The sequence below is a fragment of the Nomascus leucogenys genome, chromosome 22a, assembly GCF_006542625.1.
Source record: "Nomascus leucogenys isolate Asia chromosome 22a, Asia_NLE_v1, whole genome shotgun sequence".
Taxonomy (NCBI): Eukaryota; Metazoa; Chordata; class Mammalia; order Primates; family Hylobatidae; genus Nomascus; species Nomascus leucogenys.
In genome coordinates, this window is record NC_044402.1 from 108,715,782 (window position 1) to 108,927,972 (window position 212,191).

The 212,191-nt window shown below is 40.6% G+C and overlaps 5 protein-coding genes and 4 pseudogenes across 13 annotated transcripts; 3 read left to right on the forward strand and 6 right to left on the reverse strand.

The window, feature by feature from the left end:
- Positions 1-551: 551 nt before the first annotated feature.
- Positions 552-4,618, reverse strand: LOC100591004 (gamma-crystallin B). Of its 2 annotated transcripts, none has more exons than XM_003254009.1 (3): positions 4,568-4,618; positions 4,230-4,472; positions 552-892 (listed from the first exon to the last, which is right to left on the reverse strand). In XM_003254009.1, exons 1-3 carry the CDS (start codon positions 4,574-4,576, stop codon positions 617-619), a joined length of 528 nt encoding a protein of 175 aa, XP_003254057.1. In that variant the 5' UTR covers positions 4,577-4,618; the 3' UTR covers positions 552-616. The 2 variants fall into 2 exon arrangements, with proteins under 2 accessions (XP_003254057.1, XP_012364691.1); XM_012509237.2 differs by having other exon boundaries at positions 559-892; positions 4,224-4,472; positions 4,568-4,576.
- A 3,251-nt stretch (positions 4,619-7,869) lies between these two features.
- On the forward strand, positions 7,870-11,982 carry LOC100590787 (annotated as a pseudogene). Its single transcript, XR_004027705.1, has 2 exons — positions 7,870-7,934; positions 11,628-11,982. The product of XR_004027705.1 is annotated as a 40S ribosomal protein S27-like (transcript).
- A 7,236-nt stretch (positions 11,983-19,218) lies between these two features.
- On the reverse strand, positions 19,219-22,064 carry CRYGA (crystallin gamma A). Its single transcript, XM_003254010.3, has 3 exons — positions 22,029-22,064; positions 21,685-21,927; positions 19,219-19,555 (listed from the first exon to the last, which is right to left on the reverse strand). Exons 1-3 carry the CDS (start codon positions 22,035-22,037, stop codon positions 19,283-19,285), a joined length of 525 nt encoding a protein of 174 aa, XP_003254058.1. The 5' UTR covers positions 22,038-22,064; the 3' UTR covers positions 19,219-19,282.
- A 2,081-nt stretch (positions 22,065-24,145) lies between these two features.
- C22AH2orf80 (chromosome 22a C2orf80 homolog) lies at positions 24,146-51,314 on the reverse strand. Of its 3 annotated transcripts, none has more exons than XM_030803098.1 (10): positions 51,287-51,314; positions 51,028-51,142; positions 47,709-47,824; positions 45,402-45,483; positions 43,101-43,183; positions 41,372-41,459; positions 40,934-41,005; positions 30,915-31,002; positions 29,872-29,990; positions 24,146-24,604 (listed from the first exon to the last, which is right to left on the reverse strand). In XM_030803098.1, the coding sequence occupies exons 3-10, from the start codon at positions 47,747-47,749 to the stop codon at positions 24,596-24,598; spliced, it is 582 nt and encodes a 193-aa protein (XP_030658958.1). In that variant the 5' UTR covers positions 47,750-47,824; positions 51,028-51,142; positions 51,287-51,314; the 3' UTR covers positions 24,146-24,595. The 3 variants fall into 3 exon arrangements, with proteins under 3 accessions (XP_030658958.1, XP_030658957.1, XP_030658959.1); XM_030803097.1 differs by having other exon boundaries at positions 51,024-51,142; XM_030803099.1 differs by lacking the exon at positions 40,934-41,005 and having other exon boundaries at positions 51,024-51,142.
- Positions 51,315-60,935: 9,621 nt separating this feature from the next.
- On the forward strand, positions 60,936-64,429 carry LOC115832296 (annotated as a pseudogene).
- A 6,006-nt stretch (positions 64,430-70,435) lies between these two features.
- LOC100592017 lies at positions 70,436-72,385 on the reverse strand (annotated as a pseudogene).
- A 13,914-nt stretch (positions 72,386-86,299) lies between these two features.
- On the reverse strand, positions 86,300-107,618 carry IDH1 (isocitrate dehydrogenase (NADP(+)) 1). Its single transcript, XM_030802734.1, has 10 exons — positions 107,414-107,618; positions 106,368-106,441; positions 103,925-104,062; positions 98,514-98,805; positions 95,463-95,568; positions 93,256-93,433; positions 92,146-92,297; positions 89,724-89,864; positions 88,932-89,094; positions 86,300-87,250 (listed from the first exon to the last, which is right to left on the reverse strand). Exons 3-10 carry the CDS (start codon positions 104,044-104,046, stop codon positions 87,160-87,162), a joined length of 1,245 nt encoding a protein of 414 aa, XP_030658594.1. The 5' UTR covers positions 104,047-104,062; positions 106,368-106,441; positions 107,414-107,618; the 3' UTR covers positions 86,300-87,159.
- Positions 107,619-119,328: 11,710 nt separating this feature from the next.
- On the forward strand, positions 119,329-208,254 carry PIKFYVE (phosphoinositide kinase, FYVE-type zinc finger containing). 5 transcript variants are annotated; one of them, XM_030803303.1, is made up of 43 exons: positions 119,461-119,479; positions 124,566-124,746; positions 126,970-127,119; positions 127,404-127,439; positions 130,090-130,208; positions 130,915-131,086; positions 139,009-139,216; positions 141,976-142,065; positions 152,144-152,282; positions 154,450-154,607; positions 155,584-155,695; positions 157,533-157,680; positions 158,208-158,375; positions 165,625-165,684; positions 167,688-167,817; positions 168,599-168,779; positions 169,684-169,758; positions 172,055-172,162; positions 175,544-175,684; positions 176,314-176,440; positions 176,673-177,832; positions 179,597-179,697; positions 181,546-181,617; positions 182,222-182,393; positions 184,976-185,154; positions 186,951-187,064; positions 187,738-187,846; positions 187,963-188,117; positions 188,754-188,844; positions 190,456-190,516; positions 191,363-191,500; positions 191,953-192,073; positions 194,496-194,591; positions 197,039-197,122; positions 197,975-198,072; positions 199,780-199,944; positions 201,920-201,979; positions 202,679-202,855; positions 203,259-203,362; positions 204,684-204,812; positions 206,425-206,686; positions 207,099-207,173; positions 207,723-208,254. In XM_030803303.1, exons 2-43 carry the CDS (start codon positions 124,575-124,577, stop codon positions 207,836-207,838), a joined length of 6,333 nt encoding a protein of 2,110 aa, XP_030659163.1. In that variant the 5' UTR covers positions 119,461-119,479; positions 124,566-124,574; the 3' UTR covers positions 207,839-208,254. The 5 variants fall into 5 exon arrangements, with proteins under 5 accessions (XP_030659164.1, XP_030659165.1, XP_003254059.3 ...); XM_030803304.1 differs by lacking the exons at positions 119,461-119,479; positions 158,208-158,375 and adding an exon at positions 119,329-119,345; XM_030803305.1 differs by lacking the exons at positions 119,461-119,479; positions 158,208-158,375 and adding an exon at positions 119,329-119,345 and having other exon boundaries at positions 127,407-127,439.
- On the reverse strand, positions 122,390-123,043 carry LOC105738724 (annotated as a pseudogene).
- Positions 208,255-212,191: the final 3,937 nt, after the last annotated feature.

A 212,191-nucleotide genomic window follows, 5' to 3' on the forward strand; every position in this document is an offset into this window, starting at 1 on the left:
GTCCTGAAATTATTCCACAAAGCACATATAGCAAAAACACAGTGAATTCTATTTGGACTGGAAATCTCATAGTGGAATGAGATATTGGCAGTGGAAGTGAGAGGAAAGGGATGGTGACTGTTAGGAGGATAGGAGTGCAATAATAGGTAAGAGTGGATCAGTTCATTTATTTGTTTGTTTATGGAGCTGAGGTAGGAGTCTAGAGGCTGAGAACAACTTTCCCCTTCAGCGAAGGACTGGACTATTAGGGAAGACAATAGGGATAACCTGGAGGGATAACTTGGAGGTGTTTCAAAAAGTACGAATTCACTACTGTAGCTGCAAATCTAGCCTTGTGAGACTAACTACAAATGGCCTGAGCGCAAGTGAACTGAGCTTTTATTTGAGCCTACATGTTTTAATCATTAGAAGAGTGCTGGAAATAATATCTCTGCATTATTCCCCTTATAAAAGATTGCTTCCCATCTTGAAAACATGTTATTATGTTTGGCTTAGTGCCATTATCACTTATAAATGCTTAATAGAATGAAAGAAAGACAGGGCTCTGCTAGTGCCAGAAACACAAGCTAAATATTTTATTAGATTTTAAAGGAGAAAAGTGGAGAATGTAAATACTTCAGTACAGATCTATGACTCGTCTAAGAGAGCCAACTTTGGCATTTGGAGCCCCCCAGTCAAGAAACCTCCTGTACTCCCCAGGCCTCAGCAGATACTGCCTCCCCCTGTAGTTGGGCATCTCATAGAGGATCCAGCTGCCCTCCAGCACATTGAGGGAGTGAATTTCAGTGAGGCGGAAGCGGTCCTGAACAGAGAGACAGTCGTCTGTGAGCTCTGACATTTGTCCCCTCAATTCATCTCTCTCGTAGATCTTCATTCTGTAAGTGCCAGAGTGCTGGAGTGGCAGACAGAAAAAGCAAGAGTAAACGAACAAAAATAGATGGAAATTAAAGCTGCAGTCCCTACACCTCCCTGGCCACACCTGCCCAGAAGTTCTCCCAGGCCAAGTTTGCTTCTAGAACAACCCTGTTGCAAAGTTAAGGAGCTGTCCCGCCGCTGAGTCTAATGATCCATGGGCAGAGCTAGGTCTTTGGGAATTAAGATTTGCTTACAATAAAATTTATCACATCATTTTAGTGCCTGTTATTTGAGAAAGCCTTTCTCAAAGGAGAAAACTGAGAGTCATTGGAAAGCTAAATGTCATATTATGTATATACAGGGAAAGGAAAATAAATCTTGGGACCTCAAAATCACTAAGCTAAAGGGAAAAGTCAAGCCAGGAACTGCTTAGGGCAAACCTGCCTCTCATTCTATTCAAAGTCATCCCTCTGAGGCTCACCTGAGACAAATGCATGTCTAATTGCTTCCTCTCCCCTATTGTTTATGTAAAGATGCAGATTCATCCAGCCAGACTAAATGGTGTATTCAGTGGAAAGCTGAACAAGGACTCAAAGAACCTTTTGTCTCTTATCTACTGTTTTTTTTTTTTTTTGAGACAGAGTTTCCCTGTTGTTGTCCAGGCTGGAGTACAATGGCACAATCTCAGCTCACTGCAACCTCTGCCTTCTGGGTTCAAGTGATTCTCCTGCCTGAGCCTCCCAGGTAGCGGGGTTACAGGCGCCCACCACCACGATCAGCTAATATTTTGCATTTTTAGTAGAGACAGGCTTTTACTATGTTGGCCAGGCTGGTCTTAAACTCCGTCAGGAGTTCAGGCAGTCCACCCACCTCAGCTTCCCAAAGTGCTGGGATCATAGGGGTGAGCCACGTGCCCAGCTCTGTCTCTTATCTACTTCTAACCAGGAACCCCTACTTCCTGTCTTACCAGACTGAACCAATTTACATCTTACACATGTTGATTGATGTCTCATGTCTCCCTAAAATGTATAAAAGCAAACTGTACCCCCAACCACTTTGGGCACATGTCTCAGGACTTTCGGAGGCTGTGTCATGTCCTCAACCTTGGCAAAATAAACCTTCTTTCTGTTTTGTTTTGTTTTCAGATGGAGTTTCATTCTTGTTGCCAAGGCTGGAGTGCAATGGCGTGATCTCGGCTTACTGCAACCTCTGCCACCCGAGTTCAAGCTATTCTCCTGCCTCAGCCTCCCGAGTAGCTGGGATTACAGGCATGCGCCACCACGCCCAGCTAATTTTTGTATTTTTAGTAGAGGCTTCTCCATGTTGGTCAGGCTGGTCTCAAACTCCAGACCTCAGGTGATCCGCCTGCTTTGGCTTCCCAAAAGTGCTGGGATTACAAGCATGAGCCACCGCGCCCAGCCTTGGCAAAATAAACTTTCTAAATTGACTGCGACCTCTCTCAGATATTTGGGGTTCACTATTATATGCACACACACACACACACACACACACATATTTGTTTCTTGAGACAGGGTCTCCCTGTCACCTAGGCTGGAGTGCAGTGGCATGATCATGGGTCACAGCCCCCTCAACCTCCTGGGCTCAAGTGACCCTCCCACCTCAGCCTCCCGAGTAGCTGGGACTACAGGCATGCACCACCACATCTGGCTAATTTTCAGTTCAAATTTCTTTTCTTTTCTTTTTTTCTTTTTTTTTTTTGAGATGGAATCTTGCTCTGTTGCCCAGGCTGGAGTGCAGTGGCACGATCTCAGCTCATTGCAATCTACCCTTCCCGGGTTCAAGCGATTCTCCTGCCTCAGCCTCCCAAGTAGCTGAGACTACAGGCGTGTGCCACCACGCCCAGCTAATTTTTGTATTTTTAGTAGAGGGGGGTTTCACCATATTGGCCAGGGTGGTCTTGAACTCCTGACCTCCTGACCTCGGCCTCCCAAAGTGCTGGGATTTTAGGCATGAGCCACCGCACCCAGCCTTCAGTTCAAATTTCAACCTATCTGACTTTTAAGCTTCCTGTCTAGCCTCCTGCTCTCAACTTATTTATTTCCCTCAACAGCAAGTATCACCTTCTTTAATTTCTGTTTTTATGACACTGTATCCCATGCCTCCCACATGCCACAATTCTAAGATTTCTGCAGTCACTCCCCAGAAAATAGGGAATCTCAAACTTTAGTTTCAGATTTGGCCTTTTCTCTAATTTATACCTCTAAGTGAGCTAATAGGTACTGACCATTAAATTAGAATAGAAATCAGAAGACAGGATCCTATCTTCTCAGGAGGAATAATCAAATAGAAAAGTAAGACAAAGCAAGCAAAAGTTTGTTTCTGTTTTTGTTGTTGTTTTTTTGAGACAGAGTCTCGCTCTGTCGCCAGGCTGGAGTGCAGTGGCACGATCTCGGCTCACTGCAAGCTCCACCTCCCGGCTTCAAGCAAGCAATTCTCCTGCCTCAGCCACCCGAGTAGCTGGGATTACAGGGTGCACACCACCACACCCAGTTAATTTTTGTATTTTTAGTAGAGACGAGGTTTCACTGTGTTGACCAGGATAGTTTTGATCTCTTGACCTCGTGATCCGCTTGCCTCGGCCTCTCAAAGTGCTGGGATTACAGGCATGAGCCACCGCGCCCAGCTGCAAAAGTATTTTTTAATCGATTAAACAGTCCCAGGTTATATTAATACATTTTGATATATTTGATTTCTTACTTGATATGGCTTGAAAGGAACATTTAATACATTTTATCTTGAATAGATGGTAAATTTAGTTTCTTCCATGTCCTGCTTTTTCTTAATTAGTTTTTGCTCTTTCAGCTTTTTGATTATGTTTAAAATATAAAATCTGAGAGCATATGATTTTAAAAAAACCAACACAGAGTTCATGAAGAATGGCTTCCCATCTGAGACACCCTTCTAGACTGGCCTGCATGTACTGTGTCACTTCCACTTTCTGTCCTCTAGTTAGAACTATTAGGTTTAAGAATAATGTGACTAAATAGGCCAGATGTGGTGGTTCACACCTGCAATCCCAGCACTTTGGGAGGCCGAGGCGGGCAGATCACCTGAGGCCAGGAGTTCGAGATCAGCCTGCGCAACATGGTGAAACCCCGTCTCTGCTACAAATAAAAAAATCAGCCTGGCATGGTGGTGCATGCCTGTAATCCCAACTACTCAGGAGGCTGAGGCAGGAGAATTGCTTGAACCGGGGATGCAGAAGTTGCAGTGAGCCGAGATCATGCTACTGCACTCCAGCCTGGGGGACAGAGTGAGACTCCGCCTCAAAAAAAAAAAAAAAAAAATGAAGAATATCATGAAATAGCTTTTATTTCCAAAAAGATGGAAGGCAAAGACAGAGCCACACTCACCGGGGGGATGAGGCAGCAGGAGCGGATGGAGTCGCTAAGGCCCATCCACTGCTGGTAGTCAGGGTACTCCCCGCGCCGCAGAAAGTACTGGTGGCCCTGGTAGTTGGGGCGCTCATAGATCATCCAGCAGCCGCTCTCTACCCGGATGGAGTTGCAGCGGCTGAGATAGGGTTGTAGGTTGGGGCAGTCAGTGGTGCATTCATAGCTGCGGCCCTGGAAGGCCCTGTCCTCGTAGAAGGTGATCTGAAAAATGGAAGATATGGGAGCATGGAGTGATTGGCCCCCACTGAGGCCACTGCATTAGGGCCAAGGCTGAGCATCCGGTACCCAGGACTTACCTTTCCCATTTTGAAGGAAGTAAGCAGATGTTTTCTGGTTGCTGTGTGGGACTGCGGGAAAGTCACTGTATATATAGCAGCGCTGACTGCTGCCTCCACAGGAAATCACACAAAAGGGCCCATTTTGGTGAGTAAGGGGATTTGCAAGCTCGCTGCTCTCCCTGCCCCGGTCACTGGGGTTGGCTGAATGGTTTACTCTCATTCTTTCTGGTAGGTTCGGGTTGTTCTAATTCACTAAAGCTGTTGTTGCCACCGAAATGAATAGAGTACACTTTTAGTTGAGCAAAAGGACGGGCGAAATTCTGTCTCTGTGCTTTTATTTTATAGTTTACTCTGCTTAATTGACTTCTCAAAAGTCATTAAACTAAGTAATGAATTCTGCTTAGGGACTGGTGGGGTGTGTGTGTGTGTGTGTGTGTGTGTTTTAGTTTTAAAAGCCAGAATTTAAATAATAAGGAATCTTAAAGAAGAGGGAATTAAGTGAAGTAATCTGTGAAAGTGCATTAAAAACCATAAAGCTTAGTTCAAATTCAAAATTCTGTGATCAGTCAGGCGAGGTGGCGCATGCCTATAATCCCAGCACTTTGGGAGGCTGAGGCAGGTGGATTGCTTGAGCTCAGGAGTTAGAGACCAGCCTAGGTAACATGGTGAGACCCCATCTCTACAACAAATACAAAAATTAGCCTGGCACAGTGGCGCATACCTGTAGTCCCAGCTACTTGGGAGGCTGAGGTGAGAGGATTGCTTAAGCTCAGGAGGTTGAGGTTGCAGTGAGCCATGATTGCACTACCACACTCCAGCCTGGGCAACAGAGCAAGACCCTGTCTCAAAAAAAAAAAAATTCTGTGATCATCATTGTTGGTATTTGGGGGCTTGTCTTGAATAAAACTGATACTTGCCTGGAATTTTGTAGGCTTCTGGGGGCTGGGTATTATTTCTTGTTCATTTCTATCCCTGAGCCCTACAGCAGAGGGTTGGCACATTGCAGGTCCTCAATAATTGGCTCTGGCGTGAGCAAAAACAGATAGTTGTGGCTTTCTTCCCCCTTTCAGATCTTCCTAAGGGCCTAAATCCCTCCTTCTGCTGGTGGCTGTCCAGAGTCCCGCCTGCTGTTTGGTATTCCTGCTCTGCCTCAAATGTTACCACTACGTGGCTGATTGGTCTTCTCAAGGCATGGGACCAAAAGGGCTCAGAGTTCGTCCCTATTGCTGGCAGATTGGACATTCTAAGGTGGAAATAGCTGGATTAGCCTTAGTAAGTAGGAGTTAATGCATAGCCTTCATCCATCCCACTATGAACGCTCTGTTAGTGAGCTCACTGCCAGTAGTAGGGTGGCTGATGGCAGAGGCTGACTAGTATCAACTGACCAAATCATTTTGTCTACTTGGTTGCTTAGTGCCTCTTCAATGGTGGATACCTTACACTGGGCCTTCACAAGGGATACAAGGATCTTCGCCCTTTGTGCCCACTCCCATATCTCCCTGCACATTCCTCTACCCCCGACCTTCTTGTCCCTAATCTTCCAATCTTTCTCCTTCCAGGCCCTGGACCAGCCAGCCAAGCCACACATTACTGCTCAATAATTCCATATATGCTTGACCTTGGGCTACTTTTCTTCCTGCACCTAGTGAGCAGCCAGGTGCGCTGCCTCAAGTTTGCCTTTTGGGAGGATTTCCGTCACTGCTGTCTTTAGGGTGACTCCTGAGTGAGCTATTCTGCAGCAGCATTCTATTTTGGGCTTGTACCCAAATGCCATGCCAATTTATTAGTGTATCAAGCTCAGCCTTCCCCCACTCTATCAGCTGGTCAGAAGGGACCCCTGCAGGCAGTTGTGTGAGCTGAGACAGAGCTATTGCAATAATGGTGACCTCATCCGATCCCACAGGGAAGGCTAGGGCTAGAGTCGTCAGGAACTTAGGCAAGTGGACTGGGAATCTGTGCCTCTGCATTGCCCAGTAATTTGATGTGGGCTGCTGCCGTGGAGAAGTGTTACTTTGGGCAAGGCAGCTTCCTCCAGCAGAGGAAAATTCTTGGAGACAAACTCAGCTTTAAGCTGTCAGCATCTGGGAGAAGGAGTGCTTCAGTCCGGAGTGGAAGTCCAGGCAGCACCAGAGTGTCCACTACAAGAAGAAAATAAAGCTGAGATAACTGCAGTTAACATTTTGGTGTTTTATCATCCCAGCTTTTTTATATGTCAAACCCATATGTGGTTGTACAGTATTATTTATACTGTGTAGCATTCTGTTTTCTTCTAAGTCATCTTTCAAATAAAGTGATTAGTAATACTGATTAAAGTGATCAGATTTAGTCTTTTAATAATTTTTTTTTTTTTTTTTTGGTGAAGAGAAACTGAATGAAAAATCGTTCTAGACTCTCTATTGCTTAGCTATACCCATGCTTGAGGTATAGTCAGTATTCAGGAAATTATCACTCACCCAGTGGACTCACTAAAACAGTGTAAATAGTCTTTATGTGCTGAAAGTTCTAACTGTTAAAGAGACCAAATTAACAACCCTGTTTTATGTAAGACCTAACATATTCAGTGTGATTCATAGGTGGGTGTTTGAAGATGATGATGAACTATCATGTAGTGAGCATTGATCTGATTTAAAATTACCCAGATTTTTATCTGCAGTATGATGTTTAAGTGATTTAGGACCCTAGAGAAACATCCTTTTTTTTTTTTTGAGACGGAGTCTCGCTCTGTCACCCAGGCTGGAGTGCAGTGGTGCGATCTCGGCTCACTGCAAGCTCCGCCTTCCGGGTTCACGCCATTCTCCTGCCTCAGCCTCTCCGAGTAGCTAGGACTATAGGCGCCCGCCACCACGCCCGGCTAATTTTTTTGTATTTTTAGTAGAGACGGGGTTTCACCGTGGTCTCGATCTCCTGACCTTGTGATCCGCCTGCCTCGGCCTCCCAAAGTGCTGGGATTACAAGCCTGAGCCACTGCGCCCGGCCGAGAAACATCCTTTAAGTCATACAAATTCAACCAATCTCTGGTTCTGATACATAGAAGAATCAGTGATCCTATGAAAGAAAGATAAATTAAGTATTAGGAACACAAAATCAAAATCTCTTTGATTCTAATAGGAGAAATTTAAGGATTAAACATATTTCAGCATCAGTTGTGACTCTTCTTGAAGGGCTCACTTTGACATTTGTCTTCCCCTAGTGGTGAAATTCCTGTTTTCTTTGGAGCCTCAGTAGGAATTTTATCCCCTACAGTTGGGCATCTCGCAGAAGATTCAGGGTCTTTTACAAGCCTAGGGATTGGGAGCAGATATCCTTGAGAGGAACTAATCATGGATGTGGTAATAGTCTTCAGGGAGCTCCAACATGAGGCCTCCTTACCTGGTACTGGGAGCTGGTCATCTTTGAAAAATAAAAGAGAAGAAAGAAGATGAAAAATAAAAGAGAAGAAAGAAGAAATCAGTGCATGATCTTGTTATTATGGCTTTATAAGAACTTATATAATATATAAAAGCCTAACTGAAGATAAAATTTGTTCAGTGCTTAGATCACACAAATCGGAGAGCCTGCCTTTGACTTGGCACGTTAATGAGCATTATAATTCAGGCACATTAATGAGCATTATAATTCAAAGAGCAGAATTACCTGTAATTAACCTGGGTTTTCACCATAGTTTGTACAAGGAGATAGCTACTTTCTCCCCACTTCTCACGAGACTGGTGGCTTCCTCTTCTGGCATGGGGCAGGGGCCCTAATATCCTATGGGCCCCAAAGATCCCATCTGCCCCAAAGTTTCTAGGTGCAGGGAAGCTGGTGTTCCCAGAGATCTGTAAATAGCTGATACTGTCCAGCCAGGCAGCTTGTGTATTTCTCCTACTTACTTATGCTACCCTCCAAAAAGGGAAATCTATAGTGGGTAGGGGTCCCTCTATTGGAACAGAACCTACACAGTATCCAGTAGATACCCAGGCCCTAGCCTGACTCTCCATACCCAGATAAACAGTATGGAGTGTTTATAGGCTGGCTCTCTGGCCCGTTCCTTAACCTATCCCATGTGACATTGAAGAATTTGTTCCAACCTGTTGCACAACTAGTGACAGCCCTAAACAAGCCTTGAGGCAAATTGTTAATAATATTGAGACGATTGGGGAATCAAATTAAATACTTAGAAATAAAATGTTGGTTCAAGAGGTTGGTGAAAGAGCCTCATCTGCTGTTTCCAAAGTCATGGGAATGTCTGGGCCTTGAACTCAAGTCCTCTCAGTTGCATAGTCAGCTTCTGCTATTGGAGTATCAGGCACCTAGGCCGGTTAGAGTTGTAGGAGGGGAGAGTGATAGTTTCAGGGCCTGCACCATTGCTTGGTGGAGAAGCCGACACTTGAAAACAATACCACCTATGACAACCTATCCTGCTTGTCCCATGGTCTGGATTTCACACTGCTTTCTCTAAAAAGTTTTTTTTTCATCACAATACTAACAACCACTGGGAAATTGTTGACTAGGCATTATTTGTGGAGAATACACTCATGGGAGCAATAGCTACACACATCCACTAACTTCTACGATTTCTGTAACTGCTTGTGAAAAGTCATTTAACTTCCCTAAGCCTCAGTTTCCCCATTTATTAAATAGAAATAACAATGAAAATCAGATGAGACAATGGATTTGAAAGCATATGACAAATTGTAAAATATTGCCAATGATTTAGAAAATCATGTCATACATATTGTTAAAGAAAAAATTATCACACTTGTTAAAGTGGTAAGGCAAACTGTTCAGAGAGGGCCATGGAGATAGGAACAGGGATCATTACAATGGGGTTTTGCAGTGGGGAAGAGAGATTGTACTCAACTCTGACTCCAAAAAGGACAAATGGGGATTTACAACCTAGGAGTCGGGTCAGGGGCAGTGGATGGAAAATTACTAAAAGGAAACACCAAGGATAAGAGGTTTCTGGCTAAACTGACTTGGTAGAGTAAATGCTGAAGGACGACCAAGGTGTTCAGATATCAAGGGTAGGAGATATTCACTAAAGTGACTCAGGAGGATTCTTGATCAAACTGGATTCTATAAGGACAAAAAAGGAAGCCCGGGCTGGATGTAGTAAAACAAAAGACTCAGAGAAGACTGACTATAATTTCGGTAAAAGGGGAGATTGTGTTAGTTTGTTCTTACACTGCTATACAGAATTACCTGAGAGTGGGTAATTTATGAAGAAAAGAGTTTTAATTGACTCACACTTCCACAGACTGTACAGGAAACATGGCTGGTAGGCCTCAGGAAACTTACAATCATGGCGGAAGGCAAAGGGGAAGCAAGCATATCTTACCATGGTGGAGCAAGAGAGAGAGTGAAGGGGGAAGTGCCATACACTTTCAAATAACCAGATGTCACTCACTATCACAAGAACAGTAAGGGGGAAGTTCACTCCCATGATTCCATCACTTCCCACCAGGCCCCTCCTCTGACACATGGGGATTACAATTTGAGATGAGATTTGGATGGGGACACAGAGCCAAACCATATCAGTCTTTGTCAATATTTTAATAAATGCTAAAGATGATAATATTAATAGCCTTGATACATCAATTAATAATATGTTTTTAGAATTGAAAGCAAAAATTATGATCATCTCAATAAAGGCAGAAAAAGCTTTTGATAAAATCCAACATCCCTTAATGATAAAAACTCTCAACAGACTAGGCATCAAAGGAACATATGTCAAAATTATAAGAGCTATCTATGACAAACCCATAGCCTATATCATACTGAATGGGCAAAAGCTGGAACTATTCCCCTTTAGAACTGGAACAAGACAAGGATGCTCTGTCTCACCACTCCTATTCAACATAGTACTGGAAGTCCTAACCAAAGCAATCAGGCAAGAGAAAGAAATAAAAGGCATCTGTATTAGTCTGTTCTCATGCTGCTAATAAAGACATACCTGAGCCTGAGTAATTTATAAAGGAAAGAGGGTTAATTGACTCACAGTTCCATATGGCTGGGGAGGCCTCACAATGATGGCTGAAGGCAAATAAGGAGCAAAGTCACATCTTACAGGGTAGCAAGCAAGAGAGAGCTGTGCAGGGGAACTCCCATTTATAAAACCATCAGATCTCATGAGACTTATTCACTACTATGAGAGCAGTATGGCACAAACTGGCCCCATGATTCAATTATCTCTACCTGGCCCCACCCTTGACACATGGGGATTATTACAACTTAAGGTGAGATTTGAGTGGTGATGCAGCCAAACCATATTAGCATCCAAATAGGAAAAGAAGTCAAACTATTTCTCTTCACTGATGATATGATTCTGTACTTACAAAACCCTGAAGACTCTTCCAAAGGCTACTAGAATTGATGCACGATTTCAGCAGGGTTTCAGGATAGAAAATCAATGTATGAAAAACAGTAGCATTTCTGTATACCAATAATGTCCAGGCTGAGAGTAAAATCGAGAACACAATCCCATTTACAACAGCCACAAAGAAAATGAAATACCTATGAATACAGCTAACCAAGGAGGTAAAATATCTTTATAAGGGAAACTACAAAACACTACTGAAAGAAATCAGAGATGACACAAATAAATGAAAAAATATTCTATGATCATAGATTAGAAGAATCAATATTGTTAAAATGGCCATACTGCCCAAAACAATTTACAGATTCAATGCTATTCCTATCAAGCTACCAATGTCATTCTTTACAGAATTAGAAAAAAAGTATTCTAAAATTCATATGGAACTAAAAAAAAAAAAAAAAAAGTCCAAATAGCCAAAGCAATCCTAAGCAAAAAGAACAAAGCCAGTGGCATCACGCTACTCAATTTCAAACCATATATACTATTAGGCTACAGTAACCAAAATATTATGGTACAGGTAGAAAAACAGACACATAGACCAGTGGAACAGTACAAAAACTCAGAAATAAAGCTGCACACCTACAATCATCTGATCTCCAACAACACTGACAAAAACAAGCAATGGGAAAAGCACTCCCTATTCAATAAATGGTTCTGGGATAACTGGCTAGCCGTATGCAGAAGATTGAAACTGGACCCTTAACTTTTACCATATAAAAAAAGTAATTCGCCCTTTCCTGCGGTGACAACCTACCCACACGAGAATATACCTCTCGCAAAGGATCTCCTTCATCCCTCTCCAGAATAGGAGAAGAGGAAACACAAGAAGAAATGCCTGGTGCAGAGCCCCAATTCCTACTTCATGGATGTGAAATGCCCAGGATGCTATAAAATCACCATGGTCTTTAGCCATGCACAAACAGTAGTTTTGTGTGTTGGCTGCTCCACTGTCCTCTGCCAGCCTACAGGAGGAAAAGCAAGGCTTACAGAAGGATGTTCCTTCAGGAGGAAGCAGCACTGAAAGCACTCTGAATCAAGATGAGTGGGAAACCATCTCAATAAATGCATTTTGGATAAATCCTAAAAAAAGAAAAAAAGTAACTCAAGAAGGATTAAAGATTTAAATGTAAGACCCCAAAATATAAAATTCTAGAAGAAAATCTAGGAAATACCTTTTTCAACATTGGCTTTGGCAAAGAATTTTGGCTAAGTCCCCAAAAGCAATTGCAACAAAAACAAAAATTGACAAGTGGGACCTAATTAAACTAAAGAGCTTCTGCACAGCAAAAGCAACTATTAACAAAGTAAACAGAAAACCTACAGAATGGGAGAAATTATTTGCAAATTATGCATCTGGCAGAGGTCTAATATCCACAATCTGTAAGGAACTTAAACAGTTCAACAAGCAGAAAAAAACAAATAACCCCATTAAAAAATGGGCAAAGGATGTGAACAGACATTCCTTAAAAGAAGACATACAAGTGGCCAACAAATATATGAACAAATGCTCATTACTACTCTTCAGAAAAATGCAAATCAAAACCACAGTGAGATGCCATCTCACACTAGTCAGAATGGCTATTATCAAAAAGCCAAGAAACAACAGATCCTGGTAAGGCTGTGGAGAAAAGGGAACACTTATACACTGTTGATGGGATGTACATTAGCTCAGCCACTGTGGAAAGCAGTTTGGACACTTCCCAAGGAACCTAAAACAGAGCTACCATTCAACCCAGCAATCCCATTACCGGATATGTTCCCAAAGGAAAATAGACCATCATACCAAAAAGACACACACACACACTCATATGTTCATCACCATGCTATTCACGATAGCAAAGACATGGAATCAACCTACGTGCCCATAAATGGTGTATTGGATAAAATACGTGGTACATGTACACTATGCAATACTACACAGCCATAAAAAGAATAAAATTCTTTCCATTGCAGCAACATGGATGGGACTGGAGGCCATAATCTCAAGGGAACAGAAAACCATATCCCACATGTTCTCACTTATAAGTGGGAGCTAAACCTTGAGCACACATGGACATAAACATGAGAACAATAGGCACTGTGGACTACTAGAGGGGGTAGGGAAGAAGGGATGCGTGGACTGAAAACTACCTTTTGGGTACTATGCTCACTACCTGGGTGCCATATACCTATGTAACAAAGCTGTACATATACCCCCTGCATCTAAAATAAAAGTTGAAATTAAAAAAAAATTTTAAAAATATATGTTTCTATGCATTTTTTTTCTTTTAGGTAGAGACAGGGTCTCTCTATGTTGGGCTGGGATCAAACTCCTAGTCTCAAGTGACTTTCCTGCCTCGGCCTCCCAAAGTGCTAGGATTATAGGCGTGAGCCATTATGCCTGGCCTGTTTCTGGGCTCTGTCATACTGCCTACACTTTTGTTATGGTATAGAGACTAAACATGATCAATGGATAATTTCGTTTTTTTTTTCTTTTGAGACAGGGTCTCACTCTGTTGTCCATGCTGGAGTGCAGTGGCATGATCAAAGCTCAGCCTTTACCTCCTGAGCTCAAACGGTCCTTCCATCTAGCCTCCTGAGTAGCTGGGAATACAGGCATGCACCACCACCACACCCAGCTAATTATTATTTTTATTTTTATTTTTATTTTTTGTTGAGATGGGGTTTCACCATTTGCCTAGGCTGATCTCGAACTCCTGGATCTTGCCCTCCTTGGCCTCCCAAAGTGTCGAGATTACAGGTGTGAGCCACAACTCCTAGCCGGATAATTTCGTATATGGGAACACTTTTGTTTAATTTAGCAAAGATCTTCTGTTTGGTAATTTTGATATCACAGTCAATGATGACTATGAGGAAGAGTAACCTATGTGGGGACTGTGCAGTCTGAGCAGATGGAGTTGTTGATGTGCTGGTGGTTGATGTATCTGCTCTAGCAGAACATCCAGCCCTTGCTGTCCACCTGTATACACCAGGTTGCCGCAGCTGAAGCAGGACTGCAGATCAGAGTGGTCACCATTGCACTCACAAGTGGTCATTTGCAATGGAATATGCCAATAGTAGGGAAATCCTCCCCAGAACACATTACCATAAGTTCATGACAAGCCCCCGTTCTAAACTCATCTCACTGTGGCCAGAGGACTGAGGATGCAAAAGCCAGGGTTTTTCATCAGCTGTAACAGAGACTTGGGAGAGAGAGAGAGAGAGTGTGTGCTTCTGCATATTTTAACTTTTATCCTTCATTGTGTTATAGCTGTGCATCCTTTCTGCAGACTTCTTTTCCTGGCTCTCTGGTAACCAGCTATATGTCTTCCATACGAAGCCTCCTGAGTTCATTAGTACATCATTGCATCATTGACACGACCCTGCTGAACTATGCCACGTCTGCCTTTGCTTAAGTGGGTAGGACTGAACCTGCAGCAAACTTTGGAGCACTCATTTGGCTCACAATGATAAAAATAGTAATACTTAATAATAGCCTACTGTATCATGAGTGTCTAGTATGTTCCAGACGTCGTACCAGGAATCTTATACAAGCTACATCATGTAGCCAACTCAGCCCAATTAACACCAGGACTACCTCTAATATTTGAGAGATATTATGCCTAGAGCATAAATAGAGCCCCTCCCGACTCCATGAAGTACCCTCCTTTCTTCCCAGTCTCTCACATGCCCAAGTTCTATCTATATGCCCCCTCCTCAAACAGCAGCCTGTGGCTATCAGCGTGCCTGGGAGGACAGGCCTGGGGAAGACTCCCTCTTAAGTCTCGGACGTGATCTTGGGTCTGAGTGGAGGGAATTTTGAAGATCCAGGTATAAAGAGTGTGGTCTAGAAGGAGAGGCGTGGGGATGTCTCCTGATCCCACAGATTCCTGCCCCACTGGGAAGAGTTCAGCTACAAGAAACAAGAGGGAAGTTCTCTGAAGCACCCAGTCCAGTCTGGGGGTCCTGGTCCACCAAGTCTAATCACAGTACTGATCACTAGGGAGAAACGAATCCGAAAGGTACACATAGCTAGTGAGTGAAAGAACTGGGAATAGAACTCAAGTCCGTCTGCCTCAAGGCCTAAGCTAATTGTCTCTTCATACACTGATGGTTTGTTTTAGATGTTATCTCTTCAGGTGTGCATATCTTGTATCTTCTCTAAATTATACACTTGTCATAGTAGGTCCATTGTCATGCTTTTATTTTTTTGAATTTCCACAAGGTCTGCACCCAAATAACCTATTCAATCCCTATAAATTCTGTGCATCTTGGGCTTTAACAGGGATTCCAATATATTCTAGTGGATTGGCCAATTTATTAATTGGTGGAAGGCTGATTTCTCTTCCTTTTGTTTTTTGTTTTGTTTTATTTTGTTTTTTGAGACAGGGTGTCACTCTGTCATTCAGGCTATAGTATAGTGGCATGACCACAGCTCACTGCAACCTCTACTTCCTGGGCTCAAGCAGTCCTCCCACCTCAGCCTCCTGGGTAGCTGGGACTACAGGTGTGTTCCACCACACTCGACTAATTTTTTGTATTTTTTGTTAGAGACAGGGTTTTGCCATGTTCCCCAGGCTGGTCTCAAATTCCTGGGCTCAAGCAATATACCAGCCTCAGCCTCCCAAAGTGTTAGTATTACAGGCATCAGCCACTGCATCTGGGCCTGAGTTAATTTTTATGTATGGTGTGAGATTTGGGTCCAGCTTCATTTTGCATGTGGATATCCAGTAGTCCCAGCACTATTTATTAAAAAGATTATTTATTCCCCATTGAATGGTCTTAGCATCTTTGTCAAAGATCAGTTGATAAATCTCCACCCAGGGGTATGTAAAATAAAAAAAAAATCAGTTGAACATAGACATATAGGTTTACTTCTAAACTCGCAATTCTATTCCATCTGTCTATATGTCTATCCTTATGCTAGTACCCCACTATCTTGATTACCATTGTTTTGTGGTAAATTTTGAAATTGGGAAGTGTGAATGTTCCTGCTTTTTTTTTTTTCTCAAGGCTGTTTTGGCTCTTCTGGGTCCCTTGCAACTCCATATGGATTTTAAAATCAGCTTATCAATTTTTACAAAGAAGTCAACTGGGACAGAGCATTATTTTTGCTTATATAAATTTGGGAAAAAAACTAACATTCTGGAATTGCAGCTCAGTATTTTTTATTTGAGATATAATTTACATACCATACGAATCACCAATTAAAAGTGTACAATTTAGTGGCTATTTGTGTGTTTATAGAGTTGTTCAACCAATGCCACAATCAATTTCAGAACATTATCATCACCCCCCACAAAAAAATCCTTTACCCCTTAGCAGTCATTCCCTATTTCTCCCGTTACCACTCCCTTTTTCCACCCCAGTGCTAGGCAACCACTAATCTTCATTGTCTATTTGCTTATTTTGGAAATTTCATAAAAATGGAATTATAAAATATGCAATCTCCAATGGGTTTTTTTCAGATAGCATGTTTTAAAAGTTCACCATATTGTAACATGAGTTGATACTTAATCCCTTTTTTTTTTTGAGGCAGAGTCTCACACTGTCTCCCAGGCTGGAGTGCAGTGGCACGATCTTGGCTCACTGCCACCTCCACCTCCCAGGTTCAAGCAATTCTCCTGCCTCAGCTTCCTGAGTAGCTGGGATTACAGGCGCCTGCCACCAAGCCCAGCTAATTTTTTCTATTTTTAGTAGAGACGGGGTTTTACCATGTTGGCCGTGGCTGGTCTTGAACTCCTGACCTCGTGATTCCCCCTCCTCAGCCTCTCAAAGTGTTGGGATTACAGGCATGAGCGCGCACCGACAGATACTTAATTCCTTTTTTTTTTTTTTTTGAGATAGAGTCTCGCTCTGTCGCCCAGGCTGGAGTGCAGTGGCGCAATCTTGGCAGAATCTCGGCTCACTGCAAGCTCTGCCTCCCAGGTTCACACCATTCTCCTGCCTCAGCCTCCTGAGTAGCTGGGACTATAGGTGCCCACCACCACGCTCAGCTTTTTTTTTTATTTTATTTTTAGTAGAGACAGGGTTTCACCGTGTTACCCAGGATGGTCTCTATCTCCTGACTTTGTGATTTGCCTGTCTCGGCCTCCCAAAGTGTTGGGATTACAGGTGTGAGCCACCACTCCCAGCTATGTTTAACCTTCTGAGGAACTGCCAGACTATTTTCCAAAGCAGCACATCATTTTACTTTGTTTTTTGTTACATTTCTTCCCACCAACAGTGTATGGGACTTTCAATTTTCTCACATCCTCACCAACACATTATTAGCTTTCTTTTTGATTATGGCCATCCTAGTAAATGTGAAGTAGTATCTCATCTTGCTTTTTGTTTCATAAAGAACTCCACTAACGTAAAATTCATATACAAAGAACGTGCAGCTCTATTATAGTGGAAAAAAATCCCAGAGATATGTGGGATAGCAAACATTAATCACTCACTCTACATACAGTTGAGTCCTTTTTTTTTTTTTTTTTTTTAAAGAGACAGGGTCTCACGTTGTCGCCCAGGCTGGTAGTGTTGATCTCCTTGGCTAAGGCAATCCATCCATCATGGCCTCCCAAAATGCTGGGATTATAGGCGTGAGCCACTGCACCCAGCCAGAGTCTTCAGTAATTTAGTCTTGATAAAAATTCATAGTGGAGTCCAACACGATGACTGCATTGTGATACTGAATTTGAGAAGACACTGTGGATATATTAAATTCTTACATTTGTATAATAATTTAAAGGTAACAAAATTTGCTCACAATCTTTTCCCATAATTTCATTGTGATTATCCTGGGATTTAGTGAAGCAGGAATTTATTATCACTTTCAGTTTTCAGTAAGGTAATTTAGGCACAGAGATGGTAAGAAGTGACGTGCTCAAAGAGATAAGCTAGAAAGTGGGGTAACCAACCATTTGGGGTCACCTGACACTGAGGGGCTTTCTGGGATGGAAGACTTTTAGTGCTAAAATTGGGAGAGTCCCTGGAAAATTGGGCTGGGTTGGTTACTCTACTAGTAAGTAGCAGAGGTAGGCCGTTTAACTCTTGGTTTAACACTTTTGCTACCAGATTGCCTAGTGAAGCAGGCTTGCCCTTCTCTGCGTGGAAGTTCTCTTCAGAACTCCTCTCTTCAGCTGGGCGCTGTGGCTCACGCCTGTAATCCCAACGCTTTGGGAGGCCGAGGCAGGTGGATCACCTGAGGTCAGGAGTTTGAGACTAGCCTGGCCAATATGGTGAAACCCCGTCTCTACTAAAAATACAAAAATCAGCAGGGCATGGTGGTTCACACCCTTAATCCCAGCTACTCGGGAAGCTGAGGCAGGAGAATCGCTTGAGCCCTGGAGGTGGAGGTTACAGTGAGCCGAGATCACGCCACCGAACTCCAGCCTGGGCGACAGAGTGAGACCCTGTCTCAAAAAACAAAACAAAAAATTCTTCTCTTCATGCATTTTTTCTCTCCCTGTTTTTTTTTTTTTTTGAGACGAAGTCTCACTCTATCGCCCGGGCTGGAGTGCAATGGCACGATCCCAGCTCATAGCAGGCTCCGCCTCCCAGGTTCAAGCAATTTTCCTGCCTCAGCCTCCTGAGTGGCGGGGACTACAGGCACGCACCATCACGCCAGGCTAATTTTTTTGCATTTTTTTACAGAGACGGAGTTTCACCATATTAACCAGGCTGGTCTTGAAATCCTGAGCACAAATGAGCCGCCCGCCTCGGCCTCCCAAAGTGCTGGGATTACAAGCGTGAGCCACCGCGCCCGGCCTTGGGTCCTGTATTTTTTCCTTTCTATGAGTTCTAAAGTATTTTTTGTTATGCTCATCTTTCTTCTTTCCTTCAGATTGTAGGTCATGAAAGGTAGAAATTGTTGCTTCTCTCTCCTTTCCATGACAGGAATGGATATTCTGTAAATACCATTGCCTGACTAGGAAATGAGTGGACATTCAAAACATCTTTCAGGGTCAAGTAAGTTGCCAGGGGTCGCCATCTATTAGAATTCAGTTATTATTTAAAGATAAGGGCCGGGCACGATGGCTCATGCCTGTAATCCCAGCACTTTGGGAGGCCGAGGTGGGCGGATCACCTGAGGTCGGGAGTTTGAGACCAGCCTGACCAACATGGTGAAACTTCATCTCTACTAAAACTACAAACTTAGCCGGGTGTGGTGGTGCATGCCTGTAATCCCAGTTACTTGGGAGGCTGAGGCAGGAGGATCAATTGAACCTGGGAGGCGGAGGTGGCAGTGAGCCGAGATAGCGCCATTGCACTCCGGCCTGGTGACAGAGCAAGACTCCATAACAAAACAAATTATAAAATAAATAAATAAAGATAAACAAGAGCCACTTAGTGCACGGAACACAATTTGTATATTTATTGTGTTTCTATGGGGATCATAACAAGGCAGGCACAGCTCAGTACAAATCGGTGACCCGTTTCAAAGAGCCGACTTTGGCATCTGCACCCCCCCAGTCGTGGTACCTCCTGTAGTCCCCAGGCCTCAGCAGATACTGCCGCCCCCGGTAGTTGGGCATTTCATAGAGGACCCAGCAGCCCTCCAGTACGTGGAGGGAATAGATCTCAGGGAGACGGAAGAGTTCTGGAACACAGGCGCAGTCATCAGTGAGCTCAGACATAAGGCCTCGGTAGTCATCTCTCTCGTACAGCCTTAACTTGTGCGAGCTGGTCTGTCACGGCAATAAACAAAAGAAGAAAAATAAACAGCATGCATCCTTGGGTGTCAACGAAAGTGACACAATCAGTCTGCATCTTCATGAAGCATGGCTTTTATTTTATTTTTGAGATAAAGGTCTTGCTGTGTTGCCCAGGCTGGAGTACAGTGGCAGGATCACTGCTCACTGCAACTTTCACCTCCTGGGCTTAAGCAATCCTCCCACCTCAGCCCCCCAAGTAGCTGGGATCACAGGTGTGCACCACGACACCCAGCTAATTTATTTTTAAAAATTTTTTTGTAGAGAGGGAGTCTCACTATGTTGCCCAGGCTGGTCTTGAATCCCTGGGCTCAAGTGATTCCCTCACCTTGGCCTCCCAAAATGTTGGGATTACAGGTGTGAGCCACTGCACCTGGTTGAAACATGGTTTTTTAAACCAGTTGATAAAGTGTTTCTCCCCTGAACCCACTTTAATGTTGTTATTCTAACAAATTAGGAAAAATATTAAAATAAATCTGACCTGATCAATGAACTGGAGATGTTGTGGAAGAAACAAACATTAAAATACAGGGAATAAAAGTGTGTTATTTGTAAGCAGCATCAATACAATTGTAGTCAGTGAGTCTGTAGTGAGGATTTCAACTCTCATTTCCATTTTGACTCCATATAATTGAGTCTTATCAAGCTTGTTTTTGAGTCACTTTTTGCACTGATAATTTACAGTGATTTATATTTACACGGAGTCCACATGTCTTTTCAAGTGACATTTTGCCAAGTCATTTGTGCCATTTGAGTTTCTTGCCCCAAAGAAATGCCTATTTTATTTATACCTCTTTGTGCATCTGCAAATTTTTCTGGCCTAAATTTGATTTTTTTTTTTTTTTGAGATGAAGTCTCGCTCTGTCACCCAGCTGGAGTGCAATGGCATGATCTCGGCTCACTGCAACCTCCGATTCCTGGGTTCAAGCAATTCTCCTGTCTTAGCCTCCTGCTTAGCCAGGACTATAGGCATGCACCACCATGCCTGGCTAATGTTTTGTATTTTGGTAGAGACAGGGTTTCACCATGTTGGGCAGGCTGGTCTTGAACTCCTGACCTCAAGTGATCCACCCAGCTCGGCCTCCCAAAGTGCTAGGATTACGGGTGTGAGCCACTGAGCCTGGCCGTGATTTCAATTCTTGAATCTCCTTGTCACACCACATAATTTGGTGCCATCAGAAAGTGGAAACACATGCTGCACGTGATTAAAAAAGATTAAGCAGCATTTTGGTGAGGACCATCTTCTATGAAATCCTAATCAATTGTGTGTCTCTGATATTTCTAAGAAACTAGTTGATAATGACTCCTGGAAATTATAAATCCAAGTTGAAACATATTTTCCTAGGTTCTAGTGAGTCCTAGAATGTAGTGAAAAAAATTTCCAATGCAGTCAGAATACATTATACCTATATTGTTATCCCATAGTCTGTTAACTTTTCATCATTAAAAAATAATTATCATGGCCGGGCACAGTGGCTCATGCCTGTAATCCTAGCACTTTGGGAGGCCGAGGTGGGTGGATCACCTGAGGTCGGGAGTTCGAGACCAGCCTGACCAACATGGAGAAACCCTGTCTCTACTAAAAATACAAAATTAGCTGGGCATGGTGGCACATGACCGTAATCCCAGCTACGAGGGAGGCTGAAGCAGGAGAATCGCTTGAACCTGGGAGGCAGGGGTTGTGGTGAGCTGAGATTGTGCCATCGCACTCCAGCCTGGGCAACAAGAGCGAAAGCAAAACTCTGTCTCAAAAAAAAAAAATATCTAGATAAACTAGATAGACTTTTCTTTTTTTTCTTTTTTTTTTTACTACTGAATAAGGTGACTTTTATGTAGAAATTAGGGATCACCTAGATGCTACCAAGTTTAATTTAAAGGCTATGTTGTGATTTCCCATGCCCTAAAACAATTATTGATGTCCTTAAGTAAGAAAAATAGAGATTATTGTTACTTTTTTTTTTTTTTTTTAATGTTTGAGGGTCAGGCCTTGCTATTCTTAGTGTGAACACTCATCCTGCATTGGAACAAACTGACTTTTATAAACAGGAATTGATGGCCATGGATCATTGATGCTATCACATCAGTCGAGTTGAAGCAAGACTCACATGAGGAATTATACGGCAGGATTGGACCGAGTCGCTGAGGCCCATCCAGTGCTGATAGTCGGGGTACTTGCCTCGGCGCAGGAAGTACTGGTGGCCCTGGTAATTGGGGCGCTCATAGAGCATCCAGCAGCCGCTGTCTACTCGGATGGAGTTGCAGCGGCTGAAGTAGACCCGCAGGTTGGGGCAGTCACTGATGCAATTGTAGCAGCGACCCTGAAAGTCTCGGTCCTCATAGAAGGTGATCTGAGGTAGAAATAAGGTGACAGTAGACAGTCAGCTGGAAGGAACATCCCCACACAGCACAGACCCCCAATAGACATGACACAGCACCTCCACAGGCTCACCTTCCCCATGGTTGTTGACAGAGGGTGAGTAGCATCTAGCATGATGGGGACAAAGGGGCAACTGGTATATATAGCAGGGAAGCTGCTGTGTTGGCAAAAACAACACAAAAGGGACCTGGGGTGGTGCATAGGGGGATTTCTGTATTCTCTTTTTTTTTCATTTGAGATCATGGGGCAGTGGGCTCTCTCTCTTTCTGGCATTTTCGAGTTGTCCTCACTAGCTCCAGTGAAAGGTATTAAAGTCAGCAGAGCCATTATGACCTTGGAGACAAAGGGCACACTTCTCATCCTATGCAGCTCACTAGAAATACATTACATGCCCAGCATTCTGCAATGTTTGCCTATGGAAACTGCTGAGATGGAGGTTGGTGGTTCCATCTGAAGTCACTTATGAGAAGCATATGCGTTCCAGAAGGACTTGAAGTGTGAAGAGGCAACAAAAAAATCCCAGACAGAAAATCCTCGAATTGAAAGGCAATTATATTTCTTAAATGACTTCATCAGTGCGATATGGTTTTGATAAAAATATTTTGCATATATTTATGTAGGGAAAACATAAGATTAGAAGTGTGTACTATACCAACATATCAATCATGGCAATCAATGAATGGCAAGATTATAGATCTTAGCTTTATGTTTTTGTATTTTGTTTTTTGCTGCTGTTTTCTTAATTTTCTATTATATCTGCCATCTTCAGCCAGACAGAAAAAAAAATCCGATTATAAATATAACAATTTCATGAGATGAAAAAATAATAAAATCAATCTTTAAATGTATGACTTTGAGGTGCTGGTGAAAAGCAGTAAATACTGAAAGCAGGTATATTTTGCCTGGAGATTAAACACTTATTGAGCTAAAAATAAAAAGACACCCTGAGAGTCTATGAGAGGCTCAAAGAGCAGAAAAATACACAGGATCCTTTCACTCCCCTCCCGTGCCACCCTCCTTCTAGCATTGCTTTTGTTTTTTAAAATTAGCGTGATGATTTGCCTGTGTTTTTCCTTTCAATAGTATCACTGTTTAATTGAACCCAAGTGACTGCCTAAGAGCCTTCTCCATTGCTGCCAGCCTATTGATTTAGAAGCACTCCTCAGATGTGCAAGGATGGAGGAAGACTCCAAACCCCAGACTGTCTTTTGTCATTCCACATGTATGTAGGAAGATGAAATCAAACACCTTTGTGCTTTATTTATTTATTTATTTATTTTTTTGAGACGGAGTCTCGCTCTGTCGCCCAGGCTGGAGTGCAGTGGCGCAATCTCGGCTCACTGCAAGCTCCGCCTCCCGGGTTCACGCCATTCTCCTGCCTCAGCCTCTCCGAGTAGCTGGGACTACAGGCGCCCGCCACCACGCCTGGCTGATTTTTTGTATTTTTAGTAGAGATGGGGTTTCACCGTGGTCTCCATCTCTTGACCTCGTGATCCACCCGCCTCGGCCTTCCAAAGTGCTGGGATTACAAGTGTGAGCTACCGCGCCCGGCACCTTTGTGCTTTAGACCCACGGAGCGATTCTAAAAGAGTATTTGACCACAGCTACCAACACATTGACAATGTCATTTGTGAAAATCCTCAGGCAGCATGTAAGGCAAATGCGCAGGTGGTAAAAGGAGAGACAGCAGTAGCTACCGAGAAAAAAATGTCTCCTCATAACCAGCAGAGCTAGGCAAAAGAAAACTGGGCAAAGTCTTATGAAGCTAGACACCTAGCAGTGCATGCAAGGACCACAAGTCGCTGATTCCCTCCTTTGCCCCCCCCAAATTAGCTGCAGGCCTACTGGTAAATCTTACTTACAATCATAATCAAACCCAGTGTGGAAAACGTTGCACTGGTCTCCCAGCCCCTCATGAGAATACACCACCATTTTCAGAAAAAGTCTACGATCCCCATCTGTGTTTTTGCACATGCTGATGAAAACTGTTCTGTAGACAGATGGCACACCAAAACCTTAAGAAATGTATTATGTGTACTGACATTCATGTGATCAAGTTGTTATTACATACATTGATAAGCTAAGCCATGTGCCTAATCAGCATTTTGTAAGGTACTAAAAGACCAGAATATCTTCCCTCCTAGTAGTCATTATAGTCTACTGAGAGAAAGCCTGTATTCATTTTTTTTATGCTTTATTGAAATGATTTAAAATTTTTTTTCATATGAGAACACAGTAAAGGCAATCAATGACAGATTAATTTTATTTTGGATTAACTCTGGAAATCTGCCTCCCACTCCATCACTGTGCAATATTCAATGGCACACATTTGTAAAATGTGCTACAAAGCCAGCTTGCTCTAACACAGAAATACTATATACTTTCTGAATTCTCCAGCAGTCTTCCAGTCACAGTGAAGTAGCGTTAAGATCACACTTGTTTTTTTTTTAACAAAATGTAGCCGTGCAATATGCTTCTAAAAGAAGAAAGCTCAACATCAAAAATAACACTTCAGTGCAGTTGTATCAAAAACTAGTTGTAAAGAAAAATGTACTGGCAAGAGCTGTGGTTTTAAGATGATGCTTCTCGTCTGCTCCCAGAGAATCTATTATGAAGTTCCATGGTACAGTTCCAATTTTCTAAGTGACCTGCAGAATAAAAGATGATTTTGGTATCAAGCACATCAATTTAACATGGACACAGACAATAAGTCTATAGGAAGTTAAGGTCAAATATCAGATACTGACTTACTGACAAAGATAGATTAGATTAATGTAATTACAAAGGAATTTTCATGGAATTATTCTGATATATTTGGAAATTGAGTTATATTTCCCAACTAAATGCAGTATGTGATCCCATACTGGATATCTTTTACAGAAGGAAAACAATGCTTAAAAAGAACATTATTGGCTGGGCGCGGTGGCTCACGCTTGTAATCCCAGCACTTTGGGAGGCCGAGGCGGGTGGATCACGAGGTCAAGAGATGGAGACCACGGTGAAACCCCATCTCTACTAAAAATACAAAAAATTAGCCGGGCGTGGTGGCGGGCGCCTGTAGTCCCAGCTACTCGGAGAGGCTGAGGCAGGAGAATGGCGTGAACCCGGGAGGCGGAGCTTGCAGTGAGCCGAGATTGCGCCACTGCACTCCAGCCTGGGCGACAGAGCGAGACTCCGTCTCAAGAAAAAAAAAAAAACAAAAAAAACAAAAGAACATTGTTGAGTCAATTGACAAAATTGATGTATAGAGAGTGCATTAAATAAAAGTACCAATAATAGATATTCTTAAGTTGATAACTATTCTATGGTTATTTAAGAGAATGACTTTGCTCTTAAGAAATACAGAGGTACATATGGTAAAGTGGTAGAGTATATATAACTTCTAATGGCTCAGAAAAAAAATTATGTATCTTTATCTATATACAGAGAGACAAAGACAGAATATAATAAAGCTAACAGAACAAAACATTAACCATTAGTGACTGTATAAAAGGAATATGTGTGTTCTTTGTATATTATTCTTGCAAATCTTTTCTAAGTTTGAAATTATTTTCACATTAAAAAGTTATACTTCTTTTAACCAGTCCTACCCAAAGCAAATCAGTTTTTGGCCTTTTAGCAGTTGTGTATTATGCTTGTAGGATATTATTTTGAATTTCTTTTTTTTTTTTTTTTTTTGAGACAGAGTCTCGCTCTGTCACCCAGGCTGGAGTGCAGTGGTGGGATCTCAGCTCACTGCAAGCTCTGCCTCCTGGGTTCACGCCATTCTCCTGTCTCAGCCTCCCAAGTAGCTGGGACTACAGGTGCCACCACGCCCGGCTATTTTTTTCTATTTTTTAGTAGAGACGGGGTTTCACTGTGTTAGCCAGGATGGTCTCGATCTCCTGACCTCGTGATCTGCCCACCTCGGCTTCCCAAAGTGCTGGGATTACAGGCGTGAGCCACCACGCCCGGCCTGTCCTGACACTTTTCTAAGCCTTTACACATATAACTTATTTAGTGCTTGTAACAACCCTATGAGGTAAGTACTATTATGACTTTTTAAAGGGATGAAAAACTAAAGCACAGAGAGATTAGGTAATTTACTCAAGTTATTAAGTGGGTAGCCTGGATTCAAGAAGTATGCTGTATTCTAGCTCTTTAGTATGGTCCTGTTCATTCCAAATTTACTTCCTAGTAATGTGCCCACTACTGACGCTTTCCGAGGACAATGCAATTTAAAAAAAAAATCTTCAAAACTGTTTCCTAGCTGGGCGCGGTGGCTCACACCTATAAGTCCAGCACTTTGGGAGGCTGAGGTGGGTGGATCACGAGGTCAGGAGTTCGAGACCAGCCTGACCACCATGGTGAAACCCCGTCTTTACTAAAAATACAAAAATTAGCCAGGTGTGGTTGTGCACACCTGTAATCCCAGCTACTGAGGAGACTGAGACAGGAGAATCGCTTAAACCCGGGAAGCAGAGTTTGCAGTGAGCCGAGATCACACCACTGCACTCCAGCCCGGGCAACAGAGCAAGACTCTGTCTCACAAAAAACAAAAAAACAAAAAAACTGTTCCCAGAACACTGAGGGTTTTGTTTGTTTGTTTGTTTTGAGAGAGTCTCGCTCTGTTGCCCAGGCTGGAGTGCACTGGTGCAATCTCGGCTAATTACAACCTCTGCCTCCTGGGTTCAAGCAATTCTCATGCCTCAGTCTCCCTAGTAGCTAGGATTATAGGTGTGTACCACCACACTCGGCTAATTTTTGTATTTTTAGTAGAGATGGGGTTTGCCATGTTGTTCAGGCAGTCTTGAACGCCCGACCTCAAGTAATCTGCCTGCCTTGGCCTCCCAAAGTGCTGGAATTACAGGCATGAGCCATCGTGCCTGGCCGTGATTTTTTTTTTTTTAAAATAATTTCCTCTTTTCTCTTACTCTATGAAGAAATTCGGTGGCTGGAAATAAATAAAACATTCTGAATAAGGCATTGTTTTATCTTGAGGTTAAAAAAATTGTTCTTCAGCTAAAAGACATATAATATCTACAAGCCAAAAAGGAAAAACATCAAGCTCAAATATTTAAAATGAAAATCTTCAAATACCAAGCTGTGAAAGCATGTTTTTCATCCATTTAATAAAATACTTATTCCTTTAATATAGAAAGACTTCTAACAAACCAGTGAGACATACATATATGTATATTTATATGTATATGTGTAGCAAATATTTAAATATCACAAGAAATATTAACAGTGGTTATTTCTGAAAAGTGGGAAAGGGGTGTGAAGAAGAGGGAGTTCTTTTGCTTTTCATTTTATATTTTTTGTCTGGCTTGAAAATTTTACTTATAAGCATGTATACTATTAAAATTTTTAAAGCTAGTTTAAAAGATACATTACCCAAGAGTTGGAAAAAATGCCTGAAGTGCACAAATAATAAAGTGTGAAAGAAAAAACACAAATGGGTTTTCTGTCATTTGATTGTTAAGAAAGGGCCTTTCTGGAAGGGATTCATCTCAGGACCTGGGGCCCTACTAAAACATGGGCATTTGTTCTTTTGACACTCCTGGGCTCGCAAGCATCAATCAGCCTATAGAAAGGTCTGGTCCCCAGAACTGAGCCTTTGATCACTATAGACAGGGCATAGAGATTTGAGAACCGTCACCTAAGGACTATTCACTTACTACCTACTAATTCACTAAATAAAAATAGTTACTGAATCTCTGCTGCCTGCAAAGTACTTTATATACGTGTGAGAAATACTAAGGAAATAAAAGATATGCTTCCATCAAGAATCCGACAATCTTCAGTGGTTGTGGAAGAAAACATATATGGAACAAAATTATATTTAAATATAAGATACCAATGAGTAATCTTTAGAGGTAGGATTTCCTTATATAGGGTCCATAGATGAGGCTTGAGGGGGGTGTCTATAAACCCCTGTTTCAGAGATCTCTTTGTGGTGTGTGATTAAGTTTAAAGTCTAGATTGTGTGTGTGTGTGTGTGTGTGATTTCTGGAGTTGTTACTGTTTTTTCATTGTTGTTTTGTGTTGCTCTCTAAAACTTGCTGCTTCCAAACACGTATAAAAAATGACCTCATTTTTCAAATTCTTCAAAAAATTCTTCAGAAACATAGATATGGTTCTAGAAAGTCTAATACCTTCGGCTGGGCACAGTGGCTCATGCCTATAATCCCAGCACTTTGGGGGACTGAGGCAGGAGTTTGAAACCAGCCTGGATAACATGGTGAAACCCCACCTCTACTGAAAATACAAAAATTAACCGGGTGTGGTGGCACATGCCTGTAATCCCAGCTACTCAGGAGGCTGAGGCAGGAGAATCGCTTGAACCCGGGAAGCGGAAGTTGCAGTGAGCTGAGATTGTGCCATTGCACTCGAGTGTGGGTGACAAAGTGAGACTCTGTCTCAAAAAAAAAAAAGAAAAAGAAAAAAAAGAAAATCTAATACCTTCAAATCTTATTATAGCAAATACGTTTGAAGGAAAATTGAATATGGTGATAATTTCCCCAAATACTGCAGTTGTTCTGTTATCAGAATAACATTTATTAAAACCCTGATATGACCAAAGAATTCAGTCAGTTCCGGCCGAGCGCGGTGGCTCACGCTTGTAATCCCAGCACTTTGGGAGGCCGAGGTGGGTGGATCACGAGGTCAGGAGATCGAGACCACGGTGAAACCCCGTCTCTACTAAAAATACAAAAAATTAGCCGGGCGTGGTGGTGGGCGCCTGTAGTCCCAGCTACTCGGAGAGGCTGAGGCAGGAGAACGGCATGAACCCGGGAGGCGGAACTTGCAGTGAGCCGAGATTGCGCCACTGCACTCCAGCCTGGGTGACAGAGTGAGACTCCGTCTCAAAAAAAAAAAAAAAAAAGAAAATTCAGTCAGTTCCTAAAGCAGTTGCTATGATAAAGTTACACTTCTAATTAATCAGATATAAGGGACAGAGAAGACAGTTTGTCTCTGAAATCCGAATAAATCCTAAGCCTCATGTAGTCTGGTGTATTCAGAGATTCAACTTAAAAATGCATGGTACAACAGCCAAACTAAATAAAAATGAATTTAAATTGTCACTTATTTCCTGATGCAAACCCAATCATAAGTCAGTATATCAGTTCTCAAAGTTCCCTTCCCCGTTTTCTACCTTAGAGCCTTCCAGCATATCTAACATCTCTCATTCAACAAAACTCTAAAATATCCCAGAATCCCAGACACCCACCCTGTACCACTTTTCTGATTCTCTCCCCTCTCAGCTTATATTCTGTTGATCAGAGAAGTCTCTCTGACTTCTTAAATTTTCTCTTCACTTTGCACGTCACATTTGAGAGCCCAGAGCTGGAAGAACAAAGAGCCCTCCTCCCTTTCTCCTTTCTTTCCAGCCCTGTCCATCTCTGACCATTCTTTGAATTCTGCCACAAATAAATCAGGAATCAGATGGACAGGGCAGGAGCAGGGGAGACATTAAGCAGGAAAAAAGAAAATTATTATTACTGAGAGAGGGATCAAGGATAGAAACATTTGGGATACAGATATTAATACATACTTTCTCCTCAACATACTTATTTGCAACAACAGAGTAACAGCCAATTAACTTGTAGATAGTATTTTTCAAATGCTGAAAAGATAATAATGGCTATTATTTATTTGGCGTTTACTCCATGCTAAGCACTTTTAACATGAATAATCTCAGTTAATCACCGCAACAAGCTTAAGAGGTAGGTATCATTATTCTTCCCATTTTGCAGAGGAGGAAACTGAGGCACAGAGAGTTTAAGTAGCTTGCCTGATGTCCCACAGCTGGTAAGCAGTCCGCTCTAGATTCAAACCCAGAGCATCTGACCCCAAAGGCTAGACTTTTATCAGGAAAGTACTCCCAAAATAGCTGGTATCAGTTTGGTCCAATTTCCAATTTCACACCTACTTTGTGCTTTGGCTGTGTATCTGAAAACCTTTGTGATGATTTCCATTCCGTGGCATTTGCTTCCTTTGCAGAGATGCTGGTGGCATTTTTATTTGTTGTTCCCTTTCTTGACTTGACACCTACAGACAGATGCAGTAACCATATCTGTATGTGAAACTTTTCAAAAAATGTGTCCATCCACAGTTTAATTTCATTTCACTAACTAATTATTTTTGAGACAGGGTCTCACTCTGCCACTCAGGCTGGAGTGCAGTGGTTCCATCACGGCTCATTGCAGCCTCTACTTCCTGGGCTCTAACAATCCGCCCACCTCAGCCTCTTGAGTAGGTAGGACTAGAGGAGGATGCCACCATGGCCAGCTATTTTATGTATTTATTTATTTTTGAGATGAAGTTTCACTCTTGTTGCCCAGGCTGGAGTGCAGTGGCACAATCCCAGCTCACTGCAACCTCTGCCTCCCGGGTTCAAGCGATTATCTCGCCTCAGCCTCCCGAGTAGCTGGGATTACAGGCTCCTGCCACCAGGCCCAGCTAATTTTTATATTTTTAGTAGAGATGGGGTTTCACCGTGTTGGCCAGGCTGGTCTCAAACTCCTGACCTCAGGTGATCCACCCGCCTCGGCCTCCCAAAGTGCTGGGATTACAGGCATGAGCCACTGTGCCTGGCTTATGTTTGTAGGGATGAAGTTTCACTAAGTTTCCCAGGCTGGTCTCAAACTTCTGAGCACACAAGAGATCCCTCCAGCCCAGCCTCCCAAAGTGCTGGGATTACCAGTGTGAGCCACCCTGTCCAGCCCACTCACAGTTTTAGATCCTTTGCTTCTGGAGTGCTTTGCTCCCATCACCAAAGCATCTGAAAAATAAGACTTCCTTGATTTCAGTAATGGAGGGAAATCAAGCCCTAAGAGCCCCTGGTTCTTTTAAATTCAACCAGACACAGAAATCTAATTCCCATTACAATTTTGACCTTATCTGGTGAGCCTACTTCCTAATTTCCTAGTTTAACTTACATTCCTCTAAGCAGATGAAAGTAACCAGGCTTACTCTGTTTGCGGGCGTATGCTGCTGCTTTGGGTGCTGTTAACATGGCAAAGGGGTGCAAGGAGAGGCGGAGAGACGAAACACTGGGAACCTGAAAGGAAAACAGTCCTACTTTTAAAATCTGTCCATCCTTTGCGGCATGAACACCTGCTAGTTACAGCATTTGGCCTGTTTAATCATCTCAGAATCTTTGAGTCCAATTGTTGAGTACTGTCCAATGGGCAGTACTCACAGTCCATTGATGGGGCGCGTGAAGCATATGAATGTGAACTTGCACACATGGCCTTTTGCTCCTATGCTTGGTTCCCATTGCCTAGAATATCCTGTCACACACAGGCGCTCTTCACATAGTTCCCTTTATAGCCATTTCCTCTTTTTCTGCCTAGAGGCACCTACCTCTCTTTTATCATGTAGCTCAAATATCACCCCTTCTGAGAAATGTATCCTGATGTCCTCCCACGCCCACTCTCCCTCGCTGGCACAGTTCCCCCTGCCTACCCAATGCAAAATTGTTGGTTCACTCATCTGGCCCAAAGTCTTTAACAGGCACTTTACAGAAGAAGAAACATATGAATAGTTGTCCATTGGTAATCAGGGGAATGCAAATCTAAACCACAGTGAAATACCATAATACACTTAACAGACTGACAAAACTGAAAAAGCCAGTATAGATAACCTGCATTGCTGGTAGAAATAGAACTGGTACAACCATTTTGGAAAGCAATTTAGCTTTATGTAGAGAGTTGAAGATGCTTATACCCATGGCTTAGCAATTTCATTCCTAGGCATATACCATACAGAAACTCTTAGCCGGGCGCGGTAGCTCAAGCCTGTAATCCCAGCACTTTGGGAGGCCGAGGCGGGCGGATCACGAGGTCAGGAGATCGAGACCATCCTGGCTAACACGGTGAAACCCCGTCTCTACTAAAAACACAAAAAATTAGCCGGGCGTGTTGGTGGGCACCTGTATTCCCAGCTAGTCGGGAGGCTGAGGCAGGAGAATGGCGTGAACCCAGGAGGTGGAGGTTGCAGTGAGCCGAGATTGCGCCACTGCACTCCAGCCTGGGGGACAGAGAAAGACTCTGTCTCAAAAAAAAAAACAAAAAACAAAAAACAAAACAACAAAAAAAACACAACTCTTTTGCTGTGCAATGCTTCTTGCTTTTGCAAGAAATAACTTGGCCAGGCACAGTGGGTCATGCCTGCAATCCCAGCTCTTTGGGAGGCTGAGGTGAGTGAATCATCTGAGGTCAGGAGTTCAAGACCAGCCTGGCCAACATGGCAAAACACCACCTCTACTAAAAATACAAAAAAAATTAAGCAAGTGTGGTGGTGGATGCCTGTAATCCCAGCTACTCGGGAGGCTGAGGCAGGGGAATTGCTTGAACCCAGGAGGCAGAGGTTGCAGTGAGCTGAGATTGCGTCACTGCACTCCAGCCTGGGCAACAAGAGTAAAACTTCATCTCAAAAAAAAAAAAAAGAAACTCAAGTGCCTGAAATGGAAAAATAGATGACAACATTGTGGTACATTCCTAGAGTGGAATACTGCATGTAGTGAAAAGAAATTATAGCTATGTGCAGCAGTATTAATAAGTTTCTGAAACATAATGTTGAATGAAAAAAGAAAGACATTAAATGACACATTTGCTAATATCCTATTTATAAAAACTCAAGGCTGGGCATGGTGGCTCAAGCCTGTAACCCCAGCACTTTGGGAGGCCAAGGCGGGCAGATCAGAAGGTCAGGAGATCGAGACCATCCTGTCTAACATGGTGAAACCCTGTCTCTACTAAAAATACAAAAAAATTAGCCGGGCGTGGTGGCGGGCGTCTGTAGTCCCAGCTACTTGGGAGGCTGAGGCAGGAGAATGGCATGAAGCCGGGAGGTGGAGCTTGCAGTGAGCTGAGATCGCACCACTGCACTCCAGCCTGGGCGACAGAGCGAGACTCCATCTCAAAACAAAAACAAAAACAAAAACAAAAACCCAAAACTCAAAAAATGTGCAAAATTAAACGATATATAGATTAGAGATGCATATGTGGTAAAACTATAAAGGAGTAAAAGATAGTAATCAACACATAATTCAAACTAGTGGTAACTTAGGGCGAAAGGAAGGGTATGAGACAGGAGAGGGTATGCAGAGCTTTAAAGCTGTTGATACCGTTCCATTTTACACACTTGGATGTGTTTGTTTGCTTGGTCTTTGTCCTTTAAATATATATTGGTAAGTGTTCATTTGGACACAATTAATATTGAAAGTGTGTTTTTAATCCCTCGTTTACTATTATTATTATTAATTTTTGAGACAGGGTCTCACCCTGTCACCCAGGCTGGAGTGCAGTGGCGAGATCTTGGCTCCCGGCAGCCTCCACCTCCCAGGCTCAAATGATCCTCCCATCTCGACCGCCCAAGAAGCAGGGACTGTAGACACACAACACCATGCCTGGCGAATTTTTGTATTTTTTGGTATAGACAGGTTTTTGCCACATTGCCTAGGTTGGTCTCAAACCCCTGGGCTCAAGTGATTCTCCTGCCTCAGCCTCTTAAAGGGCTGGGATTACAGGTACTGTGCCTGGCCAATTCTTCATGATTAAGATCTGTCAATATTGAACTTTTGTTTAAAAGATAGGTCCCTCCCCTTATCATGAAAACATTTTAAAATTTCTGCACAATTCGGTCTGAGTCAGCATCCTCCAAAAAGAGAAGACGCTTGGCAAATTACTGGAGTAAGTGTGAGAGGGTGGAAGCCAGGCCTATCACGAAGGGACCAGGTTGTTATCAGGAGGAAGGAGGCTGGTCATCCCGAGTGGGGGTGAGCTTGGAAATAACAGCACTAATATGGAAAGTCCCCTGGTGCCACCATCGTGTGCTCGATACGTGCGGTCTCACTGAGTCCTCAGAGTGATCAGGTGTGTCTGGGTAAGTGTAATCATGCCTGTTTAGACATGCCTATTTACATATGGGGAAATTGGGAATCAGAGAGAAATAACTTATCTGAAGACACACCGCTAGCAAGTGACAAAGCTGGGACTGAACATCAGTCAGTTTCCCTGTGACATGCCCTGGACTTGGATGTCAGTTAGGATGGACTCCAATGATAGCCAGTCAGGCGTCGGGGTCTGGCTTCATGAAGAAAGAAGGAAAGCAGAGGTTCTAGTGCTGTCTGACCACCTGCCTTTGTCTCTTTCTTCTCTCTGTTGTGCTCATTTCCACTCTCTCTGTTTCCCTCTTTCTCCATCAAATGGAGCTGAAGAATATTTTTATTTTTGTTCGATATGTTGAAGGAAGATTTATGTTCTCTTTTCTTCAGGTTAAAATCGAATAAGACACGGTCGGGCGTGGTAGCTCAGCCTGTAATCCCAGCTCTTTTGGAGGCCGGCAGCGGGGGTGGGTAGATCACTTGAGGTCAGGAGTTCAAGACCAGCCCTGCCAACGTGGCAAAACCTCGTTTCTATTAAAAATTCAAAAAAGGCCGGGCGCAGTGGCTCACGCCTGTAATCCCAGCACTTCGGGAGGCCGAGGCGGGCGGATCACTATGTCAGGAGATCGAGACCATCCTGGCTAACACGATGAAACCCCGTCTCTACTAAAAATACAAAAAATTAGCCGGGCGTGGTGGCGGTTGCCTGTAGTCCCAGCTACTGGGGAGGCTGAGGCAGGAGAATGGCGTGAACCCAGGAGGTGGAGCTTGCAGTGAGCCGAGATCGCGCCACTGCACTCCAGCCTGGGCGACAGAGCGAGACTCCGTCTTAAAAAAAAAAAAAAAATTCAAAAAAATTAGCCTTGCGCAGTGGCACGCACCTGTAATTCCAGCTACTCGGGAGGCTGAGGTGAGAGAATCACTTGGACCCGGGAGGCGGAGGTTGCAGCGAGCCAAGATCACACCACTGCACTCCAGCCTGGGTGACAGAGTGAGACTCTGTCTCAAAAAAAAAAAAAAAAAAAGAGTAAGACATTTTATATTTATCCGGGGCTAGTTGTCAATAACTCTCACTTGCGTAAGGTCTTTAGTTGAATTTTTTCTGAGTCCAGAATGCTCAGAAGAAAAAAGCTCTCTATCAGCAAAAAGCAGTTCCCTCTCAGGAGGTAAAACCTAAGGCTAACAGAGTTGGTGAGCAATGCCGCGCCTATGACGCCTTTCTACCATCAGGTGGCAGCACATAGTCCCGGAGAAAGCCATCAAGCCTGGCACAGTACCCATATTGTCATGCGGCCAATTCCAGTTGCAGGTAATTCTGCATAATCTGATTAGTATTCAACAGAGTTTTAAGCTTTTGCTTGGGAAGGATTTTAGCTGTTGCTTACGAGACATTTTATCGGAAGGAATCATTCAGATATATGTAGCAATTAAAGAAGAATCTCTGGCAATATCTTTTTTTTAAAACTCCTCTTTCTAGTTAAAACCATTTTTTGAAATTATGTTAAATTCCAAAAGACTCTTTTAAAATAGCCTTACAGTTCAGTCTTTGAAATGCTACATTTCTATCGAGAGGTCCTGCTAATTTCTAATTCAAGATGTGGCAAAAGTACCTGTGCGCAGCTGATGTGCAGCTCCAAGAGTAAGGCCTGAACTGGCGTTCTGGAGGCGGGGAGCTTGTGAGGCTCACGGGGGCAGATCCTCAGGCTCTTAGGCTCTTGTATTGGTAACTAAAATTACACCCTCTGTGATCACTGGTTGTCCAAGAGGCAAAGTTTACATTGTGTTAATAATACACATGGATGCTTGATTAGCTATTTAATTTTTGAATATTTAGAGCAGTGGTTCTCAATCTCATGTGATTTTGCCTCCCTGGGGACATTTGGCAAAGTCTAGAGACTTTTTTTTTTTTTTTTTTTGAGACGGAGTCTCCCTCTGTTTCCCAAGCTGGAGTGCAGTGGCCCTGTCTCCACTCACTGCAACCTCTGCCTCCTGGGTTCAAGCAATTCTCCTGCCTCAGCCTCCTGAGTAGCTGGGATTACAGGCGCCCACCACCACACCCAGCTAATTTTTGTATTTTTAGTAGAGACAGGGTTTCACCATGTTGGCCAGGCTGGTCCCGAACTCCTGACCTCAAGTGATCCGCCTGCCTCAGCCTCCCAAAGTGCTGGGATTACAGGCATGAGCCATGGCACCCGGCCGACATTTTAAATTGTCACAACTGGCGAGAAGCTACTTGCATCTAATGGGCAGAGGCCAGGGATGCTGTGAAACATCCCATAATGCACAGGACAGCCCCAGACCTCCATTCCCTGAGTACCAGAACTTTAATTAAAGCTATTATTTGGAGGTTACTGTGTGCCAGACATTAAGGGCTTCATTGATTCTAACCTACTTCATTCCCACGACAACCCCATCTTTGCGTCCCTGTTTTTACAAACGAAATTGAGAATTATAGAGGTTAGAACATTTGTCCAGGATTATTCTGCTTGTAACTGTGGAGCTGGGATTCAAACCCAGGAGGCCAGGCTTTGGAATCCTAGTGCTTAACATTACACAACCTGCCTCTCGGATAACATATCTATATATATACTATATATACATATGTGTATATCTGTATACATGTGTATACATATCTGTATATATGTATCTGTATATATGTATACAGATACATTTCTGTACATATGTGTCTGTATATATGTATACATATGTATACAGATATGTATACATATATAGTAGTATAGTAATCAATGGCTCATTATATATATACACACATACATATGTATATATTGTGTGTGTGTGTATATATGTGTGTATATATATATAATCGAGCCATCATTCACATCACATAGCAATAAACAAATACAAGTGGCCAGGCGCGGTGGCTCATGCCTGTAATCCCAGCACTTTGGGAGGCTGAGGTGGGTGGATCACCTGAGGTCAGGAGTTCGAGAACAGCCTGACCAACATGGCAAAACCCCATCTCTACTAAAAATACAAAATTAGCCAGGCGTGGTAATGCATGCCTGTAATCCCAGCTACTCAGAAGGCTGAGGCAGGCGAATCACTTGAACCTGGGAGGCGTAGGTTGCAGTGAGCCAAGATTGCACCATTGCACTCCAGCCTGGGCAACAACAGGGAAACTCCATCTCAAGAAACAAACAAACAAACAAACAAAAATTAAAACAAAAAACAAATACAAGCCTTTAAAGAAAAGTCAGCCTCTGTGATAATATTATCTCTTTCTGTTCAGAGCTGGTTATTGTCACTGATTGTGAGAATGGGGACTATGTGTCACTGAACAGAGAAGGTGCTGAACAAAGTCTCTTTAATGAATAAATGAGTGATCAGATGGATAGGTAGAGATTGGTTGGTCCACTTCTACATGGCCTGTCGTCCCTTCTAGCACTTTTATTTATTTATTTATTTATTTATTTATTTATTTGAGATGGAGTTTTGCTCTGTTGCTCAGGCTGGAGTGCAGTGGCACAATCTGGGCTCACTGCAACCTCTGCCTGCCAAGATCTCCTGCCTCAGCCTCCCAAATAGCTGAGATTACAGGCATGCACCACCATGCCCCGCTAATTTTTTGTGTTTTTAGTAGAGATAGGGTTTCACCATGTTGGTCAGGCTGGTCTCGAACTCCTGACCTCAGGTGACCCACCAACCTCTGCTTCCTAAAGTGCTGGGATTACAGGTGTGAGCTACTGCGCCTGGCCTTCTAGCAACTTTAAATGAACCTGATTTATCTGAGCTACTCAGACACCCATGTTTGCAAACCTTCTTGATTGATAACCCAGCCAAGCTTGGGTGCCATCCTCTCCAGGATGTGATTTTCCATATTAGTCTTTTAGCCATTTGAGTTGGGACCAACTAGTTAGATGTGCTGATGCCTTTCTAGACCTCTCCCAGGAACCAGAAGATGACAGGGAGAAAACAGTGACTGAAACAGAAGGGTTTGGGGCTCAGGCTTGTATGTATATGTGCTGAGGGGTAGGGGAAAAGGAGGAAGGGCAGCCTGGAAGGGAGAAAGCTGCAGAAAAAGACAAGCAGGAATGAAGCAGTATGATTTGCTTGGCTATCCAAGGAACACAGAGAGCTGAGCTTTCTTTGAAAATGAAGAACAGCTTGATCTCTGAGGAGCATCAGGATTGGGGTAGCTTATATCTCAAACAAGGTAAGCTTCAATATAGGATGTAAGATCTATAAGAAAAGTAATCTTGGCTGGGTGTGGTGGTGCATGCTTTTAATCCCAGCACTAGGGGAGGCCAAGGTGGGAGGATCGCTTGAGCCCAGGAGTTCAAGACCAGGCTGTGGAACATAGGGAGACCCCCATCCCTAAAAATTTTTTTTTCATTATTGTTTTTTGAGACGGAGTTTCTGCTCTTGTTGCCCAGGCTGGAGTGCAGTGGCATGATCTCAGCTCACTGCAACCTCCGTCTTCCTGGTTCAAGAGATTCTCCTGCCTCAGTCTCCCCGGTAGTTGGGATTACAGGCATTCATGCTCGTCCGTGTGAAGAGACCACCAAACAGGCTTTGTGTGAGCAACATGGCTGTTTATTTCACCTGGCTGCAGGCAGGCTGAGTCAGTCCAAAAAGAGAGTCAGCAAAGGGTGGTGGATTATCATTAGTTCTTATAGGTTTTGGGATAGGCGGTGAAGTTAAGAGCAATGTTCTGTGGGCAGGAGTGGATCTCACAAAGTACATTCTCAAGGGTAGGGAGAATTACAAAGAACCTTCCTAAGGGTGGGAGAGATTACAAAGTACCTTCTTAAAGGTGGGGGAGATTGCAAAGTACACTGATCAGTTAGGGTGGGGCAGAAACAAATCACAATGGTGGAATGTCATCAGTTAAGGCTATTTTTACTTCTTTTGTGGATCTTCAGTTACTTCAGGCCATCTGGATGTATATGTGCAAGTCACAGGGGATGCGATGGCTTGGCTTGGGCTCAGAGGCCTGACACAGGCGACCGCCACCACACCCGGCAAACTTTTTGTATTTTTAGTAGGGTTGGGGTTTCACCATGTTGGCCAGGCTGGTCTCAAACTCCTGACCTCAGGTGATCCACCCACCTTGGCCTCCCAAAGTGCTGGGATTACAGGCATGAACCACTGCACCCGGCCTACAAAAAAGTTTTTAAAAAGTTATCTTGTCTGACTTGCTCACCACTGTATCCCCTGCACCTACAATTATACTGAATGAACAGATGAATGAATGAATGAGTGAATGAAGTGAGTTGAAACTAGAGGGATCAGAAAGAAAGTTCTGATTTTCACAATGATCAAGGGCATCTGAGTCTCAGGACTACAGTCAGGTTACTTATGGATTAAGGTGATAGGAAGGTTGGTTTCGATGTAAACACTTGACTGCTAAGGTGGACCTGGTGGGCTCTTGAACTCTACATGACCCCACTGCTTGCACAATGATCTGCAGTAAAAGAGCAAGGGAGGCAGGCATTCCTGTGGCCACAGCCCTGCCCCTGCCCTGTCCTCCCTTCTGAATCCAGGTGGGGGCAGGGAAAGCCACAGTGTGAGCAGAAGACCTGGGCGTGAGGGCGTTGGTTCTCCCCTTCCCCCCTCCCACTGCATGGCCCTCTCCACCTTACCTTCCCTTTCCTCTTCCCTCTTCTAGAGGTATCCAAAGGTGAAGGGATTAGTAGTTCACCTCTAAATAGCAGTTCATATTTAAATGTCTACTTAATGTTCATATATTTACAAGTGGCAAAAATGGAAGTGGTCTTAAAAATTATTCAGAACACCCATTTATTATTTTTTTTAAAGATCAGTCACATGGAGGCCCAAAGGGGGAAAGGGACGCATCTAGGGTTTCATAGTAGTGGAGTCAGAACTCAAACCCAGGTCTCTGAACTCCCAGGTCATTGCTGCTTCTACTGTTAATGATTTCAAAGTAGTTTCATGGGAGGAGCTGAGAGTGGAGCTACTTAGGAAGCTGAGGCCAGGATTTCAAGGATTACTGGGTCCCAGGAATTTGAGACCAGTAGTGAGACCCGTCTTTAAAAAAAGTAGTGTTGTGGGAAAGGAAGATGTATCAGCAGTAAACTAGGGAATTTGTCATGAGAATTAGCCTTGTGGATCTTGTCCTAGTTCTAAAAGATATAGTACATCATAGAAGGTAACAGTGTGGACCTACCAGATCTACATTACAAAAAGTATAAGTGAAAAATTACATTTATTAGAAACAGAGCAGAGGTCGGCATGGTGGCTCATACCTGTACTCCAGTACTTTCGGAGGCCAAGGCAAGCAGATCACTTGAGGCCAAGAGTTTGAGACCAGCCTGGTCAACATGGCAAAACCCCATCTCTACCAAAAAATACAAAAATTAGCCGGGTGTGGTGGTGCATGCCTGTAGTCCCAGCTACTCTGGAGGCTGACGCACGAGAATTCCTTGAACCCAGGAGGCAGAGGTGCAGTGAGCTGAGATCGCACCACTACACTCCAGCCAGAGTGACAGAGTGAGACTCTGTCTCAAAAAAAACCAAAACCACAACAGAGTAAAGTTTGGCCCGCAAGCCTTGTACCCATTGCTGCCCCTTCTCAGCCGTACACAAGATACATTTGTTATTACTACATGGTCTTTTACATATGAAAGGCATTTCACAAACATGTTATTCAGCTAAGAAATGGTTATGTCTGGTTTTGTACATTTTGATGTAAAACTGTTATTTCAAGGCCGGGCGCGGTGGCTCACGCTTGTAATCCCAGCACTTTGGGAGGCCGAGGCAGGCGGATCACGAGGTCAGGAGATCGAGACCACGGTGAAACCCCGTCTCTACTAAAAAAATACAAAAAATTAGCCGGGAGTGGTGGCGGGCGCCTGTAGTCCCAGCTACTCAGAGAGGCTGAGGCAGGAGAATGGCATGAACCCGGGAGGCGGAGCTTGCAGTGAGCCGAGATCGCACCACTGCACTCCAGCCTGGGCGACAGAGCGAGACTCCGTCTCAAAAAAAAAAAAAAAAAAAAAAACAAACAAAAAAAAAAAAACTGTTATTTCATAATTGATGTCTGAAAATACATTATACATTTATACACTAAATAAATTCTCTCTAAAAATCCCTTATATTGACAATCCCAGGTCACCTTTACCTTGATGGTGCCAGAATCGGCAGAAGAATCAGCCCCATAAATTTTAAAGACTTCCTCAATCGGGATACTGTTCTGTTAAACAACAACAGCAATAACAAAGTATGATCATACCATGGCTTTTCTTTTATTACAAAACAAAGCTAATATAGCTCTAGTATGTCTAAAACTGTGCTTGGGTATCATAAGTACTAAATACAGTAAATAACTTCTGATCAATGGATAAATCATTTTCTTTTTTCTTTGCCTCTTAAATAAATGTTTTCACATACAGTGTAGAAGTTAGTCTTTTTATTACTTTAAAAAATGAAACATTTACTATTAGTAACTCCTAAACATTTAGAAACATTGGTTGAAAAATAATGTAAATATTCATTACTGTAAAAATGCTCAAAGTAGACATGAAACATTCATATAGGCAGATAGTATTCTTTTCCTTACCATTAAGATTCCAGCATAAGATGATAAAATCATAGCTTCTCGTTCTCTGCGATTTGGATATATGGGTCTGCCATGGAATGGCATTTTCCTAATGGGGAATAGGAAATACAAGTGGAGGATTTATTCTTGTTCTTTTTGATGCCTGCTAAGGTTGTGATGATAATCGGTAAGTAATCTGCAATGGCTGTGTGCTATCTGCTTATTTATATTAATAAAATTGATGCGATTGTTCCTCCATCGGTGAAATCCACACTTTGAATTTTTAATCTTCCAATAATGGTGATGAATTTGGCCTCATCTATCCATGTTTTCACAGCAATCAAAGATTGGCAGACTGGCCACTGTGGTGGATGTTTATGGTTTGCAAACCATGATCCTTTCCCCTTCTTGTGACAATTTGCTTTGGGGGAACTACCTAACCCCACCGTAAGCCTCTATGCTTCTAGGGAAGCTGACTACACCCCTAGATTCCAAAGATGAAAAACACACTGTGGACTGAGCTGTCAGTGTATTCCACCTCCCCTGCGCTGCCACTGTCCAACTCTAGACAAGTCAGGTAACAGCCACTGAGACACAATTAGGTGATTAAAAAAATATATATCCACCCTTCCCCCGATAATGAAATAGGCTGAAACTAGGGATGGTGTTCACCCTGAGGAAATGGAATCAAGAGGTAGATCCAGATGACATTGTTTGAGTTTTGAATTAAACCATGCCTAACACAGTCCTACCCATGGACTTTTCAGATACAAGGGCAATAAAATCTACTCCCCACCTTTTTTTGCTTAAGGCTGTTCAAATTGGATTTTCTGCTCATTACAGCTAAACCCTAACTGTTACAACTCTCTAGGTTCAGGTGTGTAGTCCGAGCCATTGAGTAGAAAAAAAATAACAGGCCTCCAGAATAAGCTATTTGATCCTGTCTTCATTAGTTCTGTGTTGTTACCAGTTGAGTGAGTCTGCCTGAACCCTCCCTATACATGACAGAAAATGCCGGTAATCCCGGAAAGAAAATTATTCTGCACTTCAAACAGCTCAGCTCAGATACATGTCTGCCTAAATGCTTAAGAATTTCTTTGGTAGTCCTTAGGAAAAGGTTACAGCCTTTACCCATAGAACCGACTGTTTTAAATCATGGCATGTACACAGTAAAGCAGTCATGTTTCTAAGACAGAGCATTCTTTATTTTTGAGATGGAGTCTCACTCTGTTGCCCCTGCTGGAGTGCAGTGGCACAATCTTGGCTCACTGCAACCTCCGCCTCCTGGGTTCAAGTGATTCTCCTCTCCTGCCTCACCCTCCTGAGTACAGGTGTGCGCCACCACGCTGGGCGAATTTTTGTATTTTTAATAGAGGCGAGGTTTTACCATATTGTCCAGGCTGGTCTTGAACTCCTGGCCTCAAGTAACGAGTCTGCCTCGGCCTCCCAGAGTGCTGGGATTACAAGCGTGAGCCACCGCGCCTGGCCCCTTAAGACACAACATTCTGTGCGAGAAGGTCTTTTATCTCACAGAAGTCAATTAGTAGAGATGCAAAACATGGAAACATGTAACTTCTTCAAGTTGGCAACTGTTCAGGTTCCTCAGGTGTCTCATTGAAGAGGGATATTCACCCTATAGTGTTTTCAAATCAGAGTGCCTCATGATGGAAGATGTTAGGGCTGGAACTTCCTCTATCGTTAATCACAGGCACAATTTAAAGAGGAAAGCAACAAACCTATTTCAACTTACAGTTCCTCCCACTCCAGCCAAGTTAAGTCTTCTGAGGGATCCAGCCATTGCAAAGCAACACTGATGGCCAAGTCATAGTGTGCCTGGGATCAGGAAGCACAGAGAGCAAAGAAACAGGCTTAGACATTGGCCGAAGTACTCCCCGGACCCAATGACAATGGCACTGCTAAGCCTATTCTAGTCTGTCATGTCCAAAATGGGAAGGATCATTAGCTTTAATAACCTGATGCTCGGCTAGATTTTTTTTTTTTTTCTCAGACCTCACCTCACAGGGATGAATCAGCCAGAAATATTTTGGGATCTTCAGACATTAAATTTATTTCCCACTAGAGCAGTTATCTGATTTCTGTGATTTGGAAAAGAAAGGAGAGATCAGTGAAGAATAATAAACTTGGAATCAGAGAATCTGGGCTCAAATCTAGGTATTGCCAACAACTCAAGGAATATCCTCAGGTGAGTAACTGATGCTTTCTGGGCTTCAGTTTCCCTACTTTTTTTTTTTTTTTTTTTTTTGAGACAAGAGTCTCGCTGTCGCCCAGGCTGGAGTGCAGTGGCGCGATCTCGGCTCACTGCAGGCTCCGCCCCCCGGGGGTTCACGCCATTCTCCTGCCTCAGCCTCCCGAGTAGCTGGGACTACAGGCGCCCGCCACCTCGCCCGGCTAATTTTTTGTATTTTTAGTAGAGACGGGGTTTTGCTGTGTTAGCCGGGATGGTCTCGATCTCCTGAACTCGTGATCCGCCCGCCTCGGCCTCCCAAAGTGCTGGGATTACAGGCGTGAGCCACCACGCCCGGCCAGTTTCCCTAAATTTTAAAATAGTAAAAGGTAAGGGTGGGGGAACAGGGCTGCAGGGAACAATTTCTGATTCTGTGAGTAGAATGTCAGAAATGTGCTTCCAGGGTTACAGGGGCAGTGTGGTGGGAATTTGGAGGGATGGGCTGTTTTATGTCTACCTGGGGAGATAGCTAGAACCCTAAGAAGCTTCGGAGAAGGAAGCTTCATTGGAGCTGGGGCTTGTGGGATGAGAATGTCTACAGATGGGGAAGGAAATCACAGGTAGAGGAAGTAGCATTAGGCAAGGACGGGGCGGGCGGGGAGGGGGGTAGACCTGAGTAAGTGACTTGCCGAGAGTTTCACATGCACATATAGTAAAAAGCTGAGAACCAATGCAGAGGCTTATTTTTATCATAGTGACCACCTTTTCCTAGTAATTCCTAAGAGTTCTTGTTCATTAAGCATATTTACCATTTGTCTATCAAAATATTCCTTCTCTCCTTTCAGTCCCCACAAACAGAAAAGGGAAGATTGGTTCTGTTTTTAATTATTGTAGAGGCGTTCTGAAGTTTTAACATTTTTTAACAATGGAGTTATTTCTTCCAGGGACTGAACTAAACTGAACAGTGAACCTAAATGAATAAATAAATAAGGAAGAATGGGAGCATGACCAAATGTTGCAACCGGATCCAAAGTTTGATGCCTTGGCATCACTTGTTTGCTCATTTGAAATGCAAATTCCTAGGCCATGGGGGGCCCCGCCCCCGCCCCCCCTTCACCTCCTGAATCAAAATAGCCTTGTAATACGACCTCATTAAAGTTTGAGAAGCACTGCTCTAATCTACTTAATTTCTCTGTTTAATATGTGTACAGAGAGAATAAGGCTTAACTATTTCCTTAACTCCAGGGTAGTTTTGAAAGCCAGTGAGCCTGGCTCTACTTTAGTCAGAGAAGAGGAGAGGGGAGTGGAGGGAGAGAGAGAGTCTTTTTTATTAGTGTAAGGATAGTAAATGGGCAGTGAAAAAACTGAGGGTTTGCTCATTTCTTTTGAGCTAGATCTTTATATGGTTTCTTCCTTAATTTCTGTGATGTGAACTTTCAGATCCTGAATCTGGGTTTCAAAATAAATAACACCAAGGATTTTTAGGGTTACTTAATTTATTTGGTTTTCTCCCACTAATGCAAATGGTAAAGAAATTATTTTGAGAACTACGTGATAGCTAGTTTTGTCAAACTCTTAACTCCATGGATGTAACATTTTGCCTTGCATTAATTTTGCTTTTTAATCTTCTTTCCTAAGAGCAAATAACTCTCATGATTTTTATTTTCTCATTCTCTTTTTGCTTTCTGGTTAGTGGGTTGAAATGACCATATGAACAATCTCAGGGTGAGGGGAAGATGAGGTAGAGGACATTTGGGGGATGGGTGTCAATATTAGCCTTGTTTATTGTATAAATTAGATCCTTTTTCTGTCTCTTTAATACACATATAACACAAATATGACTCGCATCAGCGTGCCTTTCTTTACCATATCATCTAGAAAGGTGAGTTGCCTTCTTCCTTTTGGGTCAAATTCATTTTCCCGAAGTCTGATGCCAATATAATCTCCCCTTAAAAGCAAGAGAGCAGCATTGAACCATTGGAGTGACATGGGCTCAGTCTGCAGAAAAAGGCTTTTTTTTCCCCATCCCTCCCTCCCCCACCAAAATACAAGAGAATTTGCTGATGCTCTGGTAGCTGAGTTAATATTCAGTTTTGGTTTACATGATAATTCTACAATGCTGCAGTTTAAAATGTCTAACCATAATTAACTGAAATAATATTTATCTAAAAATTAAACTCAGTTGGAACAGAATTTACAGGAAAGCAAGCAATATGCCAAATACCCACACACAGAAATGATTTTACAAGACCAAAAGGATTGAGACACACTGTTTAAAATAAGCATTTGTTTCCCGTGTTAAATTCAAGCAGCATGTCCAAAGTTGATAAATTCCAGATATATAAAATTCTGTAGGTAAGTATTATTTTGCTGTAAGGCTTTTTCTCTTTAGAATGCAGATACCCTTAGGAGGAGGAATGCATAAAAACTTATTAGTGATTCCACTTTAGTTTATCCTTACTGGATCCTTTCCTAACAGTGACTTTTAATAAAAGAAGGTAAAATAAGCACCATGAGGAGAGAAGAGAGAAAGGTGCTACCCTGGGAATGTCAGTGAGAAAAAATGGGTGCAGGAAAAGAAGGACTATGGCATCTCCCAGGTTGATTTCAGCACATCTCACAATTTTACATAAGGTGGAGAATAAGTTTATTTCTGGCTTCTAAAAGCTTTTCTTCTGAGTCATTAAGCTTAACTAGATTAATAAAAATTCTTAAATTTCTGCCGAAATTTCAGGATACTTTAAAGTAGCCTAAATGTATTCTTTGGATATAAACTTGTATTTATATCACTTTGGAAATTCCAGTTCTTTGGATGAGATATGTGGAAGAGTTGGCATTCCTGATCATGGTTTGTTCTTTACTATTCTATTGGCCTCTAACATATAACACAAATATGACTCGCATCAGCGTACCTTTCTTTACCATATCATCTAGAAAGGTAAGTTCCCTTCCTCCTTTTGGGTCAAATTCATTTTCCTGAAGTCTGATGCCAATATAATCTCTGCTTAAAAGCAAGAGATGAATATGAATTCACATATATGTGCATACACATATATGTGTACACGTGTACTATATATGAATTCACATATATGTGTATACATGTATATATGTACATATATGTATATTCATAGTTTCTTCTAGTTTTTTTTTTTTTTTTTTTTTTGAGACAGAGTCTCACTCTGTCGCCCAGGCTGGAGTGCAGTGGCACAATCTCGGCTCACTGCAAGCTCCGCCTCCCAGGTTCACGCCATTCTCCTGCCTCAGCCTCTCCGAGTAGCTGGGACTACAGGCGCCCGCCACCACGCCCGGCTAATTTTTTTTTGTATTTTTTTTTTTTTAGTAGAGACGGGGTTTCACCGTGGTCTTGATTCCTGACCTCGTGATCCGCCCGCCTCGGCCTCCCAAAGTGCTGGGATTACAAGCGTGAGCCACCGCGCCCGGCCTTCTTCTAGTATTTTTTAAGGGCTTGTTAAAATAAAATTGTCTTAGAAGGCCGAGAAAAGATATTTGATGGGGATGGTGATAAGCTCTTTGATGAAAAGGCTATTACTGTTGTGTCTATAACACATATGAGATAGAACATAATCTTTCTTTTTTCTTTTTATATGGTTTGTGATCTTTCACCAACATTTGTTAAGTACAAGTCAAACACTACCATGGGAGGAAAACATTTCTTTCAAAGGAAACTTGATGTTTTCTGTGTTCGTTTTAAAAATGTTCAGATGTCAAGAAAAAGGAGATGAATTTCTTAGTTGATAAAGCTGACAATAAAAGAGGCAGAGCAGAGGCTGCAATTTAGATTCTGGGCCCTTTCAGGAATCTCTCCTATACCTTTTACCAGCAGGGCCAGCCTCTTTCAACGGTGTATCCTGCCTACATAGGCTGACTGGGACATAGGCTCAGCTCTCAGGCTCTAGAATGCGGATGCCTCGGATGTGCAGGCTGCCAGCAGAAACATCCTCCCAAGTGCTTCAGCATCCTGCCTCGCACCACATGTGAGGCCTCCCTGGCAGGAAACCGAGAGAGGCCAGATCATCCTCTGGTTTTCCCCTACCATGCAGAAATAGATTCTTCCTTAGATTTTTACCCGCTGCCAAAACCCAAGCCATCCATGACATGAAATCCACCGAATGCCAAGTGTCATAAATGAAAGTTATTCTCAATGATACTTACAAGAGCTTTTTCACTTCCTTCTTTATGAGCCTTCTTTCCATGTTAAAGGCTTAGCCAGCTGAGCAGGTATCCGCAGCTAACACTACACTTAGACCCAGCTTCTCTCAGCCTAGAGGCTACAGCAGCAAATCAGAGAGAATTTGAGTTAGGGATGCTATCACTCCAAATACCAGTCATGGAGTCCTAGGCTCTGGAAGGGATCCGAGGGAGCACCTCATTCAGGCCTCTTACTCAGCAGGTTCAGGGTCAAAAAGCTGCCTGGAGGCTCATGCACTGCACTTTTGTGTTTATTTGACACCTTTTATTCCTTCCAAATTTTCCAACACTTACTAATTTACTCTTCCTTGCAATAATCTAGCAAGTAAAACCAAAATGGTTTGTGTAATAGCTGATGAGACTATGCGGGCAGAACCATCCAAACTAGATGGATGTGATACATCTAGATCTGAATGTGCTTGGGTTTTTCTGTGAGCATTCAACTCCCAGTGAGTTCACCCTGGTTCAGTGGCTCATAATGGCGTTTTCCGTAGAATCCATCTACACTCTCCTACTGCCAGGAGATCCTTGAAAGAAAATATGATTATGGGAAATATGTCTTCAATTCCCACCCCCACATTGAACCAGAAGTTGAAGATCAGGTAATGGGGTCAAAAGGGGTCTGAAGTCACCAAAAAGGAGTCTATAGAAAATCATCACTATTGAATGGGGTACTCAGGGAGAGGTATAAATAGAATATCAACTTTATCCGTGATGTTTTATTTATTTTTAAATTTATTTATTTATTTATTTTTTATTTTATTTACTTTTTTTTGAGACGGAGTCTTGCTTTGTCTCCCAGGCTGGAGTGCAGTGGCGTGATCTCTGCTCACTGCAAGCTCCGCCTCCCAGGTTCACGCCATTCTCCTGCCTCAGCCTCCCGAGTAGCTGGGACTACAGGCGCCCGCCACTACGCCTGGCTAATTTTTTGTATTTTTAGTAGAGACGGGGTTTCACCGCGTTAGCCAGGATGGTCTCGATCTCCTGACCTTGTGATCCGCCCGCCTCGGCCTCCCAAAGTGCTGGGATTACAGGCGTGAGCCACCGCGCCCGGCCTATTTTTAAATTTATTTTATGGTTGGGCCACTATGACCAAATAGTTATTCAAACATTCTCCCGGATGTTTCTGGTGTTTTTTTATGAGATTATCATTTAAATCAGTGGACTTTGAAAGCAGATTGTCCTCTGAGTGAGCCTTGTCCAATCAGTCGAAAGCCTTGATAGAACAAAAGACTGACCTCCCCCATGCAAGAAGGAATCTGCCAGTAGGCAGCCTTTGGATTCAAACTGCAACTCTTCCCTGAGTCTGTGAGCAGCTGGCCTCCTCTATCAGATTTTGGACTGGCCAAGACTCCACAGTCATGTGAGCCAATTCCGTAAAATCAAAATATTTGAGTGAAAGAGATGGTTAAGCCTATACTGCACCGTGTGTGTGTGTGTGTGTGTATCCACACTCATCCTGTCAGTTCAATTTCTCTGAGGAACCCTAATACTCAAATATAACAAAATGTTAATAATTGTTGATTCTGGAATTCTAAGTCCATGGATGTTCATTATACCACCCTTTGTACTTTTAAAATTGTATGTATATTTAAATCACTACTCTAAAGATGATTGGAAAACAAACTTTAGAAACGGTTTTTTGAAAATGGTACCATATAAACACTAAGCTTCACTTGATTCAGCTCTACTAATAGTAAGCAAAGAGCCAACAGGATGGCGCTGATCTAAATGAATTCTTCCCTAGGCCACCTTCATTATTTTAGATAATTTTTTTTTTTTTTTTTTTTTTGAGATGGAGTCTCGCTCTGTCGCCAGGCTGGAGTGCAGTGGCACGATTTCGGTTCACTGCAACCTCCGGCTTCTGGGTTCAAGCAATTCTCCTGCCTCAGCCTCCCAAGTAGCTGGGACTGCAGGTGTGCACCACCATGCCCAGCTAATTTTTTTGTATTTTTAGTAGAGAGGGGGTGGTGTCACCATATTGGCCAGGATGGTCTCCATCTCTTGATCTTGTGATCCACCCGCCTCAGCCTCCCAAAGTGCTGGGATTACAGGCGTGAGCCACCACGCCCGGCCATTTTGGATCATTCTTGCTGCTACTACATCTGCTTTAGTTTTTGGGGAGTGGACGGGATGTGGATAAGATGAAAGTGGGGAAGAAAGTAAGAGCATTTCACAGGAAATTGATTAAGTATCAAGACAATAATATTGCTCCCTACAAAGTCAATGGGGAGAGGATGCAGCAAACCATAGAGGTGGCCCTATTGCCTAGAGAAGAAAGAGCACTGGACCCAGGAAAGCCACACTCATTGATGTGGCTGTGCATCTTCTGCTTCCCAGCCTCAGGTGTTATCCAAAAAGATGGGCCTGGTTAACATTGCCAAGAGCACTTGTTGCCCCAACATTCTGTAACTCTATAAAGTCTGGCATGCATTAAAATTCTTCTGATTCAATAATTTGGAAAAACATTTGTTGCTAGACTATTTGGCCTATCTCAATTCCTTGGCAGGGAGTAAGGCACAGTTAGCATGTGCTTTAATCCATTCTTGTCTTGTAATTCTGAGAAAGCCCTTTGAGTTTCAGATTTACAAGTTATAATATTTGCATTGCTTGGTTGTTACGACAGCTTCATCTTAGATCATCCCTCATCCTCCCCATCCCCTGCCCCCACCACCGCCATTCAATGTAGTATAATATGCAAAGGTTTCAGTCTTTAAAGTATGAGTATGTCCCACTCCCAAACCACTAAGCTGTAGGTCAGAAGACCCTGTGAGGCCACCAACTAGCTGTGCACCTTGAACAGATTAATTTGCCTATGTTTTTTCATTTCTTCCTCTGCAAAACAAGCATTGAATGATTGGAGAGCTTCCTTACAGCTGTAGAAGTCAGTGATTTATATGCATTTAGTAGCTACGCCTGGTCTAAAGAAGGCCATTTGCACGGACTCTAATTCAGCTAGATTTGAATTCTGCCAATTATCCCTCTTCCCTGTCTATAGAGCTCTAAAGAAAACAAGACCGCTGTGTGTTTTGTGTGTGGCTGAAAGCACACATAAAAGAAGTACTGGAAAGATGTCAGCTGTCTCAGGCTTTAGCTGTTTCATAGAAACAGTTCCCTAGAAGTCAGAGCCCCCAAATTCTATAGGAATATCATTTCCTGGAAAATATCTGCACATTCCATGCAGGTTCCCTGCTGCACACCTGCAATCGTGGTACAGGTCTCTTGGACTGTTCTATTAAGTGCCTGCTCTTAACAAATTCCCCTTTGAGAATCGCTCACCAACCGGAGACCGATTCCAGTGCTTTTGTTCCTTCTCTGCTTCTGGAGGCATGCTGGAGCATCCGCGTATCTCAGACTGGTGCTCACAGACATCAGGAACACATGCTTTTTCCTGGTTGCTAGGAAACAGTGAATGAATTAAAATCATTGTTTTAAAAATACACTCCCCCACGCCCACCCCCATTAAGGGTTGAGGGAGGGCTGAAAGTCATATATTTGGGACAGGATTGTGATCCTGGCCTGAAGTTCACGTGTCGTTTTACCTGAGTAGGCTTATGTTTCCCATCTAAATGATTAATTGAAAAACCAAGAGGATGGGAGGAGTTTACCTCCCTCAGAGTTTTTTCTAGTATTTGGCTGCAGACATAGGAATCAATTGACTAAGCAAGGATTGCTGGGGAAGCTAGTGAAACTCTGGCTCCTACATACTTAGGGTGCCCCAAAGTACCCAATGACCCAAAGATCATTCTACTTGATGAATGTCAACACAAAACAGTGGCAATCCTGAAGAAACATCACCTGGGTTCAAGCTATCACCATCTTTCTAATTATAGATGAGAACCCTGCCCACACACCTGCCTCCTAGTCTTAAACACTTGCTCCCTTACTTAAAGCTTGCTAATGGTTTCTGTCTGTGTCTCCTCTATACCACTAGACTGGGGGCAGAGTTTGTTCTTCTGGCCCATCTACGGCTGGGTGTCTGTTGTTGACACCTCTTAATCTTTATTTCCACTCCTTTCCACTGGCCAAGTAAGTCACTTGATTACCTCAGGTCACATTATGAAAGACACTAACAAAATCCTAGATTTAGAATTTTCTAAACTAGTTGTTCACTCCATATTGAGTTTATATTGTACCTAGACGCTTCCGGGTTTGGTGAGCCTGAAGTTTATACATTATGGGGACCCTCTTTAATAAAAAGAATGCAGAATTGTAAATATGAAACTAATACAAAATTGTATTTTTATTTAGAACTATTCATTACAAGTTACAAATTTTAAAGAGCTGAAAAATACCACAAACAAAAAATCAGTATTAATATTTTCATGATTACTAACTGCCTAACATACACTCAAATTCCTTTTTTTCTTACATACTCTTTGATAATCTCTTAATAGGACCAAGATTTCATAGTATTTTCTATAGATAGAATTAAAAAATAATTCAGTCTCTCCTCTACTGTGACTGTGTACTTTTATTTATTTATTTATTTATTCATTTTTTTGAGATGGTGTTTTGCTCTTGTTGCCCAGGCTGGAGTGCAATGGTGCGATCTTGGCTCACCACAACCTCCGCCTCCTGGATTCAAGCGATTCTCCTGCCTCAGCCTCTGGAGTAGCTGGGACTACAGGCATGCGCCACCACTCCTGGCTAATTTTGTATTTTTAGTAGAGATAGGGTTTCTCCATGTTGATGAGGCTGGTCTTGAACTCCCGACCTCAAGTGATCTGCCCGCCTCAGCCTCCTAGAGTGCTGGGATTACAGGCGTGAGCCACCGCACCCAGACAATTTTTTATTTTTTAATTAATTTATTTTTTTGTAGCAATGAGGTCTCACTATGTTGTCCTGGCTGGTCTCAAACTCCTGGGCTCAAATGATCCTTCTGCCTTGGCCTCCCAAAGTGCTGGGATGACAGGCATAAGCCACCACACCCAGCCATTTTCAATTTATTCTAATATTTTGTTTATAATTTTTTTTTTTTTTTTTTTTTGAGACGGAGTCTTTCTCTGTCCCCCAGGCTGGAGTGCAGTGGCGCAATCTCGGCTCACCGCAACCTCCACCTCCTGGGTTCGCGCCATTCTCCTGCCTCAGCCTCCCGAGTAGCTGGGAATACAGGCGCCCGCCAACACGCCCGGCTAATTTTTTGTGTTTTTAGTAGAGACGGGGTTTCACCGTGTTAGCCAGGATGATCTTGATCTCCTGACCTCGTGATCCGCCCGCCTCGGCCTCCCAAAGTGCTGGGATTACAGGCTTGAGCCACCGCGCCCGGCTTATAATTAAAACTAAATTGTAGGCTGGGTGTGGTAGCTCATGCCTGTCATCCCAGCACTTTAGGAAGCTGAGGTGGGTAGATTGCTTGAGCCTAAGAGTTCAAGATCAGACTGAGCAACATGGCAAAACCCTGTCTCTATAAAAATTGATAAAAACTAGCTGGGCATTGTGGTGTGTCCCTACAGTCCAAGCTACTCAGCAGGCTGAGGTGGGGGGATTGCTTGAACCCAGGAGGCTGAGGCTGTAGTAAGCTATGATTACACCCCTCCACTCCAGCCTGGGCGAAAGAGTGAGACCCTGTCTCAAAAACAAACAAGCAAACAAACAAACAAAAAACCCAGAATAAATAGAAAATAAACTGAGTTATTTTTCAGCTTTTTGACTCCCTATTGTTGATGCCTCATTATAAGATGTTCCACAATTTCTTGATCAAGAGAGCTTTTTACCCAAAGGCAACCTTGGAGAACTTCAACCTTGACACTGCTAGGCTTGGTCATCCCTGTTAACTCCCTTACCCCTGCTCCCAGCTGAGGCTGCTGCAGCTGGTCCAACTCAGCCAAGTGTTCATCAATCCCAATAGTCACCTTCCCAGCTTCAGTCCTTGAAGGCAAATAGAAGGTCCACGTGTGCAGTGGTATATCAGGGGCTGGTCATTGCTAAGACTCACATTGATGGAGGTGGTGATGCCTACCCTGCTGCCATGCCAGTGAGTCAGGAGTTGGGCAGGACTGGCTTTTTGTTTTTTTTGTTGTTGTTGTTTTTTGTTTTTTTTGAGACGGAGTCTTGCTCTGTCGCCCAGGCTGGAGTGCAGTGGCACAATCTTGGCTCACTGCAGGCTCCGCCCCCCGGGGTTCACGCCATTCTCCTGCCTCAGCCTCTCACGTAGCTGGGACTACAGGCGCCCGCCACCTCGCCCGGCTAATTTTTTTGTATTTTTAGTAGAGACGTGTTAGCCAGGATGGTCTCGATTTCCTGACCTCGTGATCCGCCCGCCTCGGCCTCCCAAAGTGCTGGGATTACAGGCTTGAGCCACCGCGCCCGGCCAAATTTATTTAAGTTTTATGTGACACGGGAGTTTTAACAAATGAAGACCCAAAGAAATGGAAAAAATTGGGGTATTTTTATGGATAGTTGTGCAGAAGTATGACTTGAGGACAAAAGGGTATGATCTAATGGTAAAAAACTGGGGGGACTTTAGGAAAGCCTGTTTGTTCTGATTATTCTTGGCTTCTTTGTGCCTTTATCCCTTTCCTCCAGGGAGAAGGTCATTGAGTGACCTTCCTAGGGTTCATGACCTGCTTCAGGGGAGAAGGGTAGGAGAAGGCCAGAGAGAACTTTCTGCTTCTGCTGTTTTCTCAGATTCCGTAGTTCCATATTTTGGGTGAGCATGTCGTGTCCTGAGCGTCAACAGACATTTCTACCTTCTCATTTGTAGAAACTTTCTAGCCCTTATCGGTTGAATAATTGGAGTCTGCAGGAGTTTATCACAATGGTGTTTAGAATTCTCTACCCCAAAATATGGTACCTTGACATATTGAATATTTTAAGACAAAGGAATTTGAGAAAATAGCGAAAGCAGGAAGGTCACTCTCATCTTCCCGCCACCTCTCCTTCCCTGAAGCAGGTCATAAAACCTAGGAAAGATTTTTCTGACTTACTTCTGAAGCAGGTCAAAAGGCCCTCAAGTGAGAGGTGCCCTCTCTATACGTGGAGGAAAGGAACATCCTTTTCTCTGAAGACAATGGGTCACAGAAAAGAATCTGAACAAACAGGCCTTGCTAAATTCCCCCGTTTTTTGCCATTAGGTTATACCCCCTTTGCCCAATTATATTTCTCTATGACTGTCTATTCATCAAACATACCATAAATATATATAAATTTAACTCTTTTTTGGGTGTTCATTTCCTTATTAAGACTCCCATGTCACGTAAAACTTATATTAAATACATTTGAATGCTTTTCTCCTGTTAATCTGCTTTTTGTTAGAGGGGCCTCAGCCATGAACCTATGCTGGGCAAAAGAAAAAAAAAAGATAGCTCTCCTCTTCTGTAACTTGATGGTAGTATCTTTAGCATTTGCATTTGTTGTGGGGGGATGAAACTTTATGCACATATAGTGTACAGTAAACTGGCATATATAAATATAGCATTTTTGCATGAAAAATAGATGTGATTTAGTAAATTCCTCTGTGAACACCAGAGACCAGACATTCTAGGGTAATGAGGTTATGGCTGTGCTCAAGCTAGGATTTAAGTATGTCTGGGCACCTGTAGGCAAGTCTGCAGGACCAGCGGTTGTGAGATGATCAGAATTCTATTTGCATCAGTGATTCTCAACATTGGCTGTACTTTAGAATCACTGGAGAAACGTTAAAAACTCCTTGGAAAAATTAACTCAGAATATCTGGAAGCAGGACCCAGGCAGCCGTAGCCTTTAAATTTCTCCAGGTGCTGTAATACACAGATAAGGTTGATAACCATGGACACATGTGAAAAGCTGAAGGCATCCCAGGTGGTGCTCCGTTATTGCAGTTGCACTGACCTCTAGCTTGGGGAAAAGTTTTCTTCACTTTTTGTTTTTCTTTGAGTCAGGTTCTTGCTCTGTAGCTCAGGCTGGAGTGCAGTGGTGCGATCATGGCTCACTGTAGCCTTGACCTCTGGCTCAAGGGATCCTCCCACCTCAGCCTCCTAAGTAGCTGGAACTACAGGTGTGCACCACCATGCCCAGCTAATATTTATTTTATTTTTTTGTAAAGACAGGGTCTTGCTATGCTGCCCAGGCTGGTCTTGAACTTCTGGCCTCAAGCAATCCTCCCACCTGGGCCTCCCAAAGTGTTGGGATTACAGCTGTGAGCCACAGCATCAGCCTTTCTTCTCTTTCTCTTTCTTTCTTTTTTTTTTTTTTGAAATGGAGTCTCGCCCTGTTGCCCAGCCTGGAGTACAATGGCACAATCTCGGCTCACTGCAACCTCTGCCTCCTGGGTTCTCCTGCCTCAGCCTCCTGAGTAGTTAGGATTACAGGTACGTGCCACCATGCCTGGCTAATTTTTTGTATTTTTAGTACAGACGGCATTTTGCCGTGTTGGCCAGGCTGGTCTTGAATTCCTGACCTCAGGTGATTCACCCACCTTGGCCTCCCAAAGTGCTGGGATTACAGGCTTGAGCCACTGCGCCCGGCCCTTTCCTCACTTTCTAAAAAAGACATGAGGAAGAGGTGGACCACTTTTTTCCTCTGGCCATTGTCACACTAGATATGATGCCCAGCACTGTGGTAGCCAAGTTATTATCAGTCTGAAGATGAAGCTACTATATAGGTGAGAGTAGAGTCCAAGGAATTCCAGGTATGTGTTTTTATAAATTTGATTACTTTAAAAAATAAATGTATTTTTTTATTTTTAAAGCCAGTTGTAGTTGCAGGTGGATGGTAACTTTAGCCAAAGACACCCTAAGTGATACACTCTTCTAAATCCAACCTCAAAACTCATCCCAGGATTCTTGGTAGAAGGGACTGCAATAGAAGAGTGAATAAAAACAAAAAGTAATCACCAAGGGACTCTGGGTGGACTATTTGTTTATTTTATTTTATTTTTTTTTTGAGATGGAGTCTCGCTCTGTCGCCCAGGCTGGAGTGCAGTGGGGAGATCTCGGCTCACTGCAAGCTCCGCCTCCCGGGTTCACACTATTCTCCTGCCTCATCCTCCCGAGTAGCTGGGACTACAGGCGCCCGCCACCACGCCCGGCTAATTTTTTGTATTTTTATTAGAGACAGGGTTTCACCGTGTTAGCAGGGATGGTCTTGATCTCCTGACCTCGTGATCCGCCCGCCTCGGCCTCCCAAAGTGCTGGGATTACAGGCATGAGCCACTGTGCCCAGCCTCTGGGTGGACAATTTGGCAGCAGTGGTGATACCAGTTTCTGCCATGATGGTAGACAATGCCACCAGCTGTGGAGGCAGAAGAGAAAGGCAGACATCAGCAGCTTGGCACCTGGCATCACCAATAGGTGTGATAACAAGCAGACCCTGAGAGGCGCCAGTAGGAGCTCTCTTTGTGATATTCTCTTGGTGGATGCCAGTGCCATCTTCCCTGACTCACCATTTTTGGCTCAGACTGCAACAAAAGACATTATTATAAGATGCTTGGCAACATGTAACTAGCCATTTGCTAGCCATGGGGTATTAAAGCAATGTGCTAAATATTTCTAAGCTAATCTACACATCGTGTGTAATATTAATAACAGGTTTGTGAAGGATGCAGATCAACTTAGACAATGGGTAGGAAAGGTAGCCCAGTGCTTGCTAAAATCTTTATTCAGTAACTTTAATTCAGGCAGTTCAGCTAATATTAATATGTGAAAAGATGTTTCCTCTGGGAAACAGCTTCCAGAACAAAGAATGTGTACTGAAGATAAAGATAAAATCTTTAATTTCCTAGAGTGCTCTGATGGAAAGCTTCCAGTATTTGCACTAAGAAGACTCTGCCTCCCTCACTCACAGAGGGTCCTGGTGAGCCATTGGGAAACAGGCTGCCATTGAAATATCTTAATTAGGGGTGAATTTCCCCCTCAATGCTTATCCTAAGTTCTTGAAAGCAGGATTGTCCTTTTTAAAAAATTAATTATTATTTATTTATTTTTAGACTGAGTCTCCCTCCGTCTCCCAGGCTGGAGTGCGGTGGTGCAATCTCAGCTCATATCAACCTCCGTCTCCTGGATTCAAGTGATTCTCATGCCTCAGCCTCTCGAGTAGCTGGGATTACAGGTGTATGCCACCACATCCAGCTAATTTTTGTATTTTTAGTAGAGACAGGGTTTTGCCATGTTAGTCAGGCTGGTCTTAAACTCCCGACCTCAAGCGATACACTTGCCTTGGCCTCCCAAAGTGCTGGGATTATAAGCATGAGGCACCGTGCCTGTCCTGTCCTTTTATTTTTAAAGTAAAACTTGTTCTTAGACAACAAAGCAATGGTAACTTTTGAAGCACGACCTTTTATTCTCTCCAATTGGGTTAGTACATAATTTTCTTAGTTGTTTTGTTGCTATTATCGTTGTTTTAAGGAAGTTATTTCCAAGGGTAGCACTTCAGGATGATTTGTCTCCTTGAGTTTGTTGAGAAATAAAAGGTCTGGGTAAGGTCAATCATGTCATGTTTCCAAAACATCTCTTGGAAAAAAATTAAGGTGGCCATATTAACTGTCTTCTCTTCACTGTGTTCTTCTTGAAGGCCGAGTCTTTGTCCCATTGGTTTTTGTCCTTTATGAGGGCAGTGAATAGAAGAGATTCTCCCAGTTTCCTGCCAGCAACGCCTCTCACATTGAGGCTGAGCAGCATTTCTATCTTTACAGAATTGCAGTATAATAAGAAAAATGAAAATAAAAAGTCAAAATTGGTTTGTAAAAACTGTCATATATTTTAAATGGTGAATTAAATATAAAAATATTTGAATTATAATGTAATATAAATGTGCTGTTTACAAAATAATAGGAAGAAAAGGATATGAATCCATGGTGATCTAGAAATAAGATATAAGTTTAAAGTTGACCCATGAAGATTTTTGTGTTTGTTTTCTTCAACTCCAAGTGTGGATACAATTAGAGTGACATCAAGAATGGGGTGAATATGAGGTGGAGACATAATAGACCCCCTGGCCTGTCACTTCATCCTCATCCACACTCTAAGATAAGTCTACTTATTAGGTCCAGATGTGGTGACTCATGCCCGTAATCCCAGCACTTTGGGAGGCCAAGGTGGGTGAATTGCTTGAGCCCAGGAATTCCAGACCAGCCTGGGCAACTTGGCCACACCCCGTCTCTATAGAATTAAAAAAAAAAAAAATAGCTGGCTATAGTGTCAGTATACAGCAGACTACGTGCCTGTAGTCCAAGCTACTTGGGAGGCTGAGGCAGGAGGATCACCTAAGTCCAGGGAGGTCGAGGCTGCAGTGAACCATGGTCACACCACTGCATTCCAGTCTGGGCAACAGAGTGAGACTGTTTCAAAAAAAAAAAAAAGTCTACTTATTAGATACACAAGCTATTAAAGATATTTTAAGATATAAACTGTATGTTACAGAACTTTTATGTTTAAAATATTACCTATTAGGCCAGGCATGGTGGCTCATGCCTGTAATCCCAGCACTTTGGAAGACCAAGGCACGCAGATCACTTGAGGTCAGGAGTTTGAGACAAGCCTGGCCAACATGGAGAAACCCCATCTCTACTAAGAACACAAAAATTACCCAAGCTTGGTGGTACATGCCTGTAATCCCAGCTACTCGGGTGGCTGAGGCACGAGAATCACCTGAACCTGGGGAGGCTGCAGTGAGCCCAGATCGTGCCAATGCATTCCAGCCTGGGTGAAAGAGACTCTGTCTAAAAAAAAAAAAAAAGAAAGAACAGAGAAGAAAAAAAGGAAAGTTAACTTGTAAAATTAGACTGATTTTATTACTTCTAAGTTAAAACTGTGGCTTTTCTCTGTACCAGCTGATTTGGATGCAGGCGGGATCACTGTGTGGATAGATGGTCAAGGGATTTGAGTTGGAAACATGGAATCATAGGCTATAAGAACTAGAAGGGTAATATTGAGTAAAATTTTCTGTCTCAGAGGACAAGAAATGTCCCTAAGGCCACAGATAAGCTGAGGCCAGAAGCAGGCCTCATAATTGAGAGCCCAAGTGACCTTGTTGTTACAAACATACTTTAGAAGGCTTCAAATGTGAAACAGAAGCTTCAGGTTGTTCAAAACAGTGCTCCTTTCTCCATCTCCCTCCTTGTTGAAATAAATTATAGTTAGCTTTGCCATTTGTCCTAGGATATCTGATACTGTGATAAGCCATGCCTTGTTGATCCTAAAGTGAAGAAGTGAATTGCCTGTATCAATCATGTGAAACCTTGTTTCATTCCATTCCTTAAATTCTCAAAAGCAAACTTGCCTCAAAAAACTGTGTAAACTATACTCAAGTAAAGACTCATCCCACTAACACAGTAGAATGAAAGAAGCCAGTCGCAGAACACACATGATCTGATTCATGTATATAAGGTACAGAAAATGGTAAAACGGCTCTAGGCTTTTGGAAGTCAGGGGAACGGTTACAAAATCTTTGTTGCCAGGATGTGGAAGGGGCACATCTGGGGACTTCCTGGGTTCTCTAACATTCTGGGTCTTGATCTGGGGCTAACAAGGGAATGTTCAGCATGTAAAAATTCACCGAGCTATATACTCATGACATGTGCTCTTTTCTATATATTTATATGTATTTCAATTAAAAGTTCTACAAATGGACAGAGGAATTAGTAATTGTCATGGGTCCATCTTTATGTGCCTGGGATGAGCAAAATTTAGAAACAGAGTTATTTATAATCTGTTCTTTCAGATTAGATCCCATCTCTAGAGCCACATCTAGAAGCATGAAGTTGAATTTTACTAGCTTTTCTGCAAGAATAAAATGGTTCTTTCTTAATTTGTTTGGTGCCAGCTCAGCAAAAGTTATCTTTGTATTGCTGTTGGTAGTTGTTTGTTTGTTTGTTTAAGATGGAGTATCACCCTGTCGCCCAGCCTGGAGTGCAATGGTGTGATCTCAGCACACTGCAACCTCCGCCTCCCGGGTTCAAACGATTCTCCTGCCTCAGCCTCCCGAGTAGCTGGGATTACAGGTGCACACCACTACATCTGGCTAATTTTTATATTTTTAGTAGAGACAGGGTTTCACCACGTTGGCCAGGCTGGTCTCGAACTCCTGATCTCATGATCTACCCACCTCGGCCTCCCAAAGTGCTGGGATTACAGGCGTGAGCCACTGTGCCCAGCCAAGAGGTAGTTTTAATTGCCCTTGCTGCCTCCAAAATCCTGTGGTTTGTGAGATACGAATGTTCATTTCATCAGTTATTGCATGATAATCTGGAAAAAAGGGTTCATACCAGAAGAGATGAAGACAGTGAGGCCGGATTCTCAGAAACAGTGAGTAAAAATAACTTTCAGATTCTCTATGGTGAAATTCCTTTGTGTCCACTCTACTCTGGGCATAATATACCTAACTGGTATATTCTTTTTTTCTTTTTTGAGATGGAGTTTTGCTCTTGTCACCCAGGCTGGAGCGCAGTGGCATGATCTCAGCTCACTGCAACCTCTGCCTCCCAGGTTCAAGCAATTCTTCTGCCTCAGCCTCCTGAGTAGCTGGGATGACAGGCGCGTGCCACCACGCCCAGCTAATTTTTGTATTTTTAGTAGAGATGGGGTTTCACCATATTGGTCAGGCTGGTCCCAAACTCCTGATCTCAAGTGATCCACCTGCCTCGGCTTCCCAAAGTGTCGGGATTACAGGCATGAGCCACCGTGCCAGGCCCCTAATTGCTATATTCTTGATGACAAGTATCAGAAAATTATTTGATTTAAGCTCTTTAATTAAAGCTCATTTGATTTAAGCTCATTTTCTTCTTTCAAAAATTGATTTTCATTCAAAGTCATCTTCTTGGGAAACATTACTGTTTGTGGGTTGTAATACAAAATAATTACAATTCCTCTTGGTTGGTTGTCACTCCTATTTCATGTGTTCATCCATACAGCCATTTATTCATTTTTACAGACATCTTCCTATATATATTAATGAAGCTTGGAAGGACACATCCCCCGCTGACTTATCTGGATCATAAATTTGGAAGTACCTTCAGTTTACTCCTCTGTGACAGGATCAGGCCCTATGGGGGAGGTAGGCCTGTGGTATGTAGCAATGCAGTGACTTGAGGGGTGAGACAGCCCCAATAAGGGCATTAGCAGGTATTAGCAAGGGCACTTGGCTAGATCCAAGCCATTCCTTCAATATCAGCTTCATCAGTAATTAAACTGACATTTTCTTTGCCTGGTTTCTGTGTCTAGCTCTCAATGGCTCCAAATTTGAGCAAAAACAAAAAGTAGATTTTATCTATTAGCCCCCTACCATCCCAAATTTAGATGGATGGTGGAGAGTGGGGCTTATGGAATCCTGTCTTGGCTACTAATGGCTTTGCGACCCTAGTTGTTTCACCTTTTTGTGCCTCAATTTCCCATTTGCGAAAAGAGAATCTTAATAGTATCAACCTCATGAAACTGTTACAAAAACTACATGGGTTTATTCATGTGTACAACTTAAAACAGTACCTAGGTTTGCAGTGGCAGGCTCTGGGAAAGGGGCGGCAGGTGCCACATCCAGCCATGAAGGTGGCAAATAGAAGTCCCTGAAACAGCCCAAGAAGCAGGCCAAGGAGATGGAGGAGGAAGATGGGGCTCTCCAGCAGACACAAAAAGAGGGCAGCAGAAACTGGAGGAACTGAAAGTGAGGCCGTGGCGAAGGGCCTCTGGACACAGTGGAGTTAGGAATCCTGATACAAAGCAAGCTGCTCCTTGTGCCTGAGGCAAGGGTGGCCCTTGATCCATTCCTAGTTAAACATTTGGATTCCCTGTCATAGCACATTTTGCCACCTATAGCTGGAATGAGGTGTTGTCTTGAAGCTTGTTGTACATTTAGAAATAATCTTTTATAAAAAAAAAAAAACTGTGCCTCTTTGCATCTATAATTGTTTTTCCTCAGCCTTAGCTGTGAATTTAAAATCAACCCAGCCCAGCATCCTGCCAGAGCTTGCTCTTTGGTCTTAGTCTGACTGAATTCTGTATCATCTGGAATTAAACTAACTCATTTGAAAGACCAAAAATAAAAAAAATGTGGCACATCAAAATACTCATTAAATGACTTTTTTTTTTTTTTTTTTTTGAGACACAGCAAGACTCTGTCACCCAGGTTGAAGTGCAGTGGTACAACCTCAGCTCACTGCACCTTCGATTTCCTTGGCTCAAGCGATCATCTCACCTCAGCCCTCCTGAGTAGCTGGGATTATAGGCAAGTCCCACCACGCCCGGCTAATTTTGTTTATTTTTTGTAGAGGCAAGGTCTCACTATGTTGCCCACGCTGGTCTTGAACTCCTGGACTCAAGCAATCCTCCTGCCTCAGCCTCCCAAAGTGCTGGGATTACAGGCATTAACCACCACACCTGGCTAGTGGATGTTATTCATAATATTTTAACCAAAATAATATTATGCTGTTCTGTAGCCCCTTCTCCATCTTTTCTTCAGTCAACCACACATCATGAGTATCTTTCCATGTCTGCAAATACACTCCTATCCCATTACAATTAAAGCCTGGCAAGCATTTCACTGTGTAAAGGTTCCGCAACGAATCTGCCAATCCCTTATTGCCCCCTCTTTAAACAGGTATCTTGGAATTCAGGGAAAGAAGATGGAATATGTACAAGCTTATTAACTTCTTCCAAGTATTGATAAAAACAAAACTAAAAAGTAAAAATAGGGTAGGTTTTATGAGCCTTGAAACCAGGAAATACTGCCAGCCCCATTTCATAAACTCAGAACAATATTTCCCAGTACAGCTTGACTCAAATGAGAGAAAGTGTCTATAATTCCCTTTAACACACTGTTCTCAGTACTTGATAAAAAATAACATCAAAGTTTTTCCATGACACCCAAGAGGGATCTATATGGTGCTGTTCCGGATTCTCGTCATAACTTAAAGAGAAACTTTCACAATATCCAGAGCCCTTTATGTCCTGCAAATGAAAGAGAAGGATGTCCTCAAATTTCTTGCAGCAGGAACCCACTAAGGTGGCACCAACCTTGACTTCCAAATGGAACAGTACATTACAAAAGGAAAAGTGACCATCATCAATCTGAAGAGGACCCGCGAGAAGCTTCTGCTGGCAGCTCGTGCCATTGAAAACCCCTCTGAGGTCAGTGTCATGTCCTCTAGGAACACTGGCCAGGGGGCTGTGCTGAAGGTTGCTGCTGTCATGGGAGCCACTCTTATTGCTGGTGGCTTCACTCCTAGAACCTTCACTCACCAGATCCGGTCAGCCTTTTGGGAGTGTCTGCTGGTGGTTACTGATCCCAGGGCTGACCACCAGCCTCTTGCAAAGGTATCTTGTGTTAACCTGCCCACCATTGCCTTGTGTCCTCTGCACTGTGTGGACATGGCCATCCCATACAACAACAAGAGAGCTTGCTAGTGGGTCCAAAATGGTGGACGCTGGCCTGGGAATTTCTTTGCACACGTAGCACTTTCTCCCGTGAACACCCATAGGAGGTCATGCCTGATCTCTGTTTCTAGAGATCCTGAAGAGATTGAAAAAGAAGAGCAGGCCACAGCTGGAAAAGCTGAGACCCAGGAGGAATTTCACAGGGAATTGAATGGACTGCTCCAGCTCCTGAGTTCGCTTCTTCTGAGCCTGAGGTTGCAGACTGGCCTGAAGTTGCATAGGTGCCCTCTGGGCCTATTCGGCAGGTCCCCACTGAAGACTGGAGCACTGAGCCTGCCACTGAAACTGGTCTGCAGCTCCCATGCTCAGGCCAGTGAATGGGTAGGAACAACCACTGAGTGATCTTAAACTGTTCTTCCACAGGCTCTTAAACAACATGGAAATAAGGCTGATGGAAAATAAACATCAATTTCTTAAAAAAAAAAAAGTTGAAGAAAGGCTATAAAAGGATCTGGGCAGTGAAATAAATTAGGTTGACCTCAGTGCTCTCATAACTTTTTATAACATCCTCCATCTTGGTAAACTCAACCATCTTATTTTTTAAAAGTATTTACATTATGGAAACAAGATTTTTACAGTGCTCCCCCAAATAAAATTACAATATAACATAGAATATGTTGTTATCAAACAATACATCTCACCCCTCTCCCACTGCTGCCATGCTCTCTTTACTCTGTACTTTTAGTTGAGAATCACAATCTTTTTTTTTTGAGATGGAGTCTTGCTCTGTCGCCAGGTTGGAGTGCAGTGGCACGATCTTGGCTCACTGCAGCCTCCGCCTCCCTGGTTCACGCCATTCTCCTGCCTCAGCCTCCTGAGTAGTTGGGACTACAGGCGCCTGCTACCACACCCGGCTAATTTTTGTATTTTTGGTAGAGACGGGGTTTTGCCATGTTGGCCAGGATGGTCTCAATCTCTTGACCTCATGATCCACCCATCTCCGCTTCCCAAAGTGCTGGGATTACAGGTGTGAGCCACCGCGCCCGGCACAATCTTATTAATAGTTGTGTGCGGAGCCCTGCAAGATGAGCGCACACCTCCTTCACCAACTCCATGGAACATTTCATGAAATTCATCTCAGAATCATGGTGTCAGAAAGAAGAGTCTTATTTTCTTTGTCACTTCAGTTAGATCATTAGTCACTAGCAACTTCCCTCTCCCCTTCCTGCTCAGGATCTAGTTTAACTGTTAGCTGTAAGTAGACTAGATAGAAGGTTTCAGAAACATACTAAGACTTCTGAGTTGGGCTTCATATTTAAGTGTTTCCTCTGCCACAGCAGGCTGGGGACAGAGTTTATAATAGAGTTTCAATAATAATGATGAGCAATATTAATTTTCTGGTTCTTTTTATTAATATGAAATTCTTTATTTGGATCAATAGATAAATAATTATCAACAAAACAGTATTCATTATGAGTGTAATTTTACTTCAACGAGCACACTATAGACCTTTGGAACTATTCTAATGTAGAAAATGTATAGGTGTGATATAGAAAATACATTATGTTGGTGTTAAAAAAGGTGGTCTGTTACTTATTCTCATTATGTTTTCCATATGTTCTTTTGCAAGCATTAACATAAAATGTATGTAATTTCAAAATCATTTAAATATACAATTTTTATTTCTCCATGTGACCTCCAATTTCAGGTGTTGTTTTTCAATTTATTTATTTATTTATTTATTTATTTATTTATTTATTTAGAGACAGAGTCTCACTCTTACGCCCAGGCCGGAGAGCAATGGTGCGACCTCAGCTCACTGCAACTTCCGCCTCCTGGGTTCAAGCAATTCTCCTGCCTCAGCCTCCCAAGTAGATGGGATTACAGGCACCTGCCACCACGCCCAGCTAATTTTTTGTATTTTTAGTAGAGACAATAGAATCTCATCTTTACCACTTTCCATCTGTGGCAGATTATATTTTCTGAGATGACACAACGGTTCTCCTCAGGCTCTTCTTACAAAATGACATTGGCACAACTCTCATCAAGGTTGGGCAGGGGGTTGGTACCCTCTCCTTGAATCTGGACAAGCCAGTAATTATAGTAGAAGTGAAACTGTGTGACTTTCCAGGCTAGGTCTTAAAAGGCAATATATAAAATATTACTCAGCAATAAAAGGAACAAACTATTGATACATGTATAGTTGGATGGATCTCAGTGTGCTTAGTGAAAAAAGCCAATCTCAAAAGATCACATACTGTATGATTTCATTATGTAACATTCTGGAAATGACAAAATGACAGAGATGGTTGCCAGGGGACAGGAATGAGGGTGGAAAGGAGTGAATGTGACTACAAAGAGACAGCATTGTGGGCTCCACACATGCACATACAAATGAGTGCGTGTAAAAACTGGCAAAACAGAGTAAGTTCTGTAGTCTAGTTAACAGTTTTGTGCAAATGTCCATTTCCTGGTCCTGATATTGTTCTACAGTTATAGAAGATCTCACTATTGGAGGAAGCTGAATAAAACATTCACTAGACTCTCTTACTCTATTTGCAGCTTCCTGTTAGTTTGTAATTAATTCAAAATAAAAAAGTTTTTTTCTTTCTTTTTTTTTTTTTAAACAAAAGGCAATACCACTTTTACCTGAAATGCTTACTTTTGAAGCCCAGCTTTGATGCTATGGGGAAGTCCAGGTCACATGGAGAGGCCATGTGTGGGACTCTGGATGACAGCGCTATCTGGAGTCCCAGCCAACAGACACATGTGGGAGGAAACATTCAAGATGACGCCAGCCACAGCCACCATCTACCGCAACTACGTGGAAGCCCCCAAGTGAGTCTCACTAAGCGAGAATCACCTAGCTGAGCCCAGTCAGCTTCCAGAACCACAAGAAGTAACTTAAGCCACTAAGTTTTGAGATAATTTATTATTCTACCAAAGATGACCAGAATACTATCATCAATGTGACCTGGGCCAGTCTGTGCCTCAGTTTCTTTTTTTATGAAACAGAGTACCTACACCACAAGGTTATTGCAAGCATAGAACAAGTAATCAAGTAAAAAATCTAGGACAGTTCTTATAAGAGGTAAACAAATGTTAGCTACAATTATCATTACTGTGCGTCCAAACTATAATAAAAGGGCAAAAAAGAGGCCAGGTGTGGTGGCTCACTCCTGTAATCCCAGCACTTTGGGAGGCTGAGGCGGTCGGATCACGAGATCAGGAGATCGAGACCATCCTGGCTAACACGGTGAAACCCGTCTCTACTAAAAATACAAAATTTAGCTGGGCGTGGTGGCGGGCGCCTGTAGTCTCAGCTACTTGGGAGGCTGAGGCAGGAGAATGGTGTGAACCCGGGAGGTGGAGCTTGCAGTGAGCCGAGATCTCACCACTGCACTCTAGCCTGGGTGACAGAGTGAGACTCCCAGTCAAAAAAAAAAAAAAAAAGCCAAAAAGATACGAACTAGCCCACATAGATGGGATCGATTCCAAAATGACACTGAATGACTTTTTGCCTCTTATCCCCAGAGACCGAGACTAAGCCACTGGAACTCGGCAATAGAATGGCTTCTATTTTGGGCACATCCTGAGATTACCTCTATTCTCTTGATTTGCCTGTCGGGTAAACATACATTCTAAATAGAAGTAAGTGATGGTTCTGTTAAGTTGTCCCCCACCAAACCTTCAACTCCAGAGAAAGTAACATTTTTCTTCTATATGGATAAAAGCCTTCAGAGCCAAAGATATTTGTGGGTGCTAATCTGTCCCCATGGGTCAAAGAACATTCCTTCATGGAAAATATCTAATGTGTGAACAACACTTGAGCTATTTTGGAAGTCCAGTATTATAATACACAGCCTTATAAAGGCCTTGCTGCTTTGTTTTTTTCCAATTTGAGCACAAAGTATGCTAAATCAAAGTATCTTTGAGGACCCCCTTTCACTACATTATTTATTGAAAAAAATTACCTGAAGCAGGTTATAAAAAGCAATAATTACCCTATACTCTATAATAATAATACCCTATAATTCCCAATGGCCAGGTGTGGTGGCTCACACCTGTAATCCTAGCACTTTGGGAGGCTGAGGCGGGTGGATCATCTGAGGTCGGGAGTTGGAGACCAGCCTGACCAACATAGAGAAACCCCATCTCTACTAAAAATACAAAATTAGCCGGGCATGGTGGTGCATGCCTGTAAATCCCAGCTAGTCCAGAGGCTGAGGCAGGAGAATCACTTGAACCCAGGAGCCGGAGGTTGTGGTTAGCTGAGATTGCGCCATTGCACTCCAGCCTGGGAAACAAGAGCAAGACTCCATCTCAAAAAAAAAAAAAAAAAAGAAAGAAGAGAGAAAGAAAGAAAGAAATTCCCACCATACTCTTGCCTCCTGAAAGTATGGTTATTGTCAGTGTCCTAATGGATAAGGGCAGCAGACAATTTGGAAGAAAGATTAGGCAGAAGGGAGGCAGAATTGATTACAAGGAGTGTGGGGTTGTGAGACCACCTTCAGGGAGTCTGAATTTTCCTCAAGGGTTAGTGCCTGGCCTGAAACCAAGGGGGGTCAGAAACCAAGTCTGCCCAAAGATGCTGACTGCAGCTGTCTGGCAGGGCAGCAATGCACAGTTGTGATAGAAATCCTTAGGTAGCATCTAGGTACCTAGAACTTCAGACTTTGAAAAATATCAAATCATCAAACCTTAGGTTCCAGTCCTTGCCCTGATCTGCTTGTTTTTTGAGGTTACCTTAGAATCTGGATTCACTATAGCTGACTCAGCCTAGTTCATCTTGTCAGTAATACTTAATCCCTGGACAGAAATAAATGAGAAAGACTGGGCACAGTGGCTCACACCTGTAATCTCAGCACTTTGGGAGGCCGAGGCAGGCAGATCACTTGAGGTCAGGAGTTCAAGACCAGCCTGACCAACATGGTAAAACTCCGTCTCTACTAACAATACAAATTAATAAATAAATAAACGAAATGAATGAGAGAGAAAACTGATGTGTTGAATGGGAGGGGTATTAGAGGGGCATGCTGGGGAAAGAAGAGGTCTAGACACACACAGACACACACACACACACAGATGATGAAAGTTTCTTCGTTAGCAATTCGAACTCTTGTTTATTTATCACAAAACAACATTAAACAATAACTAGGAAGGCTCACCACGACTTCCTGCTGCAGCTGTGACAATGTTGTTGTAGTATATTTCCTGATGTATCTGTGATTAATGGCCTTTTTCATTAAGTTTTTCCCATTCAAAGTGACTTGGAATGCAAATGTGCATTTCACCCAGGAGATTGTGGGGAAAATATTGTAGAGATGCCTGAAAAGTAGGGCAAATGTTCCGGCAGCTATGGAACCAAGAACTCCTGACTTAACAAATAACTCTGCTTTACAAAGAGCCACAGGTGACCTTGCCACTGTCTTGACCCCCCTACTGAAAGTTCTTTTTCTTTCTGTCCAGCTAAGTTTGTCTCTTTTTACTCTCTTGGTAGTCTCTTTCAGAGTTAACTACTTCCATTATAAGTGATGAAATGTATAAGGCTCCACTTCAGATGCTGGCATTGCTATGAGCCTGGTCTTTCCCTTTACTGCAATTCAGAGTTAACACTTTTGATTCTTGGGGGTTTTTAAATTATATATATATCTGTTTTTAGAGATGAGGTCTCACTATGTTGCCCAGGTTGGTCTCAAACTCCTAAGCTGAAGCAATCCTCCTGCCTCAGCCTGCCAAAGTGCCAGGATTACAGGCATGAGCCACCAGGTCCAGCCTGATTCTGGCTTTTTATATTCCAGTCTCAGAAGTAGTTTCCACTGTAGAAGTTATCTGATGACAGTCTTTTTTTTTTTTTTTTTTTTTTTGAGACGGAGTCTCGCTCTGTCGCCCAGGCTGGAGTGCAGTGGCGCAATCTTGGCTCACTGCAAACTCCACCTCCCGGGTTCACGCCATTCTCCTGCCTCAGCCTCTCCGAGTAGCTGGGACTACAGGCGCCCGCCACCACGCCCGGCTAATTTTTTGCATTTTTAGTAGAGACGGGGTTTCACCGTGGTCTCGATCACCTGACCTCGTGATCCGCCCGCCTCGGCCTCCCAAAGTGCTGGGATTACAAGCGTAAACCACCGCGCCCGGCTCTGATGACAGTCTTATTCTTTCTAGTAGTGGCTTACAATCAGGCTTAGCTTCTCCAGGAACACTACAAGATGGACTTAGTTTAAATATGTTTTAAACTAAAAGGCATTCTCTCAAATGAGTATAAATGCATTTAATTTTTAGACAACCTACCTGACATATTTTTCTTAAAGACAATGTCTCCACTCCAAATAAATTATGGTCAAAATAAATGAAGAGCTCAAGATGATATCAATCCCATTTGTGTGAAGTCCTGGTGTTATGTGGATGACGAGCAGAAGCCAGTTATGACAACAGGTGAGAGATTCAAAGTAATTGCCAAATTTGTTAACACTTTTCCATTTCTAAACCATCCTTAAAAACAATCACTGGGCACGGTGGCTCACACCTATAATCCCAGCAGACAGGCCAAGGCAGACAGATCGCTTGAGCTCAGGAATTCGAGACCAGTCTGGGCAACACAGCAAAACCTCATCTCCACAAAAAATACAAAAATTAGTCGGGCTTGGTGGCATGTGCCTGTAGTCCCAGCTACTTGGGAGGCTGAGGCAAGAGGATCACTTGAGCCCGGAAGATGGATGTTGCAGTGAGCTGAGATTGTGCCACTACACTCCAACCTGGGTGGCAGAGGGAGACCCTGCCTGTCTCAAAAAGAATACATAAGTAGAATAAACAAAATAACAATTGAGTCAAAAGGTTTTGAAAAGTACTAAAAAAAAAAAGAAAGAAAATTATATATGGGGTCACACTGTTACCAGTGGCAAATCCAAATGTGTTTGCAGCAACCTCAATTCTGGCCTTCTCAGAAGAAAGAATTCGATCAAGGAGGCCGACGCAAGAGTTACAGCAGGAGTGAAGGTTTATGAAAAAGCTTTAGAGCAGGAATGAAAGGAAGTAAAGTACGCTTGGAAGAGGGCTAAGTGGGCAACTTGAGAGATCAACTGCACCGTTTGACCTCTGACTTGGGGTTTTATATGTTGGCATGCTTCTGGGGTCTTGCATCCCTTCTCCCTGGATTCTTCCCTTGGGTGGGCTGTCCGCATGCGCAGTGGCCTGCTGGCTCTTGGGAGGGGAGCATGTGTAGTGTGTTTACTGGACTTGTACGCATGCTCACTTGAGGCATTCTTCCCTTACCAGCTGAATCTTCCTAGGTGGTTATATACCAGTTAAATTCCGCCATTTTGCCTCTTAGTGTGCAAGCTTGAGCCCGCTCACTCAATTCCTGAGATCTTATTGGGAAGCTCCTTATCACCAGTTTCAGGTTTTTTTCTATCTATTGGGAGACTGCCTTTCCCTGGAGCTGGCTGCGACCAATTATTATTATTATTATTATTATTATTATTATTATTTTGAGATGGGGTCCCGCTCTGTCTCCCAGGCTGGAGTGCACTGGCGCAATCTAGGCTCACTGCAACTTCCGCCTCCTGGTTTCAAGGATTCTGTTACCTCAGCCTTCGGAGTAGCTGGGATTACAGGCGTACGCCACCACACCTGGCTAATTTTTTTGTATTTTTAGTAGAGACGGGGTTTCACCTTGTAGGCTGGTCTCAAACTCCTGACCTCAGGTGATCTTCCCGCCTCCGCCTCCCAAAGTGCTGGAATTATAGCTGTTAGCCACCACGCCTGGCCGTGACCAATTATTATTTTAGAGAGACAGTTAACAACCGCCTGACCATCACCAGATGGTCGCCTGACATTCCTGGTGGGGGTGGGTGGAGCCCTCTTCTTCCCTGCTCATGCCTAACTGGCTACCTACTGTAATAACACCAGTCTCACGGTAGTCCAATAGAGCAACCATGCCATCTAGGTTCATGTTTTCACTAATAGAAACTGGTATTGTTTTTGAAATTAGCAAGGGTGTGCTTGATTTGTTCTGCGGCCTCTGTCGTAACAGGTTTTGCTCTTTCTGGTCTCTGTTCTTCAAGTTTGCCTTTGATTGATTGCATATAATCTTGGATGTACTTCTTGTATGCTTCCTTTGTAAAGCTGCTTTCTTTCAAGGGATGGTTCTTGACAATCTTAACACCAGTGATTACGGTGCTTTCCGTACATTTGCCCTTTGGGCCTTCAGTGGAGGCACTTCCACCAATGAGAGAGTCATCAATGCTACCCTCTGTCCTAGTGACCATCTTCTCCTCCACTTCCAGGCACAGCCATCTCCTGGATCTTGTAAATGTTGCAGAACATCTCATTGTGGCTGATGAAGTCCTGGTGAATATTCATAACTGCGGCTGAAGGGAGAGGCAGCGGGGCTAGCTTAGCAGGAGCCCTGAGCTTGAGCAGTGCAGCGCTGGGGGAGAAGGGAGCCGGTGGAAAAGCCCTAATAGTAGTTCTGAAAGGAGTAACAGTGACTGAAAACCCAGTTTACCCATTTGAGAGAGTTTGTGGGTTCAGGAGTAGAAGAAGGAAATTCGGAATAACAGCTTGGAATAGTGGACCTTTGAGAAAGTTTCCTGCAAAAATTGCTGAAGCCAGCAAGGGGTAAGAAGTAAATAATACACCTTATATACTATCTTATATTGTACCCATTAGAGATTACTCACAATTAATTATCATCATCCTGTTTTTAATATGGCTAACGTAAAACAATCAAAACTTTATGTAAATTTATTACATATGGCAGCTTTTACCTAACCTCCTTTCATGGTTCTCAAACTTTGGCATTCATGAAAATCACCTGGAGAGCTTGTAAAATTGGAAATTCCTGGAGCCCTGCCTTCAGAGTCTCATTCAGTAGATGGAGCCCAAGAATCTGTATTTGAATATTCAATTGGGTGTTTCCAAATTAATTATCCATTGTGTGTTTTACCTATCACTGGTGAGTCTCATATAGGTGTCCCTTGGTTCATATTTCAAGAAACATTTTGTCAAGATGCACTGAGAAAATGATAGTTTGACCTCTGTTCTGCTACTTACTGGCTCACCCTGAGCAAGTCACTTTTATTCTCTGGGCCTCAGTTTTCTCCTGTGTAAAATGCAGTGGTAGATGATGGTAAGAATGAAATGAAAATACCTATAAAGGACCACATACATAAATGTAAATTCCCTCAACTGTTATTCTAGTTAAATACTGAAGACTTACTACATTGCTTCCCCAATAAATTGTGTTCTAATGCCAAACTGAATTATCCAAACGTTTGAAATGCAGTCTATTTGCATCCTTGCATCTTGAACCTGGTATAAGGTTGAACTTATTTATCAAATACCATGTGTCCAGAAAGCAATTTACTTTCTTTTTTTTTTTTTTTTTCGAGATGGGGTCTTGCTCTTTCGCCCAGCCAGGAGTGCAGTGGTGCAATCTCGGCTCACTGCAAGCTCCGCCTCCTGGGTTCACGCCATTCTCCTGCTTCGGCCCCCCGGGTAGCTGGGACTACAGGCGCCCACCACTGCGCCCAGCTAATTTTTTGTATTTTTAGTAGAGATGGGGTTTCACCATGTTAGCCAGGTGGTCTCGATCTCCTGACATCGTGATCTGCCCGCCTCGGCCTCCCAAAGTGCTGGGATTACAGGCGTGAGCCACCGCGCCCGACCTACTTTCTTTTTTTTCGAGATGGAGTCTTGCTCTGTTGCCTAGGCTGGAGTGCAGTGGTGCCATCTCTGCTCACTGCAAGCTCCGCCTCCTGGGTTCATGCCATTCTCCTGCCTCAGCCTCCTGAGTAGCTGGGACTCCAGGCAATTGCCATCACGCCTGGCTAATTTTTTGTATTTTTAGTAGAGGCAAGGTTTCACCGTGTTAGCCAGGATGGTCTCCATCTCCTGACCTCGTGATCTGCCTGCCTCGGCCTCCCAAAGTGCTGGGACTACAGGCATGAGCCACCGCGCCGGCCGCAATTTACTTTCTAATGCTACAGACTGTCAGCATAAATGTTAAGGTCATTAATTTTGCATAGAACTTAGTCTGTACACTGCTTTTCCATAACTCTAGTTTACATGGGATAATTCCACTTATAAATCCTACACACTGTGACGTAGGCCTAAGGTTTGTCATGCTCTTACAATCTCAGGGCTCTGCAGGAATTTATTCTTCTTTTTTCTTTTTCTTTTCTCTTTTTTTTTTTTTTTGAGGCAGGGTCTCACTCTGTCACCCAGGCTGGAGTGTAGTGGTGTGATCTCAGCTCACTGCAACCTCCTCCCAGGCTTAAGTGATTCTCCTGTCTCAGCCTCCCAAGTAGCTGGCATTACAGGTGTGAATCACCACTGCCTGGCTAATTTTTGTATTTTTAATAGAGATGGTTTCATCATGTTGGCCAAGCTGTCTTTGTTTTTTTCCTTTGTACTGCTTTCCTAGTCTACTCAATGCCCACTAATTTAATAATTTTAATTTAATAATTTTCCATAAGGTTTATGCACAACAGATTAAGAAAAGATGTTTTCATAAGGTTTATATAGATTAGATTAAGAAAAAAATGTTTAAGACATTGTCCATTGCGACTAAAACTTCAAAAGTGCCTACTTTTGAAGTGTTTTGTTTGCTTTTGTTTTTTTTGGAGAGGACATCTCAGTATGTTGCCCAGGTTGGACTCAAATTCCTGGGCTCAAGTGATACTTCCACCTTAGCCTCCAGAGTAGCTGGAACTCTAGGAATGCGCCACTGCACATACCTTTGCCTACCCACTTTGTGTCTGAATAAACAACAAAACTGAATCTTCCATGAACAATTCACATAATTATTGAAATAATAAGTGGATTTACATTTGTTTTCAAAAAGTTGCCTGTGTAATTTGTACACATGGTCCCCAAATGCCAATGTAGAACGATGCATAAGTTCCCCTCTCTTTTTGGTAGTATATAAATGGTGTAGTATTAAGTTTCAAGTCTAACTTATCACACTGTGCCCATTGTGTGTGCCCATTGGCCAAGCCGGTCCCTGGCACACAGTGCACCCTCAAAGAAATATTTGTTGAATGAATGCATAGGTTTGGAATTTCAGTAGGAGTTGAATTTCTCTTAGAAGCTTATTCAGTTGTTTATGTGATACCCTATATTTTGTTACCTGTTGATTATTTTACTACCTTTGTTCAAAGTGATTCCTGATCAGATGGCAAAGAAAATCAGTTCAGAAGACCGGGTACGGTGGCTCATGCCTGTAATCCCAGCCCTTTCGGTGGATGATGTGTGGGCAGATCATTTGAGGTCAGGAGCTTGAGACCAGCTTGTTCACCAATATGGCGAAACCCAATCTCTACTAAAAGTACAAAAATTAGCCGGCTGTATGGCCGGGTGCAGTGGCTCACACCTGTAATCCCAGCACTTTGGGAGGCCAAGGTGGGTGGATCACCTGAAGTCAGGAGTTCAAGACCAGACTGGCCAACATGGTGAAACCCTGTCTCAACTAAAAATACAAAAAAAAAAAAATTAGCTGGATGTGGTGGTGGGCACCTTTAATTCCAGCTACTTCGGGAGGTTGAGGCAGGAGAATCACTTGAACCTGGGAGGTGGAGGTTGCAGTGAGCCAAGATGGTGCCATTGCACTCCAGCCTGGATGACAAGAGTGAAATTCTGTCTAAACAAGAAAAAAAAAAATTAGCCGGGTGTGGTGGCACATGCTTGAAATCCCAGCTACTCGGGAGGCTGAGGCAGGAGGGTTGTTTTAACCTAGGAGGCAGAGGTTGCAGTGAACCGAGATTGTGCCACTACACTCCAACCTGGGCGAGAGAGCGAGACCCTGTCTTAAAAAAAAAGAAAAAACTGGCTAGGTGAGGTGGCTCGCGCCTGTAATCCCAGCATCTTCGAAGGCCAAAGCGGGTGGATCACAAGGTCAGGAGTTCGAGATCATCCTGACCAACATGGTGAAACCCCGTCTCTATTAAAAATACAAAAATTAGCTGGGCGTGGTGGTGAGGGTCTGTAATCCCAGCTACTCAGGAGGTGGAGGCAGGAGAATCACTTAAACCCGGGAGGTGGAGGTTGCAGTGAGCCGAGATCACACCTCTGCACTACAGCCTGGGTGACAAGAGCAAAACTCTATCTCAAAAAAAAAAAAAAAAAAAAAAAGAGCAGCAGCAACAAAGAAAATCAGTTCAGAAGATGGGAATGTGATAAACCTCATTTCTTTAAAAATCTTCAGATGCTTTTTGGACTATGATTCTCCAGAGTTGCCGGTGATAATTTTTCAGTTTGCCTTCATCTTCAGCCTTCTTCAAATATTTGAGCTGGATGTTTACTCCTTCCTACATGAATTGGCTTTCCCTCTGACTTCATTTGACATTGATCTCCTCTGGTTGTCTTTCAGGTTGTTCTTTCTGTATCCTTCACTGATTCTATTACTGAAGCATAGCCAGTCACTGACCATCTGTTGTTCTCGTTTTGTTATTCTTGTCAGAGAGTGTCTATTTTCAAGATTTCAACAGCTGTCTATATCTCTGGTCCTGGCTTCAATCCTTCATCTTCAAATACTGCTTGAAATCCTCCAATTTGGGAGTTCTGCCTATTTCACACTCATTGGGTTCATAACTGAGCTCATTGCTTTGGAACCAGCAATCTTCTTGGAACTTCTGTACTTTTGACAGTGGTCCCTTGAGTCATTCATCCAGACTCAAAAACAGTGATCTTTAAAATGCATTTCCTTCATTTTATTTTGGAGATTATCAGTGAAATCTCTGATCACTGAATGGATAATGCGAACAATATACTGTCATTCCAGAGAAGCCATGTGCCTAAAATTCTCCTCTGTGTCAGAGGGAGTTTGTGAGGCAGTCACATCAGGCCTGATACTTTTCCAGTAACTGCCAGAGGAAATGGCATATGCGAGCGATGTGGCAGTCATACTGTGTCCAGAATTGGTGGGTTCTTGTTCTTGCTGACGTCAACAATGAAGTCGCACACCCTTGCGGTGAGTGCTACAGTTAAAGATGGTGTATCTGGAGTTTGTTCCTTCAGATGTTCAGATGTGTCTGGAGTTTCTTCCTTCTGGTGGGTTCGTGGTCTCGCTGACTTCAGGAGTGAACCTGCAGACCTTCGCAGTGAGTGTTACGGCTCTTAAAGGCAGCGCGTCCGGAGTTGTTCGTTTCTTCCGGTGGGTTCATGGTCTCGCTGGCTTCAGGAGTGAAGTTGCAGACCTTATTGGTGAGTGTTATAGCTCATAAAGGTGGCGCAGACCCAAAGAGTGAGCAGCAGCAAGATTTATTGTGAAAAATTAAAGAACAAAGCTTACACGGCATTGGAGGGGACCCGAGTGGATGGCTGCTGCTGCCTGGGGCAGTCTGCTTTTATTCCGTTATCTGGCCCCACCCACATCCTGCTGATTGGTCCATTTTACAGAGATCTGATTGGTCCATTTTGACAGGGTGCTGATTGGTGCGTTTACAATCCCTGAGCTAGACACAGAGTGCTGATTGGTGCATTCACAATCCTCTAGCTAGACATAAAAGTTCTCCGAGTCCCCACTAGATTAGCTAGACACAGAGCACGGATTGGTGCATTTACAAACCTTTAGCTAGACACAGAGTGCTGATTGGTGCATTTACAATCCTCCAGCTAGACATAAAAGTTCTCCAAGATCCCACCAACTCAGGAGCCCAGCTGGGTTTGCCTAGTGGATTCAGCCAGTGGGGCAGGAGTGGAGCTGCTACAAGTCCTGCGCCACGTGCCTGCACTCCTCAGCCCTTGGGCGGTTGATGGGACGGCATGGGACGGCAGGGGGCGGCACCCATCGTCGGGGAGGCTCCGGCCTGCATGGGAGCCCACGTGGCATGGTGGGGAGCTCAGGCACGGTGGGCTGCAGGTCCCGAGCCCTGCCCCACCGGGAGGCAGCTGAGGCCCGGCGAGAATTTGAGCGTGGTGCGAGTGGGCCGGCAGTGCTGGGGCACCCAGCAGCTGCTGGCCCAGGTGCTAAGCCCCTCACTGCCCTCGGCTGGTGGTGCCGGCTGGCCGCTCCAAGTGTAGGGCCCGCCAAGCCTGTGCTCGCCCGGAAGTCACGCTGGCCTGCCAGCGCCACACGCAGCCCCAGTTCCCGCCTGTGCCTCTCCCTCCACACCTCCCTGAAAGCAGAGGGAGCCTGCTCTGGCCTTGGCCAGCCCAGAGAGGGGCTCCCACAGTGCAGTGGCGGGCTGAAGGGCTCCTCAAGTGCAGCCAGAGTGGACGCTGAGGCCGAGGAGCTGCTGAGAGTGAGTGAGGGCTGCCAGCACGCTGCCACCTTTCAATACCACTGAACTACCCGAGGTAATCACAACTGTGGAAAAGGGCAAGAATTAAAGTACTAATTGTACAGATCAAGATGTTGCTTATCTTGCCATAGCTTTAGGATATTTGAAGAATGTGTTCATAGAAAATGAGACCCAAGTTAACTCCAAATAAGTTCTGAAAAGCATTCCCATTATAATAGTAAAGAATCATACTGAAACACTGTCACAAAACCAATGACTCAAAACCCAAGCTGCCTGACGCTCAGCAATGGTACAATCGCAGTAGCCTGACCTATAAAAGTACCCTTACCAGAGGTTGTGGGTCCTGTGGGACACTGATTTACCAAGATAGTGTCAGGATTAGCGGTCATACTCCAATCTACTTGTTGGATGAATTAGGTTCAAAAACCAAAGAAAGGAAAAAAACCCTTCTGTAAGGAAGTAGATGGAAAGTAGATGCAGATGGAAAGGCCAAATTAAAAACATTGGCTGAACTCCAAGTTGTAAGTTTTCATGGAATAGTACAAGAGCGTGGTAATTAATTTGCAGTAAAAAATAAGTCTCCAACAAGCAGGGTATTTCAAACAATAAAAATACAAACATGATCAAAAGAAAAGTAAACTTGCTGAGTAATTCTAACAAAGGGAGTAACTGCAGCCTGGAAATATGGAACATTTTAAATAGGTAAGAATAGCTCTAGAATATTAGAATAAGATTTCAGGGTCAAAGTTAAGATGTTAGCTTTTTGTTTTTTGGTTTTTTTTTTTGAGATGGAGTCTCGCTTTGTCACTCAGGCTGGAGTGAAGTGGCATGATCTGGGCTCACTGCAACCTCTGCCTCCCACGTTCAAGCGTTTCTTCTGTCTAAGCTTCCCAAGTAGCTGGCACTACAGGTGCCCGCCACCATGCTCAGCTAATTTTTGCATATTTAGTAGAGACGAGGTTTCACCATATTGGCCAGGCTGGTTTTGAACTCCTGACCTTGTGATTCGCCTGCCTTAGCCTCCCAAAGTGCTGGGATTATAGGCATGAGCCACTGTGCCCAGCAAGTTGTTAGTTTTTAATCATGTATTTTAAACATTTTGGAGTTTACTCAAAAAATTCAGAGTTAAACCCTGTAGGAAATGACTGAAAAGGAAAGTGGAAAAAAAGGAGAAAATTTTGAAATTGGTAAAAATTTAGTGACTTGAACATAGGAAAATGTGATTCAGTTGGAATGTCTTGAACGTTAGTCTCTGAACATATAATGTGCAAAGCATTATTTTCCAAATAAAAGCAAGACCAACTAGGAAAAGGATAATTCTCATGTAGAAATCAAATGAAAGCTTTAAAACCAAATACTCCTAACAAGAAAGTGTTATGAAGTCATCCAGGTTAAGGAATGTAGGTCCAAAAAGCCCACTAAAGACCCTCTAATGTCTTTACTCATCATACTTAGTATATAGTCCAATTAAAATTCCAGGGCAGAGCGCCTTCCTGGAGAGAGGCTTCCTAAGCTAATATTTGGAAAGGTTAAAGATGATTTGAAATTGTGTCATCTATCAAAGGCAAACCAAGAGGGTTTGTCAAGAGGGTGAGCCCCACACTGCAGAGAAAGTTTTTGAATTTGTTCCAGAAGAATGTTGTCCTATGTAATTAGTCCAAGGGATTAAGAACAAGTTTCCTAATATACTTTTAAAAACTTTTTATTATTAAAAAAGGAAGCAGTAGACCACACAAAACAAGTGTATAATGTAGTAAACCATTACAAGGTACTCTTGTAATCATTACCTGTGTAAAGAAATGGAACACAGCCAGCTGCCCTAGAAATCCTCATGTGCCTATCCCAGTCATACTCTGTCCCTGTTCCCATTATTACCTGAATGTCCATCATGTGGACTCCATAATTTAGTCTCAATAATAGAATTTGAAAGTCGATATCCCCATCTTTCCAAAAGGTCAGTAACTGGTGACAACCCTAGCACCCTAGTACCTTCCTTTGCTTCTACCCCAGACTTGTTTTTTAAGTTAAGTAAGGCTCCAGTCTCTGGAGATCCATCTTGAAAAAGGCAGTCTTTCAACAATACTTTCTGCTGAGACATTGTCTGGTTAGATCTGGAAAGGAACGTATGGACCACTACATTCTATTGGTAGAAAAGGAGGATCGCAGGTGAAAGCTCTTCTCAGAGGAAGCCTCACTTAAGAAAAGTGAATCATACTACTAGGTGGCTTAATATACAAGACAGTATACCCAAATTAACTGTTTGCAAAATATGTTACAATCCTGACACAACCCAGCCTGATAGGATTCCCATTGGCCAAATCTGAGACAATCTAAGCATCAAAATACATGAAGATGGCGGTAAATTATAGCCCATTGAATAAAATAAGAATCTGTGAGTCCAGGCTGGGCGTGGTGGCTCACGCCTGTAATCCCAGCCCTTTGGGAGGCTAAGGCAGATGTATCCCTTGAGTCCAGGAGTTCGAGACCAGCATGGGCAACGTGGCGAAACCCCATCTCAACAAAAAACACAAAAATTAGCTGGGCATGGTGGTGCATGCCTGTTGTCCCCCTTGCTAGGGAGGCTGAGGTGGGAAGATCACTTGAGCCTGGGAGGTTGAGGCTTTGGTGAGCTGTGAGCATACCATTGCACTCAAGCCTGAGTGACAGGGCAAGACCCTGTCTCAAAAAAAAAAAAAAAAAAAAGGAATCTGTGAGTCTATACCAATAATACCAATATAGATGAATGCAGGGAAGAGAAAGCTGTTCTTTATGGTAATATAAATATATACTCTTTTTATGCTAATGTGTGTAATAATTATAGAAGGTGTGGTGGAGTTATAAAATCATCAGTGGACGTTGAAACAATGGGTGAAGCTTGATGACGAGCAGTGTGCATATACAGCATCTCCCTACATGTTACTTACATTTACAAAGGAGAGAACAGTAAACTCACAAGGTAGCTACCACCTTCACCAAATAAGCAAAGCTAATTTCACCAACGTGAGGACAAACCAACATTATGCATCCTTCCCCCTCTTCCTGTATTATCATATACTGAGAAGGATGCTGTATCACTTGACAAAGATACAGTTTTGCTTGGCCAAACTTTAGTCAGGCTTCTGAATCTTCTGCTAGGTCCATCTGTGTATTTTCTTGTAAAATCCAGTTTTAGCAAAGAACGCTGCCAAGTCACTTTAGCAAGGACCCCCCATTATTGATATCTGATCATCCTCAATGTGTGATCATATTCCTCATCTTCCACCATCTCCTAGGTGATGTCTGATCATTCTGGTCGCTCTTCAGCAAGAATCCTGTTGGTTGCTTTAGCCAGAATTCCCCTCACCCCTGATGTTTCCTCTTGGTAATTTTCCATCCATTGACCCCACCCTGCTCCTTGGCTATAAATTCCCACTTGCCCATGCTGTATTCAGAGTTGAACCCAATCTGTCTCACCCACTGATTTGAGATCAGTCTCAAATCCATCTACCTGACTGACTAAAATTAAGGGCTTATAAAATAGGGAAGAAATGTAACAACATTCAGGGAAACAGGAATTAGGGAGGAGTAAGGAAGAGGAGTTGGTCAACAGGAAGCAGGTAATTGCTTCACAATCATGATGGGTGAGGGGTCTGATGTTTCCTTGTCTGGATGCAGTGATCTGGTAAATTCCAGTTCCTTGATGCTATCTGAGAGGGCTGATGGTTTATTTCTTGAGAAAGGAACTCAGATAAGACAAATGTAACTTTTTCAAGTTTTAAGACTAGGAGGGCGAATTTCTATGTTTATTCAGAAGAAACCATAAACATTAGTTCTATGGGACAACTGGGCCAGTTTCATAAACAATGCTACAATATCTGCAAAATTCACCTCCTGCAGAGTCTGAGATATCATCCAAATTCAGAGTTCTTTGGGTTTCTTGTTTCAGAGGAATTTAGTTTGGAAGCTACATTCTCCCTAATATTAAAAATAGGGGTTGTGAAAATCTCTAATATTAGAGAGGTGAGTGCAAAACTTTTATCAGTATTGATATAAATATTCAAAGTCTTCATTATCATTCTTTATATTAGTTTCTAATTTGCTTCTTAATAAGAAAAGCCAAGACTGTTAATTTGGGGAAAATATTTATTATGTAATATTGAAGTAGATGATAGGTCACTCATTAGTGTTGTAGAAGGATTTTATGTATCAAGCAAGAACACAGGGGAGCTGTGATTCTGACTGCTAAGATTAAATTTTAACTATTTTCAGTTAGAAATTCTTCCTAAGAAACAGTACCTACAATTTAGAGTTTTGAAGTCTGGAACTCATATCTTCCCTGTCCCTGGATCCTGCTGCCTTCAATGTTGTGCTAAAGAGCAGTCATTTTCCAGGTCAACAATTCTGATCCTCTAGTTGTTACATAATAAACCATCAGCCTCTGAATGTATTGGTCAGCATCTGTTCATTTGCTAATTATTTTGGAACATTAACTGGTTCTTGGCCAAATGCTGATCCTGATAGACATTAGGCCAAATGTTGATCTGCACTCACCAGATCAACTCTGAGGATGCTTGTGAGTGCTGAAGGAACTATTTAAAATAGCCCAGTCCAATGCTATCATTTTGTTACTTGTGATGCTTTCATCTCCTACCCAAACCTGAAATGTGAGTCCCAAGTTCTGGTCCAAAATGGCCACTGATGTATTTTGCAACTTTGATCAAAGTAGTAGAAACAAAATACCTTCTTTTTTGGAGACGGAATCTCACTCTGTTGCCCAGGATGGAGTGCAGTGATACAATCTCAGCTCACTGCAACCTCTGCCTTCGCAGTTCAAGCGATTCTCCTGCCTCAGCCTCCTGAGTAGCTGGGACTACAGGTGACCACCACCATGCCTGGCTAATTTTTGTATTTTTAGTAGAGACAGGGTTTCACCATGTTGGCTAGTCTAGTCTTGACCTCAAGAGATCCGCCCACCTTGGCCTCCCAAAGTGCTGGGATTACAGGTGTGAGCCACCATGCCCGGCCCAAAACACTTTTAAAATTTATTAAAATCTTGTTAATGAAAGAGGAAATGGATGCTCTAACAGTTATGAAGAGTTTACCAGGCAAAAATCTGTAAAAAGAGTATTAATTAGTTTATTTTTTTAAGTTTTTATTATTTCTTTGAGATGGAGTCTCATTCCGTTGCCCAGGCTGGAGTGTGGTGGTGCAATCTTGGCTCACTGCAACCTCTGCCTCCCAGGTTCAAGTGGTTCTCTTGCTTCTGCTTCCTGAGTAACTACAACCACCATGCCTGGCTAATTTTTGTATTTTTAGTAGGGACGGGGTTTCACCATGTTGGCCAGGCTGGTCTCGAACTCCTAACCTCAAGCCTCCCAAAATGCTGGGATTACAAGCATGAACCACGGTGCTCAGCTGAGTAATAAGTTTAGATGAGAGGAGGAGAGTGCAAAACACATTTTATTTGACAATTTTTTTTTGGATGTAAAGTTTAAAATGTTAAAACAATTTGAATTTTATAAGAAGCCAAATATCTAATAATCTGAAGAACATTACATTTAACCAGTATGTTGGACATCAAAGGGCTTTAAATATGTTTGCGGCTGGGTGCGGTGGCTCACGCCTGTAATCCCAGCACTTTGGGAGGCCGAGGTGGAAGGTCAGGAGTTCAAGACCAGCCTGGCCAACATGGCAAAACCCCATCTCTATTAAAAATACAAAAATTAGCCGGGCTTGGTGGCCGGTGCCTGTAATCCTAGCTACTCGGGAGGCTGAGGCAGGTGAATTGCTTGGATCTGGGAGGCGGAGGCTGCAGTGAGCCAAGATCACGCTGTTGCACTCTAGCCTGGGCAACGGAGCAAGACTCCATCTCAAAAAAAAAAAAAAAAAAAATCTATTTTCCAGAGAGAAAGACCTGTGGCCTTTTGGAAGAAAGTATCAGCTCCACCTTTAAGTTAAGTATTAATAACATCTCTAATTTTTTGCTTTCTCATTAAAAAAATCAGTGCTATACAGTCAACTTCTTAAGACTTTGGTGAGAATTAAATGAGATAGTATGAAGGCATGTAAAAAGAATTTACATTCCTTTTCCTTATAATCCCAATCTATCCTGTTAAAAAAACTTACAGGTATTAATGTTAAAATGAGTCATTGGCATGCCATTATATTGAGGCAAAGACTAGTTGAATTTATCAGCAAAAAGCCACCAGAGAAACAATGATTATGTGTCTTCTATTCTAATTTACATAGATTTCTATTCCTTTTACAAACTACAGATTGTATAGGTTATAGAATCTTTTACTGAAAAATCTTAAAAATCTTACATGAGATGAAAAATCTTACATGAGATGAAAAAAATCTTACATGAGATCTTTTTTGATGTTAACTAGAAGCAATGCTTTTTTTCTACCACCTGAGTGACCTGACACTGGTTGATCTCATGTGAAAATTGATTTTTATTTCCCTTGCCAGGAGAGCTCATGTGGTTTGGATTCTAACTTCAATTTGGTCAGGAATAAATTGCCCAAGCCACATGGGCCTCCCCTACTTCATGAGAATCTCCTCTCAACAGGGCTGTTCTAGGACTGTGGGCTTGGATTTGGATGTATTTTGGGGGTAGCACTTAGGGAAATTGGTCAAAAGCTCATTCTGAATAAGCTCCATGCCATCGGATTCTGAAAGGCTCCATGTTTCATTGGGCTTTCAAGGGGATTTGTGTAGAGCAGTGCCTGGGGCCCAACTCCAAGCTTGCCAGGAAGGTAGACTAGAAATTACCAAGGATCCCCACCCCAACTCACTGACTTCTGATGTGTGAGAGTGCAAAAGCTCACCCGGGCCTCCTCCCAGAGATGCTAGGATGTGGAGCAGCCTTTCCCCAGGTGTGAGGCCAGAAAGTGGGAAGCATCTTTGACTTGCTGCTGTCCCTCCATCCCCACATATCCTTGGTCTTGCCAAGACCCATCCATTCAACTTCCTTATCCCAGGGATTATCCCGTTCTCTTCCTGGTGCCACTGTTCCAGTCAGATCTTCACCATTTCCCACCTAAAGTATTGCAACAGCCTCCTAACTGGTCCTCCTTCCTCAACTGCACCCAACACTCTCCTCCCCACCCCAAACCATCCATTCTTTTTTCGTTTTTTTGAGACGGAGTCTCACTTTGCCACCCAGGCTAGAGTGCAGTGGTACAATCTTGGCTCACTACAACCTCCGCCTCTCAGGTTCAAGCGATTCTTCTGCCTCAGCCTCCTGAGTAGCTGGGACTACAGGCATGTGCCACCACACCTGGCTAATTTTTGTATTTTTAGTAGACGGGGTTTCACCATATTGGCCAGACTGGTCTTGAACTGACCTTGTGATCCACCCGCCTTGGCCTCCCAAAGCCACTATCCATTTTTTATTATTTTATATATATATTTTTTGAGACGGAGTCTCACTCTTTCACCCAGGCTGGAGTGCAGTGGCGCGCTCTCAGCTCACTGCAGGCTCTGCCCCCCGGGGTTCACGCCATTCTCCTGCTTCAGCCTCCTGCGTAGTTGGGACTACAGGCGCCCGCCACCTCGCCCGGCTAATTTTTTGTATTTTTAGTAGAGACGGGGTTTCACCGTGTTAGCCAGGATGGTCTCGATCTCCTGACCTCGTGATCCGCCCGCCTCGGCCTCCCAAAGTGCTGGGATTACAGGCGTGAGCCACTGCGCCCGGCCAGCCACTATCCATTTTTTATAAAAGTTTCCCAGAGTGCTATTTTTAAAAATAAAAATATGATCAAGTCCCTTATTTCTTAAAAGTCTTCACTGGCTCCCTAATCATTTACAAGATAACGACTAAACTCCTTAGCATGAGCATAAACATAATCTATTCTCTAATATTCCTTAATTCTTCCTTTATTTCCCTCTTTGGTCCTCTTTCCTTTCACTGCAGGATCTACATCTTACTATTTACTTATCTATTTCCACCATGGTAAACTTTTTAAGAGCAGAGAATTTTTTTCAGATTACACTCCTATGGCTAGGATGTAGCGTGGTGCTTGGCATCCAATAAACAGAAACGCAGAAGAATAGTAATTAGCACTTAATTTTAATTAAAATCAACAGTTCAGGAGAAGATAAGGACCAGAATAGTGTTTAATATCAACTTCCGAGAAATCACATTTATATAAAAGAAACAAAACAGGCCAGCAGAAGTCCAAAAAAGATTCAACTTACATTATTGCACTTGGATGAAATATGCTATTTAGAGTAGCATAATATTCAGGCCAGGCCAGGAGGAGAAAAGAGACAAATGGAGAGGACAAACCTCCAGGTAGTATTTATTCCGGATTCCAAACTCTCCTGCGGCCTAAACAATATTTAGTCTATTGGAAACATTCAGCAAGCTCTTTACAAAAATGACTACAGTATCTTCAACACATTTGAGTTGCACTCATACTTTGTTCCAGTCATGTGCAAGTTTAATGCACAGCTCTACCTCACAAAATGGGACATCTATGACACCAGAACTTCCCTGTGCCCAAGGTCATGGACAGGAGGGGAAGGCAGTGAATTTCTACTTTATGCATATTTTAGGGAGCAATACTGTGGCTATCATTTACCCTTTTGAGCAATCTTGATTTCGGTCATTTATAATTAGAACATGAGAAAAAGTGACAGTGAATACAGATGAGTACTAACCGAATTCCTAGGCTGGTACTAGAAAATAAAATAAAATTTTTAAAGAAGTCCCTTGCCATGTTCACAAAGGTGGCAATAACTGTATATATAAGAAAAAGGCTGTAAACTTATAGAAAAGATAAACTCTGGCTTCTAAACAAATTACAAAATTGATTTTTCCTTTATCTTTGAGTGTAATACAGAAAAATGTAAACCTGTAGACCTAGTTACCAAAAGACGCTTATCCTTCTCAGCTCAGGTATGAACTTAAAGTTTGGCCTGAGCTAGTTTGATCTTCAAGTTTTCTCCAAGTTTGTCCATGAACTCAAACGTATTCAAGTAGTCAGAACGTTGCACACTAACGGGGAGGAAAAAAAAGAAAATTTAGTTTGTCTCTGATATGGTAGCAGGTAGTGGTAAAGTCCTAGAAATGCTACTTAAAATAGTATTCTATTTGTTTCTGGAAGAAAACACATTCATGTTAGTAAGCTACAAAACCTACAGACAATGACTATGTTCAGGGTTCCTGGGGCTGACCCAGGCTCAGTACTCAGGCTCTCTAGGCAACCTACAGTAGAGACTCATCCACACATACTCAGTTAGGTTTCTTGCTATGTAGCTTTGGGGGTGAAATTATCAGGGAGTTTCAGTTCAGACTAATGCTGCTGAGACCAAAATCATCACACTTCTTCCTCATTCTTAAACATAACAAAACTTATTCAGGGCATAGCCAAACCTTTACCCACTTTCCCACAAACCGTTTACATGTCTTTAAAAAAAGTTATAATGTTATTATTTCTATCAGTGTCTTAAGAAAAACAAAAGACAGGCCGGGCCTGGTGGCCCACACCTATAATCCCAGCACTTTGGGAGGCCAAGGCGGGTGGATCACGAGGTCAGCAGATGGAGACCATCCTGGCTAACACAGTGAAACCCCATCTCCACTAAAAATACAAAAAAAAAAAAAAAAAAAAAAAATTAGCCGGGTGTTGTGGCACAAGTCCCAGCTACTTGGGAGGCTGAGGCAGGAGAATCGCTTGAACCCGGGAGGCGGAGGTTGCAGTGAGCCAAGATCACGCCACTGCACTCCAGCCTGGGCAAAGCGAGACTCTGTCTTAATTAAAAAAAAAAAAAAAAAAAAGAAAAGAAAAAAAGAAAAACAAAAGACAATGGACAGGATAACATAATCCTGCTGACAGGTGTCTATTAAATAGGCTACAAAGGTATTCCACTGATAAGACCATTTCGAACACTGCAATCTTGCTGGAAATTTAAATTAAGGAACATGCAGTGATCAAGTATATCCCCATTATGGGGTATACTGACCCTACCTGGGACCTCTGCAGATGCACTGGTTGAGATATGGAGCCAATCCATATCTCTGGGACCTCTGCAGATGCACTGGTTGAGATATGGAGCCAATCCAATCAACCCAGGATACTGGCTACCATGTTCTCAAAAATTCTCAGTAAACATATAAGCTGTCAAATATTTGCCCAAATATTGGTTACAGATACTTAAGGGACTGTAATCAATTGCACACCTTAAACTTGTGCTGCTCACTTTTCTCATCGGTAAGTTAAAGAAAATAAAGGAGTAGAATAAAATAGCCTCTGAAGTATCTTTGTTTCTGTTTGTCTATAATCTGCTTCTTAAAATTAAATAGAACCTTTTCATTCAATGATTATCAACTAGATCAGATGTCAGCAAATTACAGCCCAGCACATGAACCAAATCGAGGCTGGTTTTGAACATAAAAGTTTGATTGGGGTGTTGCCACACCATTTGATTCTGTATTGTCTATGACTGCTTTCCTGCTACAATGGCAGAGACAAAGTTGAATAGTTGTGTAGTTGCAAAAAGACTGTATGTCCCACAAAGCCTAAAACATTCACTATCTGACAATTTACAGATAATGTCTGCTGACTCCTGAACTAGATGATGAATAACAATTTATAATTCCAGAAAGCACCGATGCTCTGAGCCCAGTGAGGATAAGTGTTAATTTGACCACAGAAACTAGGGCATCTTATACTTACTTGGGTAAACCTTTAATGCAAGCAGCCAAGTCCTTGGTCATGAAGCCAGCCTCAATTGTCTCAATAGAGACTTCTTCCAAAGCATTTGCAAAGAAGGCAAGCTCTTTATTGTTATCAAGCTTTGCTCTGTGGGCTAACCCTCTGGTCCAGGCAAAAATGGAAGCTAAAAGAGGGGGAAAAAAACCCAACACTCCAATCATCCTAGTTATAGAGGTTTCCAAATGTCTCATAGTTCCCAAAAACAGAATAGTTTTTTGTTTAGGTGACAGACTTCTTTAGATACTAACCACATGGGCTAGAAGTTTTAGGAGAGTTAGAAATATTTTACCAAACAGAAACTTTAAAAAAACACATTTTCATGGCATGGCACTAGTGCTTGAAACTTAAGGCATTTTCTAATTTGAAAAAGGTCACAATCTCTTCTATCTCTTGTCTATATTGGTCTCCTTTTTCCAGGCTGTAATCTCTTTTTAAAGTGCTATCTTTGAAACTTGTTGAAAGGATTTATCCATGTGACTTTTAGATTTGTAGCCTTATATGACATTTCACTGCACCAGAGGTAAAGGAAAATGCTTGTTGATAACATTCTTCTCTGTAACCTATGTTCTCCCACAAAACAGAAAAGCAAATATTGTATATTTTAGGAAGCATATTCAAATAGATCTTATTAGTAGAACAAATCAGCTACTTGGTGATGACTTTGCACACAAAACACTGAGCAGCCAAGGGAACACATCTGAGCTGCTTTGGAGAGCACTCTCTGGTGAGAAATCAATGTAAACACCATCTTACCAATGGGATTGGTGGACGTCTCCTGTCCTTTCTGGTACATGCGGTAGTGACGGGTTACAGTCCCGTGGGCAGCCTCTGCTTCTACTGTCTTGCCATCTGGACAAACCAGCACGCTGGTCATCATGCCGAGAGAGCCATACCCTGTAAGTAGCGGAGCATGAAGTATTGGGTCCAACTGCATGAAGAGCACTGACTCTCTCAGAGATGAGAGCATAAATGACTCAATCTTGATAGGTCTTGGTAAGCAAAGTAAACAAGAGCACATGGAATCACCAATAATTCTGCCTTTCAGAAGGCAGGATCCCTGCTCCAGATGTCAGAGCCAATGGGTCTGGAAAGGCTGCATTTTCCCCTCACTTATCTCAGGGATACCTACTCCTTGATGGAGGGCTCAGGGTCCAACTGCCTACATTCCACTCTAGTTCTATGACTTCATAGCTACTGCGGCTGTTTTCTTATCTGTAAAATGGGAGTAATAACAGCACCTACTTCACTAGGTTGCTGTGGGATTAGATAAATATACATATATTCATAAATATACATGAAAAAATATATATTTATATTCTTTAGTACTGGACACAGTGAGAGCTCAATCTATTATTGTTATTCTTATGTGCAATGCTCTGCTGTTCTGGGGAAATAAAGATGGATGAGAGCTGTCTCTTAAGAACCTTCAAGCTGCTCATACACTTGCTGGGAGTGGGAAGAGAAGGCAGGTAAACACAGGATCGGTTGGATCCAAGAACATCCCAGTTGCTCTTCCTCACTCTCTTTCATACCCTCAATACAACAATTCTCTTCTGTGGTTTCTTATTGAAAGAACCACATTACAACTCATATCTATATAATTGATTTTCTTCTTTTCTCCATTTTTGCTACCTCCCAACATCACCTGTGAAGTTAATAATCAACCACGGAGTCATCACAAAGCAACAACACTCCTTCCTCTGTTGCATTCAGTACAAATGATTGTGAGGATATAGAGAAATGGAGGGTAAGGAGAGTTGTGTAACTCATTTATCTGACAAAAAGTTATCCTTTTTTTTTTGAGATGGAGTCTCGCTGTCGCCCAGGCTGGAGTGCAGTGGCGCAATCTCGGCTCACTGCAAGCTCCGCCTCCCGGGTTCACGCCATTCTCCTGCCTCAGCCTCTCCGAGTAGCTGGGACTACAGGTGCCCGCCACCACGCCCCGCTAATTTTTTTTTTGTATTTTTAGTAGAGACGGGGTTTCACCGTGATCTCGATCTCCTGACCTCGTGATCCGCCCGCCTCGGCCTCCCAGAGTGCTGGGATTACAAGCGTGAGCCACCGCGCCCGGCTCAAAAAGTTATCTTTAACCAGATTGATGTACTGATTTTCAGACTGAGAGGAGATGCTTAACACTGATAAGAGAGAGAAAAAGTAGTACTTCTTGGGAAAAACAAACCTAATTAAAGTTAACAAACATTCATCTGGGGAGATTCAAGTTCACACAGCTACCAAGGGCAACTGAAACTGAAGGGCAACTTGGCGCTGAGGAAACCAGGTGCTGTGTTTCTGTTGATTTGGCCCTTACCCCATGCATGAAACTTCTCCTGGAATTTCTGTAAACAGCCCTAGGGTTCTTTGCTCAATTTATTTGTGTGTAAGCTAAGCAGTAAACAAAAACACTTTTGTTGTTGTTGTTGTTGTTGAGACAAGAGTCTTGCTCTGTTGCCCAGGCTGGAGTATAGGGGCGTGATCTTGGCTCACTGCAACCTCCCCTTCCCAGGCTCAAGAAATTCTCATGCCTCAGCCTCCTGAGTGCCAGGGACTACAGGCATGTGACTGCACCTGGCTAATTTTTGTATTTTTTTTTTTAAAGTACAGATGGGGTTTTTCTGTGTTGGCCAGGCTGGTCTTAAACTCCTGGCCTCAAGTGATCCACTGCCTTGGCCTCTCAAAGTGCTAGGATTACAGGCGTGAACCAGTGTGCCCGGCCAAACATATTTGTTTTATATTCTATCAGAACAGCAGCTGGCAGAGGGACATGAGTAGGTCCTGCTGCCCAATAAATGAGCTTTGCAGGCACCAAAGCTTGGTTATGACATGATCAGCTCCTCACTTTATCCCTCCTTGCCTGAGTGCCCTGGTTTTTTTACATTTTCACCAAAGGACAAGGAGGGCAGGGAAAGGGAGTGATTTTCAGATCAGGTAGGCTTTAAAACTTCAAGGACTGGCACTGGAGCCAGGAGTGTCAATCCACTAATTTACTTCCCATGTGGTCTTGGGTAAATCACTTCTCTAGTCTGAGCTTAATTTCCTTAGCTGTCAGATAAGACGGTGGACCTGGAGGTTTAACATTCCATGATTTTACAGCAAAGGACTACAAAACTCCCCTTCCCAAATTAGAGAACTACCCTGAAATGACCCAGTTCCTACAGACCAGGCTCCACCTCTGTACCTTGGGCCACAGAGTCCGACTGCACGTCACCATCATAGTTTTTACAGGCCCAGATGAAGCCTCCCTCTGATTTCATAGCTTGGGCCACCATGTCATCGATGAGCCTATGCTCATACCAGATCTTTTGGGCTTCAAATTGGGACTTGTACTGCCTGGGAAACAAAAGAGAAAAGAGAATAATAATGAAGAAAATTGATTTTGTTAGGGGTATCATCTGCTTGTCCCAAACAGAAGATGGGACACACAAGAAGCAGCATATTTTAGCAGAAGTAGCAGAAACTCAGGAATCTGACAGACATTGGCTCAAATCCCAGCCCAATCATTTTCTAACTGTAAAACTCAATTTGGCCATCTGTAGGAACAATTTTACCCACCTTGCAGGGAAGCTGTGAGAATTAAGTGAGACAGTAGAGTATCCCAATGACTACTTCACTTTTCAGTTTTCATTATACTATAGATCAGATTCTTGAGATTCAGCTTATTTTAAAAATACATTTTTGAAAAGACTGTTCTACTTCTTGGTGTCATTCAGGTAAGTAAAATATATTCCAGACAGTTTCTGGGCTTGGTATAGATGGGCAGCAGGAGGAGGAATCAAAATGCCTCAGGAACATTTTGGCCTGAACACTTGCACCTAAAGAGAGTTATGCCAATCTTAAATATCAACACATGCCCACCTCCTGTGCTGTGGAAGCCAGTGTTGTCATAAACTTAGACTTAAGTTCAAATGACTCCACTAAAACAGAATTTTAAATTCTAACAATGGGCTTCAGAAAGAATGGAAATGGGTCTGACTTAGAAACTCACACATGAATAATTAGAACTTCCTATCACTAACAGGGTACAAGTTTATTTAAACATTAAAGAACCTGGCTCTGAAAAAAATTCATGTGGGGAGCTTATTTAAGAACACGTTTATCTTATAAAAGCAACTCAGAGTGGTTTTGTTTCACTCCTGCTAAACCTCAGTTTTGCCCTTATCTTTAAGATAGACAGTGATGATTTTCACTTAGTTTCCCCAGAATCAAAGGGATAGGGAGATACATACTCTATATGCAAATGTCAGCTTACTCGAGAATAAAGAAAAAGTTAAAAAAGAACTATAGTTACTTGTCATATATCTCCTGAAAGATGTCTTTAAAACGCCCATCATATTTCTTCAGAATAGTGTTTTTGGTGCTCAGATACAAAGGCCAACCCTTAGACAGAGCCATTTGGAAGGAACTGTGTGCAAAATCTTCAATTGACTTATCTTGATTATACATCCCCATGGCAACACCACCACCCTCTGTAGAGGAGAAACCAATGAGAGGAAAAAAAGGGAGAAGAATAAATGTAATGTAGTTGTAATAAGGCTAAAGTCACCCACCACAACCAAATGACCTACTTCTCAGCTCTCACATCTGAGACTAGATTTCAGAAGTCCCAGACAGGTTTCCAACCTGAATATTCCACAAATTTCTGAGGCACATAATGAGAGAAAAGCCAGTTTTAGATAAGGACATTCTACCTTGTTTTGGAAGGACAACAGAAATGAAAAAACATACAGTCTTTAAAATCCTGAAGATGCAGAAATACCAAAAACTGATATGAACCATAAATACATGTAGGAAAAGGCAAATAATTTTGAAACTTCTTTTACATACTGATATGGTTTGGATATTTGTCCCTTCCAAATCTCATGTGGAAATGTGATTCCCAATGTTGGAGGTGGGGCCTGGTGGGAGGTGATTGGAACATGGGGTTGGATCCCTTATGAATGGCTTAGGACCATTCCCTTTGGTGATTACGTGAGTTCTCGCTCAGTTAATTCACTTGAAATCTGGTTGTTTAAGAGTCTGGGACCTCCCCCTTCTCTTTCTCTTGCTCCCGCTCTTGCCATGTGATACACCTATTGTCTGTTCGCCTTCTGCCAAGATTGGAAGCTTCCTGAGGCCCTCACCAGGAACAGGTGTTGGAGCCAGGCTTGTACAGCCTGCAGAACTGAGCCAATTAAACCTCTTTTCTTTATAACTTATGCAGCCTCAGGTATTTCTTTTTTTTTTTTTTTTTGAGACGGACTCTCGCTCTGTCGCCCAGGCTGGAGTGCAGTGGCGCAATCTCGGCTCACTGCAAGCTCCGCCTCCCGGGTTCACGCCTTTCTCCTGCCTCAGCCTCTCCGAGTAGCTGGGACTACAGGCGCCCGCCATCACGCCCGGCTGATTTTTTTGTATTTTTAGTAGAGACGGGGTTTCACCGTGGTTTCGATCTCCTGACCTCGTGATCCGCCCGCCTCGGCCTCCCAAAGTGCTGGGATTACAAGCGTGAGCCACCGCGCCCCGCCTAGCCTCAGGTATTTCTTTATAGCAATGCAAGAATGGACAAACACCCTACCTTTACAATTCCCAACATCTATTTTAAACTTTAGGGGTGCACTCAATCCTCAGTTATTGAGAAAAACTTACATTTCAAATACTGAATGAAAATTCTTATAATCTCCTGGAGGATACTGAGCACTCCTACTGTAGTTGGTAGAAATAAGTAGAAGTAATTATGCTACATGTAATCACTGTGTTTTACAACTCTTATTGAACTTTGTTATTACTTAAACATAGAAATTGAATCCATGCCAATGCTCAGGGTTAACTTGGGTTCAGGGTGAAATGTGCTGAAGCCTGCAGAACCAGATTCCAATAGATATTATTTGGAAGAGGCAAGAAAAACAAAAGGTAGGTGAGTGTTGGGTTTTTTGTTTGTGTGAGTGCGTTCAACAACTTCAATAGTGAAGGAAAAGGGCCCACTAATTCTTTCAACAACTTTTGGGTGGGATTTGCCATCAAAGGTAGCAGGTAGCTGGGAAAGAAAAGGCAAAAAGCAAATGTTCTACTTTTTCACAGGATAAATACCCAGAAGGGCAAGAAGAAAACTTCAGCAAATATATAAGGAAATCTCTTCCAGATACAAACTCTATCAGAGCAAAGGGCAGGATTATATGCTGGGTGATTTGAGAATATTAATATTTAATGTATATAATTCATGCACAGCAGATTTCTGCCAACTTCTCTCTGTGCTTTAAGATAAATGCATAATCATCTCCTTGTCTTTGCCTAAAGGCATTTCCAATTAAGTGGGTAACCCTTTTGTGCCTTTATTCATGCCACAGGAAGGTATGGAAGCAAATTACTTCTTTATGTCAGGTTTTGGGTTTTGCAAAAACACTATAGATTCAGATTATATTTTTAGGCAGTTACATAACTAACGTTAAAAAAAGCAATGAAAATATTATCTAAATCATTTGTTTAAAAAAAAAAAGAAGCTTATGCTACAGTCATACATACCTTCAAAGTTATGTACCAGGTATGTCACCTTTTGGGTTCCGTCACTTGGTGTGTAGGTTATCTCTACTTTTCCAGGCCCAGGAACAACAAAATCAGTTGCTCTGTACTGTGTAGGGGGGAAAAAGGTATAAAGAAAAAAAAAATACCCTAGCAGGAATTGTAAAGAAAATATTAATATAATATAGACCTAGAAGACACCTAGACAAATAGGGCAGTATGTCAAACTCTTTTTTTTTTTTAGGAGATGGGGATGAAGAGGTCCAGACGTCCCCCCAAATCAATAAATATTTGTTAGGTGCCTATATGAGGTACAGGAAAGTTTTCTGAGCACTGATCTGAAGAGGACAGAGAATAACATAAGCCACTTTCCTTTAGGAAGTTTACAACCCAATAAAGACATATGTAAGTGAAAAGTAATATAAGAGCTTTCAAATGCCAAAAGAGGGTATAGACACCGCCCCCCCTCCAAAAAAAAAAAAAAAAACTATAGGATGACAGAGGAAAAGAGGTGACCATGGCAAGGAAGTCAGGGAAGTCTCCCTAGAGGGTGATGATAACAATACTAATTGTAGTACTGAGGTAGCTAATGCTTTGTCCTTACTCCATGCCAGATGCTTTAAGTGCTTAACGTGCATCATCTCATTTGATTCTTACATCCATCTTACAAGGAGGGAACTATGATATCGTAGAAATAATGCATCCAGGGTCAAAGGACTTGAGGACTGGTCCTTAGGCCATCAGGGCTCGGTCTCATGGTATCATTGTTACTAGTGTTATAGGACTTGTTCATATGGAGCAATCCAATCATTCTGGGAGCAGCTACAATGGGATGATGATGATTTTTAGGAAAGGGCTGTTCAAGGACAGGCACCTCCCTCATGGGCCTCAGCTACTCAGTGGAATAATATGCCTGGCATATACTAGACATCCATAAGTCTTTACTGCATTGTATCTTCTTCAATGACTTGCATCAGATACTTGCAGAGTTAGGTACCAGCAGGCACTGGCCACATCTTTATGTGTAGAGAAATACTAATAACAACTGGTAAAAGAGCAGTAAGTAACAATAAAGATTAAATACCTACTTTACACAGAACATTTTTGACATATAAAATCCATAAAGTAAATATGGGTGGTAATTTATTACTATTTCTGAAAAGGGAGAAAATGAGGCACCAAAGCACCATAAATGCTTTGTATGGGTTTATGTATATTTAAACAGTCCGTGAATCAACCTGAGGTTTGAAATTCTCTTTCTGGACTTTAATAAATAGAATGGCCATTTTTACAAATGACTGATGCCAAAATAATTAAAAAAAAAAAAAGAAAAAAAAAAGGAAGGCCGGGCATGGTGGCTCATGCCTGTAATCCCAGCACTTTGGGAGGCGGAGGCAGAGGCGGGCGGATCACAAGGTCAGAAGTTTGAGACCAGCCTGACCAACATGGTGAAACTTCGTCTCTACTAAAAACACAAAAATTAGCCGGGCGTGGTGGCATGTGCCTGTAATCCCAGCTACTCAGGAGGCCGAGGCAGGAGAATTGCTTGAACCCGGGAGGCAGAGGTTGCAGTGAGCCAAGATTACACCACTGCACTCCAGCCTGGGCGACAGAGTGAGACTCTGTCTCAAAAACAAAAAACAAAAAGGATATACACAGAAAAAAGGCACGACTGAGCTGGAAAGAATCTAGGGTGATGTTTGCAAGATTAGCGAGTTTGCACCACTGCCATTCTACCTTCCCTTGCTTGGGCCCCTGGGAGCTATTTCTGAAGGCTTTGGCCAGGATGAAAGGATAGTTTTAGCCACAGGGTGGAACAAAGTTAACTGACCCCTCAAGGACTAAACTGTTTACCCTCAACACACTGTTTTCAGTGATGGCTACATTAAAACCTCTGGATTTCAGCATGAGAGATTCCTGTTTTTAAGGTCCTTTTAAGACATAAACTACTTTCTGTGAAAGTCTGAAACCTCAGTTTCAGCACTGAACTTTGATTTTGTTTACTTGGCAGTTTTTTTGCTTAATTTGGCAACAAGCCTACTGGTACAGAAGTAAAGAAGCAATACTTTCTTTCCAGGCAGGAAGCAATGCTTTAGTGAGGCTGCTTTCAACTACCAAGTCAGTTTTTTTTTTTCTTTTTCTTTTTCGAGACAGGGTCTTGCTCTGTTGTGTAGGCAGTGGTGTGATCATAGCTCATAGCTGTAACCTTGAACTCCTAGGCTTAAGGGATCCTCACGCCTCAGCCTCCCAAGTAGCTGGGATTATAGGCACATGCCACTCCACTCAGCTTTGCCTAAACTCACTTTGTATATGAATAAACAACAAAACTCGCTCTTCCATGAGCAATTGACATAATTATTGAAATACTTTTCATTTTTGTAGAGACAGGGTTCTGCTATGTTGTCCAGGCTAGTCTCAAACTCTGGCCTCAAGCAGTGCTTCCAACTTGGCCTCCAAAGTGCTAGGATTACAGGTGTGAACCATGGTACCCAGCCAGTTTTTTCTTTTATGCATGATGGGATGTTTAGTACAATCTTTGGTGGTTCTCAAGTTGGCACATTAGATTCACCTGGGGAGCTTTAAAATGCCTGAACCCCATGGAATTCAGATTTTAATTTGTGTAGGGTGGTACTCAAGCATTGGAACTAAAACAAACAAATCAAGCAAAGCAAAACAAAACCACCAAAAAAACTTGTAAGGGGATCCTATTGTGCAGCCAGTGTTGAAAACCACAGATCTGGTTGAACCATATGAAATTACCAACATAAAAATGGCAATATCATATGGTATAACTGAATAAAAGGATAAAGGAAAAAAAACAGCATGTTTGAAAAAAATGTGTTGAGATGGACGCCTATTTGTAAGTTTATTTGTATCTGCCTTTAGCTAAATGTGTGTAAATATACAGTTATACATATATGCATTTCTCAATTTTGTACCTTGCTTAATGGGTGTAGATACCAAAAGATAAGAATAAAACACATATAAGTTGGAAATTTCTGGCCATGAAAAAAAAAAACCATGGAAAATCACATTATTGCCAACATGACTTACTTGATCCCCATAAGCATGACGACCTATGATGATAGGTTTTACCCATCCACTCACAAGCCGGGGGATATTTTTGCAGATAATGGCTTCTCTGAAGACTGTGCCACCCAGAATATTTCGTATGGTGCCATTTGGTGATTTCCACATTTGTTTCAACTTGAACTCCTCAACCCTCTTCTCATCAGGAGTGATAGTGGCACATTTGACGCCAACATTATACTTCTTTATAGCTTCTGCAGCATCCTTGGTGACTTGGTCGTTGGTGGCATCACGATTCTCTATGCCTAAATCATAGCTTGAAAGAGAAAAATTAGAAGCAAATTTTTTCAGACAAATGGATAGTTATAACCTGTAACTGCAGTGATGGCATATAGAGCTCACTATGCAGAAAGTGAAGGCTCCGAGTACACCAAAATCTGCCAAGTTTTAGCATTAGCACACAGAAGATGGGTGCCAACTAAAAAGAGAACTGAGAGGCTAGACTGCTGGGCCGCCCCTCCTCTTGTAATGGGAAGCTGTCTATCAGGAAACTGAATGGAAACCATCAAACTCTGCCCTTTGCCTCCTGTTTTTCACCAGATAGAGGCAATAATGGCCTGGTTTCTCTCCATATAATTAGTAAAATTAAGTGTAAGTCTAAGGACCACCTTTTTCGCTTAGTAAATATTGCTCTTTAAAAATAAAAGGGGGTGGGAGGGCTTAAAGGATTTTTTGTATTTTGACATTAAAGTGGTGGGAGGTAAAGATGTGACAGTTGATGCCAAAAATGCGAATGACTCCTTCATTAATGCCAGTTAGTCATAAAATGAGCCTTTCCCTTTTTTTTTTTTTTTTTTTTTTTGAGACGAGTCTCGTTTTGTTGCCGAGGCTGGAGTGCAGTGGCACGATCTTGGCTCACTCAACCTCTGCCTTCCTGGGTTCAAGTGATTCTCCTGCCTCAGCCTCCTGAGTAGCTGGGACTACAGGCATGCACCACCATGTCCAGCTAATTCTTTCTCTAATTCTTGAGCAAGTGTTTGTGCTGGAAACAAGCCTACAGTTTATTGGGTAAGTAAAGGAATCCATCAATGGTTTTGTACATACCAGAGAGTAAAAGCTTAATATACACCAACATTAAGATCGCAGGTCATTCAGAGCTGAAAGAATGTTGGTTGTCCAGGGAGCATAGAAAATGACTGCGAAGCTTTATTTGAAGCATGTAATAGTTTGTTAAAAAGCAAGAAAACAAAATAATGTAACAATTTATTCTGTTCTCCAAGAATTTAAAGAAAAGTTTTCCAGCTCTTAAAACCTGCCTCTAGATTTTTTTGGTTCCCTTATCTTCCTTTCTTAGATCTCCTACCCAACTCATGATGCAAACAGAGACAGTAATCTTGACATATTTCCAAATAAAAATAACTCCCAATTGCTTCGACCTTAGGTAATTCATATAAATCTAGCGAAGTCATGTCCTTCGTTATCTTCTTGCATAGGAAATGCTGATCCAATCCCAACTCCAACAGGAAGTATGATCAGTAGTTTTCAAGTTCCTAGGAACCATTTCTCATGAGGAGAATCTATCAGCAAATTAGTAGATTTTTTGCTTGTCTTCTTAACATTCCTAAGAAGGTAAGAAAGGAAGGAACAAATTGCCCGGACCACCGTCCAGCCTACATAAAACAAACTATCTGTTCCATTCTCCTGAAAAAGAACCAGTCAGTGATAATAATAGGAATTTTTGAAAAATTTAAAACTTGTTTGAGCCTCCAAAAATTATCTAGTCTGTAGCCACCAACTTTTATCCTCCTAGTCATAGTGACTCCCCTTTAAAACTCCTCATGATTCTACACTAAAGAGGCTCAAAGCATCTTTGCAGCCATTATAAGGAAGAGAACCCTGCCAGTTCACCTACTGTCATGTAAAGTCCTGAAACAGGAGTTCCTAAAACGCTTTTTTATTTTATTTTATTTATTTATTTTTTTGCACACAAAACAATAAACATTTTCTAAAAGTACATACGAACAAAAAGATGCATATCAAACATATTAGGAAGGTTGCACATGGGAAGATGGGGAATAGAAATGGGGGGTGGGAATTAAAGAAAATAAATGAGAGAGGGACTTTGTATGGATCAATGATAATAACTCAATCCTCTATTTGACAAAGAAGAAGGAGAAGGAAGAGGAAGAAAAAGAAAGTGGGATAAAGGATCAGAAAGGGAGGAAAATAGAAAAAATTAGAGTATGACTCCAGGGTAGACCTGTTTTGTTGTCGCTTGTTTCATTGGTTGGTTTGACAGTTGTATTTTTCATATGTTTCGCCATGTTGGCCAGGCTGGTCTCCAGCTCCTAGCCTCAAGTGATCAACCCGCCCCAGCCTCCCAGAGTACTGGGACTACAGGCGTGAGCCACCACATCCAGCCCCCACATTGCTTCTGGCCTCTGTGGTAGACCTCCCAGATGGGGCGGCCGGGCAGAGGCACTCCCCACATCACAGACGGGGCAGCCAGGCAGAGGCGCTCCCCACATCACAGACGGGGCAGCCAGGCAGAGGTGCTCCTCACGTCCCAGACGGGGTGGCTGGGCAGAGACGCTCCTCACTTCCTAGACGGGGTGGCGGCCGGGCAGAGGAGCTCCTCACTTCCCGGACGGGGTGGCTGGGCAGAGGTGGTCCTCACTTCCCAGACTGGGCGGCCGGGCAGAGGCGCTCCTCACATCCCAGACGGGGCGGCCGGGCAGAGGCGCTCCTCACATCCCGGACGGGGCGGCCGGGCAGAGACGCTCTCACTTCCCGGACGGGGCGGCCGGGCAGAGGGCCCTCACATCCCAGAAGGGGCGGCCGGGCAGAGGGCCCCTCACTCCCAGACAGGGCGGCCGGGCAGAGGCCCTCCTCACATCCCAAAGGGGCGGCCGGCAGAGGCGCTCCTCACTTCCCAGACGGGGCGGCCGGCAGAGCGCTCCTCCTCCCAGACGGGGGCGCAGAGGTGCTCCTCACTTCTTCCCAGACGGGGCAGCCGGGCAGAGGCGCTCCTCACTTCCCAGACGATGGGTGGCCGGGCAGAGGCACTCCTCACTTCTTCACAGACGGGGCGGCCGGGCAGAGGCGCTCCTCACTTCTTCCCAGATGGGGCGGCCGCGCAGAGGCGCTCCTCACTTCTTCCCAGACGGGACGGCCGGGCAGAGCCGCTCCTCACTTCCTAGATGGGGTGGCGGCCGGGCAGAGGGGCTCCTCGCTTCCAGATGGGGCGGCCGGGCAGAGGCGCTCCTCACATCCCAGACGATGAGTGGCCGGGCAGAGGCGCTCCTCACTTCCCAGACCATGGGTGGCTGGGCAGAGGCGCTCCTCACATCCCAGACCATGGGTGGCTGGGCAGAGGCGCTCCTCACATCCCAGACCATGGGTGGCCGGGCAGAGGCGCTCCTCACTTCCCAGACGGGGCGGCCGGGCAGAGGCGCTCCTCACATCCCAGACCATGGGTGGCTGGGCAGAGGCGCTCCTCACATCCCAGACCATGGGTGGCCGGGCAGAGGCGCTCCTCACTTCCCAGACGGGGCGGCCGGGCAGAGGTGCTCCTCACTTCCCAGACGGGGCGGCCGCGCAGAGGGGCTCCTCACTTCCCAGACGGGGTGGCCAGGCAGAGTCGCTCCTCACATCCCAGACGATGGGCGGCCGGGCAGAGGCGCTCCTCACATCCCAGACGATGGGCGGCCAGGCAGAGACGTTCCTCACTTCCTAGACGGGGTGGCGGCTGGGCAGAGGCACTCCTCACCTCCCAGACGGGGCGGCCGGGCAGAGGAGCTCCTCATAACCCAGATGATGGGCGGCCAGGCAGAGACACTCCCCACCTCCCAGACGGGGCGGCGGCAGGGCAGAGGCTGCAATCCCAGCACCCTGGGAGGCCAAGGCAGGCGGCTGGGAGGCGGAGGCTGCAGCAAGCCAAGACCACGCCACCGCACTCCAGCCCGGGCAACACCGAGCACCGAATGACTGAGCCTCCATCTGCAGTCCCAGCACCTCGGGAGGCTGAGGCGGGCAGAGCACTGGAGACCAGCCTGGCCGACATGGCGAAACCGTGCCTACAGCCAAAGGAGAAAAACCAGGGAGGGGTGGTGGCGCGCGGCGGCAATCCCAGGCAGCCCGCAGGCCAGGGCAGGAGAATCACGGGAGCCAGACGCAGGGAGTCTGCAGCGAGCCGAGTTTACTCTAGCCTGGGCCACAGAAGGAAGAAAGAAAGAAAAGGAAGGAAGGAAGGACGGATGGACGGAAGGAAGGAAGGCAGGAAGGCAGGCTAAAACGCTGTTTTTTTAACCTAGTTGGAAGATGTTTTTATGCCTAATTTCCTATGTTTGGTTGACTTCTGCAAGTATTTATATCTTATCATGATTTCTATTTATCATGATTTCAATATAGACATCAGCAGCTTAGGTTTAGAACAATTAAAAAGTATGCTTAATGACATTATGTGAATTAAATGTCTCCACTTAAACAGGTCCTTAGGACAAATTTTGATGACTAATTCTGGGCTGAGGCAAACACACTTAGAGTTGCCAATAGTTTGGCTGAAACATGTTGTTCAATATTTTTCTATGCCAGTCTTCAACCACTTTACCCTTTTAAAAATTCTATCTCTACCTAAAGGTACAAAGAACAGAAGCAAGTTTATAAAAAACACAGCGAAAAAAAATGAGAGAATTACATAGACTTTTGCATCTGTCCCCAAGCACTTTACACACAGGGCAAAGGGACATAGGATTTAAGGGAATTCTGCCGGAAAGGAAGGGTTCAATTAAGTAACGTCATGAATTCTTTCTGCACTACAATTGTATGAAAAGGGCAAAAGGTGAGGAATGAAAAGGAAACAAGTCCATTGACTAAGTAGAGTGATAGAAAATTGAGTTTGAAATGACAAAATTGTGTTAACTGCATTTAGTTTCTTACATCCTCTCTTATTTCCCTTTTCTCAATACATTGTATTCTTAGCCACTGCTTTATTACAAATAAAACCTTCACAGGAAACAGAAGGTTAGAAGAATCTGAAAATCATTCTTTCCCTTATAATTCTTGACTTTTAGATGATAAATCCAGTTTTTCTAGCAGTATGTTAAAATTAGAAGATTCATCTGAATATATTTAGGCTTAAAACAAACTTTATTCACAAAACACAGCTATATCTATATAAAAAAAGCTAACTTCACCTCAAAATAATTCAGATTACATTCTTTTTTTTTTTTCCCTGTTTTTCCTTCCCTTTTTTTTTCTTTTTCTTTTTTAAAGTGATGGGGTCTCACTCTGTTGCCCAGGCTGGACTTGAATTCCTGGTCTTGAGGGATCCTCCTGCCTCTGCCTCCTAAGTAGCTGGGACTTCAGGTGTGCACCACCATGCCCAGCCAGATTATACTTTCTGAGTTTGCTACATGGAGGGGTAACTCATTTACCTATGTAGATCCAATTCCACGTAGGGAAAAATGAGTTTCTCTTTAATCAATTCCCAAATGATTCGTGTCATTTCATCTCCTTGCATCTCTACCACAGAACCGCCACTGATTTTTTTGGACATTCTGACTTCAATAAACCTAAAAAGAAAAAAAAAATAACATGCCTTGTCATTTATTTCATTATAAAGTGGAAACAAAATATATAAACAACATAGTGACTACTAAAAGAACAATTCATGCAATTCAATTTATGTGCAGTTGAATAAAAAGCTAGTAACAGCAATTCTATTTACCATTAGAATTGAGTATCTTCTCTGAACAAAGTATTGTGTTATGTTTCACATGTGGTTTCTGAGCTAGCCCTTGTAACAATCCTAAAAAATGGACATCATTTCCCCATTTTACTTTGTTAAAAGAAAAAGAGCTTTCCCAAGGCCACCTAGCTGGAGCATGGGAGAGCCTGACCCTATAACATGCCCTTCATAATGCAATCATTATTCTCAATTACTGGTTTGTCTTAAGAAATGAGATTATTTCCACAATCTCATGTTTATTGAACACTTCAGTCCAACTCATCATTTTACTGGGCTCTCAAGATGTGCAGAATGGTGAGTGCTAGTATTTCTCCTCCTTTTAAGAGGCTGTTTTTGTTATTTAATAAAAATAACTAGCCATGAGGAGATTCAACTGGTTCTTGTGACCCATATTCAGGGAAACTTTAAGTCTAAAAGCGAGATGAAGAATTCCTGGTGGAACTGTTTTCCTACAGATAACACAGACATTGGAGATGTGGGGCTAAATACAACAAAGTGGTTTCTCAATTAGAAGAATCTCTATACAGTAGGGCCACTGCCCAGGACCCAAGCATGTCCCTGTCATTTTCTTCTGGCTGTTCACAGGCAAGGGTAAGCTGCTAGTGAGTGGGATAGGACAAACTGCATTGTCCTAGGAAGATAGCACTTTAAGGATAGGGTGTTGGGGTAGCATATACAAATCAATCTGATTCTCAGAAAGTGCAAGGTTGGACCCTTTGGAAGAAATGAAACTGTCCCAGCTTGTCCCTAGAGGTAGAAGAAGCTCTGAGCCTGCTAAAAGTTATCTATTCCTTCGAATGATGCTCTAATCAAAACTCTTTTTTAATCCAACAACACAGCTGCAAATTGCTTTCATTCTCTTAAGTACTAAAAAAGTCAAGAGAATTGACTTTAAAGAATTATTAGATAAGAGGCCTAAAATAGTCTTTCTTGAAAAATTGAGCTAAAGTAATTTGGTCTTTAAATAAAAATGCAATGATTAGTAGACAGTAAGCCTCTGTTTCTTGACAAGCCTAGATGTATTTCCAGTCCCCAGACCCATTTTCACTTCCCAAATTTGTAATTCTAGAATTCTTCTTACTAGTGTTTAGGAGATTCCTTTGGGGAACCTTCTGGAACTGAACTAGACTAAAAGAAATGAACAGAATGGTGTGGATGAGTCAATTACTTCCCATTTGTAATGTCAAGTATAATTTGTAGTACAGCTGAAAGCATATGATTCAGTTCATGTTTGATTCCATGTCACACCTATCCTTATTTTAAAACAAAGCAAAAAAGGAGGCAGTGAACTTATCTGGTTCCTGATATTACACTTCCATGGCCATGCCCCTATATAGTATGACGCAACAGTCATGATATGGCAATTTATTCTTGATGGCAAATATAGTTAACAGAGGTCAAATACTGTACCTAAAATGTGAAGACTGATATCTTTTTAGTTCACTATTTCCTTCTCAGTTAAAGCAACTGTACTCTCTGCAGTAATCTTTCTTTATCTTATAATGCATACTTCAGACGCTTCAGGTTTTCCTCACATTACTTAGCCATGAAATTTTTACCATCTTTTAACTAGAACAGTGAAGCTTTATTGTTACTACCACGTGGAACATAATTGTATTTCTTCTGGATCTGATTTCCATGGGATGGGCTCGAGGCCCCACTGGACTGACTTCTCCACCTTTGTTGCCCCTCAGATTTTGTCTCCACCCCAACCCCAACTTCAGAAGGAAGGGCTGTTCCAAGACCAACAGGCACCAGCTCATTTAATTTTAAAGTAGCTGAATCCTATCTTCCAACATACTTGTGCAATTCCAGAAAATAAACCTGGAATAACAATACAGAGTAGTTTAATGAAAAAAAGAGCCATTTAATATTATTTTCATCAACCTCAAGTTTTTGGCCAGGTTGTTTTTTGCCGAGTTCATGAACTACAATAATTTCTGGGCGAAAATGATCTCTTGCAGATAAGACACTGTATTTAAAGAAACAAGGAAGCTGTTGGAATTCGTTGTTGGAAATATTCCTCACTCATTCCCTTGCAGTGCCTTGGCCTGCCCCAAGACCAGTTAAACACTGTACTGCCACATCAAAGAAAGTACAGAAGAAGGGGGAAAATTGCTAATTCTCACCTTGACAGTGAATGAATTTCTTATCACCCCAATTCCTCCCAGTCTTGCAGACTCAACTGAATGTAGTTTATCTCCTAAAACAAAACAAGGAATAAAAGTGTTAACATATAGAACACTCACAGGAGAATTTAGCTGTTTTTAATACCTGCCAGACAGCCCAGTTTATCCGGTTTAAAGTACAGTGCTGAGTGTACTCGGAGGGACAAAGGCCAGTTTCAGGCCCGCAGGCACTTTCCAAATAAAGGTCACGGGGGCACAATTTATCTCTGCGTGTGCGAGGGCGTGCCCCCGCTTCGCCGCCCGTTAGGTCTTCGGGTTTGCACGTCCTTGCTCTTGGCCTGCATCCGTCCTTATGGCCGTTGTGCAAGAGGGCTGCAACCAAGGCTGGATCGGTACCTCCTTCCAGGTCTCCACGCCCGCCCCTCCCCTCCCCTCGCTGGTGCTGGGACCTTTTAAACTCCAGGCACCCGGAACTGGCGGGGGTGTTTCCCCCAGTCCCCTCTCGCCCCGCGTGGCCTAGCGACCCCTCTGAAGGCCGCTGGAGCTCCGCCTCTCCAAGCCCCCTGGCGGACGCGAGGGATCCGCCTCAAGGCTATTCCTCGCCGCCTGAGTTCCCTGCAGACGCCCGTCTTCGGCTTACAGCCTTCTTTGCATCCAGTCCCCAGCTGCTGCAACGTTTTATTCCTCCTACACTCCAGGATTAGTCTTCTACATGCATTCTCGCAACTTCCACCCCTCGATCTTCCAACCCAAGTGCAGACCTGATTTTCCCCTTGTCACTGCATCCAACTTCCTCACCGCCCAATTTCTCCCTCCCATGCCCAAAAGCAGGCCTTCTGCATATCCAAGCATCCAGCATCCCCTCCTTCCATTTTCTTTTCCCATTCTCAATACCTGGATTTGTTCCCTTCTTTGCACGCAGGCCTCGACTCCTTCCACACCCAAGATCTGCGCTTTTTTCCTTTACCCCATTCCTGCCTTCTGCGGAATTAGAGCCACCCCCCGACAGCCAGGGGCCGGGGCCGCCCCTCGGAGCCTGAGGTTACCTGCCGGGATGATATGCTGGCGAAGAGTTGGGGCGCCACAGCCGCTCACAAGCTCAGACTCACGAGCACAGCCTGGCAATCCCAAACCGGACTCACACTGGCTCAGCTTCTGAAGTAGACTCTGCAGAAACCCGGGACCATACGGCGAGTCCGAGCTTTTCCTCTTCCCGGCTTTGTCCCCTCCCAGGCCCCGCCTCCTCAGCCCACCTCCCCCAGCTCCGCCCCCGACACACCTCCAATCGCCACGTGCCAATTCCCGTGGGATGGGCGGAGTCAGCGAGAGGGGCGTGGCCACAGTCAAGGATGGAGAATCCATGGTGCCACTTTCCCGGTGATCCTGGTGGGGGAAGGGGTTGCCGCCCAGCATAGATTCAGTCCCGAATTCCGACAGCGAAGAGACTCGTATGCCACCTGCAGGCCGGGGAGCGGGGGGCGCTGGGGCTGCACTACCCCGAACTTTGTAACAATCTAGAGCACCACGGAGTGAGTTTCCAGGTCGGCATAAAAGCGAACGGGACAGGGCGCCCCGGGCGGCGGCAGCTTGGCCGGCCCGCTGCCTGGCGCGCCCCCGAGAGGCGGTAATGGAACGTGCCTTTGGCTGAAGAGTGCTCCCGGCCAGCGCGGGGTCGCCTAGGGGGTTCCGCGCTGCCGAATGCAAAGGATGGAACAGTTACACAAGCAGGTCCTGACACCACATATGTCTAGGTCTTTAGAAACTCCATTGATTGTTTGCATTAGAAGATAATGAATGGGATTCTTATTATTTTCTTTTTAAAGACAGGGTCTTGCTCTGTCGCCCTGGCTGGAGTGCAGTGGAGCGATCACTGCTCACTGCAGCCTTGACTTCCTGGGCTCAAGAGATCCTCCCACCTCAGCCTTCCGAGTAGCTGGGATTACAGGTGCACACAACCACACTCAGCTAATTTTTCTTTCTTTCTTTTCTTTTTCCTTTGGTAGAGATGGGGTTTCACCATGTTGCCCAGGCTGGTCTTGAACTCCTGGACTCAAGTGATCGGCCCTCCTCGGCCTCCCAAAGTCCTGGGATTACAAGCGTGAGCCACCATGCTCAGTCGGCAGGGGATTATCTGTGATCCAATGAAGCTGGACTAGAGATGTGAAGCCTTAGAAAACGGTGGATTGAAAAAAGAATTTTAGTCCCTTCCAGAGATTATATTTTGTGTGTTCACTGCTCTCAAAAACATGAAAATAAAGAGTATTTTATATTGTGATTTGTAGGATAATAGCATGCTTGTATATTGCTGCCCAGAATTTAATGCTCCAATATTTATTTATTTATGAGACAGAGTCTTGCCCTGTCACCCAGGCTGGTGCAGTCTCGGCTCACTGCGACTTCCGCCTTCTGGGTTCAAGTGATTCTGCTCTTTCAGCTTCCCAAGTAACTGGGACTACAGGTGTGCCACCACGCTAAGCTAATTTTTGTATTTAGTAGAGACGGTGTTGCACCATGTTGGCCAGGTTGGTCTTGAACTCTTGACCTCAAGTGATCCGCCTGCCTCGGCCTCCCAAAGTGCTGGGATTACAGGCGTGAGCCACCGTGTCCAGCCTCCAAAATTTATTTTAAAAAATTATCTCTAACATTGAATTAGTACATTATTCTTTGAAAATAAGCTGATCTACATGGTACTACTCAAGGTGCACTTTGGACACCAGAGGGCACTGGTATTTTTCCCGAGAGAAAAGAAAAAAGCATACACCCTGTCAACTTGGTTTTTGAGGTGGCTTAAAGGATATTGGCAGCCACCTCCATTTATTCCTGTAGAACTGTTTAGAGAGGTATATGAGCTTTTTGAAGGGGGTCTGCCCCTCCACACCTGTGGGTATTTCTCATCAGGTGGAGCCGAGAGACTGAGAAAAGAAATAAGACACAGAGACAAAGTATATAGAAAGAACAGTGGGCCCACGAGACTGGCGCTCAATGTGCGAGGACCTGCACCAGCGCTGGTCTCTGAGTTCCCTCAGTATTTATTGATCGCTATTTTTACTATCTTGGCGAGGGGAGTGTGGCAGGGCAACAGGGTGATGGTGGGGAGAAAGTCAGCAGGAAACATGTGAGCAAAGGAATCTGTATCATGAATAAGTTCAAGGAAAGGTACTATGCCTGGATGTGCACATAGGCTAGATTTATGTTTCACTTTACACAAACATCTCAGTGTAGCAAAGAGTAACAGAGCAGTATTGCTGCCAGCATATCTCGCCTCCAGCCACAGGGCGGTTTTCTCCTATCTCAGAATAGAACGAATGGTCAGCTTTACACTGAGACATTCCATTCCCAGGGACGAGCAGGAGACAGAAACCTTCCTCTTAACTGCAAAGAGGCCCCCCTCTTTCACTACACCTCCTCAGCACAGACCCTTCACGGGTGTCAGGCTGGGGGATGTAAGGCCTTTCCTTTCCCACGAGGTCGTATCTCAGGCTGTCTCAGTTGGGGGAAACCTTGGACAATACCCAGGCTTTCTTGGGCAGAGGTCCCTGCGGCTTTCCACAGTGCATTGTGTCCCTGGTTAATAGAGAATGGAGAATGGTGATGACTTTTACTAGGCATACTGCTTGCAAACATATTGTTAACAAGGCACATCCTGAACAGCCCTAAATCCATTAAACCTTGATTTAATACAGCACATGTTTCTGTGAGCACAGGGTTGGGCTAAAGTTACAGATTAACAGCATCTCAAAGCAGAATAATTTTTCTTAGTACAGATCACAATGGACTTTCTTATGTCTTCCATTTCTACATAGACACAGTAACAATCTGATCTCTTTTTCTTTTCTCCACACTCTTAATTTTCATCTTGAATCTGATGCCCTAAGACACCTGAGACTGTAATTATATCAGGTTCACATTGCTTATTACCCCTTTCTCACTACCGAAAGTAAGCATTCATATCCATTCTTGTTCCCAAAACACATCAAATATAGCACAATAAAAACATTGACTATAATTGAGAAAAATAAGGTTAAAAAATGAATAGCTATAGGATGTTATATAGAACCAAGGCAAATTCAATCATCAAACATGTTATATCAAATCCCAAACACTTGCTAGAGATGGCTGCAAATTTGGCTTTAAGCCAGTGTAGTAGTAAAGGTGGCAGTTATTGGAGTCTCAGCATCTAAAACAGTGTTTCCTAAGCCAGTAATGGAGAAGTTCATTTTCCACTGAAAAATTTGGCCAGGTGCAGTGGCTCAAGTCTGTAATCTCAGCACTTTGGGAGGCCAAGGCAGGAGGGTTGCTTGAGGCTAGGAGCTTGCAACCAGCCTGGGCAACGTAGGGAGACCCTCTTTATACAAAACAAACAAACAAAAATTAGACAGGCAAGACTGCGCCTATAGCTATAGCTACCTGGGAGGCTGAAGTGGGAGGATCACTTGAGCCCAAGAATTCAAGGCTGCAGGTTCCAGTGAGCTATAATTGCACCACTGAACTCTAACTGGGGCAACCAAGCGAGACCCTATCTCTTAAAAAAATTATTTTTCAGATCCCTAGGATTGACATTAAAATATTGCTATAAATATACATAAAACTAGATATATGCTCCTTAGGCTGACAGCTGTTACACAACTGTAAAATAAAAAAAATTATAGATAAAATGACTAGAAATAAAAGTAGAAAACAACACATTACCATTAATATCACTTAAATATAACAAATAACATTTAGCTGAAATTAAATTACTTCTTGAAATGGGAAGATGAAGCTCACTGGTTATGTGCACGTTCTTTTTTTTTTTTTTTTTTTTTGAGACAGAGTCTCACTCTGTCACCCAGGCTGGAGTGCAGTGGTGCAATCTCAGCTCACTGCAAGCTCCACCTCTTGGGTTCACGCCATTCTCCCGCCTCAGCCTCCCGAGTAGCTGGGATCAGCCTCCCGAGTAGCTGGGACTACAGGTGCCCACCACCATGCCCGGCTAATTTTGTTTTTGTATTTTTAGTAGAGACGGGGTTTCACCATGTAAGCCAGGATGATCTCGATCTCCTGACCTCGTGATCCACCAGCGTTGGCCTCCCAAAGTGCTGGGATTACAGGTGTGAGCCACCACACCTGGCCTTGTGCACGTTCTTTTTTACATAGCCAGTCTATTTTACTGGATGACATATGATGGTTCATTTAGCCCAGCACCCCTCTCTATTTGGTTAATATTGCATGTGTTGACATCATTTGTCTTTCATTTAGCCAGTAAAAGAATCTGAGTATTTTAATAGTCAGGACCCAAATACGGTTATAAACACAAATGGAAACATGGGCCATGAAATTTCTGTAAGCATTTGGTTTTGAGACACTCATCCAGATAACGGGATTCTCATAAATATTCTAAGGTGGTTGTATTTTCATTTTGATTATCTAAAAAAAACTGAGGTAGAATGAATAGAGCTTGGTCATTGATTGTCCATGAAGATTATGAGAGAGAGAACGGCAAAAGGGAATTCTGAATTTGGAGTTTGGGAGACAAGGTGCAGTTCAACAAGGAAGGAATATACATAGAGTCACAGATTTGATGGCCAAGATCATGGGTTAAGTTTAAGGTTTCTTAACTTTGCCATGCCATGGGACAGCAAGATGATATCCAGGAGGCAGTTGGGCTCATCTGCAGTTCAGAAAGGGTGGGCTGGAGAAAGAAATGTGGGAATCTTTAGCACGTGTTGATAACAGTTGAAGACAGAGTATATATTATCTAGGACTTCAAAGTAAGGAGAAAAGTCAACCTCAGTGGGAACTCTGAGGGACACATATCTTTTTTTTTTTTTTTTTTTTTTTGAGACGGAGTCTCACTGTCGCCCAGGCTGGAGTGCAGTGGCGTGATCTCGGCTCACTGCAGGCTCCGCCTCCTGGGGTTCACGCCATTCTCCTACCTCAGCCTCCCGAGTAGCTGGGATTACAAGCGCCCACCACCTCGCCCGGCTAATTTTTCGTATTTTTAGTAGAGACGGGGTTTTACCGTGTTAGCCAGGATGGTCTCGATCTCCTGACCTCGTGATCCACCCGCCTCGGCCTCCCAAAGTGCTGGGATTACAGGCGTGAGCCACCACGCCCAGCTAGGGACACATATCTTAAAGGTCAGGTAGAGGAAAAGGAGCCCCCACAAAGAGAATGAGAAGGAGAGTCTGGGGGTTAACAAAGAATCAGCAGAGCCTGATGTCATAGAAGCCAACAGACAAGAAAGTTTTCAAAAAAAGAGGGAGTACTACAGAGAGATTAAAAAAAAAGACAGGGTCTGAAAATAATTTTGGCAAAAGGAAGACCTCTTGAATGCACTTTTAGTAAAAAGGCTCTATGAGGATGAAGAAGATAGAAGTGGAATGGTTCTGTGAGGATCAGAAGATAGAAGCCATACTACTGGGGACTGAAGCATGAATGGGGGGTATGGAAAGGGAGACAAGAAAACCTTTTCAAGAAGATTGATTACAATTGTAAAGTGAAGAAAAATACTTTTTTATTTTTGATACGGAGTCTGGCTCTGTCACCCAGGCTGGAGTGCAGTGGCCCGATCTTGGCTCACTGCAACCTCCACCTCTAGGGTTCAAGTGATTCTCCTGCCTCAGTCTCCTGAGCAGCTGGGATTACAGGCGTGGGCCACCACGCCCGGCTATTTTTTGTATTTTTAGAGATGGCGTTTCACCATATTGGCCAGGCTGGTCTCGAACTCCTGACCTCAAGTGATCTGCCCACCTTGGCATCCCCAAGTGTTGGGATTACAGGCGTGAGCCACCACGCCCGGCGGAAAAATGCTTTTAAAAGTCTTAGTCAACATACTACTGATGCCTACATATTTTAAAAAATCATTTGTATTACTTCCATGTTGGTTGTTTTGGTTAGAATGGATTTGATTATATTGCTTTCATGTCATTTGTGTTGGTTTGTATTGGATATTTCCTTTTTGTTTCTTTAATGTTTAAATGGCTGTGACAAATGTCTTTATCTTACTTTTTTAAAACACAGATCGGCCGGGGGCGGCGACTCACGCTTGTAATCCCAGCACTTTGGGAGGCCGAGGCGGGTGGATCACGAGGTCAGGAGATCGAGACCACGGTGAAACCCTGTCTCTACTAAAAATGCAAAAAAAAATTAGCCAGGCGTGGTGGCGGGCGCCTGTAGTCCCAGCTACTCGGAGAGGCTGAGGCAGGAGAATGGCGTGAACCCGGGAGGTGGAGCTTGCAGTGAGCCGAGATTGCGCCACTGCACTCCAGCCTGGGCGACAGAGCGAGACTCCGTCTCAAAAAAAAAAAAAAAAAAAAAAACACACAGATCAATTCTTTGGGCTAGATTGCTAGAATGGGAATTATTGGATCATGAAGTATAAATATATTTAAGGTGCTTGTTAAATCCACCAAATCATTTTCTAGGGGGGAATACACCAATTTATATTTTCACATGCAGTGTAAGAGAGTGCTAATTTTATTGCATCCTAGCTGGAACTGAGTTTCATAATTTTTACAAACATGTCTGCATCCCTAATAAAAGGAATTGGTGCTCCTTTGAGAGCTGATTGATTCTAGGCCCGGTGCAGGGAAAGTTCAAGATGAGCCTGCTGGGTCAAAAAGTAAGGAAGTGCTCTCAACAAATTAGGTATAGCAAAAATATGCCTCAACACAGTAAAGGTTATATATGACAAACCAACAGTTAACATCATTTCAACAGTAAAAAAGAGCTTTTCCTCTAAGGTCAGGAACACGACCAGGACATGCACTCTTGCCGCTTCTATTTAACATAGTATTAGAAGTCCTAGTCAGGGCAATTAGGCAAGATAATGAAATAAAAGGCATCCAAATTGAAAAGGAAGAAATTAAATTGTACCTGTTTGCAGATGACATGATTTTTTTTTGAGACAGAGTCTTACTCTGTCACCCAGGCTGGAGTGCAGCAGTGAGATCTCGGCTCACTGCAACCTCTGCCTCCTGGGTTCAAGAAATTCTCCTGCCTCAGCCTCCCGAGTAGCTGGGACTACAGGCATGCACCACCATGCCTGGCTAATTTTTGTATTTTTAGTAGAGACGGGGTTTCAGCATGTTGGCCAGGCTGGTCTCGAACTCCTGACCTCATGATCTGCCCACCTCTGCCTCCCAAAGTGCTGGGATTACAGGCGTGAGCCACCATGCCTGGCAGATTACATGATCTTATACATAAAAAACCCTAAAGACTGCACCAAAAAACTCTTAGAATAAACAAATTTAGTAATGTTGTAGGACATAAAATCAGTATACAAAAATGAGTACTGTCTCTAAATATTAACAGTGAACTATCTGAAAGAGAAATCAATAAAACAGTCCTATTTGCAATAGCTACAAAAATATATTAAAATACTTAGAAATAAATACAGGCCAGGTGTGGTGGCTCACACCTGTAATCTCAGCACTTTGGGAGGCCGAGGCGGGTGAAGCACGAGGTCAGGGATTTGAGACCAGCCTGGTCAACATGGTGAAACCCCGTCTCTACTAAAAATACAAAAAAAATTAGCTGGGTGTAGTGGCAGGCACCTGCAATCCCAGCTACTCAGGAGGCTGAGGCAGGAGAATCACTTGAACCTGGGAGGCGGAGGTTGCAGTGAGCTGAGATGGCACCACTGCACTCCAGCCCGGGTGACAGAGTGAGACTCCATCTCAAAAAAAAAAAAAAAAAAAAAAAAATTTAATAGAAGTAAAAGACCTGCACACTGAAACCTATAAAACATTGATGAAAGAAACTGAAGAAGATAGAAATAAATAGACATCTCATGTTTACGGGTTGAAAGAATTAATATTGTTAAAATGTCCAAAGTGATCCACAGATTCAATGCAATCCCTATAAAAATTCCAATGACTTTTTTGCACAGCTAGAAAAAAACTCCATAATTCCTATGGAATGACAAAAGAGGCTGAATAGCTAAAGAAATCTTGAGCAAAAAGAACAAAGCTAGAAGCATCATACTGCTTCATCTCAAAATATACTACAAAGCCACAGTAGTCAGAACAGCATGGTACTGGCAGAGAAACAGACAAACCAACTGAACAGAATAAAGAGTCTATCAGTTAATAGGATTGCTCATTAAAAAAAAAAAAAAAAAAAAACGAAAAAAAGAATAAAGAGTCCAGAAGTAAATCTACCCATTTACAGTCAATTGTTCAGTAAGGGGCGAAGAATACACAATAGGGAAAGGATATTCTCTTCAACAAGTAGTAATGGGTAAATGGGATATCCATATGCAGGAGAATTAAATTAGAGTCTTATCTCATACCATATATAATAATCAACTCAATAAATTGAAGATGTATGTGTACCACCTGAAACTGTAAAACTACTAGAAAAAAATGAGAGGGAAAAGCTCCATGACATTGGTCTGAGTAGTGATTTTTTAGATATCACCCCAAAAGCACAGGCTACAAAAGCCAAATAGACAAATGGGATTACATAAAACTGAAAAGTTTCTACAGAGCAAGGGTTACAATCGACAGACTGAAGAGACAACACAGAGCAGGCGCAAATATTTGCCAGCCACACATCTGATAAAGGGATAATATCCAAAATATATAAGGAACTCAAACAAGTCAATAGTAAGAAAACAAATAATCTGATTATAAAATGGGCAAAGGATGTGAATAGACATTTCTCAAAAGAGGACATACAAATGGCCAACAGGTATATGGAAAAAAAAAGTTCAACATAATTAATCATCAGACAAACGCAAATTAAAACCACAATCAGAGATATCACTTTACACCTATTACAATGGCTATTTCAAAAAGACAAAAGACAACAAGATTGGAGAGAAAATAGAGAAAAGGAAACCCTTGCACACTGTTGGTAGGAATGCAAATTAGTACAGCCATTATGGAAAACAGTATGGAAGTTGCCAAAAAATTTAAAAATAAAACTATCATGTGATCCAGCCATCCCACTACAGGGTATATATCCAAAAGAAATAAAATCACTATTTTTTCTTTTATTGAAATTAAAAAAAATCTTTTTATAGAGATGGGGTCTTGCTATGTTGACCAGGCTGGTGTTGAACTCCTAGTCTCAAGCAATCCTTCCATCTTGGCCTCCCAAAGTGCTAAGATTACAGGCGCAAGCCACCGTGCCCAGCCAAAATCACTATTTTGAAGAGGTATCTGCACTTCCATCTTTATTGCAGTATTATTCACAATAGCCAAGATATGAAATCAACCTAAGTGTCCATCAGTGAACAACTGAATAAAGAAAATGTGGGGCTGGGCACAGTGGCTCACGCCTGTAATCCCAGCACTTTGGGAGGCTGAGGCAGGTAGATCATGAGGTCAGGGGTTCAAGACCAGCCTGGCCAAGACAGTGAAACCCCGTCTCTACTAAAAATACAAAAATTAGCCAGGTGCAGTGACAGGCACCTGTAATCCCAGCTACACGGGAGGCTGAGGCAGGAGAATAGGGGTGGGGTGGAGGTGGCGGGGTGGGGTGGAGGGCAGAGATTGCAGTGAGCCCAGATCGCACCACTGTACTCCAGCCTTGGTGACAGACTCCATGTCAAAAAAATAAAATATAATAAAATGTGGTATATATATACTGTGGAACATTATTCAGCCCTAAAAAATAAGGAAATTCTGTCTTTTGTGACAACATGGATGAACCTGGGGACATTATGTTAAGTGAAATAAGCCGGGTACAGAAATATACCACAAGATCTCATATATATGGAATCTAAAAATGTTGAATTCATACAAGTAGTGGGTAGAATGGTGGTTGCCAGGGGTAAGGGGTGGCGGAGAGAGAAAAAGAACAAAAAGTAAGATGTGCTCAAAAAGTAACGGAGGCATGTCATATGGACTCAGGAGTCTGCTGGAAGGGGCTCACACCAGCCAAGGCGGGGACACCTGGAGCACAGAAATGAATAGTGGCAGTAATGAACTATAACAGGTTGGAAAAAAATGAGTCCAAAGTCATACTAACCAATATAAAGAAAGAAAGAAAAAGATGGAACGCTATTAGTTGCAGTAAAATTCAACTAATACATATAGAGGAATAGAAGTATAATATCATCAAACAATAATTGATTCGGCAAGAATCCTAAATCTGTGCTTGAATGAAAATTTTTGGGGAGGATATATATACAGACAAATAATCTCTCTACAGATAAAATTCATCTGGAATTAATTTTGGATGTCTAGTGTGAAGTGAGAATCTAAAATGTTTTTTTTGCAAAAACAGTAGCCCAGTTTTCAATCTCTTTTCCACAGAAATTAAACTGTAAGCTAATATAGATATTAGACGGTAAGCTTCTTGAGGACATGGACTGTGTAATGTTCACATATATTTTTATTTTTTAGGCTAGTCAAGTGAAGCACTGGGATATGTTCATAATTTTATCCTTAGTGCAGTGCTTCTATAACTAACACATTGCAGGTTAAATGAGGGACTCAAAAATATTTGTGGAGTGCACTTTTTTTTTTTTAACCATAGATGGAGTTTCTACATATACTGCAGTCGTCGTGGCTGGGCAATTTATTCTTTTCATATGATCTCTGTACCTATTTTATACTTTATTGTAGGTTTATGAAATATTAACATATGGTGATAATTACGAGGGCCTTTTTTGCTTATCTTAAATTTTTTTTTTTTAATTTTTTAAAGGAAGGCAGAGACTTGAGCACCTTTATGGGCTGAGGAGGCAGAGTCATTGGAAAAGGGGAGGTTGCAGATATGGTGCAAGCTCCCAGACAGGAGAGGGTGAATTGGGGGCCAAAAGGATTGAGCTGGGGAAGAAGAGGCCCCTTCCTCAGAGAGATGAGGGAGCAAGGCAGACCAGGGCAGATGTGGATGTAGGTAAATGTTGTGGTGGCGGGGGAATTAGGTTGTTAAGGGTCACGCCCAGATACCTTGGGATTTTTCACTTGGGTATAAAATAAGATTCTCTGATGAGAAAGATTGTCAAGGTAATGTGGGGGTCGTGGTGGTGATCTGACGCAGCAGTAATAAGGAATGGGAGAAGCTGACTACAGACTCCCAGAAAGATTGCTGAAGGGCCCAGCTGAGGATGGTGACGGGGATTTGCACTGGAATCAACCTGCAGGTTTCGATGGTACTTTCCAACTCAAGGAAAACTGGGTTGGGATTTGACAAAACTCTTGAGGAAAAGGACTCACAGAATTTAAAACTGCATTTCCCTTTAGGTTTCGTCTGCTTTCCATCCTCCCCTACCAAGCCCCACAACTGCGGCGGGCATGTTTTCTGCAGTTACCTGCACTGCGCTCTCAGCAGGACAGAAATGACGAATAACTCTAGCCAAGCTGAGCAAGATAGGGCTTGGGCTTGGTAACTTTATTTGCATCAGCATTTGCAACACAACACCTAAATGAAAAAATTAACTATAAAGCCAACATCACTTACTCTGGGTCAGGGAACTGTGCCATTCGCTTTAAGTGCATTTACTTAATCTCAAAAAAGTATTAAGAAGTGAGTCCTTTTATTAATCCGACTTTACACACCAGAGGTCTAAGGCCTAAATAAATGAGCAATTTGTTTAAGATCATATGGCTGGTTATTGGCGGAGTCATCCAAGTCTGGAAACAGAGTCATCTCTAACTCCGGTTCAGTGCTACACGAGTGAACTGTCTACAACAAAGCAATAACAACTTGAGTGTCCACAGTATCGAACACATACGGTAACCGCAGTCCAGGCAGCACCCGTGCAGTGCCCAGAGCACCAAGCACCCATCCGTTGACCCCGCACGCGTGACGCTCACGCGCGCAGTCCCCCTGGCTTCTTCCAGGAAGGCTGAAGCGGCCTAATCTCGGCCAAAAGATCAGGACGACTCGATCTGGGCTGGACTCCTTCTGCCTGAGCATCTGATCCGAGAGTCGGCCGGGCTGGGAGGAGCCGGCCCCCGGGAAAGATTTCGGATTGGGGGACAGGAAAAAAGAGGGCGGAGTCTTGGGGGGGCGGGGGAAGCGAGAAGCCGCATCAACCATGTAAGCAGCTTCGCTTCCTGCCGCAACCGTCCGCGGCCTGAGGAACCCACGGCCGCGCTCGGGGGCCGACTTCCGGGGGCTGAGCCGTTGAAGCGCGAGGCTGGGGTGGGGGGCAGCCGGGGCGGGAGGCGCAGGTAAGGGAGGGGGCCTGGAGCTTGGCCGGCTGGGGCTCAGCATGGGAAGGAGGCCGGTATGGGGAGCTCCTGGGCCAGAGCTGAGGTGAAAGTGAGAACCAGGGCTCCACAGCCGGGGGCTAGGGCCTGGCTGCGGCTGAGCAAGGAAGGGCAGAGAATCTGTCTTTAGAATTAGCTGGTCCTCCCGATTCCCCGGCTGCCTTGTCTGGCGAGTGGGGACGGAAGCCGGGTGGGGCCCTTGAGATTTCCTTGGAAACATTTGAAGTTCCTTTGCGTCTTTCTCGACCCTTACGCCTGAACTTATTTAAGGAGGGGAAGAGTCCAGTTGCTTTTCCCTCTGAGTGCATGAGTTCTGAGTTTGTCAGAGGCGCATCCGTAGGCTGGAAAAGAAAGTTCATGAGCTGCAGAAATGATACCAACCGTGGTGGTTCAAATATGTGTTTGTCTTTTTAAATGCTTGCCTCTGCTATTTGAGACGATTCGATTTCAACTTAGGTTTCGGAGTTTCTTGAGGAGGAGCCTTATTTCCCAATTAGTGTTTACCCTTTGTTTAGAATGTTCCCAACAAAAGGATGAGAATGGAATGTGTTGGAAACTTTTAGGACTTAGGGGTTTTCTGCTCAATCAGAGGTTATTCCTAAGACAGTCAAGAAATATAAGAAGTGCTAGAATTCTGTATACAGCAAGTTATTCGTGTGTATCGATGTGTATACATTATTCATTATCTAGTATTGACGCAGTGCATCCTGTGTTGTAAAATATGTCCAGTGTTGACAATAGAGGTAGTTGCTTGGTATAGTGTACGTATTTCTGATTTATTTGAGTCCGTTTTTTTGGCACTCCAAAACTCCCACTCTGTCAGTTTTCTTACAAAAAATGTTCTTTCCTTCTTTTGTGTTTGTGACAAAGATTGTGTAGGTTAAATCTCTTCCTTGGAGCAAGGCTAATTTCCTGTGTTCTCCCTTTTTCTGCTTTCTGGATCGTGCTCTGGTTTTCCTTTAGCCGTGTTGGTCAAAAATTGAACAAAAACTCTTTGTTGATAGAAGCTAACATTTCCAATATTCAGCTTTCCTAAATTATTACATTTCCAGTTTTTTTTTTTTCTTTTTGAGAGACAGTCTCGCTCTGTCCCCCAGGTTGGAGTGCAGTGGCACGATCTCCGCCGACTGCAACCTCCGCCTCCCAGGATTCAGGCGATTCTCCTGCCTCAGCCTCCTGAGTAGCTAGATTACAGGCGCTCGACGCCACACTCGGCTAATTTTTGTATTTTTAGGGGAGACGGGGTTTCACCATGTTAGCTAAGCTGGTTTTGAATTCCTGACCTCAGGCGATTCACCCGCCTCGGCCTCCCAAGGTGCTGGGATTACAGGCGTGAGCCACCCGGGCGGGGGTCTCCCTCCCTCGTGCAGGCTGGAGTGAAGTGGTGTGATCTCGGCTCACTGCAGTCTCCACCTCCCAGGCTCAAGGGATTCTCCTGCCTTGGCCTCCCAAAGTGCTGGGATCACAGGTGTGAGCAACCACGTCCGGCCTTTACTGACTGGCTTCTGATAGTTTGTAGTAGGTTTGCATATATTAGTAGCCTTAATTAGAAATGGTGAAGTATTGATGATATATCAGAAGGCTTTGGGTAGGTAGGTTAATAGGACTGATTACCACTCAGGAAAGAGTCCTAATTTATATTTTAAAGCATCGTTAAGCTGCTAAAGAGTGAGAGTTGTAAGATAATTTTTTCAGGGCCCTAGTGTCATTATGTAATTATTAGGGTTAACTATATGATCGGGTTTATATTTCAGAGACTACACTTGCTAAGTGTTTTCATGGGAATTTTTATCTTATTTCCAAAGCCAAGTATAATTTTTGTATAGATAACCTTTAGAAGTAATTCTAAGACTCTTTAGGCAGAATGCCATCTCTGCTTCTGACATTACTTGTGTCAAAGTAGAATGTAGGCTGTTTTCCAGGGGTGGTTGTTACGGTCATCACATTATCGTTTCTCTCCAGAGCTCTTTTTTTTTTTTTTTCCCTAAATAAAATAGAGATGAAGTCTCGCTATGTTGACTAGGCTGGTCTGGAACTCCTGGCCTCAAGCCATCCTCCCGTCTCAGCCTCCTAAAGTGCTGGGATTACAGGCATGAGGCCACAGTGCTTGGCCTCTTTTTTTTTTTTTTTTAAATAAAAAACTTTTTTTTGAGTGTATACTTGATCAGTTATCACTTACTTCCCAGCACTTTTTGCTGAATTGTCATGACACTTCAGAAGGATTGCTGATTATTCTTCTCAATGGAAGATATTAGAAATCTTCCTTCCCCTTCTTCTTCCTTTTCTCCTTACTCTTTCCTTCCCCTTCCTCTTTTTCTCCCCCCCCCAATAAACATGTATTGCCAAAATTCTGTTTAAGTCAGTGGTTTCATTTCTGCCTTAATTTATTAATTAAATTATTGATCAGACAAAGCCTTTAGTTAGAGAACGCGGATAGGCTAAAAGGAAAGTGTGAAGAGCTACAAAAGTAATTTTGATTTAAGTAATGCTTTTGGGGTGAGACTTGGGGTATAGTGACAGTTCTACTACTGTCTGTATGACCCCCAAGAAAGTTGTTTTAGGTTCAGTGTACCTTGGTTGCCTCAAAGGTAAAATGTAATAAAGCCAGCTGTGTGGTGCCTTCCAGGATTGTAAGAATAAAATGAGATGGTAGCTGTGATTTTGAATGTGAAAAGCATTTTACCAAGACTGTAATGTCCTCTTTGTAAAGTGGAGACTAGATTATAAACTATAGTATATATATTGTGTTCTCCAAGGGAGAGGAACCTTGTCTTTATTTTGAAACAGTAGGTAGCCTCCTGGTGGCTGGACCATGCTTCTGCCTGTGGGGCCCAGTGTCTGGGCCCTAGGGATCTACAGAGCTCAGTACGCTTAGGAGTGTTTCAGGAAGGCCTCCTAGTTGATGCTGTCCTCATGTCCTGCCAGAACAGTCTCCATCTCCTCCTCAGCCATCTTCTCTCCCAGGGTGGTGAGGACTTGTCTGAGCTCTGCTCCCGTGACTTTGCTGTTCCCCTCCTTGACTAACACATGGAACCCCCTCCAAGTAATCCTCATATGTGCCTTGGTTTCGCTTCTTGGCTGCTGCCTGGAGCATGGGCAGGAAAGTCTTGAAGTCCACATGCCGAGACTTCAGCTCATCACTCTTGGGGTTCCCCAGGACCTTCATCACCTTGGCACTGGTGAGGTTCTGGTCCAGGACCCCCATCATGTCCCCATACTGGCTGTACAGGATCTTGCCATCCCCCACTCAGTTAAACAGCTTGAAGGCCACCTTGAACTCCTCCAGCTGGTCTTTGTTAAACTTGATCACCACTTTGGAGAGATCAACTGGGGGCTCCTTGGTTTTCTCAGGTGCCTGGGGGATGGGATAACTGGCTCAGCTTTGGTCATGGCTAGAGGGGCCCATGTTGCTGCTGGTTTGGCAGCAGCTTTGGAGATGGAGGGCTCTGTTGGTTCCTCCCAGAATATCCTTGGGAGGCATGATGTCTGGTGGCCAAAGGACAGTGTGCAGATGGGGGCACCCATCTCCTGCGGGGTCCGTGTCTGGGCCAGACTACAGTAGCTTTTTTTTTTTTTTGTGAATGGAGTTTTGCTCTTGTTGCCCAGGCTGGAGTGCAGTGGCATGATCTTGGCTCCCTGTAACCTCCGCCTCCCAGGTTCAAGCGATTCTCCTGCCTCAGCCTCCTGAGTAGCTGGGATTACAGGTACCCGCCACCATGCCCAGCTAATTTTTGTATTTTTGGTAGAGATGGGGTTTCACCATGTTGGCCAGGCTGGTCTCGAACTCCTGACTTCAGGTGATCCGCCCACTTCGGCCTCCCAAAGTGCTGGGATTATAGGTGTGAGCCACCATGCCTGGCCCAGTCTACATTATTTTAATGATTAGAGTTATCCATGGTTCTTCTCTTTGAAATATAAATCAATATGGCAGAAAATAGTACTTTTCTGTAACTTCCATCTGGTGATGTGGTTAGCTTTATTGCTTTGGTTGAAATATGATTTTTTGGTTATTTAGAAACAAAGCCCTTTAAGCCCTTTAACATCATAAGACATAAGATCATCTTAATGTCTATGAATTGAGGCTTAAAGGGAGGAAAAACCAGGTTCATGTGTTTAGGAGCAAAGATAGTGGGGAACAACTTGTTGATTTGAATAGTTGTCATAGGTCACGAAGTGTAGCTTGAGGTAATTGTTCAAGTTTTGTAGACATGTCATTAGAGGATGACTTTCATGTCCTTGTCTTAGAAATACAGTGATTTTTATATTACTTTTTAAAATATAAAAGTTGAGGCCAGGCATGGTGGCTCATGCCTGTAATCCCAGCACTTTGGGAGGCCGAGGCGGGTGGATTACCTGAAGTAAGGAGTTCGAGACCAGCCTGGCCAACATGGTGAAACCCCATCTCTACTGAAAATACAAAAAATTAACTCGGCGTGGTGACTGCGTGCCTATAGTCCCAGCTACTCAGGAGGCTGAGGCAGGAGGATCACTTGAACCTGGGAGGCGGAGGTTGCGGCGAGCCGAGATCATGCCACTGCACTCCAGTCTGGGTGACAGAGCAAGACTCCATCTCAAAAAACAAAAAAAAAGTTGAAATAAGGAAAATAAGACTGAAGAATTTATATGTGTGTTGTATAACTAGCTTCCCCCCATAACTTTAAAAAGCTGTTGTGTATCCCTTCTTCCGAAACATCTTAAAATGAAAGAGATAGAAATGATGTGAAAATGCTTATTTTTCTTTCTGCCTGCTCACATTAATGCTTTACCTCCAAATTTTTATTAATTTAAATGTTTTCTATAATTTGAATAGTAATGTTTAAAATTGAGTTGGTTATCAGATCATAGTTTTAGATGACTGGGGCTCTTATGATTTAGACAGCAGTGTTTTCAGTCCTTTGGAATATGTGAAGCTAGATTTATTTACTGTTTGTTTTCATAGTCTGAATTTTCACAGAATAGGATTTTCTGGATATTTCGATGCTGTTTGGAATCAACTTTTCAGCTTCCTGGGGAATTTAGATTTTTGTTTGTTTCTTTTGTTTTTCAGACTCATGAAATGGCCACAGATGATAAGACGTCCCCAACACTGGACTCTGCTAATGATTTGCCTCGATCTCCTACTAGTCCTTCTCATCTCACACACTTTAAACCTTTGACTCCTGATCAAGATGAGCCCCCTTTTAAATCAGCTTATAGTTCTTTTGTAAATCTCTTTCGTTTTAACAAAGGTAAGACTTATTAAAGAGGTTTCATTCAGGTCTGATTCTTTGAAATGCTCCTTTGTCTCCAGTAGCTCACCATGATCATATAGGGGTTAGTACTCTGTTCAGCTTTAATGTTGGCTCTGTAAGAAAGTGAAATATTAACAAGCTGATAGCTTTAATCGTAGGTCTCCAGGGTTTACTGCTGAAGAGAAAGCTAGAATTTTCACTGTAATATCATTAATTATTGGTAACTAAAGGTCTGGATTAAAAACTAAATGTTAGGCCAGGCGTGGTGCCTCACACCTGTAATCCCAGCACTTTGGGGAGGCTGAGGCGGGCGGATCATGAGGTCAGGAGATCAAGACCATCCTGGCTAACACGGTGAAATCCTGTCTCTACTAAAAATACAAAGAATACAAAGAAATTAGCCTGGTGTGGTGGCGGGCACCTGTAGTCCCAGCTACTCAGGAGGCTGAGGCAGGAGAATGGCGTGAACCTAGGAGGCGGGGCTTGCACAAGTGAGCCGAGATCGCGCGACTGTACTCCAGCCTGGGCGACAGAGCGAGACTCCATCTCAAAAAAAAAAAATAAAAAAAAAAACTAAATGTTAAAAGGAGATTTCTTTTAATAGAGAAAGTAGTCGTCTTTTTTTGTTATTCTTTTTTTCTTAATATACTTCAAGTTAGTTCATAGAATGGACTTTGTTCTTTTGGGGGTTAATAGCTAAAATATTTAAAGCAATGAAAGTGAAAGGAACAGTACATGGGAGGAAAGGTTTATATTTTTCAAAAATTGGAAGCTGTCAGTAGGCTTCTTGTTGACTTAAAACTGTTAGACTAAGGTGTACATGTAATGACAGCAAATGGAAAGATACTTTTAAAATGAGCTCTTTTTAAGTAATATGTCTTGTACTTGGGACAAGAAGTAAAAAAACATGGCCTATATCTGTTGTCTTTCGTTTGTCTGTATTACTTGAAGTATGTTAGAAAGTAATTCTTGTATAGAATTTGGAGAAGTTAATAGTGTTAATTAACTCAGTAGAACCTTTAATAATATTAACTGAATTTTATTTATGATCACGTTAAAGTGCTATGAAAACCCTTTAGTACATTTTTAAGACAATGATACTTAAAAAAAAAAAACTATTTTTTAGAAGAGTTTTAGATTTACAGAAAAATTGGGAAGATAGAATTTCCGTATACTCCTATACCCAGTTTTCCTTATATTAACATTTTACGTTAGTCTGGTACATTTGTTACAATTAATGAACTATTATTGATAGATTATTAACTAAATTACGTATTTTATTTAGATTTCTTGAGTTTTTACCGGTTGTTCTTTTTATGTTCCAGGATCCCATTTGTCATACCACATTACACTTAGTTGTCATAAGACAATAAAATTTCTGTTTAGCAAATGTTTATTGGGTACCTCCTTTGTGCTGGGAACTGTTATAATAGTGTAAGGGATCTGTCCCATAAACAGACCCCAAAAATCCCTGCCTTCATATGAAGCTTGCATTTTGTTTCCTTTAATGTGCTCAAGAGGGGCCGGGCGCGGTGGCTCAAGCCTGTAATCCCAGCACTTTGGGAGGCTGAGGCGGGCGAATCACGAGGTCAGGAGATCGAGACCATCCTGGCTAACATAGTGAAACCCCGTCGCTACTAAAAATACAAAAAATTAGCCGGGCGTGTTTGCGGGCGCCTGTAGTCCCAGCTACTCGGGAGGCTGAGGCAGGAGAATGGCGTGAACCCGGGAGGCGGAGCTTGCAGTGAGCCGAGGTCGCGCCACTGCACTCCAGCCTGAGGGACAGAGAAAGACTCCGTGTCAAAAAAAAAAAAAAAAAAAAAATTATATGCTCAAGAAATTTCTAATGAAAAGTGAAACAAATAGAAGATCATATATACCAAGGGTGTGATTATTGGCCTATAATTTTGCCCCCTTCTTTGAATTTTCTTTTTTTAAAATCTAGGCTGGGTACAGTGGCCTATGCCTGTAATTTCAGCACTTTGGGAGGCCGAGGTGAGAGGATTACTTGAGGCCAGGAGTTCAATACCAGCCTGGGCAACATAGGGAGAACCTGCTTGTATTTAAAATTAAATAAATGAAAAAGGAAAAAAAAATAATTTTTAGTTATGCATATAATACATGTATACATTGTTGCCTGAAAATTTCGTCTACTTCCTGCTCATTGCTGAACTCTCAGTCTTGGTTTTTCAAGTAATGCCAAGCGTTCCCTTGCTACAGAGAGAGCAGAAGGAGGCCAGGGAGAACAGCAGCCTTTGAGTGGAAGTTGGACCAGCCCTCAGCTCCCTTCAAGGACACAGTCTGTTAGGTCACCCACACCTTATAAAAAACAGCTTAATGAGGAACTCCAGCGGCGCTCTTCAGCATTAGGTAAAACAGTGTTCTTATTTCATTCCCTTCTATATGCTAGATTTTTCCACAGTCGTTGTGTTTCCTAGGTTGTTTATAGCAGGACTTAACTTTCCTGCTATTTGGAATAGTGAGATACTATTTGGAATAGTCAGGTACTGTTTAAAGTAAATAAAACTCTTACCTCGGTAGTGAAAGAATTTATTGACACCTGAAAAAGTTCTTAAACGTCTCATTAAACTTTAATTTAGGCAAGGCATAGATCTCTTCACTATTTTTTGATTAATTACTTGCTTGGGTTTCAGCAGAGAACAGTTTGCAACATCCCCAGGAGAACACAGGTTAGTTTCCACTTTGTGAATGAATTCTGCATCTGTTCTTGGGGTGCTAGTGAAATGTGATATGCATGCCTCTGGCTGCAGAACTCTGTCAACTCCATTACTGGGCTGCCACTCGCTCTTGGCCTTCTGTCCTTGTTGGGGTGCAAACTGTCAGTGTGGCTGAATACGCTGAGCTCCTCTCATCTGTCTGTTTTCCATTCTGGTCTACTACCCAGTCATCTTCATTTTCATGCTCTTCTGATGAGTATGGGCTGGGGATTGGTGTCAGAATTGAGAGATTAGAAAAAGAGAGGTGGTTTATGTTTTATTTCTGTCAGATTTTTCAACTTGGTGGAGTGGTTTGCCTAAATCAAGGTGACAAAGGAAGTGGGAGGTGGCATGATAGAGGGGAAGGGATGCAGCATTGGGAATTAGATGCCCCAGAACACCAGATCCCGTCTGGTCTGGCTGATCACCCTGGTAGTGGTGGTTGGCAGAAGGATATTTTATTGTGAGTTCAGACTTGGTCAGCCAGAACAAAGAGAAACCAAGCAAAAGAAGAGTTTCTACCCAAGGACTGGCACAGAGCTGGCTGCATCACCTGCACAGGTTTTCTAGGGCAGTGAGCCTCAGCCAGGGTTCAGCCATTTGGAGGGAAGAATCAGAAGATGGGGAGTGGGAGAGGGAGAAAGAAAGGAGCTTTCCTTTTATTCCAGATAATCTCTATTTTAACTTTTAATCTCAGTAAACTCTCCTTAGCTCTTGAATCTGACCCACAACAACACTCTTTTTGTTGAGGGAGCTCTTTTGACCAAATCCCATGCTGAATTGAGTGTAGGATTTTTTTATTTCTAAAATCAAGTTAGACTAGAATGTAATATTTTAGGAGTTACAAATTGGCAGCCTGCCAAACCTTGCCATTGGTGTTATGATCAACCTGAACTTTAATATCTCCAGGTGGAGCCTTTACTGTCTAGTTTCCTTACTGTCTTTCTCAAGTCTACTTGATTATTTGATTCTATCTTGAAGGCATTTGAGCTTCAGAAGCCTGGTGTTGTTTGGCCAGTCAAGTTCTTTTCCCTATTAAAAGGGCTGTAATTCTATAATTTACTAGCTTTCCGACCTTAGGAAAGTTATTTAATTTTCTAATGTTCATTTTGCAAGAGAAGCAGCTAAGGCTATTTGCCTAAGGGCATAGAGCTAGACCAGATTTTCTCTCTGGGTCTCTTTCATCTTCAGCCAACATCTGTGATTCTCTTGGTTCCAAGAAGGATCTCACTCATCCTTTTTCAGCAGATGATGCTATTAATACTTTCTTGTATTCCTAATTGGCTAAATGCAAGGGACTTCACAAGTTGTTGCCTGCTGCACAGAAGCACAGCCATTATGTTTCCAGTAGCTTCATCTGTCTCCTTTTTCAATTTGTAGATCATAGAGAATTGTTTTTTGTTTTGAGACTCAAGTTTAGTTATTCTAATACAGTAGCAAAACATCTGAGGTATGTGCTAAAATTAAGATATAACTTTATAGAAAGATAAAAGTTGCCAAAGTTCTCTAAAATAGGTACAATTTTGATCGTTACTTCAGTGATTACATTATCTTGGGAAATTCTTTGTGAACTTTAGATCCCAACCTCTCATTTCTTTGTAATTCTTTTTTTTCCCACCCAGCCAAAACAGCACCTATCTAGCAAATGGTGAGTTTGAGGAAGATTCAGAGTGGGGTATTTTCCAGTTTACTTTGCCATAGGTTATCAGGTTGATGGGTTTAAGCTAATAGGATGTTCATCCTTTTTGTCAAAACGTCTTTGCTTCATCCTTAGGTTTTGTAACTGCCAGAAATAGAAACTTCAGTTGTAATTTTGGTCTAAATTAAGGAAATAATAAGTGACAACTTTGGTGGGCATACCCTGTTTTGGTCACGAGGCTGGAATTTGGGCTTATTAGTGACAGATTTGGCTTCAGTATTGCTATGTCAGGTATAAATGATCCTTTCCTATTTGGAGCTGCGGGGTTGGGGAAGTGACAGAGAAGGATAGGATTGGAGTTTTAGCAATTTTCTGGCAGTTTTAATTTGCTTGGACATAGGTCAGGTTTTACCATAGCAAAATTTGCCATCCTGGATGTTGTGAAGTCTGTCAGAATCTTTGAAAGCTGGGCTATTAAACTTCTTTCTGATCATCTTCTGCATGAGACTTTGGATATATGGTCTACAGATACAGACAGGACTGAACTGTTTGATCCTATTGCTTACCTGTTTGACTTTAGAGACCAAGCTAAGTTAACCCTCCTTGATTGCTTTTTGTTCTGCTAAATTTCTAGCACGCATTTATTATAGGTTGGACCAAAGGGCTTAAGAAGTCATTAATGAATTTTGGACCATTTAAGTGATGTTCCCATTCCAGGCCTGAAAACCATCAATGGTCTCAGACAATGCTTGTCTTAGGCAGCCTTGACTCGCTTGTAAAACAGCATTTTACATGAGAAGAAATACTTTCAGTAGCCTCTTACTCTTATAAAGACTTGTTTTAACTCTCAATTCATATAACTGGGTGGGAGAACATAATTATATGCCAACAATAAGAGGCAGTTTCCATCACATATACACCTTGTTGTATATAAATACTAGGGACTGTTAACAAGGTTGCTTTTTTTTTTTTAATCCAACTCAGACACAAGAAGGAAAGCAGAACCTACCTTTGGAGGTCATGACCCTCGTACAGCTGTTCAGCTTCGAAGCCTCAGCACAGTATTAAAACGCCTCAAGGAAATCATGGAGGGGAAAAGCCAGGTACTGTCTAGAGGCTTTGGAAGATTACTTATTAAGCGCTTATGGGGATCATGCCATACCTAATGAAAATGGCTTAATGCCACTGAAAGAAAGTTTAATTAGCGCCTCCTCCGGCTGTGAACACCCTATTTTTATACATAAGTTCTTAATTTTGTTGTAGTCTAATTTATCAGTTTTTTTTCCCGTTATGCTTAGTGCTTTTTGTGTTCTGTTTAAGAAGTGTTTATCTAGTTCAGGGCAGTAGATATTCTCCTATGGTTTCTTCAAGAAGCTTTATTATTTCTGTCAAGTATAGGGGTCAGGCTTCCATTTTTCCTCATGGATGTCCAGTTGGATATAGTACCATTGTTTTTGAAAAGACCATCTTTCACTGATTGCATTATAAATTCCACCATAAGTCCATATATGTGTGAGGGTGTGTCAGGGCTCTCTTTTTCTGTTCCATACCTTTATTTTTTTCTATCCTTGTACCAGTACCCTGTCTAAAATTATTGTAGCATTAGAATAAGTCTTGATGGCTGATAATATTAAGTCCTTCAATTTGTTCTTCTTCAAGATTGTCTTGGTTATTTTGACCTTTTGTATTCCCATATGAATTTTTGAATTAGTTTGTTTTCTGCAAAAGAAACCTTTGAGGATTTCATTTGCCACTGCATATTAATAATCAGTATTTTCAAGAAGCCTTCACACATTTTTATTGTTATAGGATAGTGACCTGAAACAATACTGGATGCCAGATAGCCAATGTAAAGAGTGCTATGACTGTAGTGAGAAATTTACAACCTTTAGGCGCAGACACCATTGCCGACTATGTGGGCAGATTTTCTGCAGTCGTTGCTGTAATCAAGAAATCCCTGGAAAATTTATGGGCTATACAGGTAAATGCATTTTATTGCCACTTTACAATTTTTAAAGGTCATAACTATAAAACACTTATAATACAGGATAGTTTTAAGCCAATTTTCATTTTGGGTTTTATGTGTAAGACATGGGGTCACAAAGGTGAGGGAGACACAGCTTTGCTTTTAAGAACTTTCCTATTGAATAATACAGTAGATGGGACTTACCATAAATAACTGGAGTAAAAATGTATTTATTGTAGATGCTAGCAAAAAACTATAGGAACATTAAAATTTATTAGACAAGATCGTTAGATTACTAATTTAAATCACTATGAGAGTTTTCATTTTACAAAGTACAGATCTTCCTTGACATAATTACATGACACTGTGCTTTGGCAGTGAATTGTGTCTTACTCAGATTCTTCCATAAGGAACATAGTCAAATTTCAGCAATACAGAACATTTATTTGTTGAAACAGAAAAAACTGAACAATGGTGTGTTGATTTATACAGTGATTTGGGAGTAGAAGGTAGGCAGAAATTATCTGAAAAAGAACACTTAACATCTCTCATGTTATTTTTGTTACTGTGAAGATCTTTCTGTCTGCTCATTTTTTTCCACCTAAACTACTAAAGAGTTCAGAATCCCATTATCTGTCACCCAGAATCCCATTAGCTTTTACAACAGCTTTTTTGTTTGAAAATTATTTGTATTTCTTTTTTTTTTTTTGTAATAATTTCAACTTTTATTTTAGATTCGTGTTTGTTACATGGGTATATTTAGTGATGCTGAGATTTTGCATATGACTGATCCTGTCACCCAGGTAGTGAGTATGGTATCTAGTAGTTAGTTTTTCAAACCTTGCTCATCTTCCTCCCTCCCTGCTCTAGTAGTCCCCTTGTCTATTGTTGCCATCTTTATGTCCTTATATACTCAGTATTTAGCTCCCACTTGTAAGTGAGAGCTTGCAGCATTTGATTTTCTGTTCTGTGTTAATTTACTTAGGATAGTGGCCTCCAGCTGCATCCATATTGCTGCAAGGGACATAATTTTGTTCTTTTTTATGGCTGTGTAGTATTCCATGGTGTATATGTACCACATTTTCTTTATCCATTTCACCATTGGTGGCACCCAGGTTGATTCTGTATTTGCTATTATAAAAAGTGTTACAATGAACATACGAGTACATGTGTCTTTTTGATAGAATGATTTATTTTCCTTTGGATATATACCCAGTAATGGGATTCCTGAGTCAAATGGTAGCAGTTCTGTTTTAAGCTCTTTGAGAAATCTTCAAACTGTCTTCCACAGTGGCTGAACTAACTTACATTCCCGTCAGCAGTGTATAAGCATTCTCTTTTCTCTGCAGCTTTACCAGCATTCGTTTTTTGGCTTTTTAATAACAGCCATTCTGACTGGTGTGAGACGGTATCTTATTGTGGTTTTGATTTGCATTTCACTAATGATTAGTGATGTGGAACATTTTTTCATGTTTGTTGGCCACTTGTAGGTCTTTTTTTGAGAAGTGTCTGTTCATGTCTTTTGCCCAGTTTTTAATGGGGTCATTTGTTTTTTACTTGTTGAATTACGTTTCTTATATATTCTGGATATTAGATCTTTGTCAGATGCATAGTTTGCAAGTATTTTCTCCTATTCTGTGGCTTGTCTATTTACTCTGTTGATAGTTTCTTTTGCGGTGCAGAAGCACTTTAGTTTAATTAGGTCCCACATGTCAATTTTTGTTTTTGTTGCAATTGCTTTTGAGGACTTAGTCATAAATTGTTTCCCCAGGCTGATGTCCAGAATCGTGCTTCATAGGTTTTCTTCTAGGACTTTCATAGTTTGAGGTCTTACATTTAAATCTTTAATCCATCTTGAATTAATTTTTGTATATGGTGAAACATAGGGGCCAGTTTTATTCTTCTGCATATGGCTAGCCAGCTATCCCAGTGCCATTTATTGAATAGAGTCCTTTCCCTGTTGTTCATTTTTGTTGACTTTGTTGAAGATCAAATGTCTGTAAGTGTGTGATTTTATTTCTGGTTTCTTTGTTCTGTTCCATTGGCTTATGTGCCTGTTTTTGTACCAGTACCATGCTGTTTTTGTTACTGTAGCCTATTCCTATGAAACTGCCAATGTCCTTTTTCATAGAATTAGAAAAAACTATTCTAAAATTCATATAGAACCAAAAAAGAGCCTGAATAGCCAAAACAATCCTAAGCAAAAAGAACAAGGCGGGAGGCATCACATTTCCTGACTTCAAATTGTAATCTAAGGCTACAGTGACCAAGATTACAGCTTTTAAAAGACTTTTTTTTTACCTTTGGTTTCTCCCTGCCTCTAATTCATATTTCATATCCTAGTCAGCATTCTTTGTAAAATGCTAATTTGATCATGTCAGGGTATTTCCCTGCATAATACTCTTTCAGAGCTCCCATTACCCTCAGGATAAAACCTTTCTTGTTAATATGGTTGGTATGTTAGCTTCCTAGGGCTGCTATAACAAAGTACCACAGGCTGGGTGGCTTAGAACAGCAGAAATGTATGTCTCATGGTTCTGGAGGCCAGAAGTACCAAAATACAGATCAGGGAACAAATATAGGGATTCTGCTGGTTGTCTATTCTAACTGTATGTTCTAGAACTGGGGAAATAACCATAGAGTGAGTTTGGGGACTCACTAAACTCACAGTGAGATGGACCTGAGCTAAAGCTTCACTGATCACCTGACCTCTATAAGTCCCTACTCTGACAGGCAGACCAGAGTGATGTTTTGGGTCTCCTGGAATTAGTGTCAGTTGAGAGTAAGTGTCTAATAACCCCAGAAAAATTTGATCATTTCCTTCTCCTCGGTGTCCAGTCGCCTTGGTAAAAGCATAGTTCTCTTTGGGGATGGCTGGTAGAAAGATTAACAGTGTACATTTCTGGCAGTGTAGTGGGGTTCTTCTTCAGAATGACCAATCCCCTCTTCATTCAAGGAGTTCTGGATCATCTGTAAATGGCTCAAGTCCGGGAATTGAGTGAAGGATGATATGACTCTGTTTTCATGATTCAAGTTGGACTTACAGCTACTTGATATAGAGTTGTTTCTGTTATACAAATCAAGTAAGAATTTTGTTGACTGCCCATCTACTTCACTTGTGGAGACATTATGATCAACTAGCCAATGCCATAAATCTCTTAGGCTGTTCTGATTATTGCTTTGATTCTAATGTCTATTATAGTAACCATGCCCACCTTGTCTTTGGCGACTAAAGTGCTGCCTATTGGCCCCTGCCACCCTGGGATCCAGTGATCCTCATTGCATTTAGGTTTCCTGACCCAGGAGCAGTAGTTCCTGCTGTAATTTCTGATCTACAAAGAAGAGCAACCACAAAGCTCTTTAAGGATGTGGGGCCTCCCCTCACAAGTTTATTTCTCATAGTCGTGGTTGAAAGGTATGTCCTTCTTGGGTGAGTCAGCAAGTCTTACATGGTAAAACTACTTTTAACGTTTCAATCTCCCCTGACTTTTGGATGCCTTCCTCTATAATATAATAGGGCATTTCTGACATTTCAACCCCATTTAGTGTAAGCCACCTTTTGGTCTGTGTTTCAGCCAGTCATCTAAACAGACTGTTGGAGACCCTTTTAACCCCTTGAGCTGCAACAATAAATATAGAATCTGCTTAGTGGGCCCATGTCAGTAAATTCAGCTTGTTCCAACTTCATGTTCTTTCCACTATTATCCCATACCTTCATTATCCATTCCCACGTATATTTCCTTGGTTTTTATCTGTATAAATTGGAAAAATCATGTCGTTCTTCTGGAGCGTAGTGCACCTTCTAATGGGTCACAGTTTGTATCTCACCTTTCAGGGCCTACCTGAGCTTGAGTTTCTTTATAGGTCTGGTAGCAAAGAGGAGTAGTAGGAGTAGATCCTGAGTAAAATTAGGAGTGTCCTGCAAGGCAGCTAACTCAGGCGAGGTCATTACAGACTGTCTGATCAAAGCCAGGTTAATCTCCTCAAATGAGGTGGAAAGACTGCTGCTGCTGGCAAAGAAGACTCAGAATTTTGGTGTTTAACATCCCCAGCTTCATCAGGATCTTCCTATATATTTCCATTCCTTCCCAATCAACACCCTCACTTTAATAGCAGACAAACTTCAAGGTTGGTGATTCAGTTTGTGTTTCAATTCAGCCACTTGCAGGATGAGAGTGTTGTTTTGATTTTTAACAATCTTAGCACTGAACCTGCAGGAGATAAGAATTTCTTTTAAGGAAGACCTAGAAGCTTTCAGATAATTTATACAGTTCTTGAGCTGGGAATTTGAATCCCTAAGGTAATCCATTTCTTTTTTTACTTTTGTCTAATGCAATTAGGAGGAACCAGCCCATGTCATTATAGTTGTTAGCTTGACAAAACCATTCTAAGATATTAAATACTTGGTCACTCAGAACTTTGCCTTTTATAAGTATTAATATTTGATTAGGAGTATCTATAGGTGATATTTTGCATGTCTTTGTTGCCACATTACACAGTGGACTATCAGTGTTCTCTTTACTACTGGAAATAGAGTCATTAGTGCCTTTAAATCTAATCAGCTTAGAGAACCAATTCCAGAAATACAAGAACCAATTCAGAAAACTTACCCTTAAGATTCTGTTGCTCTAAAGCCATTCTTGGTACCAAAATATGTATTAAGGTTCTCCAGAGAAACAGAACCAGTAGGATACACAAACACACATTTATATATAGAGAAATTTATGTTTAACAATTGGTCAAGTTATTTTGAGGGCGGGCAAGTCTGAAATTCTCAGGGCAGGCCAGTAGGCTGGAAACTCCTACAGGATTTCTGTCTTGCAGTGTTGAGAGATAATTTCTTTTTCTTCAGAAAACTTTAGTCTTTGTCCTTAAGGGCTTCAACTGATTAGATGAGACCCACTCACATTCCAGAGGACAATCTGCTTTACTTAAAGTCAGCTGATTGTAAATATTAATCACATCCAAAAAAAAATAACCTTCACAGCATCTCAGCTTGACTAAATAACTAATCTAGCCAAGTTGACACATAAGGTTAATCACAAATGGGATAATATAGTGGTCCCCAACTTTTTGGCACCAGGGACCGGTTTTGTGGAAGACAGTTTTTCCATGGACTGGTGTGGGGGACGGGGGATGGTTTTGGGATGAAACTATTCCACCTTAGATAATCAGGCATTAGATTCTCGTAAGGAATGTGCAATCTAGATCCCTCACATGCGCAGTTCACCGTAGGGTTCACGCTTCTGTAAGAATCTAATGCAACTGCTGATCTGACAGGAGGTGGAGCTCAGGAGGTAATGCCCGTTTGTGCATGGCTTGTGTGCTGCTTGCTCGCCACTCACCGCCTGCTGTGCGGCTCGGTTCCTAACAGGCTATGGATGGGGAGTAGTACATGGCCCTGGGATTGGGGACCCCTGGGATAATGTATGCTAGGCACAGTTATACATTGTGACCCTGAATAAATATAAATACCTAGAAAAATGTCTAGTACATGGAAAGGGATCAATGAACAGTAAACTATTGTTATTGATGGTAATAGCAATAGTATCTGCATCTGTCATGCAGCTTTTTGGTTATATGTGTGTTGCCTCCAGTGGACTATGTGTTTTTTGATGGCAGGGCTGTATCTCATCAATCTTTGTACTCGCATCACACCATATAGACATGCGCTTAATAGGCTCTTGCTGATGAAATTTCTTCATGAAATGAAAACTTTTCTGATTAGGCTTGGCTCTGTTTATTGATTTGACAATTTTAGTTCTAATAGCTGACTGGTTAGGGGAGATTTCCTTTATAGTGTAAGAAACAAATGAAGTCTTTGTTGTAGTAAATTGAAAGTCTTTCTGCAGGGAGTAATTTCACTTCTTCTGTTTTTTTTTGGAGACCAAGTCTTGCTCTGTCACCCAGGCTGGAGTGCAGTGGCACGGTCACAGCTCAGCTCACTGCAGCCTCAGCTCAAGCAATGCTCCTACCTCTCAGCCTCCCATGCCACCATGCCCTGGCTAGTTTTTGTATTTTTTATTGATGTGGGGTCTCACCATGTAGCCTAGGCTGGTCTCAAACTCCTGTGCTCAAGCAGTCCTCCTGCCTTGGCCTCCCAAAGTGTTGGGATTACAGGTGTGCGCCACCGTGCCTGGCCTACATGCATAATTTAATAAAACTGAGTACTATGTAATAGTAGTCTTAAAATGAAAAAGCAAAAGGCCATTTTGGTAGTGATTATGGTAAAAACATAATACAGTTAACTTTTAGAAGTCTTTTATTTTGTATCACTTCAGTTTTCTAATATTAGTGGGAAAATTTTAGGTAGAATTATTAAACAACATGTTATTAGTAAGGTTTAATTATTTTACCTCCTTTTTAAATACCTAAAATGTTATAGAATCACTCAAAACAATGTTATAGAAAAATAGGGTAGAAATGAAAACTTCTATTTGGACAGGACTGCACCCTCAAAAAATACATATTTAGAAATATTAACCTTGTTTGTCCTCTCAAGAATATTTCATTTCTATCCTTTTTTTTCAGACAGTTTCGCTTTTATTGCCCAGGCTGGAGTGCAGTGGCACAGTCTCGGCTCACTGCAACCTCTGCCTCCCAGATTCAAGCGATTCTCCCACCGCAGCCTCCCGAGTAGCTGGGATTACAGGCACCCGCCACCATGCCTGGCTAATTTTTGTATTTTTACTAGAGACAGGGTTTCACCATGTTGGCCAGGCTGGTCTTGGACTACTGACCTCAGGTGATTTATCCGTCTCAGTCTCCCAAAGTGCTGGGATTACAGGCGTGAGCCACCGTGCCGGCCTTAACTTTTTTTTATAAGAATTCTTTTATAGTTTTTACTCTCATATGTTATACTACATGTAAGCCCATTTTCTGTTAGTTTGCTTTTGAAATTCTTTGGAGGGTACTCTTCAGGGCTTCACAATAAAGACCTTAATAATATTTTCCTCCTTAATTAATTTGCCTGTGGAAAATATGTTGTTTCCATTTGTGTTGGTTTATGTATTCTATTAAAAAATGTTATTCCTTGAAACTCATGTCTCTGTTAGATTTCTTTTTTAAAATTTTATTTTATATATGTTTATATTTGTATAGAGACAGGGTCTCCATATATTGGTCAGGTTGTTCTTGAGCTCCTGCCCTCAAGCAGTCCTCCTGCCTTGGCCCCCCAAAGTGCTGGGATTACAGGTGTGAGCCACTGTGCCTGTCCTAGATCCCTTATTTCACTTTTACAACCTGGAAAAAAATACTCTTTCTAGTATCATTGGGATATACATTTTATTTTGTTTTATTTTATTTTATTTTATTTATTTATTTATTTTGAGACGGGGTTTCGTTCTTGTTGCCCAGGCTGGAGTGCAATGGCACAGTCTTGGCTCACTGCAACCTCCGCCTCCCGGGTTCAAGCAGTTCTTCTGCCTCACCCTCCTGAGTAGCTGGGATTACAGGTATGCGTTACCATGCCCGGCTAATTTTTGTATTTTTAGTAGAGATGGGGTTTCACCATGTTGGCCAGGCTAGTCTTGAACTCCTGACCTCAGGTGATCCGCCACCTTGGCCTCCCAAAGTGTTGGGATTACAGGCGTGAGCCACCACGTCCGGCCTGGTATGTTACATTTTAAACTCATTATAAATGTTTGTGGTCGTTTGGACACCTGGATGAATTTATCATAATGATGGCTCTTTTTTTTTCTTTTAACTTTTCACTTTTTATTTTTAGTGCCAGAATTCAAAATGGCCCTTAAATATATATAATAGAGCTAACAAAATTATTTCACTTTTTAAAATGTCTTTTTTTGAGAGTCTGTACTTGAAGACATTTCCCTGTTATTAGATGAACTGTTGACCCAAGGAGTTAAAAAAGTTATGTTAAGCAATATATTACTGCTATCTTTTCCTTCATTTTCCTTGTTTTTGTTTGTTTCTCCTAGGAGACCTCCGAGCTTGCACGTATTGTAGAAAAATAGCCTTAAGTTATGCTCATTCCACAGACAGTAATTCTATTGGGGAAGACTTGAATGCTCTTTCAGATTCTGCTTGCTCTGTGTCTGTGCTTGATCCAAGTGAACCCCGAACACCTGTTGGGAGTAGGAAAGCCAGCCGTAACATATTTTTAGAGGATGATTTGGCCTGGCAAAGGTATTGTCCCTTAAATATAATTTTATTTAAAGTTGAGAAATATCGATAGTTGTCTGACCTTTGAGTGCTTTCAGTTAACACTTACCCTCTTTGAATTATTTCCTGTCAGTTCACCGTGTTCTCCTTTTTCTTTGGCTTGCCTCCAGAATGTTTGCAGATGTTTATGGATAGTGATGATATTGGCTAATTAGAATGTAAGCTCCATGAGAGGAGACTTTACACCTTTCTTCTCACTGTTCTACCCCAGGCACCAAGAACAGTGCATGGCATGTATATAATCTTGATAATATTTGTTGAATAGGCAACATAAGTCATTGAGATTATTAATTTCTAATGTAGCCTTCTGTGAGAAGAAGAATGCCCATATAATATGTATTCATATTTCCAAATGAAATTAGATTTTTTTTTCCTTCTGAAGGAATATGTCATGTTTTTCTGTAAGTATACTGCACTGCTATGTCATGTTTTTTTGTAAGTATACTGCACTGCTTGGTAGTAGAGGGTGCTAACTCTTGGAAGTTACCTGGAATTGTTTGAATAAGAATCTTAGTTTCATCAGTTTCTGATTTTTAAAAATTATTAGTTATTATTTTTGAGACGGCCTTGCTCTGTCACCCAGGCTGGAGTGTAGTGGTGTGATCATAGCTCAGGGCAGCCTCAAATCCCTTCCGCCTCAGCCTCCTGAGTAGCTGGGACAACAGGCGCACACCACTGTGCTTGGCTAATTTTTTTTTTTTTTTTTTTTTTTCAAGAGATGGGGTCTTGCCATGTTGACCAGGCTGTCTTGAACTCCTGGCTTCAAGCGATCCTCCCACTTCAGCTTCCCAAAGTGCAGAGATTACAGGCATGAGCCACTGCACCTGGCCTCTGATTATTTTCTTTAGCTGAATTGTTTTGTTAAGCATAGTACCAAATCTGGCCATTTCAAAGAGCTTATAGTTTTAAGTAACATCTCTCTGATAAGTTAATTTCTCAGTTAACCCTTAAGGAATTGAGAAATTAGTATGTAATGAATTTAAATAGAAGTAAAAAATGAGTTAATTACAGCTACATTCAATATGTATGAATCTCAGGGACATAAAGTGGAGTAGAAAAGAAAATCATCTAATCATGTAACCAGTAAAATTTAATTTATATAAAATTTAAAAATACGCAAAACTAGTACACTGTCTAGGGACTGAAATGTGGTAAAACTTAAAGACAATGATAGATATGAAAGTTACAACAGTGGTTTCACTGAGGGAAGGGAGGGGATTAGGACTAGGTAGGGGAATTTCACAGTCAGTGGTAGGGTACTTTCTCTTTCTCTTTTTTTTTTTGAGATGGAGTTTTTTTTTGCTCTTGTTGCCCAGGCTGGAGTGCAATGGCACAACCTTGGCTCACTGCAACCTTCTTTTCCTGGGTTCAAGTGATTCTTCTGCCTCAACCTCCTGAGTAGCTGGGATTACAGGTGCCTGCCACCATGCCTGGCTAATTTTTCTATTTTTAGTAGAGACGGGTTTCATCATGTTGGCCAGGCTGGTCTTGAACTCCTGACCTCAGGTGATCTACCCACCTTGGCCTCTCAAAGGGCTAGGATTACAGGTGTGAGCCACCGTGCCTGGCCGAAGTTTCTTTTTCTTACATTAGTTTTTATTTATTTATTTATTTTGAGATGGAGTCTCGCTCTGTCACCCAGGCTGGAGTGCAGTGGCGCGATCTTGACTCACTGCAACCTCTGCCTCCCAGGTTCAAGCGATTCCTGTGTCTCAGCTTCCCAAATAGCTGGGATTACAGGCGTGTGCCACCATGCCCAGCTAAGTTTTGTATTTTCAGTAGAGATGGGTTTTGCCATGTTGGCCAGGCTGGTCTCGAATTCCTAAGCTCCAGTGATTTGCCCGCCTCCCAAAGTGCTGGCATTATAGGCATGAGCCACCATGCCCAGCCTTTTCTTACATTGCTTCGTGAATACTTTGGTGTTTATGGCATTGTGATTTTTTATACCTTACATATATTTTATAAATTTTAAAAATTGATTCTATGTTTAATTAAACAATACGAAGTATGGAAATTTTTTAGTTTTTGCTTACTTTAGTTAGTAATGCTTTTTAGTTGTGATTGGCCCTGTCGTAATGGGCAGATGTGATTTAACAAAACAAATCAGGTAAGAAAGCTTCCTGAGAGATGTACAATAGATGTCAAAGGTAGAATGATAGTTAAATTTTAGGTTCTGTGCTAATTGCTTAATGTTCATTCTCTTTTAGTCAGCATATCTCTGTGGTAGGCACTATTTTTTCCTTTCGACAGATGTGGATGCTGAGGTTTAGCGAGATTAAGTAATGAACCCAAGGTCACGCAGCTAGTAAGAGGTCGAGCCTGCACTTGGACCTAGGTTTGTCTGACTCTATGGTGCTATTCTAGTGGGTTATGGGGACTGAGAATAAAATATTTGAACTCAGATTTCCCTCCAAAATCACTTTCATCTTGTATTAATAATGTTAGAAGTTTCAAAGGCACCCATCCAAATAACTTTATTTACATTCCATATACTTAAAAACTTTTTAAAACTGTCATTTCGGTATTTTGTATTCTTAAAAGCCATGCACTGCAAAAACTATTATTCATACCATTTACACCCTAATTAAAGGAAGAACAAAAATGACCTATAATCTCATTATTGCAGGGAAAAAGATTAAATCTCCTTTTAATGTTAAAGCGCCTCATTGAAATTCCCTTTTACTGTCCTGAATTATTTCAGTATTTTCCTATTTTCTTTATAGTTTGATTCATCCAGATTCCTCAAATACTCCTCTTTCAACAAGACTTGTATCTGTGCAAGAGGATGCTGGGAAATCTCCTGCTCGAAATAGGTAAACTGACAAATGAAAACACTGCTCTCTGATGTTTATTTCTTTTCATGCTAATAAGAAGAACAAATGGATAAAAAGAGTGGGATTGATTGTCATATACTTTCGTAGCTCTAAAAGCTGAATTAAACTATCATTTTCTTTTTTTTTTTTTTTTGAGACGGAGTCTCCCTCTGTCGCCCAGGCTGGTGTGCAGTGGCGCAGTCTCGGCTCACTGCAAGCTCCGCCTCCCGGGTTCACGCCATTCTCCTGCCTCAGCCTCTCCGAATAGCTGGGACTACAGGCGCCCACCACCACGCCTGGCTAATTTTTTGTATTTTTTAGTAGAGTCGGGGTTTCACTGTGGTCTCGATCTCCTGACCTCGTGATCCGCCCGCCTCGGCCTCCCAAAGTGCTGGGATTACAAGCATGAGCCACCGCGCCCGGCCTATCATTTTCTTTTTGCTATTCAGCCCTTGTTTCCATTCTCTCAGTGACTCTTTCCGATATTCTCCACTGGCTTCCGGGTTTGGAACCTACACCATCCTTTCTCTTCTGGTTAAATAAGACGTGAAGGATGTGAGGGAAGGTGCCATGTGGACATTTTGTGGATGAGAGTCCCAAGAAAACAGGAATAACAAATTCCTGAGAGGAAATACACTTGGCAAGAAATAACAAGGAATCCTATGGTAATGGAGTAGAGCAGTCTTAGACTCTGTCATTTACTCTGAGTGAGATGGGAAGCTGTTGGAGAGTTTTACATTTTTTGTTGTTAATTTTTAATTGCTTTGAAAAAATGTCAAACGTGTAGAAAAGTTTCGAGAACAGAAAAATGTATCTTCATATATTTTTCATTAAGATTTGCTAATTTATATTTTGTCCCTTTGCTTTCTCATTTTTTCTTTTTTTATTTTTATTTATCTTATTATTATTTTTGAGATGGAGTCTCACTCTCTTGCCAGGTGCAGTGGTGCGATCTCAGCCCACTGCAAGCTCCGCCTCCTGGGTTCATGCCATTCTCCTGCCTCAGCCTCCTGAGTAGCTGGGACTACAGATGCCCATCACCATGCCCGGCTAATTTTTTTGTATTTTTATTAGAGACGGGGCTTCACCGTGTTAGCCAGGATGGTCTTGATCTCCTGACCTTGTGATCTGCCCGCCTTGGCCTGTCAAAGTGTTGGGATTACAGGCATGAGCCACCGCACCCAGCCTATTATTTTTTAGTAAAATATAGAGATGGGGTTTCACTTTGTTGTCCAGGATGGTCTTGAACTTCTGACCTTATGTGATCTTCCTACCTCGGACTCCCAAAGTGCTGGGATTACAGGTGTGAGCCACCACACCTGGCCATCGTTTTTTATATTGTATATATATATATGCATATTTTCTGAACCATTTGAGAGTAAGTTGCAGACATCATTTATATATTTTTATTAAGTTTATTTTTTATAGCAGTTTTAAGGTTCATAGAAAAAATGAGCAGAAAGTACAGAGAGTTCCCCTATAGCCTCTGTCCCCACACATGCACAATCTTCATGACTATCAGTGTCCTGCACTAAAGTGGCATATTGTAATCAGTGGACCTACTTTGACACATGATCATCATCTAAAAGTTCATAGTTAACATTAGAATTCACTCTTGGTGTTGAATATTCTGTGGATTTGGACAAATGTATAATGACATGCATCTGTTGTTGTATCCTACGGAATAGTTCCTCTGCCCAAAAAGTTTACTGGGCTCCTCCTATTTATCCCTTCCTCTCCCCAACCCGTGAAAATCATTAATATTTTTTACTGTCTCCGTAGTTTTACTTTTCCCACAATGCCATATAGTTGGAATTATACAGTGTGTAGACTTTTCAGATAGGTGTCTTTCACCTACTAATACGCATTTAAGTTTTCTCTGTGTCTTTCCATAGCTTGATAGCTCATTTCTTTTTAGTGATGAATAATATCCCATTGTCTGGATACACTATAGTTTATCTACTCACCTACTGAAGGACATCTTGATTGCTTCTAAGTTTTATCAGTTATGAGCAAGGCTGTTATAACATCTGAGTACAGGTTTTTTTGTGGGTGTAATTTTCAGTTCATATGGATAAATACCAAGGAGCATGATTGCTGAGTCCTATGGTAAGATGATGTTTAATTTTGTAAGATGCTGCTAGACTTTTTTCCAAAGTGGTTTTACCATTTTGCATTCCTACCAGCAATGAATGAGAGTTCCTGTTGTTTCACATCCTCATCACATTTGGTGTTGTCAGTTTTGGATTTTGGCAATTTTAATGGGTGTGTAGTATTATTTCATGTGATTGACTTTTGTGTATTAATCTTGTATCCTGCCACCTTGCTATAATCACTTAGAGTTTGTTAGTTCTTTTGGATTTTCTATATAAACAGTCTTGTCATCTGTGAACAAAGTTTTGTTTCTTCCTTCCCAATCAGTGTACCTTTTATTTCCTTTTCCTGTTTTATTTCATTAGCTAAGACTTGTAGTCCAATATTGAAAAGGAGTAGTGAGAGGGGACGTCCTTGCCTTGTTCCTGATCTTAGTGGGAAAGCTTTGAGTTTCTCACCATTAAGTATGATGTTAGCTGTATGTTGTTTTTCGTAGATACTCTTTATCATGTTGGGGAAGTTTGCTCTATTCCTAGTTTACTGAGAGTTTTTTATAATGAAGGAGTGTTGGATTTTGTCAAATGCTTTTTCTGTATCAATGACATGATTATGTAATTATTATTCTGTAACTTGATGTGATGGGTTATATTAATTGATTTTTTAATATTGAACCAGCCTTGCATACCTGGGATAAATTCCATTTGGTTGTGGTGTATATAGTTTTTATACATTGTTGGATTGGATTTGTTACTGTTTTGTTGAGGATAATAGTTTGTGGTTTCCTTTTCTTGTCATGTCTTTGTCTGGTTTTGGTATTAGGGAACTCCTGGCCTCATAGACTGAGTTAGAAAGTATTTCCTCTATCTTCAGGAAAATTTTGTGGAGAATTGACATAATTTATTTCTTAAATGTTTGGTAGAATTCACCAGTGAATGCATCTGGGCCTGGTGCTTTCTGTTTTGGAAAGTTACCAGTTATTGATTCAATTTCTTTAAGAGAAATAGGTCTGTTTCGATTTTCATTTCTGATATTTGTACTTTGTGTTTTCTCCCTTTTTTTTCTTAGCCTGGCTGGATACTTACTGATTTTATTGATCTTTTCAAAGAACCAGCTTTGGCTTTGTTGATTTTCTCTATTAACTTCTTCTCTAATCTTTATTATTATTTTTCCTGTGTTCACTTTGGATTTAATATGCTTTTTAACCCCTTTGTTCCCCAAGGTGGAAGCTTAGATGATTGATTTTAGGTCTTCTTTTTAAATGTATGCACTTTGTGCTGTGAATTTCCCGCTAAGCACTGCTTTCTGTTGCATTCCACAAATTTAGGTAGGTTGTATTTTCGTTTTCATTTAGTAACAAATATTTAAAAATTTTTCTTTATATTCTTCTTTGACTCATGTTATTTGTTTTACAAGTGTGTTGTTTCATCTCCAAGGATTTTGGGATTTTGTAGCTGTCTTTCTGTTAATGATTTCTAGTTTGATTCCATTTTGGTTGTTGAAGGCAGACATTGTATGATTTCTACTCTTTTAAATTTGTTATGATGTGTTTTATGGCCCAGAATGTGGTGTGTTTTGGTGAATGTTCCATGTTACTTGAGAGGAATGTGTATTCTGCTGTTGAATTAAGCAGTCTATAAGATGTCCATTTTATCCACCTGATTAATGGTGTTGTTGAGTTCAGCTATGTTGTTATTGATTTTCTCTCTGCTGGATGTGTCCATCTCTGATAGAGGGGTTAAAGTCTCCAGCTATAATAATGAATTCATCCATTTCTCCTGTAGTTCTATCAGTTTTTGCCTCATATATTTTGGTACTCTGTTGTTAGGAGCGAGCATACATATTAAGGATTGTTCTGTCTTTTGGAATATTGATTTCTTTATCATTATGTAATTTCCCTTTTTACCTTTGATTGCTCTGAAGTCTGTTCTGTCTGAAAATTAATATAGTTACTTCTTTTTTTTTAGCTTTTTTAATTAGCGTTAACGTGGTACATCTTTTTTTTATTAGTGTTAACGTGGTATATCTTTCTCCATCTACTTTTTTTCATGTATCCTGTTTTGATTTCATTTGAAAATTTAAAAATTAATTTTTAAAATTGACACATAATAATTGTACATATTTATGGGGTAAGTAGTGACATTTTGACCTTTCACTTAGTTTTTAATCTGTATGTGTCTTTGTATTTAAATTAGGTTTCTTGTAGACAATGTATTTTTGGGTCTTAGTTTTTGATCCATTCTAACCATCTCTGTCTTTTAGTTGGTGTATTTAGACTATTGACATTTAAGGTGATTACTGATGTAGTTAGAGTAATATCTGCCATATTTGTTACTGTTTTCTACTTGTTGCCCTTGTTCTTTCTTCCTGTTTTTGTCTTCTCTACCTTTTCCACCTTTATGTATTTGATTGAGCATTTTGTTATTCCATTTTCTCTCCTTTTTAAAGGATATCAGTTATATTCTTTTTACTTTTTTTAGTGATTGCCCTAGAGTTTGCAATGTAACTTACAACTAATCCACATTTACTTTCAAATAATACTATACTACTTCACAGGTAATGCAAATACCTTATAACAAAATACTCCCAATTTTTCCCTCCCATCTGTTGTATCATTGGCATTCATTTCACTTACCTATAAGCATGCATACATACATAATTGAATACATTGTTGCTATTATTTTGAAGAAATAGTTATCTGTTACATCAACTAAGAGTAAGAAAAAGAAACGTTTTTACTTTAACTTATTCCTTCTGTGATGCTTTTCTTTGTGTATTAATAGATCTAAGTTTCTGACCTATATCGTATTCCTTCTCTCTGCCTTTTCAGCATTTTTGCAAGGCAGGTCTACTGGCAAAAAATTCCCTCAGTTTTCATTTGTCTAAGAAAGGCTTTACTTCTTCTTCACTTTTGAAGGGTATCATCAGGGTACAGAATTCTAGGTTGGCTTTTTTCTCTCAACATCTTAAATATTTCATTTCATTCTTTTTGCTTGCATGGCTTCTGAGGAGAAGTCAGATGTATTTATTATCTTTGATACTCTACAGGTAAGGTTTTTTTTTTTCTTTAAATAGAGATGGGGTCTTGCTGTGTTGCCCAGGCTGGTCTCAAACTCCTGGCCTCAAGCGATCCTCTTGCTTTGGCTTCCCAAAGTGCAGGGATTACAGGTGTGAGCCACCATGCTTGGTCTTTAAGGTGGTTTTTTTCAAGATCTTTGTCTTTATTTTTGACTTTCTGCCATTTGAATACACTTAGTTTTGCCTAAGTGTAGTTTTTTGACATTTATCCATGCTGTGTTCTCTGAGCTTCCTGGACCTGTGGCTTGGCATCTGACATTAATTCGTGGGAAATTCTCAGTGATTATGGCTTCAAATATTGCTTGTGTTCCATTCTCTCTTTCTTCTTTTTTTTGGTATTCCCATTACATTTATATTATACCTTTTGTAGTTGTCTCACATTTCTTGGATATTGTTTGTTCAGTCTTTTTTCTATTTGCTTTTCAGTTTTGGCAGTTTCCGTTGAGATAGCCGCAAGTTCAAAGATTCTTTCCTTACCTCTGTTTAGTCTACTAAGAGCCCATCAAAGGCGCTCTTCTTTAATGTTATGGTGTTTTGATCTCTTGCATTTCCTTTTTGCTTCTTTCTTAGAATATCCATCTCTCTGCTTATATTATCTGTTCTTGCCTGTTGTTTACTTTTCCCATTAACACCTTAGCATATTGATTATAGTTTAAAAACAATTGCTAGACTGATAATTCCCACATTCATGTTGAGCCTGTTTCAGATGCTTGTTCAGTGTCTTTGAACTGTGTTTTTTGGTTTTCATCATGCCTTGTGATTTTTTGTTGAAAGGTGGACATGCTGTACTGGGTAAAAGGAACTATGGTAAATAGGCCTTTAGTGATGTAGTGATAGGATGTAGGGGGAGGTTAAGTGGTCTCTAGTCCTGTGAGTCACTCTCACAGGTGAGCCTGTGCCCCTGAACTGTAAACTTTATCAGGGCTTCTTGTTTTTTTCCCCTTAGGTGAGACAGAATGGCTGGAGGGGGCTGGAGTTGGGGACTTTTCTTCCCCCATGTGGAAGGCTAGAAGGGGCTGCGGTTGGGGATTTCCTTCTCCCTGGGTAGGTTAAGCTCTGATATAACTCCAGCAGGTTAGGCTCTGGTAAAATAGTTTCTCCTCAGGGCAGGACATGTTATGAAGAACAGAATGCTCTGACGTATTTTTAAGTTGTTTATTCTCTCCCTCTGCTGGAAGCCAGAAGCCGGAGGGAATTTTTCTGACATTCACTGTGAGGACGTGGTAGATCTGGAAGTGAAACTCCCAAAAGCATCCCCACTACCCCCATGACTGGGTTCGCCTAGAATTTGTATCTCTGGTTTGTCTACATTGAGCTTCGAGGAATCTGTCAATTTGATTTTAGGTTTTCCTACCCTAGTACTGGTTCCCATGGAGGTTTCTGCTCCAGTGAGTTGTGATCCTCTGTATCTGCTTGTCTGTCTGCAGTATTTGGAGCAGGATTTGGCTTGTGACCTCACTTCTCTGATGGACCTAAGAACAGTTGATGATTTTTCTCTGTTCAGGTTTTAGTTGTTGAGATGGAGTGAAGATGCTCACATGCTAGACCAGAAGTAGAAAGTTCTATTTTTTACTTTTGAATACTTAAGTGTTTTTCCTCAGAACAATCATGTTCTCTTACATAACGAATTTAGGAAATTGTAACAGTGGTAAATTTCTATTATGTAATATACTGTAGGTATTCTGATTTTGCCAGTTGTCCTAATAATGTTTTTTTGTACTGATTTTCCCCCCAATCTGTGATCCAGTTCAGAATCATACATTGAACTTATTTGTCATATGTCTTGGTTTTCTTTACTCTGCAACAGTATCTTAGTCTTTCTTTGTGAAGAGGATAGACCAGTTGTTTGGTAAAATGCCCATCAATTTAAGTTTATCAAAAGCTTCCTATGATTAGATTTGGGCTGTGCAGTTTTGGGGCAGAAATACTCCATGAGTGCTACATCCTTCTCAATCTGTTATGTTACAAAGGACACAATACAAGTTTATCCCATTGGTGGTGTTGACTTGATCTCTCGCATATTGGGTTTCTCCACTGTAAAGGTACTATTTTATCCTCTGTAATTAGTAAGTAATATGTGGGGGAGATACTTTGAAACTGCATGAATACCCTATATCTTACTAATCTTTCATCAATAGTTTTAGCATTCATTTATGATACTTGTTGAAATGCAATGTTATTATGTTTGCAAAATGGTGATTTTTCTGTCTATCTTTGCTTTTACATTTATTAGTTGACATTCTACTCTTAAAAGCTTTTCCTTGTTGGAGAGTTTTGGGTGGAGTGTGGAAGGATGACATGACATTTTTTTTTTTTTTGAGACAGTCTCGCTTTGTTGCCCAGGCTGGAGTGCAGTGGCGCGATTTCACCTCACTGCAACCTCTGCCTCCCAGGTTCAAGCGATTCTTGTGCATCTCCCACTAGCCTAGGATTACAGGCACCTGCTAGCATGCCTGGCTAATTTTTGTATTTTTAATAGAGACAGAGTCTCACCATGTTGGCCAGGCTGGTCTCGAACTCCTAACCTCAGGTGATCCACCTGCCTCGGCCTCCCAAAGTGCTGGGATTATAGGTGTGAGCCACCATGCCTGGATGAAACAGACAAATTCTAAATATATTTTGACTGTAGAGCTAATAGGATTTGCTAATCAACTGGATGTAGGCTTCAACAGAAAGACATCAAAGATGACTCAGGTCTTTGACCTGAGCAGTTGGAGGGGTGGAATTGACAGCTGGGAGGAACAGTTTGGTTTTAGATGTGTTGAATTTGAGATATCTTCTAGACAACCAAGTGAGATGTCAAATAGTTGGATATGTGAGTCCAGAATTTAGGGGAGGGCTACACGCTAAAGATATAAACTTGGATGTTGTCATCATGTGTATGGTATTTAAAGCTATGAACTTGGATGGAGATCATCAAGAGAATGAGTGTGAAAAGGGAGGAAATAAGGACTAAGGACTGAGATTGGAGAAATCAAGAGAAACCAGAAAAGGAGACGGGGAGAGGCCAGCGAGGTGACAGAGAAACCAGGAGGGTATTTACCTTATTAGTCAAGTGGAGAAAGTTTTTCAAGGAAGGGGAGTTATGCTGCTGATATGTTAAGTAAGATGAGGAGTGAAGACTGACTACTGGATTTAACGACAACATTGGTAATCTTGATAGGCAGTCTCAGTGGGTTGTTTGGGGTTCAAGAGATAATGGAAGAATTACTGGAGATTGGAGTTTTGCTGTAAAGTAGAGGGAAATGCAGCAGAGGGATGTGGAGTCAAGAGATGGCTTTTTAAAAAGATGGGGAAAATTATAGTATTCCTGTTGGCATATGTAGAAGTGTAGGGATACCTGTGCTAATTTACAATGTATCTCCATGTGTTTTGAATTGATGCTAAGATTGATGTGTTTAGGAAAGATGTAATTTAGTCAATGAGCGCTGTCTCTAAATATAATTTTAATCAGTATTCTTGCTACTAGCCTATTTATTAGAGCTTTTGACAGTAAAATTGACTAATTTTCTTTTATTCTTGTTGCCACCATATTAGAATATGTGCAGGGATGGTTAAAATGATAGAGAAGTAGAATGTATGGATAATGCACCCATTGGAAAAGAGATTAAGAAATAATAGCAAGCTTTCACTAAAACACTATGCCAAGAAATAACCAATTATTTTTAAAAATTGTTTATCAGGTATTTGATAGCAGTGGTTTCCTATTAACTGACACTTTGCTAAACCTGTGAATACTTTAATTATTTTAAAAATATTTTCATCTTTATACTGGGGAAATATTGGTTTTTCAATTGACACCTGAAGGTGTCAGCCCTGATACATATTAGTCGAGCTACTTTAGGCAGATTACTTAATCCCTTATTCTTGATTTCTTTATCCGTAAAATAGAGCTAGTAATACATATTCCATAGGATGCTGTGAAGATTAAATGTGGGAAGATACAGATACTGCCCTAATGAATGAGTTATGTATATATATAGTCTAACACATCATAGGTGCTTTTGCCTTTTATCCTTTATGTGGAAGCTAAAATTGGGTTTAGTTTTTTTCTAGATAGAAGCCAACTAAATTTCTAGTTACCTTTTCTTTTAAATAAATTAAAGGTTCCTTGATGCTATTGGTATTCTACTTCTAAGTCATTTGTTTGGTAACTTTACCAAGAGTCAAAATTAAAGATATGTATGAATACTGATACTATGAGAAGAAACAAATTTCTTGTAATGTTTTTACTGACAAAATAGCATAATGTAATAATATTTGAGGACAATATTTTAAATATAGGTCTACTAGTGAGAAGAAAGGAATTCTTTTTTGGTCATAACGTTTTGCTTATTTGGGTGTCAAAATTGGTGTTCCCTTCATCAGATTGATTGCATTGCAGATATTTAACTATAAAACCTTCTTAGTTCATGGGCTATACAAAAACAGGAAGAAGGCTAGATTTGGCCTGTGGGCCATAGTTTCCTGACCCTGATCTGCAAGATTATTTCCGCATTTAATTTCATTCTTTATATTTGTTATTTAAAAAAAAAAAATCCAGTAACTTACAGCATTTTAACAAGACTTTGTATCTATTCCCTTTGAAATATTACTAATATATTAGCTATATAATTGTTTTCCTGTAATCTTTCCATAACTATTTTCTTTTAGACTTATTTCCAAGTAATTTTAGACACACATAGAATTGCAAAATATAGACTTACGTAGAGTTGCAAATATCGTACAGAGAGTTTCTGGGTATCCTTTACCAAATTTCTTCCAATGATAATATCATGCATAACCATCATAACTGCTTTTAAAAGTACCCTTAACATTGGTAAATACGCATTTATTTAAAAATGCATTTTCTCTGTAATTCTAATGAAGAATTTACACCTGTGATTTCATTTCTTGTTTTTATTTCCAGATCAGCCAGCATTACTAACCTGTCACTGGATAGATCTGGTTCTCCTATGGTACCTTCATATGAGACATCTGTCAGTCCCCAGGCTAACCGAACATATGTTAGGACAGAGACCACTGAGGATGAACGCAAAATTCTTCTGGTACTGGTCCAGTATCTTTGACCCATTGCTAGTTTTGAGCATAGAGAATGTTTATGTGACTGAGTCTTTTTTTTTCTTTTTGAGACAGAGTCTTGGTGTGCTGCCCAGGCTGGGGTGCAGTGGTGTGATCTTGGCTCCCTGCAACCTCCGCCTCCTGGATTCAAGCGATTCTGGTGCCTCAGCCTCCTGAGTAGCTGGGATTACAGGCGCATGCCACCACACCTGGCTAATTTTTTTGTATTTTTAGTAGAGACGTGGTTTCACCTTGTTGGCCAGGCTGGTCTCAAATTCCTGACCTCAAGTGGTCTGCCCACCTCGGCTCCCAGGGTGCTGGGATTACAGGTGTGAGCCACTGCACCCAGCCTGTCACTGAGTCTTTTAAAAAATAATTATAAAAAAAAAATAATTATATAAATGAAATAGCATATCAGTTAAACAGAAGTGCTTAGCTTCAGTTTTACTAGGATCACCTGAGAGATGGGTCAAGTATTCTATACTCATTGCATTAATATTTTCTTTTCTTTCTTTTTTTTTTTCTGGAGATGGAGTCTCGCTCTGTCGCCAGGCTGAAGTGCAGTGGCACGATCTCGGCTCACTGCAACCTCCGCCTCCCAGGTTCCAGCGATTCTCCTGCCTCAGCCTCCCGAGTAGCTGGGACTACAGGCATGTGCCACCACACCCAGCTAATTTTTGTATTTTTAGTAGAGACGGGGTTTCACAGTGTTGGTGAGGATGGTCTCAATCTCCTGACCTCGTGATCTGCCTGCCTCGGCCTCACAAAGTGCTGGGATTATAGGCGTGAGCCACCGCGCCTGGCCAGTATTTTCTTTACCCTTTTATCTGGTAAAATCAGAATTCAGTTACCTATGCAATAAGAGAGCTTAACTCTTAGGTCCCATATTGCTATTTAAGCTTTGAAGCATGTTTGTTATATACATGTAACACTTTTCAGACATTTAATACTGTATGTTTATATGAAATAATCAGTTGCTTATTGAATTTATCTGTGCATAAAACACTGTGTTCAATTCTAAGAGTGACTCAGAGAAATGGAAGGTATGGCTATGTCCTCAAGCTTATAATTCAAAAGTAGAAATAAGAGCCAGGTGTGGTGGCATGCACTTGTAGTCCCAGCTACTTGGGAGGCTAGGGTGAGAGGACTCTGGAGGCCAAGGGTTTGAGGCTACAGGGTGCTGTGATCATGCCTGTGAATAGCCACTGCACTCCAGCCTGGGCAACATAGCAAGACCTTGTCTCTAAGACAACAAACAAACCAACAAACCCATAAAAGGTAGAAATAAGATCAGTGGGAAGATCCTTAATAGTGGAAGTAGTAATACTTTAATAATAAAAAAGTGTCAAATAAATAATATGACCATATGTCATGTAAGAATTCAAAAAAACAGAAAGCTCATTACTAATGAGGGAATCAGAAAAAGGCTTAAACTGAAGGGCTTGAACTGGACCTTGAGAGATGGAATAGTTTTGGATAGGCAGTGAGGAAAGTGAATCTTATTTAAAGGTGTGAAGAAAGATATAGAGGTAAGAATAAGCATGACATTTTCGATGGCCAGAAGTAGGATTTTTTAATTGGGAGAGAGTTTAAGTAGGAGTTGGGGGGCAATGAGAAAGGAAAGTTATTTGGGACTACCTGGTGGAAGGCAATGAATTCTGTACTTACAGGTGTAGATTTGAACCTTTAGTTGCTGAGGAACATTCAGAATTTTTTTGAGCAGGGAGTAATTTACTGAAGCTCTTCCTTTTAAAAAACTCATCTGTCAGTTGGGTACATGGTGAGAATCTGGTGGAGTGAAAGCCTCTAGGAACAGTTACCTTAGGTTAGTGTGATTAACTGTTGTCTCCCTCTGCCTTGCCCCATCTCCAAAGAAGAATACATAAATAGGAGATTGATAATATGTGCCATTGACTGAAAAAAGAAGTATTTGGAATAGTTGGTTTTCAAGAGAAAAAGTTGTGTTTGGAATTAGATGAGCTGAGTTCAGCTGTTCCCACGTATATGTCATTTGTATTAAATCGTGTGAGTTAGCTAGCATAAAGAAATCCAACTTAGGTTTCCTTTTATGAGTCTAAAAATCACAGGAAAACATCTGAAAAGGTATATAGCATTTTTCTCAAGAGTAACTACTTGCTGTTAATGTGATTGCAGGACAGTGTGCAGTTAAAAGACCTGTGGAAAAAAATCTGCCATCACAGCAGTGGAATGGAGTTTCAGGATCACCGCTACTGGTTGAGAACGCATCCTAACTGCATTGTAGGAAAGGAATTAGTCAACTGGCTAATCCGAAATGGGCACATTGCCACAAGGTATTCTGATCTTAGAAAGAAGGTTTCAATATTATTTATTTATTTTGAATGAGAAAACATATTTGAAGATAGTAAGAATTACAGATTTCTTTGTAGAGTTAGGGTGTTCTTTGTTTTATGTAATTGGTGGTTTAGGGTGCTAATTACTTAACTCTCCTCCAATCTGAGTTTTAACCAGCAGAGAACAGATGCAAGGAGTACAAGGAGCCAAATAGGATCTTAATTTACCTTATTAAAAACAGAAGAACTCTCTAGCAAAGCAGGATTAGAGAATGTAGCTGGAACCTAAGGCCAAAGAATTCCCCATCTACTGTTCACTAATCTAGACAGGTCGTAACCTGTGTTCAGTATTTGATCCATAAGCTATGCCTGTCGGGTCCTAGCTTGCCTCACAAATCATTTATAAAAAAGAGTAACAGACAGGTCCTGCTTTTCAGATACACGTATCCCCTAGCGTTTACTATTTTCTCAGATTAGCTACTCCTCTTCTCATGGGAGGAAAAAGATACGTAAAGAAGTAAAGAGAGAAATAGCTTTAGGCAGTAAAGCCCTGGTTGCAATTTTGGCTGTATGTATATATACACAAACACACATTTTATGCCTGTGTCTGTAATATTTGGTATTGTCTTATTAAAACTAAGCTCCTTGAAGGTAGGAGCTTTTCTCAACATTTTTAAATCTGTGAAGTACAGGGTTGTGCATGCATTGAATACTCAGTCAATGCTTGCTGTTATTAAAATTAGGTTTTGTTAGGACTGCCTTACCAGTAGTTTCTTCTCCTTTACTATAGTACCTGGAAGAATCTTTTAGTTTGCTTTAACTCTCTCTTGTTTTATCCTTTACTTATCCAAGGGCCATTTGAAATTCTAACTCTGATTAGAACTGAAAAAAAAATATTTTAAGGTTGTGTCTTATCTGGTACTTAACTATTCTGACTGACTTTTAAAACTTTTCATTTTTGTGGGTCTTGATTCAGGGCACAAGCTATAGCAATTGGACAAGCAATGGTTGATGGACGTTGGCTGGATTGTGTTAGTCATCACGACCAGCTTTTCAGAGATGAGTATGCGCTGTATAGACCACTGCAGGTACTTTTCAGTGTTTACTGCCAATTAGAATGTAGCAAGCTTATTTTATAGTCTTTCTTCATCAGTGGGAATAAAAAGTAGTTTATTAGAAGATAATTTTTTCTAACATTTTTTCCTGCTGTTTGAGGAAAGTTAAAACTTTTTTTACTTGATAGGCAGCAGTGAAGAAAAAGCTGCCATTAGAATCAAACATTTTATTGTTTACTTTAAATTTGATCAGACAATAAAAAAGGAAAAAGATAAGAATCAAACACTTTTTTCAGTTGGTGTGGTAGTTCTTAAATTTGGGTTTATGGTCTTTATAGTTGCTTATTTAACTTTAATGGTTTTCGGTTTTATTATGCCTATGTTTTTAGAACTGAGAGTATAAATAATAAAATGAAAAATTTTATGGCATCTATTGAAATCATTTTGACTGTAGAACTATTGTGTAACTAGTGATGATGGCTGGGTACGGTAGCTCACGCCTGTAATCCCAGCACTTTGGGAGGCTGAGGCAGGTGCATCACCTGAGGTCAGGAGATCGAGACCATCCTGGCTAACATGGTGAAATCCCGTCTCTACTAAAAATACAAAAAAATTAGCCAGGCATGGTGGTGGACACCTGTGGTTCCAGCTACTTGGGAGGCTGAGACAGGAGAATGACGTGAACCTGGGAGGTGGAGCTTGCAGTGAGCCGAGATTGCGTCACTGCACTCCAGCCTGGGCGACAAAGCAAGGCTCCATCTCAAAACAAACAAACAAACAAAAAACAATGGTATACTGATGAATATATATTTTTTTACTTTAGGGAAGTGGAAATTATTTAAAGATATAACTTCAAAAAAACATATACTTTCACTCTTGGTTTATGTAATTTGATACAATATATAGGTTATATATACACACACATATATAAACATATATATACATATACACACACAGGCACACACACACACATATATATATATATATATATATATATATATATATAGCTGACCATTAAGAGTTAGGGATACTGACCCCCTGTATAGTTGAAAATTCACGGATGTTTGACTTCCCTAAAACTTAACTACTAATAGCTTACTGTTGACTGCAATCTTTATTGATAACAGGCAATTAATACATATTTTGTATGTTGTGTGGATTATATACCATATTCTTACAATAAAGTAAGCTAGAGAAACATGAAGAAAATTATAAGGAAGAGAAACTATACTTACTATTGATTAAGTGGAAATGGATCATCACAAAAGTCTTCATCCTCGTTTCATGTTGAGTAGGCTGAGGAGGAGGGAGGAAAAGAAGAGATTGCTTTTGCTGTCTCAGGGGTAGCAGAGGCAGAAGAAAATCCACATATAAGTAGACCAATGCAGTTTAAACCCTTGTTCAGAGGTCAGCTGTGTAATGTTTAGTAACATCTTTGTGAACTAAAATTGGAAAGTCAATGGTTAGAAGAGACAAATGACTCCAAATATTGGTGTGGTATGATTGATTAAAAGTTATTTTCCAAGATGTGTTCTGGAGAGAGTTGCCCCAGAGCTAAAATAAATTCTAAGCTATCTTCACTCTCAGGACTAAGGCATGAAATGAAACACTATAAAATCTGTATCAAAAAAATGTTTTGTTCTTAATATACTACTTAAGTCTTCTAGTTAACGAAAATTACAATTTTAAAGAGTGGAATTGGTCAGTATGATTCTGGTTTATAAGTTGGTTTTTGTTAATTTGTTTATTTTTATAAAATTCAATTGTTAGGTTCATAGAAATATTGGACTACAATTTATTTATAGTGTGACAGCCTCAACATTGTTGCCATTGAGGGCCAATTGCTTGGATCCTGTCTTCATCCTTTCAGAGTACAGAATTTTCTGAGACACCTTCTCCCGACAGTGACTCAGTGAACTCCGTGGAAGGACACTCTGAGCCATCCTGGTTTAAAGACATAAAGTTTGATGACAGTGACACAGAACAGATAGCTGAAGAAGGTGACGATAATTTGGCTAGTGAGTTTAACTTTCTAACATTTTAGTTTTGATGGGTCATTACTGTGTATGTATGATAAAATGATTATCTTGTTTGTTGAAATAATTCTGCTTTATAATTTATGGCTCCAACTAAATGGAAACATCTGATAGCAGTCTTTGTCTTAGATACAGTATTTTCTTAAACCAACTTGTTAGGCTGACATTTCTAGATTTTACCATAGTCTGTAGTTTGCAGCAGCTTAAAAATAACTGAACTAATAATATGGCAGCAGACAACTTTCTCATCTCTTCACTATGATATCAGACTTTCTCTCTGCAGAACCTCCAATATATTTCTTCATTTTAAAAATTGATTTTATATTTAACTTGTTCAAATTTTATTAAGTCTACACAGAAGTACATGAAAATACTGTATCCATTTTGGTATTGCACATTGGGCTTGTATATTAAAAAAACATTTTTCTCCTTTCCTCCAATACCCTGATAAAACCCATTTTTACTCCCCTCCTCTCCCTATATTTCTTTCCCCTTCCCAACACTAAAAGATTCTGCCAGTCCTAGCAAGCGCACATCAGTCAGCAGTTTCCAGTCCACAGTGGACAGTGACTCAGCCGCTTCTATCAGCCTGAACGTGGAGCTGGACAACGTGAACTTCCATATCAAGAAGCCCTCCAAGTACCCACATGTGCCCCCTCACCCTGCTGACCAAAAAGGTAGGAGGTAGTCACCATCTGGAATCCAAACACAGGCTGGACAGCTGGGCCATAGGATCTCATGCCAGCCTGTCCTTCTGGCTTCCTCTGTCCCACGTGGCTGAGGGGATTTGGTGTGGGTTTTGTTCTACCCTTTCTCATTTCTCCCACACCTCCTCCCCATACCTTTTTTGGTTGATTCCTTTTATTTCTTGTTTTCTCCCTCAGCACCACCATGCCCAGTGTAAAGCTTGTAGTCTTTAAAAGGAACTACATCTGACTGCTCTTCCCATAATGTGCAACTTCCAAGGTGGCATTTCTTTGCATTTATAACATGGATGTTCTGCTCTATTCTTTTCTCTTTCTTCATTTAACATTTTAAGGCCTATTTGCCTTTGCCCTTACCCAGTAATATAATATTTCACTAAACTCATTAAGATGCTTGAACTAGATTGGGGGAAAATCATTCACACATTCCAAAATATCTCCATAATAATTCATACTGCTTATTATGTATATTCTATATTTATTAAAACAATTTCTTCTCTAATGTAAAATGAATTCATTATTTTTAGCTATCTTATTTGATGCTTTAGTCTACCGGCTCAAAAATAATAGTGACCATATTCAAAAGACATTTGGTGTAAAAGGAGAAAGAGGTAAACATTACTAAAATCTAACATAGCAGCACATAAGAAATGCCTGTTTTTAAAATGGATGATGAGGTTTACTTTATTGGATATAATTAAAAGCCAATTTAAATTATAGTCCTATCATGGGATTGTGTAAAAGTGAATAAAAAAAAATACATGAGTAAATAAATAAATGTGGGATTTCGTTATGTTGTAATAACTGAAAAATCATTATTATAAAGACGAAGCACTTTATTCCATGATTTTACCTGGAGTTTGTATTTTAAACATATAACTGTCTAAAGTGGAATTGTCTCCTTACTTAGATCTGAAATGCTTGCCTAAGTTTTGCACACTCTATTTTGAGCCTAAGAATATGATCAGAAAACAGAAGCTTTTGAGCCAAACATTTATACTAAAATGATTTGATACAAGTTTATATTTCTCCAACAAATTTCTCATAGTTGTCAGTATTAACTATTATCAAGATGTGGCAAAATGGTAAAGAGTTATAGTAATAAAAAGGAATATGTTATTTAAAAATAAGTAGAGAAGGTGTGTTAATGAGACTTGACTACCATTGAACACGAGTAAGATAGACATCTTTATGGAAATCCTCAAAATAGAAATTGGAAAAATGATGGAGAATATTTGGGTGAGTATGAAAGGATGGAAAAGCAGATATGACACTTGTGTGAGAATTAATTATAGATGGTGGTCACATGGAGGATATTATGAAGGTTTTGAATATAAACTTACAGATGTGGGTCAGGGGCACACAGATGATGAACATCTGTTCTCTGGACACATCTGTTGGCAATCACATTTTGCTGTAAGCAGAATGTGAAGTATACTTTTGACTTGGTGATGATTTCATCTCTTGGATTGTTAAAGAAGTTTTCAAAATCTTGAAGAAAGTGACCTGTCATCATGGAATTTGTAATAGGGAAGGATAGACTGCTGAGCACAGTCAGATACTTACTTTTGAAAACCTAACTTGAGAACATTCGGAGTGGAATGGAACAGGAGGCTCCAAAAATGACATTGTTATGGTACAACCCCAGATTGTATCTCCAAGGAAATTGACAGGAGAAGCACCTGCAGTTGACAAAAATATGACTCCTTTGGAACCTCCCTGATCTCAATCCTTTTTTTTTTTTTTTAAGAGACAGGGTCTGGCTCTGTTGCCCAGGCTGGAGTGCAGTGGCGTGATCTTGGCTCACTGCAACCTCCGCCTCCTGGGTTCAAGTGATTCTCCCACCTCAGCCTCCCGAGTAGCTGGGATTACCAGTGCGCACCACCATGCCCGGCTAATTTTTTGTATTTTTAGTAAAGGTGGGGTTTTGCCATGTTGGCCAGGCTGGTCTTGAACTCCTGGCCTCAAGTGATTCGCCTGCCTTAGCCTCCGTAAGTGCTGGGATTACAGGCATAAGCCACTGTGCCTGGCCCTCAATCCTTTAAAAAGATTGTCTATCAAAGTTGAAAGTGGCAACTTTCATAGGAGAATGAATCTGAAAGAGGGGGCAGCACTTTTAAGAAAAATGACAGTATAATAGAAGTCCAGCTTGCCCTGAAGGTTGGAGAAAATGCCAAGGATATCTGAGAAAGATTTAAAGTTTGGTAGAAAGAAAAACTAGGCCAGTTATTTGGGAAAGTTTATATAATATTGATTGATGACTAAAAGAAGGCTTCTTTTTCCTCCCCGCTCTTTAGACTAATTTTATCAGGAAAGAGTACACATGGTTAAGAGGAAAGTGAAGTCCAGGATAATGAAGAGATAGAGAATTAATGGTTTTTTAAATAAGTCTGTTGCCAGGTTTAGGCAAACTATATGCCAGGTTATTGAAAGACTTTGGATCTGGGATCATGGAGCCGGAGTTTGTTATCGTTGAAGAGTTTCGAAGAGTAGGAGAGAGTCTAGATGACTATAGTGATAGGTGCATTTTTTTTTTTTAAAGATAGGTTCTTGATTTGACTTTGGAAGCCGGCAAAATGTAGAGAAGTGTAGTAAGCAGAATGTACTGTGGTATTTAGAAAAGGGATTGGTGGTGACTGGGCGCCAGCACTGGTTAAGCAAAGTAAGTCATTCCAAAACCCCGTTTTCATTTTTTATGGTGATACAAGATTGATAAATCAGAAGACTATAATAGATACTATCTTTGTTGATGTTAATAAGACATTTAATGATCTCTCAATAATTTTGTAGACGAAGAGGACAATTTCGTACTTGAAGTATGGTAAAAGAGGCAAAGGCAATGGTCATATTTGTTTAAAGCGCAGGCTTTGGAGTCTGTATGAGCTTTATTTTTAAAATTGTAAATTGACAAATTATAATTGTATATATTTATGGGATATAAAAAGATGTTACAAAGTATGTATAAAATATGGAATGATTAAGGAATAAGGATTTGAAATGATAGATATGTTTATTAAACCAAACTAATGAACATATTCATCATTTCAAATCCTTTTTGTTGGGGCAGGGTGCAGTGGCTCATGCCTGTAATCCCAGCACGTTGGGTGGCTGAGGCAGGCGGACTGCTTGAGTCTAGGAGTTCAAGACCAGTTTGGGCAATGTGGCAAAACCCCATCTCTACAAAAAAATACAAAAAAATTAGTCGGGTGTGGTGGTGTGCACCTGTGGTCCCAGCTATTTGGGAGGCTGAGGTGGGAGGATTTCTTGAGCTTGGCAGGTTGAGGCTGCAGTGAGCCATGATTTTGCCACTGCAATCCAGCCTCGGTGACAGATTGAGACTTTATCTTAAAAAAAAAAAAAAAAAAAAAAAAAAAAAAAAAATAAAATAAATAAATAAATAAATAAATAAATAAATAAATTCTGTATTATTCTTAGTGGTGAGAACCTTTGAAATTTACTCTTAGCAATTTTGAAATATACAATACACTATTATTAACTATAGTCATTGTGCTATACAGTATATCTCAAAAACTTATTCCTCCTGTCTGAATGAAACTTTCTACCCTTTGACTAGCATCTCTCCCCATTCCCTTCACTCCCTCAACCTCTGGTAACCACCATTCTACTTAGCATGAGCTTTTAATATGAAAAACACAAAGAGTGTAGTGTATCTGGTGAATGTAAGAGCTTATGATAACACTACTAGTTTTTTTTTTTTTTTTTGAGACGAAATTTTGCTCTTGTTGTCCAGGATGGAGTGCAATGGCCCGGTCTTGGCTCACTGCAACCTCCGCCTTCCGGGTTAAAGCGATTCTCCTGTCTTAGCCTCCCAAGTAGCTGGGATTATAGGCGCCTGCCACCATGCCTGGCTAATTTTTGTATTTTTAGTAGAGACAGGGTTTCACCCTGTTGGTCAGGCTGGTCTCCAACTCCTGACCTCAGGCAATCCAACCTCGGCCTCCCAAAGTGCTGGGATTACAGGCGTGAGCCACCGCACCCGGCCCACTACTAGTATTAACACATGGATTTGTAGCTTGTTGTACAAAATATTGAAAGGATAATTAATAATTTGATGTCAACAGGAAGCGGATGCTCCTAGGTTATGTTATAGGGATTTGACTCTGTATTTAGTGTTGTTCACTTTTTTTTTGGTCAGCACTTTTAATGTTTTTTTTAGATCCACAAATAATTAAGATCTGGAAAGAATGGCTAGCGTGTTGGATAGCAGAATTGACATTTAAAGATCTTTATTTTCTCAAGCAATAGATGGAGACTAACAAGATGAAAGTTAACACAGTTAAACATAAAATAATAAGGCTTAACATGTTTACTATTAGTACTTTGGAGAAAGTCACTCTTAATAATTTGTGTGATAAAGATCTAAGTTTTAGTTATTTGCAAACCTAATAGTGTGATGTGCCAACCCCGCACTCCCCAGCACTCCCTAGGGCAATAATAGATTTCATTAGTGGCCATATAATGTCTAGAATGAGTATCCAATTTACTGTTTTGTGTTCAGTTCTCATTTATGAATAGAACGAGGTTGCCAGGATCCTAAGACATCTGAAAACCATGCTAAGGAAAGCTGGACTATTTAAAATGGAAAAAAGACTTGTTGTTTCCTTTAGGTATCTGAAGAGTACCTGAAAGAAATTATATTTATTTTGCATATGGCTGAAGGAAGAACTAGACTCAGTAGTTGGGAGTAGTGAACTTTTGCCATTGCATGGTAAGCGTCCAGGTTGTGTCTGAATGTCCACCTGTCATGGTTACTGAGGACAGATGCCCACGTTGGGTGATGTGTTATATAGACTTGGGGACTTCTAAGTTTTCTTTTAATTCTAAATCTGTGAACTGAAAAATCTAGATCTAGAATTGAAAAGAAATGATAATCCTTTAGCCTACTCAGTGAGAATATTACAGAGGAAGTTCCAGCATTAGGAAGAAGATAATTATTAAATTGACCTCTTAGGTCATTTGCAGCCTTATAATTTGAAGACTTTAAAAGTCTCTTAATAAGTATTGCTGGCTTTCACAGTTCTCTCTTAGTTTTTAACATACTAACGAGTTATTCTTTTTACATTTTTTCTTGTGAAGTTGAAGCATAATAGTTTGCTGAGTGTTATAGTCAAGATGAACACTGATTACCAGAAAATACAGATTTCCAGGGAGACTGGTAGTTGTGTGAAAAAATAAGAGAATTCTTTTGCCTCTGGTTTTCATTCCCTTTGTATAAATACAAATGGGAATGGTTTTTATCTTTACATTGAAATTAAAGGTAGTACTTATTAAATATTTTCTTATGGATTGTCCTATATTGTTTCAGGCTGAGGAAAATTGGATTTATAAAATTGGTTGAAATATCTGTACTTTAAAAAATACTACTTATGCTTTCTGTCTTAAGTGAGAAAACCCTATTTTCAGAAGCTCGTAAAACTGGCTTAATTTTTCATTTTGGTCTTGGAGAATTGTACAGTTAAAATATATTTTATTATGTATTACAAACAGGATTCTGAACTATTCTTGGAAAGTTAGCAAGTAAAACCTAGAGAAGAAGGTGAAAATCATGGCTTCCGTAAATCTCTAGATGTAGTTTTTCGTGTATAGCAAAACATGGGGTAGAGGAGCCAGTTAAACACACCATGAGAAAACAATGGATTGTACTCCAAATGTGGGACATTGCACAGAACATTTGACCTGGGTTCTTTTAAATTCATGTTATGAAAAGAAAAAAAGACAGGAGATCTGTTCTAGATTAAAAGAGAATGAAGAGATACAGGAACCAAATGCCGTGTGTGAACTTGATTGCATCGAGGCTTAAGAAAAAAAACTGGATTAAAAACATTTGGGGACAGTTGGATAAACTTGAGTATGGGCTAATTCTGTGCTATTAAGACATTGTTAATTTCCTCAAATATGTAAATAATATTGTGGCTATAGAGAAGAATACCTTTATTTTTATGAGAGTTGTGCTGATGTCCTAGTGGTAAAGTGTCATGATGTGTGTAACTCTGATCGGGGGGAAGAAACATACACATATATGGCAAATCTTTAACAATTGTTGAACTCAGGTGGATGGTATACAGCATTTTCTGTAGGTTTGAATTTTTTTCATAACTAAATGGGGAAAATCCACCATTTCTGGAGTCTCATATAGATACAATTAAGCTTTAGTGTGAGAAGGCTGGTAAAGAACAAAACATTAATTGAACTAATAGGATTTGATGTTACTCATTTCTGTGAGGGAAGAGTAGAAATAAAGTATAACATCTATCTTGTCCACATACTCGATTTTATTGTATTTGGCATAGTGCACTTGAACTTTCTAAATAAAATATTTTCTTTGTTCCTGGTTGGAAGGATGAGCATATTGGCTTGTAAACATAGTAACTTTTAAAGTCCAATTGTTTATAAATGCACTTGGAGAAAATTTTGTGGAGATCCTTTACCTTAAAGGAGTTAACATGCATTGTGTTTTAATTTGCATAGTGGAAAGAACCCCATTTGAGCTATGCTTGGTCACAGACCTAGAGAAAGTTCACGGGGAAGTAAAGAATAAGTTTCACTTGTAAGAAAACTATTTAATATATTAAAAGCGTTCAGAGTGTGTTCAGTTAATGTCTAGCAAAAATTTGGCTGTGTTTGGTATAATTTTTGAAAAACAAAAACACTTATTTGGAACTAATACAAATACTGATGAGTTTTATCTTTATTCCTGCCAATGTCACTTCTGTATTAATTTGTTTTATAGCTTATATTCTGAAATTTGAAAAAAGTTTATATTGTTTTATCAGGTGGGTTTCTGTATGAACTACTTTGTGCATAGGCAAAGTGATTATTTGTTAAATCATCAAGTTACACGTGAAAAGAACTGTAATCTTTTAGGATGGTCGTACAAGTATCTGAAGATCTTAATTTTCATAAACCGGTTGGTTTTGGTAAGAGAAAAACATTTCTCTATCTGACATTTGAATTAAGGAGAATTGTTTTCACAGCTCTATTGTGTTATTAATGCAAGTCTACTTAAGTTTAGTATGAAGTGCATAGAACAAGTATAAAGAGGCATTTTGACCCAAAGCTTTCTTGAATTTGCTGGGCAGTGATGGGTTTAGTGTGAGTAATATTTTGTGTGTGGGCGTATTCTCTATATAATTATGCTGACATGTTATAGTCATATGTCTCTCTTTTTGTTCCTCCTCTCTGTTGTCTCCCTGGTATGCAGAGTATTTGATTTCTGACACTGGAGGACAACAGCTCTCAATAAGTGACGCTTTCATCAAAGGTAATTTTATAAAAAGCTGTATGTGGAATGGTGTCTCTTTTTTTCATGAGGATATACTTAGGGCTTAGCACATTGATTGGCCCAGAGAAGGTGCTGAAAATATATTTGATTATGGTAGTATCATGGGAACACAGTTTTTAATATGTATAATGATTTTGAGAATGTTGAGAACCAAGAAGGTAAACTTGGACTTGGCTTGCGAGGAGGTCGTCTCTGGTGTGAAAAGTAATTGTTTAAAAACTTTTAAGTAGAATTTGAACTTAATTCTTTTAAAGACATAGTTTACACTTAACTATATTGTGAATATAATATTAAGTATTGATATAAATATCATCAAGGATTGTCAAATTTGTCAAAAAGCCCACAGGCAGATCTCCAGTTAAGGATGCTGCTTGCCCTGTGGAGTGAGGAAGAGAAGTAGGCAGTAGAGGATAAAGAACTAACTCTGCTGATGAATTTCTTTTGGACACAAAAGGAGAATAGAAAAGTATTAGCCTTCTCCTATTCCTTCCCTACTTAGCTTAGCTTCCTAAAGGCATTCTTAGTTAGTCCATAGTACTCCACTGGTTAGGCCTCAGACAATGGGAGAAAATTTCCCTTCCTTCTTGGCTCCCAGGGTTTCAGATCAAAGAGAGAAGGCAAGCTGGTACAAGGAGGCCACTGCAGCTTATCTGATAGCTTGGCAATGCTTCTAAATTCACTTCCAAGCATCTGGTTCAGCTAGAAGTTTTCAGAGTGGCCCTTTATGTAATTGAAATGCGCAGTTCTTGTACTTCACATGTCATGGACATATACTTTACTGTGTAATCTGCTGGGCTGTTTGGTGGAAGTTTTTTTGTTTGTTTGTTTTGCTTTTAAGAGGGGACAGGTTAGAGAATTTTTGTAAGCATTTCCCACTTCTTTTCTTTCCACTTATTTGGTCAGATTATTCAACAGTTATTTAGTGAACATATTTTTTTGTTAAGCATTTATTATTTGTTTTTTGTCTTAACTATTTTCATTCATTCTTTAAAAAATTTAAAGATTTTACACAAATTCTACATAAATGCTATTTACTATGTTTTAATATTTATGTTTTTGAGTCTGTCTTGCTAAAATTTTGTTTAAAAACCCGTGTGCCAATATTGAAAGAGAAACACTATTGAGGATTGTCTGAATAGACTTTCTACACTGTCATCTGTTGTTTTGTGATATCTGAGCTGAGCTTCTTTCTTGAAAATTCATCACCCACGCTATCATGTGTTCTTTTGCCAGCATTCAGATTTCTGTTGAATGCAGTTTTCAGTTTGTGATTTTTTTTTTTTTTTTTTGAGATGGAGTCTTGCTCTGTCACTCAGGTTGGAGTGCAGTGGTGCGATCTTGGCTCACTGCAATCTCTGCCTCCTAGGTTCAGGTGATTCTCCTGCCTCAGCCTCCCTTGTAGCTGGGATTACAGGCGTCTGCCAACACGCCCAGCTAATTTTTGTGTTTTAAGTAGAGATGGGGTTTCGCCATGTTGGCCAGGCTGGTCTCCAACTCCTGACCTTAGGTGATCTGCCCACCTCGGCCTCCCAAAGTGTTGGAATTACAGGCGTGAGCTACCACGCGTGGCCCAGTTTGTGATTTTAAAGGGGAAATTAACACCCTCGTTTTTAAAAATTCAAAGGAGAAGCAAAAGTTTCATTTTATTTGCTTATCAGAAGCTGTGCTTATACTTATTGGCTTGAGAGTCTTAGTTGTGTACATTTGATTTTCACAGTTCTGTTTCTGATTTTGGCTGTTGCCAATTACTGCTCTTCTTAATTCTTGCATTTCTGTATTTTTAGTGTATTTTACGTATTTGTATGTATTTTCTTAGGCATTTTATTTATATGTTTATTACATGTTCTTGCCTTTTTACACCAATAATTTATGTTGGCTAACTTAAAACATTTATAAAGACAAAGGGCAATTTCTAAATATATGAGTAGATGGTATAAAACAGGACAATGAAGTAATAACTTCTTATTTTATATTGTACTTAGAATCCTTATTTAATCGTCGAGTAGAGGAAAAATCCAAAGAGCTGCCTTTCACACCTTTGGGCTGGCATCATAACAACCTGGAGCTCCTGAGGGAGGAGAATGGGGAGAAACAAGCCATGGAGAGGTTGCTGTAAGGCAATGAAATTTTTAATTTTAATTTTTCACTTTTATTATCTTCAGTGACTTGATAAGCATATGCATCATTCCTCTTAAAAAGGGAGGTCTTTTTCTTTTTCCTTAGAAAGTAAAAAAATACTAAGAATACTAGGAAATAAATACTAGGAAATAAAGTCCATTTTGACTTGTGATTAAATTTCTTATAAAACCAAGAGCCCCAGCTGGGTGCGGTGGCTCACGCCTGTAATCCCAGCACTTTGGGAGGATGAGGCGGGAGGATCACAAGGTCAGAAGGTTGAGACCAGCCTGGCCAACGTGGTAAAACCCCATCTCTACTAATAATACAAAAATTAGCCAGGCGTGGTGGCGCCGGCCTGTAATCCCAACTACTCGGAGGTTGAGACAGGAGGATTGCTTGAACTCAAGAGGCGGAGGTTGCAGTGAGCTGAGATCGCGCCACTGCACTCCAACCTAGGCAACAGAGCAAGACTTCGTCTCAGAGAAAAAAACAAAAACAGAAGCCCCAAACTATGCTTGTCTGTCCCCATTTTACGTGTTAAAATTTCATTTCAATCAATTGCAGGGGACTTCTTAGTGGAAGATATTCAGATTTCATTTATATGCAAAATCCTTAAGGTACAGATATAATGAAAGAATGATATTGACCTAGAAAATCTTATCTGTGAGCCATAATTGAAATGTTTATTTCTTTGTAGGCTGCTTGTTTTACCATCAGAATTATTGTCTCTGGCAGTATTAACTATGCAAACTTCTTCCTTATAATATTTTTGTAGTTCAGCTAATCATAACCACATGATGGCACTACTCCAGCAGTTGCTCCATAGTGACTCACTGTCATCATCTTGGAGGGACATCATCGTGTCATTGGTCTGCCAGGTTGTTCAGACAGTCCGACCTGATGTCAAGAACCAGGATGATGACATGGATATCCGTCAGTTTGTCCACATCAAAAAAGTAAGCTCTGCTAATGTTTTACTAATGCTAGGAACTGATGAGGCAGGACTGATTGTAATTTTTGTCTTAATGGTAATCTGAAAAGAGTCATTACCCTGAGGGGTGCTAGGTGAAGAGTAGGAGGTTTTGCTGTCTGCTTTGTTTGTTAGCAGTGCACTTAGGAGTCGTGGAAGCCACGCATAGGAAGTGAGAGGTGAATGGAAAGGATGAGTTATATCGGAGATGAGTTGGGAACCCAAACAGATATAGGTTCTTCCTTTCTTGCTTCCTCTTCTTGACAAGTCAGCTATGAGAAAGCCTGTTCTCACAGATTGTGATCACTGTTCTGAGGAAAAGCAGTGGGTAATTTGCTTTATTTAGATCAAGCTTGTCCCACTCGTGGCCTGTGGGCTGCATGCAGCCCAAGACTGCTTTGAATCCGGCCCAACACCAATTCATAAACTTTCTTAAAACATTATGACATTTTTTGCGATTTTTTTTTTTAAGCTCATCAGCTATTATTAGTGTATTTTATATGTGGCCCAATACAATTCTTCCAGTGAGGCCCAGGGAAGTCGAAAGATTGGACACCCCTAATTTAGATAGTAATGGAGTCCTGTGTGTGCTTTTTCCCAATGATATTTAACTTAAACAATAGTGTTAACTGCCACATGGCACTAGTTTATTCAGTCAGTGAGTACTTTAGAGTTCTAGTATAGTACATTAGAGAACAGGGGATGGGAAAACAGAGGCATACAGAGATGCCATTGATCATTGGTTGAAAGGAAGAATTGTTTCCTGAAATTTTTTATTCGTATTTGATTACATAATAGTTAAAAAAATGGAAAGAAATAATAGTGTACATCTAACTAGATTCTAAGCATGTTACCATTGAATTTTATTGTTTTCTTAATTGTTCCATTAGATCCCAGGTGGAAAGAAGTTTGATTCTGTGGTTGTCAATGGCTTTGTTTGTACCAAGAACATTGCACATAAAAAGGTAATGTGATTCAGTTCAGCAGTGAAGTTCAGCAAACCATGGCTGTGTGCTTAGGTAACAAGTTGGGGCACCTTAGTCATGGAAGAAATGGACAATGAAAGGCAGCTGTATCTGCCATAGGGGTGAAATTTGGTAGGTTCAGGGAAGATTTCCCAGAGCTGAGGATGAATGGATTAGAATTTGAATAATGGGAATTCACCAGACAGAAGGAGGAAGGAGGGAGGATCAGGCTTCTAGATTGACAGAATGATAAGATACTGGCATTATTTATCTCCTGATCCTGTTACATCTTAGGGAGACAGGGTTTCTCTGGTAGGCTGGAGTCCTTCCAGAGGCTTAGCATTCTAAAACTGATAGCTCTTCTAGTGTTCAGCTACAGAACCGTCAGTCTTCTTCTGTTATCCTTCTCACCTTATATCTTTGTAGCACCAGCACAAAGGAGTGGAGTGAGATAACCTGGGGTATTAAGGAGACTGAGCTCCTAAGGTGTAATATGGGCAATGTAGATGAAGCTGGAGAAAGCAGGCAAGGGCTTTGTATCTCATTAAAGGTCTTGAACTTTATTCTGAAATCTTTTGATTCTCAATGTAGTGTACATACATTGAGATCACATGTGGACCTTTTAAAAATGTCTGTTCTTAGCCTAACCCCTAGAAATTCTCATTCAGTAGGTTAAGGGCAATGGGAGTGTATGGATGTTAGGGAAATGGTGGTACTGTATTTAAAGTAGGCACTAGGCCGAGTGTGTAATCCCAGTGCTTTGGGAGGCCAAGGCTGGCAGATCACGAGGTCAGGACTTTGAGACCAGCTTGGCCGTATGGTGAAACCCCGTCTCTACTAAAAATACAAAAATTAGCTGGCGTGGTGGCGTGTGCCTGTAGTCTCAGCTACTCGGGAGGCTGAGGCAGAAGAATCTGTTGAACCTGGGAGGTGAAGGTTGCAGTGAGCCGAGATCACGCCACTGCACTCCAGCCTGGGCAACAGAGCGAGACTCCATCTCAAAAAAAAAAAAAAAAAAAAAAAAAGGCACTTCAGGTGTTTCCAGTGTCATTTGTTGATCCTTGCGTTTTGAGATACCATGGATCTATAGTAGTGTTCTCAAACCTTGCTGTGCTTCAGAATCACCAGGGGAAACATTCAAAACAGAGATACCCTGGCCCCGCTTCTGGGGATACTGATTTTGTTACAGCGAGAGCTGAGGCAGATTTCTAGCCTGAGCAACCAGATGGATGAATTCTAGTCTCGTTTTCACTTTTTTCTAAGTTGAGCTTAATATAGTTTTTTTTTAAGGCATTAAGATTCCTGAAAATTATTAGTGACCATAGATAAATAAAAATATTCTTGGCTTCAGTTTTGTACTTATCGCATATTTGATTGCAATAATTCCACATCAGTCAATATTTCTACACAGAGCCTTACTAAAACCACACATTACCCTTTAAAGGAGAACTTTAAACCAAATTAAATGATATTTGTTGAATTAAGAGGTAAGTATGTTGTGCCTTCTCAGAAAGTGAGGAAAATTTGTATGTGGGTGTGGTGGAAACATATGCATGAATGACTGTCTTGCCCCACTGATTAGAGATAGTCCTTGATTTGTAGTTGCTAAAAAGAGTCCTGAATTGAGTTTCCCAGCTGGTGAGTCACTGTTTTCGGAACTGTTTGCCAGTTTAGGGTCCATAAACTTGGTCAGCCTGAAACCTCAATTGCTATTCTGCCTGTGGCTTTAAGCACACGGTTAGGGTATATTATTTGAGTCTCTGCTTCTTGAGATGCTTTCAGATTTTCTTTTTGAACTTCATGTTACCTATTTCAGCTTGCCACCTTAATGATTGTTTGGAAATTTATTCTATTAGCAATATGTTCAGGAGGCATTTTAATTCTTTTCTCCCTCTTCTCTTGAATTTTAGAAAGACTAAAATATGCTTTTAAAGTTGCTTATTTCTTGGAGTTTGTGAAGTAACCTGTCATTAAATACTGCTCCCTCCGTGCACACTCAGGGCATGATGTCTCTTCTTACAACATCAGAAATAAAAAAAAAAGTTAAAGAGTATAGAAGATCAAAGTAGTATTAAAGAAAAGCCATTTTTTGAAGAATTTTGCATTGTTCTGAACATATTATTTGCTTTGAAAAAATTTAATACCGTAAAAGAGCTAAATGAGAGTGTATTAATACTAATATGAGATACATTAAGTTAGTAGGAATTATGAACAATATAGATTTAAAGTTATAATTAAAGGAGGGCTGTAAAATGCAAACCTTTAAACACTTTAACAAACTGTTCATTTTTTGTAGATGAATTCTTGTATTAAAAACCCCAAAATTCTTCTGTTGAAGTGTTCCATTGAGTATCTCTACAGAGAAGAAACTAAGTTTACTTGCATTGATCCTATTGTGCTTCAGGTAAGAATTTACTACTGAAAATAATAATTTGGAGGGATGTTTGTGTACCATGATGCTTATAAACTCTTAATGATTTTGACTTAATTCTAGCTAATTAAATTGGATAGGCAAACTTGATAGCTTACCAAAACCTGTCACTCATTATTTTTAAAGTTTCAAAGTGTTAAAGGTAACGTGTGACTGTTCAAGGATATAAGGAAGAAAAAGTGAAAATCCAAATACTAATTTCCCTTTCCCACTTAATCCGCTGATTTACTGTGGGAATTTCTCAAACTTACCAGATTTCTAATGGCATCTCTGGTTTGTAATACAGTCTATGCTACTAAAACACATTTCTAGAACACCAATTAGCTTATATGTAGTTGGCAAACAGAATAATGTTAGATGGAAGTTGTGTTGGTTTCTTAGTGGTTTTTCCTAAGCAAGGAGGCCCAGAATAGCTGCAGTAGGTTATAACCCTCAGCCGGAAAGGAAAACAGTCTCAGCTCAGCTGCTACACAGGCAGAAACCCTTCCAGGTCTATTTTAAGAAAGTAAAAGTGAGCTTTTGCTTGCAGGGCTCTCTCCCCAGGGAGACACACCCACATCTCTGTGTGGTTCTTGGTAGCTTTACTGCTCAGAACTCCATTTCAAGTTGTAGCATTGCAATAGTTTTTGTGCATTTAATTTCACTTGAGGCAGCCTCATGCCATATGAAGCTCTCTGCCTGGGCTCTCCATGATTCCTCTTAAGGTACCAATTATTATCTTTGTTAGTGCTGAAGGTATAAAGTTGCATAGGTTTTAAGTTTTCTGCCCCAACTCCTTTTCTCCCATAAATGCTGTTAATTTTACTTTGTGGTCATTCAAAATGGAAGCTTTTTAGGAATGTGTATATTATATTATAGTGGAAACACTTACACTGGGTTCCAGAAACATTTAGGAAAAGCATTACTTGAAAATTCCTAGGTAAATATATTTTTTTCAAGAGTGGTAGGAGCAATCACTTTTGTACTGATTTCCTAGATAACAATAAGAGAAAATGAGTTGTAGTAAAAGGGACAGTGCTTTATAAAACTCTGCTGTATTACTTAAGAACTCTGTGACCTGGGGCTGTTTTCTCTTTGGAATTCAGCTATACTGTCAGTAAAAATGATGGGTTTTGACTAGACATTTTAGTAGAGAACTCTGAAGGAATAAAGGGAAATACTTCTTTTTTCTTTTTCTTTCTTTTCTTTTCTTTCCTTTTTTTTTTTTGAGATGAAGTCTCGCTCTTGTCCCCCAGGCTGGAGTGCAATGGTGCGATCTTGGCTCACTGAAACCCCCGCCTCCCGGGTTCAAGCTATTCTTCTGCCTCAGCCTCTCGAGTAGCTGGGATTACAGGTGCCTGCCACCACGCCTGGCTAATTTTTGTATTTTTTAGTAGAGACGGGGTTTCATCATGTTGGCCAGGCTGGTCTCGAGCTCCAGACGTCAGGTGATCCGCCCGAGGCGTCCCAAAATGCTGGGATTACAGGCATGAGCCACAATATTCATTTCTTTTGAAATTAAGCCTTTGTGATAAAATTCTGTTAGCATTATGTTTGAGATCTTCAACTGTAGCTGTTGTAGGTACTAGAACAGCTAGATCTAGAACTGTAGCTGTTCTAGGTAGGATCTGTTGGGAAATTGGAATTAGGAAGTAGCTGAAATAGCATCTGTTAGAGTTATTTATTCAGAGATCCAGGAACAGGGATAACTCATGTTGGTTTCAGAATGTAGAGGAGAGAATTCATAACCACATTAAAACAACTTAGGGATGGGCACAGTGGCTGACACTGGTGATTACACTTTTGGAGCTGAAGGCAGGAGGATTGCTTGAGGCCAGGAGTTCAAGACCAGCCTGGGTAACATAGTGAGACTCCGTTTCTACAAAAAATAGAAAAAATTAGGCAGGCATGGTGGTGTGTGCCTATAGTCCTAGAAGAGTGAAGCAGGAGGATTGCTTGAGCCCAGGACTTTGAGGTCACAGTGAGCTATGACGGCACCTCTTGCACTCCAGCCTGGGTAACAGAATGAGACCCTGTCTCTTAAAAAAAACAACAACAAAATCTTAGAAATTGCTTTTATTTTGGGAGTTGTGAGGTTAGGTTTTTTGTTGTTCTTGTTTTTTTTAACCTCTGAACTCGCTAATTGGATTCTTGGCTTTTAAATTAATAATTGAAAATCTTTCAAGGAAAGTTAGTTGGAGAATGGAATTTCTCCTCAAACTCTTGTCAGCATAATCAAGTTTAGAATGATGAATGAGATTCTTACTGTGTTTGAATTAATTTGCTTACAGACTTATTTGTGGATGAAGAAAATTTAGGCTAAGATTGATAATAGTCAAGCTATCTTGATATATATATATATATTTTATTATACTTTAAGTTCTAGGGTACATATGCACAATGTGCAGGTTTGTTACATATGTATACATATGCCATGTTCGTGTGCTGCACCCATTAACTCGTCATTTACATTAGGTATATCTCCTAATGCTATTGCCTCCCCCTCCCCCCACCCCATGACAGGCCTCCGTGTGTGATGTTCCCCTTCCTGTGTCCAAGTGTTCTCATTGTTCAATTCCCACCTATGAGTGAGAACATGTGGTGTTTGGTTTTTTGTCCTTGTGATAGTTTGCTGAAAATGATGGTTTCCAGCTTCATCCATGTCCCTACAAAGGACATGAACTCATCCTTTTTTATGGCTGCATAGTAGTATGTGCCACATTTTCTTAATCCAGTCTATCATTGACGGACATTTGGGTTGGTTCCAAGTCTTTGCTATTGTGAATAGTGTCGCAATAAACATACGTGTGCATGTGTCTTTATAGCAGCATGATTTATCATCCTTTGGGTATATACCCAGTAATGGGATGGCTGGGTCAAATGGCATTTCTAGTTCTAGATCCTTGAGGAATCACCACACTGTCTTCCACAATGGTTGAACTAGTTTACAGTCCCACCAACAGTTTAAAAGTGTTCCTATTTCTCCACATGCTCTCCAGCACCTATTGTTTCCTGACTTTTTAATGATCGCCATTCTGACTGGTGTGAGATAGTATCTCATTGTGGTTTTGATTTGCATTTCTCTGATGGCCAGTGATCATGAGCATTTTTTCATGTGTCTGTTGGGTGCATAAATGTCTTCTTCTGAGAAGTGTCTGTTCATATGCTTCGCCCACTTTTTGATGGGGTTGTTTGTTTTTTTGTTGTAAATTTGTTTGAGTTTTTTGTAGATTCTGGATATTAGCCCTTTGGCAGATGAGTAGATTGCAAAAATTTTCTCCCATTCTGTAGGTTGCCTGTTCACTCTGATGATATTTTAATATGTCCAGATACTGCATTTTACCAGGCATAATATTTCTGATTTATCTTACTTAGGAAAGGGAATTCTTGAAGAATTATGTCCAGCGAATAGTTGATGTTCGACCCACCTTGGTTCTAGTTGAGAAAACAGTGTCTCGGATTGCCCAGGACATGTTATTGGAACATGGCATTACTTTGGTCATTAATGTAAAGTCAGTGAGTGTTTTTAATTTTCTATTTTATTTAAAAAAAAATCACAGCTTTTAAATTTATATGCACATATGGTAGGTATACAAGAATCTTTTTTTCTTTGCTGTTCTATTTGTATTGAAAGTGGGACAGAAGATATGGCACCTATTTCATTAAGATTGAGAATTTCAGACTGGAACTGGAAGAAAGTGTAATGGATTATTTAATACTTATTGGTGTCTACAAGACCAAAAGTGAAATGGACATTAGTTAATCACTAGGTATTTGTTGATCCTTTGTTTTTGTTGGAGAATTGCTCAAGCAGAAAACGTTCTCTCCCTTGAAAAGTTTACCCTGTGCAGAACAGGGGCCAATTCTAGGAAGTTGTTTTTCTCCCCACAATATCTTGTGGTAATCCATGGTGCTTAAGTGCATTTTTATAATGTTATTAATATGAGTAAGGTTTCAGTGGGCATATATTGATTACTAAGCAACTAAGTGTAGAAGAATCTGGAATAAAAAAACTCATCATATATTTATTAAAAAGGAAATTTGTGAATGTTATTTTTTAATTTCTCCATTACTTTTCCAGATTAAATTTACAAAGATTTTTATTCTTCTCTAGTTTTGTAATATAATGTTTTTCTGTTTTGTAGCAAGTTTTGGAACGAATCAGTCGAATGACCCAAGGTGATTTAGTGATGTCAATGGACCAGCTGCTTACAAAACCACACCTGGGCACTTGTCACAAATTTTATATGCAGATATTTCAGTTGCCTACTGGTGAGTGATCTTTAGCATAGATTGACCTGAGGAAAAGAGTTAACTTATCACTACTACAATGTTTACTTACTAGGAAATAGCTATTAATAGTGGGTAAGTGAGGATAGGCAACTGTGGTCTTATTCATGTAAGAGTTTTTCTTTTACAGATGTTAAGAGAGTGAATTAATTCTATTTGGACTTCTGGATTGCCACCTCCACCATCTTAACTTTCTGTTTGTTTTTATTTGTAGAACAAACCAAGACACTGATGTTTTTTGAAGGTTGTCCGCAGCACTTAGGCTGTACAATCAAGCTAAGAGGAGGCTCTGATTATGAGCTGGCTCGAGTTAAGGAGATCCTAATATTTATGATCTGTGTTGCTTATCATTCTCAACTAGAAATATCCTTTCTCATGGATGAATTTGCTATGCCTCCCACATTAATGCAAAACCCTTCATTCCATTCCCGGTTTGAGGGACGAGGGCATGAGGGGGCTGTCCAAGAGCAGTACGGTGGAGGTTCCCTCCCCTGGGATCCTGACATCCCTCCTGAGTCTCTGCCCTGTGATGATAGCAGTTTGCTGGAATCGAGGATTGTGTTTGAGAAGGGTGAGCAGGAAAATAAAAATCTTCCACAGGCTGTTGCCTCTGTGAAGCATCAAGAACATAGCACAACAGCTTGCCCGGCGGGTCTCCCTTGTGCTTTCTTTGCACCTGTACCGGAATCATTGTTGCCACTCCCTGTGGATGACCAACAAGATGCTTTAGGCAGCGAGCAGCCGGAGAGTTTGCAGCAAACGGTTGTGCTGCAGGATCCCAAAAGCCAGATAAGAGCCTTTAGAGACCCTCTACAGGATGACACTGGATTATATGTTACTGAGGAAGTCACCTCCTCTGAAGATAAACGAAAGACTTATTCTTTGGCCTTTAAGCAGGAATTAAAAGATGTGATCCTCTGTATCTCCCCAGTAATCACATTCCGAGAACCCTTTCTTTTAACTGAAAAGGGGATGAGATGCTCTACCCGAGATTATTTTGCAGAGCAGGTTTACTGGTCTCCTCTCCTCAATAAAGAATTCAAAGAAATGGAGAACAGGAGGAAGAAACAGCTGCTCAGGGATCTCTCTGGACTTCAGGGCATGAATGGAAGTATTCAGGCCAAGTCTATTCAAGTCTTACCCTCACATGAGCTAGTGAGCACTAGAATTGCTGAGCATCTGGGCGATAGCCAGAGCTTGGGTAGAATGCTGGCTGATTATCGAGCCAGAGGAGGAAGAATTCAGCCCAAAAATTCAGACCCTTTTGCTCATTCAAAGGATGCATCAAGTACTTCAAGTGGCAAATCAGGAAGCAAAAACGAGGGTGATGAAGAGAGAGGGCTTATTCTGAGTGATGCTGTGTGGTCAACAAAGGTGAGCCAGACCACTTTTTGATGCTCCTGTGCATTTAGGATGTGTTGAATGACTCCTCAAAGGCAGGCTAAAAAAATCAGTTTGGCAGACTGCATGCAGATTTGTGAAATATTTCTTCTCCTATGCTATTTTTGTTCTTGTCTTGAGTCTGCTGGCTTATGTGTTACTTTAATATGTATGAAGCAGAATTGTAATGAAACTGGGTTTCAGGGTTTTAAGATGAGCTTATAGTAAGCTAGGAAGATCCCTGAAGTAAGGGGAAATGTGGAGCTGCTTAAAATTTCTGACAACATGACTTGGATGTGGTATGATAATCCTGGATCCTTGTGTCAGGGAGTGAGAGATGGAGGCTTATTGTAGGAAATAGATGTGTTTTTAAAAAAAAGTTAGCAGGAAATATATTTGTTTTCTAAAAAAAAGTTAGCTCTTTTTTTTTTTTAACGTAAAACATTTTACCTTGTTATTTAACTATGACAGTGACCTTTTTCTTTTTAGGCATAAATTGAGAGCAAATTAAGGAAGGTTTATAGATCCATTATTGATAATGGTAGCAATAAAACTAATTAACAAATCCATTGCTAGGTGAGGAAATGCAATTGTTTAATAAAACGAAAAGATGTCCAATTTCGCCAGTGGTCAAGGAAGTGCTAAATAGTATATGTTCAATTTCACTAGTAGTCAAGGAAGTGCTGAATAATAGTGGTGCTAAATAATTTTTTATTTGTGAGATTGACAAAAAGGAAAGTCATAAAAGACCCATGGTTAATGATGGCATGGAAAAACACCTTTCATAAATTTTATGTAAGTTTATACAAATGTAGGTATATGTACATTTGTATAAATTTATAGAAAGTGATAGGAAAGTCTCTATTAATTTACACATACATGTATATACCTTTGACCCAGGACTCCAACTTTTTATAATCTATCCTGCAGAAATAATTAAGTATGCTTATATAAGGGTGCTTGCATTTTGTAAGAATATATGTACAAAGATGTTTATTGATACAGTTTAAGGATGAGCAGGATCTCAAGTCATTTAATGACTTGGATAAAGCCCATGATATATTTTAAGTGTTAAAAAGCAAATTATGTTTTGATATGTGTTGCATTATTCCATATTTATAAAAACAAAACCCCCTGTGTGTACTTAGGTAGGAAGTGATGTGTGTATGTGGGGCAGGTATGTAAACTAGCAAAAAGAATAGATATTTTAAAAGCACAGAGTCAAACTGCTCAGCTTAGGAGGTGGAGTAGAATCATAGGAGGAGCAGTTTTGTGTATTTTATGAACTTCTTCATATGCTTCTATACTATTTCAATTTTAACAGAGAGCTGGTTTTAGCTTTCTGATGATCAAAAACAGCCATAAGCATAGATAAATAAACACTTTAGAATTTAGATTTCTGGGTGTCTCAGATTGATGTTATATCCCATCAGTTCAGACTGTTAAATATGGATATATTTAATTAATTTTTCTTCCAAAATAATTTAGTGCAGTTGTGTAAAATAAAGAGTAAGTTAAGAAAACAAGCTATCTAGACATTGTTTTGTATTTTTAAGTTTAATTGAAACTTTTTGGGTTGTCTTTTCTCAAAAACCAACTGCCCTTCTTCCTTATATTTAGTTTCCTGTAGTTTAAATCTTGACCAGAGCCCCTACAGTGATAATTGGAGGCTTTACAAATAGAGTGGAGTGTGTTTGGTACATTGGGGTTGAATGTGGTTGCCGTCACTTGCTCATCCATTCATTCCTTCTTTTTCAGGTGGACTGTCTGAATCCCATTAACCACCAGAGACTTTGTGTGCTCTTCAGCAGCTCTTCTGCCCAGTCCAGCAATGCTCCTAGTGCCTGTGTCAGTCCTTGGTAGGATTCTTTTCCCCCTACACTATTCCACTTAAGAACAGAATTCCAGCAATTAAAAAAAAACAAAAACAGTCATTAGGACCTGTATTGAGGTACACAGCACACTACTGGTCATATATGAATTGATAGAACTTTTAAACTTGTGAAGTAAATATGAAAATACATGTTTGTTCATGAGTAGAAGTAAATGAGAGTACATTAGGAGTGAGGGATAGAAGAGGAATTTGTATTAGTTGACTTTCCCTTATCTGAAATGCTTGGGACCAGAAGTGTTTTGGATTTAATATTTTTTCAAATTTGGAAATATTTGTATATACTTAATGAGTTATCTTGGGGATGGGACCCAAGTCTAAACATGAAATTCATTTGTGTTTCATACACACCTTGTACATGTAGCCTGAAGTTAATTTTATATAAAATTTGTAATAATTTTATGTATTAAACAAAGTTTGTATACATTGAACCACCAGAAAGCAAAGGTTTCAGTTGTGGAATTTCCCACTTGTGGTATCATATCAGGACTCAAAAAGTTTCAGATTTTGGAGCATTTTGGATTTTGAATTTTCAGATTAGGGATGCCCAACCTGTACTTAAAAAAGTAAGAAAGTTGACACACAGGCTGGGCGCGGTGGCTCACGCTTGTAATCCCAGCACTTTGGGAGGCCGAGGTGGGCTGGTCACGAGGTCAGGAGATCGAGACTACGGTGAAACCCCGTCTCTACTAAAAATACAAAAAAATTAGCTGGGCATGGTGGCGGGCGCCTGTAGTCCCAGCTACTCGGAGAAGCTGAGGCAGGAGAATGGTGTGAACCCGGGAGGCGGAGCTTGCAGTGAGCCGAGATTGCGCCACTGCACCCCAGCCTGGGCGACAGAGCGAGACTCCGTCTCAAAAAAAAAAGAAAGTTGACACACAAAAAGCTTGTTTATAAGCATTTTGATGATAGTATGTACAATTTAGGCAGGTTTTCCATCAGGCATAATTTTTATAAAAGCAGTCAACCTTTTGCTTTATTAGTGGGTTTTAGTCTAAAACTTAAGTAGATTGATAGAAACTGAAATACATTTTATGTTTTAAATTTTTTTTTCAGATTATTGTCACAAAAACCTCACACAGACGTACATAGCCTTACATTACATAGTTCACCTTTAGTTTTAAAAGTACTATGGAACATAACTTCTTTTTTGGGGGCACTGTTTCCATGCCAAAACATATTCTGTGTTTTAATTTTAGATACCCGAAACACTTATTTCCAGCAGTGAGCCCATGGGTTCTTCTAGTAGTATAGCTTCAGCAGGCAGACTTGGGACTGGCAGAACCCATGGGAATTTTCTCTGGGAGTTTATATATAGGTCAAGGCTTGAATAAGGTGTGGATTTCAACAGTTATATAGCCAAACTGTCTTGTGAGCATTTATAGGTTAGATAAAAAGTTAGAAACTGGCACTTTAGCAAGAACTGCTGTTTTCCATAATCAGTAAAGGCATGGACAAGAGAATAGGAGACCAGAGTCACACCTTGTGCTGACAGGGCTTAAGCCTTTGTAAAGGAAACCTTTACCTCTTCTTAACTCAGATCAGTTTTACTAAATTAATATTATAGTTTATGCATCCTCATTAGTTTCATAAGATACTAGTGGATTGGGAGTGAAAAAGGTGCTTTAGTGTGGCAAGTCTAAACTTGTTTTATTGGATGAGCTAAAACCTGTTTCATAACAACAAAGAACATTACCTGCTTTCATACTTCATTGTAAGTACCATACATTTAATAGGTAATCACAGTTTGTGGTCTCATGAAATGTCTCTGGTGCATGGTAATTCTTATGTTTCTAAGAGGTGGTCTCTTCCTTAGGATTGTAACAATGGAATTTTATGGAAAGAATGATCTTACATTAGGAATATTTTTAGAGAGATACTGTTTCAGGTAAGAACATATTTCTTCCTTCTGTTCCATTACACATTTTTGATGCTCAAAATTTCAACCTAAAACGTAAACATGAGTTGGATGTCAAGTGACTGTTACATGATCCTCACTTTCATAGTGCATATCAGAGTATATCATTCAAAGAAGTAATCTATTTCATATTTAAACTGAGATCTCATATCCAGAAGGTTCCTCATATCTGCCCATCTAATTACCCTACCATCAACATTTTTCGGATACCTGTTTTTTTACAGTGATTCAAATGAGAGGTAAAATGTTGGAATCATCTAGACCTCAGTTTAAGTCTTAGCATCATCACTCGCCACTTACATGACAAAGCACTTTACTAGTCCCCTTTATAGGGAATAACAATCCCTAGAATTGTCAGAAGGTAAAAGGAAATGTTTTAAAATTGTTTGGCAAATAGAAGGTGCTTAACAAATGGAAACTATCACCATGCTGTAGCTGAAGATGATGTTCAGCTGCAGGCTCAGAGCAGCATGAGTACCTTGTGCAGATTGTCCACTAGTCAGGCTGCACTTTGACAGTGGTTCTGATTTCTGTTTCATGCTTAATGTGAGAAGGGTTCTTTTGTTTGTCAAAGGCCTTCTTATCAGTGTCCAAGCATGTTCTGTGATACCCCCATGGTACATCATATTCGTCGCTTTGTTCATGGCCAAGGCTGTGTGCAGATAATCCTGAAGGAGTTGGATTCTCCAGTACCTGGATATCAGCATACAATTCTTACATATTCCTGGTGTAGAATCTGCAAACAGGTAAATAGACCCTATTGCTGTATTTTGTTTGCCATTTATTTCTTTATTTGTATGGTTTTTTTTTTCTGAGGAGAAGGTTTCCTATATGGTATTGGATTCGTTATTTGTTATAGAGCTCTGTTTGTCATTGTTATTTTACCTTCCAGTGCTGTATGTTCAATCCAGTATTCGTTTTTTGAAGATCCCATCTTAGGAATGTATCAGTCACTAAATAAATACAAGTGCCTTACACAGTAAAGTATCTTGAGGTTGTATCTTGACATATCTCAATTTTGTTTGTTTATTCATTCAACAAACATTTAGCACCATTTATGTGCCAGATACTGTGCTGGGCCCTAGGAATGAAAAAAAGAATAAGGAATGACTTCTGTTCTCTAGGGGAGGAGACAGACTTGTAAAGCAATAACTGCAGTATATTAGGATATTTGTATAATAAATTTGAGCCTATATCAGCATTTCTATTCACATACAGATGAGACCATGTTGAAATTGATCTCTACTGGTTTTTATGCATGTTCTTGAGAAAAGGACATGTGTTTTGTTTCTTCTTTGTGCTTTTCTTTACTTTTCTAACTCTGGGGCAGAAATTTAGTGCCAATATTGTGTTTTTTTAAATATATGATTTTAATCCAGACTGCTTGCAATCTGGATAAAATGTTCCAAATTTAACTTATTACCTTAATTAGGTTATTTCTTTTTTTCTTTTTTTTTTTTGAGATGGAGTCTTGCTCTATCGCCCAGTCTGGAGTGCAGTCCTGTGATCTCTGCTCACTGCAAACTGTGTCTCCTGAGTTCAAGCTATTCTCCTGCCTCAGTCTCTGGAGTAGCTGGGACTACAGGTGTGTGCCACTATGCCCAGCTAATTTTTGTATTTTTAATAGAGACAAGGTTTCACTACATTAGCCAGGCTGGTCTCAAACTCCTGACCTCGGGTGATCCGCCCACCTCGGCCTCCCAAAGTGTTGGGATTACAGGCGTGAGCCACAGCGCCTGGCCTTAATTGGGTTATTTCAAAGTGTGCTTTTGGAAGGCACATATGGGAATTACATATAAAATAATAGCATGACCTACATTAATCAGTGGTAGAGAAGGGCAAAATCAAAGTTGCACCTGCAGCAGCAAACATACAGACATAAAATTATTTCTAGCAATTCTTGGTCTTAGTTTCATACTTATTCTTACCGACTTTAGTTCCTATTAGTTAGCTGGTAATAGTTTGTTGTAGAATATGTTAACTGGGTAGACTGACCAATGAATAACTTAAATTTGATCTTTATGACTTACATGCTTTGCTATATGCACTTTATTTTAAAACAAAAACTTCTACTTTTTTATGCTAGAAAGGAAAAGGTAAGTTTTGTTACACTAAAATGAAAAACTTATAGTGTCAAGGAAAAATACAACATATATGACTAAACATAAATATATGTAATATCAAATTTCTATAAGCCATGATAATAGAAAAATGGGCAGAGGACATGACAATGCAATTTAATGCAAATGGTTACTTAACAAATAACAAATAAATGTTATTCATTAGTAGTCAGATAAGCGTAAATCAGTAAAATCCCTTTAAAATTTTTCCTTTAGGAGATTACATTTCAAAAATTTCAATTCTAATTCCTAGGATTGGGTAAGAAAGTGGGGGAAATTGATATTCTTAAATATTGTTGGAGACTGTATACACTGGTGCACTTGTTTTGGAAGACAATGTGGCAAAGATTATCAAAGATCATATAAATGTTTATGCCCTTTGACTTACCAGTTCCCACCTTTATTAATTTATCCCACAGGAATAATTGCGGATATTTGTAGAAAAACTTGTAATGTCTTAAAGGCACATCAGTAAGGATTGGTTAAATACGTGTCCAGATACTCCAAAGCCATTTGAAAAGTTGTTCAAGAATATTTTATGTGGGAAAATATTCACGATATATTGCTAAGTAAAAGATTATGAAACTATAGCAGTTTTTATTTACAAATATACTGGCTGTGTGCGTGTCCATGTATGTATGTATATATGTATATGTATGGGTGTATATATATATATAAATACATCAAAAGTAAACATATACTAGTATATTAATGTTGTTGGTGGGTTTATTGATGATGCTGCTCTCCTCCACCACCCCCAAGTCCACCCACCTTTGAACTTTCTCATTCTTTTCCCAGTTTTCTGCAGTCAGTATGTATTACGTTTGTATTAGAAAAGAAAATGTTGGCCGGGTGTGGTGGCTCACCTGTAATCCCAGCACTTCGGGAGGCTGAGGCAGATGGATCACGAGGTCAGGAAATCGAGACCACCCTGGCTAACATCGTGAAACCCTGTCTCTACTAAAAATACAAAAAATTAGCCGGGCGTGGTGGCACGTGCCTGTAGTCGCGGCTACTGAGGAGGCTGAGGCAGAAGAATGGCGTGAACCCGGGAGGTGGAGCTTGCAGTGAGCCGAGATCGTGCCACTGCACTCCAGCCTGGGCGACAGAGCGAGACTCCGTCTCAAAAGAAAAGAAAAGAAAATGTTATTTTTTGAAAAAGAGATTCTCAATATGTGATTAGGTAAACTATTTTTGCTGAATTCCAGGTAACACCAGTTGTTGCTCTTTCCAATGAGTCCTGGTCTATGTCATTTGCAAAATACCTTGAACTTAGGTTTTATGGGCACCAGTATACTCGCAGAGCCAACGCTGAGCCCTGTGGTCACTCCATCCATCATGATTATCACCAGTATTTCTCCTATAACCAGATGGTGGCGTCTTTCAGGTAAGAAATCCTAGGAATCTTGTGCGTGATCCCAGATCTCATAATCCCTTAAGAATTTTTTAACATTTTCACTGTTACTAGATTGAATTAATTTGTGGGATTCCCCATTTCTACCCTTATAAATGCAGAGGACCAGACTGTATTAAGAGCTTTCAGTATTATTTTATTTACTCTTTACCCTATGAAATAGTTCTTATTATCCTCACTTACAGAGCTTACGATCATTCACTTACAGAGCTCTCAAGTGATGGAGTAATGATTTGAACCTTGGTCGATCTACTACCAGCCTCACTTTTTAAAAAAAAAAATTTAATATAAAAATTTTAGAAAAATATGAGACAGGATCTCACTGTTACCCAGGCTGGTCTTGAATTGTGCTCAAGTGATTCTCCTGCCTCGGCCTTTCAAAGTGTGGGGATTAGAAGTGTGAGCCACTGTGTCGGGCCCTGGCCTAACTCTTAACCATTGTTTTGGCATCTGAAAGTCTGTCAGAATTTTTGCCAAGACATTAACCATCAGAAGGATAATCACATATTTCTGATAGAGCTAAAAGTCTGTGTTCAAAGAATTGATAGTTGCCATTGTGGTATTAAATAATTTGAGAAAGCCGTCAGGTTCTGCCTTCAAAATATATCCAGAGTCTGAGCACTTTTTACCACCTCTACCACTACCACTTTGGGCTGAGCCTCTGCTATCTTTCACCTGGATTATTGTAGTAGCCTTAGCCAGTCTCCCTTTGGCCTTGTCCCTTTAGCCTCTTCTCAACACAGCAGTCAGAGTGGTTCTGTTAAGGGGCAATCAGCTAAGGCCACTCCTCTGCTCTACACACTCCAAAGGGTGTCTGTTTCACCCGGAGTGAAAGCCAAAGTCCATTTACTGGCCTTTAATCTACCTGCACTGGCTGCCCAGGACCTCTCTGCTCTTACCTCCTATTACTCTCTCTTCACTCATCCTACTGCTGCCCCGCTGGCCTCCTGACTGGGCCTCAGGCGTGTCAGGTAGGTTGCTGCCTGGGAGCCTTGTACTTGTTCTTCCCTCTCTGAATTGCTTATTCCCCAGATATCTGCTTGTTGCTTCCTTGCGTCTTACAAGTCTTTGCTCGCGTTTCACCTGCCCTGACACTCCCCCATCCTAGCACTCTGCTTCTCTTTCTTGCTATATTTTTCTCCATAGTACTGAACATCTGATACGTATTTTGTTTGTTACCTGAATCTTGTTTTTCCTGAATTGTGAGAACAGGAATTGTTAGTGTTATATCCTCAGCACCTAAAACTGTCTGGCACATAATAGACCCTCAGGAGATATTTGCTAATTAGAGCTTATTTCCTTTTTTAAGCAAGAGCTTTTAACCGTGCATGTAGGGCCTTGCAGGGGAGTGGGGTTGTAGCATTTATTAGTCAATATAAACCCCCAGGTGGAAAGGAAACAAAAGACTCATGAAGAATCTTCAGGAGCTGGAAAGTAATGAATACCTACAATTAGATGTAGGTATTTTAGTTTCCTTATTAATAGGGATGGTTTATAGCAATCGTTTTTGGTTACAGCAGGTAAGGATAACTTCAAGGGATAAATGATGGTACTACAGCATAATGAAAGATAAAACAAAATCCCTCCAGAATTGGGGAGGATATTTATTGTAACGGCTAAAAATTATTTTTGTGATTGTTTTAAAATGCCATTTTATATTAACTTTTTCTCTTATGCCTCATAGGATTTAGTTGAACATCATGATACAGCTCTATTCAAGGTATTAAACTATTTTTCATTTTCTATTGGTCGTTGTATTTTCTTCTCAGTTATTCTCCCATTCGGCTTCTTGAAGTATGTGTTCCACTCCCCAAAATATTCATTAAGCGTCAGGCCCCATTAAAAATGTCCCTTCTTCAGGATCTGAAGGACTTCTTTCAAAAGTAAGTTCAGTTTCTTTTATCATCTTCTTTTGTTTATTTACAGCTATTTTAAAGTATCAGATTTATTCATTTTACTTTCTTTGAAAATGTAAATTTTCTAATTGTATGCTATGCATGCTTGGTGTACAAAAAGAAAATTGTAGACGCTATGGAAAGATAATAAAAAAGAAGCCAAACTCTTTTAGACATAACAACTTAAAATTTTTTTTTTTTTTTTTGAGATGGAGTCTCACTCTGTCACCCAGGCTGGAGTGCAGTGGCGCGATCTCGGCTCACTGCAAGCTCCGCCTCCCGGGTTCATGCCATTCTCCTGCCTCAGCCTCTCCGAGTAGCTGGGACTACAGGCGCCCGCCACCACGCCCGGCTAATTTTTTGTATTTTTAGTAGAGATGGGGTTTCACCGTGGTCTCAATCTCCTGACCTCGTGATCTGCCCGCCTCGGCCTCCCAAAGTGCTGGGATTACAAGCGTGAGCCACCGCGCCCGGCCAACAACTTAAAATTTTGAAGTACATCCTTTTAGGTCTTATTTACTCTGCAAAACTGTATGTAATTCTTAATTAGGTAAAACATTATTTCAATTACATTTTGCATGTAGCTTTTTTTTTCTATTTAGGTGAGATAGAAAATTTGATTCACTCTTTCTAAAGTGTTTAATGTTCTCTCTATTGTTAGAGTTTCACAGGTATATCTTGCCATTGATGAAAGACTTGCATCTTTGAAAACTGATACATTTAGTAAAACAAGAGAGGAAAAAATGGAAGATATTTTTGCACAGAAAGAGGTAATTTATTTCTTTGATAGAAAATTGAAAAGTTAATTATTAACTTAATAGCAGTTTCTTTTCGGGTATGTCTGTATAGTGTCTCTGTCTCCTGAAGTTGTTTCTGTTCTTTGTAGATGGAAGAAGGTGAGTTCAAGAACTGGATTGAGAAGATGCAAGCAAGGCTCATGTCTTCCTCTGTAGATACCCCTCAGCAACTGCAGTCGGTCTTTGAGTCACTCATTGCCAAGAAACAAAGTCTCTGTGAAGTGCTGCAAGCTTGGAATAACAGGTGTGATTTTGCAGTCTGGTTTTCTTTAATATTATTGCCACATTTGTTCTAATGTGATATCTTAAAACTTAAAAATTTTTAGTTATGGTTGTTTCATTTTGTGCTCAAGTTAAAGAAACTCTTGTTTCCCGTCACTCTCCTTTCCTCTTTGTGTTTTAAAATATATGTGCTATATTTTAGGTAGCTTGTGAAGATGTAAAAACCAGAGGAGAATAGCCTTTGATGCTGTTTCTAATATAATTTGAAACAATGTAGTTCAGATGTGTGTGTGCTGTTGAATTGTTTTTAACTGAATTAGTGTGCCATGAGTCACTATTGGTTTTTGGCCAGCAATTTCAAATATATTGTATATTGATATGTTTATCTTATGCCTTTATTTAAATATTTATTTTTTAGAAGTATTTTTCTTTATAATAATTTGCTATTTTTTTTTTACAACTATAGTCAGATCAACAAATGCTCCTGATTAATTAGATATGACAAAAACTTACTCTTATTTATATATAACTTTAAAGACTATGGTAATCCAAATAGGAAAACTTTGTGATTTCAAAGTTGTAAAGAGAAAATTTATAAACAGCACTCAAGGGGCTAGAAACAAACCATATATTTTTTTTTTTTTGCTTTTGGCCACAGGTTGCAGGACCTTTTCCAACAGGAAAAGGGTAGAAAGAGACCTTCAGTTCCTCCAAGTCCTGGAAGACTGAGACAAGGGGAAGAAAGCAAGGTATGAAATATAGTCTTGTCCTTGGTCCTTAATCGATAGAAATATAGTTAGTTCCATTTATAATACTTAGCAGGGATAGTTTAATATGTACTTTGTAATGATATCCAGTAGGGTTTTCCATTTTGAATTTGTGAGGTTTCAAGGAACTATGACCTGGATTACTTTTATGTTATAACCTGAAATAAAATGATTGCTTATAATTTATTTATTTGAAATGTTTATAAAAGCTACAGTTTGCTGCATCACCAAGGGTAGCATCGTGGTGACAGCAAGTGCTACAAAGGAAAGTCGTGGATGCTCTGAGTATATAATAGGATCCTCATTTATTTTATACTCCACAGTTTTGGGTGTTTTTAAAATCTCTGTGCTTAAATAAGAGGTTTTTCTTAAGGTATTTGAACTGCGTTTAAGTTCTTTTTCAACTGTGTTAGTTTTCTCTTGCCTGGTGACAGATTATCCCAAACATAGTGGCCAAAACCACAAATTTATAGATAGATATATCTATATAGATGTTTATAGATAGATATATCTATATAGATTTTTATAGATATATGTATATAGATGTTTATAGATAGATACATCTATACAGATGTACATAGATATAATACTTAGGATTATCCCTTACGCCTAATAATCTTGTATAGATAGATCTATATCTATCTATCGATCTATCTAGATATATCTATCTATCAATCTGTCTATCTAGATAGATAGATATATCTATACCTAGATGCTTAATTCCAGGAAGCGAGCTACTATTTAGAATGCAATTCTCAAAGTGTGGTTCAAGGACTCCTGATAGTCCAAGACCTTTTCAGGGACTCTGCAAAAAATTTTTTTTTGAGAGATGGAGTGTCTCACTCTGTCATGCATGCTGGAGTGCAGTGGTGCGATCTCGGCTCACTGCAGCCTCTGCCTTCCGAGTTCAAGCAATTCTCCTTCCTCAACCTCTCGAGTAGCTGGGATTACAGGCATGCGTCACCACACCCAGCTACTTTTTTGTATTTTTAGTAGAGATGGGGTTTCTCCATGTTGGCCAGACTGGTCTTAAACTCCTGACCTCAGGTGATCCACCCACCTCGGCCTCCCAAAGTGTTGGGATTACAGCTGTGAGCCACCACACCTGGCCCATTTTTATTTTTTATTTTTTCGGTTGCATATCTGTATGAAGCTAGATTTTCTTTATATACTTCAATCATAATGGTGTATCTCAACAGATTACATGCAGAAGCCAAATATGAATCTAGCTATTTTCTATTTAGCTAGACATTAAAGATATTTTTCAAAATGTAAAGCAGTGCTACTCTTTCACCAATTTTTTTTTTAAATTTTAGCAAATTGGTATGTTACGTGTTTAAATATGTTACTTATATTAATGGGTTTATTATTTATAAATGAGTTCATGCACATTTAATAACTTTCTCTGTTTTAATTTCTAATAAGGTAAAAATGTCTAAGGTAAACAAAAGCTAATTAAAAATATTAAGGGGGTTTTTAGTAATTTTTAAGGGTATAAATGAGTCCTGAGACCAAAAAGTTCACTGGATTAAAAAATTTTTTGAGTGTGATTTTCATGTTTTTCATAAGAACAAAGTATTTACTTCTCTACAGATAAGTGCAATGGATGCATCTCCACGGAATATTTCTCCAGGACTTCAGAATGGAGAAAAAGGTTGGTCCTTGAATCTGGTGATCACTTGCCATAGGATTTAAAGAAATTTCTTATTGTATAAGTTGTTTTAAACTGTTTGAGCAGTTTTTCTGATGCTGTTGTTCATAGACTTTTTTTCCTTCCTGTAGAGCACTTGTAATCCTATCAGATTAAGATTATCATATAGTGTATTGCAGTAAGATAAATCAGGTTATAGAAGTACATGAAATATAAAGAATGCTGCTATTGGGGAAGAAAAAACAAAAAAGTAAATTGAATTTGTTTTGCTTATTACAAAGTCAATCCCCAGGTTTCATTGCAAAAATCTTATAAAGTTTAATTTACATTTTTAATGTCACTAAAATATTGTCTAGACTTACGATGTCTTTCACAGTATTTCATTGAATAACTTGGTGTCATCATAGAAACTTTGTGGGGAAATTTACATAGACTGTAGAACCAGGAGCTCAACTTATAATTCTTGGCATTTTTCTATTATAATTGCTTTTTCTTTCCCAGAATAAGCATGCAGTCTTTCTCACAGTGTCCTAAATTCATTCTCTATTAAGCTAGAAACTAATATTTAGGTAGGCATTGTGGTATAATGGATAGCGTATTGGATAGGAGTCAGTCTTGGTTGATAGTTGCGGTACTGCTACCAGGATTTGATTGTAGTCAAGTCATATATAATCTTTCTGGATTTTTGTGTCCATTTCTATGACATGAGCTACATGACCTAGATGATTTTTAAAAAGTAAAAATTCCACCTTTTAGGAAGTAGGAATATGAATGAGCATTTAAAAAATATCAGGTAGACATGGACTTAATGTATGTAAATGACTCATTTAAGATTGTGTTTTTCTTTAGAGGATCGCTTCTTAACAACTTTGTCCAGCCAGAGCTCCACCAGTTCTACTCATCTCCAATTGCCTACGCCACCTGAAGTCATGTCTGAACAGTCAGTGGGAGGGCCCCCTGAGCTAGATACAGCCAGCAGTTCTGAAGGTAGAGGTTAAGTCACTTTTACTCTATTTCATTGTATCTAAGACTGAAAGATGTATCATTGATTTACATGAATTACAGCCATTTCTCTAAGGACAGATATTTGCTTCATAGTAACAGATTCATGCCTTGCTTTCTGTTTATTTGGTAACTACTAAATTATAGTATAAACTTTGAAATTAACTTTAAAATTGCTATTTAACTCAGGTGTAATAGCCACAGTGCTTCAGAGATGTTTAAAAAAACAAGTGTCCCTTGGAGTCCATGCTGTGTATGCTTCACTGTTGTTTCCTGTTTTATCTCATAGTGGTCTTTTCCCTTGATCAGAAATTTTAAACTGTTATTGGTATAGTATACATATGTCCATATTCCAGAAAGGAAAAGAACCAGTCAGCAGTTTATACTTTTTATTCTCTCTGAATATTAATATATAAGTAGACTATTTTTCATTTTAGATGTGTTTGATGGGCATTTGCTGGGATCCACAGACAGCCAAGTGAAGGAAAAGTCAACCATGAAAGCCATCTTTGCAAATTTGCTTCCAGGAAATAGCTATAATCCTATTCCATTTCCTTTGTAAGTATTATTAAAACCAGTGGCTCTTAGCAGGGGGGTTATTTTTCCTTAGTTGCTTGCTGCATATTTAAATATATTTATCTGATGCGTGATTTTTCAATCCTAAATTTTATTTCATCTTAGTAAAAGAGATGTCTTTTGATACAATACTTTGTAGAACATATAATCATTATAATATAGTAGATGAGTGGATAAAGCACTAGCCAATGTTACTTATAAATGTTTGAATTACTTGTTCTGGAAACACTTGTTTGTTTATCTTTTTTCAAAGATACGTGGCTATATCCACTGATTTAATAATTATAAAAACATATTGCTTGTTATATATGAGGTTGGTAGTTGATTTGCTGGGACATGGCATTGTCCTAGCACTGATGATGAACTGCAGTGACTTGTACAAGTTTTCATGTGATCTTTTTTTTATGGGGCACACTCAAATTTGGAAAGAATATAGGCTGGCTGTGAAAGTTTATTTTTCTTCCACTGGTTGACCCATGTGGCTATCAGATGCTGCCCTTGTTATGGAACAAGTGTATCCAAAAAGTGGACATTTTTGTTAATAAGGCCTTCTGCTTTTTATTAACTGGCTTACATATTTATTCAATCAGTATTTAAACTTTTATTTAGTGCCTGTTTTAGTGCCCTGTGATGTAGAATAAGATTTGTAAGGAATAGTCATCGCTCTTAGGAGCTCATAATCTTTGGGAAGATACAGTTAGGACTCACAGTACAGTATGTGATACATTACATGACAGTAAAATATAAAAGGTCCCTTTTTTTTTCTACTTTAGACCTGAATATATCAGTTTCTTGATTGGGCTGGGATCTCCCTTATGTTATGGTCTTTGTTCATGCTGTCACATTTATTTTTATTTTTTTAATTTTTATTATTTTTGAGACAGTCTCTCCCTCTGTCACCCAGGCTGGAATGCAGTGTTGTGATCTTGGCTCATTGCAACCTCTGCCTCCTAGATTCAAGTGATTCTCCTGCCTCAGCTTCCCCAGTAGCTAGGACTACAGGTGTGTGCCACCACACCTGGCTAATTTTCATATTTTTAGTAGAGACGAGGTTTCACCGTATTGGCCAGGCTGCTCTCGAACTCCTGACCTCAGGTGATCTGCCCACCTCAGTCTCCCAAAGTACTGAGCTACTGGACCCGGCCCTTTAAACTTTTTTTTTTTAATGTAGTTTTTTTCTTTTTATTTGTTTCTCTTCTCTCTAAACCACTTTTTTGAAACACATTCTTTTTTAATCATTCAGTCCTGTTCTTTCTAAGAAGAATTTACTAGACCCTCCCCCTTACCTCCTGCTCCAGTCAGAGTAGGTTTCTGTTATATGCTCTTAAGATTCCTGTCTTGGTCCGTTCATGCTGCTCTGATGAATTACCATCGACTGAGTCGCTTATAGACAACAGAAATTTAATTCTTACAGTCCTGGAGGCTAGAAGTCTGAGATGAGGGTGCCAGCATGGTTGGGTTCTGACAAGGGTCCTCTTTTGGGTTGTAGACTGCTGTTTTCTCTTTGTATTCTCATGTGGTGGAAGGAAGCTGAGAGAGCTGTGTCTGGTCTTTTTTATGAGGACACTAATCCCATTCAAGAGTACTCCACTCTCATGACCTAAATTACCTCCTAAAGGCCCTACCTCCTTATACCATAACATTGGGAGTTAGGATTTTAACATATGAATTTTGTGGGGGCTGGGGGGGGTAAACATTCATTCTGTAGCAATTGCCTCATAGCAATTACCACAGAGATTATATTTATTTATTTATAGGATTATCTGTTTCTTTACCCCCATTACATTATAAACCCTGTGGTGCCAATTTTTTTTCACCATTGTATTGTTAACATCTCACACATGTAAGATCTTTAAAAATAGTTTTTCTTCATATTATATCCTTGGCATGTTCGGTGTTCTGTAAATAGCACCTAAATTAGAAATGACTGTGCCTAACAGTGCCTAGGTGAGTTAGGGTCAGAGTCAGGGGAGCAAAATTTAAGTTGAAATGGAGCTACACGGGATTTTTTTGTGTGATAATAGTAAAGTGGCTGTGTTGCATTGTTTATTATTGAACTAGTAGTATGTCTTCTCCACAATTTCTAGAAGACTTTTTCTCTCTAGCTTATAATGGAACAAAATATCTTAGACTTCTGCTGTTCATTGTAAATTCTTTTTGAGATTAGTGTGGCCAGAGTATTGGCAGTATGGAAAGGTTTGTTTGGAGTGACTATTGCAGAACCCTCTGATTTGAAACCTAATTAATTCTGATAATTTTCTAATTGCCTTCAAAAACTTTCTCTTGATATCTTTTTCTTTCCTAATGATTCAAGTTATCATATCTGCATACATTTTGGCTTTCTTAATTATATTCTTAACTCTACAGTACTTAGTTAACTTATGTATTTTAAAAATTTGCATAGTGATCCAGATAAACACTACTTAATGTATGAACATGAACGAGTGCCCATTGCAGTCTGCGAGAAAGAACCCAGCTCCATCATTGCTTTTGCTCTCAGGTATTATTCATGGGACTTTGACTTATGATGGTATCTATGTATTTTATGTATGTCTATTAATCCCTTATTTTGGGAATCTTTCACATAAAGCAAAATGATTAAATATAAGCAAAAATATATGTCTTTAGTCACGATAGCTTGTTCTTTTTTTTTGAGACAGAGTGTCACTCTGTTGCCCAGGCTGGAGTGCAGTGGTGCAATCTCGGCTCACTGCAACCTCTGCCTCCTGGGTTCAAGCAGTTCTCCTGCCTCAGCCTCCCGAGTAGCTGGGACTACAGGCACACGCCACCACGCCCAGCTAATTTTTGTATTTTCAGTAGAGACGGGGTTTCACCATAATGGTCAGGCTAGTCTTGAACTCCTGATCTCAGATGATCCACCCGCCTTGGCCTCCCAAAGTGCTGGAATTACAGGCGTGAGCCACCGCGCCCGGCAGCTTGTTCCTTTTGTGCATAGAAATCTTCTCTGAACCCAAATAATGAAGTGTAGGATGATTCCTAAGTAAGCTCCTAATAACTAAATTGACTTGGCAAGTTATTTACTGAGCCTTGAATCCTCTATCCATTCTGTTAAAATATGTTTCCCTCGTATCCCTTCTCTCAGTTTACTTGTTGACATAGTACTTGGAGCATCCTGCCTTGTACAATCTGAATATCTTTTTTGTACCATTCACTCATTATCTACTACCCTACATACGAGGTAAAATTTTTCTACTTAGAAAACAGCAGTCACCTCTTACCCATTGAGGATATGTTCTAAGAACCCCCGTGGATGTCTGAACCTACAGATAGTACTGAACCCTATAAATACTATGTTTTTTCCTGTACATACATACCTATGATAAAGTTTAATTTATAAATTAGCCTAGCCACAATAAGAGATGAACAACAACAATAAGATAGGACAGTTTTATAACAATATACTGCAACAAAAGTTATGTGAATGTGCTCTCTCTCTTTCTAAATATGTTAATGTTTTTGGACTGCAGTGGACTGTGGGTAATTGAAACTATGGAAAGTGAAACTATGGATGAGGAGGGACTACTGTAATGCTGTTCTTATGCCTTATTGCGTAGACATTTCTGACTTTTTAGTTTATACAGTTATCATATCTCTTAAAGCTATATCCACTTTAAAAATATATAGTATGTTTAAAAGGGCAAAGCTTTTAAATCTTTTTTTTTTTTTTTGAGACAGAGTCTTGCTCAGTTGCCCAGGCTGGAGTGCAGTGGCGCGATCTGGGATCACTGCAAGCTCCGCCTCCGGGGTTCACGCCATTCTCCCGCCTCAGCCTCCCGAGTAGCTGGGACTACAGGCGCCTGCCACCATGCCTGGCTAATTTTTTTTGTATTTTAAGTAGAGACGGGATTTCACCATGTTAGCCAGGATGGTCTCCATCTCCTGACCTCGTGATCCACCCGCCTCAGCCTCCCAAAGTGCCGGGATTACAGGTGTGAGCCACCGCACCCAGCCTTAAATCTTAAGAATATCTTGGTGGTAGCTGATCTTAGTTTAAGTAGAATCTAAGATGTTTAAAGCAATTTTTTCCCACTGGAAGGCGATTACAGTTTTTAATTTTTCTTGTTAGATGGTAGTTACAAGAAGTCCATTTATTCAACAAATATTTGAATGTTTACAAAATATGATATACTAGATGTTGGATGTACAGGAATAAATAAGATAGATTTACATGCCTCTGCCTTTATGCAGTTTAGAGTTTACTATGTAGATAATGAGGAATTTTTTTCTTTTATAAGATTCCATATGATAAATTTTTAACCTTTGCCTTTGGCCTTAGTGAACATAGTATAAGCTTCTCACTTTATTTAATAGTCATAATATATTAATAGGTAAGAAAGGTAGGAGAGTCAACCAAATCAAAAATATTTTTTGTGCTATTAGGAAGTAAGGATTCTAGTTGAGATCATCTTTTTTCAATGTCTTAGAAAAACAATACATCCTAACATGCCTCCCTTCTAAAGCAGGGTTCCCAGACTGCTAGCCTAAGAGTCAGGTTTTTTTTTTTTCTTTTTGGTTAATAGAACACTAAACATTTTTTTCCCTTAAAGTTTAGTACTTTAAGTAGAAAAGCACTCTCAAGTTCTTTTTTTCTCTATTGTACTAAACACTGAGGCTTCAAACTTTTACCAGTTCAATCCCTGAAGTCATTTGATCTAAATATTAGTATAGGCTTTTAAAATGTTTGTTGAGGATATTGATACTGGTTGGTGAGTCAGTGGGGTCATATTTTATATTACCTTCTATGAAGACATTGACCTTACTCATGAAGCTTCTACTTGATTGCTTTTGTTAGTTAACCAAAATTAATTTAATTATGGAAACGTATAATGATTGTGCTTCTATAATGCAAAACTACTCTAAAGCATATGATTTACTTTTAAAGAAGAAGTTAATGTTTAACGTTTTTCAACCTATTTCTACCCTAAGTTGTAAAGAATACCGAAATGCCTTAGAGGAATTGTCTAAAGCGACTCAGTGGAACAGTGCTGAAGAAGGGCTTCCAACAAATAGGTGATTCATGATTGAGTAGAAACTATTTTAATTTAGTTATGTTATCATTTTCTGTATGCTTGTACTTCAGTTTTATTATAGCATTTATCAGCATAAAAATTTCTAGGATTCAGATAATGGCACTCATTTCAGCCAATAATTGAGACAACAAAGCTCAAATATAGCAAAAGAACTGAAACAGTCCCTTAGGATGCAGTTTTATGATAATTGCAATAGCAGTTAAATGTATATTGCAGATTTAATGACATTTTTGAAAAAAAATGAAAAGGTGTTTTTATTTAAAAAATAACTTGTAAAATTGGTAAGCTCCTGCTTGACTTGGCAATTCAAAGTATCTGTTAATTGTTTATAATAAATAAAGGTCTTAATACTTCGAAAACCAAACCCAAACCAGTTATTTTGGCATGTTCAGTATTTTAGACTTTTAGACAGAAATTGTCACATGCTCATTATTGTGATTCTTATTGAAATAGAGTTTCCAACTCTACTAACATGATAAAGTTTTATCTGAATTATCATTGTGATAACTGGTGTGAGAGAAAGGAATTGATATTTTCTGTAGTTGTTTGATTTATGGTGCTGATACAGTGTTAATGGACTTGGGAAACATAATATATTCCTCCATACATTTTTATAGTTACAGCATTTCACTTTTAAGTCCAGTAGATATTTCAGACTTTTTGTTCTGTGTTCTAGCCTGTGTTTATGTAAATTATGAATCAGACTTTTGATATTGTAGGTGGGCTTAGGTAGGAAGTAAATCAGTATACAGCGTAATTAGTGTAGAGTACTTACTATTTTCTGTTTGACTTGTATAAAACTAATTTTTTCTTTTTTTTCTTTTCATTTTAGTACTTCAGATAGCAGACCAAAGAGTAGCAGCCCTATCAGATTGCCTGAAATGGGTGGAGGACAGGCAAACCGTACAGCAGAAACAGAACCACAACCAAGTAAGATTACACATGGAGGAATATTTATAATTAGATTTACCTATAATTATGGTTTGAAAAAGAAAATACATAAAAACAAGTACTATCTGGCAATGATTTACTCCTTATGATCTCTGAAATATAAATTTAGATATTTTTGTATGTCCTCTTTATAGGTGTTTTGCTTTTGTTTGTTGATTCTTATCTCAAGTGTTAAGTTCAAGGTATTGAATTCGAAACTTTTAGAAGCTCTTTGGTCTATGCAAAAAGGCTCTTCTATCTGCTTCCTAGAAGAGCTTTCAGCTTAAAATATACAACCTAAGATGCAAGATAAATTTTTTTCCTTTCTAGTTTTACAGTATTACTGGCACTATGAAAATAAATTTTCATGCATTCCCTCCTTTAATCCCCCTAATAAGCACATAAGAATTATTTGACATATCCTTATTTTTCAAGAAGGAACTTAAAATTTAGATTTAGTAACTTGCTCAAGATTAGACAGTGCTGGAGCTGGGATTTGAATTTGTGTTTCTCTGACTTTGTCAGGAACACATTCAGCTGCAAGTAACACAAAATTCAACTGTAAGGATTTAAACAAATGACAGCTTATTTTTCTAAAATAACCAAACCTGGAGGTTGGCAGTTGCTGGCATTTGTTTAGCCGCTCAGCATTGTTATAACATTAGGGGAATAGTTTCTCTATGATTCCTTTAAGTTTTCCTCATGGTTAAAAGTGTTCCATTTTTGTTTGCATTTGAGGCAGAAACAAGGGTGTTGCAAGCTGCCGCTGTTCTCTTTCATTAGGAAAGCAGAGGCTCCTCCTTTAGTCTCATTGGTCAGAGCTGAGGCTCATGGCCACTCCTGACTGAAAGAGACAGAGAAAGTAGGGAGCAGCATTGTCCTGGTTGGGTTATACAAATCATGATCCTTTCCTGGTGCTGTACACATAGTTACACACCCTACCCCGCTCCCCTCTTCCCCTAAGTTGGCATTCTGTTGGTAGGGAAACAGGTAGGAGTGGATATTAAGGAGGCAATACTAGTGTCTGTTACCCAAGTAAGCACATTTACGATTGACATTTTCTGTGAATTTTGTAAATGGTAAATTTGCAAGAATTAGAATCATATTAATAGTATGATGAATGAAGCTCAAAACTAGGAGTAAAAGTATAGAGCAAGCTTTAGTAAATTCTTGGCTGTTTGATGGCCTTTTTTATTTTTTGAAAGATGCTGAAAAGGAAATCTTGTATTTTCCTGTGTTAAACTGTAGGAACACAAATGACATAAAGATGTTACCTTTAACTGAATTCTTGTAGCTTGTGAAATTGTTTTGTGTTCATTTAGTTAACTATATTGCAATACTGTAAGAACTCAGCCCTGATTTAATCTTGTTGCTTAAGCTGTGACTGCCTTTGAAAGATATTTTGAAAGGCTTTCTAGATAATTCCCCATATTTTTATATTAATCTAGCTGAGTGTTAACCCTTTATCTTTTTTTATGTTTTTATTAATAGGGGTTTTTGTTAAAAAGGGTGCTTGATTATGCAAAAACAACATGTGGAACAATAAGTAACAACATGAGGGACAATGTGCAAACAAAAGTATCTGCATTACTCAGATTGATTAGCTTCATACAGTGGTTACAGCTAACAAAGAAATGAGCTGAAAATTTTTATTTTTCATCTGCAGTGACCTGTACTTAAAATTAATATGTTACTTTTTATTTTTAGCCAAAAAGCCTTCTGGAATGTTGTCCTTCTTCAGAGGGACAGCAGGGAAAAGCCCCGATCTCTCTTCCCAGAAGAGAGAGACCTTACGTGGAGCAGATAGTGCTTACTACCAGGTTGGGCAGACAGGCAAGGAGGGGACCGATAATCAAGGCGTTGAGCCTCAAGGTGTGTTAAAGAAGAATAAATGTGCTTATTCTAGGCTTTGATTTATTTATTTTAGTTGCATATATTTCTTATAGCCTTAAATAGATAATTCTTAGTGCTGAAACTGGGGCATTCCCTCTGTTCTCACTTGTCAGTGTGGTAGAGTGGAAAATGCATGGCACTGGGAGAGTCCAACTAGTTTCAGATTTCACTGCCATCATGTACTGTGTGGTAGAATCAGAAATCTTTAGTTTCCATAACCTGTAAAGTGGCAAAAACAATGTCTTCCAAGGTCAATGTGACATTCCACACGTAAAAACATTTGTCTCAATATGTATCTCATATACTCAAATGTTTTCATTCCACTACTCCCTCAAATGTTTTCTTTCTTTTCAAGTCCCTGTAAAGTTGCAGCTGTTTATGTCCCCTTTCATTTTGACATTTAAAAATTATGTCTAATGCTGGGTGAGATGACCCATGTCCATAATCCCATCACTTTGGGAGGCTGAGATGGCAGGATCACTTGGAGCCAGCAGTTTGAGACCAGCCTGGGCAATAAAGTGAGGCCTCTGTCTCTACCAAAAAAAAAAAAAAATGTCTGTGTGTGTGTGTGTGTGTGTGTGTGTGTGTGTGTGTATCTACCTCATTGTGTTTGGGTATGGGTTTAGATCAGGAATAGGCAGACTGTGATGACCTGTTTTTGTAAATTAATGTTTATTGGGAAATAGACCCATTCATTTTACTTATCATCTGGTTGCTTTCACTTTATATTGGCAAGTTGAGTAGTTGGAACTTTTTCAGAGTGAAATATTTACTCTGTCTCTATACAGAAATAGTTTGGTGACTTCTGGGTTAGGCCGTGAATTTGTAGTTTTAAAAAATAGCAACTGCTGGGCCCAGTATGGTAATCCCAGCACTTTGGGAGCCTGAGGCGGGCGGGTCACTAGGAGCCTGGCCAACATGGAGAAACCCCGTCTCTACCAAAAATAAAAAAATTAGCTGGGCCTGGTGGCACATGCCTGTAATCTCAACTACTTGGGAGGCTGAGGCATGAGAATTGCATGAACCCAGGAGGTGTAGGTTGCAGTGAGCCGAGATTGTGCCATTGCACTCCAGCCTGGGTGACAGCAAGACTCTATCTCAAACAAACAAAAAAACCAACTGCTGTAATAAATTTTGACTAGTAATTAAGATATCTGTTTAGTATTCTATAGGCTGCTTGCTATTGGGCTGTAGCTGTTTATAATGGGATCCTTGGAAGGCCTAGATGCTTCAAAAATTATTTTGAAATGTGAAACTTAGGGGACTCTTTGTTCTTCTAGATATTAAGATGTATTTCAAATCTCTAATAATTAAACAAAGTAGTAGGCTTGCAATGCAAGTCAGTCACATATAAAAAAATAGCTCTGACATAGATTCTAGTATAGTTTATGTATAAAAATATATGTTTTAGTATATTAAAATAGTATTATATGTTAATTATGTATGTTATATAATTATATGTTATATGCTAATAATAAAGTTATATATTATGTAACTAGTATATAATTTTGTTTTAAAATTATGTTTTATAAAATAATATTTTACACATATTTTATATAGCTTAGTACATGATAAAGCATTGCAAACTATTGGGGAAACATTATTCTACACACAGGGAAAATAGTCATAATAAAGAAGCCATGGAAGTTCTTGGTATAAGAACTGAGTTACTATATTGCCACTGTAGGAATCATTCAGTTGTAAGAAAAAGTATTCAACCTAAATTCTCTATTTTTCTAATTTAAAAACTGAAATTCCAAAAAAACATACATTTTTATTGTAATCATTTAGACAGTTTAATTTTATATCTTATGCTTGCTTGATAGTGACTTGAGGAGGATATTTTTACTTTTAATTTGCTAAGGTTTTTGTTATATCAAGGAAAAAGGAAAGGACAAAATGAACTGATAATTACTCAAAACCTGGGCTTTACTAATGATCTTAAACCTTTTAGATGAAGTAGATGGAGGAGATACACAAAAGAAACAACTCATAAATCCTCATGTGGAACTTCGTAAGTATGAGATATTATATCATTGGTTTTGGGAGAGGGACTACAGTTGAGCCAGCTCTATTATTTAAGAATTCTAGCTTCATACTAAATAAATGTCCCAGTTCTTGAAATGAATATTAAGTCTTTATGCTGACATGAGGTATATTTAATCAATAGTTTATAAAATATTAATTTAATTTATAAAGAAATTTAATCAAAAGTATAATTTATTTGTAAATTATGCTTTCATTTCTAATAGTTAAACATTTACTTATTATGTAATCTAGAGCCACAGAATTTTGACAGTTGCATTTAGAATTGTGTATATGTGTGCTAGAAACATATTATCCAGAATAATATGTACATTTTAAGATATTTATTAAGAATTGCTATAAAAGTACAATGATTGACATCATTGTAGGTAACATATGGTAGGTAACAAGTATAAAATTAGAACTGAGTCATATTTTTTTGTGTGATTTTTATTTTTTTCTCTTTTTTTGGAAAATATGTAAGGATGGTCATATGATGTTCTTTAATTCCCCCTGAAGATCAGTTTAACAAAATTGTGATAAATAGGAATTTGGATCTAACATGCAAAATGCCATCATGGAGAAACTTAAATGGTTGCATTTGGCCAGGACAGGGAGTGAGGGAGTGGAGGAGGAAAGATATTTTCTGAGTCATAAAGTTTTTTAAAAAAACTTCTGTTGTTTATAGAATTTTCCGATGCTAATGCCAAGTTTTACTGTCGGCTCTACTATGCGGGAGAGTTTCATAAGATGCGTGAAGTGATTCTGGACAGCAGTGAGGAAGATTTCATTCGTTCCCTCTCCCACTCATCGCCCTGGCAGGCCCGGGGAGGCAAATCAGGAGCTGCCTTCTATGCAACTGAGGGTGAGCCTTTCTCATCGTTTATTGATTGGTTCAGTAGTCTTCATCTGTTTCCCTCAGAAAATGCAGCAGGAAGGGTATTGCTTAATAAGAACTTTCATAACTATGACTTACTAGTTTTAACAGAGGCATTTATAAAGTTTTATTTGGTAGTTTTAAAAAGTAGATCTTCTAGAACTGAACTTAGATTGTTATTGACAAAAATAGAGGGTCTTTGACTATATAAATCCACAGGATCCCTTCAGTTAATTGAGAATTGTGTTCTGATCAAAATTTTCACTGTGACATTAGAAAATTCCCCTTAAAATCATAAAACAACCTAATCATTTAGGATCTTTGGAATGATGTGTTATAGATTACAGTATATATTGTGATTGAGTAAACACATAAAATTTCTGCCTTTTAGATGATAGATTTATTTTGAAGCAAATGCCTCGTCTGGAAGTCCAGTCCTTCCTCGACTTTGCACCACATTACTTCAATTATATTACAAATGCTGTTCAACAAAAGGTAGAAATCTAAAACCATGGTCTATAATCAAAGTTTGGTGACTTTTTTCACATCCTGAGTCTTTCTGTTAGTCTATTCTTGTGTTGCTATAAAGAAATATCTGAGGCTGGGTAATTTGTAAAGAAAAGAGGTTTATTTGGCTCATAGTTCTGCAGGCTGTGTATACAAAGCATAGTGCTGGCAGCGTCTGTTTCTGGTGAGGGCCTCAGGAAGCTTACAGTCATGGTGGAAGCCAAGGCGAGCCAGCATGTCACATGGTGAGAGACGGAGCAAGAGAGCGGGGTTGGGGATGGGGGAAAGTGCTGCATTCTTTTAACTGACCAGATCTTACAGTCATGGTGGAAGCCAAGGCGAGCCAGCATGTCACATGGTGAGAGACGGAGCAAGAGAGCGGGGTTTGGGATGGGGGAAAGTGCTGCATTCTTTTAACTAACCAGATCTTGCATGAACTCAGAGCAAGAACTTATTACTGCAAGGAGGGCACCAAGCCATTCATGAGGGTTCCGCTCCCATGACCCAAATACCTCTCACCAGGCCGCACCTCCAACATTGCAGATAACATTTCAACATGAGATTTGCAGGGGCAAACATCCAAACTGTAACAGTCCTAATGGCAGTTTTCTCTGTGGTAAGATACATGCAGGACACGAATTGATCTCTGTTATGCTATTGAGGTATTATAGGATTCAGAGATCTTAAACTATGTATTTCTTGCGTTTGTTAGTGAGGAACCAAGTGATATTGAGCAAGTTGCCTTTAATTAGTTTATATAAAAAATCACTTAAGACATTAAGACTGGATGAAATTAGGTGCACATTCAATAGTTGGTAATTTTGCTGAGACTGAAATTTGAAATGTATATTGAGAAACAAGGGGATGCTTCCTTTAGCTAGAAAGAGAGGCAGCCAATGGCCCAGATTTGCCCACTTGTCATTGAGCAGCCACCAGTGCCCCCCACCCCATCCCAACTGCCATCTTAGAATCATGAAAGAGTTACATAGTTTTGGGTTTTTTTTTTTTTTTTTTTTAAAGTTATCATGGTTTATTACGTAGTATTGGGGGAAATTACATGTCATAATGAAGTTTTTGAATTTAATCAACTGAAGGATTATTCCTTGGGAGAATGTTAAGGATCTGATATTTTTATTGGCATTGCTGCTGTAGTCACTTCTGAGATTCAAGAGTTTGAGGTTTTTTCAAAGTCCTTTGGTCATATTAATAGAAAATTATGTTCAGTTATTACATGGATAATCCTTATATTGGTTTTAAATTATAAATAACCCTTTTTGATAAGAATTTATTTTGACCTTCTCTTGATTAGAGACCCACAGCATTGGCCAAAATTCTTGGAGTTTACAGAATTGGTTATAAGAACTCTCAGAACAACACTGAGAAGAAGTTAGATCTCCTTGTCATGGAAAATCTTTTCTATGGGAGAAAGATGGCACAGGTAAGGGTATTGGACTATGTGAAGCATTTAGCTACTGGAACCTTTTGTACCCTTGGTTCTTAAATATAGTGAATCAGAGAGTAACATCTTATTTTATAGCAAATATTTAACTTTGGTTACTAGGCCATATTTAACTTTTGACCTGCTCAGCTTTGGAGAAAGAATGAAGAGGAATTATTCTTGTGGAGTGGTCTTAAAATACAGCATATCCAATATTCTAGAATCACAGAATTGGTAGAATTAAGAAGGCAGATCTACTTCCCGCATCTTTTTTGAAGATTAAGAAGCTGAGGCCTACAGAAATTAAGTACTTCATCAAAATCACTCAGTTATTCCTAGACTCAGGTTAGTCTAGATTCTAAAACAGTACTGTTCAAAGAGCTAGTCCTTGAACTGTTTCCAGTCTATGATAAGATAAGGAACATGTGCTAGAATGTAATTCAGTGCACTGCTTTCTTCATTGAGAACACCTTCTATGAGAAAAATGTCAGCTGAACTAAACAATATATTTAATAATGTAATTGATTTATATTCTGGCACTAGTTCCCTAATGTTGTAGTGAGCCAGGAGCAACTGACTAGCATTGGTCTGTAAAATGTACTACAGGTTGTACTGGTCCTGGTACTCAAGTCCCCTGTCCTTTGAGTACATTGCTTTTCCTACCACCCAAATATTCCTACGTTATGCTCTTCTACATTGCTGTAAGTAATTGTCCAGAGTTTGGTATCAGAACTTTGTTTCTTAAGACTATTTGCATCTCTCTCTCTCTCTCTCTTTTTTTTTTTTAACACTGTTCTGTGATCCAATGATATGTTTCTGGAGTTACTTGTTAATGTATCTTAAAGTTGATTAAATTGGCCAGTGTATTTCGGAAACGTTTCAGTAATTGAGTACGTAGGTGTTAATTTTAAATGATAGAATTATGTTACTGTGTATTTTATGTACTGTACAATGATATCACCATGCATTTAAAAACTTAAAAATTATGATTCAATTTTTTTCCTTTATTATTATTATTATTATTATTATTATTATTATTATACTTTAAGTTTTAGGGTACATGTGCACAATGTGCAGGTTTGTTACATATGTATCCATGTGCCATGTTGGTGTGCTGCACCCATTAACTTGTCATTTTACATTAGGTATATCTCCAAATGCTATCCCTCCCCCCTCCCCCCATGCCACAACAGTCCCCGGAGTGTGATGTTCCCCTTCCTGTGTCCATGTGTTCTCATTGTTCAATTCCCACCTATGAGTGAGAACATGCGGTGTTTGGTTTTTTGTCTTTACGATAGTTTACTGAGAATGATGGTTTCCAGTTTCATCCATGTCCCTACAAAGGACATGAACTCATCATTTTTTATGGCCGCATAGTATTCCATGGTGTATATGTGTCACATTTTCTTAATCCAGTCTATCATTGTTGGACGTTTGGGTTGGTTCCAAGTCTTTGCTATTGTGAATAGTATGATTCAATTTTCAGTTAAACTTTGGAGTGTATGTAATGTTAGTGACTATAAGGAGTCTTTCTGCCTTTTTTATTTACTTACATTAACTAATCATTTGTGGCAACCTATACATAAATGATAAAGCATTTTCTTTCTACTAGGTTTTTGATTTGAAGGGCTCTCTTAGGAATCGGAATGTAAAAACTGACACTGGAAAAGAGAGTTGTGACGTGGTCCTGCTAGATGAAAATCTCCTAAAGATGGTTCGAGACAACCCTCTGTACATTCGTTCTCATTCCAAAGCTGTGCTGAGAACCTCGATCCATAGTGACTCCCATTTCCTTTCTAGCCACCTCATTATAGATTATTCTTTGCTGGTTGGGCGAGATGATACTAGCAATGAGCTAGTAGTTGGAATTATAGGTAAGTCAATGAGTACCCTGCTTATATTTCATTATTGAAGTCAGAGTCAAATTTTAAAGATTCTATTGAACCTGGTCTAGTAATAGCTTATTGAATATTTTCACAAACTTTCATTTGAAATTTCAAAAATAACAGTTTTTTATTCTAGTCTCTTCTACTCAGTTTCCTCATTTTCATCATCTTTACCAAAAATATGTGAATTCAAAAAGTCACTTATAAATGAGGCCTTTTGTGATTGTTGTGAGGATTAAACAAATTAGTGTGGAGAAACCCTGAGAACAGCACTTGGCACATTGTTAGCACTCAATAAAAGTTAACTGTCATAGAAGTAATAGTAATAGTCATTGCTGTTGTCATTTGATTATATTTATTAACATAGCTTTATTGCTAATTTCACTCGTTCTACCCCCAGATTATATTCGAACATTTACATGGGACAAAAAGCTTGAGATGGTTGTGAAATCAACAGGAATTTTAGGTGGACAAGGTGAGCAGAATTTTTGTTTTGTTTAAATTGTTCACATGTATTTCTTATATCAGTTAAAATTTTAAAAATGGATACTGATTCTTTTTTGTAGTTGTAAAAAATAAGTGGTTATCATTGATTTCATTGTCATTTCTAAAGTGACCGAACAATAATGAGAATTATATAGGTGGGGAAATACTGGGTGTAAATTTGTGTTAAAATGTCAGAGATTCTCAAAAAGATTTTTTAAAAAGCCAGATGTTCTGAATAAGAGATTGTCTTTAATTAACCCTGGAGACTTCCAAGTTCTGTAAGCACTGTTAGCCTCATTTGTGCTCTTAGACATCTCTCATCTCTAGGCAGAAGCTAGTCTTTTTAAACAGAAACTCATACCAGGTAGGACCTTGTCCCATGGCATGTGGCACAGCAGATAACCTTTCCTACCCACTCAGACTGCTTCTGCATGTGTGTCTTTATGGCAGTTGATATGAAAGAACATGGTCTGTTGACTTCAGTTGCCCAATTAATTATATAACAGCTTTTCCCCCCTTTTCTCTTTCATAATCTCAGGTAAAATGCCAACAGTGGTGTCTCCGGAGTTGTACAGGACTAGGTTTTGTGAGGCAATGGACAAGTATTTCCTCATGGTACCAGACCACTGGACAGGCTTGGGTCTGAATTGCTGAAATCAAGCACATATTTTGAAATGGACTGTGAAGGAAAAGGGCACAGAAACAAAGGACCAAAAATAAGCTACATGTTTTATTTCTTCATCGTGTTCACCACTGTATGCAAAGGCTTTTCAGTTCTGTGGCTCTTTAGACTGTCCGTAATGGAATGTTAAAACTCCATGAATTTGCACTTTGGTTTTTGATACCTGTGGATTAGCTGTCTGTAGGTTGGGAAGTGGCATGAAAATTTTCTTAAGCTAAAATACAGACATGTTTCAAAGGGCTAAGGTTGGAGATGAGTAGATAGGGTGAAAAATGGGTTAAATTTGCTAGCTTAATTGTTTTAAGAAGAAAGCGTGGCTGGGCGTGGCGGCTCACGCTTGTAATCCCAGCACTTTGGGAGGCCAAGGCGGGCGGATCACGAGGTCAGGAGATCGAGACCACGGTGAAACCCCGTCTCTACTAAAAATACAAAAAATTAGCCGGGCGTGGTGGCGGGTGCCTGTAGTCCCAGCTACTCGGAGAGGCTGAGGCAGGAGAATGGCGTGAACCCGGGAGGCGGAGCTTGCAGTGAGCCCAGATTGCGCCACTGCACTCCAGCCTGGGTGACAGAGCAAGACTCCATCCCAAAAAAAAAAAAGAAAGAAAACAGTGTCTCATAAATTGATTATCCTGGCATCACATTTAACACATTCTCTACTTAGAAAGCATTTGTAGAGCTGCTGAATTTGTTTTGTATTTTTCTGTAATAATTTAGTGTTACTTATTATCAGAATTTCTGAAACCTTTACAAAAATTCTGATTTATTCCATTAATGGCCAGTTAAACACGTGGGCATTTCTTGTTTTTTTGAGGAATTTGACTTAAACTGGGAATCCTGTCATGTTCTTTATCTTTCCAGCTTGCCTGTTTTTGAGTATGTTTGATGTTTTTAAAATTTTGTCTTCTCTGTGGATGACAGGAGGCTACAGCCATTAACTTTAAGCCTTCTTTTAGATATATTTTTAAAGCTTGTTTAAAATTTTTGTGCAATTGATATATTAAACTGCACTTACTTGCATATGCTCATATTCTAGGGTTTTTTCTCTATTTTTAGGGTATCATAGTAAATCATTAGTAAATGAGTCTGTAGTTACTAAACCCTAATGGAATAATTATTAATGAAGGATTTTTAAAATATAAAAAATAAATTAGGCCCAATCCAAGAAATTGAGTGAGAAGGAAACACTTGTTTTTTTCACAGAAGTAAAGTGTCTTTTCAATATAACCAGCAATGTAGGTGGTATCTAGAAAATAAAAAAATTTCCACTATGGACATCCCCTTTTCCAACTTTCTACATAATGGCTAGTTCTGACTGCTAAGAAATGTTAAGAAATAGGCCGAGTGCGGTGGCTCACACTTATAATCCTAGCACTTTGGGAGGCCTAGGCGGGCAGATCACCCGAGGTCAGGAGTTCAAGACTAGCCTGGCCAACATGACGAAACCCCGTCTCTACTAAAAAGACAAAAAATTAGCTGGGCGTGGTGGCATATACCTGTAACCCCAACTACTTGGGTGGCTGAGGCAGGAGAATTGTTTGAACCTGGGAGGTGGAGGCTGCAGTGAGCTGGGATTACACCATTGCATTCCAGCCTGGGCAACAGAGCAAGACTCTGCCTCAAAAAACAAAACGAAACAAAAAAAGAAAGTTATTCTTAGTAAGGAACTTCTTGTTTAATAGCATTTTTGTTTATTTAAAAAAGTGATCAGAAGTAGTAAACTATCTTTGAGGAAATACTGTAGCCCCAGAATATTTCCTCTTGACTTGTTTTTGTAACAAGGATAATTTAGGGATTTATAAAGTTGTAAGGATTTCACTGTTTTCAGACTGCCTATAATAATAGCACATTAACCTTCACATAATAAGAAATCTGGACAAGTTCAGTTACACAGTATGATGAATACTTGAATTAGGAACATTATGGAAAATTTGCTTTAGAGAATGAAGGCAGTAGTTTGGTATTTGGTGCTTATTAAAAATGTGGTTTGTTTTGAACTGGAAGCAAGTTGACCAAGGACTTATGACTAATGTGATGCCAAGTTCCACTTGGCCCCTTTTAAAAACTTGTATGTGCCTTTTGAAGATACACAAAACACTGAGGATTTTAGTTTGAAATCAAAGACTATTAAAGGAGCTGTACAGAGGTAAAAAAATAAATGTGGAACATTATTAACTTATTTTGTGTCCAGGAACAGTGGATTTTATATTTGATTTAAAATGCCAACACTGTTTTGTCTCTGTTCATTTTTTCTGTGAGGATACTTACGGTTATTTATCCTGTCCATTTCCTGTACTCCTCTAGTCATGAGCACTTGAAGTATAAGGTGTCTCCCCCTAGGTGCAATTAGGTTGTTTCTTTGTTTTTAGTTTCAATTCTGCGTGCCTAGTAGGAATGCTCCACAGGAATGGCTTCTGACAATAATCTGTCCTGTTGATTTTGTTTTCCTTGCCCATGACTTGAACAACTGTGTTTTAAAGTACTGTTGTCTAGTAGGTAACTTTGTGGCAAAAATTTTCAATATAATACATTCTGAAACAATAGTTGGTGCCTTGCAAAGGTAATCTCTCATTTCAAAATTGGACAGTATTAATGAAGGGGAAATATAAAATTTAACTATTTCTATTGAGTGGTAGAACTATATGTCTGGTCCCTTGCTGCTCTTGTTTAGGCCACTATCATAGATATATTTCAAATATTGTACTACTCAGTGTTAAGTATTGAATGACTGTTTTCCTTTCCTTCAAGGCCTAGAGTATATTCTGAAAATTTAGGAATGAGGAAGAAATGTTAATACTTCCTTCCTTAACATACAACATGAGTCCCGAGAATAATTGATAGTAGCAAGAGAAAACTATGTCAGTAACATGTTGCTTTGTATAAAAATCTTATTTATAGATGTGAAGCTTTTTAATGCCATCAAAACTTATTTAAAAATAGGAAGGATTTACTTTTTTCTAATTCTGACCTAAGAAAAATAATGAGAACAAGCTGTTGCAAGCTCTTTTGTAGTCTATTGAATACTTGATAGATATTCAAAATTTCCTACAAACTATAATTTTTTCCATGATTTAGCAGTGAGTGGTTTTCTAGCTTTGGCTCTTATTAGGTATTGTAAATAGTAGGGTTATATCGATATCAGCTTTTGTGATGGCTTTGTGGTCATCAGCTTCATGACATTTTACCCATTTGCAGTGATCCTGTGTAAAACTGCCAAGGAAAATAATTACCTGTAGGAGTTTGCTGAGCTTGAAGAGTGAAAACTGTTGTGAATAAGCCTGATCATAAAACGGATCAGGCCATTCATTATTCCTCAAGTGTTAATATACTGACTTATGCAGTATTCAAACCATCTAGTGCAATCTTTTGTTGTTTTTTTTGTTTTGTTTTTGTAACACAGGTGCAGTGTATTATAGAAAAAATAAAAACTATAATCATTAGCAGTTTTAATACTGCTGTGTCAGTTTTGTAAAAAATGTACATTATGTCTTTTGACATGTTGAATTTTAAACTAGGGAAATGACATTGTAAATCATAGTAGCCTCTTTTAATTTCATATGAAAAATGCCACTATATTGAAAGTACTTAATGTATTATATTGTATATATTTCTCTACTTTGGTTCTAGCTATTTTATATGATTGACATGTTATTTAAAAGATAACTGCCTTGAACTTTTGGAGACTTGTATTGTAAATAAAGAAATCTTAACAATAAACTGAGAATCTACTTACTCCACTTAGTTTTGAATCTGCTTGAAGAAATTGACAACAAAAGGAAATGGATGGAGTTTGTCCTGCAAGCCTAGTCACCTGGTGGAGGGTGTCCAGGTTCTTGGCATTTTGAACAAAGAATTGGACAAAACACACAAAGCAAGGAAAGAATGAAGCAACAAAAGCAGAGATTTATTGAAAATGAAAGTTCATTCCACAGAGTAGGAGCCCAGGAGCACTGGGGCACAAGAACTCCCGTTACAGAACTTTCTGGGGTTTAAATACCCTCTAGGCATTTCCCATTGGTTAGTTGGTGTACACCCTGTGTAAATGAATTAGTGGCCTGCAATCAGTGTGATTGGTTGCAGAAAGCAACCCATCAGGCTGAAGTGAAGTTACAAAGGTTAAACCCCATGCAAGTGTCGTTGTGGAAAACAACCAATCAGAGGCCGAAGTTACAAAGGTTACACCCTATGCAAGCATCTGATTGGTTGTGGAAAACAACCAATCAGAGGCTGAAGTGAAGTTACAAAGGTACACTCCTATGCCAATGTCTGGTTGCAGAAAGCAGCCAATCAGAGATACTTTCAGTTTTCCGTCTGCCATGCAGAAAAGG

Coding starts and splice junctions, on each gene's coding strand:
- PIKFYVE (XM_030803303.1), top strand. CDS start 124,575: ATGGCCACAGATGATAAGACGTCCCCAACACTGGACTCTGCTAATGAT. Junction 131,087..139,008: donor AAAATTTATGGGCTATACAG/GTAAATGCATTT, acceptor TGTTTCTCCTAG/GAGACCTCCGAGCTTGCACG. Junction 139,217..141,975: donor GATGATTTGGCCTGGCAAAG/GTATTGTCCCTT, acceptor TTTTCTTTATAG/TTTGATTCATCCAGATTCCT.
- IDH1 (XM_030802734.1), bottom strand. CDS start 104,046: ATGTCCAAAAAAATCAGTGGCGGTTCTGTGGTAGAGATGCAAGGAGAT. Junction 98,806..103,924: donor GTGGAATTGGATCTACATAG/GTAAATGAGTTA, acceptor TTCTCTTTCAAG/CTATGATTTAGGCATAGAGA. Junction 89,865..92,145: donor GTCGGACTCTGTGGCCCAAG/GTACAGAGGTGG, acceptor CGCTACTTACAG/GGTATGGCTCTCTCGGCATG.
- LOC100591004 (XM_012509237.2), bottom strand. Junction 893..4,223: donor GCCTCATCCCCCCGGTGAGT/GTGGCTCTGTCT, acceptor CTGCCACTCCAG/CACTCTGGCACTTACAGAAT.
- CRYGA (XM_003254010.3), bottom strand. Junction 19,556..21,684: donor CCTGCCGTATAATTCCTCAT/GTGAGTCTTGCT, acceptor TTGCCGTGACAG/ACCAGCTCGCACAAGTTAAG.
- C22AH2orf80 (XM_030803098.1), bottom strand. CDS start 47,749: ATGGAAAGAAGGCTCATAAAGAAGGAAGTGAAAAAGCTCTT. Junction 45,484..47,708: donor AAGGAAGTGAAAAAGCTCTT/GTAAGTATCATT, acceptor CTTGCTTTTAAG/GGGAGATTATATTGGCATCA. Junction 31,003..40,933: donor CCGATTCTGGCACCATCAAG/GTAAAGGTGACC, acceptor TTTTCCTTTCAG/GTTCCCAGTGTTTCGTCTCT.